This window comes from Telmatherina bonti (genome assembly GCF_933228915.1).
Source record: "Telmatherina bonti genome assembly, chromosome: 1".
Taxonomy (NCBI): domain Eukaryota; kingdom Metazoa; phylum Chordata; class Actinopteri; order Atheriniformes; family Telmatherinidae; genus Telmatherina; species Telmatherina bonti.
In genome coordinates, this window is record NC_136619.1 from 37,557,530 (window position 1) to 37,845,887 (window position 288,358).

At 40.4% G+C, this 288,358-nt stretch overlaps 1 protein-coding gene across 3 annotated transcripts; it reads left to right on the forward strand.

The window, feature by feature from the left end:
- Positions 1-63,448: 63,448 nt before the first annotated feature.
- Positions 63,449-203,176, forward strand: lrp4 (low density lipoprotein receptor-related protein 4). 3 transcript variants are annotated; one of them, XM_079240911.1, is made up of 39 exons: positions 63,449-63,750; positions 125,179-125,325; positions 150,563-150,679; positions 159,229-159,342; positions 159,430-159,546; positions 161,768-161,896; positions 167,115-167,234; positions 167,459-167,584; positions 168,119-168,244; positions 169,777-169,911; positions 171,310-171,435; positions 171,830-172,060; positions 174,978-175,134; positions 175,661-175,878; positions 182,232-182,408; positions 185,191-185,316; positions 185,870-186,078; positions 186,325-186,406; positions 186,492-186,597; positions 186,684-186,885; positions 186,997-187,186; positions 190,167-190,298; positions 190,451-190,591; positions 190,664-190,750; positions 190,837-191,008; positions 191,145-191,307; positions 191,611-191,836; positions 191,920-192,223; positions 192,365-192,583; positions 193,361-193,495; positions 194,365-194,473; positions 194,744-194,936; positions 195,302-195,415; positions 196,182-196,284; positions 196,535-196,596; positions 197,544-197,631; positions 197,724-197,865; positions 198,019-198,080; positions 199,201-199,329. In XM_079240911.1, exons 1-38 carry the CDS (start codon positions 63,690-63,692, stop codon positions 198,058-198,060), a joined length of 5,448 nt encoding a protein of 1,815 aa, XP_079097037.1. In that variant the 5' UTR covers positions 63,449-63,689; the 3' UTR covers positions 198,061-198,080; positions 199,201-199,329. The 3 variants fall into 3 exon arrangements, with proteins under 3 accessions (XP_079097037.1, XP_079097038.1, XP_079097039.1); XM_079240912.1 differs by having other exon boundaries at positions 194,792-194,936; XM_079240913.1 differs by lacking the exon at positions 198,019-198,080 and having other exon boundaries at positions 194,792-194,936; positions 199,201-203,176.
- The last annotated feature ends 85,182 nt before the right edge of the window (positions 203,177-288,358 follow it).

Genomic DNA, 288,358 nt, shown 5'->3' on the forward strand with positions numbered 1-288,358 from the left:
GAATTTGTCAGTGGTGAAAGCTGTTTCTGTGATCCAAAGGCACCTCTGGAGAGGAATCTGACTCACTGCTGAGAGATCAGAGGGTAAATACAAGGAATTTAAATGCAAGTCTGCATTAAGAGAGATTTGGGCAAAGTCAGCCAAGTTTTATAGAATTTACACAAGTATTGTTATTCATTGCACTTTGCTGCGACTGAAGTGATGAGAAGAACTTTGCCCCAGGTAAAAACAAGTGTTACCAATGAGGTCATACTACAAATGAACTCCATCAACAACGCGGGCTGGTTAGACTCATGTTAACACATGTGTGACATAAATTCCTTTCCCCAGCTACACTAATTTGGCCCCAAGGTTTGTTATCTTATCTTTTTCTGCTTCCATCTTTTACTTTCTGGCTGAGCTGTTAGCAGTGGAGGTCATCTGAAAACACTTTCTACAATAGAATTCGGAAAAAAAAAATTGGCAGGATATGAAGAGCCTCTTCCTGCTACTATCTTGACCTTGATTCATCTAGACTGGAGAGAGCCAACTCTAAAATCACTACAGACAGGGATATAATCATTTGTATTACAGTGTTCTACAAATGCTGTAGTCCATTTGTAGCTGCATGTCGTCTTTGTGTTTTATGATGCCATTCTGGCATCGGCCCTGAGGCTCCACTTTCTAGTCCCTAATTCTGTTTTTAAAACCTGTCATTAGCCAGTCAGGGGACAGAGAAAGCAAACCATAGATTCAACCTCATTTAGAGCAAAACGATACTTCCTGGAATTTGAATGAGGTCGTGTAGGTGGAGATGAGACCAAGCAGATCCCACTAAAATACAAACCGAGCGTCAGGAAAGGGAGGGGGATGGAGAAAACTAGCTGAGCCAAAATGAAGTGTGCAAGAAGGGAGATTGCTTTTGTTATGAGTTGGTGCTATGAGTGTACACCTCAGTGAAACAGAATTTAAAGCAGAGCTATCCCATGTCAGTAACACCTAAAACTATTAGTAAAATTTAAAAAAATAAAAACAGTCGGTTTCTCATCCTCCTGGGATCCTAATGCAGTTTATAAGAGATGATTGACCTGAAGTCAAAACAACCACTTAGAACTAAAGAGAATGTCTCATAAGTACCTATAACTGCTGTTTCCATGGTTACTAGCATGATATCCTCCTCTTCAGAGAGGCGTGTTGGAGGGCAGAGCTGAAGCACAGCAGAGAGGGAGATGGAGGAACCTGCAAGTTGTTTCATTTTCAGGGGAATTCAGCACAGATGTCAGAAATCTGAAGATAGTTTAAATGTATTTAAAAGATAAATAGTTGGCTTTCAGTCATTTTCTTCTCTCTTTATTTTTTTTATCAGCTTTATTACGAGAACTGTAATAATGCAAAATAAAAATAAGTTCATTTAAAAAGAAAAAACCTTGTGTAAATGGTTGTGTAAATGGTTTTCCATTCAGTTTCCTTAGGAGAGGAAGTCTGTTTTAAACGTCCATATAACATCACTTTTATTTTCATAGCAGACTGAAGCTTTCATAATTTCAGGTGGCACAATAGTAAGTGCATCATCATAAAATATGGGAAAAAATAGACGTTTATTCTCTCCGTTGTATCAACTTTCCCCCTTTTCCTTACTCATCCATCCATCCATCAATTTGACCTTCATGCCATCACTCTTTCTCTTTAGCCTTTCTCATTATTCTTCATATTATATCCTCCTCATATTTCTTTGCCTCAACACTAGTCTGGGGGGGTTCTGAGTCAGCTTGGGTCACTCGTATGAGTCTCCTCCTCCAAGCCTTTGATTACAAGACACAAGATGAGACAATCAACCTTCAGATCTGTCCTGAACATTATTTCTTCTTTGATCCATAGCTTTCATCAAATAGGTAAACTTACATTATTGTGACTTAGTCGTTGCTACTGAGTCATGGGTAATTTAGTGTACCAAGAAACCTCTTTCATCAATCCTCAGCAATCCTTAACTACCATTTTAATAATAACAAATTCATCTCAATTCGATTTTTAAGTTTTTTTAACAAAGACATTATATTTATTATTTCAATCCATCCATTTCTTACCTGGTTGTTCCAATTACTGGTCACGGTGAAGCTGGAGTCTATCCCAGCAACCATCAGGCGAGAGGCAGGGTACGCCTTGGACAGGTCGCCAGTCCATCACAGAGCCAACACAGACGCAAATAACCATTCACACTCATCTCTAGCGACAATTTAGAGAAATGGATTAACCCAGCCTGCATGTGTTTGGACGGTGGGAGGAGCCGGAGTTACTGGAGAGAAACATGCAAACTCCCCACAGAAAGGCCACCAGTTCAAACTTGGCCCCAGTCGAGACTCAAACCAGCAACTTTTGTGCTGTGAGGGCACATTGCTGTATTTATTATACAATATATAAATGTAAAATTTGAACATAGACATTCACATGTCATCATGCAACCAAACAGCAGAGCTTCTGCAGAGTGGAAATGTCTGAAGAGTCTTTAAACCTCTGATGATCCAGAATTTAGATTTCAGTTGCATTTTTCTCTGTTTAACTGTTCTATGGGATCATTTTAAATATGTTTAATGGGCTGGATTTTGACCTTCTGATGGATTGCCATGCTGAGATTGTTTTCTGATATAAAACAATATTGTACAAATACAATCAGTGCATAGTGCATTAGATTTCAACCTAAAACATACATACATTTTTATTTCTTTATTCTGGTCATGTTCAGCATGTTTTTTATATTTTTTTATCTAATAAAACTGTTGAATAATAGATAAAGCTGAAATGCTTTGAACACATAAGATCCACATCCTCCTCTTGTGCTTCGGTGGCAAACAGCAGAACTCCAGGAGAGATTTGATGAATGGAACTTTTAATGTATTTGTGAGCCTATAACTTCTCCATCCCCCAGTAGGTTTGTTGTTCCTGGATCTCCGACTGCATCTGCTCTCATTTCCAACAAATGCATCACATTGATGGGTTAATGAGGACTGATGGTGGCCATACTGACAAGATTAGCTTGTCCTGTATGTTCAGGAGATTTGCTATACTGCATAATCTATCGCTCCACTCTGGTCAGGCTTCACATGTTGTAATCTTGTTTTTGCCAAGTTCCAGCCACAAGTTATGAGAAGACAATAAATCTCATTGTGTTCTTTGGTTCTATAACATTCTTTCCTTTGGGCTGAGAGGAAGAGTGGAAAATACTCCGATGTGGTCCGTGTGTTCTGCCTCTCTTGCAGGTAAGAGAAAAAGAGGAACATTCATTTTGTATTCTTTCCACATTAAATTTTCCATCCATCTCAAAGCAAGACAGGAACACTCTGACTGCACATCTGTTTCAGGTTTGACACAACTTTGAGCAGAGAAACTGGATGTTGGAGTTATAAACAGTGAAAGCAGGTGATTTAAGAAGTCTGAACTGGCTTTCTCCAACCTGAGAAACAGCTTTTAGACAGTCTCAAAAAAGGGTTATTTCAGACACGCAGTCACTTATGCTGTTCTTTTTCCCTTTTTCATTATAAATGTGTTTTCAGGTAACATTTTCTGATGCCTTTTCCACTTAACCATGTTTCACCAGACTCCATCTCTTAGCTCAATCCTTTCCTTGATCTTTTTTTTCAAACCCATGTAAACCAAATAGCTTTTTCCTCCACCATTAGCCATGAGGTAGCTCTTTTTATCTTAAAACAACAGATATGCACAGAGTGAATTATTTCTTCTAAGAAGACAACTTTATGAACTCCCAGGATATACTTTGACCAGCCACTTTCAGAAGGTACACCTGTTTGGTTGCTTGTTAATACGGTTAATCAGCACCAACTCAATACATTTACTGCTCAAGTTTAAATTGTACAGTATGGGAAAGTAAAGATGAATTAAAGGGACTTGGATGTAATATAACTGTTGGGAATGGTGTTTAAGAATTTGCTGATATACAGAGATTTCAACACACAACCATCTCACACATTTATAGAAAATGGTGCCTAAAAGAATATCTCATTAGTGACAGTTGCTATGGACTAAAATGTGCTTTTCATGCAGACTGGTGATGTGATGAAAGTGCAGCTGTAGTTCAGCTAACCACTCGTTACAACCCAGATATGCAGAATACTATCTCTTTATGCACAACACTGTAAATTTTAAAGTAACTAAAGCCCCAGAGGACCACTCCAGATGCCACTCCTGCTAAAAACAGGAAACTGAGGTGAGAATTCATGCAGATTTGCCTTACCAGGCAGTGAAGAAACTAAAAGATGTTGCCTCCTCTGATTTGTCTCCATTTCAGCAGAAACATTTAGATGCTTGAGTCAGAATTTGGTATAAACATGAAGACGTGGATCTGCCCTGCCTTGAATCAACAGTTCAGCCTGATTCTGTAATGGTGCGAGGGATGTTTATTTGGCAGACTTTAAACCTCTTTGTACCGACTGAACCTAGTTTAAATATCACATCCTACCTGAGAATTGTTGCGGACCATGTCTGTCTCCCAACCACCACAGTACCCATCCTCTTATGTGGCTACTTCCAGCAAGACAGTGCACCATGTTACAAAGTTCGCATCATTTCAAACTGGTTTCCTGACCATAACAGTGAGTTCACTGTACCCCCGTGGCCACCACTGTCACCAGATCTCAATCCAATGTCCTACATGCCATGATATCTGGGCCTTTATTGCTACATTTTCCTGAGAATAGACTTGCCTTGTATTTAGTCCCATGACCTGTAGTGGTTCAAGGTCTCTGGTAGCATGAGCTGTTTGAGAAAAATATTGTAACTAGAACATGCACAGCTGGACGGAGATGCACGCTGCCAGCCGCCATGCAGACGAGTGAATTAGATCTTTATCCATGCTAGTTTCATAGCCTCCAGATGATTTGGCAGGTAAAGATGTGTAAATGAAAGGAACTGAACTTTGCATCCAGGTCTGAGCACATCAGTTCATTGGGTTATGTTATGCATAACTACCATTGTCACCAATAAGCACTACAGAGTCATTTTACACAGGATCAGCTGCTCACTGGACCTTTTCAGTTTGGTGTTCTGGCTGCTTTTTTCGTAATGGTTTTCAAGATGCCATCCCTGTTATCATTCTTCCTTTAGTTTGTAACCTGCTGTGACACACACACACACAAAGTGAAACGAACACCAAACTAACTATGGCAGCTGGTGATAATCTACCTCCAGAACATGATAAATACTCTCCAATTAAACTTTTCAGCGGTGTACTGAAAGGGGACAATAGGCAAAGCACTGCAGGCATTGAATGTTTCAGCCTGAATCAGCATTCTGGCAAAAGACATCACACCTGTCTGGGCCACCTCACAATGGCTTATTTTTTTGCATTGCGTTGATTTCAGCATTTTCAGACTTGTATTTAATAGGCTTTGTGTGGCACTCGACCAAAAACTATATCAGATTACCACAGCTCCACCAAGAAAAGAAGCCTTTGTTTTCTGTCAGTAGTTTCAGAATAAAACTGCATTTCATGCATTTAAGCCATTCATGAGCCGGGGAAGACTTTCCGCCTTTTGCATAGTTTATTTTCTCATACTGTTTTTCCAATGGTGAGATTTTTTTTTTTACAGTTTCATCATATTTGTTTGGGGTTTTTTAGTTGTTTTTCTCCTGCCTCCTATTATGGCACGAAAGTTAGTGATTGAAGATTTCAATGTCTTGGTTCTCAGGTTTTTTCTTCTTTTTTGTTGCTTTTGGCAGAAATGACTTGAAGTCCAGTTTTGCAGAAAACATAGTGAGGAAAAGTTGTCAACATAACTAGTACATATGAATCTGAAAGAGTAACAATGATAATTTACCTGCTGCCTGGGGGGGGATCAATAGATTTCTGTTTGTCTCATGAATCAAACGTTCTGACATCCTAAACCCTCCAAGCTAAACACACATACACACACAAAAAACAGGACTACATAAATTTAAACCATTTTAAAACAAATAAAACTAAAGCTTTCATCTCACCACGTCTGTGAAGCCGCATTGTCCTTTATCTTTGACCATCACATTCTCATAAGTTTACCTCTTGAGCTCAAGGAAACTTCTTCCAGGTGTTTCCAACATCATAGGAATTTAACCCACATGAGGTCACTCTAACTTTGACCTCTTCTATCAAAATCTAATTTCTTCACTTTTGAGTCCATGTGAGCATTTGTGCCAAGTTTAAACAGATATCCTCCAGGCAGTAATCGGATCAAATCTTTATAAGGATGCAGCAGATGAGCAAGTGGGCATCTCAAAAAACATACATGATGTGTAATAAAACAACTCAGTCAAAACATTCTAAATTGTAGGTTACCAACAGAAAAAAAATCCACCATTTTCATTGAAATCCCACAAGATGTTAATGATCTCAGCAGCCAGACCAGCACGTTGGTGACTGTATGGAAAGTCATGAGCTCATAAAATTCAGAAGGTCTTCAATTTATTAAATGTGACAACATAGAGATTTTAGTCCCGTTTACTGTGATTAAACGCTTTTGTTGTTTGGTAAAATTCCTTTTAACAGCAAGAAAAATGCTTGTGGTCAATGTGACAATGACTTACTGGTAATGACATAATGGCAGAAATGACTTGAAGTCCAGCACTTGTCATAAATATGATTAAGACTAAATCCAGCTGCATACCAGGCATAAAGAACCCTGACCCGCTGACATAAAACAGCATCTCTAGTTTGTATTAATAAAATCCTTGTCTTTTACAAAGGAACAGGTCATGCAAATATACAACAGCTTGTTTATTTTTCCCTAAACCTGAATCATTTTCTGTCCAGTCAGATTATTTTTCAGGTTTTAAAGCATTACTGTAAGAAACACGTCTAAACAGCTTTAAGGAAACTGGATCTACAAAGTATCTTTCGATCATCTTAATTCATTGGAGTAAAAACAAAAATTCTTTCTGTAGTTTAACTTGTTTCTTATTTTATCTTTTTAACTTTCTAGCACCAGTGCTTTTCTCATGGGGATCCTCCATGTCGGGGGCTACGCCTGTTTGGTCGCCTGTGTCGATGTGGCAGATGTCACCCTGGCCGGGGTTGTTGTTGGGGGTTCTGTACCACAGCCTTATGGCTGTGGTGTGGGTCCTGGCCTGCCCTGGTCTCGATCTTTCCTGTGATTGTGTCTCTGGTGGTCATTCTTGGGACGGCTCCTGATGTGGACGGATCCCCCAAATATCGCTTCTTCGCAGCAGTGTCAGGCCAGATATTGAGACTGAAAACTGAAGGCAGTTTTATTTTGGTACCAAAAGAGTTAGGGGAAGGGTGGGGCCGTGTGTGTGGCTGTGTGTTTGTGTGTGTGTGTTTCTTCACAAACTACATCAACAGTTTGGGTGTATAGCAAGAGTTAGCAACCCGCCTAAATGTGCATTACTGCATAATGGACTGGAGTCCACTGAGGAATACACAGCTGACTATAAATATGTCATGTTGATCTCCAAGACATCATTATTTTTATGGAACCAGTTTAGAGACAAACTGGCCATTTTGCAAAAAAATTATGAACTTGTGGCCAAACTTGTCACAATTCTGGTGGATGTAGGTGGTAAGAACCCAAATGAGGAGCTGAACTAAACATATGCACACACAAACACAATGGACCAGCAATGACGACAGAACTTAAGGGGTATAAATGCAGGAAAAACAAACAAGACCCAGGTGTGGTGAATGAACTAAATGAGACCAGGTGAATCTAATGAACAAGAACAAAGACTAAACAAGGGAACTAAACAGGGATGACCAGAACTAAACATATAAAACACACATCATGACAAAATTTCAAGAATGATGTAAGTTATGTGTGCAAATGACGTCAAACTGGTCACAAAATAACAGCTTCTTTACGGTTATTACAAGAGTAAATTTTATTTATATTATTGTTATATACTGCTATTTCTAGTGATTAAATACAGTGTAATTATCAAGCATTAAGTGTGACATTGAAAAAATTATCTCACTCAACCTTGTTAGTAATCAGTGGCAATGGCTAAAGCTTGTTCCATCCTCCGCGAGAAGCAAGAACTGAGTTCTTGTTCTCGAGGCTGGAAGAACAAGAAAAAATGTCTTTTTCATCAGGTCCATACATACGCGCAAAGCACGTCTGCAGCGGGGAGGGATCACTGCGGGGGGCAATGTCTGCTTTTACGTACCATGAACCCGGTTGTTACCTCCGCCGAGGAGGTTATGTTTTTCCCGGCGTCTTTGTGCTCGGATTTTTATAAAAATTTCAAGAGTTGTTGGAAATGTAAAAATGAAAAATTAATTAAATTTTGGTGGTGATCCAGATCACCGTTTGGATCCAGGAATGTTTTAAAAGGATTCTTTCACATTGTGCTTGGCGGAGATTTCTGCTCTCTGAGTGCTTTTTCTTTTCATATTTAACGAGCAGCTTCATCAGCGGCAGGGCAGGTTGTGCACACCGAGGGTCCGAGGGTTTTAATGCCACATGTAAAAATGTTCTTACTTTCTCACCACCTCAATCAGCTGTTTTATCAAAACAAATTGTTTACCTGCAACAGCAAAAACACAAAAGAAGCGACTCCGCTTCATGCTTTTCCCGTGTTAACAACGCTCACCTCAATTGTCCGACCAATCACACGATACTTCTTGGAGCCCCACGAGAAAAATGTTCTGCCAGCCCGATGTATCGAGAACTGTCTTCAAACACGTCCGCGAGAATAAAATGTCATTTTCTTGTCGTAGCCTCGAGAACAAGAAAAAAGTTCTTAATTCTCGTGGAGGATGTAACAAGCTTTAGAAAAAGCTTGCTTATATGCTGTAAGAACAAAGAAGTCTGTTTTCTAGAGACGCAAGAACAAGAATGAAGTTCAATCTGGTCACTACATTTCACATTTCATGAAAAAGCTCAACCACAGTACATCATATATTAACGTAGTGTATATATATGAATTGCATGATGACGCTTAAAAGAATAAAGGGAACCCTAAAATAACACGTTGTAGATCTGAATGAATGAAATATTTTTATTAAATACTTTGTTGCAAGCACATTCAACTATGAAAAGAACAATCACCAAAAATTATCAATGAATATCAAATTTATCAACCCATGGAGGTCTGGATTAAAGTGAATTAAAGTGGAAAACCCACTACAGGCTGATCCAACTTTGATGTAATGTCCTTTAAACAAGTCAAAATGAGGCTCAGTAGTGTGTGTGACCTCCCTACAACGCCTGGGCATGCTCCTGATGAGGCGGCAGATGTTCTCCTGAGGATCTCCTCCCAGACCTGGACTAAAGCATCCACCAACTCCTGGACAGTCTGTGGTGCAACTTGGCGTTGGTGGATGGAGCAAGACATGATGTCCCAGATGTGCTCAATTGGATTCAGGTCTGGGGAACGGGCGGGCCAGTCCATAACATCAATGCCTTCGTGTTGCAGGAACTGCTGACACACTCCAGCCACATTAGGTCTAGCATTGTCTTGCATTAGGAGGAACCCAGGACCAACCGCACCAGCATATGGTCCCACAAGGGGTCTGAGGATCTTATCTCGGTACCTAATGGCAGTCAGGCTACCTCTGGCGAGCAAATGGAGGGCTGTGCGGCCCTCCAAAGAAATGCCACCCCACATCATTACTGACCCACTCCCAAACTGGTCATACTGGAGGATGATGCAGGCAGCAGAACGTTCTCCACGGCGTCTCAAGACTCTGTCATGTCTGTCACATGTGCTCAGTGTGAACCTGCTTTCATCTGTGAAGAGCACAGGGCGCCAGTGGGGAATTTGCCAATCTTGGTGTTCTCTGGCAAATGCCAAACGTCCTGCATGGTGTTGGGCTGTAAGCACAACCCCCACCTGTGGACGTCAGGCCCTCATACCACCCTCATGGAGTCTGTTTCTGACTGTTGGAGCAGACACATGCACATTTGTGGCCTGCTGGAGGTCATTTTGCAGGGCTCTGGCAGTGCTCCTCCTGTTCCTCCTTGCACAAAGAAGGAGGTGGCGGTCCTGCTGCTGGGTTGTTGCCCTCCCACGGCCTCCTCCACGTCTCCTGATGTACTGGCCTGTCTCCTGGTTGCGCCTCCATGCTCTGGACACGACGCTGACAGACACAGCACACCTCCTTTCCACAGCTTGCATTGATGTGCCATCCTGGATGAGCTGCACTACCTGAGCCACTTGTGTGGGTTGTAGACTCCGTCTCATGCTACCACTAGACTGAAAGCACCGCCAACATTCAAAAGTGACCAAAACATCAGCCAGAAAGCATTGGAACTGAGAAGTGGTCTGTGATCACCACCTGCAGAACCACTCCTTTATTGGGTGTGTCTTGCCAGTTGCCGATAATTTCCACCTGTTGTCTATTCCATTTGCACAACAGCATGTGAAAATTATTGTCAATCAGTGTTGCTTCCGAAGTGGACAGTTCCACTTCACAGAAGTGTGGTTAATATATATATATATATATATATATATATATATATATATATAATATACTGCCTCAACCAGCTGTTGCTCAAATATCTCTATTTTACCTTGTACCATGTTTTGCACCAGTGGAAATTAAAACTTTCCACACTTTTCCGCATTAACCACACCCATTTTTCTCACAAATCACAGACCACACATAAAAAAACGTTCTATTGACAAGAACAAGCTGCTTCCAAACCAGGGCTACAAGAAAAATGACATCTTGGGCAGTCCTTGAGGAGCATTTACAGGTCTTATCTCAAGGCCACACAATCACATCTCGTTCCCTTCCTTGCATAAGTTTTGCAATGAATTATATATTTCATATATAATATATAAAAATATTCTTCCTGTGTCACCAGACAGTTGTTTTATCACCTTTTAACTGCTTCCCATACTGAACCCTGAGCCGACCTTAGAAGTATTTTTTTGTTCTTGTACATCATCCAGCATGAAATGTTATGTTATTATATTCCAAAGTTTATGACACGTCTTTGAATAACTACCTTTTTATGAGAAAAGAGCTTTCTCTGGTCCTGACATCGTGATCCTCAGCAGTGGTTGAAATATTCATTTGATCTTGTGTGAAATATTTTGCCACACAAGCGACGAAATATCTTAGTTCTGTTTCATAGGCTCAGTTTCTGCATGATTTAGCCCTGTAAAACGGCCTTGTGAATTCTGTCCATATGGCTCTTGTACAACAAGCACAGCTGCTGCTGTTGGGAGATCAGAAGCAGACGGGTGAGAAGTGACAGGCAGAAAAAGGTGACAAGGGTGACGAGGGTGTGCAACCACAAGAGGAAACCCAGTCTGTTTACCCAAGCGATATTTTAATTTGAACTCCGGGCCTCAAGTTGAGTTTTTTTTCCTCTGGATCCTTTCAGCATGGAAAGGCTTTTTTCACCTCGTGCAGCTGAGCCCGGGACCTTAAGACAACATTGACTTTGGCAGGAGGGCAGCAACTAGGGAAGTGACGGGACTCTTAAAGAAGTTTTTCCTCCCTCCGCTGCCTGAACTCTGATCGGCATCAGATCACAATGACATTCACAACAAGCAGGCACGCCGCCTTAAGTCCCCCAATGTCTGTCTGTGGCGTAATGATGAGGTCACGCACTCCTGCAGAGGTTGAAGCTAATGCCTGAACAGCAGCTCTGGATATCAAACACTCACAGGAAAATTGTCCAACTATTTTAACCATGCAACGTTATGTAGAAGGAAAGTTCAAAGTTAGTCCCATCAATATCAGTCTGTTTAATCTTACATGAGAACCTTGCATGTTTGTAAGATGTTTGGACAGCAAATAGATTGACTAATTCAGAGCTAAAAGGATTGGCTTATTTTCACAAGGCATTTAGTTTAATGTGCATCTAGTTTTAACATGTAATATTTCCTTTAGTGGAACATTTTACTTGGATCTTACACCACAGGACAGGGTCACCGTCTTAGGAAAACAGATTTAGTCCAAACTGTACTCAAGTTTAAGTTCTTCAATCCAATGTGTACATCCCTGTTTGTTGTTGTGTTTTTTGTTTTGTTTTGATTTTTGGTTTTTGTTTGTTTGGTTTTTTTTGGTTGGTTGGTTTTATTTTATTTTTTTTGTTGTTGTTGTTGTTGTTTTCTTTTTCACTTTTTTTTCATCAAATTCTTATTTCCAAATCGCATCAGGCTTATTTCTTCTGTTTAGTTGTAAAGCTCTGACGCAGGATCTTGTGAGGAGGTCAAAAAAAGCGTTTTCCTTCCATTAGCCTTCCATTGAGGTCATTTTTGTGCAAGTAATGTTGCAAAGTGGAAGAGTGCACATCTTCCGCTGTCAATTGAGGGTTGATTTTAGTCTCAATCCATTCCACAGGCAGTTTTGCAAAAAGTTTTGGTTTTTTTTTTTCGTTTTTCAGACCTCAAGTTGACATTCGTTCCTGTTGGCTGTTGTTTCTGTAACACGACAAGGTGAGAAAACAGCAACCTGAAAGCACTTTATGTTCCTCCTGAACTATTTGAATGTTTAGAATGCAAAACAGCTTCAGAAAAAATGTCCCTGCGGCTTGTTGAGACATTTAAGGAGTTTTCTTTTGCAATGGTTGCAGTAGGTAGACATTTTTCACAAGTTCAGATTTCTGGTTTGCAAACACTCTTCATTACTTACTCCTAATTAGGAAAGAAACAGAAAAAATAAGAGAACACTTTTGAAGAATGAGAGGTTGTGTTTTTCTTTAAAGGTAGAAGATCCTAGAAATGCTGTTTGAGATAGGATGATGTTTTTTTCACTCCTGTCTGTTCCACAGGTGACCAAATTTCTTTATTTTTGTGTTAGATAATTTAATTTATTGTCTGCATTTAGGTTGTGAAATTGATTTTAGGCAATGTAGCCAATAATACTCTTGGGAAACATCTCTTTCCCACCTACTTTTACATGTTATTTTGTCTTTGTTTATTTGTTCAGTTGTCTTATAATTGTCACTAAACACAGATTCCACTTGGGATCAAGCTTTAGCTTGATTTGACAAAATATCATTATTATTATTATAAAATACTTTGACTTTTTAATAAATACTTTTTCACTTTCTAGTGCATGGGTTCCCAAGTCTGGTCCTCGAGATCTACTATCCTGCAACTTTTATTTGTATCCCTTCTCTGACATGCAATGACTGAATTCCTTCATCCTCAAGGCATTCAGTTCTGCAGAAGCCTGGTAACAAGCCATTTATTTAATTCAGGTATGGTTACCTTTTAAGCATGCGCAGGAGGGGTCCTCTCCCTGATGACCCCTGCCTTTAATCCTGGTCCTGAGGACTAGAATGAGAAATGCTGGCCTTGAAGGCAACTCCATAACCTGCATAGCCAGTGCACTCCGAAGCACGTAAGCCCTACATTGAGATATAGCCACAGTGATGACAATGGACAGAGGAAGGTCTGAAAGTGAAATTGAACATGATGAGCCATGAGAATGTTTGCCAAAATAAGGAGAAATGTTTGTTGTCTGGAGATATTTTGGTCTTTTAAAGGTTGTGTGTAAACCAAGCACATTTTTACTGCAAATATTTCTTAAGGTAAAGTTGTCACAAGTAATTTGAGTCACAGTCTCAGTCACAAACATGTTTTGGAATACTAAAAAGGTATGAAACTGGGAACAGCATCCTCCATTTTCTCAGGTAAAACTGACAAAACTGGAGAAATCTAGAGTTAGATGTTGCTTGTAGATGCATTTGCTTGTGGTACTACCTACAAAAACTAACAAAAAAAAGCAGTGGATCCAGACAGCCAACATCACAATCCATAGACGTGGTCGTCATAAGTAATGTTGACAGTGATAGACTGGGGCATGAGGACAATGGGCATTTAAATGTATGTTTGTTTTATTGGTACATTGTACAATTGTTGTAACAATGGATGGATTTTAGTTCATTTTCTGCAGTAATTCTTCAGTAGGTCAGTGGAAAATGTTGCTAAGACCCTGTGAAATATGGTGACATCTACATGATTTTAAAGAATCATACAGTCATATGTAATTTTATCCATACCTTCCAGCACTTCTCAGTATAATACATCCAGGACCCTTATTGTTTAATGAAGACATATGTTAAAGACTTATGCTGGTTTATTTCCTTTAAATGAGGCTGGTGAAGGTCACTGGAAAAATACAGCTATATTTAAAAGTAATTGACTTAAACAAGCTGACACAGTCTTGTGTTTTAAAGTTTAACAAATGTTTACAGGACAAATTTGCAGAATCAGTCATTTGGAGCAAAGATAAGTTGGGGAGGATGGAGAGAGCGATGCTGCATATTCCCTTAACAGAACAAAGGTGATGCGGCAGGCGTTCTGACTTGACAGGCAGATGATGGAGGCTGACAAAGACATTGATTTCCATTATCTCAGGATATCTGACAATCTGGGCCTTGGCTTCCTTTTAATTTAGGTGATATCTTGTTGACATTTTGCCCTGAGTGTGTCACAAGAGGAAATCTCATTGTGTGTTCAGAAACCTGCGGGATTAAATCCACAGGATGGATTAATGTGATTATTCCTGAGAAAATAAAGGGCGACTTTCTTTTACTACTTTTCTTTGGGTTTATTTTGTATACTTAGTCATTCTGGATATTTATTTGTATTTCATACTTATTACAGCTGAAAGCATCAATCCTTTTTTAGCCTTTTTTTTTTCAATTGCTTGTCTACACATGCATGCTCTTACTTTGCCTTTAGTGGTTTTTGAGTCCATTTTTTGTGTTAATACATGCACAGGCTGAAAACATAGCCTCCAAAATGGATTTGGAATCCAATTTCTTATTCTGTTTTATAAAAATTTTATTCTTTCTTAGTAGAGAAGGATACTACTTTATGAATCACAACTTAACAAATGGTATAAGGATTAAAAAACCTCAAGAGTCAACAAATTTGCACTTTTCTACAATCTCCTACAGAGTTAAATAGTAACTAAACATGGAAAATGACTGTCTTCATTTAACATTTTACAATATGGCAGAATTAAGAGTATGCGTACCAAACCTAAATCATCAAACTTATGATAGACAAACAGACAAAGAAAAGTAAGGAAGGCATTAAAGACAAACCAGGAGAAGATTGACATGAGTCACATAATAAGCTAAATAAACTATGGTCTGCGTTGTTTATTGTGTGAAAGGTGAAACAAGATTAAACAAAGGCTAAACAAGGAAGCAGGAAACGTATACAACAGAATACATGGCGGGAAAAATCTACAGCAGAAAACTGGAAGCAAGACCAGCCATACTACCTGGATCACAGAGAAACCCCAGTCTGACCTATTAAACACAGTAGCTGAACCGAGAAGAGGACCAGTGATCATGACATCTGCTAGGGTTTGAATAGATGCACGTTGTTTGCTCTACATGCTACAAAATGGCAATTTCTAAAGTCTCCATGGTTACAGCTTTCAGATTTTATTATTCACATAAGTCACATTGATGCAGCCTGACAGAAACCACCAGTTTAGTGACGCATCACCATCGCACAGTTGACAACCATGTATGGAGACGCCACCAAACAATAAGCTACTAGACATTTGTACACATTTCATGTTGCGCGAATATTTGTCCAGCGCATTGACTCAGCCACCCACCCATTTCTTTCTCTGATATTTGCACATTTACAGTATATCAGCCCGATCCCTTTTAATACACACTCACACTGATTCATATGCAATCCCCCTTTAGAGGAGGTCCAGTCCTTAACAAGATTTTCTGACTTTTCAGACCCTGTGAAAGCACCGAGCCAAAAATGTTGCAAACTTCTGAATAAATCTTTGATGTGCAGTTCTCTCCTTCATGCCGTTCTTCTGGGAAGGGAGACTTTTATCAGCTGCCAGGTGCTCCTCTGTGGACATTCAAACACACCGAACAGAAATCACTTTCAAATTCTGTCCTTTCCCAGGATCCTTCAAAAGAGCTGATTAAGTACGGCAGGGATGTTTCTCTATGACGGCTCTTCCTTCCACACATGCAACTTCTCTTCCATCAACTTGGATACCCTTTTTGCTTCCATACGTTACAAATAGGATGCCAACAAAGACTGCCTTTAGCCAGCAGTGTAAAAAGGGCTTTAGTTGGGCAAGAGTGAAACTGAAAAGCTTCAAAACCTAAACAATAATCTCGAGGGCTTTTCATCATTCTGACACTTAATTTAGAAGTGATGAGAAGATGATAAGGCAGCAACATGACTTTGAAGGATTTTTTGTTTATTTACGTTCAGACTTGCTGTCTTGTTTTTGTTTTTTTTAGGCCCTGTTTAATTAAGCCATAACGTCATAGAAGCAGAAAGTACCAGCGGTTGCTGTGACACCGCCATCCAGGCCAAACTACAGAGAAGCAGCTAATGAGTATCCATTTGTGGTTGCTCCTCCCTGTGTCAAGAGCACAGATTGAAGCTGAACCCGGCCCTGAGCGTGAATCATCCTCTCGCTGTTTACAGCACCCAGGGTGATCCTTAATGAGACCAACGGTTATACGACTAAACGTACTGCAGCCTTCATTCATCAGGAGAGGAGCAGGACAAAGGTGTTTGATGTCTGTGCAGCAGAAGTGGAATCCTTCCTCCTGTCCTTTCACATGACGTTCCAGTCTCATTGTCAAAGTGGAAATATGAAATGTCACAAAATGTGGTGTGCATGCTTGAAAATGTCAGGCGATCGGCAGTTTCTCCTTTCTGCAAGAGACTGGAGTGATATTAAAGGAGAAAGAAGATCCATTTTGTTGAAAATAGAAAAAAAAAATAAAATAAGACCAGCTCTGTAGAGTGTAAAGGTGGTGCTGACATTTTTGGCTTCCTGAAAGGTCTTTCTGGCTCAAAATCCTCAACATGGCCCAGTGTGTTTTGTCATCAGGCCAAAAAATGCAAAGTCAAAAGCCGTTTTTATTTTTCTGGCATCGTAATATTTTACATAAACTTTATAAATCTATTTCTGATTTGGTTTTGATCACTATCAAGTTTTTCTCTGTTGTGAAATATAACGGCTTTTGTCAGCTACATCCTGCAATGAACTGTGCTCATCATTGTTGCACCATTACCCTGAAAGTCTGCGAGTTATTATTAGCAGCTGGAACAGCAAAGCCGACACTGTTTAACCTTGTAAGTTTCTGTGTGTGTGTGTGTGTCTGTGTGTATAACTATGGAAAATGTGCTTTTAGTAAAAACTGCATGTCGAAGGAACTGAGATGAGTACCAAAACAAATTGTGACTGTGACATAAAAGAGGGGAAATTGTAATATAACGACACAAAAGCATCTTTTTAGACTGCTGTTTTTAAATAGATGTAGAAGGGTGGCCAGATCTGATTGGCCCCTAAACTGCCCATTGTCATATACTGATTTTTTTTTTTTTTTTTATCTTACTCATGAATGAAAGCTATGTTGCTCCAATTCTTAATACTTCTAATACTTGTCCATATCTTGAAGATAAAACAAAACAATGAAATAACTCTAAACAAGCATTCATTTCTCTGAAAGAGAAAATTCATTTCTCTACAAAGTTTTTGGACAAATAACTACTATTCAGAATATGTTCAAAGGTACATTTTTTCCTGTAATCTTACATTATCTGTATGCTGTTTAATTCATCAAGTTATGGATGTTAAAGCCAGGTTCATATTACTACCAGCACATTGAATTCTGCACATGCCTGTAAAGCCTCATTTATGGCCTTGTAATGTAAGTAAACAGGAAAATAGACACATCGGTTTCAAACACCAGTGTCTTCCATGAGTCTTATGTTGGTATGGTTGTTCGACCGTGTCTCTACCAGAAGGCAGTGCAGAGTTAAGAGCTCACCTCCTGCTTCCCACATCCTATCCAGACAACAGTAAACATTGTGACAGTTAGCGAGATCATGATATTGTATGTTCTCAGAGAGGGGGATAAAAGAGGCAGGGCATTAGACCGGGAGGGGTCTGTGCAGCTATGGCAGTTGTAATGCTCAACACTCCCCCTTGGACCAAATTACACACATTAAGGACAGAAGATGATCATAAAGCCATCAGGGTTTTTTTTTTAACTGCTTAGTCCAATTCAGAATTGTGGGGGAGCTGGAGTCTAACCCAGAAATCATTGAGAAAGATGCAGGGTACACCCTGGACAGGTCACCAGTCCATCACAGGGTCATAAGGCCATGTTTCCATTATTAGCACTTAGACTCTAGAGTATCTTCTCAGCCTCATCAGGTATGACTACTGGAACATAGACAGGGACTGATGTCTTTTCTCCTCTGACTGGATGTTTTGTTCCAGACTCCTGACCAACTGGTTGAGTGACTAAAAGTAATGCAAGTCATTTTTTTTCCATCATACAACTTCCCATTAACACAAGAAACAAAAGTTGTTTTGCTTGAACCTAATTCTCCTTTCAGTTGCTTTAATAGTCTCAAACATCAGTCTGATTAGAGATTCTGTTGGGAAGATCAAGCATTTTATCATGGTAGCACCACAAGAAATCTTCCTGGTTAGCATGCTTACATATTCTTCACTATCTTGTAGGGTTGGTTTTTCACTCAGGTATTGCTCACAGTCTTTATATCACATTTTATGCATCCATTTTTTTTTTGTTGAAGCAGATTTTGAAACTAATTACATGCCTTACAAGTCCCGCAGAAAAACTGCAAGCCCTGGCGTCTCTTTGCCAGTCTATGTAATTGTAGGCATTTTAATGTCCTGTGAAAGATCTCAAGGTTGTTTTTGTGATTATTACAGTTGCTCACTTTGACCTCTAGGAGAGGAAATTTGGCTTTAGCTGTTAGCTTTCTAAATCTAGCACTGAAAACTTAGTATATCCATAAATTAGATCTGTCTTTACTTTGGATCCCCGTCCTTGCTGTCTCCTACTGTTCCACGGTCAGTATCCCTTACTGAAGGCTAATTTATGCACTGTTTCAGAGGGGGGTGGAGCATCCGGGTGTGACGACCCCCCTCCAAGGTGAGCCCACCTGAGTGAAGAGGACAGCACACCAGAGCTGTGATGAATATGCATGCTTTTTGGCTGCAGAAGCCTAATTAATGCTGCTACTAAACACCCTGATACTTCGAGCAGAAGTCATAGATGTGATCTAGCTCCTCGGCTGCAAAAATTGTCTCCATTTTTCAGCTTTTTTCTACCTCAGAGAGTATTTGATGGTTGCACTTTGGTAGACTGCGCCTGCAAATTCCATTCAACATGTTAAGGTAAACACCAGTTTTATATGTAACCAGCAAACCCAGACAGTATCAAGCTGTACTTTCACATAATTTCTCTACTTTACTGTATCCAAATTCTCTTCATAAGCCTTTTGAAGTCTGCTGTTCTGAACTATTGCAAATAATATCACTTTGTTTGATAAGAGATTTTTTAAGGGTAATTTTTGCCATTAGAACAGGGTGAAGTCTGACACTGGAAAACATGCTGAATGAATGAACCTTTGGTCGTTTCACAGACCTGCTGGTGGTGCCACACCTGTGCTAGGTAGGAGTTGTCCCCTAGATAAAAAAAAGTAGGTGGATCCAGCTGAAATTAGATCAATTTCTCTAAGGCATATGGTTTATGTGTCTGTTTTGTTTTTCCATGAGCTTGCAGAATCAGGGAGTTAAGCTTAACTCCTGGTCAGAAGAGTGACACCGGCAGAACAACTAAAACTAAAACATCCATCCAAGTTTTTAACTGCTTATTCAACGTTAGAGTTGATGGAAGCCGGGGCCAACACCAGAAGTCACTGGGTGAGAGGTAGGATGTACCCTGGACAGATCACCAGTCTGTCACACAGAGAGACAAACTACAACCATTTTAAAATGTTTAAACACTGTATTGTTGATGTTTGGATTGTTTTATTTATTCATTCATTTTCTGAACTGCTTAATCCAATTCAGGGTTGTGGGGAAGCTGGAGCCTATCCCAGCTGGCTTTGGGCAACAGGCAGGGTACACCCTGGACAGCTCACCAGTCCATTGCAGGGCCACACAGACTCCTATGGGCAATTTAGAGTAACCAATTAACCTAACATGCATGTCTTTGGATGGTGGGAGGAAGCCAGAGGACCTGGAGAGAACCCACACATACATGGGGAGAACATGCAAACTCCACACAGAAAGGCTGCTGAGCAAACCCCTCCCCAGCCAAGGATTGAACCAGTGACCTTCTTGCTGTGAGGCCACAGTGCTAACCACTCTTCCATCGTGCAGCCCTTGTTTTAGTGTTTTTATTATTTAGTGTTTTTAAAATGTGTGCGTTCACACAGAAAAATGTCCTTTTTCACACATAAAAGGGGCGTGTTCACACAGTCCTGGTTAAAAGTGGGTTGTATCAATGCCGGGCCTTTAAGTGGCTCTGCAAGAAATACAACCAAAAACTGTGCGGGAGACCTGGTAGATGCAAATTCTGGCAATAAAGCAGCAAACCGAAGAAAAGGAGTTTGCTCAGAGCAAGGGGACTTGTACAAATATGGCTGTGGTACCTTTCTCATGTCTCAGACGCTCAGTGCCATCTGGCAAACTGGACCACGCTGACAGCAATTCAACCAGAACCAAAGTTTACTCCACTAAACGAAAAATCAACAGCTTGCAGATTCTGTCCAGAAGTTTGGTGATTAACGTTGTGTGGCTTCATTATAACCCACAGTTTCCTAACTAAGCAGGCCATATTCAGGCGACCATAGTTAATTCCATAAGGTGTTAAAATGCAAAAGTCAAAGTACATGTTGGACATGTAACACCACGTCTGTCGCAGCATTCCTTCTTCATTTTCTGTAGATAATTGATTCTTTGGTCTGGTGTTTGTTGCTTTTGGTTTGGTTTGGGTTTTTTTAAAGACACTGCAGAATTTTTGCTATTTTCCCCGTGACACACCCTCTATCGATGGCTAATCAGCATCCATCTTGCATCCTACATGACCAGTTGGCTCTCTCTAGCCAGCAGAAGACAATGTTACAATGACTCTTGTTTCGTCTCTTTCTTTTAATCTTTAAATCAATCTCTTTAAATTAATCAATCTCAGGACGCTGATTGGTAGCAGTGGCTCTAGAAATACACATTATAGATGTCACTGTGTCATCAAACAAGTCCAGGACGCAGTTTTATGGTCAGAAAGTTACACTAAGCGTCTTTAAACTTCATTAAAACACAAGTGTAACACATGACTTGTGTGAACACTGAAAGCCAGTGTTGTGGCTGTTCAAAGATGTGCCTAGGCCACATATACAGAATGGAACAGGGCTGTGTTTATGGGGTTATTCACTTTGTATCCTGTGTTGGACAGTACTTTCTGATGATCTTGACCAACATAAGGCTGAAACAGTTCTTTTGTTTGGATGTGGACATCAACCTACCCCCTGTCTGATGATGGGGTGATGAAATTCAGTTCCTCTGAAGTCCCTGTTTGGAGTCGTCGTCTCCCTGTTTAACTAGGGTAAAAGCTCTGATTGCTGTCTACTGCAGGTTGAAATTAATTACTCATTTTTCACTCAGATTATTCTAGCCTTTCTGTTGTCTGTTCTCATCTTTTCCAAATTAAGCCTTGGAAAAGCCTTTTCCAAGGCTTAATTTTACATTTTTAGTGTATGTTTTGATATGTGCATTGAACCGAAGGCCCACAGCTTTATCTCTGTGTCTTTATCACCAGGTTCAGGTGGCTGACATTGAGGTGAATATCTATTTCTTCATGATTACATATTGGAGGTTGTGGCATATTGGAGGATTTTTTTTTTTTCATATCCACTAAGACAGGGCAGGTCATAACAGCTTTCACGGTTATTCCAGACAAATATAGAAAGAGTCTGTCTGAGCTTAAGTCTTCATCAAATTTAAGTTTCCATATTCCTCCCCTGTAATATCCCCGAAGCAATGCTGCGGAGGATCCATTTCACACCTGGAAATAGTTTCCTCAGCTTGTGGGTTCACACCGAGCTTAGAGGCTAGTGGAGGAGGGATGGGATGTTAAAGCCTTCATCAAATGATGCCTTTGTAATTTCACAGTAAACAGCAAGCCTCAGCTTCAGCCGTACTTTAATTGTATCTCCTCAGCTGTCTCTTTCCTTGTTTTCTTGTCTGCTTCTCCCCAGACATCACCCCCAGTTTTGCTCCACGTCTCTGTCTTTGACAGATACTGACTCTATTAGCTGTGATTGGTTACAGTTTGCAGCCATGAAATGATCTTTTGGAAAAGAAACACCTAAAGCTAAACCGCTGTCATGAGTTGTAAATGTGGGATGTGACCGGTAGGTAATCTGATGGCGCTGTCTCCGAGCTTTAAAGAAACATGTTATCTGTGTTATCTGAAACCTGACCATGCAGCTCTCTGTTGCGCTTTGTTCAGTTGAACTGTGGAGAAGGGAAATGACCCCATCGTGAGCAGAACAGGAATCACATCAGGTTTTGCTTACAAAAAGAGTAAACTCCTCTTGTGTGGGTTGTTTAGCATTGAGCTTGTTTTTTTTAGGGGTTTTTTTTGTTCCAAAAAGAGAATAAACAGCGGGGATGCATTCGGTCAAGTGGCAATGGTTCAGAAATCTTCCTCTGATGGTGCTTGTGGAGCCAAACATTTATTACAAATACTTTGTGAAGAGCAACACACTTGCATTACATGAAGGGAAAAACGTGCGTGTGTTCACACTGAGTGGAAATAAAATCAGGTTAGAAGAATCTGTGGGATGGAATTAAAGCCGCTACGTTGCGCATCATGGCATGATTGAGTTTTATTAAAATTCCTCTTTTTGTAGACACAGAAATGCAAAGTAAAGTACAATTCCAAAAACCTGCAGATGGATGGATGGATGGGTTTTAAAAAATCTGCTTGTCCTTGCTTTATTAGACCAGTAAAGTCGGTTTGAGCGGAGCAGGTCAAAGAAAGTTGTGCCTTTTAAAATATTTTTTTGCATTCTGGAAGCAGCGTTTGATTGAACAAACTTTCATTTGAGCAATGTTATAGTGTTTACTGATATCTCAGACTTTTTGTCTTGTCCAGATTATGAATTGGTTAACATTTCTGAAACCCCTGAGAAAAATTCACCAAACAATCATCTCCCATATGTTACTCCACAGGTATTCAGTTTGGTTCTTCAAGGGCTTTAATCAGCAGGTTTCCCATTTAATCCTGCTTTAACACACCTGAATCAAATTAAATGGATTAACAGCCCATCAGGTTTTGCATAAAGATTTATTCAATTGAGCCAGCTGTGTTGGAGCAAGGAAAACCTGCTGAATTGTGGCCTTCGTAGTACCAAATTGAATACCCCTGGGCTACTTTAAGGCTACTGTACTGTTCTGTCTGTGTGTTGAGCTGGTGCGTGAACACAGATTAAACAGCGAGCCAAACTCGTGTCTCACAAGCCAGGATGATGAGCGTCCTGCTCCTTTATTTCCTTTTCTTTACAGGTCGACATGTGAAAAACGAGTAAAACTGTAAAACAAACAGTAGAAAATAAATTGTGAGATTGGTCAAACCAACAGCAGAAAATAAATATAAGATCGGTAAATACCGCTCAGCTAAGCTAACAGGAAGTAGCATTCAACCTAGCGTTAGCACACATTCGGGACAGAATAAACCAGATACATTAATTGTTTACGTCTACGGCAAACATATTAATCAGCCAAGATAAACCAAGATGACACACTTACAGACGTTGCTGTCTTGGGGACGATGATGAAAAAATAAACTAATAACATGACGAAGATAACTGGCTAGCGGAGAATACTAGCGGATACCGGAACTCACGGTTGCTAAGAAGTCTCTGGAGAACGTCACAAAGCCTCGCGAGAACGTCAGGAAGTATCATGAGAACTGAAGTAACATTGAATATAACTCGGGCAGAGAAATGTCTGTTCGTACTGGCAAGCATTCTGACTTAAAATATTATAACATAAACATCTTGCACAATATACTTGGGATTCAAAACAGTTCAATCAGTCTAAGGACACAACAGCTACATTTCCACATCAGCTAAAAGTGGCTTAAATGTGATTTTTTTCTTTTTTTAATTTTTTTCCTTAATGTGACCCATACCTGATTTTTTGTTTTCTTACTTATTACAGTGACAAATCTAATTTTTTTTTTTTTTTATACAACCCAACCCGTGCTATGCAGACTGTGCAGTAGCAAACCAGATACATGTGCAATGTCTTTCAAAGCAACCTTGGCCAAGTCACATTTATCCAACTTTTAGATGAAGAAGAGCAGATGTCACAATTCGGCGATGAGAGGGATTGGACATGGCAAGATGGAATGTAAACAATCTCCTTTTTCTGCTCTGATTGCACAATTTTAAAATTGATACACACACTAACATGTACAGCATCCATGTTTCCCTCCTTAAACAGAACACCCTACATGAGACATCTTCTTTCCTTCATGCGAGTCACATCCATCCATCCATCCCAAGCAGCAACCTCCAGTGGTTAAAAGTAAAGTCTATATGGAAGTGCCAAAAACTGCAGTTCACCTCTCATCCACTAGGAGCTCCAAAACACAGCGAAGTTCCATAGACTTCCATGTTAAAAAGACCAACTTCACAGCCGAAATACACATGTTTACAGTCTAATACAAAAACATTTTAGGTTTGATAGGTCAGGTTTACCTTCGCTAAATCCAACCAAAAAGTCATCCAGTAAAGAACTGTTTTATTAACTTAACTCAGCAAAGTGCTTTTGTTGGTCTTGAACTTTTTGTAATAAGTGGAGAAATGATTGAAAACACTGCATATTGTGACACCCTTCAAAAGATCTTTTGAATAAAGAAAAGGCTGGGATCACAAAAAACAGAAAACTTTTTGTTGGTCATATGAAGTGTTTCCAAGCTGTTAAACTTGCCAAAGAGTGTTTCATGAGCACCAATCATTTTATAACTTTTCTTTTGGGAACTTTTTCTTCTTTGTTATTCTTTTTTCATTTTTTAAACTAAAATGAAGTCTTCAAATATCAAATAAAAGTGCTGTCTTTAATTTAAATAATTGACTTCTTACTTGGTTATTCTCATAATAGTAATTCTCATCAGAAAGTCCTCTTTCAAGTCACATATACAGGTTTACATATGTGTGGGTGTGAGTGTGTATGTAATTAATGATCTCCCTTAGGGAGGAGTCTGCAGGACATTTAGTGATGATTTAGTGTGAGAAGTCTTACTTTCTTAGAACAGGCAACATTTCTGAGGATTGCAGCACTTAACAGAGGTGGGTTACATTCAGAAACAGGCTCTCTTTCACTCACATTCACAGGAAAACACCTGATTTCCCAGTTGCTGGAGTGCACCAGTAATGAAGTGCTGATTGAAAAACAGTTGATGCGAGAACCTGGCAATTACAGGCACTCATACCTACTGTACATTTACAGTCTCATGCATTGTAACCGTCTTGTATGAAGCATTTTTTCCACTGTGGAAGCAGATCACAGCATGCCTGCATTAAACATGCAGACTCACACTCACAGCAATGACACGTATACTGGAATAAGGGGATGCTTAACTTTTCCACTGATATTTTTAGCATCTTTACATCCTCCTCCCAGGCACTTTCACCTGTAATCATCTTTAAACAAATGAACAGTAACAATCCTCACTTCAAAACCTTCTTCAGGAGAAAATCCACAGATCCTTGTATCTGCAGATGAGCTCTGTCTTTGTCTGGACTAGCCAATGCAAGTATCAATCTTAAGTCAAAGGCATTTTTCATTCTTGAAAGTCAGAAACAGATTTGTTTTATGTCACCCGTTTGATTGTCTTGGGTTGGTTTTACACCAAACTTATGCAAAACCCATCAGTTACTTAACTGGCTGTCATCATCTGCATCAGGGTTATTCAAGTTGGTCCAATGAGGCTGCAGACTTGCACATTTTTAATGTATTCTTGCCTCAACATACCTGATTGATTAAACTGATGCAACAGCCTATGATGTTCTGCACAATAACTCATTGAGTCAAGTATGTTGAAGCAGAGATGCACTGAAAACCTGCGGGACTGAATCCTCATGGGGCTGAGTTGAATTGCCCTGACATACATGATTTGCTTAACTAGTAATTTAGTTTTTAACCCAGAGTCACAGCAAAACATCATAAAGTCATAAAACTTCCATTAAAGCATGTCTACATATTGTAACAGGAAAAATTAGCCACACATGCGTGTGCAAGTAGTTTAAAGGAATGCAGGTTTTATTAAAAAGGAGGATGATGGTGAGGGCTTTGGAGTAGCGACTGCTTTGCGTGGAAAAAGAGAGCTGAAAGAGAATCTAGAATCCAGGTCAAAAAGCAGACAATGGTCAGAATACAGGCAGGCAGATGTAAGGGACTTAACAGAATTAATAGACAAGGCTCAGTGGTCCAAAAACAAAGTGTGGATCAGTGTCTGTATATCAGAAGAAGGAGGAAGCCTTTCATGGACAAGGAAGAGAGGAATAATCCAGGGATATGTACTATTAGGCAGCTGTATAAAACTGTAGAAAGACTGATGGACTTGAACTCGGCAAAGGGACCGTTGATAATCTGGCAGGAAGAGAGAGTGTAAGCACTACTGTGAACAGGCGAAACTGGGAGACATTGAGGAAAACAGGTGCATTGAATCACGTTGATGTGCACAGACATGGCAGAGCAGGAATGGGAACCATGACCTAGATGCAGTTTTTTATGTTTTTTGCTAAAAAAAAAAAATTTCCTTTTCCCACACAAACCATACACCCCATTGAAATGCTGTTTTTGAAGTCCTGCTGCATGGTATAATTATTTTGTATGTATTGTTTTAAATAATGTCTTTTACTTTGTGATGGGTGTGGTTTCCCATTAAACAGGATTAAATTTAGAAACATCAAGCTGTCAGAGATCCCTTTCATTTGAATCAGCTACACTACTAGTCAATAGTTTGGACACACTTTCCCCATTGCATTTAGTGGGAAAATGTCACAAAACTTAAAACCAGAAGTGTGTGTAGCAGGAAAACAATTAAAACCTCCAAGGCAGTTGCCCTCAATAACCAGGTTTAAGCAGCTGTGTTGTAGATAAGGGGTGCCCAAAGTCGGTCCCTAAGGGCCGCTGCCCTGCAGGTTTTCCATGTATCCCTGTTTCAACACACCTGGCTTCCATCAAATTGATCCAACAGCCTATGAAATTTTGCACATTCAGGTGTGTTGGAGCAGGGATACATGGAAAACCTGCAGGATTATGGCCCTTGAAGACCGTGGCTGGGCACCCCGGGTGTAGATCATAAATGTGCCTTAAGACGGGGGAGTCTGTGACATTTTACCAGACTAGACTTGACGGCTCTGTGTGGGGGGTGGGAGGGACGGGGGGGGGGGACTGCTGAGTGGAGATCTACAGTATTTCAGAGAAGAAAGCAAACTTTCTCCAATCTTGCAGCTCCATTTTCATTTTCTTGTTTTTTTTATTTATAGCGTCTCTAATCACTTGATTGATCCAGTTTTACAAAACATCCCAAAAAACCTTTTTTCATCCCAAACGACCTGCGTACTGTTTCCTTATTGGACCACAGTTTGACTGTTTGCTCTGGGATTCTGAGGGAAGTCGGAAAGTTTGGGCAAAACAAAGGAGGCCAGCCTCCTTTGTCAGCCTGGAAAAACTTTTTCATGCATGCAGCCGATGAATTCAGGTCAGATGATCAACTTTCCCTACATTTCCATTTAAATTAACCCCCTGAAAATCTTGAACATTTGACGGAGAACTCCCAAATGGAAGTGCATAAGCCTAAAAATCCACAGACGGTTCAGATTCAGCACTGCGATCTCGCTGGAGGAATTGACTTCATGAGTCTGGATGCCCACATGTATTTCCAAAATCTGCTAAACGTTTATAAACCAGTGGTTTGTAAAATTAACCTGAAAATGTTTTCAGACCATGAAAATTGTTTCTGCATGTTATTCCTAAAACAAGATGCACAGTAAGCATAATCTCTGGGTAGCCAGAGGCGATTTCCTGAATAATTTAGAGACCAACTGATGCTGCTCTATCACCCCTAATCACAGATTCAGTCATGGAAGCAGGTCACCAGACCTCATCTATAATCCAAAAAAAGGGGGTTTTCACATCCATTAATATTTCCACAGCTGAGCACATGTATGGATCCACAGAAATTACAGGGCAGGGGGGGGGGGGGTTTGTGTGGGAGGAGGCTGTTGCTAGACGTGTTGTTATTTGTATGATTTATAATTTCTTTTTCCATATTCTTGCTTTTCAGCACACTGTAAACCATTACATGTTCACAATGTAACCCCTGAGGCTCCCAAAATATGAGGTCTGGCACAGAAAAACATTGCAACCACCAAATAAAAACATTATTATTCTGTATAATATAGAACAACCTCTGCATAATTACAGGTTACAGTAGGCCTACTCCTGCAGTGGTGCTTCTCAACTTATATAAATACCATATATACATGGTCACTGTTGCACCTGCAGAATTTTTCCATGGTTCTTTTTCTTCTTCTTGACATCTTTTGGTAGTTGGAAAACATAAATTGGTACATTATGATGAACAGAATGATGTTTCCACCTCCTGCTGCAACCCTGGCACCCAGTCTGACGACCACTGTGTTGCAAGGATGAGGGTGCTAAGCGACTGGATATGCAGCAAAGATCTTATTATTATAGAACGTATCTTTCATAGTTCTTCCAACAGGGAGGTTTGAACGATGGCCTTTCTGTGTGGAGTTTGCATGTTCTTCCCATGTATACGTGGGTACTCCGGCTTTCTCCCACCGTCCAAAGACATGCATGTTTAACTGGTTCCTCTAAATGCTCCATAAGAGTGAATGTGAACGTGACTGGTCTCTCTGTGTTGGCCCTGCGATGGACTGGCGACCTGTCCACGGTGTACCCTGTCTCTTTTATGTCGACGTTGCTCAGTACATTGTGGCCAGAAGTTGCATCTCATGAGAGCTCATATATGTAAGATAAAAGTTAGCTAGATTGTAGATACAAGCTTCATATGAAACGACACATTTTTGTCAGATATTTCCACACATTGGCAATTAAGAATTGATTCTTACTTACAGAGCATTAGCCATTGATAGCCTGTCTTTCCATGCCATCTGACTGCAGACATGAATAGCATGGTGATACCTGCTTTTAAAACTTCCAGACTTTAATACTGTAATCCACTCATGTTTGGGATCAGTCACAGCAGGTGCAAAATGCTGCAACCAGATTTTTAAAAAGTACAACAAAGACAGAACACATTAGCATTTCACACCCTTGGGTCAGCTGACCACAGACTTGTAGACATTTGAAAATCTCCAACAAACCTAATAAGTTTTAAACCTGATAAGGCTTTTTCAGTTGCTGCTGAAAGGATTTACCAACACAAATCATTTTTTTCACTCATTGCTTTAAATTTCATTAAATTTCATTTCACTTCCCAATTTTGAACGTAGCGTGAGCAAGCGGCAACCTCTGGCGGTTAAAAGTGAAGCCTATCCAGAAGTGCATAAAACTGCAGTTCCCCCTTCATCCACTAGGGGCTGTAAAACAGAGCGAATCCCCATAGACGCCCATGTTAAAAAGACCAACTTCATAGCAGAAATAAACATGTTTACAGCCTGGTTCAAAAATCAATTTTATGTTTAATAGTTCAGGTTTACCTTCATGACAACTGTGGGGGGAGTGAATTTTTTTCTAACTCGCCTGTTTAAAAGTAATTTAATCTCGAAGTTCGGCATATTTAGGGGCATGTACTTTTGATTGACAGGTGCCCAATCTTCCGCTTCAAGTAAGAAGAACGTAGAACAACCACAGTTTTTAGCCGGTTAACAACATGACTTAGCTTTAGCCCGCTTACCTCCGTTAGCTGGTTAGCTCCTGTTATCTCTGGGTTAGCTCGGTTAGCTCTTAGCTACAGAAAGCTCGGAGTTCGCTCGATGTCAATCATCCACCATGACGCTCACAGCCCCCCTCTCAGTACCACCTCTTTGCCCATATTTGTATTTTCCGGGCGAGACGACACGCATGCCTCTGCCAAGATCTGCTCTTCAGAAACCTATGGGTGTTGTCACGGAGGCTCCGTCCATCTTTCTATTTACAGTCAATGAGCTTGAGATGTTACTTGTAATTTTTGTTTCTTTGATTCATTTATTACATTCATTGCTATTTTGTCTCATGTGTTTTGCTACATTTTACTCTTTGTCTGTTTCCTTTAATTCCATGTTTTACTCTTCAGCTGTTGGTCAGCCCTGTTGTCATTGTAGGGTGGAAAATAATAATGGATGAGACTGATTTATCAGTCAGATTGTTTCAAACCAGCTCTAAACTAATATGCTGTATTTCTTTATTTGATAAAAAAAAAAAAAAAAAAAAAAAATCAGCTTCTCCTGCAGAACTGCTACCTCAGCGTGTGCAATATGGAGTGCAAAGGAGGCAGAAAACAGAACAAACCCCACCTCCTGCCAAGAAATCGCCTATCCCTCAACACAATGTCAGGCTTAATGGATCAACTGAAAAGAAATGGCAGTTCAGTCAGATTAACAGACTCAGTGCACACCTTCAAAGCCAATCACTATCCCCAATGCTACTTCTTCTTTCTTTTTTTTTTTCAATAAAGCACATGTAAAAAAAAAAATTTTTTTTAAAAACTGAATGCAGCGGGTGGAAGATTGCCTCCAGGTTAATTTTCTCCATTTGAGCCTCGATATATTGAATAGAACAAGAAACGCCATTAAAAAATATAAGAAAATCACAAAAACGCAAGAATGCCTGGCATGTTCAGTCCAATGAAGACGTTAAGAATGAGGACACGGTGGAAAACTGTAAATAGACTACATCCGTGTAACACTTTTGTAATTGTGTTGACCACTCACAGCACTTAACACGACAAGCCATATTCCCTCATCATCGCTCATTCATACAACTCTTTTTATTCCATACATAGAGGACATCTAATACACACACTTTCACACACCGATGAACACATCAGGGTCATTTGTGGGCTTCTGTATTGTGCAGAGCATAGAGTCTGGAGACTTTATGCTAACCCCAGACCTCCACCTCCCCTCGCAGTCCATATGCGGTGTGTACATTGGTGGCTGAAGTAAGTTTTGCTAGATGAAGTAATGAAAGGTTGCTCTTGTCCAAACATGGAAGCCCTTCTGTTTTTAGTTGCGGCATTGCATTGGATGTGGCTTATGTTGCATTGCACAGCTGTAATAAGAATAAAGTAACCTGTCAAATATTTCTGTTTGAATAATCCCTGCCTTACTCCTTCCAGCTGCCTACACACGCACACACACAGAACACACAGGCTTACTGTAAGATTTGTGAATTATGACTGATGGTTCTTTGAATGGTCCTGTTGAAGCTTTAGCTGAAAAGCTCCAAAAGGACAATGAATGTTTGAGCAAAACTTACCGAAAAGCTTAAAAAAACATTTAAGAGGAAAGAAAAAAAATATGCTCCCTTTTGGAAAATTTGCATGCAGTTAACTACAATACAATATACAATATAACTTTATTTATAAGGCACTTTAAAAACATTAAACGTTAACCAAAGTGCCACATTGTGGGTGGTTAAAAAAGAAATAAATAACATACATTAGGACAATTTAAAATAAAATTCCGACATCTAAAAACAATTTTAAAAAAAATAAAAATAAATAAAAGCAATCAAATTTAAACAATCAAAATAAAATAAAATCTAAAAAGGCAACTTTTTAAACCACATTTAATCCATTTTTTTAATGAATTTAATTTTTACTCTTAATCATCTTAATCATATATGTAGGACAGGACCATCATGTATCTGTGTTGCTCATTTTGTGCTAGGATCCCATGCTGACAGCCAAAAATTGTTTTGTCAGAAATAATAGCTGTGAAAAAGATCAAAGTTTATTTGATGTCATTTATTAAGCTTTAAGGTGCATTAAAAGGTGCGTAATTAAACAGATCAATGGATGATTGCTTCTTTTTTCTTTGATGTGCCTCACTAGCACTTCTCACAATGTGAATGTATGAATTGTGAATGCTGGGAGGGAGAGCTTAATGCCTCTTTATGTATTTCTGCCTATTCGTCTTTTACAACAAAATGCTCCTTTGAGGCAGGTTCAGACTCGGGTCTCGTGCAGCCTCAAGCAGAGTTGGCCCTTGTATGTGGGACAATCACTGACTAGAAGGACCACAACTGGCATGAAAGAGTGATAATTTGGGGAGGGTTGTGGAAGAAGTTGCAACGTGTTATCTATCTGAAGTAGAAGAACACTTGCCTGCAGGGATCCTGACATTTCTGCAAGTTTCCACGTTTATAAAACTAACAGGCAGTAACAGTAGCTGGGATGTTAATGCTATGTTTAGTGTTAAAGGGAGGCTGGACCAACAATGAAAATGGACAGAAACAGATGAGGAAAAAGTGAAGATCTTGTTTGTTTTGAGAGCTGTGAAGTCTTACGAAAAATATGAACTATCATAAAAGTGCTAAGCGTGAAGAATATTTTTTGCTTTTCAAAAAATGTTTGTAAGAAATGGAAGTCAGTTGTTGCCTGCAAATCACATCTATATAACCTTATTTTGTTTTTGTTTTTTTCACAAAATCATCCTTATATTTACAGAAATAGTAAGACTGGATCTGGAAATGATGCTAATCAGCAAAGTATCTTTGTCTGCATGAGATGATTCTGATGATATTAGCACCAGCTGGAGGTTTTGCTTGTCATTGGATAAAAAGGATCTCCGATTAAAAAAAAAAAAAAAATGTTGCTGTATAATATTTTTGCTAGCCTTTTTTCAAGAGTGCTCGTTTTTGTGTTAAACGCCCCCTAGTGGTCAGATCCTTTATGACTGGATCAAATCATTAAAAGAGGGAGTTACATAACTACAAAGTCCTTTTTAAGATCTTCTGACTGAAGACGCATTTGGATTCTTCCAATAAAAAAAAACAACTTATATTTATGTTGACAGACTGAACGAATATGAGATTAAGAAGAAATTTGTGACATATGACCTCTATGGATCAGGTTTAAGCAACATTCACAAAAATGCAAAAGTGGCACAAATCTGACCTTTTTTTTTTCTTTTTTTTTTAATCCAAATCTTTTTCTTTATTTAATTTTTTCCTTTTTTACTATCAAAAGGAAAGCAAGAGTACATTAACATGACATTTCCTAGTTAGATATGGTAACTATCAATATCTTTTGACAAACATTTATTCATACTCATACCTGGAAGAAAACAAAACATCAACAATACAAAGAAATTGATAGCAGAAAACAAAAAACAAAGAATATGTTTCAATCCAATTCTGTTACATTCATATCAGTTATTTATATTATAAATGACTAAGATAGTCACCAAACAAAAGAAAAATAAATACACAAACATTTGCATATATATTTTTTATGGTTTCTTCACCGCAACCAAAACATAAACATCTAAAAAAAAGTCATGATAGTTATAACAGAGAAAACTTTTGACAGTTGTTCAGACTGACATAAGAAGCTCAAATATGGGCCATTTCTGACCCACATCTGAGCTTCTTATGTCAGTCTGAACATCAGATGCTAGATTTTTGTTGGGATTTTTTTTTTTGTCAAAATACTTTTATAAGTGGTAAAAAAAAATTGCTACATTTTCCATTTAATTCCAAAGGGACCTCAGTCTGAACAGTCATGTACCACTTATGGCTTTTACATTATTGAAGTGAAACAGATGTCACAATTGAGTATGCAGGAAGATGCAGGATCAAATGCAAACAGACCAAATGATATATCATAATCTTGTCTGCATAAATTGTCTACAGAGGTGTCCAGCTCCAGTGCTCAATGGCCACAACCCTGCAAGTTTTTAATGTATTCTAGCTGCAACACACCTGACTTAAATTAATAAGTCATTGTGTAGAACCTCATGCGCTGTTTAATGTGAGTCAGGTGTGCTGAAGCAGAGATGCATGGAAACCTGCCGAATAGCTGCCCTCAAGGACCAACTTTGAACATGCATACTAATGTCGAAACTGATGCATGCATAGCATCCATATTCACCTGCATGACTTTTTTAAGATGTAGACAGTTCACACTGGAATCTGGTGCTAGTAGCATTACATTATAATGTAAACTCAAAAGTAAAATCAGATCTCAGCAAAAAACGGAAAAAGGAAAGAAAAAAGATAAAAGAATTGAGGGTAAAGATCTGCAGTGTGGATGTAACCTTGGAGACAAATGCCACTGACCAACCTGCCTGGACATTTGGTTTATAGAACTTCATTTAAATGTCATAATTTCAGAAGGGCTTGTAGTTTGAAACAGACACGTAGTTTCTTCTCAGGATGAATTTTAATCACGCTGCTCATCCCTTATCACAAAAATAATTAATGAGTGTTTCAACATATATTTCCAGGGTTACCCTCATTCAACCTCTTCTGTCTTTCAGGTTAAGTTTCACTGAGACACTAAGTCAAAAGTTATCAAACTATATATGCTAAATTAAACTTGAGGAGAAGCTAGACTAAGTGGACTGTGGAAATCATGGGTATCCAGCTCCAGTCTTTAGAGGCAACAATCCATCAGGTTTTCCAGGTATCCCAGCTCCAACACACCTGGTTTAAATTAAGGAGTGCAGAACCTTATGAGCTGTTTAATGTGAGTCAGGTGTGTAGAAGCAGAAATGCATCAAAAACCTGCAGGACAGCAGCCCCTGCGGACCGACTTCGGACACCGCTGGTGTAAATAATGCATCAGCAGCTTCTCTTGCTGTTGTTTAGATTTCAAACATTCATTCATTCATTTTTTGAACCGCTTAATCCAATTCAGGGTCGCGGGGAAGCTGGAGCCTATCCCAGCTGGCTTTGGGCGACAGGCAGGGTACACCCTGGACCACTCGCCAGTCCATCGCAGGGCCACACACAGAGAGACGAACAACCACTCACGCTCACACTCATTCCTAGGGGCAATTTTTTAGAGTAACCAATTAAAATAACATGCATGTCTTTGGATGGTGGGAGGAAGCCGGAGTACCCGGAGAGAACCCACGTATACACGGGGAGAACATGCAAACTCCACACAGAAAGGCCACTGACCAAACCCCTCCCCAGCCAAGGATCGAACCAGTGACCTTCTTGCTGTGAGGCCACAGTGCTAACCACTGTGCAGCCTGATTTCAAACATATTGTTGAATAAACACCAGTCGGCTTAAATGTGAATATAAAAAAGAAGGAAGACCATCCCTCCTAGTGAGTAGGTGAACCAGAATGGAGGGGCCTCCAGTATAAAGCTGGAGGAGAAGCTTCAGCCGCAAGAGAGCATTTCTGTTGTGATTGAGCAGCCATTGAATATTGTTTGTCCAATTGCTAGCTGGTGTGTGGCTGAATAAATTAAAGGTTTTTATCATATACATGTTAAAATAGAAATTACCGCGGGAATAACAGCATAAGAATGACTGTTTGTCTTTTATCCAACTTTTTGTGCAAAGAAAAAACTGCTTTAAATCTCATCAATTCATTAAACTATAGTTAGAAGCACACAGAAACACAAGCTAAAGCTGCTCGAGTCGAGAAATAGTTTATACTTCTGCTTTTCACATGCTCCTCGCTGTTATGATTAACCACTAATGGCCACTATTACATGGTCCAATATAAACACAAAGTCCAGAGAACATAATGAGCTTTACGTCCAAACAGGCTGCGTCTAGATGCTAATTTAAGACACGAGACAGAGGAGCTGGACCACAAGTTCCCTGGTTGGAACGTAGAGCCGGCGCGGTCTCGGAGTCACTCTCGCCTCACCACTGAGCCAATATGTGGACATTTATTTCCTTCAATCTGTTGAGGGGGTGGTGGGAGCAAGGTAGAGCAGGGAGGGAAAAATAAGGCCAAATGAGACTCTGGGGAATTTCGGACCACAGAGCAGCAAGCGGTGTCCCTTTCCAACAATGGGATCTGTGATGCTCCCCTCCTCTCCCCTCTTTTTTTCATGGCTCTGATCTTTCTTATAAAACAAGTTCTTCACGCTCGCTCTACCTCCACCCTGACAGGAGGGAGTTTAGCATTCAGGCACTGATAGCAGTGACCATCAGATCTTCAGGACTAACTATCACTCCTATAAGCAACAGTGAGCTCGTGTTCATCGTCCTCTTCGCTTCAGAGGCCACAATCTCCCCCATGGGACATTGTTAGTAGTATTGAGTGTTACTGAATATGTCACTGGTGTTGTTTTTAATGAATGTGTGGCCTGCAGTGGGAGTAAGTGAACTGCTTAAATGTCTTTTGCAATCGAAGACGTGTTACGCGGTGACATGCAAGCATCTGGTTTAAAGCTGATCAACATTTTTATTGCATATCAGTCATTCTCTTTTCCACAGCTCATAAATTCACTGCTCGCAAATTTCCATGTCCGCCTTACAGATAAAATCAGAGTAGTAAAACCTTCCTGTAAGACAGGTTTGGAGACTTATGATCCAAATCCAAAGCATAATCAGTTAACCCACAGTTGTTTTAACACAATAAGTTCCTGCAGCCCAGGACCGCCAGAAAACACATAATGTATACTTTTGTCCTCAGTGTGATGGTAATTTAGGCTGTACTTTTCTGTTGGGAATCTCTAGTCCTTCATATAAGAATCTATAGGATGTAATATGTTTTGTACCTGTTTAATTATTGTTGCATGTATACTACAGTAGATCATATACACTCAACTACCACTTTATGAGGCACAGCTAACTGGTTACGGGTTGGACCCCATTTCGCATTTTACAGGTTCAACAAGGTGTTGGAAACAATCCACACAGATTTTGCTCTATAATGAAACGATCATATAGTTGCTGCAGATTTGTCAGCTGCAGGTTCATGATGCAAATCTCCTGGTTCACCACATCGCAAAGTGGCGCTGTTGCCCTGCTCTCAAACAGTAATCCCTTGCTTTAGAAGTTTGTGGAATCCTTAGTGCAGCTCAACACCCCCTTTATCCTTGGATGAGTTTGTGGCCACATAAGCACAAGGTAGTTGTAGAAGTGGACATCTTTGTGTCAGGACAGGTTTGGACACATGAGAGGATGTCTTCATTTCGACAAGTTGAAACCAAAGTTTCAGATTTGCTGTAAGCAGAAAGGAAACTGTACAGCAGGGATCCTCAGTCCTGGTCCACGAGAGCCGGCGTCCTGCAGGTTTCCCAAGTGTCCCTGTTGCAACGCACTTGATTCAAATTAATGTGTATTTTGCAGGCATGTGCTGAGTCTGAGACAGGTGTGTTCCAGCAGGGACAGTTGGAGAACCTGAAGGACACCAGCTCTCGAGGACCAGGATTGAGGATCTCTGCTGTACAGCATTTTCATTGTTTTTCAGTGTTTTTTCATTTTTCCTCTAATCAGCTGTTTCATGACATGATGTGGGATGAGATTGTTGCGAGAGTGTTTAGCCCAGAGGGGGACAAGTCCCAAGATCCACTATCCTGCAACCTTTAAAGCCCATTTATGTTCGATGCAGAAGACGGATAGTTTGTATGGAGAGAAATTTGTTTCTTTATTATCCAGTCAAATAAGTTAGATTTGAAACTAAAAATGATTTTTGAGAGCAAAAAATGAAAAGTGAGAATGATTTTTTTTTTTTTTAAATTGGCAACAAATCAGTTGCCAATTAAAAAATATATACATTTAAGAAAGCATACTTCTCCGACTTCAATCAAAACTAATTTTTTCAATCAAAACTACTGTTTTCTTCAATCAAAACTAATGTTTTTAAGTCAAAAATTACAACCATTGTGCATAAAAGTAAGTCCTCTTCTCTCTACAGTTAAAACATTTGGTTACAAGTTATGAAGTTTTGTTTGTAAATCAGTCCTCTTTGCTTGCAAGTTGTAACGTTTTGGTTGCGAATTGAACTGCATTTAATGGTCTTGAAATCTATCCCAAAAGTTTGCACGACATATCGTTGGCCACAACCAGTCATACATTTGTAATAATAACACAAGTAATGAATTATAACTCTTTGCTTGTAGCTTCGTAGCTTAACCAGTGAGTGAATTTCAGGGCGTGGTGTGTAAAACTTGGAGCTGTGATTTAAAGTGGGAGTATTGTAAATGTATGACTGGTTGTGGCCAACGATATGTAGTGCAACTGATAACTTTTGGAATAGATTTCAAGACCAAAAGGCCTGCAAGCAGGACAGCAAGAGAGAAATGGATGAAACGCAGAAGGCGCAGCTGGCGCCGGAACCAGGTGAAACCAACCAATAGAAACTCTGCTCTCATTCACCAGCGCAGGCCCCGCCCATCAAATGCAGTTACATTTGCAACCAAAACTTTAGAATTGCAAGCAAAGAAGACTGATTTGCAAACAAAACTTTACAACTTTTTTTTTTTTTTAATTGGATTCTCTTTTTTTTTTTGGTCTCAAAAATTATTTTTGGTTTCAAATCTTACTTATTTGATTGGATAATAAAGAAACAAATTTCTCTCCATAAATCTGGTCCATTTTCAAGAAGTTTGAAGCCGAAAAACAGAGCAATAGCTCCGGGAATTACGCGCGCAGTATTGAGTTGTATAGCTCACACACAACCAGCAAAAGGAACAAACCAGAAGATAGGGAACAGGAAAAAGACAACGCAGAAAATGACAAAATAAAATTCAAAATTAAATTGAAACAGCAAAAAACGTTGTGGTATTATTCTTCTACTTCTTCTGCTGTTAACCACTAATGGCCACTGTTACATGCTTGTGTTTCTGTGTGTTTCTAACTATAGTTTGATGAATTGATGATTCTTCTACTTCTTCTGCTGTTTGTGGATTGTTGTAAACGACTTTATAGCATTAAATTACTTCAACCAATCAGTGTCAAAACGTAGAGGTGAACTCCGAACTCAGCACTGCCCACTTGTGGATGGATGTTCCCATTTACGTATATAAGGGAGCATAAATGGGCATTTAGATGCATCCCCTCTCCAACACACCTAAATAAAACAGCAGAGTTCCCTCATCTGCATGTCATTCAGGTCTACAGAGCGACAGTGACGAGCCTTTCCGTTGCTTCAGGTATGTTGGAGAAAAGAAGCATCTTAAAGTTGAAGAATAGCTGATCTGAAGAATCAGAGTCCGGCATCCCTGATGCAGAAGGTTTGAAATGCCAGTCTTTGGGGATAGACCATAGCGTGTATATAAAGAGATGGACGGAGTCTCTGTGACGACACCTGTAGGTTTCTGAAGAGCTGAATTGAAGCTCGGTGGGCGGTTCCTACCGTCGCCGTGTTGGCAGCGTCATGTGCGTTGTCTCGCCCGGAAAATACAAATATGGGCAAAGAAGTGGTACTGAGAGGGCAGCCGTGAGCATCATGGCGGATGATTGACATCGAGCGAACTCCGAGCTTTCTGAAGGTAAAAGCTAACCGAGCTAACCCAGAGATAACAGGAGCTAACCAGCTAACAGAGGTAAGCGGGCTAAAGCTAAGTCACGTTGTTAACCGGCTAAAAACCGTGGTTGTTCTACGTTCTTCTTGCTTGAAGCGGAAGATGGGGCACCTGTCAATCAAAAGTAACCGCCCCTAAATATGTCGAACTTCGAGATTAAATAACTTTTAAACGGGCGAGTTAGAAAAAATTCACTCCCCCCACAGTTGTTATGAAGGTAAACCTGAACTATTAAACTTAAAATTGATTTTTGAACCAGGCTGTAAACATGTTTATTTCTGCCGTGAAGTTGGTCTTTTTAACATGGGAGTCTATTGGGATTTGCTCTGTTTTACAGCCCCTAGTGGATGAAGGGGGAACTGCAGTTTTATGCACTTCCGCATAGGCTTCACTTTTAACCACCGGAGGTTGCCAGTTAAAGGTTGGGATAGACAAACAGTTGCAAGAGAGGCCCCTTTTTATTTACTATGTTTACAAAACATTAATTACTGTATGCCAAGTGCGTTAAATTAAATATTTCCAAGAATCTGTACCATGGGGAGCTATCCATATATCTGTTTTACCAGCAGGCTCTCAGCCTCTGTGTAAAGATGTTTCCTTTTTTCAATATTTCAGAGGAGAATATAAGTGCAGGGAGGTTTTAACTTTGCCCAGAGGTCAATGAGACACAAAAATGCAGCCTGTTCGCTCACTGCGTTACAGATGTTGAGGAGCATCAGCCTAATGAAACATGAAGCTGCTTCTGCTGCCTCTCTATAGACTCACAGCTCTGTGAAACCCCACAGAGGAACATTTGAAGTAATTACACACTGTCTCCGCTGTCTAATATTGCAAGTGGGTGCTCTAAATTCCTGAACATGTCATCAACATGCACTCTGGCCCGCAGCATTTGTTTGGACTCCTTGATTTCATCTGGTTTTATTTAAGTCACTGTGTGTCGAACACTTCTGACCGACACAGTTTTGTTCTCGAATTTTAAGTGTGGTAGGGGTCTACTGAGCTGTCTGGCGCCGTGGCCCTCCTAAACATGTTATTACTGTAACCACAAGGTCGGCATAATGCAATTCCATGCACACATCCTCTGAACTACAAATCAGGCTTGCTGTTATATTAGAACAAGAAAATATGTCAATAAAAGCTTTATGAAACATCCCACAAATAAACCACAACAGTTATCATGTAGTCTCTTAAACTATGAGAAGTTATGATGTTTAAAGACAATGACTTGTTATGTCTGGATATTTCTCTGGTAGCAGCTTCTTATTGGTGCAACAAATATGAAGACACATGATAACGGGAGACCCAGTTGTGTAAATCTAATGTAGTTTAGGCCTTTTGTGCCTCATGGAAAATCAAATATAGGCATTAAATAGTTGCTTAATGGAAACAATGGAAGAGCCACATCTGAAGCTTATGCAAGCCTTATGTCTTGTATATAAAAATGTGTGAAAATATGACCATTAGTCAGGTTTCTAAAAAGCAGTTATGATGTATCTAAATTTCTTTTAGCAGCCACTATGGTTTCATTTTCCATCTTCTTTTGTAACAAGAACTCTTCTGACAACCTTTTACTGTAACCCACAACATTTTAACACAAATATATTCATTTTCCACCGCTGACATATTCGTAAGGGGTTCATTACTCCAGTTTCCACACACATGCTGTGTATAAATATATAAATATATATATATATATATTTTTTTTTTTAATGAAGAGCCTGGTGCTTGCCGCCATTTTTGACTTTTTGAAATAATGGGTTACTTGCCTGAATACAATCACAAAAGAGTTACTTATAATTCTAAACTCATTTTAAACCTAAACTTTTCACTTTAAATTAGATAAATAAGTTATTCGGCTTTGTGTTTTATGAATGATAAACTACCAGTCAAATGTTTCAGCCCACTTTCCCATTAAATCCACTGGGTGTGTCCACACTTCTAACTGGTAGTAAATGTTCTGTTTGAGTAAAGACTGTGAACAGCCTCTGGCACATTATCCCTGAAGATATCAGTCTAAATCTGTATTTTTGAAGGGTTTGTTTTTTGTTTTTTTTTGCTTTGATTACCATAAGTGTTTGGGAAAAAAAAAAGAAAAAGTAAATAAACAGTGGAGTTGCTCACATTTCTTTTAATACAGTTAAGTTAATATCTTAAATAGGGTTGGCAGTCAGGTGGTAGAACTGCATGTCTTGTGACCTGATGGTCTGTGCTTCGAGTGCTGCTCCCATATGTTGCCGCAATGGGAACACGATTGTTCTGATCCCAAGTCCGGATAAATGCATATGGTTGCATCAAGAAGGGCATCCAATGTAAAAGTGCCAATGTGTGATGATTCCCTGTGGCGACCCCTTCAAGTTAACGTCCTAAATGTTCAGTGTGAACATACACAGTAGGGGACATATATATTGTGTAATGACATGAAGAAAGCTAAAAAAAAATGACTTAAAATACAAATGAATGAATAAATAACACAACTTTGCATGTTAACAGTATGCTGTTACATTAGATCAAACAGGTAAATTGCCTCTGGTAGTGTTAATACATGTCCAGCTAACATTCTCAGACTTCATTTAGACGGTTCAAACGTGAGCTTGTAAGCCTTGATAACCTGCATCTAGTTTGAATGCACTGACCTTTATATAATTAATCTTAGACGGTGCTGTAAGGATTAATAGATGTGTTTCTATTCGTGGGGATTGGTTACTTTGGAGTAATTTGTCTGCAGTATAATAAGAAGAGCTCTGACTTTGGTTTACACACAGACAAATGACAAAAAGCTTCTGCTGATTAAAAGTCTCCTGTCTACGTGTGTCGAAATGGGTCTGCAAATTTATGGACATGTCAACATGTTTGTCCATCTCTCCCCGGCCCCCTCCTTGTTAAAAATATGTTTTCTTCACGCTGGATTCAGCAGTACAATTATCACTTTGGCCTTTTGTGTCTCGGCTCTTTAGGCCAAGAGATGAAGCATGAAATGAATTCTGTGGCCAGCAGCTGAAATTGGACTGTGCCAAGACAATGTACAGACCTAATGCCAGGACTCCTATTTGCTTTAGCTATTAAGTGGTTTTTCGTTGTGATTAATGAACAATGGCAACATAAACTTAAGCTTGTTATTTTCTGGGGTCTTAACCCTTAATATATCTACATTTTAATTTTCAGATCTTTCTGGTATTTACGTGTGTTGCCAAATCAAGCATAGATCAAGATATTTTACTAAAGGAATTTCAGTCATTTAGGCTACTTACTGGACATCTTTTATACTCTATTATCATTTTAATTCTTACAGTGAAATTTCATCAGAATTTTTTTTGTTTACAATATTGTGTATTTCTACCCAGAAAATTAGTTTTATCTTCATGTTATGTTTAAATGTACAGTAACCATGGAAACGTGTCAAATGGTGGCTATGAACGTGATGGTGGCATGATTGTGAAAAAAAGAAAAACAGTTGCATAAACCATGACTGTTTTGTAATTCTGGTTTAGCAAATATTTGTGTGAACTTTGGTTTTTTGTTAGATTGAAATCATACAAATGAGATTTATTTAGGGTTTATTTAAGGTTGGTTTTTTGGGGCACTGAATGTTTTATATAGTAGTCGGGGGGTCATTAGCATCTTTCTTGTTGGTGGTTTGGGTTTGTAGTCTGGTGGTTGTACACTGGACTTTTGTGTCTGACCACAATGATTTTCATGGCTAAGTCCACATTAGAAGGACTTAGCCATGCAGTCTGACTCTGAGGCTGGGGTCTGTATTGGTCTGGTCTGGTTCCTTCCTTCCATACAAGTCAGAAATGTTCACTTATTCCACTTTAATATATCTTCCATACAAAATAAGACCAGTTCCAGGTTATAATTCTCCACGTTTTCATGCTTTAGCTACTTTAAAACCAACTTTCAGCCTTGCTAGCTGTTTAACTGGCTCATGTAGCTCGAACTTAGTGAGCGCTAAGTAACTTGGATACTCAGCTACTCTTTGAGTATCTCTATGGTTTATTTTCAGCTCCAATGCAAAAAATCTTGAGTAACTTAGTTGCACCAGTCTTTCTCAGTTCCAGTCCTCAGGCCTCATGCCTTGCGTGTTTTAGACATGGTCCTCCAAAGTACCTGAGTCAGATAATTGAACTTCCTCATCAAGTTCTTTGCAGCCTGTTAACGAGCCTTTATTTCATTAATGTGTGTTAAAGTAGAGTTGCCATGAAACATGCAGAGCAGGAGGGACTGAGGACGGGAATTGAGAAAGACTGGTTTAAAAACACCCACTGAAAACTAATCATGTGTTTTTCCCACATCTTAAAGCTTGTCTAGTTCTATAACCACATCACTGTTACATAGCTTCATGTTAATATTATAGGTTAATAACTCCAGCCTAATATTATTCTGCATTCTACAGTCATTTAGCAGATCCTTTTCCCCAAAGTGACTTTCATCAAGAGTGAGAACAACCCAAGCAAACATCATAGATAAGTGTTCGTCAGACCGCTGCAAGTCCAATTAGAATGATGAACAGAATAATGTTAGAAGTGATACTTGCACAGGAACAAAATGTCTCTTACAAACTTGCAGCCACATGTCAATAATTACAGAATGACCAACAGCAAACTTCATCAAAATGTTCTTGTAACTGGTGTAGTGATGATGTAGTGAACTGGTGAGTGACTAAATTATGTGGTCAGTGCCATAAAAGCCATCATGCTGATGGAGCTCGCTGTCCTGTGGGAGGAGTATGGAAGCCATTCATGAGCGCAACCATGATAAGTACGCCAATCTGGCAGTAGAGTGTTGGGAGGTTGGCTAGGAAGCCATTACATGCCCTGTCGACCTGCTACACTTGCCCAGGAAATCAATAAACGCTTATCTGAATCTCGATCCGTGTCTGCACTTGGATCCTGGAAGTCACTCCAAAACCACAACTGTTGAAGTGGGATGTAGGGGCTTCCTTGGGTCCTCAGCTGTCCGCCTGCTTCATGGTATAGGATGCCTTGGAGCAGGTGTCAGAAAGCCATCAAAGATCTGGCAGAGAAGTGCAGCTTCTGGCTGTGGTTAAGGAGGACGTATAGAGCCTGAGGGGCCAACACCTAGGGCATCAGCAGGAGGTGGCAGGAAGAGATTTCTGCCATTCCTCCACCACCAGTGGATGCACTGGGATCAAAGGAGTGAAAAATCCATGATTGGTGGTCCCCAGCTGATGACCCATGATTGCCAAGAAGGTGTTCAGATTACACTTGCCTCAGTGTAAGTGGAGTTACACCCAGCAGGTAGACTACAAACCTGTATCCTCAAGCAGCCACATGTCAATATTTTTACAGGCTGACTAATAGCAAACCACATCAAAATGTTCTTCTAACTGGTGTAGTGATACTGGTGATCCATGCATATCTGGAAAGACATTTCTGTCCCCCTCCTCCGGGACCTGTCAATCACCTGCGATGGCACCTGGGAGCTCCAATCAGAATTCAGAGCCAAACTATGTTACAGGTGTCAAACTCCAGTCCTCCAGGGCCGGTATCCTGCAGGTTATTGCTGTCTCCATGCTCCAACACATCTGACTGAAATTCATAAATAAGTTGACAAAAAGCTGCTGAATCCACTTGATTTGAATCCGCCGTGTTGGTAGAGGGAAACAACAAAAACCTACTGGATACTGGCCTCAAGACTGGAGTTTAACACCCCTGGTAGATAAACAAAAATCTGGATATAGTGTGACTTAAAATAGGATTTATTATTGATTCAACACATGACAGCTACATGATTATTTAATCAAACACTGTCATGTTTTTGCCACCCTGATCTCCTGGCTCTCATCATTGGTAACTCGATCCACCTGCTGGCTTCCTAATTGCCTCTGCTACCTCATTCAGTTCACCTGGTTTCCTTTTCTCTCACTGCCTACTTAAGCTCCCTCCAATCCCTCCTTTTCTGCCAGATAATCAGACCTATGTCTAGTTTTGTTCCAGCGTTCTACGGATTGATCCTCAGTTGCCGACCTTCTGCTTTATGCCCCTGGATTACCCTCCTTGCCTTGCCCTCGACGGACACCGCAACTTTTCGGATCTTCTGGTTACCGACCCTGCCTGTCTTTGGATCTCTGAGCCTTGTTGTTGCCTGAACGAGTATTTTGCCATCCTGTTTACCTCCCAGCTGTTGCCTGGTTTCTTCTGCAGACCATTCCCCCGGACTGATCTTCTGTTCATACTCCTCCACCAATAAACTGGTCATTTGTCCAGAACTCCCTGTGTGTGGCTGTATTACGGATCCTCAGGGTAACTCATTACAAAACACAACTTGTTCTTCTGATGTTTGCAGAGATCTGGGAAAGGCTGAGCACGTGCAACTAAACGTTTGTCCTGGGACTGAATCAAAGTCAAAAAGAACATTTCCGTACATCATTTAACCTTCAAAGTACAAACATTGATATTTCCTAAACAAGTGGTGCTTGGAAATTGCCAACAAATTCATTACTCCCTGATTTGATCAAACTTAATTAAAGACGATACAAAGATCATCATCAGGTTTTTGTTTTGTTACAACCAAAACAGAACTTTGCTCAGTTAGAACCTGTATCAAAGTGGAAGGATTGAGTGTTTTTCTCCTTCCAGCTCCCTCTGTCCTCCTCCACGGTGAGAATCAAACCGTTTACGAGCTGTGCCAGAGATAAGACATGCCAAAGTTCACGGGGTCCATTTACACAACAGGTGCTGCTCATCACTCAACAAGTACACGTACACACCTTCACACTAAGCCCTGCACACCCTTCCCTCCTCCAGCACAGGTGTCAAACATTATAGAAAGAGCAACGTGTAAACAGGCCTGCCTTCTAACCAGAGGGGCAACATAAAAGGCTCTTTGCAGGTTTTTCAGGCTGCTTTAGTTATTGGTCGCCTATTGACACAGCTGCAGGCCCCACCTTCTGCCCATATTGCCTAAAGAAAAGCTTGCATGGCAGCCTGCATGCACCACAATCTGTTATTTTAAAAGTTAAAAGAAAATCCTAACGGGCTGAAGACATTGTGAAGAAGACAGACAAAAACCCAGCGAGTCTTGTTAAGCCCCAGAGGACTTGCTGCTTTTGTTAAGTCCAAAATTGGGATTGTCCGTGTACACATGCATGCCTGCACACATACAGTACATACATGCTGATGTATACTGTATCTGTGTGGTTTTGATTATACGTTTGTGTGATCTTTGTGTTTCCTGTCATTCGCCAGCTGTTGCATGAAAAAGGCTGTTGTCTGAAAGAAAAGAAGCAGCACGCAATCACAAGTTCCAGTCTGAAGAGCACAAAGAAAGGGCAGCGGTGGACTGGCCGATAGAAAATACCCTATTTCTAGGCAACTCCTGGGCATTTCAGAGGCGGCAAGCTTTTTGTTTGCGATGGAACATGCACACGGTGGAAATTGTCACGTAATTACAGTCTGTTAAATGTGTGACCTATCATTTTGTAGAAAAGTGAAAAGGACAAATCTGTAAGAGCTTTGTTGGAAAGATGGCAGAGAATTTACAAGAGAAAGAAAAGTGGGTTGGAATTAAGTGCACAACAGTAAGTGGGTGTTTTCAGAATACAGCGGAGTGCATGGCTGCACATAAAAGACGGAGTTTAAAATGCATAGAAAATCTATGAGGGTTCAGCAATCTTGACTCACCTTTCACCAACACAAATCAGCACGTCAGCATGGATACAGTTGACTTTTTTTGTTTATTTAACTTAGCAGAACTTCCTTTTTAAATATAGGGAAGTGAATGTACAAAAATCCTGTCAGCCTTTAGATAAGCTCTCAAAGGAGCACTGGGTTATTTCTTTTATTTTTTTATGCAGATAATGTTGATATAAACTGTTTTTCATCTGGTTTATTAAAGCCAATGTTTCTTGTATTAACCGACTCAAGTTAACTTGAAACTATTCAGAGATAATGGGTGTCACAACACTGGTTTTTAGCTCTCCTTATGCGTCTAACAGATGCTTATTAGTACAATAAACTTTCAAAATGATCAATTTAAAAATGTCAAAGAATTTTGGTAGAGTTGTTGAATCTGACATTTTGATGAAGGATTTGTTTGAGTGTTGGATGGTTTGCTGCACTGAGTTTGCATAATTCCTCAAATAGAGAACAGTCTTGACGGAAACAACCGAAGCCTCCATTATCAGGTCATTTCATCAAGTTTTTACCTCTTAATACCCCAAAATGAAATGTGTTTTCAGGTCAACCATGAGTTCATCCATTCACTTGAGGATCTCTTACATGTGTAAAATACTGCTGGAATTTGTCTCCTAATACAGAAAGATGTTGTGTTGGATTTCTGTGTGCTGTGTGCAAAGGAAGTTGGACAAATAAATTTGAGAGAAGAATCACTTTCCACTTGGATTGGATGGGAATCCTCCTGTTGTTTGCAGGGTTGTTGTAGATGTGCATTTCTATCGTATGAAATGGCTCATCGGACTGCATATTGTTTCAGAATGTATGAATAAATAAAATGATACCATCAATCGGTGATGTCACTCTGCACATGCTCAGTCCAGCACAGTGAAGAAAATGCAGTTGTGATGCTTGGTTTAGTTGCTCAGTGGAAGAGTCTCCACCTGTCGATCTTCAGCTTCAAACTGATTTTGGAATCTAGGAAATCATCAGAAATCTTGTTTTGGGGTTTTTTTTGCTATTTTTTTTTCTTATCATTATGTTAAATACGGTTTGTTTTATGTTTCGCTAGGTATAGATTATAAATCATGGCCGACTCTTGGATTTTGTTTGTGTGTTCACAAGGTGTTTTTTCTTTTCTTTTTTTTTAGTGAAGAAACTGGCAACGTGGAGACATGTGGAAAAGACCTTTTGTTGAAACAATAAGATATGTTTGGGTCAAATCTGCGCTACTTTTGGCACTCATGGCTTAGTTACAGTATTAGGTAAGTGTTGCATGGGCAGGAGACCAAATGTCAGTTGTCTCCTTTGGGCCACATGTGGTCCAGATACCAGTTGTTGGCCTAGAAATGGATTACACTATTTTTTTTTTATTTATTTATTTTTTTTGTGGACCAGAAGGGGTGCCAATACATGAGCCTTCCATTTGGCAATTTCTTTGTAGGGTCAAAGTAGCTAAATTTTGGGCCATATTTGTGTTGAATTGGAGAATTCTTAACATGGTCTGTATCTGTGTCATTTACCAAACAATAGACATAATTTTTCAGTCATATTTTTTGCACTTTGAAGAATACTCCATGCAATTAATCCATTTTTAATCCTTTAATATTGTTTCCTGCTGTTTTTAAAGTCACACTTTGCATTAATAGTGATTTTTCAGCTTTAGCTCATTCATGCAACTTGTTACTTTGAACTGTTCCAATGTGAGATATTTTCTGGTGCCACACACACACACACACACACCTTTGCACATTCAAGTAAAAGCAGCAGCTATCATTGCACACATTTGACTCCTGTGAAACCACAAAACTTCCCTTTTTGAAAGGAAAAAGGTTTATTGTTGCCTACACCTGCAGGTTCCAACTAGCAGACTGAAATCATAAAAAACTTCTTCTGATACCTGAAATGGATGCAGGAACACTGAGCTTAACAGCAACTCTGGCTTGCAGAGGTAAAGGTCAATATTTGGTTTCTGTCTTTGTGAGCAGAACTGTGACGCATTCATCCGCAGTTGGATTTCTGCTCAGGCCGTTAAACGGTCATCCTGTCAGCAAACAAACAATCTGCCCACATTGCCCAAATACACAATCGAACAGTAAACACAACACCTTATTATCTCATTGCCCTAGACCACAAACTATAATGAAAAGCACCAGAGACATCTCTCAACAGGACAAACTGAATAAATCTGGTTAAGTACCACATCTAAAAGAAACTTCTGTCCATCGTTGCTTAATGAAATCACACACAGACCCGGACGTGACAAGATTAATGTAGTGTCTGAAGTCGTACAAATCTCAGATTGGATGAATGGAAAACGTCGATGACTCCGGAAAAGAAAGAGGGAAAAAAACAGAATTAGATGTTAATTTTAGAGTTTTGTTCTCATACTGCAGAAATAAACTCCAGTTTTAAAGAAACACAACGTGCACGGCTACTGCAACATATGACACCTCAGCATAGACTGAGAACACTAGCATGATCAAGACTCTTTTCCTTTTTCAGCTTGGAGGTATAAATAATTGAAATGGTTTTGACCCAAAAGAGCTCGGTCTCATTTGCAACTCGTTTTATACGGATGTGTAAACACAGTCAGCTGGTAAATTATTAAATAGGCATTTTAAATGTCTTTTATTTGTATGAAATATTCCATGTCTGCACCTTTTTATTGGTTTTGCAGATAAGACGAGACTCCTTTCTTTGTAAGCGGAGACTGACTGATGCTGTGTAAATAAAACAGCTTTTGGAGAAAACTACACCATTGATTTGTTTAGATTTGAGTGGTTTTGTTACCTTCTCGTGACTTCAGTCTGTCTAGCTTTTAGCATTGGCTCCAAATCAGGAAACCATCTGATTCCTCTAACATAGAGAAACTGCTCCACGATAGTTTATGCAAATAAGCTTTAATGACACGAGGTTGTTTTAAACTTGTGAGTAAATTTGACTCCTGTGCATGGAACCAACTCAGCCTGATGAGCCACCATTGATCTTTTATAGAATTTCCTTTTCAAACTTGACATTAATGCTCTTCTTTTATTTCTTCAGTTTTTATGAACAAATTTGCTCTTCAAATTTTTACAAAGATTGTGGTATTAATGAAAATCTCCCCAACTTAACTTTGGTTAGAACAAATTCTCAGAACGCTCAGGATTAATCTTACAGATGCCTGAATGCTGACATCTTTCTGCTTTAAAGTAAATTCACGGCATTACATTGCTACTTTTTTGTAAGATTTCTTCAATAAATTTTTATTATTTACAGATTACCAAATATTGCACATTGTTTCCTCACGTTATTTGTTTTAAACTGTTTTTTATTCATTCTATTAATTCAAGAACAAGTCAACAAGACAGAATCTAGCTTGTGGATGGTCTTCCAACAGACTACGCACACATCACATAATGTTCCCACATCCACAAGAATATCAATCCATAAATGTTCAAGCCTCATGTGACTTAGATCCACCTGCTGAATGTCATCTTTACCAAAGAAAATTTACTACAACAAGCTTTTTTTATTGGTACTTGGTACTAGCATACACAAATTTATGATCTGGTCACTTTGTTAATAACACCCCAGACTAATTCACCACTCACTCCATTGATGCACCGCATCTTAAAGGGATGAAGGACATGTTTATATCCAACAGGAGAAAATTTGCTTTACAAACTATATGAGGTAATGTATGTAAAGATGTACGTACTAATTCCAATTTAGCCACTGCACAAAAAGGATGTTCGTTGTGATGTGTTTATGCAACTAGACTGCAGACTAAGAACTGCCAACATTCAAGGTGTGATTACTTGCTTTTTTCTAAATAAATCTCATTTGTATGATTTCAATCTAACAATGTGAATATATGTCACATGACCTTTAATTTGTAATTTAATTTGTTTGGGCATGCACCTAAGCACATTACAGCCTGCTTACATGTCCTTACAGTCCTTTGAACTTAGGAAAAAAAATGGTGAAAATTAGTCTGTTTTGGTTTTTATTTTACAAGGTTTTTTTTGGGTTTTTTTTTTTTTAAACAAATGTAATCATGAGTCTGACAGAGTTTTTGTCAAAAAAAAAAAAAATTTAAGTACAACTTAACTAATTTAATATTGGTAAGAAGACACAGTTCAATGATGATCTTGTAGTGAAAATCTAACTGTGATGTTTAAATATCATTTGGTTTCCACATTTTTAAATGACTTTATTTTAACACACTTTAAGCCTGCTTCTTATTATCTTATCATATAGTGAACTCATATCATACAGATCGTAACCTTTCTCTCCTCCCAGAGCAACTTCATTTTTAATTGGTATCCAGTTTCCCCAAGGACATCCTCCGCCATAAGATCCACGTGTGCGTGCTGCATGATGCTTTGAGAAAGAGCAGGATGATTAGCAGCAATTTATCCAACTTTAAAATCTTAATCTCCGCCTGAGAGATAATTCTGCACACAAAGCTGCATCAAAGCTCTTGGCCTATTTTTTTCATTTCAGTGGCATTTAGAGAAAGCTGGGCTGTTCCCCTTCCAGAGCCGCAAAGGTTTCACCTTGCCCCAACCCAGGCCGGGGTTCGCTCCCTCAGGGCACAAAGCATCAGAGCTGCTTTGGTAGCAGCGGCGTCCCAAGACCTGTGAGTCATTGAAAATCTGGTAGCTTTAAAAAAGAGTTTTTAAGACAGGCTAGGTGTGTGTGTGTGTGTGTGTGTGTGTGTGTGTGTGTGTGTGTGTGTGTGTGTGTGTGTGTGTGTGTGCCAGTGTTTACATGACCGTGCAGCTTCCCTTCCTTTATGTACACCTGCAGGAACAAGTGTGTGTGTGTGTGTGTTTGCTTGAGTGCTGCAGGTTACAAAAAGTCACTTCTAAATCTCTTCTGGATCATTCATGGTGAAAAATATCAATGTTAATCCATGTTGTTGCATTTGCTGAAAAATTATAAAAGCAAACAAACCCACATAAGAGGTGTTTTAACAGGTGAAAGTAATCCCTCCGCTAAGTGAGTGACTGTGATCCAGGGTTTACACGCTTTAGTCTACACGGTGTTTGCCCCTAAATCACAACAGGGTTCAACCAGCCATTCAGACACACACACAAGCATTTTTAATTGATAAAAACAAAATTTTCCAGTCTGCTTGTCCCTTTTTTTAAAAAAAAAATTCCTCTGTAATCACTTCAAAACAGCCATGAAAGCATTGTTTCAATTTTCCATCCAGAATTCAGAAAAACATCGATCAGAAATCATGAAAACCGATGACCACTTTAACGAGTTGTGATTGGATCTAAAGCAACACAAGCTTTGCCTTCTAAGAAAGAAGGTGTGTCTCATCATGAACAAACACAAGCCTGCAGGCAAGAAGTAGGTCTCTGAGCTTTGACAGGCCAAGAACGAGGCAAGGCAGGAGCCTGCATTCATGTTAGTGTGTGTTTGAATTTGGACACTTATAAATGAGCCCATTGTACGAGGAGATCATGGAGAGAGCAGAGCATCCACAAAAATAAACCTTACATAGTAAAGGCCTGTAGTTAGACAGGCCACAGAACAGGCTGCTAGACTGAAAAAACCCCACAGCAGGATGCAGTGTTTGTGTGTTAGTGTGTGTGTGTGTGTGTGTGTGTGGTGCCACAGCAGCCAGTCCTGGCTATGTGGACTGTGGTGTGGTCAGGTTCCCCTGCTAAATTTAATAAGAGTGTCTCTGGTTACATCATGGACCGAGTATTCAAAAAAAGGAGACGGGAAGCGGAAAAAAATTCCTCCATCAGTGCTGAAAGTTTTAAAGGAGCATACTGGTCGTTCTAAATCTTTAACTTTTCGATTTATTTAAAAGCTGTAGCCATGTACAGTCATTTCTAACTTCATTAGGTACACCTGCTTAAATGTTTGTTTACAGATGCAGCCAATCGGCCAATCACACGGCAGCAACTCAGCACATTAGGTCATGCAGATGTGGTCGGGGCGACTTGCTGACATTCAAAGTGAGCGTCAGAAATAGATGTATGTGGCTGAACTGAGTATTTCAGAAACTGCTGATCTACTGGGATTTTCACACACGACACTTTCCAGGGTTTAGAGCAGGGGTAGGCAACTCCGGTCCTCGAGTGCCACAGTCCTGCAAATGTTAGGAGTTTCCCTGCTGCAACACACCTGATTCAAATCAATGGCCAATTAGCAGACTTGTGCAGTTTGATGTCAAGTTCTGCACAAGTCTGATAATTAGGTCTGATGTGTGCCAGGTGTGTTGCAGCAGAGAGACTCCTAACATTTGCAGGATTGTGGCACTCGAAGACTGGAGTTATCTATTCCTGGTTTAGAGCAAAGAGGAAATAAGCAACATTCAATGTTAACATGGAGAAAAATCTCTTGACATCAACAAACTAACAACATGGACCTCATAAAATTACATTTATAAAGATTAACTGTCTTTTAGGTACAGAAAAAACTACAGCAGCGAGGCCATTGCATATATTTATTTATGTTGTATTTTTGTATATTTTATATATTTATATTTTTTGTACATTTCTTTTATCTCTGAGACCTCCACAATTTTTTTTTTTTTTTTTTTTTTGTTGCACTTTACTTCACATTTACGCTGTCATTTTGTCTGCTCCTTAGTTCTGAGCAGGTAAACCAAAATGTGCTTCTACGCAGAGATATGTAGGAAAAACATCCCTGAGAAGAATGTAATGCTTCCAGAAAACCAGCAGAACGCCAGTCATCGCCAATTGGCAGTAAAAAACAAAAGCACACACACGCACGCACATCTTTTCCAGCATCTTCTTTGCTCTTCAGGGTATGGTGTTACTGACACCTCTTGAGGAGCTGCCATTTTAGACTGGCGTTACACCCCAAACCCGCCAGCGTGGGATGACCAGCCGGCTGAACTCCTGCGACTTCCCGTGGGAACCCAGCTGCCTTTCAAGGTGAAGCCGGACGTTTCTCGTTTGGAATTTTCTGAAAACATGCACTAGCTGGGAACGGAAACATTGTTGAGTCGACTGAGGTTCACCCAGACAACAAATATGCTCCAAAAACAAAAGGAGGTGATCTTTAAAAGAGCTGAGGAGTTGCTGGCATTTCTCTCTTGGTTGCTTCTTTCTCAGTCTCTGATGACTTGACACACTAATGAATTAATTATTCATCCTTAATTATGTTCCTAATTAGATATTTAATTGTAAGTACAAGTGAAAAAGCAAATTAATTCCATTAATCTTCTTTTCTAGTATCAGTTTTTGTGTGAGAAAAAGTCAAATTTTTCATTTCTGCATATATTTTATAAATAAATGCAGAAAACAAGAAAAGTTGCCACTCCAATTAATCATAAAATGATAAATAAACTGATGATTATTTAGTTCTGTTCAATGTATTGAAGACAAAATCATAATACTTGTTTATCCAAAACCCTTTTCACACGAGAATCAACATTTGAAACCATGGAAACGGAGTTTGAGAAAGTAGAAAGAGAACATGGGGAACATAATGCCATGTCATTTTGACCTGTTACTGCTGATAAAAACGGTGCAAGGTGTTGAGAGAAAATGAGTTCTCTGAGGAAAATTCAGATAAAAAACATGGCAATGGTTATCATGGTTAATCATTTCACTTCGTAAAGGAACTCGGCTAACTTATAACTTCACTGACTCGACTGTTTAGTTTCCTCCTCAACAGGAGTTTTCTTTTTCTTTTGTTTATTTGTTTAAGGGTTCAAATGAGATGATTTGTAACTGATTCAACAAAGATTTGCTCACATTAGGGGAAACTGGAGTTACTTCCAGTTCTAAGGACACGACTGAGCAGCTGTTTTTGTTCCATGGAAATGTAACCGTGTCAAAACAACCTACCAAAGGCTGAATTTATTTTTATCAGAAAAAAATGCAATGTGTAGTTTTTGAAGCGCTGTCAAAAAACATCTTAAACATCATTAATCCACATATATGTAGATTAATGATCTTTAAATTAGATCTACAGGTACAGTCTGGTAGAATAAATCCATCCTGGTAGGATGATTCAACAGTGTGATGAGGCCTCCTAATGAGCCATTCATTTCAATTAGGTGTGTTGGAGAAGAGATGCATCTAAAAGCTGCAGGATAGTAGCTCCTAAGGACTGCACTACTGTACAGTACAGTATGTTTGCTGAAGTAGGATGCCTCTACAGCAGGAACATCCTACTCTGGTTCTCATCATCTGGAAGTTTTAGATGTTTTCCTACTGTAACACGCCTGACTTAGATCAATTAGTCAAAAAGAGGTTTGTGCAGAACTTTTTATTTGAATGAGATGTCTTTTAGCAGGAAACATCTAAAAGTTGCAGGAAAGTGGCTCACAAGCACTGGAGTTGGAAATCCCTGCTCTCCAGTATAAATAACTCTGTCAAAGTAGTCTGCCTTATGCAGGTAAAATTATTTAACTGTAAATTATCTGGAAATGATTTAGATTATGTATAATATACAGCTTCTGTGAATATAGATGAAAAAAATAAAAAAGATTCATTTTAATACATTGATATATCACAACAGCACAAAGGTACAGCTGTTTTTTTTAAGACAGACTTGAGGGTAGCGTGGAAACATGGGAAGAGAAATTGTGTTTTTGTGTTGTGCACATGTGCAGAAAGCATAGGTACCTAACCAGTATGTCCATGCAGTTTCCACAGTGGTCTCACCTGTGTTTACCCATATGGATTTCAAGTTATTTCTGACTAAGTTTCAGCTGGGGCCCAACTTGGGTCCCATTTAACCAGCCCACATACTCTCCATGCCAGCCTAGCCCATCCACGTCCCTTATGAGGCTCATTCAGCCAGCCCACATTGGCTGTTTCACATATGGAGTCCATGTAACTGAAACCACATGAGACCTGCAAAATTTGCCTACTACACAATACCCACATAGCCCAAATTTAACCCTTATAGGCCCCAAATGGACATGCTGACAGGAGTATGAAGTCTTCATCGGTCCTGTGCAATTTACCAAGTTATGCAAATTGGGTTCCATCTCCAAGCTGAAATCCAGTCAGAGACAACTTGAAACCCATATGAGCAAACATGGGTGAAAACCGTGGAAACTGCAGCCAAACTCACATGGGTTGCTTATTTACAGTCCAAATTTCATCGTCATGGGCCCCACATGTACAAGCTGGAAAGTAAGCCTCAATGGGTTGGATGTCTCCAATCCATTGAGACAGCAAATGAAAAACTAACATGACTGACAGCATCATCCTAAATAAGATATAATACCCTGACATTTCATAACATCAAAGTAAATTCTCCATTTTTAACCTTTAGATGTCCACCACAGTTGTTTGTCTCTGCTCGACTTTTCTCACTAACCTGTGGCCTTAGGGCAGCCAAATTTTCAGCCTTTGCTGCTCAGAGGGAGTTTGGACTTTAGTTTTATGCAGACAATCACATGCTAGCAAGACAATGCTGATACATTATATGAAAGAAGGAAGAAGAGCTGACGCACTGAAGCAGTGTAGTTGTACCAGCCGCGTTAATACAGCGATAGACAGAGTTATGGATTAATTGAGTTTAAATGCAAGCACACTGGGAAAAATTGAGGAAATGACCTTAAACTTAAATATTGACAGTATCTGGCTGCATTTTTATAGATATTAGAGACTGCAAAGCTAAGTGGAGATTTAATAAATGAAAATATCTATCAGATATAATGTTATAATGTCATAATCTTCAGACTTTACTTGATTTGTTTTCTGTGGTTGTTTGTTCTGAGGGTTATTTTCATCCCCTTATGACAGTATGTTGACATGACTTTCTCTTTCATGTGACATCTGACCCCTTTTTCAAGCTACCACCGAGGTAGCCAAACCCATTAACTCCAACATGTGTCTGAAATAATACATGTAAGTGTGAAAGAAGACTCCCAGGAAATGAATCGCATCCTGTGTTAATCTAACCAAACATTACATTTTAGGAAGTGATAAACAAGGAAGGTCATGTCTTTGACACTCTCTCTTACACATGCACACACACACACACACACACACACACACACACACACACACACAGACACTTATAAATATATATGTATATATGTTATATTTATATACAACTCACTGCATAAACTTCCAACACCTGCCTGATTTTCTGTCCATGTTGGCCTCCTGATTGTCCCGTTCACTTTATTTATAAGTGAAAACTAAAGTGATTAAGGCACAGCTGTTCTTCCAGTACAACACACACTCACACACACATTTATTCTAATTCACTGAGAGCCAAATGCTGCAGCAGTGAAATGATTGCAGACACTGACAAGAGATTATAAAAATGAGATGGTGTCACTTTTTTCATTTTAAGTGATGTTCCAAAAAAAAACAAAAAAAGAAAAAAAATATATTTTTTTTACATTTTAAAAGATTATATGTACAGCTCATACATAGTGCACCAGCTCAGGGAGAAATGCTTTCTATCACTCAATACATTCTTATCAAATGTGTCCATCTCTTCACCTAGAAACCGGATGATAACTTTAGGGGATGACAGCTGCTATCTGCTCACAATGAGCTGAGCCAGGCCAGTTATCCACTGTTCAGCCTGTCCAGATCCTGACTCTGGAGCTTAATACTCAGTTACCAAGACTGGTAGTGCAATGCAAAGAGATGATAAACATTTCAAAAAACAAAACTATGATGAATCCTTTAATTTTTCTCATAAAAAGATTATCTTACTAGAGTCTGGAACTCTTAAACTTGTATAACCCTGTTGTGACTCATTCCTACAATAACCCATCGCATCTGAAAGTCGCAATGTGTTCACACTCAGATGTAAGGAGCTTTCTGTTACAGACTGCTCTCCAGATTTTACCATCTTTTCTACCAGTTGCTGTCCAGCAATCATGGACAAAGAAACTGTGTGAAGAATTGCAGAGAAAGCTGAATAGAAAAGGTCAAACCTTTCATACTTTCTAACCAATCACCACATAAAAAACATGATTGGGAGAATACCAGTATCAGAAAGTAACAAAACCACTGAATTCCATGTGGAGGTTGTTGCAGCTCAAAGAACAACCATGTCTGATTATTATCTTTGGATTCAAGTGTATGAAATGCTTTTACATGCTGTAATGGCCTGCTGGGTAGCATTGTTGTCAAAATGTGGAGCACCGTGCTCTAACCCCACATTTTTTTGGCTGAGCTATAAACAGAAGACTTGATCTTTTACTTTTCTTCACTGCTCCACATGTAATCAACCTAAGAACAATTAAATCTAACATTTGAATGCAACTTATTGACAAAAAAATAGCAACATAGCTTGAGGAACTGCTAGCTCTAATTTATTTCCATATGTTCGATCAAGATATCTACTTTTAGGATGAGACATTTGAATTTCAATGCATTGACTATGTAATGAGCTGAAGTATACAGAAAAAGATTTAACACAAGACAATGAGAAAAGAAATATTCAGATGAATAACTTTATGTCAACATTACTCGCCTACAGTAGCAGCTTCCTTAAGCCGAGCAGCAGTTAATAGATCCTATCTGACTATTTATAGATCCTCCCTCCAACAAAACAGCAGTCAACCCCTTAAAAATACTGGAAGATTTTAATTTTACCTCCAAACTCTGCAGATACTAATCTGATGGAATCTGCCAGAAGCAAGTCCAGTCCTGAAGACCCCTCAACCAGCAGGACCCAAAGGATCCACTCCTGGCTGTGTAGATCACAAATTTAAAGCGTATACAATACTATTCATTGGATAATTATTTTATATCAGTGTGAGATGATTAAGAAAATCTCTTCCTTACACATGAAATCAAAAACAACCTAAATAGCAAAATGCATTTTTATTCCTGAATTTCATCTGATATAAAAATAAAAAATGTTTGTTGTTGGAACAAAGCAAATAGAAATAATTCCACGTGTTCTTCCTTAAAGCAACAATTACATGACAATTTGACCTTAAAGTGTCTCTATTATGCACATTTCAGTCTCATTTATTTTAATATGCAAGTCCTGAAATGGCAAGAAATAATCAAGCATTTTTCACAAACCCATTCATACTCATTTTGTATTGATCCTCTCAGATCAGCCTCTGCCAGAAACAAGCGAACAGAGAAAGCTCTGCCCTATTTCCTGCCTGCAGGCTGCATCTGATTGGTCAGCTGCTAGGAGTTCTTATACTGAGCAGTGATGGCAGGCGTGGCTTTCTTCTAGTCAGCGTGCACAACCTAGAGAAGATGCCCTATCAATGAGTCCCTCCCCCCGGACGTCAGTAAAATTTCTAAGTAGAAAAAAAACTCTCTAAAAACCAATAGTTTCCGTTGCCATGGTAACCAAACATAGAGAGTGCTGAAAAACCCAAATGTGCATTTAGGTTATTAAAAATGGCGTCACACATATGTCTGATGAGTATTCAACACTTTAACACTGTAGAAAGCTCAGAAAACTAGAAATAGCATAACCAGGCATAAAACCCGGCTTCTGACTCATTTTTACACATGCACTCTTGCATGCACATCTCTGAAACTGTTGTTACTCTGCAGGCTGAGAAAAACATGAACTTAACAGTGTTTTTCCAGCCCAGGACATCATGTGACGACCGGGTTTTGCTTTACGGCACCGTGTAACTAGGGATTGCTGGAAAAGTTGTTCTTTATTTGCATCTTAAAGCAAACAACCCTAACTGTACAAAACTAAGTGTTGAGGAACACAAAGGTGGAGCGCAAAGTTGCAGATTTGCAGCATCCAGACAGTTTGAGGTGCACACAAAACAGACATGATGGCTGAGCTGAATCCCTCTGCATTAAAATAGAAGTAGAAGAACCTCAGCTTCTATCATTTGCTCTGAAAGTCTTGTTCATTTGGGCAGCTGTGAATGTTTGTTTATATCTATCTATTGTTGCACCCCTACTGTTAATGTCTTGGTACCTGACAGTCCAAAACACTCAGATCTTTTTGTATTCTTACTGCTGTGAATTCTTTGATGGATAAATAATCATCTTTCTTTGGTTATTATGTCATGCACTTCTTATACATATTTACTCTCATTGAGATCTTACATGTCCAAATGCAAAGCTATAGATTTATCTAGATGTCAGTCAACAAGCCTAAAAAACAAGTCTGTGTATTGTGATTTTTTATTTATTTTCTTTTGGATTAGTGCAGTCCTTTGTTCAAAGCATTGTTCATTACAATGGTCTCGATCAAATCAGCAATATGTGCCGGCAGAGACCACTTCTATTAGGATGAAATGTAATTCTCTGATGGATGCTCCACAGGAGAATGGAGGGGAGGGCGTGTGCTGAATTATGATGTCCTGTTTAGAAACCCGGAAGCTCACATCCCAACTAAGGCTGCCTCATAATTACAGAGTGGGGCTCTGAAGCTTTCTTTCCACTGAAAAAGAAAGACATGAATATCTGCCTGTGGACTTGTCTGTGCTGCTGAAAAATGAGACGTTACATTTGCAGTACAATACAGAACTGTTATTGTATAGATATATGACTGTAAAGGAAGCTTTCTTCTTTTTACTCATGAAAACATTGTATTTCTGATAAAAGCCTTTCATGCTTAAATCGTCATGAATGCTCTTTGGATTGCTTTAACAATGACTTTTCAGTGAAAGATGTTTTTGACAAATACAGACAAATGATCTCCAGTTTGTCAACAAATGTATGAAAAAATGACTAAAATGCTTTAAAAAAAAAAGTTTCTTAACCCATGAAGACCCAAACCATGAAAAAATGTGAAGATACTTCCATTTTTTTTTAGGTTTTTATTTATTCCTTTAACAAAATATAAACTAAAAAATGTACCAAATTTATTTAGGGATATTGACCATTAACACGTGATATGTCAAAAGATTACCGTGTAATATTCTGCTTTTTGGTGTCCATTAAGGAGCAGAGGACAAAAATCTGATTGTGTTCCACAGGATTTTGAGCAAAGTTTGCACCATAAAGTGATGCCAAATGTCTCAGAAACTGTATTTATCATATGCGTCACACTGGGTTCTTTTGGGTTGAAGAAAAGTTGGAGAGAAATTCCAAATTTCTCCTTCTACAGTATTAAATATTATTACATTCTTCAAGGAATCTACAGAAATTTAGATTTATTAAGCTGATGTACCCACATGTTATATCAGTTGTACCATCACATGATATATAATGATGTTGTCCAAAGTTGGAGTCATCTTTTCTGGGTTCAAGGCATTTGGGATGGACCATCACATCCAAACTTTTTTATATGTTACAAAATGTATAACTGTATACTCATACTAAAGACCATCCAGATTGCTATTTGAAACAAATCCTAATCCAAGACTCTGGTGTTGGGTTCTATGGTGACCTTTCGAAAACTGTTTTGTATCGATGTGATGCAGCATTAATGAGTTATTGAAGTCTCTCATTGACATGTGCTCTTTTAAAGGCCATATTTTTCCTAAACTGGCCTGTCTGCAGTCCTGACTGGAAAATTTCTAAATTTGTGACCAAAGTGACCCATTGCAGTTAAAGCTTTACTGCAACCGTTTTGCTCTGATTTTGCCAAAACATAGTGAACTTTTGAATATTGTCACTCCTCGGCACCCCCTTACAAAGACTAATTTATTTTCAGTCTTACATCCTGTCTCTTCTCTGAGCTCAGTCCAGATAGTCAAAGTCAATCCAACGTTGGCTTTTCTTATTTTTTGCTCTGCCCTTTACCTTTTATTTTCCACACCTACTTGTTTCACAGTGGTCAGTATGGTGACATCTAGTTGCTAGCATGTAATGCTGCCCCTTATTGCAAAACACAGCTGTCATGTGATGGTGCAGCTTGGGGACAAAAAAGTTTGTCACATAAGTAACATAATAATCATCATTGTCCTATTAAAAGAAACAGAAACACAGAGTTTTTAAGGTCGGGAAATTGTGCAGTGGTACTTTAAAGGTACAATCTGTAAAACTGACTGATTCTTTTAGTGGTAAACATGGCCATTGAAGTTGATTCAAATGCCAAACACAGTTATGAATGGATGGTAGCCAAACATTTTCCTCGGAATAAACATGTTTTTATCCGCAAGTGGATTCAGTGGTTTTACACTTCCCAGGAAGTGGTTTCATACAGGTAACTACTGAAATGATGTGTATGTTGATTTGTGTATGTAAAGTGCCCTGTGACAACCTTGTTGTGGAGTAGCGCTATACAAATAAAGCTGAATTGAATTGAATTAATTCTGTACATGTACACTGTCTCCTTCTATGTTTCTTTTAATGCCTATCAAATAAACTTAGTGCCACAGTTTTCAAGTTTAAACTGTTCTTATTTTGCACACATAGTTGTTTGTCCATTCAGAGACACGGTAGTATAAATGGTGGCACAAATATGGCAGGTCCATGTATGTGAACCCACAGGGAGTAAATTTAAAAAGATAATTCTAAGCAAGTAAGATCAATAAAAACAAATAATTTTCAATTTTACTTTAATGGTGTTGGATTTAGATATATTTTGCATTTAAAGGTAAATAAGAGAAAGAATATTGAATAACTGAAACACATAAGGCCCTGTGAAGGACTGGTGACCTGTCTGTCCAAGGTGTACCCCACCTTTTGCCCAAAGACCGGTGGGATAGGCTCCAGCTTCCCAGTGACCCTGAATTGGACTAAGTAGTTAACAAAACAAACAAATGTATAAAATACAAATGACAAAATACCATTTTTATTAGTTTCACACTGTCTGCAATAAAATAAGTCATTAATGTAAGACTCTTTCAAATAGATTTTCCACATTTTCTGAAACCAAATAAAACATATTCTGTTTCTTCAAAGCTTTCATGTGTTATCTGGTGATTCATTACATGATGTGTATTTTGAACCATTACTATTATCATGCTCCTTTGAGAAAGTTCACAGGACTAAACTGCAAAACAAACTGTGGTCAAAGATATTCTGTCATTCCATGCAATGGTTTGCAATTCAATGGAAATAAATGTTTCCATGGCAACCTCCTCAGAATAAATTGCGTTTTAATATATAACCATAAGGTCTCTTTGATGATTTTATTTGTAAATATGTGGGACTGAATGGTTGTGTAATGACCTCATTCAGTGATTATTCCACTCCACTGTAAAAACCGCCACTCTGTCATTTGCCTTCACTGATTTAAGTGATAGCACAGAAAGTTTTCATCCTCCTCTTCCTCTCTCATTTACCCTCCAATGTATTTACATGTATAAAAGAGAGAAAGACAAAGTTGAAGGAAGGAAGAAGTTTTTCTGCGCACTACGGAGAGCATCAAACTGCTTACTCATGCCTCCAGGCACGGTGTGATTTGTCCTTAGCGGACCACCAGCCTTTTAAAAGACGTAATTTAACAAACTACACAAGAGAGCAGAGATTTTGGACGAGTCGATTTCTTGCGGGATAGGGGGAAACCGGTGAGGGATAGCGAGAGACAAAATATAGACAATCAACAAATCATTAAGATTAGTTGTTTTTCCAATAGCTTTATAACACATGATATGTAATGTGGTGTTAGTTTTGCTCATGTATATCGATGTTAACTTTCAAATACCACAGTGGACACATTTACCCCCCTCTCTGCTGTGTGGTACAGCCCTCGGCTCCTATTGGTATCCACACCGTCGGGAACTGCTGCACAACATGTTGGAGACCGTGGCCGAGCAGCCCCTTTCAGTGTTAACTTTTTAATCCCGGTTTTGTTGCGTTATCACACTCGAGAAGAGGAGGCGGAGGAGGTCGGGGAGAAAGAAGAGGATAAAAAGTCAGTCATGCTATGAGGTTAGGGTGAAAGCCGGAGCGTCTCTCTGCAAAAGAAGCCAGTTCATATTTAAGCGCGCAGAGAGGAAGAAAAGGGCGAAAGAGAAGCCCGGAGAAGAGCGAGAAAAGTGGGGTACAAGATGCAGCTGGCCGTGGTGCTGTGGGGCGCCTTAGCAACTTTGCTACTCAGCCAGAGTCCAGGTAAGAAAAGCAGCACGTAGGACCTGGCATGAACCTGCATGTGTGCGTGTTCTGGAGGAGATGAAGAGTTTTTTTTGTTTTTTTTTTTTGTTTTTTTTTATGATGTTGTTGCTTTTGTTTAGTTTCTCAATTCCCCCAAATGTTTATCCTTAAACCCAACAATCCAAGTTTGTCCCTCATTAGCACCGGTTATGAGGAGAAACAGAAACTTTAGTGCAAAATGTGCTTACTTTTCCTTTAAAGTGTATTTTGACAGCACGCTTGGAGTCGATGGTCCAATCTCTGTGGCTTGACTGCAGCCATACATCATATCTTATTGATTTAAACAGAGAAAATGAGCTTTTGTCATTTTTATATGTTATTTATAAATTTCCCAGTTCTTTAAAGCAGCTGCAGGACAGTGTACTGTTAGATATAGGTTGATTTTTACAGATGCATTAAAGGGTTGTTAAGTGTGTGTGTGTGTGTGTGTGTATGAGAGAGTGTGTGTGTGTGTGTGTGTGTATGAGAGAGAGTGTGTGTGTGTGTGTGTGTGTGTGTGTGTGTGTGTGTGTGAACACTGAATGTTGGCCATATAAGGGTTGTGGTGGTGTTGGGGGGGGGGGGGGGGGGGGGGATATATGCATGCATATGCCCGATGTGCTGTCAGATCTAGCCTGGAGGCAGATTGTTACCAGCCCTGGTGGAAATGGGAATAAATGACACCATCTTAAATGGATAGAAACTCTTTGTCCTGGCTGAAAAGACAAATGTTAAAATCTAGATATAAAGTACATAAACTGAGTTTATATATGCTTAATAAGATGTTAAAAAGTACAAATAAACCATTGACTTGTTGGGACGTTGCCGTCATAATGGTGAGTGCTTCCTTTTCTGCTCATATGCAGGTGCGCTGTGCTGGTTTTCATCTATGGCAACTTAGATCTTACATACGTCTCCCTTCACAGCAGCTTTTGTCTCAGGTCTGAGTGTCCCCCCCCCCACCCAGTCCTATGTTTCTCTAACACCTTGTGTTTACAACATGTTAGAACAGCCGCTGGAATGCAAGGACTTACTGAAGCTATTTCTAAACACACACACAGGGCTTAGTATTATACACACATGGATGCCCGGTGCCGTGCTTTCTGACATGCCATGAGCAGATTTACCTGACAAGAGAGCAAAACAGAAAAATGACATCTGTAATTGTCCAGTTGGACCACAGAAAGAGGGTGGTGTAAACTGCGACGTCTCCTAAATGTCAGCAGAAAACTGTCTTTAAAATGTCAGCCAGATAAGAGTCAACATCCAACTCAAAACAAAAGCCTCTGTGGATGATCCACATCCTATTTATAGCTGGGCCCTTTCATCTTTTCACATGTAGTTATCAATGTTTTCTCCGCCTTCGCTCTTTATCTGGGCTGAGGGAGGGGGTCGTGCTTGTTTGATTATGGACTTGTTCTGTCATAAAGCAATTAAGTCTGCCGGGCTTGTGTCATGTCATAAACCCGTCTTTGTCTGTTGGGTATGATTACGATAGGCCACTGTTGGCATTTTCAGCTGAGGCACTGAAGGTGCGGTCTCAGCTGATTGTCCTTTTATTGTGTTCATTTGTGGTTCCCAAATCCATGTCTTTGAATTTTTATGTCACCTGTCATTTAGTCCTTTTATTAATTGTCAAAGATGAAAATGTGGTTATGTTTTGACAACAAATAGTGGCAAAAGGATCTCTCAAAGGATCTCTTAATCTGTTCATGGGATGTGAGTTTGTGTGTTTAGATTATGGTGTTGTATTAAATAAAAAGGTTTAAAGGTAGAATTTCTCAGCTGTGTTCAGTAAATGGCGCTACGAGACCAGCTGCTTGTCCCATCTGACAGAAAATCACCCGGGGCTGTTATTTATGAAACTTTCTTCGTGTGTGTGTGTGTTTTTGAGCGGGGTTGACGTCTAATTTGTGTGTAAGGTCAAAATGCCTTCTCAGCGAAGTCTGGTGGCCTTGAAGTAATAGGCTGAGTTGGACTAATGGCACGTTGGAAAGTGTGTTATACTGTTTAATGATGTGCTCTGGGACAGTGCTACCCCCCCACCCTCTCCTGAGACTCCCCACTGAGCTCTCCTCATTTTCTTCTCAACCATTGATTGGACTATGGTAGAGTCAGAACCTTTTGGTATCGTACATCTGAAAACATCGGCACTCCCGTCTGTATTAACAAATGGCACGATGCTTCTTCATGAATCTGACAGCTGGGCAAACATCCACAAGAACTAGTTCTTCGAGTGAGGTTGATTTATTTGTTTTTGCTGCTGTAGCCAAACGAAGAAGAAAAGAAAAAGATGATGCTGATGCTGACATTAGGGGGGGAAAGATGTGGGCTGAAAAATGCAATAATAAGAAAAGGAAATAAAAAGTCCATTATTGTTCCTCAGAACTCAAGGTTATATATTAGAATAGGATCTTTTGTCCACCCCCCCAAACCTCAAAGGCATTCACTTTGAAATGTTCTGATGAACATAAAAAAGCAAAAACAGTTACTGACATTTTTCATTTATTGTGGTGTAAGTTAGTTTCCAGAAGGGCACAAAAGCAGTAGGGGGGTGATCATAAATAAAAAATGTCTTTGCAAATCATCCACTTCCACATGAAGCGTTCATCTTCTGGTAATCGTGCAGGATTTTCTGCAAAACTTGTTGGACCTGAGAGCTGGGAGTGGCTACAGACGTGATGTTTGGGTTAGGCCAGTAAGTCCAGTCCTTTACTCTGGCTGACTCTCATGGTCAAAGACAAGCCTATGGTCCAAAGAGATTTGTTCCAGTTGCTGTCTTGTGGCTTTTTGACAGGTTGCTGGCACAATCAGACACAGACTGATTGTAGCTTTGCTATTGTTCAAGTTATGGCGCTGTCTTCCAGATGACAAAAATCCTTTCTGACCCGAGAAAACGTCCGATAAAAATACACGATCTCTTTAGGATTAGGGAAACTTTTTTTCTTTTCTTTTTGGTGTAAGCTTTCAGTTTGATCATCTGGACCCTGGTCTGCTCTCTGCATCCCCTCTTCAGATTGATTAGCCCCCTGATTGTAGACAAACCCACTAAAACACTCCCCCCAATGGCCTTTTCACAGAATCTGCAAGCGCCAAGCGTTTGTTACAAACCTTAATTTATGACTTTGTTTTGCAAAAAAGCTTCAAAACCACATTTCATTAAATGTCCTCAGATTAATTGGATTGGTATTAATGGTGGTGCAAGTTTAATATTTCCCAAGTAACTTAGTCTACAGACTGATTAATGAAATTCCTGTTTTCATCATTTGGTACTGGCTCCGTTCTAAAGGCACGTGGTTCATATCGATTTGGAGGATGTAGCTTATGTTTGCTTTATGAAATGGGATTTGTTTGTATTTACCTTCCAGTCTGGGTTCTCTTGCCTTGGTCTGAGATTTTTTTTAAAGGGATTCAGGAGAGTAAAGGTTTTGCTAACAAGTCTGAGAGGAAAACTGCTGTGTTGGATGAGTGTGGTCTGAATGAATGAATGAATGAATGTGTGTGTGTGTGTGTGTGTGTGTGTGTGTGTGTGTGTGCCCTCCCCTGGTCTAGCTGGTTAGGTTGGTGTCAGCCAGCCTGTTGCTTACACCAGGAGAAAGCAGAGTGGGCCACCTGATATCCCCGCTGTGAGGGGATGGAATTGCACCTCCAAGGTAGCAGTGGAGGTAACTTGTGATTACTTAATGCCCCCTCCCCCTCCTAACATTTTCTTATTGATAAATGCCTGACTTCAGACCCTGCTCCCCCTCTATTACCCTTTCTTTTATTTACTCTACCTTCCTATAAATCTCTTTTGTTTTTCTCTACAAGACCGACCCCTTCTGCAAGACACCTCTGGGCGGGCTTAGGGGTCGTCTCTGATTTCAGAACATGATGCCACAGCCCCCGGGCATATTTTACTTCTTCACTAATATATGTCAAGCATGTCAGCTTTCAGTGAACACAAGCAAACAAAGTTAATCACCTGCAGCTCTCAGTGTGGAGAGAGGTTCTTCTCAGCCACTCCGCCAAAGTTTTAAATCTTTATCTTATTCTGTTTAATGCTGCTCTCACAGACTGCAAGGAAAATATGACCGTGCAGACCAAGGTGATGTTTAAAATCAGTGCAGCCCCTTCTCAGCTTTTTTGTTTGTACTCTTTAGCTGATAACTTGGCATTAATTTGGTTTGCAGCTGTGGGTCAGGGAGCGACTTGCCAGCAGGGTGCATGAAGGTGAAATGTCACTGGAAGGTGAGTGAAAATGATAATGAGAAAACCGTCTCAAAGACAGATTGACACCCTTTTTGACAGTTCAAACGGCCGCTCCATAGAGGGTGGTATCGAAGGAGACGCTGGTGGGTTTTTTTTTTCTTTTTTTAGGTTGTGTAGTAAGAATCAGAGTTCCTCAGGGGCTGCAGATTATTGGAAACTGTAATAAACTCTTGTTCAGTGTCTCAGTGGGGGCCTGCTGTAGAGGACAGAAAGATAAGCAGGACTGGAGACTTGCTGTCTGAGCACAACTAGAGGAGGGGGGCAGGGACACAAAGGCATTTTGAAGGACACACACAGGTAGAGATCCACAGTAACTTAATTCTCTACCAGGTCGTCTCCTCGCAGCAAGTGAGGGAAGGGATGTTAATAAAATACGGAGACATTAGTGTGAAATGATTGAGATGAAAGCCTTCTGTCCCTCCCCGAGCGTGGCTTTGGTCATGCATGAAAAATAAACCACTTATTCTTGAGTATTGTCTCAGCTAGTCAGTAACATCATGGGACCCTAAACGGAAAGGAAAAAGGAGACATTTGTCTGATGCCACTGTCTGCATGGAGGCCATCTTCACTGTGGGACGAGGTAGAATTATGCCGCCATATTTTCACTGTGTCTAATCTATAACTGCAGAGTGGGGCGCACACAAACATTTGGCTTTGGAGATGACTCTTAAGGACTTACAAAAACATCCTGAACTACTCAAATTTAGTGAGTCGAGGCGTTTTAGTTAATTTAGTAAATGATTGAGTGTAGTTATTTTCTTTTTTTGTTTTAAAAAATGCTAATTTTCCTTAGTTTAATGATTATTTATTGGACAAGTTAAAGATTAAACCAGTCATCTGCAGGGTGTTTTTGGTTTCTCAGGATCATGACCGAACACACTGAAGAAGACGCACAAAGATATGAACATTATGTGCATTTGTTTTTCTTTTAGCCAATAAGAAGAAAATCTTTTTCGCGATCATTTGTGTTGGCAAAGCCGGATGCAGTTCGTTCCTCTGTGCATTGCTCCGGCTGAACTTTTGTTGAGGCATCAACATCTGAAATGGATCCCGCGTTAGAGCCGGCCCTCTGCAACAATGCACCCACCAGTGTTTCCAAATGCACACGCACTGGTCCGTGTGCATGGCGCCGCGCACTAGATTTATACACACTGTTTCAAGCAGCATATGTCGGGGCGTGGAAATATCAGCGGGCAGTGTTCAAAAGCAGACTTTTTTATTTAACAGCTCTTTTTTTTTTATTATACTTTTCCTTCCACCTCTTCATTTGTGCTTTTTTCTCATTTTTCTTCTGCTTTTTCCTCTTCAGCAGCTCCAACTGAGAACAGTGTCACATTTCTTTGGTTTGAGCTAAATTAAGAACAACTGGTTTAAAGTTGGGCATGTGGTCCAAACCAGCACAGAAACCACATTTTCAGAAAAAAAAAAGCCCTCCATCTTTGCAACAGGGTCTGCCTGTTCTGTTGGTGTTGGAGATCATCGCCGCACAGAACCGGCAGTTCTGACATCACTGTTGTCAAAAAAATCCTCACTGAAGCACCAAATCTGTGGTAAAATCCCTAAAGAGCTCTGCTGTTCGTAGCTCTTTTAAGAATATGAATTGTTTAAAAGGACCAAAGCCTAATTATTTACCTATTTGATATTAATAATGATATAAATCATAATAATAAAAAGCAAATCTGCTTGCACGGTTAGCCGTTAACACGTCTGCCAGCTGTTCACTGACTTGGACGTCACCCAAACCTGGTGAGAGTTCACAACATAATAACTACGTCAGAGAAAGACGCGGTTCTTTGCTAAATGGATATAGCCGTCGTTCTGCTGAAGTCATGGACAAAAAGTGTTTGTATGTGTGCAGACAAGTTTTCTATTAGCTCACAACCAGCCTGCCGCATGGAGGCAGAGACAAGCCTCTCGCTGCTAGTTGATGTCAGAGCTGTGAATCCAGTTTATGCTTGTCTCAACAAGATCCATCTTCAGCCCACCAACGCTGGTTTAACACCACACACACGTCCCCTCTTTTCCATTCGGAGAGGAAAACCTTCATTTGAGTGGTGCGTTCTGACTCTATGGGCTTCAGATTGTTGTAATTTTGCCAAAAAGGCATCAGAACAATATGTCAGACCAAATCTAGAGAGCAGATTGAACAAACACTGAGTTTAACATTCAGTTCAGACTTGATGGGACAAAGTTTTAGGTTTCTTAGAAGTTCATCAGAGTTAACTCTGTTCAGTATGAGACATGTGACAGAAAACAGTTGTCATCAATGGGAGCCATGATGTCACAACCTTCTTCAAGCCGATGCCGAGCAGGGAACGGTTCCTTAAAAGGGAACAAAGCAAAAGAAGTTTGAAAGTGGTGCCAAAAAGCTGGAATACTATGATGAAGGAAAATGACACTTGTGATCCCACGAGTACCAAGTTTAACAGAAACAGCTGCTAGAAAACAAACTGTAAATATCTACAGTTGGGCTGAAACGATTTCAACTCGAATCACATCAGACCTGTCAAACATCTTGGGCTCCTCAGAGATGTGTGGCCACCAGAAACTTCTACAACGTGCAGCAGGTGTGTGAGAGTTAGTTTTCTGATTGTTTCTCTGTTGATTAGCAGGGCTGTAGAGGACACTCCTAATCAAAACCCTCCACATCTGCTTGTCCACTTTGTGATGAACATTAACATCCCAGAATTTGATGAAGACACATTAATCAGGGTGTAAAAGGAAAGAAAAGAAGCTTAATTATCAATCAGTAAATTGAGGAGATGATCAAACCTGTTTGATAACAACAACTGGCCTTAAATGGGTCCTATGATGGTATTTTGAGTTTTCTGAGCTTTCTACAGTGTTACAGTGTTGAATCCTCATCAGACATGTGAACGGCACTGCTTTTCATCACCTAAACACGTTTGAGTTTGAGGTTTGAGGTTTGAGTTCCAGCACTCTCTCCGTTCGGTTTCCATGGCGACGAAAAACACGTCGTTTTAGAGAGTGTTTTCTACTTGGAAATCCTTGTGACATCCCGGGGGATAATGTTCGGTGATTGGTTACCTTCTACTGGTTAACAAGGGCATGTACAAATACATCAGGCGGGTGGAAAACGTGGGATAAAGTTATTTCCAACAATGGCTGGTGAGTTTACCAAAGAGAGACATCCTGCTGCATTCGTTGCTGTGGGTTGCTGTTTTCTACTTCGTTTTCAGGGTCTGATTCAGGTTCCAACATGTAGGGCTGTATGCTATGTGTTGACATGGTATTTTGTTTTTTTTATTGCGTTCATATTAGCCTAATCCTTCTGTTTATGAGATGTTACAATGACGGCGAAAGCAGTTGCGGTGCGCGCTCCCGATGCAGTGCAGTGGCGGGAGGCGGGGCTTAATACAGAAGAGTCTCAGTCCACTCGTTTTGCCCACAGGCTGATCTGACAGCCTACGGAGAGGGTCGGTCTGAAGTAAATAAAGCCATTTGTGACAATAACTCGATCAATCCCAGCCCTAACAAATAAATTAGCCAGAAATGCACATAATGGTTCCACTTTAATGGGGAGGAGAGGGTGGTTGGAGTGGAAATGGAAAACCCAGTTTCCCTCTTCTCTGGTTTAAAAAAAGAAAAACTTTTGTCACGAAGTCTGCTTTCACTTCCTGTTGGAGGATTTATTCATTTCAATCCAGTTATCGCGTCACCAGACATGTTTAGTTTTCTGTGCCATGAAGATGGAATCGTTGCAGATTCATCATGGTCACCATTTTACTGTGTCCTGCCCCCCTCCTCTCTGTGTGCATCAGTGGGGGTCCTGCACATGAGGGCTTACAGCTGTCTCCTAGATTACCTCCAAAAGGTGCCTGAATGAAGGCTTTCAACATGCCTGCATGCGCAGGCTGCCTGCTCAGGCGTCGCTTCAGGAACACGCATTCATGGCTTCCATCTCAATCTTTAGATAAGATTAGTATGAGATATGATTTGAAAGAGACCCCCCACACCTTTAACTCACCAATACACTGAGTGCCAAGCCCTGCAACACATTAAACCACCTCGTCTGTGCACTGTGGTGTGGAAAAAAAAAAGGACTTTGTTGTGTTCAGGTGTAGATTTATTAAAAAAAAAAAAAAGAAAAGATTTCTAGTCTGATTGTTGTGCAGATTTTAGAAAACTTAACTTGGTGAATTAAGGTAAATGCGATTAACTCATGGATGTCCATCATTTAAGGCTGAATCTGATATGAAGCTGCGTTCCTGCATGCCATCATATCTCTGGTAAAAACAGCTGAACGAACTCCAGGAGGAATGAGGGGGTGCTTTTTGATCGCAGTGCATAAATATGAGCGCACATGGTAGATCAGTGTCATATTTCCCTCCCACACCTTAGTGGGATTCTACGACTGCAGGGAAGCACCTGTTGGATATCTGATGTCCCCCTGACTGTAGGAGGTATGCTGCTGCGCAATGGATTTAAATTCACACCCACAGAAACACAATATCACAGACACAAAAACTCTTTTTAATGTGACTCTGGCTTCCGAAGGCGACAGCGACTCTCTCATGCTCGGCAGGGACGATAACGATGAATGGGAGGAGAGCTGAGAGGTTTTAATTACACCCAGAAGTTTCAAACCATTCCTCTGAGTGAAATGAATCAGTGTACATGTTACATGTGATATATCACTGTGACAGAAATGTGGAGCTTTTAGCTGGTTTTTTACTTGCCTGCTTCAAACGGGTGGGCGATGATGAGTTTGCCTGAGTTGCCTTAAATATGTTACATATTGCATTTAGAATGCTTTCCAGGTTGCAGTGTTCATTAAGCTTCTGTGGGATTTTTTTTTTGTTTGTTTTCACCTCCACTGTTACTCACAAGTGCTTACAGCTCATATTTAAACCCAGTTGGTAATTAGCTGGTCTCCTCCTGTTTCCATATTGCTGTGAGGAACTATTTTTGGGGCAGCATAACCTGAAAACATGCATAATATACCCTGTTTGTTCAAAGCTCACACTAAGAAATCCCACTCATGTCTGTGTGGAGCAGTCGGTCCAACAAACTGTTGAATCCACTTTTACTTTCTCCGTAATTAGTTCCGTTTCCATGTACAGACAACCTCACACAGGAGCAGTTGAGACTTCCTTGGGGGTTCACATGATCTCAGAAGACTTTTGCCCTTCTAGAGTGACATCTCTCACTTTGTCGCCTTGATACTGACTCGCAGTGATGTCATCTGAAAGTGTGAGAGCTGAAACCTGACTCTGCGCTCCCACACAAACAAACGCGCACATGCTTGATCTAAATGATGAGGCCTGTCTAGCAGCGATGATGCAGGTGAAACACCGTACCGGCGCCATTAGTGCTTAATGGATTGGGGGTAGGGGAGTGTTTCTCCCACATCATCCTTCTGTACCATATGTCTTCATGCTAGTTTTTTTTTTTTTTATCTTTACACTCTTTTTCCCTCATTTTAAATCAGTGACCCTATACCCTGCAGACTAGCTCAGCTCAGCCCGTGATGAGGGAAATGGAAGTGGTAGTTGTGGAGGTGGTGAAGGTCTTTATTAAACAAACAGTGAAGGGCTTTGGAGGCCCCATTGAGGCCTGGAGCTGGAATGGGGACGCAGCTGAAAGCGCTGTACTTCCTAATGAACTTGAGTGGCCCATAGAAGCAGGGTCTTTTCACAGAAGCCAAGGAGGACAAAGTGTCAAAACAAGCCCAGCCCCTCTTCCTTCACAGAGACTAAACGCCGCCTTTTGACTCGGTGGAGTGTGGGCATCTGAAGGGGAGGCCATGAGGAGAAAGAAGAGGGAGGCAGAATGTACTTGTTAAAACAATGGTCTCTTAAATCAAGCACCCCTCCTTGCTTCTCTTCTTCTTCGCTCCTCCGCTCTTGCCTCCCTAACCCCTCCTTGTATTGCCTCGGCTTCCAATTAGACCTTCTCTTGCACAAGCAGCTGAAAGCCCCGTATATTGCAGGGGCCTTAAAGGAGAGGCTTTGGGGTTGCGTCTCTGTTGCAGTGTTGCCTCTGAAAGGTCTTAGTATTCAGAGGAGAGTGCTGTTTGGAATCCTCAAAGCTCTCAATCTGCCACTTGGGGACTTGTGTACCATCATGTCCTCTCCGTTCGCTGCCTTTTTCTCTCTGTGCCTCTCCACCCCCTCCATTCCACATCTCTCTCCTTCTTCATCCCACTCTCTTTCTTCTGTTTGTGACCCCTCCGTTCCTGCTCCATGCTTGGCTGCCCGTGGGGCCAGGACAGGAGCCGTGCATGGCCGGGCCCGAACGCTCGCTGCCTCCCTCCCCTTAGTTGTTTAGCCATGGATGAAAAGCAGAGACAAATATGTCTGTGGTTCAAAGTCCATCCCGGTAATTACAGTGACTGATTAAAGAGCTGGCCTACACACAGGCAGCTATGTATAATACTACAACTCCCACTCGGAGTTTCATAACAGCACCTTCAAAATAGAACTGAGCTTAGCGTGGCCTGATAAGGACCCATGGCTGAGTCCAATATTTACAGAGCAATTATTAAGTCAGTGTTTGAAAAGTTCTTCATTATAACAAGAATTTATAAAAAAAAAAAAAATAAATAAATTAATGTTTAACTGTGAGACACAGGAGAGAAGTGACCTTTTGTGTTCTAAAATTTTATATCCTGAAATGATGAAATTAAATGAATGATTAATGTAGGAAGTTAGCGTTTTGTGCATTCCTGGACTTGTTTGACCGATTTGCTGTGTCACTCTGCACGCATGATTGCTTCACTAATTGTGAGACATGCAGTACATCTGTCATTTCTCACCAAGTGGACACATCAGTCTGGCAGTGCTGAAAAAAAGCAGCTTTGTTAAGTGTTTGTACTCTGTATCTTCGACTTGGTTGTCATCATACAAACAAACAACCTTAAATACAAAACCGATTACAGCGAGCATTGAATGAGAACTTATATTGAAGGAATGTTTTTGGGATGGAAGCTCCTGAGACTTTTTCAAAACTCTGTCTTTAATAAGCTGGTGTACTTCTTGTAACCTCCAGAAGTATGAAACCAATTTGGCTGATGTTGGACTCTAAAGACAACTTTTTGTTGCACAATTGATTGATTGGATTTGTTGTTGATCTGACCTTTTGGATTTCTGCTATTATGATGTTGTTTTGTCCCATGACTCTTGTGCTTCTTTCAGTGTCCAAAGATTTTATCCTTTTCTTTTTGAGATTAAAACTCATTTGGGGAAGAAAAAGGAAAATAGGAAAGTGATAATCATCTGTTTCCCTCAGCATTTGAGTAAAAGTGCATTGAAGTAGGGCTGGGCGACATATCGAATATACTCGAGATATGGTTGCTAGTCCCCTGTGTGAATATAGAAAATGCCTATATTCGTCATATTCGAGTATCCTGTTGTCACGCAGTTGTTTTTAGCTGTAGGCGGGGTTTTCTCCCTCCTCCTCGACTCTGCACCGCTTTGCACAGACAGTTAAAGCAAGCACACCACGTTACGTACATAACGTGAGCTACGTGCTACGTCATGAGAGGCAGCGTGGAGCCACTTTCTCGCTAGATTTGGCGACTTTTTGTGAAAAGCGACTAGCGAAATTTTAGAGGAGTTATTGGAGACTTTCCTGGTGTTTTGGTGACTGACTTTAAAGCGCATATTGTAAAGTTATTGTCAGAACGAGAGTCTCTCCCCGTCCTAAAGCACTCAGTCGCTCCGGCTGCAGCTGCAGCCAGTCAGAGGAGCAGAGAGGACACCTGCACGACTCCACCTACAGTCACAATGAACAGCCAAATCCGCCACTGATCCCGCTCTGGATTACATAGTGGGACGTAAATTACACAGTTTTTCACATCACGCAAAAATAATTCATTATATTTGATTACATTCACAACCTCTGTCACTGACTCACCTCATCCACTGTGTGTGTGACACAAGCATATTTATCTAGCTCGTCATGTCTCTAGAAAGTACAGAAAGGAGTGGGAATCAAATCCTGAATTAAAAGCTGGCTGAAGCCGTTTATTGGAGACGATACAAGGACATTCTGCCTGGATTATAAGACTGATTTCTACGCTAAACTCTGCGATTAAAAAAAATACATGACAACTCAAAAACGTATCCATAAAGCAAAGCCTTATAATAGTTCATCATTTGAAAAGTCCCCCTCTAGAGCCCCTATTTTCATACGTTGCATTTATTACATCATGCAAAGGCACTTTATTTTGTTTTAAAATGACATGTTTCTGCCACTGCTTTAACTGTTCAATAAATACGGTTTTGATCAGTTTGTTTCGTTACAATTTCATCCTTTTGGCATGAATGTTTAAAATCAGTATATCTTAATGCAGTATGAACAATTATGTTTTAATGGAGACACAAAATCATCTTACTGATGTGATTGTAAGAACCAAAGCATTAATTCAAGGCTAAGGTAAATATCGAGATATATATCGTATATCGTGACATGGCATAAAAATATCGGGATATTACTAAAAGGTCATATCGCCCAGCCCTACATTGAAGGTTAAGTGTGTATCCTTCATGTTGCAAGTATGTGAAGATGTACTCTGAATGGAACACATGTAGACTAAGTCAGGATAGTCCGCTAGACTCTGGTCCAATCGGGGACTCGGTTCAGTTGTAGGCGGATGTATCCAAGTGGACCGAGATCGTGTTCACGCTGCACGTTGGTCAAACAAGCCACACCGTTAGAAGGCTATATCCCCATTTCCACAAAAAGGTGCCGCTGCACCATTATTTAGCAAAGTAGAGGACAAGACCCGCTTGAAGAAGAAAACTCTGTTGCGAGTTAAACATGAAGACTAAACTATCGCTGCTTCGTTTTTTTTTTGTTTTTTTTTATTGTGTCCTTTGCAAGTGTACTGCAGAAATACACTGCAACGATGACCACAGTATGAACACCAGACGAGGCAGAGGACCCTTAACGCTGTTGCTATGTATTTACCCACAATTCAATACTGTTTCAAATGCAGGAAGTGACTTTTTGTACTGTATTTTCACGACCACAAGGCGCTCTGAAAAGGCGCGCTCTCAGTTTCGGGTGCTATTTCTGTATTGAACACACACGTAAGGCGCACCGGATTTTAGGTGGTAAAACATACCAGTACTCTAATTTAAAACATGCTTGCTTGCGTGTGTTTTAAAAAAGGCAGCGGAAGAAAAATTGAGTTCAGTTGTACTTTATGGAAGAATTTAGCAATGTTTTCATGTTGTTTTTTTATTAATCCTCATTCACAAATCCATCAAAGTCCTCATCTTCTGTGTCCAAAATGAACAGCTGGGCGAGTTCTGCATCGAACACGCTGGGTTCTCGCTCGTCATTGTCTGAGTCAGTCCCGTTGCCGTTTGGCTCCTCATAAATGATTCCGGCTTTTGCGAAAGTCTGAACAACAGTGCAAGCAGACACGTTAGCCCAAGCATCCTCAATCCATTCACAAATTGTGGCGTAACTCACCTAGCGCTGCCTCCCAGTCTTAGTATAACTGTGTTTGCCATCTGTCATCCATTGCTCCCACGCCATTCGCAACTTCCCTTTGAATGCCCTGTTCATACCAATGTCCAGCGGTTGGAGTTCCTTCGTCAAACCCAAATCAGCTCCGGTCGGTCTTCCAATTCGGGCCACTTCGCCTTGTTTCCGCGGAAACTAAGCTTTGTGTTCTTGACTTGGCGAAGCTCGTTTTCCTGCTTCCCCCACTTGCGAACCATGGATTCATTGATCTTGATCCTCTCACGCCTGCTTGATTCCCATGTTTGTCCGCATAGCTGATGGCTTGCAGTTTCAACTGCGTGTCTCTTCGCAGGTACCATTTTAATAAGGGGTCATAAGCCAAACCGATGCTGTTCTACATAATGCACATACTGGCACTATATACCTATTGAGGACATGCCTTTAGTGTCTTCTTTCACACCTACACTTCCCCCTTTAACGTTCTCATGCTGCCCACTGTTACGTCCACCTTTTACCCATATAAGCAGCGTGTCGGAAACGCTCTGTCAAGCGGAGCGCTGATCAAAGTCACACAACAACATTTATAGATTTTGAAACTCAGTACACACATAAGGCACTCTGTCTATTTTGGAGAAAATAAAAGACTTTTAAGTGTGCCTTATAGTCGCGAAAATACGGTAGTCCGCTTCCTGTATTTGGTCCGCTTGGAACAGACCGAGACCTGTGTTGATGTCAGACTTGTGATGTCTTCTTCATCTATTTAGTATACAAGCAGATGTGTGGACCAAATAACTTATCTGGCATCTTATGGTGATAACTGATTGTTTTGTAATTAGCTGAATATGAATGGCCTGAGATATTTCTGCATTTTGACGTAAAAAGTTGTTCAGAACTTTGTGGTTTTACTAAAATCATCTATTTATGTGTTAAAATTATTACTTTATTATTCAAAATTATTTTAAAGTAACAATGTTACCTAAACATATTTGTGGTTTTTAGTGAAAAGAAAAAAAAAAAAAACTTTTCTGACTTGGATTATGTCTGCTGTGTTAATACATAATGTCAAAATGAAATATCTGTAAATCAAATGTGAGGTTTTGCTGAAAATGATACCAAACAAGGCGAAATAAAATGTCTTAAAGGTGAAATATAAAGGTAAAAACAAAACGGCCAAAAACAAACAAATCTCCAAAACTCCAAAGGGTTAATACCTGCAGCTCGGATTTATAGATCCCTCTGAAATCATCTATGAACGCTGTTCAGTATCTGGAGATTGGGGTTGGCTCTTTCATTCTGACCTCTGATGAGGATTGTCTAAAAATGATAAATAATAAAGAAAAACTACTAGCATAAAGAGCGACTGGTTTGGTTTGTAAGAAACCTCCCTCCCAGAACAAATCTGTTTACAATTTCGTATTGGTCCAATATGCTTCCCAGGGAAACAATTTTGTGAAAGTATAATAACTTTTTCATCAAAAAGGACAGCTACACATGTGAGCGGCTGTTGGCGCTTCCCTTTCTTTGGTCCAAAGTAATAAACTCACCAAGCTGGATGTAAATTAGAAGTTTAAAAAAAAAAAAAAAAATAGCATGGGTTGCACGCACACTTGGATGTCTTTTAGTTTCTTACTGAGAGTCACAAAAGTGCAATGGTTAGATGTCTGCATATAAATGAGGACATTTTAAAAGAAAAAAAAAACTTTAAAGATGTTAAAGAAGCAGTCGACTTGCAGAAAAAGAAAACACATTTATAGAGGAGGAATAATAATTGCAGCAGTATCTTGCCTGAGGACTGTGTCAGACATTCCCAGGGGCCAGATTTATTCTTAAGACCTTGGGGCAAAACTAAGGAAGGCAATAACAACAACAACGCTCTCCAGGAGAACCACAGGAACCATCTGCCCGGACTAAAGGCAGCTGAAGCGGGCCACAACAACAAAATTCTGCAGACAGCAGGCTCTAATTGGGTCAGCATGATTTTCCACTTTTCTTGCTAGGTGGTTGATCTATGAGATTTCTATTCTTAGAAGCACCTACTTAAGTTATTGCATCAGCCATCAAGAGACAAAAGCATCTATGTTGGGCAAGTCCACTGCCTCGGGTTGTCCTCATTTTAATTTATTTTAAAGAGCTTCTTTCTAATCAGTCGTGGCCCAGAAAGAGTTCTCTGACAGACTTCCACTTCTTCTGCCTTAAGATTAGAGATGTCATGATCATTTAATTATTGATTATTAATCAAAGCATTAAAAGGCATGATTAATTAATCTAAAGCCCTTTTCCATAAAATGTAACACAAACTTCACGTTTCTACTTGTTTAGCTTTGTTTTTATAATCTTGGGGTTGCAAAGAGACGTGCCTAAGCAAGACGACAACAGCAAGAAGATGTAACACAAACTGTGTAGTAAACATCCATTATATCAGCTCTAATGCATCATATTTATTACAATAATAAGACACAATGATTACTGAAAATAAGTGGAAAATAACTGCTTCAACCAGTGAAATTATGATTGAGAACATGTCTATAAAAATGATTCCCCCAAACAATTGGATTAACTATTTGCTTTTGAAATTTTTTGGCCAGAATGGAAAAAAAAAAACCAAAGGATAGCACATCAGCCTTTAAAGCTGGACATTAAATTGCAGAGAAAGGAACTGCATCCAGCTGTTTTAGCTAAAATGAAGGTAAACTCTTCATTAACTGGGTTAAATGATGTTAATGTTTACTTTAATGTAACACTGAAATGAAAGAATACTGTAATTTGTAATTTATGGATGGTTCAGGTTGCGTCAATGCCAACTGAACGTTGACTGAATGTTTCGTTGTACACGTGTGAAAAATTAAAATACATATTTTTTCTGAATGATGGTTTTGCTGTTCAAATTTAACCAGCTGGGCATGAGGTTGATGCCTTTAAGTGGTCAGTGTGCAATGATCTGTGATAAAATTGGCATCTAATTCCAGATAAATGGTCTTTTTCATTTGGTTTTACTGTTCCGGTATTATTTGTCTCAGACAGCAGGTGTTCTGCTGCAGGACAGCTGCTGTCTGAACTAGATGGATGTTTTCTTTCCCGTTTCCAAATACTCCACCTCAGTTTCAAAAGAAATGTTCACCAGCATTTTTATAATGCAGTTTCCAGAAAGAAGCCTCCCAGGTCCAGGTAGGGGTCCTGTAGCCTTTTCCAGCTGTTTATCTCCAGGAGAGACCCAGAGTTCATGTTGGCATTTATTCATTGTTTAAAGAGCAGAGAAGAATTTTTGGTTATTTTACTTTTTTTTTTTTTTTTTAAATTTTTTTTATTGTTTTGCCACGTTGGCATCAAAATATATAAACAAATTAAAATTAAAGACCTATAAGGAGTGTTTTGTGTGATTTTATGCATTTATAGTGTTTGGAAATTAGCTAATGCATAATAACCATACCAAGTAAAACTGTAATAGTGACATCTCTAATCTGGGTGGGAAATCTTTGTTTTAAGTGTCTGAATTTTTCATTTAAAGACTGCAAGTCATTACAAAAATTATAGGTTTTTTTTTAAGAAGCAATGTTTTATTTTTGGAACAAGAACATCTCAAATTCTTGAGCTGGAGATTTAAAAAAAAAAAAAAAAAATCTATTTTTATGTCATAAAACATGAAATGTAAGTTAGCCATTGCCTCACTGCTGAGCTTGGAGAGTAAAATAACTTGGTAAAATGTAACAAACCAATAAATGAGGAGGATTTCTTTGGAAGTTGGGGAATTTTCTTGGGTCCTCAGCTAAGGAGCGATTAGAAAAGACCATGCATGGGTGTTGGTGCTGCTTATAGATCCTGTCCAGGTGTTAGCCTGGGAGGAAGAGGAAATCTGGAGTGCAGTTAAATCAGACCAGACCTGGTGTGGTTAAGCTGTTGAAAGCCACTGACCTGTGTCTATATGGGGCCTTTCATTTTCACTCCTGCAGTATCTTCTGTTGATTTAACGCCTTCAGTCTAATTGCAAACCTCCTTTTTATATATTTTTCACCCAGCAACAATTTTACCAGTTGATGTTTAAGACCATGCTTTGCATCATAAGTATTTTATCTCTAGTTCTTAGCAGCCTTTTGATTCCGTCCTGCTAATTAATTGCTGCAGGATTTGAACAAAAGCACATTATTTGAACTAAACGTTTAACATTTATGAAGAATTCCTGACAATATCAATGGTCTTTCTGACCGCCTGTCTTTCTGCTCGCTGCCTCAGATGCTCGATTGATTGCTTTGACCTTGGCAGCTCGAGAGAAGGCAGGGACACACTTTCATAAAGCACAGTTGCTCCTGATGTTACTCATTTAATAGGAACGCTGCGTGTGCTCGTGCTTACTTAAAAGAGCGCTGGATAAGGCTCAAGGCTGTTTCCTCTTCCCTGCGCCCTCTCAATATTCACATTAACTTTATGCCTGCATTAGTTTTATGCTTACCTTTAGGGTCATGGTTAAGCTTGAATGGAACTTTTTTTTTTTCTTCTTTTAACCCCTCATTTGGTTTCTGAAAATCCAGATGGAGCTCGGTTGTTGGAGTTTTCTTCAGCTTTAGCTTTGCTGTAGGAGATTCACAGAACAAGAGACTGTTCCTAGTTCTATGCAGAGGAAGAAAGTAGAGCTGGGACAGATTTAATCCAGTATTAGTATCCAGCTCTGATATCGACTTAATTCACAGATCGGGTATCTGGCTGAATTAATTCCCCTGATCTACAGCAGGACTGTTGCAGGGTTGAGCCTACGAATGCTGATGCAGAATTGGCTCATTAATTATATTCTGTCTGTGTACATGTAATATGTAATTATATGTAATTAATTCAATTCAATTATGATTATTTCTAATCTGCATTTCTAGTTCAGATGCAGCGTTCCTGCACCTGTAGGTCTGATGGGCAATGAGCTGCCTTACTTATGTCACATTACATTCATCTATGAACTATTTAGTTGAAAATAGCTCACACAATATCGGCTAACGCTAAGAACATGGTCTCCGCTATGTCCACCATCGGTGCATCTCTAGAAGAAAGGTCATGACGTGCAGCTTCATGTTATGAGGGGTGTTTCCATCCTGTACTTTCACAGTCACTCTCTAAATCCTTGACAGGTGTTGGGGCTTAACGTGTCTCTTTCATGCTCCTTGCATTTGCCTGGCCTCTGTAGTGTGTGTGTTTTATGTCATGGGTGTGTGCATGTGTGGGAGACAGGTGCCAGGATGCTGTCAAGTTACCCGGCAGTTGCATCTGAAATAAAAAGGTTCAGCTGGCGCCTGGTGCCCATCGTGCCCTGCTCTGATATGTGCCTCTGGCAGTGCGCCACCCAATGAAACACACAACTAAACAACAGCTCAGCTGGCCTGGCTGATTGTTGCAAATGTGCACATGTGCTCTGAAGAAGCTGGAAAAGTATCAGTCTTTGGAGTTTTGTCTTTGTTCTGCTACTCCTTAAACTGGCACCACTGGAGCTACTGCTTTCTCCTGGGTTTCTGCGAGACACTGTCATCAAGCTGAGTGGTGCCAGCCCGTTTTTTAATTGGATTTAGTGTTGGCACATTTCCGGTACCCTCTCAACTGGATAGAATTGATTCATGAGGGAGCCTGGGAGTCCAGCTAAAGCCGCACTGCACTGACGGCTTTTTTATGTTGTTCACTTCCGCTGTGTCACCAAGCCAAATGGTGCTGTGAATATTTGTAGATACATTTACTGCTAATTTAGGCTGGTGTGTGTGTGTGTGTGTGTGTGTGTGAGACGATAAGTTTTCTGATTTGTTCTTATTCAATTAGCTGATTTAAAACTTGGTTGACGTTGCTTTGCTGCTTTGCTTTGTCTTGTCTTTAGATATGCTTTTGTCTGTTTTTTTTTTGTTTTTTTTTAAATAATAAGTTGAAGTAAAAGGGCCAAACATAATACTGTTGAGCACCTGATGATGGTTACATACTTGTAGGCGGAGGTTATCGAATGGTCAGTGGTTGTCTTATACAGCTACTCATTTAGAAGTAATTTAATCTCAAAATTTGGCAAAATTGAGGGCATGTCCTTTTGGTTGACAGGTACCTGGCAATATTAGGTAGATATCTGGTGCGAAGAAGGCATAACCACAGTTTTTTAACCAGATGACTTAGCTGTTAGCTGGTTAGCTCCAAGTTTGCTCTTAGCTATAGTCAGGTTGGAAGTTGATAGATGTCAGTCATCCACCCCTACACTCACAGTCTCCCTCTTAACTCCCACTCTTTGCCCATTTTTTTGTATTTTCTGGGAGCAGTGTCAAGCGCGATGCTGCCAAGATGGTAATGGTGGGAATTTCCCAATGCGCTTCAATCGAGCTTTTTTAGAAATGTGTGTGTGAAGCTTTACATTGCAGATCCTTACATTTCCAGGATAACCGAAGTACAACCCATCTGCTATATCACAAAACCTTGACTTTGTCTCACACACACATTGTGGTTTAGACATAATCTTTTATGGAAAGTGACAGTACTGAGGAATCTTTATTATTAATTAATTCTGGTATATAATACTGCAATTAATTATAATAAGTAATTGTGACTTTCCTATTGCTCACATGTGCTCAAAATATGAGGTGCCTGTCTTGAGATAGAATGCAGCGATATTCTTGTGGCTAACATGCCGTGGTCATGTAGCTGAATTTTTGTAGCCACACTTGCATTAAAACACTGTCATAGGGATAGGCCAAAAATGAGCCAGACAAAACTGCAGATGTATGCCATATCTGGACAGTTATGGATTATGCTCTCTGGGTGATGATCATGTCAGTAGCTGGTTTAAGGATGGCTGTAGCCTTCTGCTACAGGAATGTAGCCCCCACCAGCTGCTCAATAGTCTTATTTTAAGCCCATATTCTGCATGCCTAGTGCCTTTCTTGTTGCTCTTCCTGGTAAAAGAAATTATGTAAACCCCATCAACTTCCAATGTCAAATAGAGCTTTAAGAACTAAATCCTTCTGAAAACTGCCACACGTGCTCTCAGCTGCTACTTACTGTAACTATCCTTCCCTCCTCTCAGTCTTCGGTGTAGAATATCAGCCCCCAGCCCCCTCTACGTCTGCCTTCTCCAGCCTTTGGGGATTTTAAGCAACAGTTATTCTTAGTGGAGGGGTGTGCTTGTTCACCACCGCACCCCCTCCCTCCTTTCCCATGACAAACCTCTCCCCTCACATCAAGTGACCTGTTGCCTGTCAGTGAAGGGTGCAAAGGTTATTTGCCTTCAGGATGCAAAAACACCTGTCTGACCATTTAGGCAGCATGAAAGCAGCCCTGGAATGCAAACAAATTCTCCTCTTACCCTTGAACTGTTTCTGAACTCTGTTTGTGTTCAGGAAGGGAGTGACAGTGGGGATAATGGGTGGATGGATGCTATACTTGTCATCCACCTTCTGGTGCATTTACAGCAGAGCAACTGGAGTGTGAAATGGCCTTCATCTGCACCACTGAAGAATAAAGTCAATTTTGTGGTGTAAGTTTCCTTCACAGCTGTTAGAAATGCATTGCATAGAGGTGTGGGTCTTTATGTAACTTCCTTATCTGTCAGTGGCCCATGAGGATGTATAGTAGCAAAACAAAAAAAACAAACAGAAAAAAAATAGCAGGCCATGTGATCTCTTTACAGTTTTTCCTTTTTCTTAATGTTTTTTTTTTTTATAGTTTAAGATTTTTGCCCTGAACGGAAATGGACGCAGTAGTGAATCAAATGATGGGAGGGATTGTTTGAATAAAACTAAAACAATGTCTAGGGACATCAAATGCTGACCTTGTGCTGCTGATCAGTCAGACGGCTCAGGGCTCACTGTTCTGCAACAGAGCCACCATTCAGTGTGGCGACAAAGGCTCTAACACAGACACAACTCATGATGCACTTTTGAACCATCTTAATTTGTTAAGATCCACTTTAAGTGTGCCCTACTACACAAAGGACATGAACTTGGTCATAAGTTTTTAACTGCTGCCTCGGCAAATAAATTAAAAGATGGAAGTTACACGGTGGTGTAGTGGCACTACCTCACAGCAAGAAGGTCACTGGTTCGATCCTCGGCTGGGGGGGGGGAGGCTCAAACCGTGGCCTTTCTGTGTGGAGTTTGCATGTTCTCTCTGGGTACTCCGGCTTCTTCCCACCATCCAAAGACATGCATGTTTGGTTAACTAGTTACTCTAAATGGTCCCTAGGTGTGAGTGTTAGTGTGAATGGTTGTTTGTCTCTTTGTTGCGTCTCAAAAAATTTGAGAACTCCTGGATTAGACTAACTAAACCCAGTGTGTTTCAGCTGTACTAACATAAAAAATCTGCCCGTGTTGCACATTTCTCTGAGGTTTTGGCTGTTATTATTTGTGCATCAGATTATAACTGCTATGGAAAAATAAAAAAAATCTGAGGTTAACATTTGATTGCTCTAGATCCGTCCTGTTATCAGGATTGGCTCTTCTGTTTGCTGCAGAGGCAGCTGTGCCCTCCGGCTCATTTCAGCAGTAAACTTCAGTTTAGTAACTCCAAATCAATCACTGTAAGATTTCTGTGGGTTTTTTGGTGTTTTTATTTGTTCTAAAGTAAAATAGTTGTGGAAAGCTTAGAGATTAACATTTTAATGCTCAGATTTCACTTTGTTGTTTTCACATTTGAAGCAACCTGCCAATCTGGAGCTCACCCAACCATGCAGCTGATACTGCACACTCTGCTCAGCTGTCTCCCACTCTGCTGTGGAAACGGGAGAAGCTTATCAGCTCAGTTTACTGAAAATCTGTTGATATATTTTACATTTTAATCATCTTAGTGTGTTTTATTCATGCCTTTTCAGCGTAATCTCATTTAGACAGTTGATATTAATGTTTTATAATTCTAATTTAAATGCTCGTTAAATGTCTCAATCTGAGCTCGGTATCTGCACCGTTCTTTAGCATCCAAAATAAATATTTCATTCCTATGTTATATCTCGAAGCTAATGGATTTTATAAACTATTGCGGGTCACAAATCTGAAACATCAGATGGAAAGATTGAAATGTAGTCCTGGAATATTTGATGAGTCAGAAATGTTCAGTGCTGCACTTCCCATTCCAAAGGTTCAGGTTTGTTTGAAAGAGTTGAAATTTCTCCCATAAAACTCTTCAGGTTCTGGCTCCTTCAGTGGAAATGGACGGCGGGCCTCTCAACCTTGTTACATACTCCGCAGGAAAAGAGAACTTTGTTCTTGTTCAAGAAGTGTCAAAAAGAAAATGACACACTTTTGTTATTGTAGCCCTGGTTTGGGACTTCTTGCATCTTCTTCTTGACGCGTCACCGAGGTAGAACTTTTCTTTTTTCCTCATGGGGTGTCCAAGAACAACAGTATGATTCATCTAAAAGTTATCATTTCTGGTTTGAGAGAATTCAACAAGAGGGAACCGATAGTTTAAGGAACAACTGGTAAAAGCAGTGAAAAAGTAGAAAAATTTACACAACATATGATGCATAAAGACACAGACACTGCTACAGACCCATCGTGGACAAAGTATCAAATAACCAAGCCAAAACAAACTTTATTCGCACATTTCTGAGCTTTCCTTCCTACTGACTCCATAGAAACTTAAACCATAAGTCTCCATGAGTCTTACTAGTCATGTCTTAAATGTTCATCTTCAACATCGAGGGGTCGACGCATCACAGCAGAAAATTCATGATCCCATCTTTTGTTTAAAAAGCAAGATGTCTTGTTTTGCTACCAAATGGCAAAAGGTCACAAGGCTGATTATATCTAAAAGTATTTGAAGTCCTTTCTAACATTTTTTTCCCAAACTGTTGAGAAAAGATTTTTATTTCTAAAGAAACTGCAGTTTTCTGCCTCATTACACACATCTACACGTCTTTATTTCCCAGCTCGCTTTTATGTTTTAAATATCCCTGTTTGACCTTTTAAGCTATTTCTTTCCCAGAAGACAGACTACAGTCGAACCACGCAGCAGAAAGGCATCATGGGTCAGCAAGAACAAAGAGTAATGACAAGTGTTCTCCGCAGCTGAGGTTGTCTGATCTTATTTTCACATTGAAGCAGTGACATCAACAAATAGGCTTCACATTCAGAGCTGAAATGACTCCGTTTTCTCTTAAAAGCAGGTTGTGGTAAACGCAGCGGGTCTCTTCGCTGAGTCACGGGGGACTTCATGGTTTGTGTGCCATGTTTACTGTGTTTAAAATGTCCTTGCAGATATTTCCAGTCCTGTGGGAGAGACATGCTTATCTGCAGAGCAGTGGCACTAGAGAGGACTAGAGTGAGAAGGAGAAATGCAGGCAAGGGGAGGAGTAGGGGGAGAACATCAAAAGGGAGAGATGCTAAATATACTCATCCCTTTTTTTGGCACTACATGTGCATCTATATCGCAGTGTGGGCTTCATGAGAGGAGGCTAAACCATCAACGTGTAACTGATTCACTATGCTGAGAGGTTCTTGACATACAAAGCTTCTGTTGCAAGATGCCTTTTGGCATAGAAATTGATTTCTGATTCACATTCAACTAGCTCGTAATACTATAACTTTTATTCTGTCAGTTTTATTAGTATACCCCAACATAATCATGTTACGATGTTTTCATCCATTAAAGTAGCATGGTTGTAATAAAAAAGTTAGCTTGTTCCTTTAATGTTCCTATTCAGCCACTTCATTACTTCCTTATTTATCTCACACACCCATCTCTGTATCACATTGTTGACTTTGCCAGAGGCTAATCTGAACTGTTGCCAAACACCAGTCTTTAGTCTTTAACAGAGACACTGGGACGGCGCCGTTGATACAGTGGTATGAATGTTATCTGCCACGCTGGACTTAAGATTTAACACAGCTCAGGTTTTCGCAGAAGTTGGCGCTGGAAAAATAAAAGGAATTGGGAGTTTGCCAGACTATCCCTTTCTCAGTTAAGTCCGGCCGCTTGGTCCTCGGTGTAACCTTGAGACTGAAGATCGGTGCATAAATGGACGTGCAGTCATTTAACTGCTCCAAGACACAAACAGCAGACCAGGCGATCACACTTAGACAAGAGCCTCTGACTCCAGTCTGGCCTGAGGTCATCGGCCAGGAGGACAGATGCCAAACTATGAAGCTGTGAAGATTGATAGCCGCGGTAGCTGCGGTGAATTAAGGACCTGGATTTGCATCCATTTTGTTCCTTTATGTTTATATTTCCTCAAACTTGAACATCTGATCTGTTAGTGTTATCAGCTGTACTTCACACTGAAGCAACTCGTCCAATTGGCTCCGTTTTTAACTCATTGGGAAACCAAAGAGTGCCCGTAGCACTTTCTTCCTTTGTTGTTTGTGAGCAGCCAGCTGTTTATAGACTTTCTCTGCCTCAGCCTGTAGCCCCGTCAGAGGCCTGTTTTTTCCCTCAGTGATGGCTCTGTGTTGATGGCTGTGGAGCGCTCAGATCTTTTTAGAGGTTGACCTCTCCAAAGCACTGGGCCGGAGTCGGACACAGCTCTGGTCATTGTACTAGTAGTTAATGATTCTGCCCCTCCATTTTCACCCTCAGTCTCCTTCAGTTCCGCTGCCTCCTTTTATAGAGTAAGGAAATGGCCGCCCCAAATGGACGTAGCTTCCAGGTCAGTGGACTTGGGGCGAGGGGTCACAGTTAGGTTCAGGCAGCCATAAATTGAATTACTGGGCAATTTTTTGCGCACCCCGATGATTTGGAAACCATCCGTGTTGAGTTCGGACAAAAACACGCAGACTTGCATGAAAATTTCAAGCATTTGGAAGGTAAGGAATGTTGTGCAAGTTCTCGTGGTTATCTCTCCACCAGTATCTTCCACTAGTTCTTGGTTTTCTGCTGCTCACTTCATTCTTCTTCTTTCATCTCCCTCCTTCTGTTCGACTCATTGCTAAGCAACAATGACAGCCGTGACAGATCTGCGCTTCGGCTCACGGTGTCACATCTGACTTTAGCCAACCCCCTCCACATAAATAGCTTACACACTCACACACACACACACACATACATGCATACTACAACCAAGTGCCTGCTGTTTTGCAGTTTATGATGCCGAACTCCACCCCCGCTTACAAAATGACTCCCTGGTCAGCACCCCCACACTGAGGTGACAGGAGGGAAGCGTCCAGCTGGATGGAGCTGTTGTGTTCCCCTCCTGAGGGCTTTGATCTTTTGCCCTTCATCCTCCAAATCAGAGGCTGCACTGCCAGCCTGGAGAAGGGGCTGGATGGCTGTTTGATTTAGCGCTGTTCCCTTTGCCTATGGGGAAAGAAACCCACAGAAGCCTCGGTGTTGTAGATGGATCAGGAATGCTTGTGTGGAGCTTTGCGACAGCTGGTACAAGGTAGAGACCTTTTCTATGTCGGCCATCCCCTGTGTCCCATCCGCCTGCCTCAACTTTCCTCTGGCAAGCTCTCACTCTTGGCTCCTCTTAGGTCTACAGCACAGACTCATTGTCTGTAGCCCCCATCTTGTCTCTGGGGAACTGAGGGAGAAGGCTGAGGCTCCCTCGCTCTCCCCTCCCTTGGTACCCCCTGATCCCGGCCCCATTTTTTAAGGCTTTAAGACTGACCTGTCAGCCGCTCTCTCTTCCCCAGAGTCAATGTGGCCCAGCCTCCTTAAAGGCCCATCCGCACCGGCCTTCTGTTTGAACAGGCCCCACCAAAAGATCCCCTTGTGCTGCCCTTTGTGCGCACATAAATAAGATCAGAGTTAAAGTCCCTGTGCTCTTGTGTCCAAAGACAGGCCCTGTGGACCAGGAGGAGTAATGCTGTTGGCAGGCCTATTGATCCCAAAGTCCCTTCTCGGATTTTGACCAGCTCTGCAACTGCCCTCATGCACTGCCTGCTGCATAGAGCTAATATATGCACACAGACAGTTGATTCATGATAATACCATGCAGGTTTTCAGTCTAAAGTCTAAAACCGATCATTGTTGTCTGTTTTAAAAGCCAGAAAGTTTCATTTTAAACATGTTGTGGTATACATTTCCAGTGAATGTCTGATGTTGGTTTGTATTACAATGGAAATAAACTGAGAAAGATTCTTTCACAGTTTACATATATATAATGATATAATCAACTACAAAAACCTTGAAAGCAGATATCTTTTTCCTGTCAAAACGTACATAATGATCCATTATGCTTTTCAATGAACTACACAAATACTTCAATTAAAACTAGGAGTAAATCATATGAAAAGGTTTTTACAAAATAACTGAAGGGGGAATTGTAGCTTTGTAATTAAACTAACAATAAAGCCACAGCTATCAAGTATATTTTAAATGTGTAAATCTGAATAGTTTAATAATGCCACCAGACTTTTTATAAAGGCCGTTTTAGTTTTTTTTAGGAGTCAGAACAGTCGAGTGAAATGGCAAATATTGTAGAAACATTAGTTAATAGATTTAGTAACTTTCGTGTCAAAGCAGGTTATTTACCATTTATACTTTCGCTTGAGGTTTGCATGGCTTGCTGCTGATTGTACTGCTACAGCTTTGGGTAAAGAATTGAAGAAGAAGAAATACAACTTTAAAGTTTTGACACAGATTAGTCCTTGGCATTTAACTGAGTCCACACTTTCGAATCTGTCTGCTCTAACAAGTTTAGTGATTCATCTGGAACTTAGATTTGTGAGAAAAAAGAGGTTTTAATGAGCATTACAGGAGAACCGAGGTGTTAATGGCTTTTCCTCGTATGGAACAAAAAATAACATGTTGTGCTGCTTGTACTTTGTGATGCACAACCCATAAAACTGGCAAAAAAGAAGTGTCATCATGGTTGTTTGTCGTGACTTCATGTGATGTTAAATTCTAGTGTATATGCAAGTTTCTTGCAATTTATTTTAAATCTAAAGGGTTGATAATTAATTTAGTAAATTCAGCACCTCATGCTTTGTTACACCAAAGCACTCCAACAGAACTATCATCTGGCATGCATCACCCTGCGTGAGGTTGAGAACAGCAGCCATAAACTAAGCTTAAAGACACGTTAATTTGGCATCATGTTGGACTTGGACTCAATACTTCTTATACTTTTTATCACCTTCACTCACTGGGTTTAGCTCAGACTCATCAGTATCTGCGTTAATCTTCCTGAGTTGAATCAGGACCACCAACGCTGTGAATTTTATTTGGACATTCCTGTTGGGAACAGTGGGATTGGTTACAGCAGCTGGGAGAACTGCAAAAGATGAGAAAGAATGGGGCATTGATTCAAAAATACTTCTGCGTAGAATAAATATCTGGAAGATGCAAATGATGCTGGAGGTTTTACAGCCTGGACACAGAGCAAACCACTAGGGGGTTATAGGAAATATTTTAGGAGAGTTTTGTTTCTAAACCAACTCAAATATACATCATACATGCCATTAGCTAACTTCCCAGACCACAGTAGCCTGCTACCTTTTCTTTACATAGAATGAACCATTCTTTCCTTTTTCTCACTGACAGCTGAAGCTAAACCCTGTTCATACCATCATGTCTCCGTATATCCCCACAGCCTCGGCCTCGTCCAGGAAGCTGTCTTTGCAGTCTAAATCGGCCCAGATTTATAACAGGCCTTCTCTAGAGCGGAGCTCTGCTTAAACAATCGTCTGTCTTGTAACTTAAGAGGCAAATAAAAAAAAGAGATAGTCTCCTTTCCCGGAGTCAGGGTGATATGTCCCGGAGCTGGAGGCCACCAAATGTCTGTACAATGAAGAAAAACGCAGCAAGTGCTATAAAACTCTGCTGCTTTTCACTGGGACGACAGACTGAGAAACAATGAAGGAATAAGTGGACGAAGAGCGAAGAGAGAGGGATGTTGAGCACTGAAGAGAATACCAAACAGACTGAGGTTAAAGGTCCAACTGGTGCAGTGAGGAGGGGAAGAAAATCAAAAAGAGTGAAAGGGCCAAGAGGCTGCAATCAGAGGAAGGAAATGGATCATCAAAGCAAACCAGTTGGGTGGATTAGGTGAAGGGAAGCTGAGCTTTCGAAACTAACTGGATACCGTTCTGATAACCGTCTTTTAAATATGACTTGACCTTCTGGGGCAGGATGATATAGTCATTAAAGCGATGATAGTGTTGAATCCATTTTTCATCATATTTGGGTCTTGACATAAATCAAAAGGATATATTTATGATCTGATCTCTTAAACTTTTTGATACTAAAGTTTACCTTTTTACAGAAGTGGTTTCCTGGAGGGAAAAATTAATGGGCTTTTGGGACCTCTTTATCTTTCTTCAAAAGAAATGGAGAAACTTACTCATCATTTTCTATACAACAAAACTTCCAATTATGTCCCAAAAGTCAAATTGTTAGTTTACTGTTGGCCATCACGCAGAGAAAACCAGGCATTTCTATGCTGTGCATGCACATATTGTGAAGGGGACAATTGTCCAGCATGATGTCATGAGATATCATATGTCTTCTTAGGAGACTGTTTGCTTCGGGCCATAATCCCTCTGTCACAATTATAACATGCGTGTCCATGCGTCTGGAGCCACTGGCCCACCTGTTCTTGTTTCTTCATAAAAAATGGACAGGCAGCCTGGCATTGGGTTGATGTGAAGAAACACTTTATTGTTTTGATATTTTTATAGTCAGTTAGTCAAAAGAATCGACAAACATTACTTTCATCAGTTGGGATCTGTTGTAAAAGCATTGAATACTTTGGGAATGGCCACCACTGAGAGTGGACACACAAGGAATCCAAGACGACGGCACATACTTTTGAGAGAGATTGGGTTTTCTTTTTACAGAGGTGAAGAACATCTGGCCAATAAAATAATAATTCCTTCACGATTATTGGTTGCAGATTTTGGCTTTTGATGTAGCTTTACAATCTGAAAAACACATTGTTTAATGCTTCAACAAACTCAAGGATTCCTCAAGGTTTGTGTCAGTCTTGAAGAGCCAAGATGGAAAAATCTCTTTTCACAATCACTATTTGTGTCACTGGCAGTGATAGTTTTCGATGTTCTTCCTTTTTTTTTTCTTCTAGAAAAGCTTTACTGGCATTAAAATGTATCTTTAGAATTTGCCTGTGAGAGGTGAGTTTTATATTGTTGGAGTGGCTCAGAGACATGTTTGGCTCTGCAAGTCTATTTACAGGAAAACAGTTTTCTCTCTGACAGTGCTTCTAGTAGAAGAGTCAGTCTATTCACTATAACTGAGTGGGAAGGAGGCCTTGAAAAGTGCCCTCTAATGAATGTGAATAGTCATCTCTAGCTGCTTCTGTGTTTCAGTTGAGACTTCGCCATTTTTCTTCTCTGCCTCTAATCAATCACCAAGCCTGTTTACCCCCTCTGTCCTCTGTTTTTTCGATTTCTTTTTTGCGAGTAGGATCCTGTCATCCAACCCCACTCTGTACCTCCTTATGAAGTCTGAGGAGAATGGAGATGGTTATGGAGGGGAGGAAACGTTTTTTTCTTTTTTTTAAAAAAAAAAAGAAGAGGGAGTGAAATGAAGAAAGAAATTAGCGCACAAAGGAGAGAAAGCGCTCCACCAGTGTTTTTTAAACATGTCTAACTGTGATCCAGGCTGCCTGGGGGCTTTTGTTTGGGACCTGAGGATCCCTGCTGGGCATTGTGAGAGCAGAATTAAGCAGGAGGGTATTTGTGGAAAATTTATATATCAAGTTCCCAAAAAAATGTTAAAAAGCTACAGTGTATTGTTTAAAAAAAAGATAAAATGGATATATATTTTTAATGCATTTTTTATTTTTATTTTTAACTACAGTATTTTTCTAATGGGGATCCTGCATGCGGGGAGTAGAGCCTGCTCAGACTGCAAGTTTACTATGCGGTGATTGCCCTTGTCTGTTGGCAGGGGGTCCTACAGCAGCCCAATGGCCATGGTGTTGGTCCTGGCGGTCCTAGTCTGGGAGGTTTTTTTTTTTTTGGTGGCTTCTGTGGTCATGGGTGGAGTGGCTATTGGTGTGGACGGATTCCCATAATATTGCATTTTCACATTAGGGTAAAGCCAGCCAGCCAAGAATTGGAGTTTATGTTTGTGAAGAATGGCATTGAAGGGTATGGGACCACAAATGATTAGGTGTGTGGTTTTTTTTTATTGATAAGGTTACATAAATGTGAATACAAAGGCTTGGTTTGGATTGGCAAACATGGTTGTTTTTATTATGTAAAGCAATTTGTGTCGCTGTTTATTAAGAAGAGTGATGTACAGATCCAATTTGATTATGTTGGAGATTTATGAATAGTACTGTGCAGTAGTCCTCATTTCTTTATATAAGTCCTGGAAAACAGGAAATACAGTATCGCATGGAAAAACTCTTTCAATTCTAATATACTTGAAAATCAATATTTGATATGAGCAGCATTACTACTTAACACAAGTTAGTCTCCAGTAATATTTGTTGCAGATCTTATCAAAGCTCTTAATTAGACACTGGTGGCCTTTTTGTTCTGGTTTATCATATGGTCTTGCATTGCTCCCAGCTCGGTGGTGAAGCGTGCGGACAGCCTAAGAGGCCTGTGCTTCATTTACTTAATCCACATGTTGAGTATCCAACCCAGATTATACTGGGATCCCTCTTAGACACCTGAGCCCCACGTAGCCACTTTTCAAACATGAGAATCACATCCGGACATTAGGGGCAGATTGTAGTAGGCCTGTTGCTACAGGCTAGCTCCATCTTCCCGACAGTCCATGATCACTGTGGTGTTTATTTGTTGCAGATCTTATCAAAGCTCTTAATTAGACACTGGTGGCCTTTTTGTTCTGGTTTATCATATGGTCTTGCATTGCTTCAGTAATGTTAAGGTCCAGGCTCAGAGGAGGATTCATCACTCCAAAAGACCTTTTACCACCAATTTTCAGTCCAGTTTGTTCTCCCTCAGAGGTATACTGTGTAACTTTTCACCCATACATTAGCCTAATGACAGCAATAAAATATGATTTCTGGGGTCAATAGCAAAAGGATTGCTCCAGAACATGGCATTTATTCAGAACAATGACAGTAAGTGCCTGATGTGCCTCAGAATGTTCCAGAATACATTATTTTGCAGTTTAATAGAAGCTAAATGTCGCTAGTAGGAGCTAGTCACCGACAAGTCAAAGCTAACGTGACTCCCTAAACATATAAGGAAAGTTGGGCTGTTTTGCATGCTATGCATTTCCTATAACTCATCTAAATATGAAAGAAAGACCACTCCTAAACAAGAATGGACACTGTTTAATTGCGCGACAGTGTCGTGTAGCCTGTCAGAAGTTACAGGTATAGTTTCCCTAGTGGCCAAAAGTTGCACATTATGCATTTAGGAATAGTTTCTGTACAGCCACCTTTCCAAGGAGCCGATGGTGTGCAGACACTCTGCACCATGCTGATATATATTAATGGTGCACGGGCTTTGCTACATGATATGTTCACATCTGGTGTATGGTCTTTGTTTTAATATTTTTTCATATAATGGGTGTTGCATAATGTATTGTCCAGTGTAACTTCCTCTGGTTTGTGTTGTCGCTGCCATGTTGTCCAGGCAATGCTTGTCAAGGAGATCATTTGATCTCAAAACATCTGCCTGGTAAAACAAAGGTAAAATAAAATAAAACAAAAATAAATATTGTAGTATGCAGTCAGCTGAGTGACTTAAATGGCATCTTTGACAATATTTTGCTCAGTGGTAAACTGTTTCAGTGGCAATTTGAGGATGCTATCAGGGCAATTGCTAAACATTAATCTGAAATATACATAATTAGTTTGATCATCACATTTGAAGTCTTTTATATATTTGTTGACAAGTTGGCTAAGGAAATATCTGTTTGTATTGGTTCCAGAAATCTGTTGTGGTCTAATCAGGACAATAAATTTCACAAAGGGATTTTGACTTGAAATGGGACAAATGCACACACGTGCTGATGACTGCTTTCAGTTTATAGGGCATTGAGCTTTGATGCAGCTTCTACAGTTATTCATTGTACACAGGTGCAAAGGTAGAACACAGTACTTGTTAATACACCTGAGAGTAGCACCTTCCAATGACACACTTCTTCATCTATAAGTCACATGGCCATTACATTATTCAACAATGCTAATGCATCTTTTCCCTATATATACACACTGCCTACAGTTAGTTTGGAGACATGGTGCTACTTTAATTTAATCACGGTGAGCCATCACTGTCAGTAAACCCATTCTGACCTGACATGTTTAGTAAGTCCATTGTATTTTGACGCTGTTGTAGTCATCCCTGATGAATAAAGGTGCACTGCACCGCTCCCGTTCTGCTCTTTGTTCTCATGAGCGTAAAGAAGTATTACTTCTCTCCTTACAGGTGTTGGTGCAGGTGATGTCGCTGGAATGAGATGCTGCTGTCCCAGTTCATTGTTGCGAGGTTGAAATTCCTCGATTGGGAGCAGGAGGGAGTTTCATGGGGGATGGGAGCTTTCTTTCCCTCTTTCTTTCTGTATCTCCTTCACACAGTCGTGCACTAAAGCTAAACAGTGGCTTGGCTGCTAACTCTCATCCAAGTTCATAATACTTGAGTTCCAGGAGGCGACGGCATTTGAGGGTGGGGAAGTTGGGGGTAAGGAGGGGCAGTAATTAAGGAAGCTTTGGAGAGGTGCCCCTTTGCTCTGTTAGATGCATTTCACTCCCTCCCCTCGCCCCATAATCCCCACAGGAATAAACAAATTGGGCTTTTCAGACTGCAAGCTGGGCCTGGGGGCTCCTGTAATGGGATAGACATGATGTGTATATGTGTGTGTCAGACAAAGGGGGGATGTGAGTACGAGATATGAGAGAGAACATATGTTTCCCCATCGCCTGTTGTGTATGTGTGTTTCGCCACAAGTGCTGTAATTGGCTAATTGCTCCCAGCTCGGCGGTGAAGCGTGCGGACAGCCTAAGAGGCCTGTGCTTCATTTACTTAATCCACATGTTGAGTATCCAACCAAGATTATACTGGGATCCCTCTCAGACACCTGAGCCCCACCTAGCCACTTTTCAAACATGAGAATCACATCCGGACATTAGGGGCAGATTGTAGGCCTGTCGCAATAAGCAATCAGTAAAATTAATCGAACAATAAGAAAAAACTGTGCGCAATAAATTTGCCATCCATCCATGCATACATGCATACGTTGTCTTAAGACAATACTGACTAACTACAGCAATTATTAGGCTTTCATCTGTACTTAAAACACAACCATCAACTCCAAAAAAAGACCTCAACAAGCAGGCTAGCTCCATCTTCCCGACAGTCCATGATCACTGTGGTGTTTAACCGTCAGATTAAACACAAATAGGACAGTGTAAAATGATGTGCACTCAGGTTGGTGAAGAAATGCTGCCCTTTAATAATGTTAAAAATGTGACATTTTGAAAAATGTTGCAAACATTTCAGTCAGTATGAATTGCTTGGATGAACATACGTTATAAACGGCATTTCCATAACTTTACAATGACACAAAAAATAACATACTGAAGGCAAATAAAGACATCCAGTTTCACTATTCCACCTCTGATCAAGTCCAAACATGTCCCCTTATATGAGCTTGACAATACACTATGTAACTGTGTTACATAGTGTTTAGAGACCATATGTTCCAGGTAACCATATTGCCAAAACCGTAGGAGAAATCCTGATCTGTTTTAGCAGACTGGGGACTGGATCAGCATAAACTAGTCTGCACATTGAGCTAAATGTTCTTGAGATTTTAAATTATGTTGATCTTTAAAAGGGTGTATTTGCATTATTTTGGCATTATTGTTATTTAAGTTGAAAATGGTCTCAAAATGACAACAATAATCGCTCAGCGCAATATTATATTCTATCGCAATAATTTCTGAGACAATTAATTGCATGGCAAAATTTGTTACTGTGATATGCCTAGCAGATAGCCTTTCAAACACTTACCAGACAGCACCAGGTTGGGTCAAAGACAATAAATAAGCTGGACTAGGACAAACAAAAGGTAGGACATGATATAAAATCTGTAATTTCGTGCATATTGTCATTGTAAAAACCTGACAATACAGAGCACTGGGAGCTAGGACTGGGAGAAGTGGCTTAGGACTAATATTGCAATATTATTTGTCGATACATACGATACATATCTCGATGTTTTGAAATCTCCTGTAAATGTTAAATTCAACTTCCTAATGCCTAAAATCCCCTTGTTGGATTTCAGTAAAACTGTTAAAGGAGGAAAATCACATGTAAAATGACATGTAATTTTGTGTAGATGTTGTTCTTTAAATAACTGCAGTTTTGACGGCTCTTGCGAAACAGACCTGAAATCTCAACCAGACTTTTCCTGGTTAAATGAAGGTTATAATAATAACAAATCTGTGCAGTCAGACCCTCGTGATCATGTGCTGTTGTTCAAAGATGAAGACTCTAATCTAATTTAAATGATAAATGTCATAAATTCATGGTAATTAGAAACGGTTGTTTAACCCTTTATTTTTCACACCAAGAAAAAGACCAGATAAAAATGCTTCTCTGCATTTCTGCGCATGGTGGCCTGCTGGTATGACACTTGTGAAGAGTAACAGCAACCACAAACTGTTGAAGTGGAGCTTTTACACTGTAGGCTAAATTAGCTTTTTCTTCCGTTTTATATAGCAAGTAACATTAAATTATCTGACTTAAACAGTAGGATAAAGTAGCTGCTGGATTACCTGCCCTGTTGGAACATATAACGACAAAATAAACTTCACTGTTAGACTGAATTAACAGCAGAAAGCTGTAGACTCTTGTTTTCTCCTGGTTTTTATTTATCTTTCTTTTCTTGACTTTTTTTTTATCTTCCTGCTTGTGGGGTAAAGAGTACGGATGATTTTCCATTTCAATTGAAAACAAGTTTTTCTTCTTTTTCTCCCCTCCACTGGAAAACACACGAGAATTCATGGCTAAACGTGAAAGGTTAATAAGTTTGTCCCCTTTCAACTCCCCTTTTCTGTTGAGTGCAACACCACCTATGAATTTATAAATAACTCATTCTAAGCTGCGAGGACACCTTCATTTGGATGAGATTGTGATGAGACTTCAATAAAATATGTGTTTATTAAAACAATGTGATTTTTGCTAATAAAAAGCCAAATTAGTTGCACACTGTGCCTTTTTAAAGCAGTTCATCATAGTCACTGCAAATTTACCTCCACTAAATGGTAGACCAGGATGTTAAAGGGTTAATAGCAGAATATAGCTTAGTCTTCCTATTATAGCAGTCTTTATAGTAGGTATTGGGAGCTATGATTGGAAGTTAGATACCAGTGCACTCAAGGTAACCATACCCCTTCTGGGAATGATTTTGTTTTCACAGATACACCTGCATTAAAATAACAGGAAACCTGCATGTCCATGTTCCTTTTTTATATAAATGGAATAGTTTTGTTGAGACAAACAATCCCTTTAGATAAAATCAATTTTTCATTTTGTGAGAGCTGGGGACCTGGACCAATCTCTTTGGTTAATGCACGTGTGTAATTGTTTAGATTCATAAGTCATTGAGGATAGCACTTTTAGTCCAAATCAAGTTCATTTAGCTGTACTGACTCCTTTTTACATCTTTATCTAAAGTAAGATCAACCTAAATTTACCGCTCTGATTTTCCCGTTCAGTCTGATGTTTCCCTAATCAGATCAGAAGTGCATGGACATGATGCCAGGCAGACCAATAAAGCAAAGAAGGGAGAGGGGGTGTAATTAAATCTTCATTCTGAATCTTAAATGTGTTGCACATCACTCATCTGTCTTTAATGTGAACTACCAATACGTCAGTTCTAAAGTAAACACTCGCTTATTGGATAGGCAGTCAATGATCTGAGCTGGTTTTTGGTGTGGAGAGGGAGATTAAATGAATTCAGGCTTTCTTCTCTTAATGAGCTTCAAGCACATCTCATTTCACTGGCAGCCATTCTTAAAGAAGAACCCTCCACCCTCCTTTTCCAGGCTTACTTGCAACTTAAGAGCGTTCGGCCATGCAAAGCAGCCAATGATTTACTAAAAGGTCTTTTAATCATTAAAGGATTTATTTCCCCAGTCTGTCTGGAGGTCAGTATCACTGTCTTTTATTTTCTGCACAAAAGCAGCTCTATTTGTCGGGTTGTTAACCACAGAGGAGTCGAAGAGTTCAAGCTTCAGTGGGTTGTTAATCAAACATCACTCCCAAGTCCATGCTTCTCCCGTACTTTGGAGAGACACAGATGTTTTTCTGTCACAGAGGAAATGAAAAGACATTGAAGCTGGCATCCTGCTGAACCCTTCACCGCTCTGTCTTATATCTCTACAAAACCTCGTCAGGGAGGAAATGGCATCATCTTTGACAGAAAGCAAGTTTGTTCCTCCCTGCTTCAATCGAACCGTCCTCCCTTGTCGAGCTCCTCCAGATGCTGTTACGCTGAATGCATCTGATCTCCCCGCTCATTGTTGAATCATGAAAGATTTCTTCTTTAATCCTCTCCCTATCATCCTCCTCTTCATTCACTTCCGCTACATCATCAAAAACAAGAAGAAGAAAAAACTGAGATGTAAGATGGGGAGGTTGGAAGCTTGGTGTGTCAAAGGAGGAGAAGAAAAAGAGGACAGTGTTTCTGCTCTGATCAATCTTTAATCAAAGTCTAGAATATCCCATCACTGGTAATGTTTTCCTCTACGGCTGCCTCCTCCACATTCCTCTCCTCCAAAGCACAGTGGTTTTCTATCATCTCCATTATTTCGCCCTTTCATTTATCTCTTAAGTGGGCCGCATCTGCGTTGTGTGAAGGTAAAGATCTTCAGATGAAGCATGATTAGGGAGGGAGAAACGGTTCATCAGGAGGATGGGGGTGGAGAGTCAAAGAAAAGTCTACAGGCTTCCTTTTTTTGTTCTTTCACATGATCTGATGAGGGAAGATCATATGTTCTGGTGGTAGTTTCATGTGCTTTTCTTTATTCATTCAAGCGTTTTGGAAATGCACCAGATTCCAGCTTCAATGGAACTAATTTAATATATTTACATGTAGGTTTTGTACATTTTCAAGCTTTTGCCGCAGTCTCGCAGACACGACATGTAAGTGTTGATCCATGCACGGACTAAAGCTCAGTTGTTTGGAGCCATCCACGTAAAGCAGCTGATGATTAACTCACGGTCTCTCCATCATTACTGGCATTATTTCTGGCTTGTCTGGATGTAATTTTTATTTTTTTTTCCTCCTCTGTTTGTTCTCAGCAGGGAGAGGAAGTGAATGGGGAAATTTCTGTTTCTGAAACAGTAACAGGGAATTATCACAGTTTCACTTATCAAGAGATTGTTATGCTTTATTCACTTCGCTGGTGACAAAGAAGCTGTACAAGTTCGTAGGGGTGTGTTTTATCTGTCAGCAGACAAGCCCATGCTCGCCCAGCACTAACGTCAGACCTCAGGCGGCATTTCGGCTTTCTTCTTGCTGGTTGGGCCATATCTCTGCCCGCATGGTGGAAAAGTGTGTGTTTGTGTGTCAGTGGCCCATAAAGGTTCATTCTTTCAGTCAAGCCCAACTAAAAGCAGATGGGCGTGATCTTGACATGGTACCTTTAGGGGGTTCGGCTATCAGTGGGTTTCAGGAGGGACAGCCAGCAGAGACAGAGTAACCCCACTGAATACATGGAGATTAACGGCTGTAAGATGGAGATGAGGTGAAGACAGTGAAAAGAAAGATTTGGATATGTGTGGTTGTGTGTCAGGAAAGTGATTCTGGCGTTCCTATCACCATCAATCCATTTCTTCGAAAGGCAGATAACCTTCCAGACTTTGTTATGGCTAAACTGGGACAAATTTATCTAAATGAAAGATGTGATGACTGCGAGACGGACACGTCATCCTCACAAACATTTTGTCAACAATAAAGTGCAAAGTTCTGACTCTGAATATGACTGATCTTTCCTTATTTTTAACGTACAACCGAAGCTTATTGGGGAGTGTTTGGTTTGGTTTTGTGTGACATTGTGTGGAGATGTCAAAAATGAACCTGCAGTTGATGTTTCGCATGTGGTTTTGTAAATGTGTTTGCACCCACCAAGCAAGAAATTAGTGTCTTGTAAAATTGTCTATGGCAGCATATCGTGTTAACAAACATTAACAAATAGGCACCAAAGGAATTATTCAGTTTTACCCTTCACCATAAATGTTTACGTTGCAACGAACACTCAATTAAAAAAAAGTATAGTTTAGAAAGTTTTACGAATCCGGATGTCATAATGATATGGTTATTAATAGGGCTGGGCGATATGACAAAAATCTCATTTCCCAATATAGCTCATTTTATATCCCCATAACAATATACATAACAATATGAACAAGTCCATCAGTTTTGGTTGGCTGGTCATCTTTTAGTGAATCTGCTACCATCTTACTCCATATTTGTTTATATATTGCAGGGTACATGACGTGAAGCGCATCTTGACGTAAAATACTGCAGTAAATCACCTAATCGTGGTGTAAACGACAGAGCCTCATATGAAATGATAGACATTTTCTATCACGCATGATGCAAGCTTCAATAAAGTAAAGACAAAATGTCAAGAAAGGGCCAGTCCCTTAAGTCGTGCATTAAACTGAAATTTAAAGTTCAACAAGTACTTGACTGATTATGTTAACTCGGTTTTCCTACAGATCATGTTGTATTTTGGTTTATTTTTAGCTTAAAAAGTAATACCTGCATAATTAGTTGCAGCTCATTTTAAGGCCTGTTAGGGAGGAGATGTGTTGGTGGGTTTTTTTTCTTTTTTCTTTAACGAAATCTCATAAGCAGTGATATTATCATACATTTTAGGTTTTACTTTTATGTTTCTCTCTTCCAAAAACTTTTCACACTAACATTTATCCTTCCCCTTCACATCCCATCAGACCCATTTTTAGCAACACGGCCCTCTTCCCAAATGCTTCCAATTCCTGTAACTTGGTAAGCACTGTTTCATAAATACTGATTAAATTAATGACTCCATCATCCCCTCTTTCTCTCCCTCTCATAACTGCCGCTGTTTTGTATAATGACTTGATCTGTTGAAGCCGCCGTCGGGAGCTGGTGTGGGAAGGAGCTGCATTAAGATTGATGTCTTCATACTCTGAAATGCCTCGGGCCAAATTAACATTTATTGAGTTACATTTAAATTTCCTTTTATGAGAGTCTAAAATAAGATTGCATCATTGCAGGAAGATATGAAACAACAGATAATGGTTTGGGACCAAAAAAACCTCACAAACGTGCACAATCTTGATTGTCGTAGGCCTTATTGTTGATCAAGGTGGGGAGCTTAACCAGAAGGATGATTATTTTATGATTGCAGTGTCCACAGAAAGGACTTTGCTGAGTGTTGTGTTTCCAACTCTTTATGGCTGTTTATGATCCATTAACGGTTATTATACCGAAGCATAATTACTTCAGCCAAAGGGGGATACATAACTGCATCTTCAGTTCAACACAAAGCACCGCAGATTAACAGAGCAAATATTTGTGCTGTCTGTTTAAGTGGAAGTTTTATTAGCAGCAGGAGAGTGGGTTGTTGCAATTTCTACTTGCCGACAAGTCAGAAACCGTGTCTCATGTTGAAGTTTCCAGAGTCATTACGCTGTAGAATTTTCTTACTGAGTTAGAGCAGAGGGAACTGCAGCTCGTTTCTAAGCAGTTGCTTCGTAATGAAATTTAAATACAATTTAGTGCTGCAATGCAATTCTTAGAAGCTAAAAACATCAGAAACTTACCTTATTAGTAGGTAAAAAAAAACAAAAAAACAGCTCAAAATCATGAGTTTGGTACTACATAAACCCAGTCTTCTCAAAGGCTTGTCACAATGAGCAGCTTGAGCTAGCATTAGGGTGAGGGCGCTACATTTAATGTTTAGCATTCTGGATTTCACAGTCTGTGACTTTAACTGAAAATTCTTTTTAGTCATCTTCCATTTCTGTAACTTCAAAGAATTATATGTTATGCAACACTCATCTGTAATAAAGTGCAAAGTGGTAACATCCAGTAATATTCTGTTCGTACCATAGACTGTATATAAAGAGATGGACGTAGCCTCCGTGACGTCACCCATAGGTTTCTGAAGAGCTGAACTGAAGCTCGGTGGGCGGTTCCTACCATCGCCATCTTGGCAGAGGCATGCGTGTCGTCTCGCCTGGAAAATACATATATGGGCAAAGAGGTGGATCTGAGAGGGGGGCTGTGAGCGTCATGGTGGATGATTGACATCGTGTGAACTCCGAGCTTTCTGTAGCTAAGAGCTAACTGAGCTGACCTGGAGATAACAGGAGCTAACCAGCTAAAGGAGGTAAGTGGGCTAAAGCCAAGTCACGTGGTTAACCGGCTAAAAACCGTGGTTGTTCTACGTTTTTCTTACTTGAAGCCGGAGATCTGTACCTGTCAATCAAAAGGACACGCCCCTAAATATGCCATACTTTAGGATTAAATTATTTTTAAACAGGCGAGTTAGGAAAAAATTCACTCCCCCCCACAGTTGTCATGAAGGTAAACCTGACCTATTAACTGAAAATTAATTTTTTAACCAGGCTGTAAGTATGTTTGTTTATGCCGTGAAGTTGGGCTTTTTAACATGGGAGTCTATGGGGATTTCCTCTGTTTTGGAGCCCCTAGCGGATGAAAGGGGAATTGCAGTTTTATGCATTTCCGTATAGGCTTCACTTTTAACCGCTGGAATTTGCCGCTTGGTTCGAACACATCATGTATTCGAGCCATCCTGCCTACTTTATTCAGTGATGCCTTGAGTCGGTTTTAATCTCATGGAGGGTGAGGACTGCTTGTAGCTTTGCTTCAAAAAGCGCAGAAGCTCTGAATAGAGATTCAGTTTTGGCATTACTTGGTCCTCTGCTTGACATCAACTTTAAATACAACTTGCTCCAAAAATATCTAAATACATGTATTATACATCATATTAATAGAAAACTAGTACAGGCAATTAAAATACGCACTGAGGCGTTGTCTTAGCTTCTGTGTCACGCATTGTAAAAACTTATATGGACCCTCATAACTTTCAGACTTGCTCAATTTTTTTATCTACATTTATTTGATAAGCGTCGTAAAGTTGAAATAACATAAACTGAGAACCGCGTAACCCGAGGACCGCCATTATTGGATATTGGTACAAAAGCCAATGTTGAACATCCCTGCTTGGAGCATCTTTCTGTTGAGGGGAGCAATTTAGAGTCTTGTACAATTGTCTTCAAGAGTATATGTGCAACCAAATTGCAGTGCTCATCAAAGAAGCAAATTCTTGTCTGCTTAACTGTAGCTGTTGGTTTATTCTAGTGAACCAAATGCAGGAAGCAGACTACAAAGCAAGGCTTTGTGGGTACAACCCTGTTGGAGAAATGGAAATGACTCCTCATCAGAGTTGTATAATCCATTTGCCATAAAGTAAAAATCCTGTCCAGCAGCAGCTCCAACCAGTCACTAAAACAGTTTAATTTAATTAGGTCAGTTGCACTTCAAGGTAGATGAACCTGTTGTTGAAAACAGCTGTTCTAAATGCACAGGTAGATCCAAAAACATGGCAAGACTTTTACTTTATAGCACCTGGATTATACACCTCTGCCCTGCATTAACCAGTATATAAGCAAATTATTATTTTTTTATTCATTGTTTCTTGTCTTGTTTGTCAGTAATTCTTGTTACAGCGCCTCCACAGGCAAGGAGGTAAACATATTAGTCAAAAGGTTCAGTTACTTTGACAAAGCACAATGTGAAAGCAAGCTATAAATTAATTTAGCTACTCTCAGCTGAACCCTCCGAATCAAACCAACTCTTGTCCTGGTCTTTTTCCCCCATCAACTTCATTAAACAGTGTACATTTGTCCACATACTTAAAGTGTAAAGGATGCTGGTCGGATTTCTAGATCAGCCCTCTTGTATCTGTCTCAGACTGTGATAGACTTTTCAGAATATGTAACGTCTGTTTATTCAGTGTTAGGTTATCATTTATAAAAGTGGTGAATTGATTCTGAATCTCCCACGTCCACATCTAAATGCAGACCTGCTTGGTTCAGAGCAACATTTACCAAAAATCAATCACATAACCATACAGTAAAGAAGAATCTTACAAATTAAATAAATCTATTGTAAACCCATTTTGGATTTTTGTCTGCCTGTGACTGCAATAATTAGTTATGTTCACCATGGCAACAATATCCAGAAGGGGATATAGGGAGATGGCCTAAAAGTAGCTTAAGTAAAGCTGTACCTCCCTATCCTACACACACACACAGACTGGGAGAAAACATATGTTTAAGAGAGTTTTTACTTAGTTTTAACATGAGTTTAAGAGCTCTTCATTTATTGAGCAGTTTTCTCTCATTCAGAAAAGGTGAAGGCCTTTCATTACAAGACTGTGTTTTCTGTCACCTTGTTGATTAAAATCTTGTTGTCAAAAATTCAAGTTGTTGGAGGCTGTGTGTGCTTATGATGTGAACTGAGGAGCTGAAACCTGATGTCACTGTTTGGCATCATAAATCAAATTTATGAGGATGAAACAGTTTGATCATTAATATTATGCCAAACAGGAGGCAGAAACAAGGCGTCTCTTGGATTTCAGCCACATTGTTTTCATAATTCAGAGAGACGTGAGTAAATGATTGACCAAAGGAGTTGTCGGACCTCTGTGCAGCTAGGCGAGACCCTGACATCCTACTAGATTACACAAATGATCAATCAGCTGGTGAAGGTTCTGACTCTGCAGACGCCTCTAATTTCGTACAATGCAGCTCATCTCTGGCTTGTTCCTGTATTTGCTTCTTCTGTCGTCTTTTTCCTCAGACAGACAATTGGGTCTGTATTGATTTCCCCAGCAGGTTTGCCAGAATGAGTCATCCTCCTGCTTTGGGAGTCTTGCTCAACGAAGAAATGGTTTGTTCAGGTTTTCTGCTCTGTTTTAGGTGCTACTTGTCAAGGTGAAAGGTCCTTTTTGGGCCTCGAGGCTCAGCGTGATAGTTCATGATAGTAGGTGGGGAAGATTTATAGTGTATTCATTCTTTAAGAGGAGTAACAACATCTTTAGTGAGGCCGAGGCTGGCAAGAGGTGTGCTGTAGCACCCCTGAGGAGAATTTGGCCCTCCTTGACTGTTTTGTAAGCGCTTGACAGGTGAAATAGTGTGGGAACTATGGGGAGTGTTGCTTTAAAATGCTTTTTTGTTGCGCTTGTCGGGGATGTGGAGGTACCCTGTGAATGCTCAATAGCTCTGTAGGAGCCGCTGGTGAATGGGGTGAAAATGGCTTCCTGCAAGTGCCGTGCAGGTCGTTGCTGAGGCTCCTTCCGTGGGGAAAACTGTCGACACATGTGTTTACCCCCCCCACCCCACCTCCACCCTCCGACTTCTGACTCCCATAAAAGATTAAAGCAACAGTTTCTTGTTTTTGACCAATCGGACTGACTTGTAGTTTGTCAGCTAGATGCATTTGATCACCATGTAAACATCTGCTGCCCCTGGAAAAGAAGCGTGCTATGGAATTCACTGGAATGGCACAAGGCTGTCTCCCTGTCAACATTCATTTTATCTGTTTACACTTTTGTCATCCATGTGTTTAGGAAATGTGGCGTGGGGTACAGTAAATCAGCATCAGTTGTAATTTTGACCCTGACAAATATGCTATTAATCAAAGCAAGAATTGCTTTGTTCGCCCATTCTCTGAGCTCGCTCCAGGCCCCTCAGACAGGAAAAGATCCAGCAGCACTCTTTCAAATTCAGAGAAATGGTCTGGTAGAGACATGGTGATGGAGGGTGACTCACCCATGTTTTGACAATTAGGGCAATGATAGGGTCAGATGGGGTCCTGAGAACGCTGACAAAATGTGGGGCTCTCTTTCCTTTCCATCTTGATTCAGAGTTTTTCATATTGCTTAAATAGTTAAATGGTGAAAAAGATTTGATGCCAAGCAAAATGGATGGAAAACAAAGCAAAGCTTCAGGTAAAAGATGAGGAAAGAAGATGAGAGGGAATTGTTCATGTTTGAGGAAATGGCTGCTGACGGACAGGTCTAGATGGATACAGGAATGTAAGTTCTACAGGAATAGCTTGTGGTTCCTTTTCGGGTCAGGGAAAGTAAGGCAGAGTGAAGCAGGCGGAGGGATTGTTCAGAGCCAGCGCCTGGCGAGGGCCATTGTTCATCCTTCCCTTTTGAGCTGAAGGAGACAGGAGAGTTTCACACGCCACTCGCAGGCATCCTGCTGGGCATCCCTGGAAGGGGGCTATTGCAGCCGGTAAAGAAGGCCTGGCCATAGGGATAAATTACTCTGAATGGAGGGGTCTGTGTTTGCCGTTTTCTCTCTTTTTCTAAAAGGAGCCAGAAAGGGAAAGAATTCAACCCCAACCACAGGTTGTCCGCTTAGTTTCTGGAAAGCTATGCCTTCCAAGTCACCAATTTAAGATCCTCACTCACTCCCCCCCTCTGCCATGAAAAGCTCTCCACTCCCACTATCTCTGGAATGCTCCAGGGTTTTGTTGTCCTGTAGGGACCGGGGTGGGCGTCTTATAAGGTTTTATAACTTCAGGATGTGAATGTTTTCTCAGTGAGAAACAAGATGCTAAGTGTCATTTTTCAGGACTGATGTCCTCAATAACTGTTTGACCTACTGCTTGATATTTAGATTTAGATTTAAGGTAGTTTCTCATAAACAGACCCTTTTGTAGGAGTTTTTGCCATAAATTTCTATTATCATTTGGCTGTTTCTCAATCAGATTGGACCATTCTGCTTTAGAAAGACCTCTGAATGCCAAACAGTAAAAGTATCAGCACAAATATGTGCCTTCGTATGTGTATCTGTAAGTTCCTCCTCTTCCTCCTCCTCCTCCTCCTCCTCACAGTTAGCAGCTCATTTTAATGGTTGACTGTTGGACTGATGTAGAAAACAGAGAGGTCAGTATGGTAAAACTGGCAATCTCTCACTCAGAGATCTGAAATTTACAAGCCCTGTTTTTGCCCCAAATCCCAAATGTTAACATCATTGAGCGTCTGGTGCCAGTACGGAGGATGTTAGCCGCGGAGCAGAGCCCCCCCATGCTGCTTCAATTTATAACTGGATATTACGGTGCTAGACCTCAGGGCCTGCTCTCCCCATCCAGTCAAAAGCCATAAAGTGAGTTACAGCTCGCCCGCATGGAATAATCTCCTCTTATTACAGTTATCCCTTCACTGAGAGTTCACATTCACAGACATGGACTAAATCAAGCTGCTAATACTCATCTGGCATTGCACACGGCCACGAGGTCCACTGTTCTTGTTCATGTTCATTATTTTTGGACCTTTTAAAAGCTCAAGACGATTTCACTTCAAACCTAATGACAAAATGACTTAATATCGGGCCACTTTGACATTTATAGTAAAATGAAGATATGGTGTTATGTTCATGTACAGTTTGATTCTCTTTATTGACATAAATTACATGAGGTAACTTGAGATGACAAACTTCCAGCTGCAAAAAACTACGAAGATAGGGTTTTTTTATTTGCCAGATGAGGGGTTCTCTGTCTGTTGGGAGGTGCCAGAGTCTGAATGGCAACCTTAAATAGGAACAACTAAGGCTTAAAACAGGTTCTTATCTATTTTCAGGTCAGAACCCCTCCAGACCTCTGCTCAATTACATTTCTAAACAGTTTCTCCAATTGCAATTGTAATACTTTGTTGTAATTGTTAATCATTTTTCATTACAGTCCACACTCCTCGTCCTTTGACTATTTAGAATTTTTCACAACAGTTGCACAGGATAAAAAGTAATCTGGTGCTGTCCATAATTTAAGTTTTGGGGCAAAAAATATGTTGATGTGTTTGCTAATGTGGGTTATCATTAGATTGAGTTTTTATTCCAGCGGTGAGATGTGAACGCAGTTTTGTTTTCTAACCAATCCAAAGGTTAAGTAGGACCTTGGAAAACATTTTGCTCGAGAGATCCAGCTGCTTCTTAGACCAATGTAAGACCACACGTGTGATACAGCAGAGAAGTTTAGAAATATCTGTGTTTGTAGGGTACTGGATGTCAGCTCGGTTGCTAGGATGAAGGGTTATTTTAACCGGTTTTTATTGCTTATTTATGCTGCATATTTTCCAACAAATGCACTGGCTGCTGGTGGGAGTGTTCTGACTTGTGTGTGTGTGCTCGTGTTTGAGAGTTTGGGTATCAGTTCGGAGTAGAATTGTGAGCATGTGCAGTCAGAAATGGCATGCATGTCATGTAGAAAAGATTAATAATATCAGGCTGTTTAGTGTTTAAACACTGTGTTCAGATGGCAGCCTAATGTCTACATTCAGGGTGATTGTACAAAAAGTACATGTGTACATAAATGATGATTCCGCTGCTTTTTTAGGCACCTAAACCACATTAGACCAGGTCCTGCTAAGAAATTACAAGATTTAAGATGTTGAAATCTGGACTGAATTATTCTGCAGAGCATACAGATTATATAAAGCATAATTTTTTTTGTGAAACCTTTTTATTGTATTCATGAAAAGGCCCATAAAGTTAATTTTATATTTCTATGTATTATTTACATCTAAATCATATCATACGTGGAGTCAGAGACTTACTTTAACTTCACCAGCATCTTGTTGAAAATACCCCAAAGTTCAAGGTTTTCTGTCGTGAAACTGCTCCTAAGTCCTTCATCCAATGGGATCTTCCAAAATAACTGAAAACAATTTGCTTTGACTTGTGTTTCTAGTTATTATAATTTCACATCAGAGGAAAAATGAAAACTTAATGTGGAAAATGAAACTCTTGTCAGAGGGGAGCTCTCCACTCTGAGCTCATATGTGGCTGTGACCTGTGAATCCCTGTCAGAGGCCTCCAGTGGAGGAATTTGGGGGTTAAAGCGGGGATGGTGGAAAGTTGGGAGGGTTTGTGTGTGTGTGTGTGTGTGTGTGTGTGTGTGTGTGTGTGTGTGTGTGTGTGTGTGTGTGTGTGTGTGTGTGTGTGTGTGTGAGTGTAGGAGAGTCAATTGGCCAAAGAGTCAATCTGTGGATTAGCAGGAGCTTGGACACCAAGTGCTCACTCAGCACATTATCCAGCAAGTCTAGTGTTCACAGCCACAGGCAGAGCTCAGAGCTCTGCTGTGTTTACATTACTGGGTTTCACACGCACACACACACACACACACACACACACACACACACACACACACACACACACACACACACACACACACACACACACAAACATCACTATCCATACCAACACCAGGACACAGATTCATCCTGTAAATGTCTCATTTTCTACCATAAATGTACAGTAATACTCGTGAATCTGTAACTCTAAATGAGTAAAAACTTCAGTGTTATTAAAAGTGTTGGCGATCAATATTCAGCCATAGTCAATCTTTTCCACCCAGCTGCATTCCTTTCATCTCGCTGTGACGGTTCAGGCTGCTGCTTCAGCATCTATTAAACAAATAGGCCGAACTTTCACTCTCTCTCTCTCTTCCCTTTTTTATTTTTTTGTTCCATGCACGACTCTTGCTTTCTCACCCGCACTTCATAAAAACACCACAGGAGTCCTCCCACACGGGCATATGACTGTAGACCTGCAGCTCATCATCGCCGTTGCCCATGCAGCCTCCATTATCAGCATCATTTAATGCCGTTTGTCTGAATTTGCCTCTTTGACATGTGTTTCATGATGGATCGTTATCTGTTCTCATATCTCATAAACTCTCATATCGCGTCCCAAAGCCACGTACGCTGGCAGAACCATTGCAAAAGACTGATGGTTGTGGAAAATGAAGCGTCACTGGACCACATTCTTGCCCCTCTCCTTCTTTCTCCCCTGGTATAAGCATTTCAGGGCCATAAGTGTATTTATATGTTTAATATAAACACATACGTTGATATAGACTCTTGTTTTGTTGGATTTTCATGGTAATTTTAGTTTTTGGTAATTGTACTAAAGAATTTTTGAAAATTTTTTGCATATGCACACAAACGTTTAGAGAAAGTAAAATTAAGTTTACCTGATAAGGTTATAATGGATTATCGGTTCATTCTGATGTCATTAAAAAAAAAAAAAAAAAAAAAAACCAGAAGAAAGAGCAAAACCAAAGTTTAAAAAAAAAAAAAAAAAAAAAAGAAATGGGTCGAGGAAACTAAAAATTATGTGGCTTTGAAACGTTTAACAAAAAAATAAAATTAAAATAAAACCAGCTACCAGTTAAAAAGAAAGTACAAAATACAGATTTAAAATGGAAAGAAGCAGTGATATGCCGAACAGTAATGATGGTGTTCAAAGCCAGAAATATTGTGGTGTGCTTTTGTTTTTTGTGGGTAAATCTGTTATTTATTATGTGAAATTGTGGAAGAAAGGGGAAAATAACTTGTTGGAGTGAGTGGTATGTAATAGTAATGGGGTCAGGAAATGTTTACACTTCTGGCTACTTCTTTTCAGAAATGCGAGGAGAAAGAAATACAAAGTATACATGTTGGAACGTGTTAGAAATAAGATGTTTGTTTCTTTCTTTCACCTGTATCGCTGCACCCACCGCTGGCCCGCATGCTTGTCCAGCAGCCATCCACTCATCCCTGGCCAACTCTGTGTTATCTTTGAAGTGACTTCAGAGAGACTGCTGGCTGGCCATGGACGGCAGTGTGTGTGTTTGTGTGTGTGTGTGTTGACTTTGTATACAGCTCCTTTTATGGGTCTTTCATTTGTTACCCTCAGCAGCAGGATGACGACGTATCGCCATGTGTGTAATTAAGCTGTTTTGGCTTATTTCAACTGTATAAATGACAGCATCATTCCACATACCCCCCTCCCTTCATCATTCTCAGTTAACAGGCAGTGGTTTGGATGATTGTGTGTGTGTGTGTGTGTGTGTGTGTGTGTGTGTGTGTGTGTGTGTGTGTGTGTGTGTGTGTGTGTGTGTGTGTGTGTGTGTGTGTGTGTGTGTGTGTGTGTGTGTGTGTGTGTGTGTGTGTGTGTGTGTACATACTTGGCATTATTTGCCAGAATCAAGTAGTGCACATAGCATGCAGAAATGAGGGTCTACCTCCGGTCAGGTTGCAGGAGTGTTAACCTGTTTCAGCCTCACAGGCAGGTCAACAACACACTCGTACACACACACATACTAGTGTTGTCTTGCTGAGATACGATATAAGAAGGTGATTGAGTGCTCTGGTGTGATAAGACTGAAATTTTAATGAAAGTCTGAGATGAGCAGGCGTGAAAAGAACCCTGCTGTTGGACCAACTGCTTCACATGTCAGGCTCTCCTGTGTGTCTGTGTGATTTGTGTGAAAGGATGAGCTCGCGATGACGGTGCTGCTTAGGAAGATTCTTCGCAGTGCTTTGAAGATTAAACATTGACTCTAAACCTGTTTGTCTGGTGCTGTTGTTTACATACTTTTAAGTTTGTTTCTTTGAGAAATTCTCTGCTGCTTTAAAAGTTGCTGCGAAAGCGCATCTGCACACTTGCCTGTTTCCCTGCCGGGCTCAGCATGTGTTGCTGTGGTAACAAGCTCGCCACATCAGGGCGGCTTAACCTACACTGGCAAATTAGTAGGTGGGGATGAGCCGACAGAGTGGGGACTGGCAGGGATGATGAGCTGTTTGGCAGCTCGAAGCCAGAACCGTCCAAACCACAGGGAATGAAGTGGACCTTTACAGCCTCCATATGTTTTAATGCAGTTTTTAATTTATTTTTATGTTTCATTCTTTTTTTTTTTTTGTTTTTTAAAACAGTAGAAAAACAAGAAAGAACCTAGAAATGAAGCATTTAATTAGTAAAACACTACCAATCAATACATGTACTGTAACGGTGAAAGATTCCAGTGGAAGCTGATAAATACACTAAGAATTACCACCAGCTTCTTATTGAGCACGTCGGCCTCTTTACTGGTAATCGTCTCGGTTTTATGGAATATTTTATGTGTCCCTGAATCAGCTGTTTTTTAAAAATAAACATCCGAGGCACTTCATGATACTTGCCCTGACCTAAACTCTACTTAGTCGTGACATTCGAGAATAAAAATGCAGCATTTAGCGTATTAAGACCAAAATGTAAGGTTGACAAAAACGTAGCACAAAATTGTTATTTTGTAACAAGAAGAAAATTACTTTTGTGTCACTTTTTTGCACATTTCTGTTGCCCATAAACTAACCAATCATAACATTATGACCACAGTAGACTCTCCAAACAGTCAGTGTGTAGAAAGATCATCATGAAGGGGTCCTGAAGTGCTTGGTAACAGATGTTTATAGATCTTTTGGACACTGTCGAGTATGCACAGGGATTTTTGTAGATTTGGGAGTTTGAACATCAGTTCCATGCAGACTCATATCTGTGTTTATGCTGTCCAGCGTGGGGGGTGTTGTTAGTGCTTCTGGGTTGCAGAAATGTTTAGGTTGGTGATGAGTGTCGAGGAACTTTTCATGTATCGGTTGCACATTTATTAGGGAAAAAAGACATCCACGTTAACTTCTGGCTGTTGCATCATGGTAATTCATGGATGATAACTTAGAGGGTTCAGTCTTGCGTCATTACAATGATTTGGGTCCTTGGCATCTTGTAACCAGCTGAGCAACAGTGGCAGAGCTCTGCTTTGCCTGCTTGATGTAAGCACGAGGAGGCCTGTTTCACCACTAATTCCTCTGCTAATTCCTCCGTTCCAAGTGAGGGATGGAAAATGATAAGACGTTATCGTGTTGATGCCAAAATCAGATCCTTATCAATCTGGCTCTTCATCAATTCCCTTATCAGTTGAGCCGTTCTTGTACGAGAAAACAGGTATATAACCGAGGGTTGCAGTGTTAAAGGAGCAGTCCCGCCATTTGATATCCTGAACAGAGTAAACTTTGAAATGAGTGTTTTATACCAAAGAAATAGTGTTAAAATGGTAAAGAAGAGCTGTTATGGAACATTACACATGTGCTCTGAAAAAGGTTAAACAATACATTACTAAAAGTAGTTCTATGATGCACATTTCAGTCAAATTTATTTTAATATGCATGTCCGTAAGGGCAAGAAATAATGAAGCATTTTTCACAAACGCCGTCATTCCTTTTGTATTGATCCTCTCAGATCAGCCTCTGCCAGAAACAATCAAACAGAGAAAGCTCCGCCCCATGTCCTGCAGGCTGCATCTGATTGGTCAACTACTAGGAGCAGTCATATTGAGCAGTGAAGGTGGGCGTGGCTTTCTTCTCGTAAATGTACACAACCTAGAGAAGATGACCAATCACTGAGTCCCTCCCCTGGGATGTCACTAAAATTTTGAAGTCGAAAAAAAAATAGTTTCTGTCGCTATGGAAACTGAATGTAGAGAGTGCTGGAAAGCTTAAACATGCGTTTAGGTAATAAAAAGAAAAAAAAGGACGCGCCGCTCACATGTCTGATTATTCCACACTGTAACACTGTAGAAAGCTCAGAAAACTAGACATAGCATCATAGAGCCCCTTTAATAGAGATGAAAACAGACTAACCAGATTTGCGCAGAAGACACTAGTTTTTTTTGTTTTTTTTTTAACCTTTTAAATAATTATCACCTTTTAAATGTTTATGTTTGGTGTGTGGAGCCATTAGCAGTGTGGTCACACCTCCTCTATCACTCGTGTTTCCCGTTTTGCAGTGCCGTCTTAATCTGAATGTGATAGACTAAATAAAAGATCTCCTGCTGTGTAAAAACATATTTAGCATCCACTGTAGATCTGCCAGCCTGTTGATTCCCATAGTTTTTACTGAAATCTTTCAAGATTTACTTAGAAAACAATGTGATTTCAGCACTTGGAGGAAATGTAGTAGCTTCAAATGTAGTACAGCAGCTGACTGTTAGACCTCTAAAGAGTGTTTATGTTATTGATTAAAGCTTTTAGGTTTTAAGTAAAGATCCAGGTATCTAAAAGTATTGAGATTAACCAAAATTTGTGAATGTAAAGGGCTGCTGTAACTGACTGTGTGCTGAAGGGCAGCAGATGCCACTCTTTGCTGTGGTGTCTGGTACATGTCAGCGTTAATGTGTTAGAAATGTTCTGCTCCCTGGTTTGTCTACGGATTTATTTAGAAATATATATGTAAGTAGGGTTTCATAACAAAAATGTGTTGAATTTTTAGAATCAGAACCTCAGAGGTTGTTTTTTATTCTTTTTTCGTATCATATGGGTCAGAAATCTTTAGCAGCATTTAACATGTACGCAAATCAAACTTTACCATTGCGCTCATGCCTGTATGTTTTTGTTACCCATTTATAAAACACTTCATCTACAAAACATGGACAAAAAAACTGAGGTTTGTCTGGTTCTGTGAAGGGAAAAGTAGAGATGCAAGAATTTTGAATTATTTTCATTCATCATTTTAATTCAATTATTTTATTTTAACTACTTTTTTTTTTAAATTTTATTTTAACTAATTATAAAATACCTAATTTGCATATTCAAATGAGCATGTTTAAAGCTGCTTTAGCTTAAATTTTAAATGCAGAAAACCTTAAAATACTAAACATAATTTACTCGTAAAGCTGTTAGTTATAGATTTTGCATAGTTTGCCTTACTTTTGTTTTTGCTGCTCTGTCTATGTCCTGATATCCTAAAGATAATTTGGTGTCATGATTTTCTTCTCATAATGGCTTTGCACAGTTTTTTTCTTTCATTTCCGCTGCACCACAACATTAGCCTATTTTATGGAGCAGCTGTCAGCTGAAAAAAAGAGCGCCCTCTGCAGGACCCCAGGAGAAACTATCACCAACGCCGATGCATTTATGTCTACAGCCTTTGATCTGAAGCACTTACAGACACATGTTTAAACTTTGAGGATCCAGGATCTAGTTGGTTCTGGGAAACGTTTGTCCCTGTTTTATTTTTTGTTTTTTCCTGTTTCCTGAAGCTTTCTGCTGTTGTTTACAAAGAGACTGCTTTCTACAGACTACAGAGACTGATTTCTGAAATCTCTGTTGCACAAATGAAAGAGTAACATTACAAGCTGCAAAGCCCAAAACTGCCACGTCTGGTTATCTCGTCACTTGCTGCGTTTACATGGGAGTTTTAATCTCTGTTTAATTCTGAATAAAAGTTAATTCGGCTTTAAACTGATGAAAAATGACCATGTAAACACTCAATTCCTAATGCAAATTTCTATTCGGAATTCATCTTAATTCCGATGTAAGTGTCTGGTTTATTCGCATTTTAATTCCGAACTATTTAATTCCTCCGTCATGTAAACCTTAATTCTGCTCTGAGTTAAGTCCAGTTGTTCTGAGCATGCTCTTTACCATGTCCTGTCCCGGTGACGTGCGTTGTTTGGCCTCCCGTGTTCGGTGGTCTATCTTTCTTCTTCTTCCCAGTTGCTGCAGAAAGTGAAGTAGTATCCCCGTGTTGAGCAGGTTCTTCAAAATTATAATAAAAATAGCTGCAAACTGGTACTTTTTATGTAGTTTTTACAAGTTATGACTGAAAAGACGAGAAGGGAGCCAACTTTGTTTATTAACGGTATACGTCATACGTCATGTGCACCCTTTGTCCAATCAGAACCCTTCCCAACCCGCCGCTCTAAAGACTAATTAAGTGAGGACATGTTTCATGCAAATCTTCATTCAGAATTATTATTTTCATGTAAACTCGTCAGAGAATACTTTAATTCCGAATTATTTAATTCTGAATTATTATTAATTCCGAATTAAAAAAACATCATGTTACCATACCCAATGTCTGTCTTATCCTTAGGCCAACACTTATACTTGTCAACCTTATTTGAATATTACCGCAGTAGAGCCCAAACATTGCTGAGGTTCGGATGCTCATTGTGACCCGTGAATAATGTTTTTTTCAGGTGAGCAGCCTTCTTGAAAACACCATCAGTCATGTGTCTTTTTGTCAGCTGAGGTGAGTAACGCTGAACGCGGACACCTGATGAAGATGCGGGGCGTCGGTTGTGTCTATTCATGCTGTGCAGTGCTGCGCGACGTGCTGCACAGATGAATGCAGCTAGTTTGGGAAAACTCGAGTCCGACCAGTTGCTGACATGCTGAGTCGCAGCTGTCTTTCTGAAGCTTTTACAACTCAATACCAGCAGAGGAGGGGTGGCAGGAAGACACAGGACACAAAAAGTCCCACTCATTCCTTCTTTGCTTCTGTTTTACCCTTTGCATTGTCCCTGCACAGAAATATCCCACTTATTACCTTTTTATAGCAGTTTTCTCACACAGAGTAAGAGATGCAGCTCCGACCCTCCAGGTAGTCTCCAGGGAGGTCCACGCCTAATTAACTGGCAGCCTTTTGACATCGTGGCCACCCGCTCTCCAGGCCGGGTTACCATTGTGTGTTTTGGCCCTTCTGCTCCCTTCTCAACTCTTCACACTCATTATTTAACTATTTAACAGGAGTGAATTGCCAAATGGTGGGCGACAGCTAGAAAAGCACCTGGTTAGATCTCCTACATCGTGGCAGCTTCTGGTTCGGTTCGGTTGGTGAACGCAGGCTCTTCCTGTATGCAGGTCAGGCTAAAGATGTGGTGTCGGTTTGTGTTTGTGGGCTTCTCTTTGTGTTTACCTTTGGGGGACCACCTGTCTTGTTCCCCATCAGGCCTGTTTAGACAGTTCCAGGCCGTAGTAACCAGCAGTGGAGGATCTTTGGTGGCCTTTGTTTTCTTTTGCTCTGCTTCCAGTTGCCTCTGACTCACAGCTCACCCACTGGGCTCAGCCAGACAGGTGAAGTTGGTCGTCTGCTGCTCTGCCAACCCGACTGGTTGACTGATCGTGCATGTGATTTATTGGTATTTATTGGTTCATGTGCAGAAATCAAGAAGTAAATTTCCAGCCTAGTCCTGAAAGGGCCATCTAGAAACCAACAACAGTATCTCAGTTTGATTGACAAGAGAAATTCACAGTATTACAGTGAATGTGATGACTATATTATGCCGATTAAACACAAAAATCACCAAAAATCAGTAAAATTACATAAACGTTCCTTATAGCTTTTAATTCATTTCTTACTTTTGATACTAACCTAAAAATAATATAAAAAGAAAATAAAGAAACCAGAAAGTCTAAATCTACTGTGTAAATAATGAATAAAACCTTCGTATTAAGTCTGAATGTCTCTCAGAGAAAACAAATGAAAAAGGCTACAGCAGCTCTACCTGGACTGGGGAGGCATCTCTCTGGAAACAAAAATGGTTTTGAACATTTCTTTTGACCCTAAGCAGAGCATTTGAAACAAACAAAAGTCATCTTGCTAATGTTCGACTTCCAGCTGTTCTTAAGAAGAAGAGCAGCTGTTTGAGACTAATAATAATGGATCAGTGAACATAAACAAGGCCATACAGGTGAAATTGTTTTCAGTTTTTTCTACAGGCTGCTGCAGTCTGATGACTGGGGGTGTCACAGTACAATGATCTATATTGATGTATCGATCATGTGATCAACGAGCCAATGACATCAACCCAAAATGCAAAAATCAGTATGATAACCATTTATCAAATACAATTTCATAGTGAAAATGGCTGCCTTTTGAGTTCCCCTTGCACATCATTATTTCTCAATCACTAGTCTCTCTTTGTTATAAGAACATATTTTAAATTTAAATTTAGTTAAATACCAGACTGAGGAATGACGATGTTAAATGATATTCTAGTTGCTTTTTGTCATTTTGATATAAATGTAAATGTATATTATATTGTATAATGATGTCAGTCGACGGATTCTGAATTGAATCGAAACTGGATTATGACTGAATTTCAGATATCAGCAAACACTGAATCATTAAATTGCTTAAATATATGGCAGTTTACAACAGGCAGATGTTGTGCCTCCGCGAGTTGCTCTGATCAGCCTGCATGTTTCACACATGAGGGATCTTTACAATGAATTAATCACAACTTTTAATATCAACAGTTAATTGTAAAATCATATATTCAAGACACATGTAATTTATCTCACTTTTAGATGATTTAAGCTGAGGTATAGACGCTGAAACCATCTATTCTCGTTACTCATGTTTGCAAAACCTACATAGAGAAGACATTGTTGGTCCTGACTGGTGTTAGTGCTCCTTGCCTGTCCACTGCTCTCCTTACAGAAGAAAAGCTTGAATCGCATTTGTGTTGAGGAAATAATGACTTTATTACTGTAAAACTCAGTGAATCTGACACTGAAAAGAAGAACTTTGCTGTAATATGTCAGGCTTTCTCAGCGTTTTTCCCTTAGAAGAAGAGAAGGAGGTAACGTAGGGTTTGTACACATCTAGCTCATGGAGAAAACATGGATCCCTGTCTTCGCTGGGTGGGAGGTCCAGTACCGGGGACTGACAGAGGTACATCTGTGAGAGATAAGTCTGGTCTAACAGGATTGGTGGGAAGAAGTTGTCATCCCTGCTCAGCTTGTTGTTTGTCTGTTTGTTACTGAACTTACCTGCAGAGGCTGAATGTCTTCCAACAGCAACTAACTGTAAAAGAAAATTTGGCTCGTTTTCATTTAGAAAAGGCTTGGCATGGCAGGAACCCACAACGTGATAACACCTTGTCAAAAATGTAGATCCTGAATTTAGACAGATTATAAATCCAAAATTAATATCAATAAATGAAGTCTAAAACTCACGACTCCTCACTAAACGCGTTAAACACTAAAAAACTGTAATAATTTATTTTTGTTGTAAATCAATTCTTAAAATAGCATCCCAAATGCCTTTTTGTGAGTTTTCTTAGTTTCATGAAGTAGAAAGTTTGCATTAATCTGCCTGAACATTGCAAGTTCAGCACTGTCACAGTTACACGAGCACACTCTGTAATATGGATGCTGACATGATGTTTAAACACTCCAACCATTTAGACCATGAAGTTAACCAGAATTCGGGTGAAAATGTGCCAGTTTTCACATCCATGACTGCTTCACCTGAACAAAACTAATCAAAACAGCAAGCACACCAACACAAAAACACCCTTTAGTAGAAGGGTATATTATTCGGAAACTTTTACTTCCAGTACAAAGTGACCTACCGTCTCTTGGAAGCAGCTTAGCTTGTGATCAGTTATCTGTGTGATGCATCGGAGGCATGTCATGCTGGCGCCATGGAAAGGCGCTGGGCTGGTCTTTGTGTGTGTTTGTCTGCAACCTTACGTGACAAATTTCAGACATTTTGATTGTTCTCCTTGTTTCTTCGATAGGTTTGTGTTATCAGCACACACCAACAGAGACGGCGGTGTATCTGTTGGTTCTGGCACACAAACTAAACAAATATTTTGTGGCTTTTCTTTGTGGGAGTTTTCACTTGTTATCATTCAGTCAGATAAAGTCAGGATCACTGAGCTGCTGATGGCATTAAAAGGGTGAAATAATGACTGCAGTGTTGAACTCTTCAAACTATATTGGTGGCACCCAGCATGTGCTATTGCTGATGTTGTGGATAATTTGTCTGGAAAAGTAGTGTGTATGTGTAACTGTGTGGGGTGAATTGTTTCGGATAGCTTCCACTTTAGGTGATCTACAGAAGTTTTCTATTTATATCCCATTCAAGAAGTTTCCAATCCAGCCACAGAATTTAATGTTAAATCAGAGACTGTATAGTAAATCCACATTAATGATCCACTAGAACGCCACACCGCTTAGTTTATCGGCACTTTCAAAGCAACAAGAAATAGTTTTTGTGATAGAGAAGGATCGCTGTGAGTGGTTGTAAAGAGACCTCCAGTTTGACCCTGAAATTATAATGGAGCTCCTCCCTGTCAACTCTGACCAATAAAATGGCTTCAATTGCCATCAAAACCTAATCAGGAATGGCCAAAGATCAAGAAAGTTGTGTGTGTGTGTGTGTGTGAAAAAAACCTCTGTAGCTGTAATAAAGCATCATTGTGAGGATTGTAGGTAAACAGTAGCATAAAAAACTGAATAGAAAGGAAAAAGTGTACATTTGTGAATAGTTTCTGTTCAGTGTTGTTCAGTACCATTATTCTATTTCCTCTGAAGGACTTTAAAGAATTAATTATATGCAGATTAGGAAAGGCCCGGTCACTGTTGATCTGTATGTTATTTCAACTAGGTACAGTTTTGGTTGTGCTTTTATGGTGCTTTAGCTAGTCATATGTTAATTCTACATCATTTTAGCCATATGATCTGATAACTGAGGCTGCCCTGAAAGTCTGTATGTTGGCTGGGATTAAAAGTGATGGGATTCAAAACAAATATATTTTTAAGTATACTTAAAAAATGGTTTGAAGTTTAAAGGATTAGTGTCACCATGTAAAGTTGTTTCATCTCGCAGAACCGGCTTATTGACCATATAACATGTTTATTTGTGGCTTTTGTGCGTGTGCATGTAAACACGTAGCTATCCAGCAGCAGGACATATTTCACTGATAACTTATCAGCATCAGTTAGGTTATAACTTCCCTATCGCTTCCGTCATAGCTTTTCCTTCAATCTGGACCCTGTAATGCCACCGGAGGGAAAAATCTTCAGGCTTTACAGGTTGGGGCAGTGTTTCAGCTCAACCTTTTCAGAATCATTTGTGTAAATTTGCAGTGCGGTTTAGTTAAAGGCTTCCTGCTAAACTCTTTGGCTCTGGTCAGAGCCAGTGACCTCTGCTTTTTAAAGCATGTTTGACAAATGCAAGGCCTCTGATGTGGCTTCATGTTGACAAGACTTCTGCTCCAACTCAAAGACTCTAATTTAGCTCTGTGCAAACCCCACACACACCCACACACATCTGAATAAAATGCTCCATAAGCTCAAGGTTACAAATCCAGCACAGTTCAAAACACTGCAGTATGAGCTGTGCGTGCTCAACCGAGGACCCCCGAGAAACGGTCTTCAGATTGTCTTTCCTGTCTTCTCAGAGAGTGAACACCACGCTCCGAGGGGTCTGAGGAGTTAAAGAATTACAGACTGCGCAAGGAAATTAGAAAGACAAGTTTTAAAGACGGGAAGACTTGGATGACGCCATCCTCGTTTCCCTCCCATTAGCGGGAGCTCTGGAAACAAGGGGTTAGGGGGGAGAAAGGGGGGAAAGAAAGGAGGCAGCTTGGCTTGGATTTGGGGGGGGTAAAGAAGGGATGGTGGAAAGACAAAACGAAGAGAAAGAGAGGGAGAGAGGGAAATGAAAAGAAAGAGGCCATTAATTTAGTGCTGTGGGAGGGATCTGAAGGTTACTGAGCTCTCCCTGCCAGGCCCTCCTGGGTTGACTGATGCCTTTGTGAAGAGGCCAGGAACCACACACACACACACACTCCAAGAAACTTTGGGTTGCGGCAGGCCATTTTGAGCAAAATCGACACACACAAATACACACAGATGGTCATTAATGGGCTTGGAAATGAGAGCAAAATGGGGAAACCTTTATTTATTCCCAGTCCTGGTCGTGGTTCTCTGTCATGTGCCTGAAGATGTGGTGTTTTCTACTGCTGTGGCGGAGAATCAGGGCTTTTATGAGTGCAAGTTTGAATTTGCTTGGGCATTTATCAGATATATGTTAAACAAATTAATTTCATGCTTTGTTTCCATCAACGGTGATCACTATTATCATTTAATATTGAGTTTGAGTAGGTTGTCAATCTAGCAATATGGGCTGCGAGGAGGAATCTGACTTCTCACCACACTTCCCAACAGTAAAAACCCTTCAGATCTTACACATTTTACATGACACCACAGTGAATTATTATTTATCAGACAAGTGTATTCACAAAAATGTTCATTTTTCACACTTTAACCTTGTTAATCACTCCATTAATCATGAATGTCGATGCGTGCCAACCACACTGTCATATGTCTTTGTTAGTGAATTATATTTTGAGGATAAACCTTGAGGGGTGAAAAGAAAAATCTGCAAAATAAATCAGTTAGTGTTGCACAGCCGATCATCCTACTTATCAGTAGGAATGTCATCTGGAAACATCACAGGAAGCATCCATGCACACAAACTGAAGCTTTGAAGTGTTGATTTGCTTCTGGAAATTTGGTACATGTTATTATTTCGCCACTGCGCTGGTGTAAAAATCATATTTTAGACTTGAAATCCCAAAGAGAAAGGCGTCAAAATTGACTTCGAACTTGATAATTGCAGCTCAGGACAACGTATAATTCTCACATTCCCTGTTTTGGTTGACAACGTGATGAAAGAGAAGAAAACCAAACCCTTGACTGATTTAGGGAGAAATCACAGAGGACACATGATTTAAACTCTTTCCTAACTACGACCAATTATCGGTTCATTTTCTCACAATTGTGTGCTCTGAGTGTTTGTGCGAGGTGGGAAACTCCTTCTGACAATCAAGTGAAAGACTTGTTATTTCAGCCGGGAAGTACTTATCCGCATGAGCAGCGCTGCTTTTAAATCACTTAAAAAAATTTGAGATTTGAGCAGAAGTTCAGAAACGGGTTATTTTTAGTCTTCCTAGAGTCCCAGAAACAGAGTTTACTGCTGCTGTATAAATCTAATAAAGAATCCCATTAAAGTTCACTAAACGGATTTTTTTAACACATGGCTGTGGTTTTCTGAAGCTTTTTCTTGCTTTTCTTACATAAATCAGTGAAAGAGGGTGGAAACGTCAGCAGGGAGACGGGGTAGAAGTCAGTGTTCGGATTCTCAAGTGATGAAAAAGCTCTGAATCTCATAGTCCTGTAGTTACCATAAACACCCTCCCTATCTGATAACCGTCTTCATTTCTTCGTACTGAATGTTGTGTTTTCTGGGCCAGGGTTCAGAGGCGGATTGTGTGTTTTTGTTTAATCCAAGATGTGTGAGACAGGTATGTATGATGGAAAACATGAGCGCATGTTTAACTGAACTCTTTGTATAGATTCCAGGGAATCACGCTGGTTCACCTGAATGCGGCTGATTTGACGTGACCTCCTCTTCCTCTGTGTGTTCACAGGTGTTCATGGTAGTGCCGAATGTTCATGTGGGAGGAACCACTTCACATGTGCAGTCAGTGCATTCGGGGAGTGTACCTGCATCCCGGCTCAGTGGCAGTGTGACGGAGACAACGACTGTGGGGACCACAGTGACGAGGATGGATGCAGTAAGTATTTGTTTGCATTTTTTTCTCCCTCTGTCTTTAATTTTTCTTGATTGTTGACCCATTATCAAGAAAGTGGGATGGGAGAATTCACACATTTCTGATTATGTGGTGGAGCTTCGAAACACTTTAGCCTCTGGATGTATTTCAGATGACATTATAGAGCGTTTATCTTTACCTTTACTTTAAAGTAACTCAAAAGCTTCTTGGTCCTTTTGGCACACCAACAAGTACGGTACTGTATGGTACGGGTACGTGGACAAAAAACTAGAAATGGTACCAGAATATTTGGCCCAAATGGTCCCACTTTTTTGGACCAATCTTACTGAGCTGAGCCAAAATGATGGAGCTTGACACACTACAACCCGTTGATTGGTCCAAAGAGAATTCGCTTCCTGTGGTAATAAGAAGAAAGCAGCAACAGCACATTTTTCATATGTGGTGGGGTTTTGTAGGTGTAGTTTAAAGCCACATGACAAGAGGTTAAAAACCTGTCGATATTCTCCTCTGTTTTTGGGTCATGTTTTCATTGTAATTTAGGGAAGGTGTAGGGCTGCTGTGACATCATGCTACCGCATGGCTAAAGCATCTGTGGCTATCTGGCCAATACGCTGCCTGCCAGATAAACCATAGTTTGTTGTGGAAACTCAACAGAGATCCAGATTTAACAAACCAAACTGTTCCATATCGACACATTTCTGGAGCAGTTGTTCCCATGTAGCTTATCTTAATGTTAAAAAATTGTACTTGACAGCTTTTTTATTTTGTTTAGCTCAGATAAAATGATAGGTACTGCTTCACACACAGCTAGAAATCAACACATTGGCCTTTCAACAAAACTCAAGAGGGGCATAATCAGGGCAAGAAAGAAAAAGAAGAAGAGAAAGGGATAGAGCAAGAGATAAGTGTCAACATTAGGCTGACTTTTACTGAGTGGTGAGAACTCAGAGATGAGACAGGATCTAAGACGGATGCTGAATCAGCCATTTTTTGGGGACACCAAAGCGAGAAGACTAAAAGTCACTATAAAATATTGAACAGCAACCACTGCTGCTTCAACCTCATGTCCACATTGAAGCTCAGTTTTTAGTTGTTCTGTCACGGCAGACTAGATGGTCTGTCACTAAGATGTCCAGACAGAGTCCGATTTGGCCTTTGAGATGTAAAAGGTTAGGCAACTCAGATGCACCACTGAAACCAGTTTGGTGTGAAAAGACAAAGACTCTTGATAATTAGGCTGTAATTTAAAAAAATCCTTTTCTCTTTTTAAATCTAAAACCTCTAATCTGACTTAAGTCTTCAGATCAGCCTGTGGTTCTACATGCATTTATTGACGCCAAAATTTTTACATTTAAGTCTGTGTTTGCAATCCTTTCCCATGTGTACTGCTTTTTGTTTACCTGGATACAGAGTTCAGGATTTCCAAGTAAGCAAATGTTTAGATGATAGTTTTTAACCAAAGCTGTGTTTCAAACCCAGATCATTCCTCAGGCATGTCCATGGCATGAAAAAGCCCTAAATAGACTCTGGGAAGATGTTTTAGTCCATGAAATAGTCTTAGTTAACATTCGTACCTTTGAGAGTCCCTGGCAGACTGGTTGACTGGTTAAAAACACCCAGAGACTGTCTCAGCTAACTCATTGAATGAGTTGTGAAGACGTCCAAATATCACTGAATCACAATATACTCCTTTAATTTATATGGTAGTAATAACCGAAAGCACAAATAAAACTGCGATTCCTCAGCACAACCCTGCAGATTGGTGCCACGTTGCCAATATGTATTCCCTGTAGCTACAGCATGTTTTGTTTTGCTTTTGTTTTTTTTTTTTTTTTTTTAGCTTAACTGCTGTCGCCGCTCACAGTCACCTGCATAAGTTCAGTGTTTTTTTACACGTCTTCAGAGCACAATGAACACTCAGACACCCACAATCTGGAGCATTTTGAGTTCCTTACAAGGAATCTCTCAGTTAAATGTAATGATTTTTTTCCCTCGTAATAGAGGAGCACTGTATATCGAGTATCGAGGTTTTTTTTATACCTAAATTAATGAATGTAAACATGTTTTTCTTCCAAGTCTTTTTACATTCAGCAGCCAGACTTCTCAGTTGTTAAATGATGCATAACCACGAGCAGCTGTGCAACATTTATGTCGAATTAAATGATCAAATCTTAAACATATGATAATCAGAAATGTGTCTCAGACTTTATTAATTAAACACATTTACATGAATTTATTTTGAGTTAGTACTAAACTGATAGCTGATTGATATGTCCTTTGAGGAAGTTGCTCTCGCAGTTCCCTCCTGCAACTTCACCTGCATGACTTCTGAAATGCATTCATATAAAAATGAAAGTGTGCTGGGGAAGTTTTCTTACAGAAACGGAGTAAAAAGTTTAAAAAGAAAACAATAATAGAGCTCATATGGATCTAATCAGTGAAAGCCAGTGAAACCGTGAATGGTCTGACCAGAGCAGCGAGGGTAGTATTTCTGAGGGAGGCCTTCTCCATGGTTTATGCCCCAAGCATGAAAAAAACAAAAAACGCTTGAGTGACTTTTGGCACTGGATGAGTTTTGGCTGGAGGCGAGCCTTGGCAGCAGACGCAGACAGGAGTATTTTCCTGCAGAGCATGTCAGTTTGTCAAGTGGTGGAGATCTTCTCTCGTCTTTTTTTTTTACACTTCTGCGTATTGATGGGAAACGTCAGTGCGAGGGTCTTTATTCTCCTCACTGCTCACTCAGAGAGGCGGGTTTTCGCCCTTTCCCTCGGACACTGTCAGAGTTGTGTGGTTGCTTTTGTGTATGTGCGCTGATATTCTTTCTCTATCACTCTTCTTCTGTCACATTAAGCCTGTTAGGGGGTTGGGAGAGGGGATGCTAAGTGCTATTGATCTGTGGCCAGTTGAATGTTTAGTGAGTCAGATTGCCACATATTGATTTGCGGTGCGTTACTTATTTAGGGAGACACATGGAAGCATCTGACAGATATCAGAGCTTCTAGTTGGAGCCTTCTAATCCATTAGTACTGTACCATCGATCCTCTGCTTTATCGCTCTGTGATTGGATGATCCTTGTCATGGACTTGCTTCAGTCAATGGTGTAACCACAGTGCTCATGTCATCCGGTTGTAGTGGCCTGACATTACAGATACTGTTACACACAGGCGCTTTCCTGCTACTCCATTACTCAGGAGAATGCTAATTAAAACAATATAATATCTAGTCTTGGAGTTATAATATTTATTCATTTATGACTAAATCAACTGTGGTCGGTTAATCTACTCAGACTGAAAGGGGGAAAAAAGGTAATCCATTCACTGAAATCTATGATTTTAATGCAGCAAAATACAAAGTAGTCTTGTGGTTTTTGTTTTCATACAAAATAGTCTTATGTTGATCTCTTTCTGATGATGTATGTTTTAATTCTTTTGTATGGTTTTTTGAATAAACAATGTTGGTGTTATTGATTGTAGAGCAAGTCAAATGGTCAATTGAATTAGCATTAGTTGTGCGAAATTCATTTAACCTAAAAGGAAAAATGGATCCCCAGCTTTGTTTAAGCTGCTCTTTTTCCCCATGACTCCTTTGACCTTTCCTTGACAGATTATTGTAGACTTTTTGCATTATATTTTCACTGTTGTTGCAGCCTGGGAGAAAAAGTTACAAATGCACACGGTTGTTTGTTTTTGGAGATGATAAAATGGTAAAAGACTGTGGGAAAGTAGTGTCATATAATCTCAGCAGCCCTTTTCAAAATGCTCGATCAAGGAGGGATTGTTTCATTGTTGTTTGTCCTCTGATTCTGCAATTCAGGCATGCTGTTTGAAAGCACATGCTGATATGGGGCTGAGGCCCATCTGTTTGCTTTAGTAGGAGCAAGCAAAGTCGCACAACAGCAGAATAATGAGGGCCACTTCTTTGCAGCTATACAGTGGGATCTCTGTGGAAAAGACCAGTGAGACAAAGTATTGTTGCAAGACGCTTCAGTCTAACCCTTTATATGCTACCAGTCAAAAGTTTGGATACAATGGGAAAGTTTTTAAATTAGTTTTCAGGGATAGTTCAGCGACCATGCCATGAGGCTTTGATACAATAGATGGGCCAACTGAAGGTCCAGATCCATCTCAGGTCCTGTGTCCTTATTTTGTAAGGACAATTTTTCCATATACTACCCATCTGCAGGGTCCCTTTGTTGTTAAAATGATATTTAATTTCGAGCTGCATCATTTTAGCTGTTTTTCTTAGATGCAGAAAAAGTGGAACCAGTTCATTTACATCAGGCTGCTATAGACAAACAACTCAAGCAAGAACCTTCTTAAATTGTACTACTGGTTTTTTGATAGCTGTTGGAGAACTGATTGGGATTAGCGATGCCTTAGAAGGAGAATACAAGAATACACATGTACCTAATGTTAAAGTAGTTGTCTAAAGTCTAGTAACTGAGGCCACTTGATCCCCTCACACATGAAAACATATTTATGTTTGCAAGAATTTTAGCCACTGACAGCTCAGCATCCCAAGGTTGAGAAACTGCAATTCATAACTTTCTTTCTGTCCTGGAGCATCACTTCACTGCAGAATTTTGCTTTCTGTTACCACACTACACGTCAGTAACGGTATATCAACACACCTGTCATTTTAATGCACACTTTGGCTGATTTGACAAAGAAACATGAGGAAATTATTGGAGAAAGCTAAAACAATAAAAAAAAGAGGGCCAGACCAAGACATCAGAGTGACTTTTACTGATTGGAGAGAGCTCAGAGAAGAGATGGGATGCAAAGTGGTCTCTGAACGAGGTGTTTTGAAGATGCAGCAGTGTTAAAATCTTCCAAAAATCAGGAGTGAGATTTTAAAAGGTTTTCACAACACTGGTTTATTTCTTTTTCATGCAATTAATGTAAAAAAGGTACTTTACTTCTAAAATCTTCTGTGGAAATCCAAATAAATTACAATATTTACTTCCTAAAATAACAAATTTTTTCAGATTTTTTTCCCCCTTTGGGAACATTTCAGATTTGATTTTCTTTATATTAATAAATTTTGTGAAATAAAAAGTGAAAATATTAATGTGTTTTAGAAATTTAAATCAATGTGTTTATGTGTAATAGTCAGAGGTGGGTATATTGTGTGGCTGAAGACAATCCAGTCCTACGCGACTGTTTTAACACCAATTGAATCAACCAAATCCAAATATAAAACTGAAGAGAGAAATTTTATTGTTTACAGCATTTTTCTCCAAACACAGTGAGGAATTTCGTCGATGTAGTCGATGCAGCTTCAGTGCAAGAGCTGTTTCCACCGTTCAGATGGGCGGACATGTGTGACCATGAGAATAAAGAATCACAATGAACACACACAACAAAACACACACAGAAAAACACAACGCAGCGTCTTTTCTGCTGAATCGAAGCAGTGTGGTGTGTGGCATCCAGACTTTGTTTGAACTTTAATGTATTTATCATTAATACCAGTTTAACTATTTCCAGACAAAGCACAACTGTTTTGGATTTCCCCGGAGGAATGTGTGTTTTGGAGAGTGTGTGAAAGTGCAGAGGATGGGAACAGCAGAGGAAAGATGAGTCTATGAGGCGATCCAATTACAATGTGGGATCATGTGGGCATTGTGTCGCTCAGAGCTGTGTTGCATGTGTTTGTGCTGACATGGTACCGGGGGGATGGACGGACAATAAAGGTTACAAAATGGTAAAATTATGGTGTAAATTTTCTCCCAATTTTATAGCTTGTTTAACAGCACATATGTACATTTACATGCATGTACATACAGATTGCAAAATCACATAAAATGAAATATTTCTCAATCATATGGAACAAATTCTAGTAATGTTTATATAAACTGATTTGTGGGATAAAATTGACATATCTACAAATTACAATTACTGCCTAACTGCCCCACTCATCAAAACTTTTATTGTCTATCTGGCAGCGTACTGGTCAGTACTGTCATGAACTGCAGATGTGATTCGCATTTGATTTCTCTCAAATTGGCTTCTCCCTAGCAAACTCATTTTAGATTAAGAGCTGTTTTTGAGCCATGTGGGTTTGATACAAAGGTTTCATTTTGCTCCCTTTTTACATAGTAATAATACACCTTTTTACAAATTTTGGAAATCCTGATTAGTATTGCTGGGTATTGGTTAAAGATGTTTAAATATGCTGAAAATACTTACAAACTTTGCATAAAAAGTAAGGAGATTACTGCTTGGTGGATTATTTCTTTGTTTTAACAGAGCGTCTTGGCCATAAATTTTACACAATTGGATAGTCTTTTTATTTCTCTTTGAAATGGCCCACATTTGTCAGAAAAATGCATTTGAGGGATGAGCAGCCAGTTTTCCTGCTCAGGGAAATGCAACCCATACCATCATACCACCACCACCACCAAAAAATCCAGTGATATCTTTTTGCTGAATCTTCCCCACATTATATCCAACTGCGGAGGGCAGAAACTGGAGTCTTTGCTGGACGTAGCATTTGTCCACGTCTCTGGTGCAAATTACACACATCTGGTTAATGGTCAGCACCTAGGCTACCAGAAACTCAATAGAAGAGTCAGTAGCAGAAAAAAACTGTTCAGGTTTGTCCAAGTATTTCATGGGAGAATCCATCATATTAAACTCTGCTGCTCATCCCACAAATCTATTTACAAATGTGGCACAGGAATCACAGGACATCTTAAAGTTGGGCTGTGTCCTTTTGTTGTTTTTGCTGAGGGCTGTAAAATACTTTGCTTCACTCACTTTAACTCTCCAAAGACTTGTCAAGCTTGTAGTCATTGGAATGCTGTGCTTGTTATGAAGGTTTTGTTGAAATAGATGATCTTTTTCAACAGTCTAAAGTTAGAAAAACAACAAAAATGAGTAAGTTTTGGAAGTTGTCATGGGAAATATTCTATATTTTGGCAAATTGTCTAAGATAAGTGAGTCTAAAGTTAGAAAAACAACAAAAATGAGTAAGTTTTGGAAGTTGTCATGGGAAATATTCTATATTTTGGCAAATTGTCTAAGATAAGTGAGGCAATGTTTGCTTTGCAAAATCTTTGCAATGATTGCATGAGTATGAACCCCTGGGTTTGGACATCAAACTACAAAGCTATTTTTTAAGCCATTGCTTAAAGTACCATGTTATGGTTTTTGCTTCTTTTTGTTGTCTAAAATCCATATTAGATGGAGCAACACAGCCTTGCAGGAGGCCATTCTGCTTTGTTCCATCACAAATTTAGTTAAGCTTAAATCTTTCCTGAACGTCTGTACTCGACTTTTCATCTGTAAACTTTTAATGCAGGAACAAAGTATCTGCAAACACAGGTGTAGACTCATTTAGGTTTTAGGTATTTTCAGCCTCGCTGTGCTAATTGAGACTTCTTAGCAGTGTTTGAGGTCTGGAAAATCACAATGATATTTAGGAGTTTTGTTTCTCCATCTCTGAATTCATGTAGCCACTAATTCAGCTTAAAAATTAGGAGATTGCAGTTTTCATGTAATGTTCCCAAACCCAAACTCAACAAATCATACAAACAAAATGTGTAATATCCGTAGTGATGGTTTTTAAGTTTTTCAAATAAAAGAAAAAGTAAAAGTATCTTAAAAAGTTAAAAAATGTTTTTTAAAAAAGTGCAGTCTCTGATTATGGATGTTTAAATGTCTGAAATGCTTCATGTGTTTTTGTGACTGTATTAAGTTGAAGTCAAGCGTCTCAAGGACAGGAGACAAATTACTGGATGGAATGTAATGAAGACACAACTCTCAGATGATTCATCACATTAATGAACCTCCATGCCTTCTATCTTCTCTGCCTTTGTGCACTGCTCTGGATGGCATACAGCCGTGCTTTATTGCATCTGATTGGAGGCCAAACATATGAGGCATTAGACGGTGCTGTTAGAGGAATACATGTTTATGATCTTGGCAGCGTGTTCCACATCCATAAACTCCCATGAGGAGAATGAAGAGCTACACGCTGCTTGTGGAAATGTGGTTCTTATGGAAATTGCAGTAAGGGCTTATTGTGATGAAGGCTCTGTTGTTTGGGGAGAGGAAGAAAAACAAACGAAAATACATCTGCTTCATGTTGTCGGTGCTTTCCACTGAAGCTTTGACATCCACCTTGCTCACATTGCTCTGCATCAGCTCTGTGTTGAAGGAAAAGCCAAAGCAAAACGGGAAAGTGTGGTTTATTTTAATGGGGAAATAAAAGAGGGGCAGTTTGTCAAGTTTCCACCTGATGGTTGCATGTGTGTGCAGCGAGATACAGTGATTATTTTAACTGCAACTTGGAGTCATTTCAGGCTTTTAAACCAGCAGATGTTAACCTGGATGCTGCCTTTGTAGTTTCTGCCATCATTCCTCACTGTGCTCCCCTCAAAAAGTGTAATCATGTTCAAGCAATCAAGCAAGCCTCAAACACGCCACGGCCCGTTTCACAAAACACATAAGATAAGATTTCCTTTACATTTAGAGGTAAGGAAAATCAGGTGCAGAAAACACAAAATCATGTGCACTCCTGGAGCCACTATTACCGTGCAGCATCTACAGACTGAGAAACCAGACTGTACAAAATTTTCTTCCAGCCTGGAGCATCAGGTGAAAGCTGCTTTATGGCAACGCGTCACACACCAACAACTGCATATTAACAAAGCAGCCTTCTGAAAGCACACCAGGGGAAGGAGGGAAGTGGGTGGTAGAAAGTGACAGAGCGAGATATGAGACAAGGGACAACCTTGGGTTGACTTTGACTGACTGGAGAGAGCTCCGAGAAAAGACAGAATGTAAAGCAGATGCTGACTTGGTGTTTATTATGCTGCTTTAAATGTGAAGTTTTTGTATGCAGAGGCCAGTAGGCGATTTAACGGATTTAATTCTCGCATTTTTGCAGAAATTGTCTGATCAGTGTAGGATTGAAATTTACACCACAGTCTTCAAGAATCTCCACCTTCTAGAAACATGCTACAAATAAAATAAAACACAGATTTCCAGTTTACTTTTGGCTTCACAGACATGTTTACCCAACCAGCCTTCCATGTCCAGCAGTGAGGTTTTCTCCACTAGAAAATTTCCCCTGGGAATCACCTGTGAATTGAAACAAAAAAAAAAAGCGTCGGTGAAATTCTCTGCACTTTCTCCCGACCACCTCCAGTGTTCATGTATGAAAATGTTTTTTTCCATAAACATTAGATTCATCCATCCAGGTCATGCAATCCTAAGAGCTTGAATAAAAGACATGTCTTAAAGACCCAGCAAAGTTGCTTCAAGGTTGTGAAATAGCTTTTGATTCTTGTTGTTGGTGATTTTGCGTGTTGTGGTCACTGTATGGAAAACTCATTTTGCATCTATTACATCACTAACTTTCCTGTGGTCGCTGACATCTGCAGCCATTTATACACCAGCAGATACGAATACAGCGGAGCCTTTTGACAGATTAAGGAACAAAAAACTTCAAATCCAGCTGAGACGTTGAACATGTGGTTGATGTATCCATGAAGTAACAACATCTATCAGCGTGGGTCAGTGTGGTTTAAATCCGTTTCTCATATCTTATTTTGCCCTCCTGACCCCTCCCTCCTCTCCTCCCAGTTCAAGGCAATAAATTCATCAACACACACTGGAAGGGGATGCTCATAACAACTGTAACCACAGTGTATTAGACAATACTCTGTTGCTTCACCATTGCACCATCCTCCCACCGCATCCTCGAGGTCATCCTTCACATGATTACTCCCTCCACATTTCTTTTGATGCATGGGAACACGGCTGAAGTCCTGCTGAGTTGAAAGCGGTTGAGCTTGTTGAAAGAGTAAATCGTTTGGCAAGTCAGGAGATGGGTGCAGAGGAGATGCATGAGAGGGAGTGTGTGTTGAGGGTGGATGCGAGATGAAATGAATGAGGAAATTCTCTGTTGTGTGTGACGGAAAGCGCTGCATGACGTTTGGTTTTCTGTCAGCTCACAGAAGTCTGTGAGCTTTGGGAAATGGGTGTGTACCCAAAACTCTCACACACTCACAGACACATTGAGACATTTCCTACACAAACTTGTGAGGATCCTCCTGTCGAAGCTTATCTGTCCATCCGAGGTGTAGCTGGACATCCAGGTGGTGTTTTTTTTACTGTATTAATCAGAGGAATTTCTATGAGCTACTCACCAACTTTGAATCATGACCTGGTGGCTGCAAATGTTCAGAAAGCTCCACATCAGTCAGTTCTGCTCTTTTAGTCCAAGTTAACAACTTTCTGTAAGTTTGTCCACTCAGACAGCTTTCTCCTTTTAAATCTACTGTCAGCAAGCCAGTAATTTATTCAGCATTTTTTCCTAATTTTATTAGAAGAAGATCCTCATATTTTAATTTAGGTCAAGTGTCTTAAACAATCAGTTTCACATCTTCATTCTTAATCTCAATCTTTATTATTTTATATATTAATATATTTTAATCTATTAAAGTTATATAGTTTTGATTTAGATTTCTATCAGAAATTAAGGATCTTTCTCAATCAATACCAATTGGTTCAGTTTTAAATCAATCATTAACTTAATGACTTCATGTAAAGGAACAAACTTATCTTAGACCTTGATTTAATTTTATTGACAGAAAACTCGATAACTGTGTAATTTAAGCATGTTTAAAATTGTTATTATGAATTTAGTTTAACTTACACACCTTACACATTTCTGAAGCATTTTCATGCAGAAAGTAGCACAAAACTACTTCCTGTAGCAAGTTGGAACATTAGGTTAATTCTGATTAAAGAAGGAAAAATCAGGAAAAGTCATTTTGGTACCAAGACAAACATTTTATTTTATTTTTTTTATCAAATCTTATTTACAATTTTTATTTTATTTATTTTGTATATTCATTTTTTTGCTTTTATTAAATTTAGTTTAAATGTATTTTTAATTTAGTTTGATTGATTTTGTTTGTTTGAATAAATCGTATATTGTTTTATTTGTGCTGGATTTTTATGATCCACATTTGTTTTGTCATAGTCCTAATCAGTCTTATGTATTTGTCATGTGTGCAACGTTACGATGCCCTTCTGAATGTGAAAATAATCTGTTTAGATCATTCACGCCATCTGCGGTACGTCAGGTTTCAGACAGGGTTTACGTCCATTTGGAAGTCAGACTTAATGGAAAAGTGGGTGGAAATCTGTAAAAGCTCCTCCAGTATTCAGAAAATCTTTTAAGGTGTTTCTGTCTGATTTAAAAGAAGAGTTTTTTTTCTCCTTTGTAAGGCTAAAATTTGCTCAAAATAAATCTGCATCCACCGGCATGCTCACTTAGAGAAATGCACCATGTTTAGGAAGAAGGTGGACCCCTGCTTTGCTCGGCTGGTTTACAATCGTCCAATCACACAGAGAGGAGCACAATATGCAGGAGATGACTAAATAAACACAGCTGAACACGTGGAATACCTTTTCCCCATTTTTCTCTCATATGTCTGAGACAAAAAGGTTTGGTTTCTCCCTTCTTCCGGCTTCTTGTTGCTTCTACTTTGCTGTTTGTTACGATCTTGCGTTTCTTGCTGATGACTCCACACAGCCAAGTTTATTCACTCCTAAAGGACACGGATGTGCCTTTGCTTGGAGGTTTTTCCAACCTTGCTTCACAGCTGGATGGAAACCCACCTGTTGAGTCTGTCTTTTCAGAGCGAGCTAGTCTTTTGATTGGATTCAGATCTTTAATCCATGTTGAATTTGAAACTAGTCCTCGGAGCTACCCGGCGAGGAATGACCACTCCGTCCTTTCAGCGAGTGTCCAAAACCAAAACCGGTTCTCACAAGGGCACTGACACAAATTCACACAAGTATGAACCACCAGGAAAGAAGAAGTACCCCCTCTGTCCTTTAATCCAGCAGTCTCTGCAGCCTCGGCCAATCATCGAGCAGCTCTGACAGCAGGAGCAGAGCTGATCTGAAAGCAGGAGCGGAGAAGATTAGGACCTCATTCCCTCCTTCTCTCTGTGCCCCTTCATCTTTTCCTCCCTCTGCCCTTCATCTCCTCGTCTCTCTGCTCTCGGACCACGGGAAACCTGCACACCCAACTCCCTTTTCCTTTTCCCCAACACTTCCTCATTTACTTCCCACCATGTCTGCCTTGTCTCAGTTTGTCCTTTCTCCTACTTTTCTCCTTTGTCTTGCTGTTTTGTCAGCCTCTTTTTCTGTTGCAGGATTCAACCATAGTTGTTTGGTCACATTAGCATAATCCTCTCCTTCTCTCCCTCTCTCTCTCTCTCTCTCTCTCTCTGTCTCTTCATGCAATGCTTGTTCAGTCCTTTCCTCCTCCTCCCTCCTAAATATTTACTTCCCGCTCAGTAAACCAGCCGAGCACACTTGTTCACACAGAAGAGGACATGATTAGAGGCTGATTGAGGGCAGAGAAAGTGACAAAAGTAAAAAAGGGAAACAAAGCGGTTTTTAGTCTGGAGCCTGGCTTTGTTGTCCTTAGAAATCCTCAACAGGCTTGTTTGAGTCGGTTTTAATGTTTGTGAGTAATTAAACGCAGCAGAGATGATGGAGAGAAGCTTTGCAGGTATTTTTGAAGTTTGCGTTCCTTGTTTACATACTAAAACTTGGATCTTTTCGTTCACGCAAGCCGTGTATTAACACTCGGTGTTGTGATGCTTTGCCAGGTGATTTTGGAATTTGGCAGCAGGCATCAAACCTCCTTCAGCTTTATTACTCGGAAACCTTGTGTTGTTTTGCCAGACTCTGAAAGAAAGAGGAGGGAGTTTTGTTGCAGAACTAATGTTTGTTGTACGCCGCTAAATCTGTTTGCTAAGCTCTTGAATCAACACGGTGGTAGGATTTGGTACCGTTGTGTACTCCACTCATGTACTACATAAGCAGCATTATTGTGACGTTAACCTGATGAAGATCTTTCTATGAATAAAAAACAAAAGCTGCTTTTTCTCATTAGATGAACACATGAATTAGAAGGTCATATTCAAATGAACAGATGAAGCTTTGTGGAGTTTTCTAGCTTTTTGTCCCACTTGTGCTTCATAAAGCTATAATAATATTATTTATATAGCACTTTTTACACAATAAATGTAGCACAAAGTCCTTTACACAAGCATAAGCACACGCACAAATGCTCTCACACACACACCTATACACACAAACAGGCATGTATAACACCAGTCAAAAGCCCGTCCACGCCTTTGTCTGATTATATACATATATATTGCATTTGTACATAGTCACAAAAAATGTGTAGCTGTTGCCATGGAAATAGTTATTAACCAAAGCTAATTCTCAGCTCTTGTTCCTGGTTGGGTCTTTCTACAGTACATTAAAATACAACGATACATTATAAAACCCGCATAAAACTCACCGAAAAAGTTTCTTTGATGGGTTGTACACATTCAGTAATTGGACTATGCTCTTATATCTTCACAGTTTGTGGTTAGTTCCGTCATTTCTCATCAATACAGACATTTTGAATGACGCTACACTGATCAGGAATCGTTTATACCGGGAACTTTCAGGGCTGCAGCAACATTTTGGCTTTGAGTCAAACAGTAAAGGATCAAATGTGGGAGTTATAACTAATTATTAGCTTTTGATTCTCTGGCAAAATCTGCAGTTTACTAGGGGCGTGGCGATATGCTTTTGTTTCGATTTGATTCCAATTTTTTGGGTGCCGATTCCATTTAAATTGTGATCCTCACAATTCTCCAATATTGCAGATTTTTGTAGATTAAAAACAAAAAAAATGTATAAACTTTTTTTTTTGTTTTGCTCGTCATTTTTCTTCATTTCAATGAGTAAAAAACAACACAGAAGCCAGACCATCATTTTGCTGCTATAATGCCCAAGAACACAAGTAAAAAATAAAAAACGGTAAAACAAAAAAAAAACAAAAAAAAAAAAGATTTTTAAATTGTAAAGAAAAAAATTCCAGATTTCTGATTTTTTGATTTGATTTTCCCACCCCTACAGTTTACCAACATTATTTCAGGATTTCAGCACTTGTTGTGTCTGACACATTTCAAGAGACATAATCATCGGATTAAATGACAATGATGACTGATGAGCTACTTGTAGGTAAAAGGTAAAAACAGAGGTGTGTTACGGGTTTGTTCTTTCCAGGTTTAATGCTTTGTTAACTAAAAACTTATTTACATGAACCAGGGCCAGAAATACGAAGGTGTGACTTATTATTCCTGATTTTCCACTACAGAAACTTTGAGGTATAACTTTGATATTCCCATTAGATTTTGTTTTGTGATGAATGTTCTTCCAGGGTTGGAGGCTTAATTTTGTATTTTTCTGAGTAATTAACCTAAGATTAACTGATTTCTGAAGCATTCATCTAATGTCGCGGAACAAGACAGACAACCACAGCTGTGTTTGCTTTTGGTAAATCTTATGTGTGTGAGTCAGAGTACACAAGCGTGCATGTTTGTTACCTTCCTCAGCTTCTGTCTGCAATAAAAGCTGAACTGGGACAGATTCAGTCTTTTCTTACTTCTGGGATGGTTGTGCTGACGTAAAACGCGTTAAGAACCACTGGAGAGTTACTGGAAATCCACTGCAGCCAACATTGACTGCATAGTTTTTTTTATTCTTTTGACATCTTTTGAAGGAATTTCCTTCAGTTCTTGGTTGATTTAAACTAATTTGGTGACTATTATCCTTTTATCCCTTCTTATACTTCCAGAACTAATCATACTTGGGCAGTAATAGTCCAAGTATGATATGTACAGAGATTAATTAATAGCTTGATATGGGTGTTTAAATGTTAGAAATGTTGACGCTGCATAAATTCCATCTTTCTTCAGCTTGTGACAGATAATCCCAGCAGCCTTATAATGTCATAATTAGACTGCATTAGAGCATTTCCTGTCATTCAGCCTCTTAAGAAAATGTGTGGGCTGAGTGGATGATAGTTCTTGAGTGTTACTCACTGGGGTTAAGCGCTCAGCAGAGATTCGTCATGGCAACAAGCAAATGTTTCAGCATTAATCTGCTGTGATGGACTGAGAAGTGTCTCGGGAAGATGGTTGCATTGCAGATCTTTCACACACTCGTGGAAGTCTGCTGTTCATTCAGTAAATCTGTTGTTACCGAGGAATGTCGGGTTGGAGTTGAGTATTTGAATTTCTCTTCATTTCAGAAGCTAAATGAAAATATTGTTGTGTTATTTACATTTACAAAACTACTCGTTAATTAGGTTTTTAGGAATTTTAATCTTTTTAACGAAACTTGTTCAAACCTGAGTAGACGTAATCAGAATAGCCATAGACTTGCTTTTTATCTTGTGACCATCGGTCTGAAACTCTTCTAGGTACAGAAAATGATGGTAATTCCTCTTGATTTTGTTTCTTAACATTTTTATGCATTTTTGGTAAATATGAACAACTAAGAACGGTTCTCGACAGGACACATTGTAGCTGACAAGTGGTTGTCCTGTAGGACTGCAAAGTCCCTCTGTTTTTATTTGGTTTAATAAAACACTTGGGGCCAGATTTACTAAACATGGGTGATGAGTAGTAAGTGTTAATATGAATGTTCAGTTCTGACAGGACATCCTAAAACTGACGCAAAAGCTAATGCTAATGCAAAACAAAGGTCATATGGCAGCCTCTTAATATTAAGTGGGTCCTCCTCATGGCACTAAAAGACCTTTAGCTGGTCAGGGGATGGGCAAGGCGCTTCAAAAAGTGTCATGGATCCTCTGATATCTGGGCTTTAGCCGTAGGTTCTGCTTCAGATTAATGGGTGGGTGCTTTGTGGATTTGGCTTGTTCACCATCACATCCTGTTGAATAGACATATGAGGATTGTGGTGGAGGCTGTATGGACATCTTAGACTCTTTGTTGACTTCTTTAAGGCCACTGCTGTCCTGCTGGAGGAGGCTGTTAATGTAGTGGGATGCTTTGAGGGTGTCTCGCTGGTCTGCGTCAGTGTTTAGGATCTGTGGGAAGTGACACCGTGACTTCCATGTGAATGGCAGGCTGCAGGTTTCCCACCAGAGTGTTGTAGAACATGATGAACGGTTATACTGTTCAGTGGTGTCGGTGTTAACAGCTGCCTGGTTGAAGCCTGAACGTGTTTGGCTCAGATCACCGGAGTTTATCAGCTCACTTTGATTAATAAACTCCCACATCACTGTGTTATCTGACTATACCTCCCAGATTGTTTCTTTTATTTTTATGTCCTCAATGACTTAATGATAATAGAAGAAAAATGGGAAGAATGTTGAGAGACTTGCCCAACGATCCATCTCTGCAACGTTTATATAATAGCTATCATTTTTAATAGACGTAATTGTCTGTAAATAAACCACCTGATGTGGTTTTGTAACTTGTATTTCTCTTCACTCGGGGACAGTAAAGGTAACAACGTTGCTTCTATATTGATAGGGTAATATGATGCAGTCTTGGCATTTGTGTTTAATTTCAGTTTATCAGTAATAAAGATTTTTCCTCCCACTTGTGATCAACCTGCACAAAGGAACAGAAAAATAACTACAAACTAATTTTGTATTTAGGATCTGGGCTTTTTCCTCAACCCCACTGGGAGCTTTTATATCTAAGAATAGTTCCACTCCTGGAAATACATCTGTTTTTATTTTAATTTATTTTATTTATATTCCCATTAGCTTGCAGCAGCTAGCTGCAGCTATTCCTCCTGGGTTGTTTTTTTTTTTTTAGTTAAATACAGTTAAGATTTACATGTATTCATGTTTGCCCACTGTGGAACCAAACGGCCCTTCACCAGTTTCCTTTAAAAGGCTTACTGGTATACTCTCCCTACGGTCTTGTATGGTGCAGATTTTCCATTTGCTTCTCAATCTGACAGAATATTCGACCATTTTCTGTGATCAGAGTTGCTTTTTACGGCTCTCTTCCAGAAAAACTTGTCATTGGAAGATTCACTAACAGAATAATGAGCCAGAAAAACTTTTGCAGCTTGAAATTTAACATCTTATTTACATATTAGTACATTTTTATTATCAAGAAAGAGACAAAATTCCTCTGTAGCGTTCTGTCAGTACTTATATATATATATGTATACTGCAACATTTGCTGCTGTTCTGTAACAGTCAGCAATATACAGCATTTATTTACATTTCCATCTGTTCTACTCAACATATAGTTGTAGTAAATAAGTAAATCCATGTATATGGTTTTGGCTTTGAGGGGTTTTTAGGCTTTTTGTGACTGTAATTTAAAAGTTATTGTTAACCTCAGAAAGTTGTTTTGGGGAGTTTTAGGTGGTTTATGAAAACTGATGTTCAGCAGAAGGGATGTTTATCACAGAGGTGAACAAAGACAAAAGGCCATCACAAAAGTCACGGCGGGACACTCGGGCAAGAAAAACTGCTGGTACAAACGCTCCGCTCTGACGGAGAGAAATATGCGCTGGCTACCGACCAGAGCTGCTTAAGATCAGATAAGCCACCGCTGTCTGGGTGGAAAAAGGAGCAGAAGAAAAGAGGGAGAGAAAGAGGGGATTAGTCTGAGTTTGAGACGGGAAAAGAGAGATGCTTTTAAAAGCTGAAAGAGGTTGAAAAGCATCGAAGCTCAGTCCACTACGCCGCTTCATACTGGGTTTGCTTGTTGTTCAGACACGTCTCTTACTGGGAATGTATGAAGCTCCATGAGCAGTCCTCTGATAATACACAGAAATGTGATTCTTCAGTTCCAAAACCATCAAAATGACTCCATAAAAGACACATGAATGAACTTTCTTTTAGTCAGTTTGTATCATGGAAGTATAAATGTTATTTTATTTGCTAAGAACGATTCATTTTATCAGTGAAAATCGTTTGTTTTGACTTGTCTCTAAAAAATTAAAAAATATGTTCAAACAGGTGAAAATTAAAATATTTTTAGATTTAAATTTCCTTTTCAAACCTTTTCTAACTTGTCTGGAAATGAAATTAGACATCGAACTGAGAATTGTTTCAAACTTTGTGTTGATATTGACTGACAAGACAAAATCCAGACTTCAGACGTGCTGAACGTTGATGTGACCCAAAACACACAACCTACTTACCTGTACAGCAGCAGGACACAGTGATGAGACTATCTAACCTCATATCTGTGAACTTATCACACTCTCACCTCTTTAAAGACCATTCAGAGATCCCATTCCACCTCCTGGAGTCCACGTGTTTCTTTTTTTATCCCTTTCTCTGTGTCTCTCATCTGTGCGTCGTCCCATCCTTTAAGTCTGTGCGTTAAGCGACGCCTCGGCAGATATATTAATCCCATTAGAGGCACTTGATTCCGCTGCTCCACAGTAAAGAGGGGCCATTAACTCTGCTGCTCAAGGCCACTTAAAGACGAGCACATACTGTACACCTTCATAAAGACGAGATTTATGCAAGTCAGACGTTCACATCGTTCCGCAATCAGGAAAGATGCTTCATCTGCAGAAATCAGCATTTTCACTTGTTCATGGAAGAAATAAAAGACTGAGAAGAAACTGAATGCACAGACAAAAAACATGCAAATGAACTTTATATCCATGCCTGAAAGAGCCCCGATTTTTGGCTCTGTGATGACGAAACAAGGCGTTTGTTCATCACAAACGCACACATATTATTTTCCTGTTACCTCCGGCAGACTCTTGCAAATTAAAATTGTTTTCATTGTTTTTAATCTGATTTTCTTTGCCTGCTTCGGACAGTTTCAGCCTCCACCCTGACACAGAGAATTTAGCTTTAAAATCTCCTGAAAGTCTCGATAATCAGGAAGTTTTAGTTGGTTTCTTCGCTCTGCATTGCAGTTTCTGTTTGAAACACTAACTCAGTGTTGGAGAAGCCACCCTTCCTTCCTTCTCATGGCTCCTGACGTCAGGAGATGCCGACACTCGCTAAACTAAGCAGTGGTTTGACCGGACAAATGATTCATTTTTTCATTAAAACATTCTGTTGATTATTTTTCTAAAAAAAAAACCTCAAACTTGAACAGAAATGATTTCTGAAAAACGATTTCAAATTGCTGTTTGTGTTGATCAGCGCTGCGATCGACTGCAGGCTGCGTTACGTCCGTCTGCTTTCGTGTCCGTTTGTGCAGCAGATAAAAGACAGACTTGTGATGATGGGGCTTGCAAGTGTGTGTGTGTGTGTGTGTGTGTGTGTGTGTTAACTGTGGGAATGAGTGTGGAATGCTAGTGGGAATTCTGGAGCTCGGATGAGAAAAGCTCATCAGTGAAGGTCAGAATGTGTGTTTTCTGTCTGTGTGTTTATGCCCTGACACATGTGAACCAGTCAGCTCTCAGGAGGATGAACATTCAGAGGAAGTGCTTCGGAGTGTGAGTCAGACAAACATTTTGTGTGTTTGTGTTGCTTCATGACTTCAAAGTGACAGTTTGGGCTGTGGATGAGCCGCTCCAGCAAGCGACTTAAAATCGCGATGCATGTGTGTTATGTTGTCGTTATTTAAGCGTGGATGACAGACGGGTCTGATTATTGGAAATTTCAAACCTCGCCCAGGTTTGCTGAGGCATCATTCTGTGAATGCGCTTGCTTCGTCCTGACCTGGTAAAATACACTGATGTGCTACTAGATCAGGTATCTGCAGGTGTGAAGGAAGAGGAGGACGCAGGAGCTCAGGAGCATCTTTAAATGAACAACAAACAACACAAGTGGATAAAAAAAAATAGTGTTAGAAGGCTCATACGGGTATAATGTGTGTGTGTGTGTGTGTGAGAGAGAGACTGAGAAATGCGGCGGTAGTGAGAAAAGCTGTGCTGAGCTGAGCAGAATCTGTGTGATAAGAGAGATCAAAACACCCGGAGACCTCATCAGCCTTCCCAGCATGCTCCCTGCTGATCCACCTGATAACAGGCCAAGAGGCCACGCCCACTCTTTCTGTGTGTGTGTGTGTGTGTGTGTGTGTTTGTTTTACTTCTATTCACTTCAAATCAGTTCTGCACCAGATCAGTTTTGGTTTGTTTTGCCTTTGTATGTATTTATCATGAGTCCAACTGTTGTTGTTAATCTAAAGAGCTGATCAGCCAATCAGGTGCCTGCATTTCATTGCATTTAGTCATGCAGACATGGGCAAGACGACCCGATGAAGTTCAAATTGAGCATCACTGTGAGGAAGAAATGGGATTAAAGTAAGTTTAATCATGGCATAGTTGTTAGTGGTGGATAGGCTTTACTGGGAATTTCACCCACAACCATCTCCAGGGTTTACAGAGAATCATCCAACATGCCTCACTGAGGTCAGAGGTCAGAGGAGAATGGACGGACTGGTTGGAGATGACACAAAGGCATCAGGTCGTCAGATAATCACTGGTTCCAACCAAGATCTGCAGAACATCATGTCTGAACACACAACAGGTCCAGCCTGGAAGCAGATGGTCTCCAGCAGCAGAAACCACAGCGGGTTCCCTCCTGTCAGTAAGAACAGGAAACTGAGGCTACAATTCACACAAGATTCATCAGAACTGGACAATAGAAGATGGAGAAACGTTGCTGGTCTGATGAGTCTCCAGTTCAGCTCCACATTCACATGGTAGGATCAGAATCTGCTGGACAACATGGATCCATCCTGCATGATCAATTGTTCAAGCTTTTAATGGTGGAATGGTGTGAGGGATACTTTCTTGGCCTATTTTTTACCAACTGAACATCATCTAAACACCTCAGCCTACCTGAGTCCTGCTGCTGACCATGTCCATCCCTTCATGAGCACAGTGTAGCATCTTCTGATGGAAACTTCCAGCAGGATGATGCACCATGTCACCATGACGATGAGTTTATGGTCCTCCAACGGCCTCCACAGTCACCAGATCTGCATCCAGCAGAGCAGCTTTGGGATGTGGTGGAACGGGAGATTCTCATCATGGATGTGCAGCAGCTGTGTGTAGCTTCCTTTTTTCCTTCCCCCCCCCCCCCCCAAATCTTGTTGAATCTATGACACCAAGAATTACGGCAGTAATTCGGCACTCCTCCATCCTTGTAACCAATAAAGTGGCCGGGGCTCCGTATAGCTGGCTGTGTGTGTTCATGAGGCCGTCATTCTGTCCTACTCTTCAGATAACCTTTAAGTTTGGAAGCAGTATTTTGTGCTACATCCAGAGCTCATAAAAACATTTCCTTTAACAAAGTGAAGGTTTTCAGATGGTCTGCAGGTGTCAGGACTTGAGCGGCGAGCTCAGAGGGGTTTCTCAGGATGTCAGCAGAAATCCTCTGTTAGATAATAAATCAGTCTGAATTTTACTTCTCGTTGAGCACCAGCAATTTCTCCCGGCAAAGCTCAAAGCAACTTTTCCTTTATTTAGGCTGCGTCAGCTGGAGAGGAACAGCTGCAGGCTCCACTTTGACTTGGACTGGAAAGATTAAGGACATTTACAGGTTTTACTATTGTTTGATAGGAGTTTAACCAGAAAAAGCTTTAAATCTTGTGCTCAAACAAGCTATTTTTGTTGTTTAGATGTGTGCTGAACGTTGTTTAGATCAATCAAATCCATGTTTGGGACACAAACATAAAATATCTCAAAACTGCGCTCATGTTGGGACCTTAAATGTAGAAAATGCCTTAAAACACCACGAGAAAATGCTCTTATCAGGTTCTCCACTCTTAATGTGTCTGAGCATCTTTGAATGCACCGCATGGGAGAGTTTCTAGAGCTAAATGTGTCCACTAACTCATGAAATTACAGTTAATTAAATTTTAGAGCTGAATCCAAGTATTTGCAGAAATGCAGCGTATTCTATTTGCACACTGAGCCGAACCGCCAGGTGTGTGTGTCTGTGTGTGTGTGTGTGTGTGTGTGTGTCATTGCCTTGACATTTAGACGGACAGGGTTCATCAGCTCAGCAGAATCAGCTTTGACAAAGAGAAAGACGTCCAAACAGGAGTTCTTCCCCAATGTCTGACTCTGTTTCTCTCTCAACAATGTAATATCCATGCAGGGTTATGTGGGTCAGTGGGGCTTTACTTTCCCTGGAGACTACAGCCACACACACACACACACACACACACACACACACACACACACATGCACTTAATTCCAGCCTGTCTGCCTGGCTGGTTAACTCTCTGCATGACGTCATACATTTTTCATAAAGTCTGCGCTGCGTTGTCAATATTCCATATCTGCTATTGACAGGCTGGTGGGAGTCCACTGTAAGAGGTTGCTGCTCCCACTTCTCCCTCCCCCTCTCTGGCCTGTAATTAAATTAGCTCTGTCTGCAAATGACAAAGGAGCAGTCATTTGGGCTCTGCTTAGAAGGCGAGTAGCTGCACTTAGAGCGGATATGAAGTTAAGGAGGAATGCGCTGAGCTGAGCTCGGTGCTGCTCGCTGTGCAAGCGACTGGGAGAAATGAGGATGCATGAGTCCAGTTCAGGCTCACGCTCTGAAACCCAGTCTGCAGCTGGACCAGTGGTCAGACTTTAACCTTTAGTGCCGCCACACACACACAGTCATGGCGAAGCTTCATCTCCATTACCGTCTCCCGAGAGACGCTGACTTCTTTTGTTCCTTTAATCAATAAAACAATAATGAGATGTTATATAGCGCGGTCATGTTTACCTTCTCAGTTTGCACTCAGTGCCCTAGGAGATTTTTTTCTGTTATTTCATTAGTCAGGTGTTTTTTGAGGTTTCAAAATATTGAAAAATGACTTTTAATGATTCAGAATCAGAGCCGATGCTCCAAGGAAACCTGCTTTGTGTCCGATTTTTATCAACTTCAACTGGCATTTTTTTTCTCATTAGTTGTATTGAAACCGGCTGGGTGACATGTTAAATGTACAGTCCTCAAATGTTTTCACACCCTCCCATTAATGGAGAAAAACAGAAAGAAGCTAAAATTTATGAAAACCATTACATTATTTTCTAATTCTGGTTCAATAGAAGGATTTTTTTTTTAAAAGCAAACAAATATGATCAAATAACTTATGAAAGATGTAACATATTTTAATATTTTGATGTTTCCACTCCAGTCAGATGTTTCTGTTCCTCTCAGACTTCTGCACCTGCTGGCAGGTATTTTGTCCTCCTGTTCATCAGAAAAGTGCTTTCATTTATCCAGGATTGTTTTTGTTTTTTTCAACTCAAATTTAATTTAAAAAAAAATAAAATAAAACCAGTATCTTAAATCACTAAATCATAATTCAGCAAATTTTTATTTATTTATTTATTTTATTTATTAAAAAAAAAAAATAATAATAATAAAAAAAATTTAATTAAAAAAAAAAATTAAAAAAAATTTTTTTTTTTTTAAATCAGCAAATTTTTAATTATTTGTCCTATTTTCAGTCTCCAGTTATTTGAGTAACTTTTGTAAATTCAGCCTTTTCTTTAGTGAAACAGTATGAATACATTTGAGGACGACTGTAACTGTGGAGTTAAACCTCATTTAGGTTCTACACTAAATACACACTGGACCTTCTATCCATCTCTTGGATATTTTGTTTTTTATGTTAACTGTGAGAAAGCTTGTGGAGTCGCAGCCAGATGGAGCAAATGCAGCAGTACCACCGGAAACCATGTTGTTCGTCGTCACACACTATAACTTGTGTCGTGTGCCACAAGTGTAAGGCATAAAGAAGAAGCTGTGATGTGTGTAACGCTGCACAAACCACCATCATTTACTGTGCTTCCTCTTTCTACATCTCTTTCTGAGAATGTTCTTTATTGTGTGTTTTTGTCCACCATCTTCATGTTTGTTTAAAATAGAGAGATTCAGTTTTGGCTTTTTTTTTTTTTTTTAACTGATTTCCTATATATGGATTTTGTCCAAAACTTACTGATTACTGAAATCAATTGATACTGATATTTTTGGAGTAACTTGTGCCAAACAAACAAAAATATATGAAAAACTATACATCTATACATAGATCTATACAACTATACATATATGACACCGTTTATATTTTGTCATGTTAAGTTAGAGGTGATGTAGCTAAAGAGTTTGACATATAATATGTGCACGTTGTGTAAAATTTGTCATTTAAAAAGGTAAAACCGATATTTTCTGATATTGCATTTTAATGCCGATATTGGCTGATGATATCAGACATCTCTACGTAAAAACTAACGTGAGACCTTGGACGTGAACTCTGCATTTCTAACAACCATGCAGCTGGAAAGGATGCATGGAAGTACGGGGACAGTAAAGGTTAACAACATCTGACACAAACAGTTTTTTATGCATGGAAAAGGACCATAAATCAGGCTTTAGATTCATAAAATCACTTCAGCTAAGTTACTGTTGATCTGACATTTACAGAATGTCATCGAACATGTCGGGACCTCAGAGTTCACACAACCTATCCATCGATACGGGGAACTGCCTGTGATTGGCAGGGACAATGCTGACCAAAGTGTCACCATTATGAACATGGTGATTTCTCATGAACCCATTTCTTTTTGGTGCCTACATGTGATTGTAGCAGTGGCTCTTACATGACAAACAGTTCTACACCAAGCTGTTGCAGCACTTCTTTCTTTACATTGTGCTTTTAAGCTGCCAGACCCTCTTCTAATCTTTTACTCTGATCTTGTGCAACACATCTTCATGCTTTCTGATGCTTTTTCAGTTAGAATTCATCTTTAAAGGTAGTTTTTTTTTCTTGTTTGTAAAGCCACTGACCTGTAAATCATTTGAACAACAAAAAAAGGTGCATATTTTAGGCCTGTTGCAAAAACACGGCGTTCCCTTTGAGTTCCAGCTATAAAATATGCCAAAGGAAACAGTCTGGATGACATAAAATAGTGATTTTGCACCAACACGTTGAGATATTGCATATTTAAAGCACAACATGAAGAGTTTTGCACAGTGATGCATTTATTATCATTAAGCTAAAACCCAAAAATATTGAATTGCATGACACGATCATGACAATATTTCCAAATGCTAAAACTTTATCAGTGAAAATGTGTCATTAATGAACAAAATAAACATCTTCTGACCTCCATCTGTGCAACACAAAGTCATCATTCGACCACATTTAGGATCAGGAGCAAGACATTTTATTGTATACACACTTAAATATGTCTCTAAAAGAGAGACGACTTCACCAGTAGGTGTTCATGACAAGCAAACAGCTGTGATCATGCTCAGAAGCGTTTGTTTACTTGCTTAAATGTAAAGCATATAAACACACCTTCTTATTTTTCTGATTTAGCAGGTTTTTCAGGATTTTATGCAGATTTTAATCCTTTATGTTGACGGGAACTCGACTCTGCTCTGCTTTGTTAGTTTGTTTGTTTGCTGACAGAAGTGTTGCCTTTTGCTTGTGTGCTTGCAGTGCTCCCTACCTGCTCGCCGCTGGACTTCCACTGCGACAACGGCAAATGCATCCGCCGCTCATGGGTGTGTGACGGAGACAACGACTGTGAGGATGACTCGGACGAGCAAGACTGCCGTGAGTACACATCCTCTCTGCTTGCAACATAAACCAGTGGTTGTGGTGACATGGACACTGTGTGCGCCGTCTCACATTGATACAAAAACCCACACTGGACCTGCTCTGTCAGACTGGAGGGGGTGAGTTATTGAAGTGGACAGATGTTTGAGGCAGCCATGTGCAATGACATGTTTGTTCTGCTGCCTTTATGACCCACTCACAAACACACAAAGTCGCATGAGGAAACACAGTGTGGTGAGAGCTCAGCCGTCTCCACACGAAAGCTTCAAATTCTCCTTATTCTGTTCCCTCTTTTTCTGATCCGGTGTTTGTGTGTGCATGCTCGCCCCAAGATACCCGTCAGCTGCTGGCCGGGCAGAATGTGGCCCACAGTGGCTGAAGAGAGCAGCGAGTCTATTTCTACTGCCGGGCGAAATGTGCGTCCCGCTGGGTTTCTGTCTTTGTGGGGATCATGTCCACTTCCAAGGCGAGGATGTTTTTGGAAAAGGAGAATATCATCTCTGTTTAACACTTCCAGGAAGTGATGTTTCAGAGGCTTATGAGGCATTCACCAAAGCGTGTGCACGTTCCCTCTGAAATAGAAATGTTAGTTGAGCCTGGGAAAACGTCTGTCAGGCCACAAATCACATTATTCTGCACGGGAACACGGATTTTCCAATGTTCAATGAGGACAAATTAAAGAACAGAGCGGTTTCTGAGATGTCTCAACTCCTTAACTTTGTCGTTACTCTAAGAATCAGCTGACACGGTGAATGCCAAAACTCACTAATGCAGAAATTAAAATAAATAAAGCGGCTTTTTTCCTTACCTGCCCCACAAGGTAGATTGATTGCTTCATAAAGGCCCGATTTGTGAAACCCTTTTCCTCAATGCCTCTCTGTTGTTACTGTTGTTGCATAGCAACGGATGTGTCTCATGTCTTTCTATTACATGTTACACTATATGTGTTTAGGTTATCCTTTGTATGTAGTCACACATAACTAAACAGAACCTGAAAAGAACAAAAAAAGATGAATAAAAACTTTGTGCAATCAACAGATGTTTATATTTTAGTTTCTAAATTCACCGCAGTGATCACCAGACTGCCAATCAGAGATTTATCCTGCCTTCACAAGGCTGAACTGTCTGTTAAGCATTAATAAAAATGTCTACTGTCCATTCTGTTGTCACGGATACTAACCTGCTCTCTGTAAACTCAGTCGGAAGTCTAGGAGTGTGCAGAGTAACACGGCCGTCAGCTACAGTAAGGGAGAGGAGATGCTACAGCGGTCCATTCCCGTACACTGCCGATCCTCCTGTCTGACTGGCGCACATTAAGGGGGAAAGTTCTGTTCCCACCTCTGACTGGCATTTATGACCTCACTAGCAACCTCACCTGACCCTTATAGCATGACATGGACGGCATCATGACACTGTACGGTACCACCCACCTGAGAATGAGGTTGTGTCCTAACCGGAAAGATAAGTGCCCTGCAGTAGGAACAGTCCTCAAACTCAACGCTGTTCTCACTCCCTGGATACTCTCACCAACATCAGCATGGATCCGATAAGCAATGAGATCAACAAAAAGGCATCTAAAGGTTTGGCTTTGCATTATATCAGCATGAGGATCCTCATAAGTGAACAGAAAGGTTGAGATGATTTCATGTTTCCAATCTGAGACATGTGGAAGGACTCTCCAGCCTCATCATCCATGATGCTGTCCATCTGTTTGGAGATTAATCACACACTGATCACGATCCAGATGAACACAACACGAGGGACCATACTCTGTTTTCCAAGGAAATAAAGTTATGGTCCATCATAAACAGCCACTATTATCGTGTTTCAGAACCATTTATCACCAGTAATTTCCTTTTACTGGCTGGCTGCTTTGCTGTTTGTGACGTATAATGATCAATTTCTTTTGTCGATTTGAGGAGATGTAACTGTAATGGTCAGTTACTGTTTCCTTAAAGGTAGAGTATGCAAGATTTTCAATATTTTCAAAATAAATTAACTAAAAAAATAACTACCATCATAATTAGATAGTTTTTTAAACATGTAGGTTCCAGTCTGTCCATATTTGATGCGTTATTAAATTATAAGTTTAATTAATGACAAAGACCCTTCTTGAATGTTTTCTGACCAGTAAAAAGAAAAGTACTTTTTTTCCACCAGTAGGGGGAGTATAAGCCCATTTATTGCAGAGCAGCTCTGAGCTACAGCTCACAAGCGATTACTGCCGTCATTGGAGCTGGCAAGGAGGAGGGGTGAGGGGTGAGTTTTGCTAATTACTGCCAACCTGTGGTCGTTTGTGGAGGTAGCAGTTTTGTGGTTTTGCTCACAACCTGGTGTTTGCCACCTGGTGGTGGAAAGAATCGCCTTGAAATCTAACATACTCTGCCTTCAGAATCAAATTAAGTCAGTTTTGATGTCCAGAAAATCATGGAGATCAACAATAACCCTGAAAAAAGCAAAGTTAAAAAAAAAAAACTTGTGAGAATCAATCTTGGCCAGTTTCGGTGGTGGTGTCAGTCAGCGATTGGTCTCTGATTTGCTAGTTCTGTGTGCTTCATCTGACTGGTTGGAGGGCTTTCATTAGACTTTTTTTCTATGGACTGCTTCTAGATGTTATACTTCACAAAGACAACATATAAAACACAATTCAAGAGCTTTTTCATTTCGATGAGCTTTTCTTGTTGCTCCACCGTCAGCAATGAGAAGAGGACCTCCCTGTCGGGCTGCTGCGAAAACTAAACATGCTAATGAGTTGTGAGAGAAATGTCTGATTAACCAAAATATGCAGTAAGTCAGCCGGAGGCTTCTGTCTGCGAGGCTACATCAATTTGTCTTGCTTAGTTTTGGCCACGTGGAATTTGAGAAGATCACAAAATCTTTATTGTGGAAGCGGCTGCAGCCTGGTAGAGCCGTCGGGTCGGCGCTGTCCGCTGTGGCTGTAACCCTAGAAGCTGCTGCTGGGTGCGGGTGGAGGAGCCATTAGGCAAAATAATGAAGTGTTTTGTGTTTGGCTTACTTGGGACTGACAGGATGACATTTTGACCTGATAAAGGAGCACTTAACAAACACTCGGATATCATCAGAGACATTTAGATTTATTCCCTGGTTACCATGAACGTCTGTAACTAACCTCAGAGCAAGCTATCGTTTGTACAGGTGTTTTATTTTCACCTCCAGCTGTTTTTATCCTCTAATTCACGGTTAAAATGAGGTAAAAATGATCAGGTGACCATCTTAAATTATACAGATTGATGAGGATTTGAGGAAGAAGCCACAAGAGGTTAAACAAAAACAAATAAACATTGAAAACTGGCTGAAAATGGAAGTTCCCACCAGTCGCTGTGGTTTTTTTCCCTGCAACACCTCGTGGGTTGTGTATACAGCAGCGACAGGCAGCCTCTTTGTCTCCTGAATGCTGTTCCTTATCCATCATCCAATGATATCTCCTCCTCCTCTCTTGACCCACATACGGTATCGGCAGCCAGACACTGAATCGCTTCCTGATGGGGGGTCTGTCTGCTCCAAGCTGGTAATGAATTTTTCATCCTCATGCCCAGTAAATTTGCTCCACTCCACTCCACTCCACTTTTTTTTTTTTTTTTTTTGCAAACTACTTATTATTTCATGCTTCTTTCTATCTTTCTCTTCATTTTTGACCAGGCTCTGTCTTTCACTTCCCATTTTCTCCATAAAAATCTATATAAATATATATATTATCCATCCACCCCTCGAAGGAGACACTTTATTTCATTATTCAGAGACGGGGAGACAATCCTCCATGCTCGGCCGCAGCTGGAGCTGTCTAGAGTCCAGACAAAGTCTGAGGTGTGTGTTTGAACATGAAATCATTCTGAATTATTGAAGTTTAAGAGACATTTCATTGGGGGTGGGGGACATCATTTCATGATGTAAACACACACACACATATATATATATATGTAGGGCCTGGTAATGACTCCCTTTGGCCTTTGACGTTGGGCTGCCGTGTGAGTGATGAGCGTCTTGAGGGCCTGTTGACCTCTGACCTCTCTCTGTTTGCCTCACCAATGGAGGGCAGAGACGATGGAAGAGACGGAGAAAAGGAGAGAATCAATTATTGCAACCTGAATAATAGATTAAATGAGAGTGTTTGTTTGTCTTTTGTGCGAGGAAAATGAATTTTTTATTTGCAACCTTTCAGAGACTTCACTGAGTTAAATTTATTTATTCTTTTCATCTCCAGAAACGAGTCAGTCAGATTCCGTCTCATTCAATTTAGTCCAATTAAAATCCAGTTAAAACAAATTCTTTATCCACATTTGTATCATTTATGATGCTGTGTTCATTTCGACCAATTCATCACAAGTAATTGCCTTGCAAAGGAAACCGATGGATGGCATCCCCATCCTGCGCATGCATGGGATATTGGGTGACTCTTGGAAGAAAAAACTTCCTTTTTAACAGGCGTTTCAAATATGATTTAAAGTACCGTTACTTGTCAGAGGTAAATCTCAAGTAGGCCCTTTTGCAATAAGCAATAAGTAAATTAATCGCACAATAAGGGAAAATGCATGCAATAAGTTTGCCAGACGCAATAATTTTTATTTGTCTTTCTTTTCTGCCGCATTTGTTTTAAGACAATATCAACTAAACACGGCAACACAACAAGCTTCCAGTTGCACTTAAGCCCATGAAACAGGCTTGCTCCATCTTCCCAACAGTCTACGATCACTGTAGTGTTTATTCGACAGATTAAACACAAACATGACAGTGGAAAATGGTGTGGACTCGGACAGCGTGGTTGGTAAAGCAATGCTGCCCTTTAATATTGTTAAAAAGGTGACATTTTGAAGAATGTTGCAAACATTTCAGTCAGTATGAATCGCCTGGATGAACATTCATGTTACAAACTGCAATTTTACAACTTTACAATGACATGAAAAATTGCATTTTACCATTCCACCTCTGGTACAGTCCAAACATGTCCTCTTATATGAGCTTTACCGTACACTATGTACCTGTGTTACATGGTGTTTAGAAACCATAAGTTCCAGATAACCATGTTGCCAAACCGCAGGAGAAATCCTGATGTGTTTTAGCAGACTGGGGACTGGATGAGTCTAGTCTGCACATCAAGCTCAATGTTCTTTAGAGATTAAAGTATGTTGAACTTTGAAACGGTGTACTTGCATTATTATAGCATTATTGTTATTTTAGTTGAAAATCGTCTCAAAATGACAACAATAATCACTCAGCACAATAATATCAGCTATCACGATCATTTCTGAGATAATTAATCGCATGGCAAAATTTGTTACCGTGACAGGCCTTATCTTAAGGTTCCTCGCTGTAGTTCTGTAAGAAAAAGTTGTAAACATTTGACTTTTTATCTTACTGTAGGAGAAAAAATGAGTGAAAAAGCACAGAAACACACAAACATCCAACATGGTTTCATATTAATATTAAATATAATTTATTATTAAATATTTTTAAGATTAGAATTTAACCAAAAATCTACCACCAGTATACCTGAAGTGCAGACAAAATTAATAATAGCATTAAATAATATAATACCTAAAAGATTAAACATTTTACTTACAAAAATGTATGTTTGTAAAATGTGTTTTTTTGTGAAAATATAAAACAGAATCAGTGTGAGAATAATTGAGGACAAATCAGTAAAATGATAAATAGTTGTATTATATGTATTGTAATTAACTACTCATAAATGTGTCTTCTTTTGTGGATTGATTTTTATTTTTCTTTTTTGCCGTTTTTCTTTTCGTCTAATAACTTTATTTCCCCTGATTGGACTATTTTCCTTCTTGCTGCTCTTAAAATTAAAATGCAGCTGCTGATTCCTGTGTTGGACCTGAAACCATTTTCTTACAACTCAGTCTTAAAAAAAAGAAATCATTTTAATGCATAATGTAACCATGCATAAAATTCTGCTTACCGCAGAGGAAATGGCTGCCTGTGTAAATTTTCTCTTCCCCTTTTCTTCCATTTATCCCTGTTTTATGGCCAAATTCCTCATTGTGTTGAAAAGAAAAAGATGTTTATGAAGCTGGACTTCTGCCTACCTGGAAAGAGCGATGTTGTTCCGTTTAATTCAGACTCCATCTAAAACACAATGCACCCAGAATGAAACTTTTTCATGGGAATATAGAAGTAAACAACATCCACAGCGATCTGGAGAACACATCAAATATTTACCAGTACATGGACTGTCTGCCCTGCTGTCATGTCACTGATGTGTCTGTGTATTGTTTCCATTCTCCAATCCAGCAGAGCAAAGCTGATAAACCTCCCGGTGATGAAGAAAAACTTCATCATCTTCTTTCACATCAGCTGTCTGAGCATCCTTCTGTCTCCGTCTCCCTCTGTTTGTCTCAGCTGTCTCACCCTCACTCATAGCTGTGATAAATTATAGATTACCTCCTGCCAGGGGCCATCCATCATTGCTTCTTCCTGACAAACCTGTTAACTCGGCTCCAGATAAACACACCGCCGCTCCGCCATCGATTCGTTGGTAACGGTGGAAGCCGTTGTTTGGTGGGGAGGGTGATTCAAGATGCAAAGAGAAGCAGTTTGTCAGGTTTATACGGCGAATGACCTCGTTACTGTGGAGTGGTGGGGAACATTGGCCTTCAACCTGCAGGTTTTCCATGTGTCCCTGCTCCAACGCACTATGTTAAATTAATGAGTCACTGTGTCGATTTTGATAGGCTGTTGGATCCATGTGAGTTTTTTAGGGTGTGTTAGAGCAGGGACACATGGGAAACGTGACCAGGGTTCCCCACCACTGATTCAGAGGATGGCCGCCCGATGACCCGTTTTATATGTCGAACAGCTTTGGTTTCATTCTGTTTCATTGTGATGATCTGCTGTTACGGTTCAGATGCGATCTCACATACAAAGTCACAGTATTAAGTAATCATTATGATGGTATTTAATATTACAGTTAATATTGACATTAATTAACGGTGGGAATCTCTAACATCAAGTCAACAAACTGGCTGATCTGACCAAAAAGGGACTAAAGTAATCAGTACATAGCTAAGTTGTAAGGCACAAAGAAAAATTAACTTAAACATTCACAACTCACTAAATCATGTGTGGACAACAATGGTCCTCTAAGGTTGTAGTCCTGCAAGCATTCAGAGTTTTTCTGCTGCAACACAGCTGACACATCAGACTTAAAGCTATAGCTGGTAATCTTGCTCAGAGACATTTTTTTTTTTACTCTGGGTGAAGTGGTTCCTCATCCTGATAGTAGTCTGTACATTTTTGTTAATCATGAACAAGAAAAAAAAATATAGTTAGACCCCTCAGTTTACTGTAAATCTGTAAAAACTCTGACCAATCCAAATGTTCAGACCCAAATGGAGTTATTCATTTCTTATACTTCATAAGCTTCTTCTCCCGGCTCCCCTCCTCTCCCTCCAGCAGCGCATACCTGATAGCCACACCCTATTCTATTCTATGCTATTTTATGCTTTTCTATGCTATTCTAGTCATTTAGCAGACGCTTTTATCCAAAGCGACGTACATATATACCCAGATAGGCACATCGGGGGGCAACTTGGGGTTCAGTGTCTTGCCCAAGGACACTTCGGCACTCAGACTCGACAATTAGCAGACTAGTGCTGAGTTTGATGTCAAGCTCTGCACTAGTCTGCTAATTACCCATTGATGTGAGTCAAGTGAGTTGCAGCAGAAAAACAACTCCAAACAACTGCTGGACTGTGGTCCTTGAGGACTGGAGTTGCTCTACATGAAAGGGAGAAAGAAGAGAAGACTACCTTCAGAAAATGCAACTCAAGACAGCAGGGACTCCTCTCATCATCAGTCCAGGCGACTCCCAGCCTCCAGCCAACTTCTAATGCATGGACCGTATACAAACCTAATGCAAACAGAATTATTCTACTTCAACAAGGTGACTAAAAAGCCAACTAACTGGCTGCATCCAATTGGTAACCACTTTTGTTTAAATGTGCTGATAGAAATGCAAAAAGTTTGTAAAAATGAAGTTTTTCAAAGGGTCTGTACAAGTAGCTGTAATAATAAGCTGAACAGAAATTGGTTCAGCATGTGGCATGTGGTCATGCTGCCGTCACACAAGTCATGATATTTACCTACAAGTTGCAAAAGACCCCAGACTTCTTCACAGTTCAGCAAGACACCGCCAATGAGCATCAAGCTTCCTCTTCAGTTGAAATGGATTCAACTGTCTTCAACTCTGACTTTTACATTTATACAAGAACTGTTATTAATTCAGAAGCTTTGTTAATGAGGACATTATTAATGTAAGTCAATGTGAAGTCGGCTTGTTCACCAGCTGTCTGGCTGCACTGGTAACCGGCCGATTTCTGTCTGAGCATCTTGGAGCTCTACCTGCAACCTCTGAAAAGTCCTTTTTGTCCCTGAAGACAAAAAAAAACCCATCTGTTTTCATCTTTCGCCTCCGTACCAGCCTCAGTTTTAGTTGTCATGTGAGGAACGTGGATTTCTGTTTAGTACCTGTTGATCTCTGAAACTTACCTTGAATCTTTTCCTCCATGCAGCTCCCAGGGAGTGTGAAGAGGACGAGTTTCACTGCCTGAACGGCTACTGCATTCGCAGCCTGTGGCACTGCGACGGCGACAACGACTGCGGCGACAACAGTGATGAACAGTGTGGTGGGTAGTCAGAAGAAGATGCACATGAGCAGAGTCATGTGAGCACATATTCCTCTTTCAATACCTGTGTGTTATTCCCCGCTCCAGATATGCGTAAATGTTCAGACAAGGAGTTCCGCTGCACAGACGGGAGCTGTATCGCCGAGCACTGGTACTGTGACGGGGACACGGACTGTAAGGATGGATCGGACGAGGAGAACTGCAGTAAGCGTTTCAGAATGTGTACGAGTGTGTGTGTTTATAAGACAACGGTGGTGGTTTGTGTAGACGTGGTGTGGTGCAGTGCCGTCCAGCAGGACCAGTACAGGCAGGCAGGCCTGCAGTTGGGTCACATGACACAACTCAAACAGCAAGCTTCATGAAAAGGAAATGCTGACCTGCAGCGACGTCATGATGGAAGATTTTCTTGCTAAAATTACGGTGAGAGAAACAAGCAACATTAAGTAAGTTAAAGTAAACTTTATTGTACCATCAGGGGAAATTTGTCTTGAGACACGATAAAGATACTTCTGCATTACAAAATAAATGACACATAATAAAACCAAGGAAGTGGTGTGACAGGACATAATCAGTGCAAGTTGTACATAATAAAATATGCAAAAAAAAAAAAAAAAAAGCATACATATACTAATACATATGTAATGTAAGTACAATGCAAGAAAGGAGATATTTAATTAATAGATTATTAGAGGAAAGAACTGTGGACTGCGGCAGGGATCCGCAGCTGGAAGCAGTGTTATACTATTAATGTATAAAATCACATCAACACGTCTTCAGTCTTACTTTTTGAACATGAGCAGAGAATTAGTGAAAGAAGGAAAAACATGGATTGTTTCAGACTTCCAGCTTTCCTTCAGCAGAATAGCAGCTGCTGTTTTAAACACACTGGAAGAGTGAAAATAAATGTGTGTGAAATGATGTGAGGGTTTTTCTACCGGTGCAACGCCTCCACCTCACACCAAGTCTGCAACATTTGAGCAGCAAAACTGTCAGAATTTATTCGTACTTTTTTTTTTTTTACATCCGTAGAATGCATCATGGGGCTGCACGCGGCTGTGGAGGTTAGCAACGCGGCGTTGCAGCGAGAAGCTCGCTGGTTTGAGTCTCGGCTGGGGGAGGGTTCACACAGTGGCCATTCTGAGTAGAGTTTGCATGTTTCCCCATGTGTGTGGGTTCTCTCCTGGTACTCCGGCTTCCCCACCAAAGAGATAAATGTTAGCTAAAAAGGTCACTTAAGACTGAATGCAAGTGGTTGTTTGTCTCTGCGTTGGTCCTGTGATGGACTGGTGGCCTGTCCAACATGTTCCCTGCCTCCCCAGGTAACTGCTGGGATAGGCGACCCTGATTTGCTCCAAACGATACAGAAAATGAAGGAACTATGTAACGCTAGCTGAACGGTGCTTAACTCATCCTGCTGCTCTGTGGGAACTACCTGAGTCGTACATGATCAGCAAACGGAAAATGACCCGTTTCTGTCACACAGGCAAAATGAACATCTTGTAAACCAGTTACTGAACATTTACCTTTAACTTTAGAGTTAAAAGCTGGTGCTTTTCCTGCAGGCTGCTGAATTTATGTCATGCTTTCAAGCTACTGAACCGTCCCCTACAGTGATGCCGTAGTCACCTTTACGGTTCAGACTTAATTCTTCATGGAAAATTATGGTTTTGAGGGATTTTGATTAATAATTAATAACAGTGTTTAATTGTTCAACCATCCTTCGTGTCCTTTGAACCGACCTCCACAGGACAGAAGGGCTTTGTCTGCCGTCCTTCTGAAACTCTTCAAGCTCCATATAACTTCACATAATTCTTATTTGTGCCGACTTCTTACTTAATAAAACAGGCTAATCATCTTTATAAGATTATATATTTGATTTAATTATTGTTAAATTATTGCAGGGAACAAATACAAATGCTGTGTGTGATTTAGAATAAATTTAACAGGGTTTTTAATTGGATTATAATTAGATGGCTAGCAATCTGTACAGTTGTCATAGAGGCAAATTACTTGTTGACCTTTTATTTTATGTTAAATAATTTAAAACAATTGAAATAGATTTAGAAACTGAGGTAAATAGTTCAAACTGAGTTTATTTCAGGTTTGAGCAGCGTTATTTGTAAAATGCAATCAACCCCGCTGCTCAGTCTGCAGCATCCCGGCGGCGAGAAGAGAAAAAAAGATGAAGATTTTCCAGCCGCATGTTAACTGAGACCTCACGGTAACATCTTTAATCCTATCGCGCCGTCATCATCGCTGTCTTGATAGAGCCTCGCCTTCATCTCGTGTATAGTTTGATATTCTCAGCAGAGTTGAGTCAAACTTCAAAGAGGTTCTGACAGCCGACTGCTGCGCCACGTTTCCCTGCATCTGCTTAACGTTTGTGTGTGTGTGTGTGTGTGTGTGTGTGTGTGTGTGTGTGCAGCCTCAGATGTGATGACAGCCACCTGCAGCGTGGAGGAGTTCCAGTGTGCGTATGGCCGCTGTATCCTGGACATCTACCACTGCGACGGAGATGACGATTGCGGGGATTGGTCGGATGAGTCGGACTGCTGTAAGTTTCCCGTCACCAGGATATGCACACTGTGGCGTCCTGATTTGACCTTAAAATCTTCTTCTCAGACAGCAGTAATGTTCACACTGGTACTTCAGCGCACCTCCTCAGTCTTTACAACCTTAACCTTGGTCAAACTCGATCATAACAAGTTTTGTTTTGAGAAACTCACACACACATACATGCACAGATACACTCTGAGACGTGCAGATCCACGGCAGGGCTTCTGTCTCACTAAACAGCCTCTTACACAGAGGATGAAGACAAAGCTCCTCTGGGAAAGGAGCTTTGTTGTGTCTTTAGATGAGTTTCCTTTCTCCCCTCTGGAAGACGTCTCCTGCTCTACCCCCAACCTTTCATTCCCTCCATCCTCTTACAGCGAATCATGTTCATGTTTTACAGCTTTGTGCACAAGTTTAACTGGAGTTTAAACGTACATTAAAGGCTCTGAACATGAAGCTTTGGTACAGTATAAAGCTTGTTTTTGTGTGAGGTTGCAGCCAGTGAATACAGTTTGCAAAATGAGCCAACGGACCAACGACGAGGATATTCAGTTTAAAATCTTAACACACAGACTTGGTAAAACAGTTAAGAGGCTTAAAGTGTGTGAGCTCAATAAATCTTTGCAGTTATCCTGAAATGGCTTCAGAAATGGTTACACACCCGACCACAACTTTATGAAATCCTTTTCCAGTTTGTAGTAGCAGCATGTTTACCATCCAGTCTGCAACCACATGGAGCCATGGCATGATGGTGCATCCTGTGAGATGTGTTGAGAGGATCTATGATTTCATCATCTTTATGAGGTAATTAAGCTGGTTTAGCTTCGCACTGGGACTAAAAGTGAACCGTTAGCTCGCTCTGGTCCTGCAGGTGGAGAAATAGGCTGGTTGCCTCCATGTCAGACGTTGTGATCAGTAAAACTCTGTTTTTTAAAAGTAAATGCGAGCTATGCGCTTGTGAAAATGGGTGTGTACACGCAGGAGTTGTGTGTCTGCTGATAACGGTGACCATGATGTCAGTGGATGTTTTCTGCTTTGGTCTTTGTTTTGTTTCAGTGTTTTTTCACCTGTAGGAAATGTTTTATACATAATGTGGACTAGTTTCATCCTGTACTCATAACTAAAGAAAACAGCTGCTCAGGTGGTCGGAACGCTGTTATTTCTAAACTGTGTGGTTAATCTGCTTACACATCTCAGCTTGCTGTACAAGGAGGCGGAGCCAAAGCACAGCAGAGAGGGACGAACTGCCAAACTGTATTCATTCACATTTCCACATCAAGTCCTCTCCTTTTCCAGTTAGCAAAATGTTTTAGCTGTTGTTGTCTCAACTGCTCTGACACATGACGATGAGTAGAAATGTGTTCTTTAAAAAGAAAATGCAAACTGTGCACAGTCATGCAGCCGTGAGCGCAGCACCATCAGAGAGTTTGTTCCTACACGCAGAAGGACGTTTGACTGAGACGCTCTAAAAACACCTCAACCGCTCTGCTTTGTGCGCCGACACATGGACGTCCCATTTCTTGGTGTTCCAGAGGCAAGTGGGGCCGTTTGTAGAGGTGGATGAGCCTTACAGGGAAAAGTAGAAGTGACGAGCTGGATGAAGAGTAATTGGGTCGCAGTGTCAAAACAACTTTTGTCTTTACGTTTGGTCTCAGTTTCATGACTTGACGTTCCGCTGTTGGCAGGTAGAGCTGAGGAACAGCTGCAACTTGACAGCGTCTGTCATAACTGGAAAACGCTCGTCTGTTAGATACCTTCTGTCAGTGTCTCGCTCTCTCTCTCTCACACACACACACACACACAGTGACGCCACAGTCCTGACACACACACGATCATGTTTCATTCTCCTCACTTCAGAGGAGCTGCCTGCTGCTTACAAATGCCTCTGCATCTCCATCCTTGTTCTCTCGCTGTGGTATCTTGTGTTAGTTTTATTCGCTCATTGTCTTACACTATCTCCTCACACACACACACACACACACACACACACACACACACACACACACACACAGAGTAAAAAGCAGTAGTTTCCATGTCTTTGATGTGTTTATCTGCAACGTGATAACCACCGCTTCAAGCTTTTGTAACATCGTTTGATCATCTGAAAGGTCATGTTATTCCTCTTTCCCTGCTTTCTTCCCACATTCTGCTTTTTTTTTAAAAGCTGCTTCACTTCTCAAGTGTTTTAACATCTTTTCCTCTTTTTCTTACATAAACTGTCTTATAATGGGTGACAGCAGGTGAAATTACGGCACATAACCAACCCAAAATAACAGAGTGTCACCACACAGCGTGTCCACACACAGTCTGTTTGGGTCTTTGAAGAGAAACTCCAACATCCTGTCAGCAGAGTTGGGATGAACAATCCGACTTCTTTCTCCATTTGCCGCTGCCCTTCGCTTAGAAACTGCCCATTTATTTGTGTTACGAGAGAGCATCTTGTGAATTCTCCTTCATAGTTTGTGGATACACTCCGCCCCCCCCCCCCCCCCCCCCCCCCCCCTCTCCATCTCACACACACACACACTCGCAGAGGAGGCATTCCTCAGAGGCATAAGACAGCCCATCCTCAGACAGCATTCCTTGGCATCGACTCTCCAGACACATGAAGGGCGCTTTGTTAGAAAAGGAGCCTCTCTCTCACTCCTTCTCCTTTGCCTCAAGTGAATGCACACACACACACACACACACACACATATATATATATATATAAACACACATACATTCAAAAACACTCAAAATTGCATACCTCATTACCACACGGAAACCACCGATACTGCTGTGGGCTGCACTGCTAAGCACATGAAAGCGCTTTGTGTGTGTGTGTGTGTGTGTGTGTGTGTGTGTGTGTGTGTGTGTGTGTGTGTGTGTGTGTGTGTGTGTGTGTGTGTGTGTGTGTGTATGAGACTGAGAGATAAAGGACGGGTGAATCATTTGGGGGTGTGTGCACGTGGGCATCGGTGTGTTTGTCCCACGCTGATTCACTCGCCTCTCTATCTCTGTGTCTGTCTGCCTCGCTCTCTGCGGGAAAGCCACCTGCTGTTTTGATCATCTCTCTCTTCTCCTTCCCGGCCGATACGAGACGCAGGAATGCTCCAAGCTCCGCAACATCTTTTTTTTCTTCTTTTTTTTCTTTTTTTTTTTAATCCACCCCCCCCTCCATGACAAGCTCGATGAGAGCCAACTCCTGCTGAAACACGTTGCAAACTCCGTCTCGCGCGCACAAGCCGAGGATGTAAGATGCTCGCGCTCGATGGCGCTTTAATCTTCCCGTACTCCTACGTCCTCATTTGCTGGCAGTTTGAGCTTCACTTTGATCTGCTCACACGGAGAGAAATCGCTCAAAGTTCGGACAGCTATGATCTCTCATCCAGTGATCAGGAAAAGTTGCAAATAAAAACGGCTAATTTATGTTTTGTGGCAAAAAGGAAGGAAGGCCGATTTAAATGACTGGATATTTACTTCATTTCTGATCCGTGAAGCTCCTGGGCAGCTTTCAGAGAGGACAGCAGGCTCCGCAGCTCATGGTTAGGATCTGATGTCAAACAGGCTTGTGAGAAACCTGCCATGTCTGCAGTCGTTACTTAAGACAACGACCCAGGCGGTGAGGAGGTCATCAGCTGGTTAAAAAGCAGCCGCAGTTCATACAAAATACACAATCCTAATGAATAAATGATATTCAGCAGCAACATAGTTGGAGTTGTTTTCTCTTATTGTGTTTTTAAGTGTTGTATCACTGCGGTTTGTTTAAGTTTTGAAAACCAAAGTTGTCCCATATGCAGGGGCGGATTAAAAGTGCACAGGCCCCTGGGCCCAGAGTGCCCCATGGGCCCCACTTCCCCAGTGCAACTTTGTGAAAATTGTGAATGATGCAGCGTGAAACGACATTTCTCAGCCAGTGGTACCAACAGCAGTACACTAGACACCGTGGTGTAACTATCTGGATTTTATGTACATTTTGTTTTATGTCCAAACTGCTGGTGGATGGTCTATGTGGGCCCCACTAGTCTGTAAATGGGCCCCAAGTGGGTGTGGGCCCCTGGGCTTGTGCCCATAATGCCCATTGGATAATCCAGACTTGCCCATATGATTCAGGAATGTCTGTGTTCAGCTGTGTAATGCTGTCGGATGGAGGGAAGCTCATGGCAGCAAAGCCACAAATGGCAGAAATGAAAAGTTGTTTCGGGTCATTTTGGTCGTATAGCATCACAAGAGAGACCTGGAAGAAACACCGTCTGTATGGACACATGTGAAGCGTCAGAACTCTTCATTTTGTTCAGAATGAATGAGCAGATAGTTTGTGCTGCTTTGCATCATCAGGCCAGCAGAACAGCTTCTCATCCCTTCATATGGGACTTTACAGCCTGAAGACTGCCAGGTTTTACTTCAGGTAGACTGAGATGATTTATGCATTGAGGTTATTAGAACAGGCAAAATAAATTTGCTCAGCAGAACACAGCATCCAGAACATCAGTCTGCTTGCTTAAATGCTGGACAAGACAAAAAAAAAAAAAAAAAAAGAGGTTATTAGAACAGATTTTCAATTGAAATTTAAACAAATCACCCAGTTTCTGCAAAATACGGAATATCTGGACCTAAACTGTCTTTGAAATCTCTTCCATAGAAGAGACCTACCATTGTGTATGAATGTGTTTCTCTCTTCCATTCTGATTTAGCTATTTATTACCAGTTTTTACAGCTTTTACAACTCTCTGCACTTCTTTTCATGTAACGCCTCAATGTGTTCCAGCGTTGCTTTTAGACAGAAGGATCATTGATGTTATCAAAGAAATATAAAACCTCATTGTATACATCTATGAAACCAACTTCTTTTGCTGTGAAACAGCCTTGAGTTGTTGATCCAATTTCCTTCCATTATAAATGTTGCTTTCTTCATTCTGACACTAGTTTCCAGTTTAAGGGAAACTATCTTTTTTTATCATCTGGCTTTTCATCACTTACCTTGGTATCATTTCAAGCTATTTACAGACTCAAACAGGTTAAACTTCATTTTAGAAACAGGAGGAAAAGATTTTTTTCTGAATGTTTATTTATAGTTTTTCAGTCTATAGTTGTCATTAAGATAAGTAAACTGTATTATTATTGCAAACCCTGGATTATTACCACAGAAGGTGTTTGTGCATGGTGATGCATCAATGTAGGACGTTTAAGTCACTCGGAGGTGATGGGACTGGTGACTTTGTGTGTATTCGCAGCTTCCCATCAGCCCTGCAGGTCGGTGGAGTTCATGTGCAGCAGCGGGATGTGCATCAATGCTGGGTGGAGGTGTGATGGCGAGTACGACTGCGACGACCAGTCGGATGAGAAAAACTGCAGTGAGTCTTTTGGTTCAGAACTAACGACGGAGTCTTTTAAGCATCCTGCAAACGGACGGATATTTTCAAAGGAAAATATTTTAGATTCCTGAACATTTGTGTGTTTATAGCTTTCAGCACCTTGTGTTCATTCACGTGTTGCTGTGTGCGTGCGTGTGTGCGTGCGTGCGTGTGTGCGTGTGTGTGTGTGTGTGTGTGTGTGTGTGTATGTATACCCCCTGCAGCCACGTCCATGTGCACGGCCGACCAGTTCCGCTGTGGAACTGGACGTTGTGTCCGGTTGTCATGGAGATGCGATGGTGAGGATGACTGCTCGGATCGCAGCGATGAGGAGGGCTGTGAGAAAACTGGTAAGACCCGTAGTTATCTTGTTTTCCGAGGCTAAATATAACCCAAGCTTCCAGCCGTAGCCATGACAACAGCTCAGAACAAGCCTCCTCTGTTGAGATACTGTTTCCCCTTTTTTTTTTTTTTTCTTTTCCCGGTGAGAAGCACAGTTGCTTTTTAGGTTCAGACTGATTGTTTTGGCTGCAAGCTGAGATTGAAATGATGGAAAACAAGCAGAGAAAAGAAGAAAAGTTTCACTCGGATCCTGGTTTCTATTTATGGCTCTATTTACTCCCAATGAAACATGAAAAACACCGATTATTTAACAGCTGTACTGTATTTATCCTCTGTATTGTTGTGGTGTAATCTGTTTGCAGAGGTTAAAGGAAAACACTCCTACCGTCTCAGTAAACGTGGATGATGACGGCTACAACTGTTTTTGTGGCAACATGTCAGGCATGAATAAGGAGCAGAGTGGGAGATTCTGATTTTACTGGGATGAAAAACAACAACAAATGACAACAACGTTTAACACGCTTCATCATATCTCCTTCCAGAGAATCCTCCTTGTGCTCCTGATCAGTTCCAGTGTGGGAACGGGCGTTGCATCGGCCAGAGGAAGGTGTGTAACGAGGTCCACGACTGCGAGGATGGGACTGATGAGCAGCCACACCATGACTGTCGTACGTATGATAAGAAAATACATGAATGAGTCTGCAGGAAGCCAACATTACTGTTTTATTTTCTTATTAAAGCAACGCCGCATAACTTTCCAGCCTTAACATTCTGATCCCTCACTAGTCTTGATGCCGCTCTGGCATTCACTACACACACTCTTACAGCTTTCATTGGCCTGCAGAGGCAGAGAAACCGGTTTTTTTTTCCAGCCTAAAACATGATGTCATCTGGAAAGAAACACAAGAAGTCCTAGCTGGAGGAAGAGACAGGAAGGGACAGAGGTAGAAATAAGACAAGTCGACTTTTACTGACTGTAGAGCGTTCAGAGAAGAGAGGATGCGAGATGGATTCTGAATGATCCTTCATCAGGAGATGACAAAGTGTGAAAATTTGCTAAAGTTCAGATATGGGACTTCAGCACATGAATCTTGATCTGCGGAGAAATGCTTAAAAGATTTGAAAAGACTTTAAATACAAATCTGGATTTATTTTTTAGCTTAATTGCACTTTACGCTCTTTTCAATACAAACTAATTTACTCATATTTTTATTTCTGTTATGGTATTTTAATGGTGTGACATCATATTCATGCCCAGGCGGGCTAGACCAGTTGAATCCCAGCATGATAACTATCACATAACAAGAACACCTCATTTTTACCCCTTGATTTAGTGGAAAAAAGTACAAATACATCAAGATGTTGATGAACTATCCTTTAAGAAAACAATCTGTGCAGTTTCAGCTCCATTTTAGTTCAACATTTATGTGTGTAGTAAAGTTAACAAATCACAATGATGTATTAAATCACGAAAACATTTCCTGACATGCATCTGGAAATAAGAAAATCTGGTATTTCACATTATAATAAGAGAAAAACGGTCAAGAAGTTATTTTAAGTGTACATATATGTACATTTCTGCATGCTTGTAGTAATCTGAACTGACTCACCTCATATCATGAAGTCAGATGTATTAAGTTAGTAAGATATAAAATATTTAACAAATTATCCTCCTGCCTTGGAAATGCGTCATGTTAAAACATTTTTAAAAGGCAACTTCACATATTTAAAAACGTTTCGCGGGCCAAATTTGATCTCTTGTGGGCCGGTTTTGGCCTGCGGGCCTTATGTTTATCCCCCCCTTGGGGCCGATTCTTATCTCTCTCCTCAAGCGGCACCCTGATGAGCGTCCCCCACCCTCTCTGCTCAGCGATGCAGCTCTCGCTGGCATACCTGCTAAAAGAAAAGCAGAATGGAAAACGTGTCTCCGCCGCTTGCAAGGTCTAAAAGTCGGTGAAATGTCGACAGTGGCAGCAGAGAGAAGGTCGGGCTGTAAACAGAACACCATGTGTGGCTTCGTACGTATTGAAATAAATCTCGACATGTTAATAAACCTCAGCTTCCTCAGGCATCGCTCATTTCCATGCTAAAATATTTCAAGGCTGTACATCAGAGGAACCAGATGCTCCTTTTAAGCCCGCATGTGTCTGAATCAGCAAACTGTGTTTATGTTCCTGCAATGTTTCCGCTCTGCGTTCAGGGCCGCGCTCCAGCGAGGGCAACTGTAACCAGAATAACGGAGGCTGCTCCCAGAAGTGTCAGATGGTCAGAGGACTGGTCCAGTGCACCTGTCACACTGGATACCGACTGATGGATGACAGCCAAACCTGCCAGGGTAACACTGCCTGTGTGTGTGTGTGTGTGTGTGTGTGTGTGTGTGTGTGTGTGTGTGTGTGTGTGTGTGTGTGTGTGTGTGTGTGTGTGTGTGTGTGTGTGTGTGTGTGTGTGTGTGTGAGATGGATGTGAGTGAAAGTGTGTGAGCAGGTTTAGGATATTCATGACCTCTGCAGCTTTGTGTTTAACATCTGATAGCTTCACTGACTTCCTAAATATAGCATGAGCCTAAAATGCATGTTGGTGTGTTGCCACACATTCCTGCCACATGCAGGATTATTATTAATCTTTACTTTTATAACCTCAAGATGTGTCTTGGGAAAATGTGTGACTCATATGTTTGATCATTATTAGATAACTTGTATGTGAAATCTGTAGAGAACCACCTGATTTAGTTTTTTATGGGTAAATAAAAGAATAAATTAAATAAATACAGTATCCACCAGTTCAAATCATTTAGATTGAATTAATTTATTCATTTTTATGGTTTAACCTTTTGGGTTTTTGCACGACAAAGATATGATTTTGATTGAATATGGCTTAAATAAATAAGAACTGGGTGTTCTTTACCAACTTAAATGCATTTGCATAACACACTGGCTGCCAGAGACATCTGCTACAACAATGGCTGACAGGCAGTCAGTTAATTCATGCATTTGAAGGTTTGTCTAATAGATAATCTAATAAAATAATCAGATAAACTGACAGCAGCTCTCTAGTGCAAGTATCATAGTGTTTGCAGCAGATGCTAGCATGCAGCATCGTGGCTTCTGTGAGGCTAACAAGCTAAAACAATAAGAAAATAATCTGAAGGCTAAAAATAACGAAGTTGACCTGAATAAAACAAGATGCATCATCAAAAGAGAAATTCTACATGTAATAAAAGCTTTGTTTGGAAACTGCATCTCCATAGTGAAATGAGGAAATCTCTGCAGCCGTGTGATCTCTCTGAACACTTTCAGATATTCCTAGTAAACTTGTGAGATTTGTTCAAATGTGTAAATATCAATGTAAAGTGTTATATATAACAGATAAATGTCACACAGCAGCACAAATGAAAAAGGTTTAAAGTAAGAACCACGTTCAGGATGAAGGTGAATTCTCGTCTTTATGTGCAGCTGTAGATCTAAACTTCTGTCAAATCAGAGTTCGGTATGTGAAAATTAGCTCTGCAAAGGTCCAGCTCTGAATAAAATCAATAAAATCTCCAAAATGGCTTGTTTTACACATTCTGTTCTCCCAGAAGGAGGACCTCCGGATACTCTGTGACCTCAGCGCTGCCACATGAAGCAGCTTTTCTGCATCTGCTGCAACTGTTTAGAGTTGAATTCCCTGCTCACCCTGCGGGAGATTGACTCCACTGTTTCCTTCCCCTGTCATCCTCTGTGGTCTGTTCCAGATGTGGACGAGTGTGCTGAAGAAGGCTACTGCAGCCAGGGCTGCACCAACACAGAGGGGGGGTTCCAGTGCTGGTGCGTTCAGGGCTATGAGCTCCGACCTGACAAGCGCAGCTGCAAAGCTCTGGGTAAAACGGCTTTTCTGTGTTTTATCCGCGGCGTGTGACCACAGAGTCACCAGAGTTTGACCTCTAATAAAAGTTTGGTTGCACAGGGTTTGTAATTGCTCCAGCTGAAACCATATCCACTCTTCTTCTCTGGGGTCTTGGGCTCACTCTGAGGGTCTGGACTAGATTTAGATTAGCTGCAGAGTGGAAGCCTGGTAGAGCAGCCCATCAATCTGCTGCAGGCCAGTGTTAAACCCAGGTCATGTCTGTCTGCCTCGAGCCAAACCTTCGCCTCCACGGAGATTAATACTCTGCGTTATTAAAAGTGCACTTCGGCTCTGGTTCTGCCTCTTTTATCTGCATGTTTCCTGCATCAGTTTGCTCCATTCTCCTCCGTGTTTGCTCCGTCCTTCAGGTCCAGAGCCGGTGCTGCTGTTCGCCAACCGCATCGACATCCGCCAGGTGTTGCCACATCGCTCTGAATACACCCTTCTGCTCAACAACCTGGAAAATGCCATCGCTTTGGACTTCCATCACAGCCGTGAGCTGGTGTTCTGGTCGGACGTGACGCTGGATCGCATCATGAAGGCCAACCTGAACGGCTCCAACGTGGAGGAGGTGGTCTCCACGGGTCTGGAGAGCCCAGGTGGGTGCGGGAGCTGGTGGGTCGCGGGTTCAGATGCAGGACAGCAAGCTCTTCATCATTTACCCAATTTATTCAACTCTGCCTCTCTGTCGGACAAAGCTCTGCACCCCCTCACTTCATTTATCACCTTGTAAGAGTTCAGCGGTGTGACATCAACACGGCTCAGACTTCTGTTACTTCTTGTCTTTTTTTTTTCTTTCATCTTCATTGTCTGTTTTAGTTTCCTGCTCCAGTTTTAGCTTCTTTGTTTTAGTCTGCTAGTCTTTATCCTTTCACCCTGGCTGCCTTTTCCTTCTTTACTATTCATGTTTTTATGTCATCTTTCTTCCATGCTTTTTCATGTTGTTTCAGTATTTACTTAAGCTCAGCCAGTAACATCTGTCCTGCATGTTTTTAATGAAAATAGCATATTTAGCTTTTTTTTCTTTTGCTAAACATTCCCATCTACCTCTTTTCTCTTCTTCTCATATTAAACTCATGCCTGGAAATGTTTCTCCAGTCCTTTACCACAATGTTAAACCCCTACATTGGTCCTGATGTATTCATCAATACCTTCAGGCCTCGTGTGTGTCACAGAAAGGTTTTATGTAACGACAGATGAGCCCAGTATGAAGAGAGTCGTAGTATCAGAGAGTACATGAATACGTCCTTGTCATAAATGCTTTGTTTACCTTTAAAAGCTACTTGAAATGAAAACTGTGTGTCAGCTGGATGAAAAGGGAAAAAAACATCTTGACGGTCCCTGAAATGCTGAAATCAGCTCGTGCTTTGACCAGTTTAACCCTGGAGAGAGAAGTTTTTACAGTTAAATGAAGACAGAATTGAGATTATTCTGCTTGGAAGCAAAGAGAAGAGGGTCAATGTTGCTTAACATCGGATGATTCAGGCTCTTATAATCACCGACCGAGTTGATGGATTCAGATCTGACTGTCAGCAGTCAGATCAAGGCTTCACTAAGGGCACCTTTACATCAGGCATTTTTTAATAAAATGCTAGTCTATTTGCTTGAAAAGTCCGCTTCATTTGTGGAAATGTGAACGCACCAAACGAATTCTGATTTGGATCAAAGAAGCGGACTCGGTCCGCCTACAAACGCAGGTCTCAGTCCGTTCCTAGTGGACCAAATACGGGAAGCAGACTAAAAAGTGACTTTGTGCATTTAGCGACGCATTGCATTGTGAGTAAATACATGGTGATCATCCTCTGCCTCGTCTGCTGTTCATACTGCACTCATTGTTGCAGAGTATTTCTGCAGGATACCTGCATAAAAACCCAAAACAAGGATAGTTTCCCTAACAGAGTTTTCTTTTTAACGCTGGTCTTGTCCTCTATTTTTCTAAATACCAGTGCAGCGCCAACTTTGTTCAGAATGAGGAATATATTATTCTGCTGGTTTGGCTCGTGGGGCCAAACATGAGCACGGTCTCAGTCTGCATAGAAACACCCCCCTACACCTGAGCCGAGTCCCCGATCGGGCCGAGTCTAGCGGGCTATCCTGAAATGTGCCCTGAGACGCTTTTCACCATCAGAAACATCAACAGAATGAAAAGTTTAGTTTCCCAGAACAACCAGTAGAAACTCCTCCATACATTCATCTCCAGTAGAAAGGATTACTGGAATGGTCTTTTAACAGGACTTCCTAAAAAGAGCTGAAAACATCTGCAGCTCATCCAGATGCTGCTGCTGGAGCTTTAACCAGGACTAAGAGATCTGAACACGTCACACCAGTTTAACGTCTTTACACTGGTTTCCAGTCAGTCACGGGATAGATTTTAAATCCTTCTGATTGTTTACAAATCCCAGAATGGTTTAGGACCAGAATACATCTGGGATATTTTCACAGAATATAAACCGAGCAGAGCTCTTAGATCCAAAGACTCAGGACAGCTAGTCCAGGCCAGAGTCCCAGGCCAGAGTCCCAGGCCAGAGTCCCAGGCCAGAGTCCCAGGCCAGAGTCCCAGGCCAGAGTCCCAGACCAGAGTCCCAGACCAGAGTCCCAGGCCAGAGTCCCAGGCCAGAGTCCCAGGCCAGAGTCCCAGGCCAGAGGTCCAGGCCAGAGTCCCAGGCCAGAGTCCCAGGCCAGAGTCCCAGGCCAGAGTCCCAGACCAGAGTCCCAGACCAGAGTCCCAGACCAGAGTCCCAGACCAGAGTCCCAGGCCAGAGTCCCAGGCCAGAGTCCCAGGCCAGAGTCCCAGACCAGAGTCCCAGACCAGAGTCCCAGACCAGAGTCCCAGGCCAGAGTCCCAGGCCAGAGTCCCAGGCCAGAGTCCCAGGCCAGAGTCCAGACCCAACATGTAGAAGCAGCATTTAGCTGTTATGCTGCAAACAAGTGGAACAAGTTGCCAGTGGAGATTAAACTCTCATCAAATGTCGACACTTTTAAATCCAGGTTAAAAACATTTCTTTTCTCATGCGCCTGCATGAAATCTGCACAGCAACTTTTACCTGATCTTGTTTTAGTTATTTTAACTTCTGATTTTATTTTGATTTTTGTTTTTTGTTGCTGCCTTTTCGTACATTCGAATGCTTTCTTTGCGTGATGCTTTTAGTGTTTAATGTAAAGAATCTAAATTGTCTTGTGTGCTGTACAGCTGAACTTTCCCTTCCTGTGGACCCCGGAGTTTCTCAAACAAAAAGTTAAATTACCCTGGAAGTGGTCAGAGAAAGACGCATACTGTAAATGCTAATAGTAGTAAATATAAAACAGGAGGGAAGTTACTTGTGTAATTTGCATAATTAATAGCAAAGTACACTCCTGGTCGTTGGGATTTTTTAATGGGGAAGTGTCCAGAAAACCACACATGTACTTGATCAGCAGTGAAAAAGTTGTCTCTGTAATCCTCTTTACATCGCTGACTGTCCATGGCAACAGGTTTGGGCTGATATCCAGCTACTTCAGTGTTTTTCTCTCCTTTAGGTGGACTGGCTATAGACTGGATCCATGATAAGCTTTACTGGACAGACTCTGGGACATCCCGCATCGAGGTGGCCAATCTGGACGGGACACACCGCAAGGTGTTACTGTGGCAAAATATGGAGAAGCCCAGAGCCATCGCACTGCACCCGATAGAGGGGTACGAGTCCCAAAAACACACATGCACAAACACTCCATAATTCACCACAGATGCTTTCAAATGTACACACATTCATATATGCATATCCCCCCTGGATGTGTCCTAGTTGTCATGCAGCAGCAGAGCAGCGATTAAAGCTTGGCAGCACAGCGTTGCCCAGAGGCGAGCATCTGTGTGGAACAAGTAATTCATGAAAGGGGCAGCAGCAAAGTGCGTCCTCCTCCTTGGGTTGGTATGCAGTGGCAGGAGGGAGTTTTGGATGAAACCCCAGTGAAATTTAAAAGAAGAAAGCTCATGCAGCTTCTTAGGAAGCTCATTAGCATGAGCTAACTGAAAACTAGGAGATAGGCTGGATCCATCTTCCCTCTGAGCTTGCACATACCAGCGTGTGGTAATAAGGGGACAGAAATGTAGGACTTGTCCATGTCAGACGCCTGCTGTGTCACAACAACCCGTCCGGTTCTGCCTGCCCAGCTTTATCTGTAAGCAGGTAAACTCAGCATTACTGTCTCATTTTCCCCCACAGTAAGATCTACTGGACGGATTGGGGCAACACGCCTCGCATCGAGTACGCCAACATGGACGGCTCTAATCGGCGGGTCATCGCAGACACTCACCTCTTCTGGCCCAACGGCCTCACCATCGATTATGCCGGCCGCCGCATGTACTGGGTGGACGCCAAGCACCACGTCATCGAGAAAGCGGACCTGGATGGGCGCAACCGCAAGGCCGTCATCAGCCAAGGTAAACGCTCATCTGTCTGAGTGTAATCAGGCTGCTTGATGACATCAGGGCAGAAAGATCCAGACGCTTTGTGGTTGTGCTGATTGAAAAGGTCGGTCTTCCTCACGGGTTACGTACCTGCTTCTTCTAGGAGACTTAAAACCAGAAATTTCCACAGATATTCTAGTAAAGCTGGGAAATGTCCCTCTCTGCTGTGCTTCAGTAAAGACTGCAGCTACGTAGCCATAGCTTCCAGGTGAAGTTAACTGAGACTTTTTCTGACTCTTACTGGTTGTTTTCACTCTGGTTTAGTGCAAATAGCAATTAAAAAATTCACTTTTTTAGTCATTTTTATTTAAACTGCATAAAGCTGAAACTGTTTCACAAAAAAAAAAAAAAGATGCGATATCTTAACATTTTGTTGTGCATTTTTCTTAAGTTCTTATTAATTTTTCTCATTACTTTCAATGGTCCACCTGTTGGATTAATCAGCCGATCACAAGGCAGCAGCTCAGTGCATTTAGACATGTAGACATGGTGAAGATGACTGACTGAAGTTCAAACTGAGCATTAAAATGAGGAAGAAAGAAATTAAGTGCCATTGAATGTGGCACGTTAGTCTATTTAGAGTATTTCAGAAACTGCTGATCTACTGGGATTTTCCACACAAAGCCATCTGAAGGCTTGACAGAGAACGGTCTGAAAAAGCAGCTGTCTGGATGAAAATGCCTTGTTAGAGGTCAGAGGACAATGAGCAAATTGGTTCAGGATGATAGAAAGGCAACAGGAGCTCAGATAAACGCGGCTTCCACCAGGCTATGCAGAATATCATGTTAAACCTTGAAGCAGATGGGCTGCAGCAGCAGAAGACCACATCGGGTGCCACTCCTGTCAGCTAAAATCTGAAAAATGATGCAGTTCACACAGAATCACCAAGACTGGACTACAGAAGAAAGTCTGAGTCTCCATTCCAGCTCTGCATTCAGATAGTAGGCTCAAAATCTGGTGAAAACCTCATGGAAACATGGATCCATCCTGCCTTGGATCAATGGTTTCAGCTGCAGGTGGAGTAAATGTGTGGGGAAGACTTTCTTAGCCCACTTTGGGGATCTTGTTACTGGCTGATTATCATATAAACACCACAGCCTACCTGAGTGTTGCTGCTGACCATGTCCATCCCTTTCTGGGCACAGTGTAGCATCTTCTGATGGTTACTTCCTGCAAGATAACGCACCATGCCACAAAGCTCAGACTGAGTCCGAGTGAACCAGAAAGGATGCAGCATGCAGGTCTGGCAAGTGCCTTGTTTGAGACCTTCACTAATCATCACACTCACATGCAAGGAAGTGCTCTTACATTAGATGATGGATGATGCGTTACAGTAATCTTTCTCCATTATGGCATGTGGAGTTAATCAAGGCGACATTTCCATTAAACAGCACGCACATCAGCCTCCCACGGAAATAAACGCACACAGAAGCCACAAAATGGCAACAACAACAACAAAAAAACCTTCCTAATGTTGCTTCTGTTTATGTTGTTGGATCCTGCAGAGAAGTGTGTTTGTGTTCATGTGCAGGAAAAGTGGAGATGATGTTTGGAAAGGAAAGCAGACACAAACACAGGCCAGCTTCAGAGACGTCATGCTGTAGTTCAGCTTCTCCTGATGGCTTCTGTTGTTTCCTGCTGCGTTCGTAGCAAACAAGCAGCCGGCAGGACGTTCGGATCGCTGGGAAGTTTGTTAATCTGGCTGTCAGGCTGAGACTGGCTGCAGTGGAACTCAACCAGATCATTATGCAGGTTTTTGGGTTTATTTTAAAGGGACAGAAGCATAATACAGTTTTATCTCCAACTTCTGATCACCAAATGTAATGAATTGTTTTTTTTACTTTACATCATTAACTCGGTACTGAAAAATGAACCAAAATGCTCCAAAACGCACGGAGCTCTCTGCTACAACAATGCAACCGTGCATTTTCACTGTTATGTCATGGCCTCAACAATTCTGCAATCCTCACACATCCTCACATCGACTGTTGGAAAGCTGCTTGTGGGAACAATAAACACTAAGAAAAGATCCGACTTGGATGTCAAAAATTTTTATATTAATATTATTATTATTGCTATTATTATTATTTTTCCAGAATTTATTTATAATTAATTTACTACTTTTGTCAAATAAAAAAAAAATTATAAAAAATATTAAATATTTAAAAAATATATTGATTAAAATGTAGAATATATTACAGGGGCTGGGTTTAAAAAAAAAGGATTTATTGATTTATTTATTCCAAATTTATCAATTCATACATTTTTCTGGAGATTTTTTTTTCTTCTGTTCATAAATTCTCACATCAGACAACATGTCAGTCATCTGAAAATCAGACAGAATTTTTTTTTTGTTTTAAATTCTCTCTGGGAAATGAAGATGGAAACACTCCTGCTCCGGTGTCCCGCTGATAACGTTACGTCCATCACGATTCATCCACCGTACATGTAGGAATTTCTGAGTCGGATTACAGCCTGAAATCGATCCACTATTCTCTGCAGGTTCAACATAATATCTGACAGAATGAAGCGGTTTCATCAGGACATTTAACGAAATGAACGAGTTTGACAGTGTTTCCAGGGAAACGGCATGTCAGAAACACGTGTAGATGTGTCATTTCACATTATTCCAGTTACCTTATTACTCCCAGGTAACTGACTGTGATTGTCATCTAAAGGGGTTCAATGTTCTCTGCAGTTATCTGAGGATGTCTTTAATATTCCAGAATAATGTGAAACTGCTCGATCAGCTGTGAAGGAATCCAGATAGAATCCAATCAGATTAATAGAAAATTAAACGAAATAAGCTCAAATGGAATCAATATAGGAAATTTGTGAAGCTACCATATTTATTACTTAATAAAACATCTTTTTTAAATTGAAAACATCTGTTTAATGACCAAAACTCAGAAGAAAGAGGACGTGGAAATGTTGGAGTGTGTGTGCTCGCCATCGCTCCTGTGAGCGCTCCTTAATGATGTGTGCTGTGAGGATAAAAGGCTGTAATTGGCCCTGTCCTTCCTCCTCAGCCTGTTTTTGCTCAGACAACACACAGGACAAATGGGACGTGTGTGTGTGTGCGCATGGTTACATTCAGTGCCCTGGAATGTTAACGAGCGTTTATCTCCCTGCACCTATAGTTCAGCGTGTGTGTGTGTGTGTGTGTGTGTGTGTGTGTGTGTGTGTGTGTGTGTGTGTGTGTGTGTGTGTGTGTGTGTGTGTGTGTGTGTGTTTGTTGGCCGGGCGTGTGCCAGCTCCTCCCACAGGTGTCGCGGGTGGATTCGCTGCTGTGCACATGACACACCTGTGCAGCTTGAGGAAGGATGGCGTGCTTGTCTCCGTATGTGTGTGCTTGTAATTTAGTCATTAGTTGCCATGTTTACTGTGCACGTGGAAATGATGGCGTGGCACATCTGGCTGCCTGTTCCTCAGCTGTAACGGTGGCGTTTGGCTCACCTGGCTGAGAGGCTGCAGAACCCAAACACAAGCAGTTCTGATGCGACTCCTCTCACTCCCTCTCTTTCTGATCTGAATCCCTGTCCGGTAAAAGAGGCAGAAACTAAATCAAAACTCAAAAACACACCGGCTAATAAGATCCTGGGCGACAGTCTGAGGGCGTTTCGGTTCTGTTCAGGCGGAAATTGCTCCTGAGTTGTGAACAGTCGTCTTCATATGAACAAGTTTAAGGCAGCGACACGCCGCTTCAGACTGATGGTCAGTACGAGTCCAGGGATGTCCTGAGTCATGACATACCAACTGTGAGAGAAAAACAATGTTTTTATCCCAATATTAATAACTGATATTTTGCTTGTAAAACTTGCAAATATGAGTTTGGATTTTAAAGCAGAGCTCTAGCTTGTTGTGAGCAACATTTGATTGAACTTTTAGGTGTGTAAAGGACAGAAACACTCCTTTAACATCTGGATTTAACCAAAAAATGCACCAAAGGTCGATCTAAACTGTGGAAATAATCTTTATTCAACCTCCATTTTTTTATTGATTCCAGCGAAACGTAAAACTTGGATACCTTTTACATTGATGTTTAACAAATCTAATCTTTCCTTTTATTCTAAACTGTATATTAATATGTTTTCTCAACTAAATATTTAGGGCAACATCTTTGTTTTATTTGATCAGAACGCTCCTGTTTTGCTTCACCTGTGTATTCAGGATCCTGTTTTTATTTATTTCTATTGTCTCGACCAGAGCGGAAGGTCGTGACAATAATGAGGGAAGGCCACGCTGTTTATACACAAAGATGTATTTTATTAAAGAAAGAAATGAAAGTATGTGTCTGCAGCGTGTAAATGTGGAATTCCGTGTTTTGAAGTGGCTGCATGTTCGTGTCTGAACAAACCAAGCTGGGCTGAAAGGACTCGAGAGCAAACAGCCTCATGTAGCCAGGTGCTCTGATGACCGCAACCGCCCATAGCACACCTACCTAAATATAGAAAATATAGTTCTATTTATATTTATTTAAGTTTTGTTTTATAAAAATTCCTCCCAACAAGCAGCTTTTTTGTCTGTAAAAACCAAGCGAGCCGCCTTCTGTCCATCTGGAGGCGACAGATTCGGAGTGAGAGGACGAGGAGGTGCTGCGTGTCGGTTAAAGGGGCCGCGACTGTGAAGGCTTAGCGGGACGTTTGATGCCCTGTCGACCTGCAGCTGCTGCTCCAGCTGTCCTGGAATTTAAAAAAAAAGAAGAAAAGCTCAGGAGATAAAGGGGTGGAGGTGCAGAGAGGACGAGAAGAAAGGTGACCGTGTGAAAAGCAGGCGCCTCAGGAGGAGGAAGGAGGGTGTACTGTTGTCTCGTTCATGGTGGGATAAGATCAAAAACACAAACACACTTTGCTGGAACCACTTCTTCACACACCTGGACACCAGGAAGACTAGATATGGTGGCGCTGCTCTGTTATTTTTGCTCTCTAAACTCAGTAACATCAGGAAAAACTGAATGAAGGTGGCATGAAGCAGCGAATGAGCAACCGAGCGGCAGGAGTGCATCATTCCTTCCACCACCAGGAATGCTTGTGAAGCTGCATTTCTAGAGCAGGGTTGAGATAAAAGAAGAAATGATTACATTGTTTTTATGTGGTTGAGGCGATGCGTCCCGCCGTCTCCAGCAGGACGTTCCCCGTCAGGGATCCGTCACTGCAGCTTGTGTGATCGCAAAAGCAAAGTTGTTGTGTCGACACATTTCAAGGCCCTGAAGCTTATTTTTGCAGCCTGTTTCCTTTAAACAAACACTGAGGTTTCACATGTAAACATTATTATCAATAATGCAGAATGTTGGTGTGTGTATTCTCTCTGTTCCTCTCCGGGGTGTGAAATGCGGTAGAGGCTCAGTCAGTCAGACAGATCCTGCTTATTTAGACAAATGCTTGTGACAAATCTTAGACTTGAGTATTTCAAGACAATCATGAAAAGCTCTTCCCTTTTCTTATGAGGTGTTTTCTCTCCTTTCTATTTCTGTCTTCCGTCTGTCCTCTCTGGTCCAGCAGTACAAACTCTACAATTCAAACAACAATACAAAATAAACATAGAAATAAAATAAAAATTCAGAAAGTCAAGGAGATCATTATATCTATAAAGCTTCCCTTGGCAGAGAAAATTTGCTCAGCAGAACACAGCATCCAGACCATCATTCTGCTTGCCTAAATGCTGGACAAGACAAAAAAAAAAAAAAAAAAAAAGAAAAGCTCTTCTCTTATTAAACTGCATTAGAAGAGCACAAAGACCTCCAACGACAACAAAACCCTCAATTTAGGAGAAGCCAGAGCTTTTAATCTTTTGCATTATTCCACATATGATGTTTATAAATCTTGTCGGCTGTTGGAAAAATCTGATCTGTCATTAAAAGCTGCAAATTTGGGGAAATAAAGATGAAAAAAAGAAGTGGGTTTTATTGATGTAGCATCAGTCCGTCTGGGTTTAAGGCTTCCTCTTGATCTTCCATTCAGAAAAGTCGCATCATGCTTGGAAAAACCATGGGAGTGCCTCTGGGGTCGGAGCCATCGGCCACAACTAAAGCAGCTGCAGGCAGATGAGAGGCAGAGTAATTGAAAGCAGCTCTAAATGAGGACAATATGACATCAGCCGAGCCCACAGCGCAGAACGGGAGGATGTTTGGAGAGTGTCGGTGGAACATGCCGGTTTTCTTTACTGTTCTGATTCAAACCATCGAATCTGCATCACAGATTAGTCACAGAGTTTCAGATTAGACTCTTGTTTGTTTGCTTTGATGGTTTAACTTCTCACCAGTAAAACGTGTAAACAGTGGCGTTTCCTGTTGCAGGTTTAATAAGCCACTCTCTTTCTCGCCTCAGGCCTCCCTCACCCCTTCGCCATCACCGTGTTCGAGGACAGCCTCTACTGGACCGACTGGCACACCAAGAGCATCAACAGTGCCAACAAGTTCACCGGCAAGAACCAGGAGATCATCCGCAACAAGCTGCACTTCCCCATGGACATCCACACGCTGCACCCCCAGAGGCAGCCTGCAGGTCGGTGCCTGGCAGGTCCCAAAGAGACCTTCACAATCCTTACCTCTCAGATGGATGGATGGATAGACAGATAGATGGATGGATAGATAGACAGATAGATGGATGGATAGACAGATAGATGGATGGATAGATAGACAGATAGATGGATGGATAGACAGATAGATGGATGGATAGACAGATAGATGGATGGATGGATAGATAGACAGATAGATGGATGGATAGACAGATAGATGGATGGATAGACAGATAGATGGATGGATAGATAGACAGATAGATGGATGGATAGACAGATAGATGGATGGATAGACAGATAGATGGATGGATGGATAGATAGACAGATAGATGGATGGATAGACAGATAGATGGATGGATAGACAGATAGATGGATGGATAGACAGATAGATGGATGGATGGATAGATAGACAGATAGATGGATGGATAGACAGATAGATGGATGGATGGATAGATAGACAGATAGATGGATGGATAGACAGATAGATGGATGGATAGACAGACGGATGGACGGACAAACGATAAGATCTTTCGATCTATCTTATCGCAGGACGAAAAGGCAGAAATGTGTCATGGAGAAATATTCTATCTTTTCAGGAGGAGGCGGGAAGGTCGGGGGGAGTCAAAATTTTATTTTAGCGCTTTTAGGTCTTCTAAGGTATTATTTTAAATAAAAGTATTGATAATCACGTGCTTTACAACAGACCCTTTCATGCAAGTTACCAGTAATCTATGGAGATAGGAGATGATACGGAGAAAAGAGACAACATGAAATATAACAGGAAACAAAACAGTATCTGATGAAAAGCCTGACTGAATAAAAGGCTCTTTAGCTGCTTTTAAGTCGATGTGAAGAAACCAGCAAAGCTTTCCACAACCTGAGGGCCTCTGCTTTAAACGCGCTGTCCCCTCCAGACGTGGACCACTGGCAGACTTGAACCAGCGGACCTGAGAGAAGAGATCAGCCATGTTTCCATCAGATGACGTCAGTTTCTCGTGTCGGGTAAAAACGTAGCGGCAGCGCTTTGAACTGAACGAGCTCCTTCAGCCTAAAAAAGCAAAAAAAAAAGCTGTTGCAATTGTCTGAATGCGGTGAAATAAAGCACATGTAATCCTCTCCAGTCTGTCTCAGAGAGGAGTCTGTGGAGTTGGGAGGTATTTTTCCAATTAAAAGAAGCAGTTTCCAATGAATTCATTAGACTGCTGCTGCTGCAGAAACACAGCAGAGCCAGCTTTCTGAGGACAGACGAGTCTAATTCATTTGTTTGGTTTTACCTGCATTAACCTGTAAGCAGTTATTACACATCAGACAGGACGACTTCTGATTGGCTTGAAACGTCTAAATGAGATGTGAATGAAGAGTTTGTTGTTTTTTGTTTTTAATAAGGTCAGCAAAGGTTAAATAGAAAACTTATTGAAGCTACTTTCCTCCATGCTGTGATGATGTTTTAGTGACAGAACTTGCTACCGTGTTCCAGTCCAACGCTGTGGAGGAAAAAAACAAACCATTATAAAACCCACATTGTTTGGCCATAAATAAAAAAAGCCTTCCTTTAAACAGAAGAGTTTTGGACGGAGATTCTCCTCCTGCAGTGCGACACCCAGCTTTCTGACATCTTTAGCCAACGTTTAGCTGTTCGGATCATCTCTGTTTGACCTTGTTGCTTCTTGTTTTCAGCCAATCCCAGCTTGTTAAATTACCATCTGTGGCTGTCAGGTGTTCCTGGAGAATTCATGATTTTTTTTACCTTTAGTTTTACCTCTTTCTGTCTTTAAACAAGCAGCCGAGCGTTGCAGAGGCGGCTCCTACATCGGCTCTGACTAGCCAGAACCTGGAATTAGGCAGACGTTGCTGCTGAGAGAACAGTGTTGAGATAATAAACCAACACTGCTTTGTTTGTGTGTTTTATCATCCAGTTTCCCTTGTTGAACACGGAGAGGCGTAGATGGTTGTAGCTGATCTGAATGATGCATTTGAGTGCCTTTTTTTAATTTTCTGGCGCTCAACAACAAGAGCAGACCCACCTAGGTTTGTTGTATGAAAGAGGTTTAGTGAGAGAAATGATGCCACTTCTGAAAACCTCCGATCTTCTCGGAGAGGAACGAGGCCTGAAGCGGCAAGGAGGAGATTTAAATGCTGAATATGAAAACGTGAACGGTGTCGAGGACAGACACCCGGCATGGAAAGGATTATTTAAACGTATCGTTGCACACAGAAGCGAAAAGTCGTCTCCTACGGCGGTGAATCCACAGATGAAAGAGTGATTTGTTGCGTTAGTGTTGGACCCTGCGGCGAACTGGCCAGTCGAGAACTCTTCATCAGCGTGACGGCGAACACTTGTGTTCTTTGATAACAAACTATGTTGAACTTGTCTTCTGGCCAAGAGAACGTTTTTGTTTTCGTACTGACAGAAATTCTCCAGCAGCCTGACACGAATATGAACTGCAAGCTGCCTCTGTGTTGGCAGGAGGGGGGGTTATAGACTGATCCTTTGTTTTAGTTAAGAAGCTGTCAGTCATCTGAGGTTACATCCATGCAGGACGTAGAAGTTAAACAGAGGAAAGATGCTCCAGAGGGGGAATGAAATCTGAAGCGTGCTGACAGTCGGCAGAGGAATTTACATGTTGCGAGCTAACATGCTAACTGTGCTAACAGTATGGAGGAAGGGGGGGGGGGGGCGACATGCAGCTTCAAACTGGTTGGAGGAGAGGAAAAAAATAAAAGCTTTAACTCTTGAACAGTTTGCTGAATCGTCTCGTTCTTCTTCAGGTGGAAGGAACCGGTGTGGAACCAACAATGGCGGCTGCAGCCACCTGTGTCTCCCCAGCAATAAAACCTACACCTGCGCTTGTCCCACCGGCTTCAAGAAGGTGGACCACTACAGCTGCGCCGACAGTGAGTTCCTTTATGACATTAAAAACTTAACTCAGAAGCTAGTAATGTTAGAAGCTCTGTAACGCATCTTGTGCTTCATCTTCTGCCTCCTCCCACTTTCAACTGGGAAGTTTGGCTTATCACCCAGTCTGTGTTCAGACGCTAAATTGGAAAAGTTAATCCTGTAACACAGTTAATCGGATCAGCCGCCAGTTGAGGTGTAAGCTGTTGGAGCAAAGAAAATTTTGGAGAACAGATAATGCGGAGGATTATAAAAGGTCTGCTTGACGTAAAACAGGATCTCAATTACTGGAAAAATTGAAGCAAGTTAAATGTTTTACAGCTGAATAAGTGAATCTGTTTTTCATCATTACTTCTGCTTTTAAAATGTTATGAATGTTCATTTTTAATTTTTTACAGTTATGTTAAAAGTTTTTATTTAGATTATTCAGTCAGGCTGATGAGATTTTTCCTCATGATGGCTGCTAGTTGTGTCTTTGTGGTCGTGCTGTTTTGCTGTCTTCACTGTTGACCCCGCTAGAAGACTGACAGAAGACCTTTGGTCTTTAATCAGGTCTTGACAAGTTCCTGCTTTTTGCCCGAAGGACGGACATCCGACGAATCAGCTTTGACACTGAAGACATGTCCGATGATGTCATCCCTCTGGCTGACGTACGCAACGCCGTGGCGCTGGACTGGGACGCCAAAGACAGCTACATCTACTGGACGGACGTCACTACCGACTCCATCAACAGAGCGCTGTGGAATGGCGCCAAGCAGGAGGTTGGTGACAACTGATGTCATAGCTGAAGGAGGCATCAGGAAATGTTTTAAAGATTATGCAACGCTGCCATCTGCTGGAGAAGATGTGAAGCGCAGCATCTTGTCTTTAAATCTGTTCATTATGTTAATAAAAGCCTCGTTTGGGACAAATAAAACAATCAGTTCATGCATGTTTCAAGCTATATCTGTGATTCAGGGAGAAACTATATAGCAGAAGGAGTCACTTCCTTGTGTGTTGTTTTTTAGGTGGTGGTGGACACCAGCCTGGAGAGCCCAGCAGGTTTGGCAATTGACTGGGTGACCAGCAAACTCTACTGGACTGATGCTGGTAAATGACCGAACAAGCATTATTTCCCACACTGTGTAGATGCATGTTGCTTTTAGAGTCTAACTTGTCGTGTTTGGGGTGGAAGGTACGGACCGTATCGAAGTGTCTAACGCCGACGGAAGCATGCGGACCGTCCTGATATGGGAAAACCTTGACCGGCCCAGAGACATTGTCGTTGACCCAATCGGAGGGTGAGATGATGAAGAAGGTTTAGAAAAAAACCCCAGAACCAGCTGAACAGAGAATCAGACTCCTGAATGTTTCCTTTTGCTTGTAGCTTCATGTACTGGACTGACTGGGGCGCCAACCCAAAGATCGAACGTGCAGGAATGGACGCTTCCAGTCGCATCGTCATCATCTCAACCAATCTGACGTGGCCCAATGGGCTCGCCATCGACTATGAGACCAAACGTCTGTACTGGGCCGATGCCGGCATGAAAACTATTGAGTTTGGCAACTTTGACGGGTCAGACCGGCAGGTAAAATGCATGTTTTCATGCTGGATGACATGTTTAAATGTATTTCTTGTCATCAGTAGTGAAGTCAGACCAGTCCAGTCTGCTCAGGAAGATTTAAAACTCTGTACTCAGGTTCTGATTGGCAGCCAGCTGCCTCACCCTTTTGGCCTGACGGTACACGAAGACAAGCTGTATTGGACGGACTGGCAGTCCAAGAGCATCCAGAGTGCCGATAAGCTCACTGGTTTGGGACGACAGACGCTGGCGGAAAACTTGGAGAATCTCATGGACATACACATGTTCCATCGGCACCGTGAGACAGGTGCGTGCACGTCTCCATGAACACTGAAGCATTTATACAAAACGCACTTCTCCAGCTTCCGTGTTGTTTTGATCCTTTAATGCCAAAACTCGACACTGAAACGGTTAATGGCTGAATGCAAAGTTTCAGCTCTGACTTAGTGACATTTCATCAACGGTGTTAAAGTTACACATACGCTGCAGCATGCCGTGTTAGTTTCATCTGAACAGCAAAGTGTTTTATTTAAAACGATCCATTTTTTTCCTGGTGACTTAACTAATTATTAGGGGTGGGAAAATCGAACCGAAAAATCGAAAATCTGGATTTTTTGTTTCACAATTTTAAAATAGTTTTTTTTGTTAAAAAAATCTATTTTTTTTTTTTTTTTTTATTCAATTAAATAAAATGAATCCACTATAATAGTTTTGTCATTTTTATTGGTTTTATTGATATTTTTACTTGTCTTCTTGGGTATTATAGCTGCAGAATGATGGTCTGGCTACTGTGTTGTTTCTTCTAAATTAAATCAAGAAAAATTACTAGCAAAAAAAGTTTTTGTTTGTTTTTAATCCACAAAAATCAGCAAAATCGAAGAATTTTAGAATCGCAATTTAAATCGAATCGAATCGAACCCAAAAAATCGGAATCGAATCGAATCGGGACAAAAGTATATCGTCACAGCCCTACTAATCACAATCACAATGAAACTTCCCCAGTTTATTTCTCATGTTGTGGCATAATAATCAAAAGATTAGGAGTCTGGACTGGTGTGAAAATGAGTAAAAGAGTTTCTGAAACAAAGAATGAAAAAGTATTACAATTGCAAATGGAGAAAGTGTTCAGAAGTGTGATGGAGCAGAAGTCTGGAGGGTTCAGATCAGAACCTGTTTTCAGCCTTAGTTATTGTTCCCATTCAAGGTTGCCATTCAGACTCTTTGGCACCTCTCAGCAGACAGAGAACCCCTCGTCTGGTAGATAAAAAACCTCTAACTGAGTAGTTTTCATAGCTGGAAGCTTGTCATCCCAACTTACCATGTGTGCTTTATGTTGTATAAAAATAAAAGCAGATAAATGTTGGACATAATGTCCCATTAGAAGCAACCCCGGCTTAGAAATGCACTTAGAGAGAATCTTTTACCATAGAGAGTGAACTACTGGATATGGAATAACATTTCCATAATGAGTAACATATATGTAAATACATGTAACATGGAATACCACATTTAGTAAGATACAATATAACATTTCCACTACACTCATATTAATGAATAATTCATCATATTACCAGCCACAGGAAGTTGTGGTTATTTATTTAAAGGTTTTCTCTGTGAAATTGTTCAGAATATATTTATGATAAACGTGTGAAATACAATTAAAAGCTTCCGCCTCAGAATATATTTTTTAAAAAAGTGCATTTTCTTTCTGATATTGTTTCAATTTTATTTTTAATCAAAGACAAAACCAGGAGTAAATAACGAGTCCAAAACTAATCATTATTACTAATAAGTCAAAAATAAATATAAACCAGTATATCCAAACTGATACATACATACACATACATGTGAGGATGGTATCGTGTACACAGGAGCCTCCTACAGCGTGAGGACGTATCGACCAGAGTTACACCAGTAAAAAGTTGGCGTTTAGCATCTTTGGGCGGCTTTCAGCAACAACCTAAAGATGGAACAATGAATTCACCGTGCAAGGCATGATTGTGTTGCTGCGTTATGTCTTTTGCTTTTTGTGACACTCGCTTCTTCTCCCAGTTTGACCACAAATCTCTGTTGAACACCCAGTGATTATGGAGCACATTTAAAAGCCCTGCAGAGTGCTGGTGTGGACATCACAAGTTCGGTCTCTGCTCAGTAAACGGACCTCTGCTGTGCACGTTGGAGAACTGTCTGCACCGAACCTCATGTGTGAATCAAACACTATTCATAGTTGTCCACATTCTCCACTTGTTGTGTTTCAGATGTGCTCTTTCTGAAATCAGTCTTAATCTTTGATAAATTTAAATCTAAGAAGATAAATCGAGCTGTCATTTAGCCCATCTCGGAGCATAGAGCTCTGTTTTCGTTTGCTGACCGCAGGTCTTCCTTTGCATTAACCATATGGTTTAAAAAGGCCCAAGTCTTCTTCATCCATTACATCCTCTGGTATCAGTCCTACATATATGACCTGTGATATCTCACTATTTTCCATTTGTTGTATCGGTAAACCTTTTAGCCATCTGACATCATCTCAAAAACTTTCATAACTGCTTATTTGTAAGATTAATTAGTGATATTTTCAGAAATGTTTTATTTTTTAAGTAATACATTTCAAATATCTTGGACACCTCCAACTCTGGACCACAGGCAGGATCTTTTCTGTCTGCATGCTACATGCAGACAGCTCAAAACAATCATATCATAGTTTATTTCATATGAAAAGAAACTCGAATGAATCGTCAATCCTGTTTCTGCAAATATGTCATTATTTAATTAAATATGCACAATTTGCTCATGTGAAGTTGACCAAAGTAGATCAAATAAACATCTAAATGTGTAATTTTACTGTAAAACTTTGTATAAAAGCAAAAAATTCCAAATTCTGTGCTTGGAAATGATCTTACAGTAACAGTACTGAAGCACAGAATTGTGGGAGAAAAGTATTTTTGTCCGATCATCTACGAGCCATTTCAAGTGTTCTCTTAGGCTTGTGACAAAGGAAACGTATCTTTTGTTGACTGGGCTCGAAGCTCGTATTAAATGTCCTTGCTGTCACTCGGGGGAGTGCAGGTAAACTGAACCCAGAACCAAAGTGACACCTCTGTAATCCCACTGATGTAAGGGACTTGCCCCCGTTCCCAGAAGGGTTTCTCTGTTGGGATCTGTTACTCTGAGCGCTTTGTTTGCCCCAGTTTCTCCCAAACCTCTCCGATTTTTTTTCTTCTCATTTTACATCAGAAGTAGGTCGGTGGATGATCGGTCCATGTGTGTGTGTGTGTGTGTGTGTGCAGTGCACAACCCATGTGTGGTGAATAATGGAGGCTGCAGCCACCTCTGTCTCCTGGCGCCTGCCCCCAAAGCCTCCAGCTGTGCCTGTCCCACAGGGATTAACCTGCAGACGGATGGAAAGACATGCACACCTGGTATGGAAAACTCCCCACAAGACGTAACATTAAATAAAAGAAGAAGAAAAATGCTAATAACAGAAACAAAGAAACTTTTTTATCCCAGCAGTATAAAAGTCTGTCAGCCTCTTGTGACTCTGACAGGGAGGTTTTATGTGACGTGTGTGCAGGCATGAGCAGCTTCCTCGTCTTTGCTCGGAGGACGGACATCAGGATGGTTTCTCTGGATATTCCCTACTTCGCTGATGTGGTGTTGGCTGTCAACAGCTCCATGAAAAACACCATCGCCATTGGCGTTGACCCTAAAGAAGGTTTGTGGCCCAACTCTTCTAGAAACCTGTTTTAGGATGCAGAAACTTGAGTTTCGCCGACTTCTCCTGCAGGAAAGGTGTATTGGTCTGACAGTACGATGAAGAAAATCAGCAGATCCAACATTGATGGGACCGCACATGAAGATGTCATATCTACAGGTGGGGACGAGGGACATTTCACACATATTTCTGTGTAATTCTGCTAAAGTATGTTGTCATTACTTCACATCTCTTTCTTTTTGTAGGACTGATGACGACTGATGGGTTGGCGGTGGACGCTGTTGGCAGGAAGATCTACTGGACGGATACGGGAACCAACCGCATTGAAGTGGCCAACCTGGACGGCTCCATGAGGAAAGTTCTCGTTTGGCAAAACCTCGACAGCCCCCGAGCGATCGCCCTCTACCACGAGATGGGGTGAGGCTGCCATTGTGATAGTTGGTTTTTTTAAATCTGGTTTCATTTGATCAAATGCTTTAAGCTCTAGATTTTATTCTATATCACCACCATTCTCATCTCTGCATCCTTTATTTGTATCTTTTCTCTATTCCAGCTATATGTACTGGACGGATTGGGGAGAGCATGCCAAGCTGGAGCGCTCAGCAATGGATGGATCTGAGCGTGTGGTCCTCATTAACAACAACCTGGGGTGGCCTAATGGCCTGGCTATCGACATGGCCGGATCACAGTTACTCTGGGCTGACGCTCACACTGAGGTCGGTATCGACTGGATGAATTTTTCTTCTCAAATCTTGTATTTTTATTTGGGGGTGGAAAAAGTCTGGTTCTCTGCTCTGGGGATTAGAGGATTTTCTGCTCTTAAATTCATTCAAAGTCACTTTCAATTAGATGTGTTTAGAGAGATTTTAGCCATTTCTTCTTAAAACAAATGTTTTAGAAACACGTTAAACCTGGAAAGATGCTGATTTGTTTCTGATTTGGAAGACGTAGAATGATACCCAGCGACATATGACTATGGATATCATGAGAAACTGAAAATAAACCTTGTTTCTCTGCAGCGCATTGAGGCGTCTGACCTGAATGGGCAGAATCGCCGGACCCTTGTGACTCCAGTCCAGCATCCCTACAGTTTAACCCTGCTGGGGTCCCATATCTACTGGACCGACTGGCAGAGCCGCAGCATCCAGCGAGCTGATAAAAACACGGGGGCCAACATCATCACTGTGAGGGCCAACCTGCCTGGCCTGATGGACATCCAGGCGGTGGACAGGGAGAGGCCACTGGGTGAGTCAGAGCAAAGAGCTGGCTTTATTTCAGAGATTTATTTCACCTCTTTACATCAGTCTGTCTGTTTGTGGTCTCTTTAGGTTTCAATAAGTGCGGCAGAAGGAACGGAGGCTGCACCCACCTGTGCCTGCCCCGTCCCAACGACACGTCCTGCGCCTGCCCCACTGGCATCCTGCTAAAGGGAGATGGCAGGTCATGTGATGACTCACCGGAGACCTACCTGCTCTTCTCAAACCGTGTCAGCGTGCGCAGAATCTCCCTGGACACCAATGACCATACGGACGTTCACGTACCTGTACCGGAGCTGCACAATGTCATCTCCATGGACTACGACAGCGTAGAGGGAAAGCTTTACTACACCGATGTCACCCTTGATGTCATCAGGTAGCGGCACAGATTCTTATATTTATCGTATATGTCCTATAGTATATAAATATATAAAGAAAGAATTAAAACATCTTTTATAAACACAATAAGCTAAATTCTGGATTTGAAATAACCTCTGTTTTGTACTTTGTGCCGAAGGCGTGCTAATCTAGACGGCAGTGACATGGAAACGGTGATCAGCCAGGGCCTGAAGACCACCGATGGGTTGGCTGTGGACTGGGTGTCCAGAAACATGTACTGGACTGACACTGGACGCAACACCATAGAGGTGGCTCGTCTTGATGGGACAAGCCGTAAAGTCCTGATCAACAACAGTTTGGATGAACCCAGAGCTATCGCAGTGTTCCCAAGCAAAGGGTGAGAATGAGACGCGAAATGGGCTTCACATGCATGTTCATTCCACTTTGCTTCTGCCTTTTCTTTTAAGAAGAATTCAAAGCAAATACTTAATACGATATTCAAAATTAAGTTCCAGTGTTATATGATTGTTTAAAATAAAAACTGAGCTAATTTGCCATGAACAGGCTGCCTCGTCCATCCACTTAATATTCAAGTGTTAAACACAGCTATCGTTGTTTTATCCTCCACACTCGGACGTGCAACCTGAAGTCAGGATGTTTTTGTGTCAAGGGCGATTTAAACCACTGTGTTGATGTTGCGGTTGCCTCCTTTTTGCAGTTTTAATCAAAAACACACAAAAAAAGACTTTAGCCGCTTTATATTCATGTGCAGTATCTTAACATCAACATGTAATCCCTGGTTTATAGTTTGGCAGTACTCATTTTTCATATTTGTTCTTTATCCTTGTGTATTTATATCTGTAATTTATTCTTAAAATAATATCCAGAATTCTATTTATCTTAGTATGCTTTGTTTTGTATTTTTTATGTTAATTAGCTTTTTTTTCTTTTTTTTTTTTCTCAACTGTATTTCATGTATTTTAATGCTGCAGAACAAATTCAATTTCTTATTGAGGATAAATTTATTACTCTACATGTCGTCACATCCTAAAAACTGTCAATGAATCAGAATTTAAATTTTTCAGAGGGAAAAACACAGAAATGTTGTCTCAATAGTTATAAGTCTTTTCTCTTTATTTTTCCTTACGGTATAAAGTTAATCTTTTCTCTGCAGGTTTCTCTTCTGGACGGATTGGGGCAACGATGCAAAAATTGAACGATCTCACTTGGACGGTTCGGACAGAAAAATTTTGATCAAAACCGACCTTGGTTGGCCCAATGGTCTCACATTAGACTATGACACGCGAAGGTCAGAATAAGAAGCATAAAATACATCTCATAAGTATGCTTCTGTCCTTAATAAACATGTCATGTTACTTTATTGTAAGGTTTCATTATCTAAGGCCATTGTAAAGACAGTAAATCCTTTACAAATCATACAGCTATTAAAATGATTCTATATCAACTAAAGTTGAAAATTTTGTACCTTTTATAGTAAAATATTGTTGCGGGTCATACATATTTTCATACCTAAAACCCCTGTGGTATTAAGTAATCTTTGTAGTTTTAAAGCCAAGTCATTTAACAATAACAGCCTTTCTTCAAGCTCTTACGACTATTATACGATCTGGATGATTGAGAATCTACACAAGACTCTATCATTTATAAATTAGCATGCAATTTTAGCTTGTAATCATGCTAACCATTGTTTGCACATATTAGCATCCTGAGTCATTTGTTGATTTAACTTGATAAATTCTTTGGAAATAGCAGAACATGTGGTTCAGTTGTTTTTTATACCAACTTACTTGATATTGCTTACTGTTAATATTTATCATGTTTATCTGTTAGTATTTAATTAACAGAAATGTACTTTTTGCAAAAAGCTAACACAGCTAATGCTAGCTTAAAGCAGCTTGAAGCTACTATTGCTAACATTGTGTCAAGCAACATGAGTAACATTGATAATGTTATTAGAGTCTCATCATGCTAGTTGTATGCTGCCAATGAACTGATATCTAAGTAAAGATATAAATTACAACAAGCTGTAAAAAAAAAAAAAAAAAAAAAAAAAAAAAATATATATATATATAAGAAGTTTAATTTTTTAAATCTTTTTTTTGCTGTTGTCTGACTAAACAGCAGCACACTTATAAATCTGTGATATTTCCTTTGCAGGATCTTCTGGGTGGATGCTCACTTGGACAGGATTGAGAGTTCAGACCTGAATGGGAAGTTTCGTCAAGTCCTTGTCAGCCCGGTGTCCCACCCGTTTGCCCTTACACAGGTACCCCTCCCAACCATCCTCTACTGTTGATCTCTGGGCTGACCTTTCCTCCCGGCTGCCTCCTCCACTCACCTGCTCTCTTTGACTCATCGGCTCACCGTGTGATTCTCATTGTCGTCTTTTGTCCTGCAGCTCATACTGAATCCATTCACCTTAACCATTTCTTCTACTTCCCTTCCACTCTGACCCTCATTTTTCTTCCTTCCCCTTCTTCCTCTCATCCCCCACTCCTTGTCGGTGTTTTTCTCTTCTTCTCCCTCGTTTCCCCAGTTGAAGCCGGTGTCCTCCCCTCTAATTCCTTTCTCCCGACTCTCACAGCAAGATCGTTGGATCTACTGGACGGACTGGCAGACTAAGTCCATCCAGCGAGTGGACAAATACAATGGCCGAAACAAAGAAACAGTGCTGGCCAATGTGGAGGGCCTCATGGACATTATAGTGGTTTCTCCTAACAGACAAACAGGTAAGGCGTTTGTCCTCCATGTGACGTGGAAAACATCGACTCTGTTTATCAGCTTCTCCGTGAGCTGGGAAGATGAAGCGGCCGGGTCCAACATCTGAAATATGACCACTGACTTGGACTACCATTAAAACACATCTGATTCAGATCATCTTATTATTAATGAACCAGGTGTTTGGATTATTTGTGCCAGTCTAATATAATCTCTCAGAATATAATCTGAATATGATCTTGAGCGTCGCCCTGCTGGTGTCAACCAATTTCAGAAGTCTCTTTACTCTCTGTATGAAGAGAAACACACCTTATTTCATATAAAATATTCCGATTCTTTGTATTGAGTTTTAAGTATTTTCTGTTCTTTTCATTAGGAACTAACCTCTGTGGGATCAATAATGGAGGTTGCACTCACCTTTGCTTTGCCAAGACCAACAGTTTTGTGTGCGCCTGCCCAGATGAGCCAGATGGGCGACTCTGCTCCACAAGTAGGTTTCTACATCTCACTGAAGTCCAATGCTGCAAAAAAAGTGTGAATTCACCCAAAATAATTACAATTTGCAGCCAGAACAGATCAAGATTCCTCTCCTGCTCCACATGGCTCTAAGCAGTTGCTGTAAGTGTCAGAGTTTTGAAGTTTTCTTTCCAAGCCTCCCGGGACCTGGAATCGCCTCCTTTTAGGGGTCGGCTGCACTTTTGGATTGCCCTGCACTTGTTCCACCTCCCTTGCTGGATGTTTCCCTTCATAAACTCCGCCTTTAAGCTCTTCTGCCAGCTGTTGTAGAACTTACCTTTGAGCTATTTGGGTGCCAGTGAAGAAGATGCCTGGAAGGTCCTGTATGTTCGATACAGTCTTGGCCCATCTCTACGTACCACACTTTACAGAATACTTTCACCTCATTTGATGCAGAATGTCAGGAAACTATAAATAGAACTGTACAAAAGCCTGTGTGGTCAAAATGACCACCTGTGGACGAAACGGGTGGAAATGATCAGATTTGCTGTTCTTATCATACTAAGTGTCAAAATCAGTCTTAGTGGAAATTTACAGTTTTAGTAATTCAATATGTAAACAGTAAAAATGATGACCTTGGCGGTACCAGGGTGAAGCGTTCAGGTGTTTGTGTTTCATTTATGTGACTAGACTTGCATGTAAATGTCTTACAGCAGGTAAACACATAACAACAAGAAAAGAAACCACAAAGGAGAATTTGTTCCTGGATGTTCTGATTCTGACCAGCACATGTTCATCAGTTTCAGGTTACATTCCCACCGCTCCCGCCAGCAGCACTCCAGTTCCCAACAAGATCCCCAAAGCCCCAACGGACACTCCACACCGCGGCCCCTCACTGGTCAAGTACGCCTGCTTGATTTAATAAACCAGCTTTGTTCTGCAAGTCTCTCTGAACCGACTGTTTTAATGTTGTGCTGCTGATAAAAAGGCACCGTTTGGTTCAGACGATTTCTGATTTTATGATTTATAAGAAAGAATTAAAGTGCAGTGAGACCAACACACCATGAAAATATTTCTAAATCTTTTACAGTTTGTAAAATCCCATGTTTTTATTGTTTACATTGCACTTTTTTTTCTTTTTTTTTTTTTACAGCTGCACCGATAAGAACCTGAACACAGAAGGCTGTTTGAACACAGTGGTGACGGCGCCTCATGGTTAGTACACAAACATCTCACTTCAATGCTTTGTTCATTTGGTGCAGTCTTAAAAAATATGGTGTTGTGTGACATTTACAGTATATTTAGGGTGTTTGGGACTGGATCTGATGGAGCCTGGTTAAATTGTAACTTGTCTTGAAGACTTTAGGCAGAAGATAAATGTCTAAAGAAGAAGATAAATGTCTAAAGGCTGTGTGAAAAGAGTACAGATTTCTATGTTGTCTTATTGAACTTGAACTTGGTTCATTTCTGCTTGAATTTTACACCAAAGTCACCGCAGGGCATTTTACAGTCAAACTAACTCAAGCAATTTCATTCTGATCCAGTTAGTTTTCACACATGCCTATTCATAAAAAGTTTATAGCCTATCTAAATAAAACCAGCAGATTGTATCAAATATTGACTTCAGTTCAATCCCTGTTCCTGGGCATGCTCAATGGAAAGGAAAAAAAACTTCCTTTTTAACAGGAAGCAAAACCCTCCAGCAGAACCAGGATCAGGGACTGGTTGTGCTGGGTAGGACGGGACAGAGCGATCAACATTTAGCCTGGGAGACTTACTGATAGAAGATGAGAAATACAAGTTAATGACAACAGTACTGTCATGTGTATTCAATAATAATATATTTAATTTGAAAGAGTCTTATGAATCACACAAGGACACAGTATAAGGAAGATAAATAAATACAGTGCTGCAGAGTGAAGAAGTCATATGGGGGGGGGGGCAGCAGATTTCTGGACAAGTTGAAGCTTAAGCCGGGATTTTTTTGATCAACATTCGAGTTTAGAAATCTGAATTAAAAATTCGAATCACAGCAGAAAAATCTACTGAAAATGTGCAAATATAACGTCTGAATTTTCAGGTTTTTTCTGAATTTAAAAGGGGTTCTAGTTTAATTGTTCTGTCTGTAGCAAGTCATCTTTAGCATGCGGTGTGTGTTGCAGGAGAAGGACTTCATATCAGCTATGTGATTGGTGGAGTCCTCACCATCCTGGCGATTCTGATCCTCATCGCTGCTTTGATCATTTACAGGTCGGTTTCCTGCTTGATGCTTAACTGTCTGACGTGCTTCGTTTCAGCAGCATTCGGATGCATTATCATTCTGTTTTCTTTTCAATCAACAGACATAAAAAGTCCAAGTTTGCTGACCCGGGAGTGAGCAATCTGACCTACAGTAACCCTTCGTATCGCACTTCGACACAAGAAGTGAAGATCGAAGCATCACAGAAGCCTCCGATATACAACCAGCTCCGATATAAGAAGGAGGTAAAATCCTGAACCCAAACCTTCTGTTTGTTGAATGAATACATTTAAGGTGAATCCATGAAGTTTTCATAATGATCACAGGCTGTGTAGGTGTATCTCAGGTAACCATGGAGACGAATAACTTCATATAACATCTTCTCTTCCTCACTGCAGCTGTCTCATCCCTACAACTCCCTCTCCCCCTTTATATTTTGATCCACTTGCCCGGAGGAGAGGTAGCTCCACAGCATGTAGAAGTTGTGTCTCATCTGATTTTGATTTTCTTTTTCTTTTTTTTAATACTCCTTCTTTTTTTTTTTTTTTTTTTTTTCCTCTCACTGCATGAAAGCTGCTGTTAAAATTAACATAAACTTCATCTGTTGTTGCAGCGTTCTGTGATCAGAAGCATGACAGCCTTTCTGCTGCTTGCCGGGATTTGTTGTTGTTGTTGTTGTTGTTAACATTTAGGCAAGCAGTTAATTAAAATGTATTGATGGATTTAGTTAAAGGTGCTGCATGTAGTTTTATTATTCCCAAATGAACTCTTAGAACAACAAGGTGACACATGAAAGCTTCTGTCATATGTGGAAAACTCTACTTTTATTGTCAGCATCAAAGCCAAGAAGTCAGATCAAACATAACATAAAAGATGCATCTTTTTATTTTTTTGTCCTATAAACAATCAGAAAACTGTTGTTTTACCTTTTAAAACTATTAGTTTTTTTTTACTTGTTTCAACCAGTGCAGTAATTCATCCCCAGCATACAGACACACAGTCAAGCAGCGGTGTCCAAAGTCGGTCCTTGAGGGCTGCTGTCCTGCAGGTTTTCCATGTGTCCCTGTTCCATTAAATGGATCAAACAGCCAATAAAGTTCTGCACAATGTCTGATTAGTTTGAGTCAGGTGTGTTGGAGCAGGGATACATGGAAAACCTGCAGGACTGTGACCCTTGAGGACCGGAGCTGGACACCTCTGCAGTAAAGGGAACATTTCTTACAGCGAAGACAATATTTGATCAAATTCTCTGGAAATTTACTCCTAAAGACTCAACATAGTGCTGCTAAAAAACCATCAGCATTCAGGGTTCTGATTAACAGTGAAGGCTTGTATTACTAAAGTATTACTAAAGGAAAACGTGGAAGAAGAGCAAAACTGGGGCATGAGTTGTGTTTGCTGCCATTTTGTTCTGAGTGTTGTGAAGCTACCTTGTTGCTAATAAACGTTTTTGTGACTAAAACTGAAGTTTTCTCTGACAGCTCAGTGTCTCGCTGGAAGTACGCTGAAAACAACACGCAGCATCTGTTTCTGACGCAGATGCACTCTGTCTGACTCTCTGGTCCTGTGTCCTTGTCCAGGGTGGAGTGGACGGAGACTACACCAAAGAGAAGATCCGCATTGTGGAGGGGGTGTGTCTCCTGTCCAACGACGAGCTTTACTGGGACGACCTAAAACAAATCAAGCCGTCCCGAGGCGGCCTGCACACCTGCATGCGCACAGACACCGTGTCCCTGCAGGCCAGCAGCGCTTCCCTAGATGACGGCGAAACAGAGCAGCTCCTCCAGGAGGAGGCGTCCGAGTGCTCCTCCATAACCACCCTGACCCCCTCTGCCATCACCCCGCAGCGCCACGCCCAGCACAGCCTGCCCGACACCGGCTGGGCCTCCATACGCAAACCCTCCACCGAGAGCGAGGTGTAAGGCCGGCCCGCTCACCCCTCCGTGCTTTATCTCAACCATCAATACCTGACACACACATCCACACACACACACACACTTCTAGCTGGTATAAATCGGTACAAATGCAGTAAACTAGTAGTACATATGAACCCGGCTGGACACACACAAGCTCACATGAACACATCTGTCTCTGGAACTGGGGCTCCGTCCTACTTGTACACACAAGCAGTCGTGTCCTCCAGCAGCCGCCTGCGTGTTGCCGCAGGCTGGAATAAGCAGGTGAAGGACTCCAGGGAGGAACAGACACAAGTTTCATCTGGAGCCTTGAAAGGATGAGACGCTTCTCTGCGTTCGTCTGAACTGTATTTTGGGATGAAGCTAAAGCAACATACTCCACAGAGCGGTATCTCCGATGCCGCTCGTCTTTATGAACTCTATTTATGGACTTTGTTTTTACTTGCTGAGTGGGTTTGCTGACTTCCACAGAACAATGAGAGTGTTAGGTCAGACGTTCGTGCAGCGGGGACCCGGTTGTATTCATGACAGTGCCAAAGGGTTGGAGCTTCAGTGTCTCCATGCTTCTCTCTCCATTAACACTTTGCATAGAGATTTATCATAAATCTGAGATTTTTTTGTCGCGTTAAACTTTACTGACTTGCCTTCGCAGTGACATTTTCTTCTGTTTCCTCATTTTACCGCCTCAAAAAACAAGAAATTACTGTAGCAGGCGCTCACTCCTGGTCCATTTATTCACTGCGACAGTAACATGAGAGGAGCCTGTCGCTGGGACTCAGTCAGCGCTGATCTTTGGGCATTGCAGCAGACGGCTTGATGAAGAAACAGCCGAAGTGCCGAACATTTCAACCTGTCTCCTCCTTTTGCTTGTGTTTTAATTTATCTCTGAGGATTTAAAATGGTCATGGCATTTTTTCATGCGTAACCATTAATGCTATTCAGCCATGCAGGGAGTTGTTTTCCATGCTGTAAAAAAAAGAAAAAAAAGCTTTTAGGATTGCTCTCATTCTGCAGATGTTTTATTGGTTTTCCCCCTAAATGAAGAGCGAAGTGATCATGAGGTTTACATTTCCAGGTGAATAATTAACTATACTAGCACTTATTAGAATGTAAAGCTCTTGTGAACAAATGCAACAATTATTTCTCCTTGTGGGAGTGTTTGTTGTACGTTGTTGGAGAAACAACCCTCATGGTTTAAAAGGAAAACTCATACAGTTGAGGACCAATTAGCCCCCTTTCTCGTAAAATGTCCTTGTTTTAGAAGTCTTTCCCCAACGCTGTTAAACAAAGCAAGAATTTTTACCACAGCTTTGGATGCTCACATTATTTTACTTTACACAAAGAAGTTAAATTATTCTGCAAAAAGGAAAAAAAAAAAGGTCAAACTTCTCCTCGTCCCAGATGCCAGTAGTCAGTAGTGTTTCCTTCTTCTGGAGTACTGCCTGCAGTTGTTCGTTGTAGTTTTCAGTAAGTCTGGGACCCCTCTGGAGGACTTGCGACCTGTGTTTCTTAGACAACGCTCTCAAGCTCCTCCAGATTGGATGGTTCATCTTCAGTTCACCCCTCGGGTTTTAGACTATGTTCATTCCGTTGTGCCGGCAAGTTTGTAACGTTCACTGTGATCTACTGAAAGCTGTTCTTCACCAGGAGCAAAGTGTTTAGTGTCGTTGACATGTTGGAAGACAAAGCGATAACTAGGACCCGGTTTAGCTGCTGACTGTCTCAGATCGCTTCACAATCTTTAAGTTCATGTTTCATTCCACCTAGTTGTAGTCGCACTGAAGCACCCCCACAGCATGATACTCCCACCACATGCTTCACTCTGGGGGGGATATTACACCTCTCCATTCTTTCCTCTGATATACAGTAGCTGAGTTAATGCAGAGCGCGATCACGCGTCCTATCAGAATATAAATGTGTCGTATAAACACCTCAACTAATCTGATCAGCTTTGATCGGAGTGATTGGTTCAAATCTAAACGCAATCTGATCAATCCGAGCTTTTTGTTAGAAACTGAAGCAGTTGAGGATTATTACCAATGTGACGATGGAAGCACATGTCAAACTCCAGTGCTCCAGGCCCAGTATCCTGCAGGTTTTTGTTGTCTACATGCTCCAACACACCTGACTGAAATGAATAAATAGGTTGACGAGACGTTGGATTCGTTTGATTTAAATCAGGTGTGATGTTGTAGGGAAACAACGAAAACCTGCTGGTACCCGCCCCCGAGGACTGGAGTCTGCTCCCTTCCTCTTCGCCCTCTTCCATCCATCTCCTGCTTTGTTCGCATCAACAATTTGTTTTCTCTAAAACCTCTCAAGTTTCCATATTTGAAATGTAAATATGGGAATGAACTTTAAACTGTTATTTTACCAGCTTTAAGCAAAAGAAAGTGAAAGCACATGGCAGCAGTTTGTGCTGACTCAATCAAAAAGTATTGTTTTTAAGGCGGTTTATCATACAGACCCTTGTTGCAGAATTAGTTCTGTTATTTAGAAGTTTCCCTCTGGGATAAAGAAAGTTTTTTTCCTTTTTATTTTAATTTATGTCTTTATAAATTAATTGATCCTTTCTAAAGACAGTTTCTACATTTAGAAAGGCTTATATGAAAAATCCTTGCTCTGTTAGAAAACTCTTGGTGTTTTAATTTGTCCTCAACTGTATATTTATATATTTTGAATTGATTGTTTTAGGACTCATTTATTACCTTCATGCGCTGCAATGAAGAGCATTGAGGCGGTTCACAAAAACACTCCACATTCACAGTTCAGTTTAACATGGGAAACCTGGAAACACTGTGCATGTCTGACCTCATCAGGCAGTGAGGGTTAGAGCTCAGAAATATGTCACCAACAACACACTGAGGAATGGTTTTAATACAAGTAAACATATTGTGCTTTGCTTTAACTTTACAGTAACGTTTCTGCTGTTGAAATGCCGTACGAGGATATATTATATTCCTATACTGACAAATATCTTTTAGATGTTAGAGAAACATATTTTGAAGTATCTGCCACAAACTCAGCAACGCGCTGATTTGCTGCTAGACAAAGCACTGAGGCCAATGAGAGAGGGTCTTGGCAGCTACGTAACCACAGCCTCTGACGGCTGGTTGACAGTCGGCCTGCAGGGCGTCATGGTGACCCAGTATCTAATTATCCGGCTCACAGTCCCTCCAACTCTGCTGCAGGAAAGCTCCAAACTGTACAGATTTTATCATGAGATAAAAGCAAACTTTTCTGTTAATATTGCGTTTATTGAGTTGTATAGTCTTTTTGTACAAAGGGATTTCATGACCGTTTATAGACTTTTATTAATTTTACTCACTGGAGAAAACGAATTTTTGTTTTGTTTTTTGCTGGATTATTTTAACCACTGTGTTTCCAAGCCTTGTAAATGATAGGGAAGATGCCAGTTATTTAATAGTGCTCTTTTATCGTATGAAATACTGGTCACATATAGCTGTTGTAAAGTTAACTAAAAGAGGTATTTATGATTTTTTTTTTTTTTCTCCCAGGTTTTTTCTTCTTTTGTTTGGTTGTCACTTGATGTGTAAATATTAAAAGACTGTATATGTATTTCCATGGCAGTACTAACAAGCTGTGTTGTGTGATATAGTGAATTATCCCTTTGCTATCTTTTAATATAAAATTGCATTTGCATTTCAATGAAACTTTGACTTGCTCTTCTGTGTGCTTATTGCTTTTCTAAATGTGTTCCACCTCAGACTTGGTGATAATATAGGAATAAAGTGGAAACAATTGTCAGTTTGCGCTTATGATCAGAAACGGAGCAACTCAAGTTATATTCATGTGAAAAAGCTTAGTTCTATGGTTTTACATATCAAAGCACAAAAACTTGGTCCTTACCAGGTCTTGAATGTAACTAAATGCACCCATAGAAAAATTATAATAAACTAAGCCAAATACGGGAGCTGTTTGTGGAAAATCAAGAACTTTCTCACAGATATTGTAGTAATTAGCAAAAATGAGCAGTTTTCAATGCATTCGGGTGTTTTGTGTTAACACAATGCCCAGGAGGAAAGACATCAGCAGTGATCTTGAAAAAGAAACTGATGCTGCTCATTAATCCTAGGGTATCCATATGGTCTTTTTTTCTAATCCTTCAAGTCCATTGTTCTCCAGTAACAAAGTGATTTCTGGTTAATTAACAAAGGGAAAACGTTCAGTTGTTCCACATGTGGGTATCCCAATAAGGTGACCCAAAGGGGACCATCCAACACTTAAAGAAACTGCAAAGTGATATAAATCAGACTCTAAAGGCCTCAGCTGGCATGTTAAAATTCATAGCAGTGCGATTACAAAACTGATAAAAGTATGACTTGTTTGGAGGAGTTGTGAAACAACTGCTGTCATCTTGTTCAGAGAACATTTACAAACATTCACTGCCATATCACAAATTTCCTTAATTAGATTAAAATGAGGGGGGGGGGGGGGGGAAACAAAATTAAGGGGAAAAAATAAAACTTAGAATTTAAAGAAGTTTCTGTGTCAACCTCGTTATATACAGTTTATGGTGTCAACCAAGAAGACGGTGGAATATAACGGTTTCATTCCAAGTGACATAAATCTAAATTCCCATTGGTTGATTTGGAGGCAGAACGGTTTATTTGACCAATAACCGATCGGTTTATTGAAGAGTTTTAGCCAATCAGGGAGCAGGTTTTTTGAGGCTAGTCGTTCAAAAGAAGTCATGTGGGAATTAGTCGGTATCGTTGAACAGAGCGCTATGATATGGTTAACGAAGCGGGCTTGCTTCTTTTTGTAAGTCTGATCACGGTGAAGTTTTAAGTTTTTGTTGTTTTATTTTGTTTAACTTTGAAAAACAGTGCTACATGTTTATCTAAACTGAAGTGAATGCTACATGCTAGGCTAGTTGAACAGCTAACAGTAAAGCCACTTCGGCTAGCTAACTTTTGGTTTCCCTCCTTACTGACATATTAAGTTTAAAATGTTTTTTGTTTGGTTTTTTTTTTTTTTAAATTATTAGATAGTCGTAGTCTAAATTCAGAGTGTCTCTTGGATTGTTTTATCTTTGTAGCTTTGTGAGCTTACGGTTGTTTTTGTTTTGTCCACAACGTGTTCTCCTTACTAGCTTATCGCTAACATGCTTGTTTGCTTGGTTTGTTTCTGGTACACAGTGGTTGCTCCCAACTTTACAAGCATTCGGGCTAAAGACATATATTGGTAATCATATTGGATGATGCTGAGTGGAAGGAGCCTTCCGTCTACCTGAAATCTGGACACACGGTAATACAAACACTAGACTAAAACCAAAAGTCAGTAGTTTTCAGTGGAAATGGTGGTGGGTGTGGGATTGATGAGTTGCACTAATCAGTTGGGGTGTCTGCTGCAGTGGCATCAGCACCCCAATCCGAGCCAACCTGAGGACACACTGTGTGCACAGGGGCCATCTGACTCAACCCAGATCCATTTGTCTTAATGAATTACAATATATATCACTTTTCTAAGTACTTAAAATAGTCTCCTGTGGTGTTTTATGTCATGAACAAACCAACAACTCTTATAAAAACAACCCCAGGATGTGATCAAGTGTATCTGACTTGTAATTGGATGTGTAAATAGCTCATTTGAAAATCTCTGTTTATGATGCTCAAAGCAATAAACTTCTGCTTTATCCCACCCATGTCTGTCTGATTTGCTCAGGCCGCCCATCTCCAGTCGGCAGAAAGCAGCAGGAAGATGAAGGCAACTGCGTGCACGAAATGTTCTGTGGAAGGCTGTATAGAAAAACCTCTGTCACTACATAAACTCCCAGAATCTGAAGAATTACGATCTGCCTGGATCAACTTCATTTTTAAGGGAAACCCTCAAGAAAGAGTTGGAAAATACTTGTATGTCTGCGGCAATCACTTCGAACCAGACTGCTTTGCAAACCTTGGGCAATTTAAAGCAGGACTCTCCTCAAAATTAAAGCTCAAACAGGGGTCAGTTCCAACTCACGACTCTTGATAGTGTAGTCACAGACCGACAGCCTCTGGTCCAGAAAGTTCTGAGGGAGACTGACGTCCCTCATTACTATGATGCCTGGCACATCGAGAAAGGTATTTCTGTCTCTATGATGTAATGGCGAAATGTAGACACTAGTCCTTTATATGCAATGCATTTTATTCCTGACTGAAAAGATTTTTATGATCTTAGGAATTTCCAAGCAGTTGCTGAAGATCTCGCAGGCAAAAGGATGTGAGGCACTTAAAAAGTGGCTACAGAATATTAAAAACCACTTGTACTGGACTGCAGCTTCCTCTTCATCAGGACCAGAGAGAGTCGCAAAATGGATCTCTGTGCTGAATCACATTCAAGACATCCACACGCACGACAATCCCATCTTTCCTCACTGTTTGCACACAACGCACAACAAGAGACAGGACCAAATGGCTGACAGCAGGTACATTTTGACATATAATCAAGAGCATCATTTCCTTATTTTCACAATTATAAATGTTAAATAATGTTTCTGTACAGGGACACCTTCTTTCCATAAGCTGGAGAAAATCATAACCAATAGGAGGATCATTAAAGATGTGGAGAAGCTGAGCCCGCACTGTCGGACTTCATCACTGGAGGCCCTTCACAGCGTCTTTCACCAGTTTGCACCAAAGAATGTTGCGTTTCCATTTGTTGGGATGTTATGCAGGTAAACCCAACATTTAACTGGAACATGTTCATCATCTGCACAGTAATTAGCTTAATTTATTATGCTTTTTATTTATTTAATTTTTATTTCATGGCATGCAGACTCTACCTGGCAGCCTTGCATTATAATGAGAACTCTGGCCATCTTCAAGCAGCAACATCATCTGGAGACCTGCTTTACAGGGTCAGTTCTCCAAAATCACATGAAGGAGAATTCACTGCCAAACCAGTCAAGGTGGACCCGATGTTCAGTAAGTGAGATGGAAAACATTACATATTTCACATTTAAGGTTGTTTTGTAATGACATATAGAAAGAAAGAAAAAAAAAACTCAATTAGTGTTTGCAAAATTTTTGTTGTTTTCTCTGTCAGACTATGTCAGTAAGCTGATGGATGATTTTTGAAGAAGTCTACTCTGATCCAACGCCATACATGGAAGAGCTGCTCTCCATCCCTGTCCCAGATGACTCCACTTCAGTTAGCCAAACCAGACGAGTTGGAAGTGATTTCTGGTTATGTATCCAGGCTGAACCAAGGACTGGTCAGAGGCCGGTGAACTTTCCCCTACATTAGGGAAGTGGAACCAGTCGGACTCTTCTAACCCAGAAAGCTCCGACACCAGCTGCCAAAGCTTCTGTAAGCAAAGTATCTGTAGAGACTGAAGAGATCACGTACTGTTTGTTAAATAGTAAATGTTACATATTTATAAGACGGTCATTTCCATCCATCCATCTTCTGCCGCTTATCCGGGGTCGGGTCGCGGGGGCAGCAGCGCAAGCAGGGAAGCCCAGACTTCCCTCTCCCCAGCCACATTTGCCAACTCTGCGGGGGGGATCCCGAGCCGTTCCCAGGCCAGCCGAGAGATATGAGACATAATCCCTCCTAGGATCTTTTTAAACAGTGTGCAAACCTTTAAAGTGCTTTGGAGGGGGTGACGGTGATGAGTTGCACCATCAGACAGGTTGCTGACTGCAGTGGCACAGCAGCCTGTCCTGACGCCATGTGCTGACACTCCTTGTGCACAGGGGCCATCTGAGTCACCTCCTCTTGTCACAGAAAAAACTGCAAGGGAACATCTGCAGCGGGGATCCTCAATCCTGGTCCTCGAGGACAGGTGTCCTGCAGGTTTTCCAAGTGTCCCTGCTGCAACACACCTGATTCATGCAGAGCTTGTCTGAGTCTGTCAGGTGTGTTCCAGCAGGGACACCGGCCCTCAAGGACCAGGACTGAGGAACCCTGATCTACAGGTTGTGTAGTCGTCATCTGACCTTCAGTTGTTTGGGGTGTATTTCATGATCAGGTCTGTAGATTGGAAAGCTCAGTGCTGGATTGGACGCGTGGCGATCCAACCGGTTGAGCTCCATCCTGAGAAGCAGAAATGAGTAAGTCGTCATTTTCATGTGTTTTTAAAACAATAGAAATGTTTTTTGTTTTGCTTTCATATCGTTGCCATGGCGATTTGACCACCTTCCAAACCAGAAGGAAGGTGAGAAATCTTTAGGAAATCCCGGCCAAATCGTGCCCCCTACCCCGCTGGGTTACCCTGGCTTCAGGTGAGCCAAATCCAGGAAACAAACTACAAGACAAAGGTCGTTGTTCGTTGAGCTCAGGGCGTTGTTGGTGTAAACAACCAAAACAAACACACAGCAGGCAACAGGTGGCTCTGGCTGGGAGGAAAGTCTTCATGGTCAGATATGGAAGAAGATGCTCAAAGTTCTGATAGAAATATGTGATACAGCTCTACGTCGGCTCCATGTTTACTGTGTTGCTATAGGATACAAGTGCTTTGTTTGTTTTTGTTTCCTTTTTACACCCACCCCTACCCCACCATTCAGACTTTATTGTTGTCTCAAAGATGCAGATGTGGCAAGGGGAGGGGGTCAAAGTTAAGATTTCATATTGTGGCTGCAGTGAACCCTGGTGGGACGACCTCGTTCTGGTTAGATTTATTTGGAGCAGTGATGACGGTATTGTTGAGATTTTGTTGAGTCTGCGCAGGCTCCGCCATCTTTCCTGTACCGTTTCTCCCTGGTAATAACTCGGTACATCTCTGTTAATCATCTAACAGCAGATCAAGCAGTTGTTCTGGTCACTGGTGACCCAGTTAAGACAAAGCCTGTCTGTGATCTGTGGCCCACTTGATAATTGGACATTGGAGGGCCCCCCCCCCCCCCCCCATCTCTGACAGCTGCTGTCTTTCTACAAATTCCTTTTTATCATGATTATCTGAACATAATCATTGCTGGTGCTTTTTAAAATTTCCTGTCCTCTTTCTGTCTCCCCTTGTCTCTGCAGGCAGCCTCATGGCCAGAAAACCCTGCCAGCCCCACAGCAGCATCTGTCAGCACAGTCGTACGTCATGCTCAGAGTTCAGCTGGGACCTTCACCTGCTGCACACGTCGTCTGTCAGCGATCCCAGAGCTGCTGCAGGATGCACTGCGATGAAGGCAAACACATTTCCACTCTGCAGGATTTTAATGAGCGGTTTGCACCAAACTTAGTTTAAAATGTGTGCAGCTTCGGCCAGGTTGTGTCAGATCTTTTGGAGATGGAAATGGTTTCCCTGTCCAACCAAAACCAGCCTCATAACATTCATATAAACATGTTTTACCGGAAAACGTAAGAAATGAAGCTCGTCAAAGCTGAACTACCACACCGAGATGACATGGTTTGGTCAAGGCTCCGGCTCTGCACATGCTGCACACTTCTGTCTAGTATACAGAAAGAAACTGGTCATAAAATCACACCGGTTATAATTTCTTTGTGAAGATATAAAACCGAAGCACAAGATGACTTTCTGAGCGTAAAAACGTTCATTCTGAGGCGTTTCTGTGCAAAATTCTCATCTGTTTCTTTCTCACACAAGCTTTTATTTCTAGTGCAGTAGATGACTGTAATGGCTTGCTGGTCTTCCCAAAGAGTATTTCTGACCTACAAATACTTCAGAACTAAGTGGCGCCCGTTCTTGCGAGGACCAGAGAGCGGAAACGCATTCCGCCAGGTTTATAAAGGCCTTAATGGCCCTGGGCCTTCTTATTTGTCTGACCTGCTTGTAGAATATCAGCTGCCTGCGGAAACCACGGTCTTCTGGTACCGGCCTTTCACTTGTTCCCAAAGTCAGAATCATAGACTGTATTTTAAGAGATGGACGTAGTCTCCGTGACGACACCCATAGGTGTCTGAAGAGCTGATTTATGCTCGGTGGGCGGTTCCTACCATCGCCATCTTGGCAGGGGCATGTGTGTTGTCTCGCCCGTAAAATACAAACATGGGCAAAGAGGTGGAGCTGAGAGGGGGGCTGTGAGCGTCATGGTGGCGTCTGAATATCAGCATGCAGGTCCACGTACAGACGAGATTATTTTTGATCCACTTCATGCATTTTACTTCTAGTGGTGTGTCATGAAAGCGATGTTTTGTTTTGGACCAGCCGCGTGTCAAAGCTGACGGATGACACGAACATTTTTAAGACGGATGTTGAAGCTTTTCCAGCTGTACAGTCAGCTTGTTGCTGCAGAGATAAGATGTTAACATTCATCGTTTCTGCACACATGCAGTAATAAACTTACATCGCCTCTCATTTTTCTGCCCCTGTCTAAACATCTGACTGGGAAATCCTTCAAGTCAGACTGGTTTGGTTACGTCACACTAATGGCCTCGGCTGAGGGTGATTTGTGGATGTTACCGGGTTCCTCTGGAGGGATTTCTCTCTCTCTCTGATTGCTTTGCATCATCACAAACCACTGCTTCTCTTAAATGTCCTGATGTAACTTTTGTCAGCTTGCAACGTTTCAGGCTTGATCATGTTGAATCCAGAGGTTGATTTCCATCTGTAAGCAGGAATATTCCAACATCTCGTTTACCTGATCTTCTGCAGGATGACATTTGCAAAGATCACCTGAGGCACACCTCAGCTCCAGTCTTAATAAACCTGCAGATAAGCATGTAGCGGTTCCTGAAAGCGTGATTTCAGCTGAGACATGTAAATATCAACGCTCAACTCGTATTGGTTGGTCTGTAAATACGAAAAGCTGTTTATGCAGAGTTTTCTGTGCAGAGGAAATTATTTAACCAGTTTGTCTCTTGTCATCCCACTGAATGAAATTAAAGAGTTAAACTACTGCTGGGTATCTGTATGTATGTGTGTGTGTTTTATTAACTGAAGCAGCTTAAAGGTGGAGTATGTAAGATTTTAAAAATAAATTAACTAATAAAATAACAATCATTAGATTTTTGAAGATGTAGGTTCCAGTCTGTCCATATTTGATGCGTTATTAAATTACAAGTTTAATGACAAATGACAAAAAGCACTTTTTTTTTCTTCTTTTTTTTTAACTGGTAGGCAAACATTTAAGAAGGGTCTTTGTAATTATGATTGTAGTTATTGTTTTTAGTTCATTTATTTTGAAAATATTGAAAATCTTACTCCACTTTTAAAACTCATGATGGATTTCCACAAAAAAGTTTAGACAAAACTAAATTCTTTATAATCACAGACAATAACCAGATTTAGTTCAAGTTCAGCTCATTTTCGGGTCAAACAGCACAAAGGTTTCTGAACTGAATTGGGTTTTAGTGTGGAATTCCATCTTTGCAGGGGAAACCAGAAAAGCCGGGACTACATGCAAATGATTTATTTCAATATATATCTGTGTTAATCAGGGGTGCCCAGTTCTGGTCCTCGAGGGCCACAATCATGTGGGGTATCGATGCATCCCTGCTCCAACACACCTGAATCAAAGGAATCTGTCATTGTGCAGAACTTCATCGGCTGTTGGAGCAGGGATACATCTAAAACCTGCAGGACCTTGGAGACAGACTTTGGACACCTCTGGTGTTGATTCTGGTCGAGGAGAGCAGTTCTGGCGATTGTTCTACCTCTGCTGCACTTCATGGCTTGGCCACCAGGTGGCAGTTGTACATCACTGTTCTCCCTGCAGTGATGACACGCGCTGTCAAGGAAACACTTAAGTTTTATATTAATGTCTGATAACTGCAAACCTTTCCAGGGCTTTATTGTGAACGTAGGCAGCTCTCGTGATGTAGATTCTGGATGCAGATGTGTTTGACTCTGTACTCTGAGATGTGCCCTGACATGTTGATGTGAATTTATAAGACTGCAGCTGTTCTGCTGTCATCTGCTCATCAGTGTGAACAGATTCAAATCTGCACCGAGAGAAAGGAATATGACGGACTGAGCATTGTGGATGTTGCAGCTCAGTGATTTCTTTGCTTCAGGTGTGATTCCTGCTAAAACCATAAATCCCAACTACTATGCAGCTGTTTAATATGTTTTAATCTGTAAATCTGCAGAAAGTTATGGGTTTTCATGACAAATTCATGCCAGCGGTGAGGGGGGCTCCATGGTATTGATTTGAAATGCAAGTTCATGTTAATTATAAGATGTTTGTATTTATTTTAAGGGCAATTCCTCATTTTCTAGCCTTTCTTGTTCATGAGCGAGTTCAGAGTCAGGGATCTGTTTTAGATCTCCGATCCTTCCCCAGTCATCTTCCACCTGAAGCCATTACCATCAACTGAGCTGTCTGTGCCACCGAGCAGAGCTTTGACCTGTCAGACTGAAAATTTCAGCACTACACTCCAGCCTGACACCTGGCTGTTGTAGAGAGGCTTCTCTGTGTTATTTGGAGGGAAAAGGAGGCGTGGTGTTGGTCAGATATTTTCAGTACCCTACACTCAGAGTGGAATGTGGGCTGTGATGATATGTTCAGTGTCTGTCAGGCGGTGTTCATGGATGTGCTGCTCAAGTCTGCAGCAACACAAACTGTTTGGGGATGGGTTCAGTGAAAACAGCAACAGACTCTTAGGAAATATCTTTTAAAAGCTGAAAATCCACCATTAAATCCACTATTTGAAAACATGTCGCTGGTTTTCAAATCATAGAAAAAAGTCATGGACTCACCAAGAAAGACGTTAATCAGAAAACCCCAGAAGGAACTGTGGAGCCCCCCCAGCACAGATTGTTTCTGTGCCAAACATTCTGCAAGGCCTTAAAACCTCACAGAAAGTTCCCCAGAAGTCACCGGAACCATGTGGGAGAGGGGTGTTCTGGTCCAGTGGGAGAAAATACACCTTTGGTAGAAACTTTTACCTCCTTAACAACATTCCCACAGTGAGTCATTGTGGTGGCAGCATCGTGTTGCGGTGAAATGCAAGACCGTTGTCTGTGTTGTCCTGCTGGGGTCAGTGTAAAACCCCCAACAAGCTCATTTTATACGTTACATACGTAATGTAAGAAAGTTCTGGTTCGACATGCTAATGATTTTTGTGCAAGTTAGATGTGCTCGTCTTGATAAAAACTAGATGAACTGAAATTATGGTTTGAATAAAGAAAATTGTTTAATCTGGACAAAAATCTAATTTCTGCTGTTTGGGGATGGAAAAATAAACATACAATGGTGAGTAAGGATGAAATGAAAATTATATATTTAAAAAAAAAAAGGCCTGTAGGCGTTTCCTGCACAAACGGTTGGAAATCTCATACAATGTGGGTTTAAAGGCACAATATGTAACTTTCTGACCTCAAACCACTACATTCTGGACTTGTTCCATGACACAGAGACATCTATCATGTGGATCTCTGGAGCCTCTGCTGCCCAGCAGCGTCCCGAGGCTGAGAAACCAACACTGTACAACTTTTACAAGCAACTGGCTGTTTTAAACACGCAACGTTGCAGCACTGTACTCGGCAAAGAAACACAAGAAAAGAGGGAACAAAACAAGAGTCATCATGAGATCATCTTCTGCCGGCTGTAGAGAGCTGCCAGGTCAGGTAGGACGCAAGATGGATGCAGAATCAGCCGTCAAATGGGGGGTGAGTGACGGGAAAATGGCAAAAGTTCAGACTCTTTAAATGTGTTTAGAAACTAAATGTTTCGACAGTTTTTCACATTCCATTTATTATACTGAGGTTCGTCAAACAGCATAAAAAGTAAAAAAAAAAAATTAATGATTAATCAAAAACTTATCATTAAACCTCCCGAATGCCCACGTCGAGATTGGTGCAAGTTCCATTGGTCACGCTTCCAGGGTCCAAAGCTTTCTGCTCGATGCATGAAGGAGGTCTTCAGGGTTAGGAACCACCAGCTTAGAAGACAATATAAAAATGTCACACAAGTTTGAACAAAAAAGCACAAAGACGTTGCATTGTGGTGTTAAATGGAGCCGTTTAACCATTTTCATATTTATTGTGTTATTTTTTCACCATCAATTTCTGTTCATCTTTTTGGGTTCTGCACATCTGGAACAAACTTTCTGCTATTTAAACAAGCAATGGAGAATGTGGGTGAAGAGAAAAGGACATCTGGGTAAAAGGTCAATTAAAACTGATTCGTTACAGCAACAATGTGTAAGACTAGAGACGGTTTTTCTGCTTTTTTTTAGGTTCTTCACGGAAGATTTTATGTTTTTTTGTTTTATTGTTGCATACATAACCTTTGGTATTTATGATATTTTTACTGTTTTTATTTTCTAATTTTGTGTTTTATTCAAAATAGGTGAACACGGTGCTAAAAGACACACTTCTTAGGGGACTAATTTTAATGTCATTGACCAGTCTAAACAGCCCAGATGTGAGTATGAGTGTGATTCTGCAACATCAGGTTGGTAGGAGCATTTCTACTCTTAATAAAAGAAAAATTAAAAAACATTTATCAGTCACCCAAATAGCAGAGGATTTCTTATTTACTCTTTTATTATTAAGGTTTAAAATACCTGTAAGTCGGTGGACTCTCTCACCCCACAAAGTAATTGGAAAAAGAAACTTTCATTCTGACCTGTATGTCCACAAAATGAGTTTTTTCTTCTCCCCCTGCAGTCTCAGCATATTTCCTTCTCCAGCCTCTCGGACTGTAAACAGAGCCGTTATCTGAGTCAACTGCACTCTGTTTCGGGAGCCTGCTACAGTTTTGCTTTTTAACTGAACTCAGGAAATTAATGAGCACCCAGCTGCTGACAGATGTTGCTCAGGTCTCCTGCTGGAGGATAAATCCAGTCTGGGATGCTGGAAAGTTGAGATGGGAATAGCTTGAAATGGATAGAGATGTTTGTTTAGCCTCAGGAGGTTGTCTTCTGAGTGTGCAGGTTCAACCGGGGTGGTGGGGGCTCCACTTTTCATGGTGCTCCAAACACACTTGAGCTGGATGCTGTGCAGATATGAGCTGGTGATCAAAGGAATGGTGCATATCATATCTAAAGCTGAAATAGCTTTGCTGCTTATCGGGTCATGTTGATTTGTTCTGGTGCTGAAAATGACTCATCAGAGATGTAACCTCAGGCCCTGGTGAGCTGCGCCCATGCATACTTAGACACAACTGTCACACATTATATTAACACGTGTTGATAATCGGCGGTGGTTTGATGTCAGTGATTCACAGTACAGTCAGAAGTGGTTCTAATGCAAAGCAGAAGCGTCACACCAAACTGTTAGGCTGCAGATTTACCGCGCCATGTTGGACATTATATAAACTATGACAAGATTACTGGCTTGTATCAATCAACTTTCCATTTTTATAGATGGAATTGCCTCAATTTGACCAAACCAGAATGAATTCAGACCAGTTACTTGTGTAAACATCTAAATCCATCATAAAAATTCAGTAAAAAAAAAAGCAATTATGTAAATAAAAACTGCAAAAATGAATGAAAATATATTGTAGTCATCATGTTATTGGCTAAACAGCAGCTGAAGGGTCCGGCCCGAGTTTTCAGGATTCTTTCATAAAACACAGTGCTTTGGCTGGTGAGGTCAGAAGCAGTTAGCAAGGTAACAGTGTGGTTTTTACAAATCTGTTTAAAAAATTCTGATAATACTGAAAAATATATTTATTTTTACACGAAAAGGGCTACAAACACAACCCAGAAATCCAGCTTCCAAAAGCAACCTTACACAGCGTTACAGGAAATAAAAGCTGCTAGAGTTGTTCTTTTACCTGCTCTTACCTCACACACAAACCATGGTGCAGTACATCCAACATGTTATAAGTCAAACAAAGCGTATGCAAAGTACAGCTTTTATGCTCTTTCGTTGCATCTTCCGGGTTCTTATTGGTCAAAGCACCATCTGACTGTGGTACAAATAAAATCTGAGCTCTGTGAACTGCAGAGTTATGTCAAATAGTCAGTGCTTGTTTCATCTCCTTGCAGAACATTTGAGTTCATGTTTCTCTTATTCATCTGATCCGGTGAACGACAAGATGGCGTCAGTGTGCGCGGCCTTTGCGCTGCGTTGCTGTTTTTATGGATTGTTTCTGCTTATGTCAACTCTCTCCTAGTGTGTGATCGCCAGTCATTATTAAATCTACGACCACACTCTATTTATCTCACAAGATCTCAGTAGGATGGGCACAGGAGCCCTCCTCTTTACTATGGGATCCCTGCCTACCTGCGCCACGTGCCGGCTCCGCCTTCGCGTAAAAAAACCCTCTCCGCGGAAAACGAAGTGGAAGTCTGGCAAAACTGAGGGCTTTAGCCTCCTCCTCTCTGGAACTTGGACGGATTTACCATCACTGTGGCTTGGAGTGTTCTTTGGATCGCAAGTCCCCCTCCTGTATCCCTTTGGTCGGCCTAGATGCGGATGCGCCGCGGCCTGCGTGGAGGAGATCCCGGCAACCTGCGGACGCGGTGACTGCCTCCCCGGCTCCAGCGATGGCCTTGGTGGCCACTGTCTAACAAATCGTTCATTTCAAAGGAGTTTTCTGTGTCAAGAGTTGGACTTTCTCAGTGTGACGGAAACTTGGATTACGGTCGGTAAGTCCATTGCTCTGATGGAGCTTGTGCCTCCTAACAGTGTGTGTGTGTGTGTGCGCGCGCGCGCATGTGCCTGCAGCGTGTGTCTGTCCCTACAGTCTATGGTCTAGCCCTTGGAACATGGGCACACTTTTGACTTGGTTATATCCAGGGCCGGATCAAAAGTGCACAGGCCCCTGGTCCCGGAGTATTCTAGGGGCCCACTTCCCCACCGCAACATTGTAAAAATTGTAAATGGAAATGGGCCCCACTGTGAAATGGCATTTCTAACATCTTTCAGCTACTGGTACCAATTACAATACACTAGACACTGTGGTGCAACTATCTGGCTTTTATGTACATTGTTTTTCATGTCCAAACTGCTGTTATATGCCCTACGTGGACGCCACATGGGCCCCAAGTGGACGTGGGCCACTGGGCCTATGCCCATAATGCCTATTGGATAATCCAGCCTTGGTTGTATCTCATGGTTTTATTGTTTTAGTTGGTGATGCTGTTTTTTCTGATCACACGCCCCTAATTTTTGATATTCCTGCTCTGAAAATGGATGATCCGAGTGTCCCGGGTGCACAGTTTTATCAGATGGTTGATTCACCACCGCAGCTCAGTTTTCAGCTGTTTTCAGTGAACATTCAGCTACATGCCATCAGTGAAAGATGCCTTGTGTTATCACCAATACGTGGGACTGTAGAATAGAATAAAATAGAATATTCTTTAGAGACTGATGGATTTTTAGTATTGTGATGCTGATGTTGACTCACTCTGTTGTCATCTTGAATCGATCTGTCAGACCACTTTAGATCTTGTTGCCCCACTTAAAAGTAGAGCTATTAAAGCCAACAGTGAACCGTGGCTCAATGAGTTAACTCGTAAGGCAAGGCACGCCTAGAAGAGCTGAACGCAAATAGAAAAAATACAAGTTACAAGTGTCTTTCCAGATGCTAAAAGATAGCTGGCACAACTCAAATAAATCAGTGAAAGCTGCTAGAACAAGTTTTTCCTCTAAGATTAGGCTATTTCGTCCAATTGTCACAATCCTCCTGTCCTGTTTGAGACCATTAACTACCCTCTTAATGCCTCTCAAAGTCCTTGCTTGGAGGCCTCAGTTGTAGTTTGCGAGAATATTTCTCAGTTCTTTATTAATAAAATAGCAAGTACCAGGTCCTTTATAATCCCTGCACCTCATGACCCATCAATTCCGAGCTGTGACACGGCCAATTTGACTGCTTTTGTGCCGATCAGTCTATCTTCTTTGGAGGATCTGATAGGCCGCATGAGACCCTCAGGTTCCCCAGCTGGCCCAGTTCCATCTAGGCTTCTTAAAGCTGTTTTCCCTCCCTGGCACCACATATTGTGGATATAATTAATGGTAGCCTAAATACTAGGAATGTACCAGCTTAGCTCAAACATGCAACATCTCGTTAAAAAATGTGGACTTGATCCCATAATCCTCTCAAACTTCAGGCCTATTTCAAAGCTTCCTTTATGCTGATGACACCCAGATTTATATGTCACTGAAGAAAAGTAACGCTTACTGCATAAAACATACCAACAAAATATGTTGTATTGAAGAAATTAAAGCCTGGATGTCTTTTGAATTTTCTCCATTTTAATGAGATTCACCTCTATGCAAGTCATTTTGCTGGAATTTAAAAAATAATCCCTGTTAAAAGGGAAAATATGATGCAAATAAATTCTTTTGGCCATTTTTGTTACAAGTATCAATAGTTGTGCATAAATTACAAAACGGGTCTTTTAGTAGAAGTTGTTAGTTGTTTTCTCTTAAGATTTTATATCATGCTGAAATTTTTGGAATTGTGACCTTCACTTACTGCACTACAGAAAGCCATGTGATGGAAAGGAAATGTGCATTTCTTTCACAAGGTAATCTCTTCAAAGTAAAGTATTTCTTTAAAGTTGAAAGTATTGGAAGACATTTTTCTCCTTCATATAATATTGATCTTTTAATTGCTGTTATTCTGTTTCGTTTTTTAAATGAGCTTATGGTATAAATCAAGCATTAAAAGAAACCCTGAGTGTAGGATTGAAAAGGATCGAAGAAGTTCGAGATAGCTTGTACTTTCATATCTTTCCATTTGACTTTAGAAACTCCTGCTGCTGCATACTAGCAGTTTTAATGTAGACACTTGCAATGTAGGACATGTTATTTTAAGTTTTTACTTTTATTTTTTAGCATTCCAGATAAATCTAGAGGGGCCAGAACATCTGATGGAAATTTTAGTGTTTGTCATGAAGGAATACAGGAACGTCCATAATAATTAGGCGCAACTGATGCCTATGGCTGGAAGTTTTATTTCCTAATCAAAGCAGTGTGCAGCACATTTGTTTCTTCATCAGTTGTCAGTGTAGGCGTTAAAAAGCATGACACAAGGGAGCTCGCACGCACAGTGTTTACAGCACCTCAGGAAAATGCAGCTAAAATGGGTTGATGTTCAATAGGCTGTGTTCTGCCATTACTGTGATCCAAAGGCACACCATTTATTTCCATAAAGCGTGTGTCTTGGGGCAAATCGGAGCAATGAGTGCACGCTTCGACACCATAGAGGAGCCTTTCAGAAATATTGCAGCACCTCATGGTTTAAAGTCATTTCAGGTTGGTTGTTTTTTATGTTTACATGATTTAAATGACCCCACTCCCCCTCAGATGATTTTAATATTAATGAGGAGCTTGTGAATGCATCAAGACCTATTTCCATTTTGTGTGTATGTAAAAGCAGATAGATGTTAAAGGTTTAGAGTCATGTTTGCTGTTACATTAATGCAATTTACTTATTTATACATGTCTATGCAGCGTCTTTGAGTCTTAATGGGAACATGAACCTATTCTCAGGCCACCAGAGAAACAACCTCAACTTGTCACATTGTTTGAAATGTTGTACACAAAGGAGACAAGCAGCTTTTCTATATTAGGAATAGAAACTGCATGTTTTTAATCAGTCGCTCTTTTATTTTCTTTATCTTTTAAAACTGCATCAAAAGAAAATGTTTTATTCGGGTGTCAGTAAAACATTTCTGACATGTTAACTGCATCTGACAGTACCTGCTTAGGAATTTGTAGAAAACAAGAGAAACAACTCAATTCTTTGCTCATCGAAGCTGAAATGTGTCACAAACGGAAATCTGGCAACGCATCAACTTTAAAGTCAACTTGTTTGTTTTTAAATAAATTATTGTGTTTTTATACAAATGTTTGTTTATTTATTTATTTATTCATTTTGTCTTGTCCAGCATTTAGGCAAGCAGAATGATGGTCTGGATGCTGTGTTCTGCTGATCAAATTTTCTCTGCCAAGGGAAGCTTTATAGATATAATGATCCCCTTGACTTTCTGAATTTTTATTTTATTTCTATATTTATTTTGTATTATTGTTTGAATTATAGAGTTTGTACTGCTGGACCAGAGGACAGACGAAAGACAGAAAGAGAAAGGAGAAAAAACACCTCATAAGAAAAGTGAAAGAGATAAAGGGAGAGGAAAGGGAGAGAAAAAAAACCCCTAAAAAATAACCCAAAAACAAAAAGAAAAAAAAACAACCTACAGATGTATACATATACACACATACATACACACATATACATATACACACACATACATATACACACATATATATATATATATATATATATATATATATATATATATATATACACATACACACACATCTCTATGCACACACACACACATACATACATGCAAACATATACGCACTCGCCAGTATTAACACATATACATACACATATTTTAGATCATAGTAACTAAACTATAAATCTAAAAAGTTAAATATAAATGAGAAACAAACAGAAATGTTTATTTATAACAAGCCACAGATATAACTAAATCACATTACACAAAGTAAATAATATACACAACAGATGTGAATTACACCTCGTTTTAACTCGGAAGTCACCTTTTCTGCTCAGAAAACCTGGTTTATTCTCGGAGGAAGTTGACCATGTCGTACTACGCCGCCATTATTGTGAGACTATGTGCTTAAACTGGAGTTACTCACCATCAATTAACTGAGCAAAGAACCAACACCGCTATCGTGTCGGGTAGGGATGTACCGATCCACTTTTTGCGAGTTCCAATCCGATACCGATATCTGAAATTTTAATATCTGCCGATACCAATATTTGCCAATACTAATTCTGTGTATGTGAACACGATTGTGACTATTGTTATTATTGCTGTTATAACTGTAAAATTTCATTGGGTTGTAACAAATTACTCATCCTGTCTTAAGTTACCTCACCAATACTAATATAATAACATTACAGATCTAACAATTTCAACAAGTTTTATTTTGATTTGGAACATTTTACCCAAAAACAACGATACATGTGCAATTTTGAAACAAAGATCTTGCTATTTGTGTTACAAAAAATGTCAATTTTAACATTCAAGGCTTTTATCTCTTTTGAAACAAGTCCGAAGCATGTCATCAAACACATCTGCACTGGCTTGACTAGTATGGTTTGGGTATCGGTTGTGGTATCGGAACACTTTTATTAATACCAAGTACGAGAACACACACTTAGTATCGGTGCATCCCTAGTGTCAGGCTGAGCATTTTCTCAGACAACAGGACATTTAGGGTAACTTAGGTCTGTGGAGCATATCACACCCCACATGGTGTTTTCAACAAGTCCACAGGACAAGTCCTCCATGGTAACACTGTGCATTTCACAGCTAAAGTGTGACATTTATTTACCGACTTGTGTATGACATTTGATGAATGCAATCATTTTTATTTTTTTTTTATAAAAGTGTAGCTTCCAGAACTTTATTTTGGTTAAAAATGGTCTCCGCTCTGTTTGAATGCGGCTCAGTGAAACTGATCTGAGATCTGTTAGCGACGAGGCCTGATGCAGCTTCTTTGGATCATTTATGAAGTTGTTTGCAAAACAAACTGCATACATTTCTTTTCTGCTTTACACTTTTTATTTTAATAGTTAAACCCATTTATTCTAATGTTTTATGTTATCTTTTAAAGAAAAAAAAATATTTCTAAAGGTTTAGTAGTTTAAACGGAGAAAGTTTAAGAAATAATGATAATAGGATCCTTGGTAATGTTTAAGAAAATACTGAAATTGGAAATTGACATTAATAATTGCCTGTTTTTTTAAAAACACATTTAAATAAACAAACAAGTTGTCTTTCTCTTTTTGTTAGATTCAATTTCTCTTTATACAAACATTTCAGTAATATGTATTTAAGGCCAAAAGCACAATTTATGTGTCAGAATTACAAAACAAAAGTTTTTCTCCCCGCAGACAACCTGGTATTGTAAAGGAAAATATTTGACGCAAAGTGTTCTTCCTTATTTTTGCATTTTTAATAGTTTGTTTCTTATTATCCATTTAGCATTTCATTTAGTTGTTGCTACAAATAACCTTCCTTAAATAGTTAGTGGCCATTTTAAGTCCTGCCATTCTTGACTGGTGCAGGTTTAGTAAATCCTCCAATGCTCATCTTGATAGTTTTATTTCAGCACATTTTGTGAGAGACGTGTTTTCTATTGCAATAAATTATGATTATAGTAATTGCTTAAATCTCTACTTTTCCATTTCTGACCATGTTTGCAAAGGCAACTCTGTCTAAAACACTGTTTATCCATTTGAGTAAACTCCAGATGGGATTTTTAGCTATTTAGAGTTGCCTCTGTGGGATAATTCTTTACCCAGAATGCAGTGCATACATTGCACCATGATCTTTAACTTGGAAGGCAGCGATAACCTTCAAGTCTGCAGGCTGCACCCTTCTTCAGCTTTTGTTTTGTACACTTTCTGAGTGAACTCAGCAGTTATTGTCAGAGGAGCATGGAGCTTTTTCTTGCCTTAACCTCATCCACACTCGGCAGCTATTTCCTCCTGTAACAACAAATGAATTTTAGCATTTAGCTGGGAACAGCAGCCAAAACGTTACTAAAGATCTCTTATTTATCAGGACTTTTACAGGGTATAAGGTTTGAATAGATTAGGCAAGCACATATACCCATGACAAAAAACCCAAACTTTTATTTAAACCCTTCTCAAAAAGAAGGAGTGTATTTTCTGAGGCGTCGGGGCACCAACACTTGCTCATGTCTCAATGTATTGTAGGTGTCAAGAGAAGCAGAAGAAGAAATCCGTTAAATCAGTCAGCGGAGATTTGGATGCTGAATAGATGGCAGCTTCAGTCAGATCCTCGCTGACATTAACCTTCCTGGCTGTCCCTTACCCTGCTCACAGGTCCGTCCATGATGGATGACCTCGCCTTCACACAATGCACACAGCTCTCTCCGCTCATGCCCATTAAAAGCATATCCTTATAACCGGATTAGGAGGCCAGTAATGGAAACTCGGAGAACTCGGTCCTATAATCTCCTCCTTGATACCTTTTTGCTCTGATCCATCTTCGTTTAAATGTCTCGGAGGTTGTTTTAAAAATGCCAGTATGAGCGACGGCGTGCGGGAATATTGGATGTCAGGTGTCTGCGTTGCTGGGGTGCAGATTCATATTGTGCTCTGGTTCGCTGTGCTGAGAGGAGTCATTAGTTATTATCTGTGAAGGCTGTTGCCTCTCTAGTTTACTCAGCGCTCAGAATTTGCCGGTGCATTACACCATCATTACAGCTTCAAGTGTGACCCAAATTTCCTCTGCGCCTCTTACCTTACCCTCCCTCCTCTCACCCTGCTTGTTTTGCTCCCTCAGTGGCAACGTCTGAATCCAGATGGAGCGCAGACTGTACAGCGTGACTGTTGCTCATTATGAGCTTCACTGGGATTTCGGAAACGAACTGAAGAATTTTCTGTGAAACTGTGTTTAAATGAGCCTTTTCAGCGTGTTTGCCGGTGTCACGGTTAAATCCGATGCTTAAAAAATAAGCAAGAGGCACAACTGCACAGATCAAGCAGAGAAATATTAATAATTAAACTGAATTCATGTGCAGTTGTTGAAAGTTGATAAAATGCTGCATCATGCTGATTAACCGCAGGGAAGCTCTGCAGAAGGAGATAAAGATTTTTTTTCAACCCAAATTTCATGATAAATGTTGCTAACTTTAACAGAAGAAAAGTTGTATGGAGCTAAATTGTGTCCTGCAAACATTTCAGCCCATTTCTGGTCGTCCTTTATAATAACTTAAAATCTCAACCACATGAAATGAACAGCCTCTGCTTTCTATGAACTGGTGGGCAGTGTAAACAAACCTTTATGGTTCATTAAGGATAAACACTCTGTGGCCTCTCCTCTGGCAAAAAAGCCTCAAAGCCTGGTGGCATATTTATTTTTATTTAAACTTGATTTAACCAGGAAGTCCTTTGAGGCTACTTTCCTTTTTGAGGGAGACTTGAGCAAAAAGGCTTCCTGTAGCAGCCAGCACATCTAAACAATTCAATAATCAATGAAAGCGATGCAAAACACATTAAGATCAGCATTTACAGACTTCACTTAAATGAGATTTTGGTGAAGCTTTAAATTGACTAGAATAGAATAAGTTACTGAGTTTGAACCTCTTAATTATCACCAAGTTGACGGTAATCCACTAGTACCGGGGTCCCCAACCAATGATCCACGGACCGGTACCGGACTTGGGCACCCCTGCACTAAAGCCTGCAGGGTGGTAGCTCCTGAGACCTGGAGGTGGTGACCCCTGTTATGTACCTTTTGAAAATGGCAACATTCCCAATGATCGGATCGGTCCTTTACTGATCATTTTACATAAATTTGGAGATGTGTCGCCCCTAAAGATGGCAAATGAGGAAGACATACTGTCATTATTGCTACAAGCTTTGGATTCAGGAAAATATGAGAGAAAGTTAGATTCAGATGATTTACTCGTTTTTTGCTTTTTGTTGGATCATGTAACTTTTACAGGTTTAAAAACCTCTGGTGATGAAAGTTATTGTCAAACAAACCAAGATGACTAACATAGTGCAAGGAAGATGCAAGATGTTGTCCATGTTCAAAGTTCACATGCTAGTTATTGGATGGCATTGATCCCTATACTTTATCCAAGAAAAAGTCGAGCTTTAAACGGGTGAATATATATTAACAGTTTAGTTCACTGATTTCTCAAACTGCGTCATACAAACATCTGCATGGTGATAAAAGTATGAAGGTTACAGATTGTCCATGTGTGGATAGATGAAAGCATTTAGGTTAATTCCTGCATTGTTTCTGCCCATGTGTGCAGTGTGGTGTTTATGTAAAGTCTGTGCTACGTACATTTGTAGTAAATAATGGCAGTTTCATGCTATCATGGCCTAGATCTTTTGTAAGAATCTAAAGATTGCTGGAACATCCCGGTGAATGAAACCAAAAAACCTGAATTAGCTCAATTCATGTTGTTCAGATTCTTGTCCAGCTAATACAATCTTGACAAGTAGGATCAGAAAAGCCACATTTCTACAGTTTTGCCTGATCTCCTTTACTTGTAGGGCTGCTCGATTATGGCAAAAATTATATCACGATTATTTTGATTGAAATTGAGATCTTGATTATTTAACACGATTATCCTTTTATCTTTAACAACATGAATTTTTTTAAACATTAAACTGTGACTTTTTAAAAAAAAAAAAAATAAAAAAATAAAAATGTCTTTAGGATTCCACAGATACCATCTAACACACGGTTACGAGTTGTTTAATCCGCTTATACCATGGTCCCACACAGCAAATATTTTATATATATTATTTATATTTGTATTTTTGTTCTACAACATTTGCTGAAGTATAGGAACTATGACATGTTGGTCTCGGTTTACGTTTCATGCCAAACAACCGCTGTCAGGCTACAGCATGTTTCTCTTGTTCACCTGTTAAAAGACGGCTGATCTGAACCAGCTGATTAACGCGTTACTATGGTGACGCCCCGTAACGGAGGGATATTACAGTGATTTAACTCGCCGAACTACGTGTGCGTTTTACGTAAATAATGCAGCCAGTTGTCACTGACAATGGTATAAACTATGTTTAGGTGAACTTCCACAACCTACTGCAGTTATTCTACATTGACCTGCAGCCGGAGCCGACTGAGACTGGCCGCCTGGGAGTGCTTTAGGACGGGAGAGGCTCCCGCTGCTCCTTCCTTACAGTAACTGCAGAACAATATGTGCCTTCACGTCAGTCGCCAAAACACCAGAAAAGTCTCTAATAACTCCAGTAAAAGCTGCTAGATTTGTCGCTTTTAACAAAAAAAGTCTCCAGATTTAGGGAGAAAGTCTCCAAGTTGGCAACAGTGTCTGAATGAAAGCAAAGCGGCTGTGGGAGGAGTTTACAGCACAGCGCTGCAACGCCAGAGACGCTCGATTAGCAGCTGAAGACAGCAGGAGAGGAAACTGCAGAGAGAAAAATAATCACACCCTTTTATTTTTATGATGGTTGAAAACTCAGATCGTAATTGAGAAAAAAATCTGATTAATCGCCCAGCCCTATTTACTTGCTCCCACATTGATGAAGAACTCTGAAGTATCCTGGATCACTTTCAAGATTGGAATGATTGGAAGAGCAAAGAACAATGCAAACATAATGTATTTTCTAGCAATTAAGACCATTTTTACCACACACACTCCGATTTATAGTGAGCTAGGTTAATCACCACTTAATGCTAAGCTAATTAATGAGGCAGAGCGACGTCACATAATTACAAGGATTCAAACAGGATGAAGGTTAAGAGATGAGAGCGCTGTTGTCTGAGCTGCTCTGGTTGCTACATGCATATTCAGCCAAATACTCTGATTTAATCTCCTTTTCTCCATCACTGTAGCATCTATCAGTCATGCTGACAAATCCCTCGACTACCCATTGTTACACATTGCTGCAGTCCTGCCACCATGTTAATCTGATGTCCCAGTGTGGTCTCTTTATTTCTGCTTCCGACTCCCTGCTCTACTTTTTACCCTTCCTGTCTCAAGGTGACATTAACAGGCGATGGATGTTTGCCTTTGTTTTGTCATTCCACTCTGACCAAGGAAACATTTAGTTTTCCTTCATTTTTGGTGGAAATAATTTGACTTTTGTGACTTGATGGGGATGTATTTCAGATTAATTTACCCTTACTAAATTAACTTGTACTAAAAGACAATTTCACATTTTCCGAAAATCTTCTGGACCACTTTAGAGGTACAAGATCTGGTTCGATTTATACTAAATTAATTTTTTTTCCAAACTTGGCAAACGCTTCCAAACTGAAAAAAAAAGAAAAAAAGACACGAAACGTGCAGCAAAGTTAACTCTTGCTCATGACTTTGAAAGATTGTCATTTTCAGTTTAGTCACATTTTAAAAATATTTTTCTAGAAGTATTCTGATCATAAAGAAAGCTGACCAGCAGGCATGTCCTTTCTTATTTTGTCTCTTTGTAATTGAAATGATTTATTTCTTGACGTGTATTGTCACAAATTTGCAAATAACCACTTACAATCTTTATTTTTTTTTTATTACTAATCTGATTCTTTTTATGGTATTGTACATAAATGTAGGTGTTGGGTTAAGATACAACTATATGTCATGCCATGGGATCTAGCTAGCTGGACTTTTTAAGTAAGTTAAACATGTCTCTCTTACTGTACAGTAGTGTGCATTTATTCATTTTTGTAAAGCATTACAGAGTGGTGCTGAAGTGATAAAAAAGGAAGAGAGGCCTGGAGGAAATGAAATGAAGGTTTTATATCCTACTTTGTCACTTTTGTAGTGCTTTAAATAATTCCCCATCCACACAAATAATAAATATTAAATAAAGCATTAAGTCAGGCACGATTATTTGGTCTTATGAGAAAGAGATGTTACAACCAACCACTGGCCCTTAAAGTGATCCTGTAACTGCAACTAGTCACCTTTCAATTCATTTTCTCTGGTGTTGGGAGTGTGTCACTCCACCAAGTTTTCGCACAATGTCACACATCAGATGTGTTTTTGTTTAATTGCTGAGCAGCAGAAACACCTTCATCAAATGTTAGGCTGGGCAGCTCAATCTCTTCTGCTGCCTGGTTACAAACTGATGCACTTTATATGTAACTGAGATACTTTATATGTAGCTCAGGAAGAGCACAGTCATCTTTCGACTGGAAAGTTGGAGATTGATTCCAGGTTCTAAACAACTGGAGTTCAGGGTCCAGTCAGCAGTTACATAGTGTATGATAAAGCTCATATAAGGTGACATGTTTGAATTTGACCCGTAGATCGTATATGAAAGATGGACGGAGCCTCCGGCGGTTAAAAGTGAAGCCAATGCAGAAGTGCAGAAAACTGCAGTTCCCCCTTTATCCACTAGTGTAAATATATATTTTTATATATATATATATATATACGTACATATGTATATATATATATACGTACATATGTATATATATATATACGTACATATGTATATATATATATACGTACATATACGTACATATATATATATATATATATATATACATACATATACGTACATATATATATATATATATATATATATATATATATATATATATATATATATATATATATATATATATATATATATATACATACATATATACATACATACATATATACATACATATATATACATATATATATATATATATATATATATATATATATATATATATATATATATTTACACTAGTGGATAAAGGGGGAACTGCAGTTTTCTGCACTTCTGCATTGGCTTCACTTTTAACCATGCCCAAGTTTTTGTCTCGGCAACAGCCGAAGCCGCATGCCGCTTAGCCCGCCAGTACCCATCAGCTGCCTCCAGAGTCCCACAGGCCAAGAAGGCCCGATAGGACTCCTTCTTCAGCTTGACGGCATCCCTCACTGTTGGTGTCCACCAACGAGTCCTGGGATTACCGCCACGACAGGCACCAACGACCTTACAGCCAGAGCTCCGGCTGGCCGCCTCAGCAATAGAGGCACGGAACACAGCCCATTCGGACTCAATGTCCCCCACCTCACTCGGGACATGTTCGAAGCTCTGCTGAAGGTGGGAGTTGAAGCTCGCTCTGACAGGGGACTCAGCCAGACGTTCCCAGCAGACCCTCACAACACGTTTGGGCCTGCCAGCTCTGACCGGCTTCCTCCCCCACCACCCGAGCCAACTCACCACCAGGTGGTGATCAGTTGACAGCTCTGCCCCCCTCTTCACCCGAGTGTCCAAAGCATGTGGCCGCCGGTCCGACGATACGACTACAAAATCGATCATCGAACTGCGGCCCAGGGAATCCTGATGCCAGGTGCACATATGGACACTCTTATGTTGGAACATGGTGTTCGTTATGGACAATCCATGATGAGCACAGAAGTCCAATAACAAAACACCATTTGGGTTCAGAGGGGGGGGACCATGCCTCCCAATCACTCCCCTCCAGGTCTCACTGTCATTGCCCACGTGAGCATTGAAGTCCCCCAGCAGAACAATGGAGTCCCCAGAAGGAGCACCCTCCAGCACTCCCTCCAAGGACTCCAGAAAGGGTGGGTACTCTGAACTGCTGTTCGGTGCATAAGCACAGACAACAGTCAGGACCCGTCCCCCCACCCGGAGGCGGAGGGAAATACCCTTTCATCCACCGGGGTAAACCCCAACGTGCAGGCACCAAGCTGGGGGGTGATGAGAATGCCCACACCTGCTCGGCGCCTCTCACCATGAGCAACTCCAGAGTGGAAGAAGGTCCAGCCCCTCTCGAGGGCACTGGTTCCAGAGCCCAAGCCATGCGTCGAGGTGAGTCCAACTATATCTAGTCGGAACCGCTCAACCTCGCGCACAAGCTCAGGCTCCTTCCCCACCAGAGAGGTGACGTTCCACGTCCCTAGAGCCAGCTTCTGCAGCCGGGGATCGGACCGCCAGGGTCCCCGCCCCTTGCTGCCGCCCAGCTCACACTGCACCTGACCCCTACGGCTCCTCCCGCAGATGGTGAGCCCACGGGAGGTGGGGCCCATGTAACCCTTGCGGGCTGAGCCCGACCGGGCCCCATGGGCGAAGGCCCGGCCACCAGACGCTCGCTCTCATACCCCACCTCCAGGCCTGGCTCCAGAGGGGGGTCCCGGTAACTCGCGTCCGGGCAAGGGAACATTCATGCCCAGGTTGGTCGTCATCGTAGAGGTCGATGAGCCGTGCTTGGTCTGATCATGTATATTAGTCAAGATCATAGGTTTAATCATAATCATACCTGTCAACTCTCTTGTTTTGGCCGGGAAACTCTTGTTTTTTTACCCATCTTTCCCACATTGTTATTTTCATGGAAATCTCTCGAATTATGAAATGGGGGAGAAAATAAACTGATATGAGGACACAAACCCCCCCTCACCTCTGAGGAGAATAAACACAGAGCAACCATATAACTTCCATCTCCCAGATCCCCCCCTGAAAAACATCAACTTGTTATAAACTGAATTAACAGAATAAACTGAATTATTCTGTTAATTCAGTTTATAACAAGTTGATGTTTTGCTATCCGTAATTCTGCCATGTTAGAATTTTGCTTTGTTCCAATTTAGTATTCACTGACTAATCTGATATCACACTTTCATTCACTGCAAAAGTATCAACGTCTGGAAGTTTTTTTCTATTTGGATCAACATAATAATAATAATAATAATTATATTAGTAATTGCTGGAAAGACTACATGTCCCATCTGGGCTGGAAACACTGGTTCCCCCAGCTGAGCTGAAGGGAGTGAGGTGGGGGAAGGAATTCTGGACTTCCTGCTTATTGGACTGTTTACCATTAAATAAATGATCAATATATTGTTAAACCTCAATGTATTTATCATTCTATAATTTTACTACCAAATAAAAAGATGTTTGGCCTTCAGTTTAGTTTAACCTGTATATTTAGGAGCATTTTTTTGGGAGGGGTTGTTAATGTGGATAACACGGAGTTGTGGATGAGGATGGTTGCTCCTGTTTCCTGCCCTGATTTATGATTTTAACACTACAATGAGTGAAACTTTTCTGAATCTGCTGGTTGAGGGAAGTCAGAACTGGAGCATTTTACTGACAGGCATATAAATTATAATTCCCTCTCAGATGAGGGAGAGATGAGGGCATCCCGAGATGCACGTTAAGTTTTTAGTCTCGTAGTGTAGCTGCTTCCTTTCATTACGAGTGTGCTGGTGCTGGAAGGAGTGATAAAACAGGGCAGCTGAATCGCAGGTGCGTTTGGTTTCTCTTCTTATAACTTTAATGTGAAAAATCTTATGGCCCCTCCAGCCTCTTTCTCTACTTTAAGCTCCACATCCAGATGAATCAACACTTCCCAGGGAGGATTATGTCTGAGATAGTCCCGTTTCTAATATCACACCTTCATGGGGCAGCTGCACCTCTCATGCAGCATTGTCTGAAAGTGCACATCATGTTTCTTTTCTGACAATAGGACCTGAAATTAAGTGTTTAAGTCATCTATTTTTTGAAGGATTTCATTGGCAATAATGTAATTTCTTAATATTTTTTTTAAATGCAAGCAACACTTTCTTCAAACATACAGAATATAAGATTAAATTAGCTTTGTGTTTGAATTTAATGTAAAAGTTTGGGGTTTTATTGTCTGAAAGCAGGGATTGTGAGGGGAGAGGGAGTGACAGCTCTTGCCAGTGCATTATTTCTGCTGAATATATAACGGACTGATGAGTGGCAGAATTGTTTGGTAGGAAATCTACTCCCCTTTGTTCAGTTTGGAGGTGAGAATTACTGTCCTTCTCTTCTGGTTGAGAATACAAAGCAAGTTGTCGTTTGTCAGCATGGAGACAGATTAGGACACAGCACAAAGTAGACCAGGAAACTGAGCTTCAACCAAGCAGCAGCCCTTGGTTGAAGTTAAAAGTAAAGCCTATTCCGATGTGGAAGTGCTAAATATTCCAGTTCCCCCCATCATCCACTAGGGCCCCCAAAATGCAGTAAATTCCCTTAGAGCACAGGTGTCAAACTCCAGTCCTCGAGGGCCGGTCTCCTGCAGGTTTTTGTTATCTCCATGCTCCAAAACACCTGAACAGGTTGACAAGAAGCTGTTAGATCCATTTTATTTGAATCAGGTGTGTTTGAGCATGGAAACAAGAAAAACCGCTGGATACTGGCCATTGAGAACTGAAGTTTGACACCTCTGCCTTAGAGTCTCGTGATAAAGGGTTTACAACAGGAATAAACATGTTTACAGCCTGGGACCAAGAACATTTTAGGTTTAAGAGGGCGTGTTTATCTTCATGACAACTTTATCACACCTCTGTTTAAAAGTTATTTAATCTTGAAATTCTGTATAATTAGGGGTGTGTCCTTTTGATTGACAGGTGCCCAATAGCCCACTGCATGAAGGCAGAGTGCAGCACAACTGGGTTTTTTATTTGTGTTTAAAGTTAAATGATATTCTAGATGTTTTATGTGATTTTAATACAAACAAAAAGTAACTGTTCGATTATCTGTGATATGGTTTTTTATGTGTTGGTAGATTCTGAATCAAATTGAATCAAAATCAGATCATGAGTGAATCTGAGACATTGGCAAATATCAAATCTCTTTCTATTAAATCAATATAATGCCAAACTGGCCATTTACACCCATAATCAACACGTCTGAAACCTGAACTTTAAAGAATATTTAAAGCTAGTCCACTTAGTAAAACTCTTTATTCACTTCACAATGTTTTGTTCTTTTAATGAGGAGGCATCATTTCCAGCGCACGAGCTTACGCTCCAAACTTTATTGTCGCTTCATTCATAAAAAACCCGGTCCCACTTCTTCGTGGTTTCCATCTTAAATAGACTCAGCAGCAGGTCGCTCCATAGCGCTCTCTGCTGTCACTACATACACATACACAAATACAGCATATCATAACATCCCCTCTATAAACATCTGAACCCACCTTTAAAATGAACTAACATAAAAAATTAAACTTTTATTTATATATATATATATATATATATATATATATATATATATATATATATATATATATATATATATATATAGCAAAACACTTTTTCTTTTTTTTTTCTTTTTTTTTTTTTTTTTTTAAATATAAAACTGTTTCCTTGCACACAAACCTGCACAATTCACAGTTCACAATTGCAATCCATAAGGTTTCTTGACATTTCGACTAGTTCTCCTTAAAACAGGCAGTGCTGGGATCGATTTTGGATTGTTCGTGCTTGATCGATATCAGTTCATCTGGTTTCAAATCAGATGCTATGTTTGAAGACAATCCAATTCAATTCAATTCAACTTTATTTATATAGCGTCAAATCACGGCAATGCCATCTCAAGACGCTTTACAGACAGAGGGGAAAACATAATGAAGGCCAATTCATAATAGCCTATATAAGCAAACCAACAGATTGAGTTGAGTCCAACTCAATCTCCCATCCTGAGCAAGCACACTGGCGACAGTGGGAAGGAAAAAACTCCCTTTTAACAGGAAGGAAACCTCCGGCAGAACCCGGCTCAGGACAGGCAGCCATCTGCCTCTGCTGTGTGGGGGGAAGAGGACAGAAAGACAACAGACAACAGGAACTGCTACTCCCGGCCAGGGAGACCTGCTGAGACAGGAGACATAGATGTTAATGATGCTACACTGTTATGGGGGAGGGTAAAAGAGAGAGATAAAGAGAAAAAGAAAGAAGCTCAGTGTATCAGGAAATGTCCCTCAGCAGTCTAAACCTATAGCAGCATAACTAAGGGATGCTAACCATCCCTAGCTATAGGACTTATCAAAAAGATAAGTCTTCAGCCTAGTCTTAAAGGTGGGGAGGGTGTCTGCTTCCCTAACACTAACTGGGAGCTTATTCCATAAGAGAGGGGCCTGATAACCAAAGGCTCTGCCTCCTCGGCTCTTTGAGACTCTAGGAACCACAAGTAAGCCTGCAGTCTGCGAATGAAGTACTCTGCTTGGTATATAAGGAACAATGAGGTCTTTGATATATAGTGGTGCCTGGTTGTGGAGGGCTTTATATGTAAGGAGAAGGATTTTAAATTCTATTCTAGATTCAACAGGCAGCCAATGAACAGAGGCTAAAACTGGAGAAATATGATCTCTCCTGCTGGTTCTGGTCAGGACTCTGGCTGCAAAATTCTGGATCAGCTGAAGGCTTTTCAGGGCATATTTAGGACAGCCCAGTAATAGAGAGTTACAGTAATCTAGTCTCGAAGTAACAAAAGCGTGAACCAGTTTTTCTGCATCACTCTGAGACAGAATGTCCCTAATTTTGGCTATATTACGTAGATGAAAGAAGGCTGTTTTTGTAACCTGCTTAATATGTGGGCCAAAGGACAGGTCAGGGTCAAATATTACTCCAAGGTTTCTCACTTTAGCACTGGAAGCTAAAGCAATACCATCCAGGTTCATTACAAAACCGGAAAATTTAGCTCTGAGTTTTTCAGATCCAACGAGAATTACTTCAGTCTTATCTGAGTTTAAGAGGAGAAAATTTCTAGACATCCAAGTCTTTATGTCTATGAGAGAATTTTGTAGCCTATTGAGCTGATTTGTTTCATCTGGTTTAAAGGATAAGTATATTTGAGTATCATCTGCATAACAATGAAAGTTTATTCCATGCTGTCTAATAATTTTGCCTAAAGGGAGCATATATAGCGTGAAGAGTATTGGTCCAAGTACAGAACCTTGAGGAACTTCATGACTTACTGTAGTTTGTGAGGAGGACTTGTCATTTACATGAACGAACTGAAGTCTATCAGATAAATATGATTTAAACCAGCTTAACGCTGTACCTGTAATTCCAATCACCTGTTCTAGTCTTTGTAACAGAATGTTATGATCGACTGTATCAAATGCAGCACTAAGATCAAGCAAGATAAGTACGGACACAAGTCCTTTGTCTGAGGCCATAAGAAGGTCATTAGTAACTTTCATCAATGCCGTCTCAGTGCTATGATGAGCTCTAAATCCTGACTGAAACTTCTCGCATAAATTATTTCTGCTCAGATGGGCATGTAGCTGAGCTGAAACTATTTTCTCCAGAATTTTGGACATAAACGGGAGGTTAGATATAGGTCTATAATTTGCTATCACCTCTGGATCCAGAGATTGCTTTTTAAGTAAAGGCTTGATTACAGCAGTTTTAAATGATTGTGGTACATATCCTGTCACTAAAGACATATTGATAAGATTTAGTAGTGATGTATTAATTAAAGGGAAAATGTCCTTAAAGAGGCTCGTTGGGAGAGGGTCTAAGATACAGGTGGATGGTTTAGATGAAGCTATTATTTTAGTTAATTCAGAGGGTTGATCTGGTCAGATCCTGGTTCTAAGGATGCTTCAGAGATCACAAAAGGCTCAACCTTATAGGTAGAAGGAAGAATATTGTGAATTTGATCTCTAATAGTGTCAATTTTATTCCTGAAAAAATACATGAAATCATCACAGCTAAGTGAGAAAGGAATACATGGCTCCACAGCGCTCCGGCTCTTAGTAAGCCTGGCTACGGTGCTGAAAAGAAACCGAGGGTTGTTTTTGTTTTCCTCTATCAATGATGAATAATGAGCTGTTCTTGCCGTACGTAAGGCTTTTTTGTATACAATTAAACTTTCTTTCCAGGTTAAGCGAGACTCCTCTAATCCTGATGAACGCCATCTGTTTTCCAAACGCCTTGACGCCTGTTTTAGAGCTCGAAGCTGGGAATTAAACCAGGGAGCCTTCATAATCTTACCTAATTTCTTCTTCAGGGGGGCAACATTATCCAAGGTTGTACGTATTGAAGCTGTTATAGTATCAGCATGTTGATCAATCTGAGCAGGAGTAAGGCTTAAAGAGGAACTCTCAGTCATGCTAACACATGGTAGATGTGAAAAAATTGATTCAATTGATTGTTTAAATTTTGTAATATTATTGTCTGATAAACATCTACTATAGTAGAATTTATTTTTGGTCAGTGAGTAATCAAATAAAGTGAATTCAGAGGTTAATAAGAAGTGATCGGCCAAGACAGGGTTTTGAGGAAATACTTTGAGCTTATCAGTCTCAATACCATATGTAAGAACAAGATCAAGAGTATGGCCATGAGAGTGAGTGGCACCATTGACATTTTGTGAAAACCCAATTGAGTTTAGAATAGAGCTAAAGGAAATGTTTAAACTATCATTTTCATCATCAACATGAATATTAAAATCACCTAGTACAATGACCTTATCAGTGGTCAGCACTAACTCAGACAAGAGATCAGAGGATTCGGTGTGAAACTCAGAGTAAGGTCCAGGTGGGCGATACACTAATGCTAAAAGGAGCGGTTTCTCTGAATTCCATTTTGGATGAGATAAATTTAATGTCAGGAATTCAAAGGATTTATAGTTAGTTTTGTGCTTAGGATTAATTAAAAATTCTGACTTAAAAATAGCTGCAACACCTCCTCCTCTGCCTGTAGTTCTAGGAATGTGAAAGTTTAAATAGTTAGCTGGCGTAGTTTCATTAATGGTAACATAATCCTCTTGCTGTAACCAGGTTTCCGTAAGACAGAATAAATCAATATGGTGATCACCTATCAAGTCATTGACTAATAAAGACTTATTTGGGAGGGATCTGATATTCAGTAGGCCACAGTTTATTGTCTTATTTTCAGATTTTATTAGATCCATTGTTTTTATTTTTATGAGGTTTTCACGATTAACCCGAGGAGTGTTTTGTTGTTTAATTCTTACTGCTGGGGAGTTGTATAAGGTCAGAATGGGGTTTTGGGTGGGCGGCGGCAGGTGGGAAGCTGCAGAAAAGTGTGTAGGACTACAATTCTGCCTCCTGGTCCCAACCCTGAGTTGTCAGTTTAGCTGACTAATAAAAGAGTCCATATTGCTAGATAAGAGAGCGGCTCCAGAGCGGTGGGATGGATGCCATCTCTCCTAATAAGACCAGGCTTTCCTCAAAAAGCGCTCCAATTATCTATAAAACCCACGTTGTTATCGTGACACCACCTAGACAACCAGCGGTTGAAGGATGACATGCGGCTAAACATAGTCTCATTCGGACAGAGACGTTCTAAGAACTGCGTTCTGAGAACTAATAGCGTTCTAAGAACTGTCCTTCGCCAGAGAACCGTGTCACTTTGCATTCGGACATGAGTCGGAGACCCGATCGCTACCGATCTGACGCAGCCATCTGCGACAGTGACGTGTTATTTTAGCGCAACTCAGCAACAAAACAAACCGCGAAGAGGAAAACACCACAAAGGAGCAAAAATGGAGAGCGACAAGGCCATCGTGTTCTTTGTGTGCTTTCGAACCCCCTCTGGATTTCCTCGGCTGAAAAAACGGCCAGCAGGGCTCTGACTTCGTCGTCCGTCCACTTATCAGCTGCGTTCTCCATGCTTCCGTAAACAGTGGTTTTTAAAAATGGCGGGGTCTGACGATGCGGGAATTAAGTAGCGGCGCTCAGCGCGAGGGCGTAGCTTTCACCTACGTCAGCCTGCTTCGTCAGGTGCGTTCCTACAGAACTAAGGAAAGACCCGGAAGTTGAGTAGGCGCTGAAATGGTTATAGGAACTCAGGGGCATGGTCCCTAAGTTCCGATCTGTCCGAATGCGCCAAAGAACTGAAAAGGTTACAGGAACGTCAAATGGTTCCTACAGTGGGAAAGAGGCTCATGTCATCGCTGATTAAATTTGGCAAGGGACCAGAGAAAACTACAGAGTCTGACATGCTCTTGGCAAAGTTACACACCGAAGCAAAATTAATTTTAGTGACCTTCGGTTGGCGTAACCGGGTGTCGTTACCGCCGACGTGAATTACAATCTTACGGTATTTATGTTTAGCCTTAGCCAGCAGTTTCAAATACGATTCGACGTCGCCCGCTCTGGCCCCAGGAATGCATTTGACTATGGTCCCCGCATCTTTACTTTGTCCATCATCAGAAGTAACCTCTTGAAAGTGTTCTGGGGTCTTAAGAAGGTGTCGGCGGTTTCGCCTGAGAACATTTCCATCCTCAGTTTGCACTTCATATGACCTCGGTCCAACTTCCTGGAGAACAGTTGCCTTTTTGTTCCATGAATCTTGATCTTGTATTCGGACAACATCGTCCTTCACAAGCAGTGAAAGTATTCTAGTCGCTTTGTCATAATAATGCTTTTGTTTCCATTTCAAACTGTCCAGTTTTGATTGCATTTCAGCATTCTGTCGGACCTCAGTGTAGCAAGGTAAGGTTGTGCGCAACCTGTGACTCATTAACAGCTCTGCAGGAGAGAGACCACATTCAAGAGGAGCTGTCCTGTAGCTCAAAAGAGCAAGATACGGATCCGATTTACTATCAGCTGCCTTCCTCAAAAGCTGCTTAATGATATGCACACCTTTTTCTGCTTTCCCATTGGACTGCGCATACTGAGGACTGGACGTCACATGCTGAAACCCATACTGAACAGAGAACTGCTGCCATTCTCTGCAACTGTAACAAGGACTATTATCACTTACTACAACCTCTGGTATCCCCTGTCTCGCAAAAATGGACTTGGCATGCATAGTGACACTACTTGCAGTTGTGCTTAAGAGCAAGGCTATCTCAGGGTAGTTGGAATAGTAATCAATGACCAACAAATAACCCTTGCCATTATGATGAAATACATCTGTTCCTACCTTCTTCCAGGGTACAGTAGGAAGATCCTGAATCAGCATAGGCTCCCTTACTTGCCTGCTCTGATACTTCTGACATGTTTCACATCTCGCAATCAACTCTTCTATGTCTTTATTAATGCCTGGCCAATACACAGTTTCTCTGGCTCGTCTCTTGCACTTTTCAACTCCCAAATGTCCTTCATGTATCCTTCACAGAATGTCCATTCTCATGCTATGAGGAATCACAATCCTCTGGCCTCTCAGCAACAGTCCATTTGCTACACTGAGCTCTGACCTGATGTGATAAAACTTTGGACATGACCCACTTGGCCAGCCAGTCTGAATATGAGCCATCACTAACTGAAGTTCTGTATCTTTTACAGTTTCCTCACTTATTTGCTTTGACTTTGACTCAGATACTGGTAGACACTCAACAATCATGTTCACCTGTTTCTCCACCTCTTTTTCAGTAGAGCTCTCACGACTCAATTCTGGTGCACGTGACAGAGCATCTGCTAACACTAAATGTTTGCCAGGTGTGTACACCAAGTCAAAATCATACCTCTGCAATTTCATGATGAGGCGCTGAATTCTGGGAGACATCTCATTTAAACTCTTTTTAATAATAGACACCAGTGGACGGTGATCTGTCTCAACTGTAAAGGTAGGCAGGCCATACACATAACAGTGAAAGTTTTCCAGACCATATGTCAACCCAAGACATTCCTTCTCAATCTGAGCGTATTTCATTTCAGTCTTAGTCATAGACCTAGAAGCATACGCTACAGGCTTCCAGTTTCCACCATCTGCCTGCAATAAGACAGCACCAAGCCCATCTTTTGATGCATCGGTTGACACCTTTAGTCTCTTTGTTGGATCATAATAGGTTAACACTGGTGCGGTTGTTAGAGTGGTTTTTAAAATGTTCCACTCACGCTCATGTCTGCTTGTCCACCTAAACTCTGTAGAATCGCATAGCAACTCTCTTAAAGCTGATGTTCTCACCGACAGATTGGGTATGAACTTCCCCAAAAAGAGTACACCTTTCTTATCAGCGGGACGAGGCATGCTGAGTATAGCTCTAATCTTGTGTTCATCCAACTCAACACCTCTAGCAGACAGCTTATCTCCAAGAAATCTTATTTCTTGGACACCAAACTGGCATTTAGTCAGGTTTAATTTCAGCCCGTTTTCACGTATCCGTTTAAGAACTTTTGTCAGTCTTTCATTGTGTTCTTGTAGGGTGGAACCCCATACTACCACATCATCCACATAACAGCGAACCCCCTCAAGACCTTCCAACATGTCTTGAGGGGGGCTTGAGGGAAGTCTTTCATTGCACAATGAAAGACTTCAGAAGCTGAGATTATTCCAAAAGGCATCCTCAAAAACCTGTACCTGCCAAAAGGAGTATTAAAGGTACAGTATTTGGAACTCCTTTCATCCAGCCTGATCTGCCAGAAACCCTGAGCAGCATCTAGTTAGAAAAGTATTTAGCTCCAGCCATCTTACTAGCAATCTCTTCATGTTTAGGAATCTGGTAATGCTCACGCTTGATATTCTTATTTAAGTCTCCAGGGTCCATACATATTCTTAGTTCTTTATTCTCATTCTGTTTGTCCACACACACCATAGAATTTACCCACTCTGTTGGCTCCTCCACTTTTGTGATAACCTGTAACCGACACATCCTGTCCAGTTCTTTCTTAAGGCGATCCCAGAGTGGTGCCGGAACTCTCCGTGGTGCATGAATCACAGGTGTTGCATCCTCTTTCAGCTGGATCTTATATACATATGGTAAACATCCCAATCCTTTGAACACATCCTCATATTGCTTGACAATAGAGTGAACTGTTTCAGTGCCTGGTGACACGCTGATGTGGTAGACTCTTTTTACCAAGTTCAGTCTCTTTGAAGTAGCCCCACTAAGTAGTGATTCCCAGCCTTCAGGTACAATAGTGAACAACACATTATAAATCTTGGTCTTCACCATCACTTTGAGTCTGCACTGGCCTCTGCTTTCAATGTTCTTCCCATTATAGTCCTTTAAAACCACTCTCTTGTCAACTATTTTGGGCTTATCCTTCATCATACAAATGTCTGCCCAACTGATTAAATTAGCCTGAGCTCCTGTGTCAATCCTCAGTGCAACTAATGCTCTGTTTACTGGGAGGGAAACAATTCAGGAGTCTTCACTGTCTGTATGTACATCATTTCTTTTTGTATTGGGCCCTACACCATCACATAGCACCATTCCCACAAAGAAAGTCTCACTTAAATCAGGTTCTTCAACCAGCCGTACGGCTTTGGATTTACACTTTGACAGACACTGTTTTGCAAAATGATTTTTCCCATTGCATTTTGCACACCTTTTGCCATAATCAGGACACTGTCTGTGCTCATGTTTACCACCACAACGTTTGCAGGAGTACATCACATTATCAGAACTTTTGTTGTAAACCACATTTCTTTTCAGTTTGGCCTTGACAACAGCAGCTTTAGCACTTTCGTGAGCCACTGCCACATTTGACTCATTGAATGTCTTAGCATGCTGCTGAGCTAACTCGGTAGCATGGCACACTCTCTCGGCCTCCTCCAAAGTCAGCTGTGCCTCCTTCAGCAGCCTCTCCCTTGTTCGCTTGTCATGAATGCCGTACACAATCTGGTCACGTATCATAGAGTCTTTCAATTGCCCAAACTCATACGATTGCGCCTTTAACTTCAAGTCTGTGACAAAGTTATCAAAAGTCTCTTCCGGGTACTGCACACGTGACCGAAACACATACCTCTCATAGACTGTGTTTTTCTGCGGCAAACAATGAGCATCAAACCTTTCGATGACTCTATCATACTTCTGTTTGTCATCCGGCCGTTCAAACTCGAACGTGTTGAAGACTTGGGGACCAGCCACGGTGAGCAGCAGAGCAATCTTCCTGGCGTCGGGTTTCGATTCCAATCCTAAAGCAGCAAGGTACAGCTCAAACTGTTGCTTAAAAGACCGCCAGTTGCCGTCCACATTACCCACGAGCTTCAGTCCCCCCGGTGGCCTCAGTGACTCCATCCCGAACAACGTCTGGCAATCATCAGCTTTTTACTCCTGGTACCATGTTTTGTTCTTTTAATGAGGAGGCATCATTTCCAGCGCACGAGCTTACACTCCAAACTTTGTCGCTTCATTCATAAAAAAACCCGGTCCCACTTCTTTGTGGTTTCCATCTTAAATAGACTCAGCAGCCGGTCACTCCATAGCGCTCTCTGCTGTCACTACATACACATACACAAATACAGCATATCATAACACACAGGACATAGTTTTTTTTTTTTTTTTTGGTCACTGCATGGCACTTAGTGATGGAAAATTTGTATGTGATGAGGTTGAAAAGATGACGTGACTCCACTGACTGTAGCTGTCGTCACATAACGGTTAAAGGATTTGCACAAGACAGACAACAGGAATTACCACTAAAGCGAGTGGATTTGTAGAACTGTGGGTGCTGCGGGGTGAAACCTGCATCAGGGGCCTTGCAACATGACAGTAAATTGCACTTCTTTGTGATATGCTAATTTAACAGTGGCCGGGGCATGTTAAAACAAAATAGATAAAGAAAATAAAAACAGCTAAAAACATTCTCCCAGCCACCTTGGTTCTTTTAAAAATCAGGGGAGCAGAGTCAACCACACTAAATCCCAATAAAAACCGGTTTATTAAAAAGATTTTAAAAAAATTAAAGATTAAAAAGTTAAAATATTGAAACCCCAGTCCTCTAAAATGTCCTCCAAAAATGTCTAAAATGGCCACTGTGCGGCTTGGGGTGGTCCTTCTCTCTGCAGCGACAGATCCAGTCTTCTCAGCCTTCCATTCGGCGACATCACGTCCCAGGACCTGCAGAGAGGAGCATACACGGCAGTCTACACGCTTAAAACCATGCTTTTGACCCCGTCACACTAATCCAACGTTTGAGTTCAAAATGGTTTATCGTTCAGCTCTAATTATTTAGTTTTACTGTATATGCCAGATTTAAACATGTGGAACCACAATCAACACCAGTGTTATGAGAGAAAGGCTTGACTTTATCAAAATGAAAAGATAAATAACTGTTCCCACACGTGATAATTGGGAGTTAATGTCAAAGTCAGGATGCATTGGGGGAAAAAAACTAACCTTCTGGGAAGTCTTTTTATAGCATTTCCAATCCAAGCTGCAGGGCTCTTCCCCCAGCCGGCCCCAAAAAGCGTTACTAAGGTCAGACACTGATGTTGTGTAATAAGGCTGGGCTCCTGTTTGGCATTCCACTTCATCCTGGTGGGGTTGAGGGCAGGGCTCTTTCAAAGGGCTTGTGTGTGTGTGTGGCGGTATTATCATGCTAAAACAGAGAGGAGCCTTCTACAAAGTTGGATGGCTTGTATTGCCTGAAATATCATTGTATGACAGCTCTGACCTGCCAGGCATGGACCCGGGCCCCTGGGGAGGTCCTGTGGAGTCTGGCACTGAAGTTTTTGGCAGCACATCCTCTTAGTCCTGCAGATAGGGTTTGGGCTTTTCAGGACTGGACTTCTCATGAATGCACAATTGAAATGGGACCTAGGGAGTATTTTATGGCAGGGTCCTCAATGGCCTTCATCTGGAGCTCTTTGTTGCGTTTCTCGAGGGAGTTGGAGCGCACTATAACTGAATTATCAACTTTATTCACTTCTGCCAGCAGCGGTTCTGAAATGGCTGCTGAACAGGCCATACGGACAAGGCTCCAGTCTCCAAACCAAACTTTTTAGCGACATGAAAGATCAGCCGCAGGATGCGAAAATCACAAATTATGTGAATGAAAAAAATCCTCTTTCATTAAGTGAATGAAAAAGAAATAGAAGCCTCTACTTTGCTTCTCTGTGACTACTGGCAGAGCAGAGTCCCGTCCTCTCACAGCTCCTCTGGCTCAGTTTCTCAGTCCAACTTTACAGTGAAATGAATTATGAAAGATACTGAACTGAGAATGAACCCTCTGAGCTTCATAACCGCTGTAAGTATACCAAAGCACCATCATTTAGAGCTGTTATGGATGCATAATTTAAAATTCATGTACAGTGCTCCAGACTTGTTTCAGCACTGGTTGCACTGGTGCGCTGAACTTTTTCTTTTTGGTGCAAAAGCTTTAGCTGCACCCCGGTTTGTATAGCGACGTCTTTCAGTGGCTCATTTTCATACATTTTAAGGATCATCTTTTGATCATCACTCATCAAAATGAATGGTTATGTAAGTTATTGTGAACTATAATGAGATTCATGAAAATGTCTTATTTAAAACATCAGTGGTAAGTAGGATTATAAAAAAAAAAAAAAAAAAATAACTGGCTCATGAGGTCGTGCTTTCTCTGGCAAACTCCTCCACAGTCTAATCTTTTCACAATATTTATTTCATATTTATATGTGAACGGCAGCTTCTGTTTGGCTGAATTATATGTTGTTTTTGGCTACACAAACAGCAAGAAATATCTACATTATCCCATGTAGTATAATAGTAGGGCTTGGCGATATGACCTTTTAGTAATATCCCGATATTTTTATGGCATGTCACGATATACGATATATATCTCGATATTTACCTCAGCCTTGAATGAATGCTTTGGTTCTTACAATCACATCAGTAAGATGATTTTTGTGTCTCCATTAAAACATAATTGTTCATACTGCATTAAGATATGCTGATTTTAAACATTCATGCCAAAAGGATGAAATTGTAACGAAGCAAACTGATCAAAACCGTATTTATTGAACAGTTAAAGCAGTGGCAGAAACATGTCATTTTAAAACAAAATAAAGTGACTTTGCATGATGTAATAAATGCAACGTATGAAAACAGGGGCTCTAGAGAGGGACTTTTCAAATGATGAACTATTATAAGGCTTTGCTTTATGGATACGTTTTGAGTTGTGTATTTTTTTTAATCGCAGAGTTTAGCGTAGAAATCCGTCTTATAATACAGGCAGAATGTCCTTGTATCGTCTCCAATAAACGGCTTCAGCCAGCTTTTAATTCAGGGTTTGATTCCCACTCCTTTCTGTACTTTCTAGAGACATGACGAGCTAGATAAATATGCTTGTGTCACACACACAGTGGATGAGGTGAGTCAGTGACAGAGGTTGTGAAAGTAATCAAATAGAATTAATTTTTGCGTGACCTGAAAAACTTTGTCATTTACGTCCCACTCTGTAATCCAGAGCGGGATCAGTGGCGGATTTGGCTGTTCATTGTGACTGTAGGTGGAGTCGTGCAGGTGTCCTCTCTGCTCCTCTGACTGCCTGCAGCTGCAGCCGGAGCGACTGAGTGCTTTAGGACGGGGAGAGACTCTCGTTCTGACAATAACTTTACAATATGTGCTTTAAAGTCAGTCACCAAAATACCAGGAAAGTTTCTAATAACTCCAGTAAAAGTCACTAGATTTGTCGCTAGTCGCTTTTCACAAAACAAGTCGCCAGATTTAGCGAGAAAGTCGCCAAGTGGGCAACAGTGGCTCCACGCTGCCTCTCATGACGTAGCACGTAGCTCACGTTATGTACGTAACTAGGTGCACTTGCTTTAACTGTCTGTGCAAAGTGGCGCAGAGTCGAGGAGGAGGGAGAAAACCCCGCCCACAGCTAAAAACACCTGACAATTCGATACTCGAATATGACGAATATAGGCATTTTCTATATCGCACAGAGGACTAGCCATGATATCTCGAGTATATTCGATATATCGCCCAGCCCTATATAATAGTTCCACACGTTTAATTACCAGGCTATAAAAATCAACAACCTTAAAATTAGCACTGCTGAATTATTTATTCATGTCCTCTGCAATAGGTAACCTGCTCATTACAGCATTTATCATTTCAGTCATGTAAACATCAAATGACTGCTTGCTGTGAAGTCACAATGTAATTCCAAACTTTATCGCAGAATAATTTTTTCATAAATGACTGATTTGAGTTGAAAACCCAACAGAAAAAAGTTAATTTATAAATGTCCTGATGAAATTGTTTTATTTGAGTCACTGCATTTATTCTTTAAGTTCACATCTTATATAACGCGTTTACCTTAAATAAACATATGAAGGATAGTGGATCTATTCGTAGCTGTAATACGACTTGGAAGTTAAAACAGTGATGAAAAATTCATTAGGTTCAGCTGTGCGTGTTCCTGTTATGTGCAACGTGTTTTCAATTTAACAAGTTGCATAGGTGCAAAAGAATCATTTTCAAGAATCATTGGGTCATTTCAGCCAATGACTTGGGATCATCAGTAGAACTGCTTCTGTACCAGTATAGATAGTTTGTCTTGTTTTCTTGCTCATGGACCCAAAATGTTTTTCTTTCTTATCAATGTAATTGATTCTTGTAATGTAATTTGTTAAAATACATTCAGAAAATGATCAGCAATAAGTGTGAAATCCAGACTAAGTGATGGTGTGAGTTTTTGAGCAACATGCTGCCTTCTAGCTCACATGGTTTTCACAACTCCCAGCTCAAAACCACAAGCTGTATATAAAAAGCTCTGGGTGCTGTTTTGAGCACTAGTTGGTAACCGTGGCAACAGAAACTCAGAACACATGTACGACTGTGGGGCGATTCTCCTGGCTGAATCCCTTCACGGATGTTGAATTTTTGTGTCGTCTGTGTTTTTAATGTAGGACAAATAAATGATGGATCTGGTTTTCTGCTGGATTCTTAAATCCAGATGAAATGCACGTCTTGGATATCTGAAAACTGGAGCTTGAAATCCTTGAAAACATGCACCAGTCCCCCAAAAGTAAAAAAAAAGAAAGAACAAATCTTAAAAACTGTTCAGTGAACTTGTAGATTTAAAGATGACATTTTATATTTGAACTTTTTTCATGTCTTAATAAAACACTCCATGAGTTGTGTTAATATAAACTTTTATTTTTAACATAGTGTGTGCATGTCAGAGGATAACTATGTAATAAAATGTAATTCATCAGAACAGACCAGTCCTTCCACAGCTGTGGAATCCAGTTCTCATGGTCACACTGGTACAGCAGCTTTCAGTGGTGAACACTGGTCTGTGTGGCCACTCACACCAGTCTGTGGCTCTTTCATCAGAATCAGTGAAGTTTCTTTTTAACTACAGTAGCTGATCTGCAGGAGCAGTGAGTCTTTTATAGATGTCACTGGTTTTTCTTCTCTGGGATGTTAAGTAGACCCAGATCACTGCAGACCAGCATCTTTGTTTCCCATCAACCACTATAATAACAGAAGGTTTTTATATGCATTCGTGAGATGATGGTTTTCATTCCACAAAGCTACTTGGTCTCTTTGCTGCAGTTCCTGGTTGGACTGCAGAAACTCTAGAGGTGAACACGTCATTTAAATCTCATCACCATGATGGACAAACTCTGTCTGTAGAAGTCCAGGAGGACATGCTGAAGAGGGACCGATCACAATGAGGATGTAATATAACTTGTACAGAATGGTCAGATTCTTACTGGCAACTTTGAATTTGAAGATGACAGGAACCACCAAGACTCTACCTGCCGGGGCCAGAGAACTGGAACAACTTCAGAAGTCGTGTAGAGATGAGAGAATCTGCAGGAAGATGCTGAAGCTCAACCTGAGGATGAGTGTACACAAAATGAAAGATAACTGGTCTTTTTGCTTTCACGCACACTTGGACTGAACGAAATCCACATGAACGGTTCCCCCGGTCCAGGGGTCTTACGTTTTAGAGTCGAGACCCCAAGTTTTCTAACAGACCAGGTCCCACGTCTTTAGCAGACCAAACAGAACCACTGTAAATACGCCAACAGTAAGAATGTAAACAAAGTAAACAAGCACCCCCCGCCCCCATAAACAACAGTTACTTATCTAAACAGCTTATAAAGACACCGTAGCTGCATATAGAAGTTTGTGCTTACTTTTCACGGTCTTATCCTTCAGGAACCGCATCTTCTTCTGCAGTCAAGAGACGTCTTCCTTTGTAAAAACCACTGTCCCTCCATGTAAACGACTCCACCGCCTCCTCGTGGGTGTATTTCCATTTTTTGGCGTGTTTTGTAATTGTTCAATTTAGAAAAAGCAGACAAAAAAGGCTTCCTCCGTTTTTGCGCACGGACGCACAGAAGTACCCACGTTGTTGCAAATGTTTACGCACGGACTTACTGAAGCCATTTTACACCCTACACACAGAATGCGCACAACACCGTGACGGGAATTTAAATGGCTATACGACAGTGGAGTCAGAACCGGCATCAGAGCTGGTGGGTGAGGTCTGGAAGCGGAAACGTATGTGATTGTCATACCACCTCGGTTGACACTCAGTGGATATTTTTGGCTAAGGAAGGACCATGAATCAATCCAGTTGGTCAAAAATGAAGTAAATTAGAAGGGTAGAGCCTAACGGTGTGTCCTGCGCAGTTTTATTGAAATAGGAAACGTTTAAGGTATTGTAAGAGCGTGATATAAAAACAAATACGTACAACGGCCCACAAGCAGGCCGCCGGCGGTTAAGGGGTTGAAAGCCACTGTTTAATGTTAAATAAATTAAAATGTTGTTAAAGATAATGGATAATTGTGTTAAATAATTGAGATCTCAATTTCAGTCAAAATAATTGTGATTATAATTTTTACCATAATTGAGCAGCCCTAGTGTCTGATGTTTCTACAATATAATATGAATTGTTATATATGTAATAAATTCAAGCATATTATTAAAAAAATACAAGCTTGAGTCTTGTGTAAGAATTTTTTTCTGAGTCCTTGTGTTCCATCTTACTGTGTGTATGCTGTTTTTGTTCACTTTTTCTAAATAATTAACTTGAATGACAGTGAATAAAATTTATTAGTCGCAAAACTGATATTAACTTGTCTAATCATCTGGATTTTAATAAAACTACTGATGACAAAGAGAAAAAGTTTGAGTTATGTGAAAAAAGGAGACAAAGATACACAGGAGAGAAAGCAAATGCATCTGCAGTTCAGTCTAAACAGACACAAGCTGCTCAGGAAGCAGGAAACGACCTGTTTTTCTTCAAGAAAAAACAAAGCTAACAATCATCAGGAGCACCTCTGAAAGGATGGATGAGCTGGAGAAACAACATCAACATCAGCAAGACAGAAAATGAAACATTACTCTGGTTATTGGTGAATAATACCACAGGAAAACATTGTGATTGTTTCATAAGCTAGGTGAATGTGGAGGGAAAATATCAGGAAGTAGAAAAGGAATCTCAAGCAGCTCACAGAGAAAAATTATTTTAAACATTCCTGTGTCCAAAATTCCTTCCAGAACAGGCTAATACCTATTCTCAGAAAAAAAAAAAAAAAAAAATCCACCCAGTAATTTTTACTGGACGTCTCGCCAATCAGTGGCAGCCGAGAAGCAGGCAGACTGCAGACTCCTTCAGTCATGATTCACCCTCCACCTCCCAGGGAGAGGCCCCCCGAACCTCACCTGGCATCCACCCCAATGCCCAAGTCAATCACCATGTGGACTGGGATACGCCTCTAATCCTTTATCCACAGAGGATAGACTAAGCAAGGGATAAATTTGACCTTGATCTCACATAAGTTATCATGAAAAGTTTTCATTACTTTCTCAATTTATGAAACTATTTCAGTCTTTTCATTTGCAGAAAGAGTTTTCTTTTCCTCAGCCAGCATGCTCACTGAGACTGTCTAAATAATGTGGAACAACCGCCTTCAGGACAGCACGGTGGCAGGGTGGTTAGCAGTGTGGCCTCACAGCAAGAAGGCTGCTGGTTTGAGTCTCAGCTGTGAGGAAGTTCTAAAGGTTGACCTTTCTCTGCAAGTTTGCATGTTCTCAGGTGTATGCTTGGGTTCTCACTGGGTTCTCCGGCTTCCACCATCCATTCAAAGAGACGTATGTTAGGTTAATTGGTTTCTCTCAATCATCACTAGGACTGAGTGTGAATGGTTGTTTGTCTCTCTGTGTCGGTCCTGTGATGGACTGGTGACCTGTCCAGGGTATACCAGGCCTCTCGCCCAATGATTGTTGAGATTGACTCCAGCTTCCCTGTGACTCTTACTTTGTCGTTCAATTATCCACTCGATCAGTCGTCCTAGGATCAACTTGTGAGTTACAACATAGTCACATGATCACAGCAAAGAGTCAAAACAAATTAACTTTAAGTCATAAGCCATTACTCATGGTTCAGTTGTGTCATGAATTTTCTTTTTCAGAGTTATAGTGGTGGGATTTGTCCTGATGAGCGCCTATTGAAGCTTGTTTGCCCTGCTGACTTGCTGAGAAGTGCAGAAGAATGTAGATTACAACTTTCATGGAGGGCGAGAACTCCCTTCCTCTCAGCCTAAGATGGACTATCTTTTAAAATGCAGCTAAAAACACATCTTTTTTTAAAAGCTTTTATTTAGTTTTTATGTTCTTTTATGTTTTCTGTTGTTTTCAGTTTGTGTTTTATTATAAGGTATGTTGTGATTTCTGTCTTGAAAGGTGCTATAGAAATAAACATTTACTTAGTTTACTTACTAGAACAATTTCCAAAACAAATTGAATCTGTGTTTGGTAGTTAAAGGAACTGGATTCAGGTCTGGATTCCTAGAGGATTGGTTACTAATGTGTATGATAGAGGTAAACACACACTGTCTTAAAACAAAACAGAATAAGCCACTTCTGCATACAGCAACGATCAGTAGGTGCGTTTCCATCACACCTGGAATTGCACAAAAACGAAATATCGCAATAAAAAACGCTACTGGAAACACCATTGCAAAAAAAGTCTCAAATATCTCTAAAAGGTTTTTACACTCTCAAGGTGGTTTTTCAGATGTTTCGAAATAGAAACATATTGCAAAAGTGTCATGGAAACACTTTTTTTTCGCATTTATGTGTCCCTGGATGTGACGTGGTGGGGTCATGACCATTTCATTTTCAATAATAATCGCGCAGTGCAGAGCAAACAACAGCAAATTTCAGAGTATGAGAAAACAAAACATGGAAGAAAAGCTTTGAAAATATGTAGCAAATTCTCTGCAACAAGTGAAAAACCACAAAGTAACGCAATGTGGCTACTTTGCATAAGCTGCAATTTTCATAAAATCTCAGGAGAGTAACAAGGTATTACAGGACTTAAGGCTCATGTGCTAAACATTGTTCAATGGAAACCCTTGCAAATCACAATTGTTGTTTGATGAAACACAAATATCGGTTTTATTTTGGTAGAAAATGTAATGGGAATGCAGCTATAGACAAGTCGAAGCAAACTCTAAATATAACATCAAAGTTTCGAACTTAGCAACAATATGTTAGCTGTCCTCTGAAGTGTGCGTCAGTGGAATCGATGTTTGAAATGCGGACTGTGACTGAACACATTAATTAATCTTTTTTTCTTGACATAACCACTGAAAACCAAGCTCTAGATGAAGCTTTGATATTGCACCTTACCAGTGTGCCTTTAAGGGAGTTTCAAGATGCATTCACATTTGGATTGTCCACGAGACTTGGTCTGATTGGGCACTCTGCTCAGTTATAATGACCTGTGTCCTTGCGGACCAAGATCACATTGACATTGCACTTCAAATGAGCCAAACATTAAAATATATCCCCATTCTCACTGAAGGTGGCGCTGTGCTAGTATTTAGCAAAAGAGAGGACAAAAACTGTATGAAGAAAAACATTTCAGAAGTGAATGTGCCCTGAAAATTTGTATGAGTTATTGGACTGTTGTTATTGTTCAGCAGCAACCAGTCATGACAAAGACTATCAAAATATGGTCTGCTGAAGCTGAAGATGCTCTTAGAGGAGGCTTTGAGGCTACAGACTGGAACGTCCTCTGTGAACCTCATGGAGACGACATCAACGCCATGACTGAGTGTGTGACAGATTACATAAACTTCTGTTTGGTCAGCATCGTCCCAACAAGAACTGCGAGGAGCAAAAGAAAGAAGCGAACATCATCCGCTAAGGATACCTTTTCGGAGAACTTGCTTGGTGCAGAAAACCTTATTTTATCACTTGGAGAGACAGAACCAGAAAGTCTCAGAGAAGTAATGGACAAGAATGAAATGGAATCAGTCCCAGAACCCAAGGAGGTCCCAGAACCAATGCAAGATATATATAGGAGACAACAGCGCAAATATAAGAGGAGACTCGAGACCATTGTGGATAACGACATTCAAGCGCTCGTAGAAGGCAAAGACGACCTTCTGCAGAACATGGAACTCCCTGTACTTCACGAAAGCAATCCTTCAGAAAACTCAACTTTTACAGGAAACTTGGCTGAACTGAGTGTTGAACAAGAACCAGATGCAGTCTTTGAAGTGTCAGGAGAAAACCACATAGAAATGGTCTCTGAACCACAAGAGGTTTCTGAATCACAAGAAGACAAAATTTCAAAAAGCAACATTCAACCTGAACTTGAGAAAACAGAATTTCTCCCAGAAATTTTGCTGAGGACTTCTATGAAGAGCGAAGGAAATCCATTCCAGAGAAGCCTTCAGCGTGGAAGCATTTAAAAAAAATTAATAACGCCAGCACATCGGCAGCAGTATAAAAGTAAGATGGATGCGGAAAAATCCAGCTCTTTCTCAAATACCTCATTTCTTATCGAAGATCTTCCAACAGACAGTTTGGAAGAGTTCTCTGAAGGATCAATGACTTTGGAAGTGAAAATGTATTTTGCTGAAGTCTTTTATTTAGAGTGAGGGAAATCCATTCCAGAAAAGCCTTCAGCGTGGAGGCTTTTCAAAAAATTCATAACACCAGCGCATCGGCGGCAGTATAAAAGTAAGATGGACGCGGAAAAATCCAGCTCTTTCCCAAATACCTCGTTTCTTACTGAAGACCTTCCAACAGACAGTTTGGAAGAGTTCTCTGAAGGATCAATGACTTTGGAGGTGAAAATGTATTTTGCTGAAGTCTTTTATTTAGAGTGAGGGAAATCCATTCCAGGGAAGCCTTCAATGGTGAGGCTTTTTAAAAAATCTGTAACGCCAGCACATCTGCGGCTCGGTGGTGCCACCCGTCCCATAAAACACGCAATCGTCCTTTAATTGACAGACAAATGTTGCGTCCCTGATTGAACCAATACAGGACGCACTTTGTTACGTATTTTCATAACTTTCCAACAGCCTACACATGTCAGTCACACACATCAACACTCAATCTAAAATTAATCAACAAAATAAAACACAGGACATACAACAGCCAGCAAAAATGTCTTTTTAAAAATGTCAACTGTAGTTTACATGATACTCTACCTCCTCAAGATAAAAACACACACGTAAAACAGACATGAAGAACTACGGATGCAGCATCACTTAAGATGTTTATAAATCAAATTGTACAACATGTCAGCGACCGTTCAGTCGCGCATGGTGGACTGTCTGACATCTAACAGCATCAGGAGAGCGTGATCATTTATTTATATGTTGTATTAGCCAGTATAAATACCATATATACCCATTAACAACGTATTTTCAATGGATGAAAAGTTTATAAATACCCTCAAAAATATATATAGCCTAGATATAGGGAAACGTTCATCTTCATATGCATTTCCTGCATTAAAATGCTTAGAGCTTAATGTATTTATGTCCATTTTTAAGGAATCTGTAGAAAGTGATCATTCGATAAATTAGCCTTTTTATTAGTGTTGTTAAACTGGTATGGCATGACTTCCCTTCAAGTCATGAAGCTGGCAGTGAGCAAATACAGTCCAATATGTAGGATTAAACAATGAGGAGCTGCATTTCACGGCACGACGCGGGGCCTCAGCGTTGTCATCACCACGGTCCCACACAGTAAACACTTTATTTTTTTCTGTTTATTTTTTTTCTTTTCTTCTATTTTCATTACTAAACTCGCTAAATAAGCTAAAGTAGGCTATTTTATGTTGGCCTCGATAGTTTTTATGCCAAACATCTGTTTTTAAGGAGCGTGTTTCTCTCATTCACCTGTCAAAAGTCAGCTGATCTGAACCAGCTGATTAACGTGTCGCTATGGTGACGGCTGTAATGGAATGGTAAGAAAATAATTGAACTTGCCCAACTATCAGTGACCATGGTATAGATGATATGAATTTCTCATCCCAGTCCTTCTCTCTTACCGCATGCAGGTGAAGTGACACAGGAGTTATCTTTTGTAAAGCTTAATGTTGAACACTCTACACACAGAAATCTTCTTTAAGGTTAAATAATTACACAATAACTAAGCATTGTGCATATGGCCCTTTATGATGTAAAGTATTTTCCTCATGTTAGTAGAGATCCTTGTAATCACAGCTTTATGTTGCCTAATTAGCAAAACTATATATCCAACAATGTTGCAAAACAAAGAATTCAATCATTTCTAATGAAGCATTTCAATCATTTAAGTTTGATTAATTCATCACTCCTTTACTTAAGAACCTAGCACAAAACACACCACTGCTGTCATGCCGTGTCACCCGCTCCCGCATCCACCCGCTCCCGCATCCCCCCCCCCCCCCCCCCCATTTCATTTAATTTATGAAAGGTGGCAACCCGATCCGCGGCAGTATAAAAGTAAGATGGATACCAAACAATCCAGCCCCATCTTGAATAACCTGTGTCCTGCCGAAGATCTTCCAGCAGACTGTAAGAGATCTGTGAAGAAGCAGATTTCTGAAAAGAAAATAAATTTAGAAGATTTTTTTTAAAAAAGAAACAAGAAAATTCAAACCAAAGGATTCTTCTAACACACTTTCATGAGATATAAATGATAACTTGCAAAAAAAAAATGTACACATTTACAAACATTCATCAAATAGTTTTGCTTCTAAACAACGTTAAACACATACAAATCGTTAAATGCGTGGTCATAAATTGCCTAGTACATACAGACAATCTGCGTTCACGCACAGAATCAGTTTACAAGTCATCAGTGGGTTTTGAGTGAAAGAAACACGAAAGAAACAACGGCACAAAAGTAAGAAGAGATCCAAGAGTCGTGTAGAAAACCACGCTCAAGCGCTCACAGAAGGCAAAGACGACCTAATGCATAACGTAGAATTTGTCTAACAATCAGAGAATTGTTTATTACAAAGTGGAGATTTAGAATCAGAATGTTGCACTGAGCTGGAACATAACAGTGATATAGAATGGGTTCCACAACCAAAGGAGGTCTCTGAAACACCAGAACAAGAATCATCAAAGAAACGACCATCATCCACTTTGGAAAACAACATTAGTTATCCTAGAACTTCAAAAAAACCTCAAAAAATTTCTAACACCAGCTGACGTGCTGGTAAGATGTAAGATGGACACCGAAAAATCCAACACTTTCTCAAATATGGGTATAATAATATACAATATAATGTGTGTGTGTGTGTGTGTGTGTGTGTGTGTATATATATATATATATATATATATATATATATATATATATATAAAACTCATAAAATTGCTAAATATATGTATCTCTTCTGGATATATTCCAATGAGCCAGACTTGTAATCTTTTAAGGTGGTTTCAAGCAGGAAATCTTTGATGCTATAAAATAAAAAAATGTTTTTGCAGCAACATTTTTATAGCCTGGCACGCCAGACTGGCGCGCTCTATATATATTCAGTACAGAGCGACTCAGTCTGGACACCCTCCCCTTCACGGAGATTCACATCAATCTGATACAAAACGGCCACTCTGATTGGTTGATCTGAAGAGACTCTTGCTTTGCGTCACCACATACTGAACACTTCCGGACATTGTAGGCTGCTGCTTTATTGATGTCACGTCCGCCATTTTTCTAATTGGTTTACTACGCGCTTGTTTGTCCTGCCCTAGAAATCCGTTGATGCGAGTGAGTCCCCATACTCTACGTTGGTACAGCGAGAGAGTCTGGCTTTCCCGGCTAACATTGCAGAGCTTTCTTCTTATAAAAAGCCTACCAAAAGGTGTTTCCAGATGGACTCCTGTACGTCATGTGATAAATGAAAGCATTGTTTTTAGTTCCTTACTCCAGGAATCCACTTAACGCGTAACCGTTGTAGAAGCGCCTCAGAGCGGGTGTGCCTAACTTTCCGCCCGAAACTTTATTTTACCGGCAGAGTTTCAGAACAGAATGTCTGGTCACAGTTCACACGAGGATTGCATAATTGTGCACCATAGTTGGTGAAGGCCTACTTAAAACGCTTTATAAAACTACTTTAAAGTGAACAATAAACCTGCAAATAAAAAGCAGGCACATTTCGACCGTGTATCACGTATTGCTCTTTATTTCTTTGTAGTAAGGATGTGTAGTGTCAAAACAATAGGTTACAAAATGGCGCAGCTTTCCTCCTCCAGGATAATTGCCTGTTTTCCACGGTGTCATTAAGTGAAACCGTCTTGCATTCAATGGCTTGGTGCTTTTTTTTCTTATTTGCAACTTTAAATAAATTTGGGTTTGGGTCACCATTTATTGACTGGATAAAAATATTATATAGCAACCCTAATGCATGTGTGAAGACCAATGATCAAGCTTCTCAAAGCTTCTGCTTACAGTGAAGCACCTAACAGGGCTGCCCAATTTCTCCATCACTCTTTGCCATTTTTATTGAACCCTTGGTGGCTACCATAAGACAAAACAAAGAAATCATAGGAATTCATGCTAAAAATATAGAACATAAAATAAGTCTTTATGCAGAAGACGCTTTACTTTTCCTTCAGAACTCGCAAATATCTCTTTCTCAGACAATCATACTCATTAATAAATTCTGATCAATATCAGACTACTCTATTAACTGGTTAAAGACTACAGCTATATCCATTAATTGTGACTTTAAAAACATATCTAACGAGCTAGTTTTCTCATTTGTTTGTTTCTCATTTATATTTAACTTTTTAGATTCATAGTTTAGTTACTATGATCTAAAGTTGGCTTGTATGTGTATGTATATGTGTTAATACTGGCGAGTGCGTATATGTTTGTACGTGTGTGTGTGTGTGTGTGTGTGCATAGAGGTGTGTGTGTATATGTATGTATGTGTATATGTATATGTGTATATATATATGTATGTGTATACATATGTATGTGTATGTATGCGTGTATGTGTGTGTATATGTACGTGTGTGTATGTATGTGTGTATATGTATACATCTGTAGGTTGTTTTTTTTCTTTTTGTTTTTGGGTTATTTTTTTAGGTTTTTTTTTTTCTCTCCCTTTCCTCTCCCTTTATCTCTTTCACTTTTCTTATGAGGTGTTTTTTCTCCTTTCTCTTTCTGTCTTTCATCTGTCCTCTCTGGTCCAGCAGTACAAACTCTACAATTGAAACAATAATACAAAATAAATATAGAAATAAAATAAAAATTCAGAAAGTCAAGGGGATCATTATATCTATAAAGCTTCCCTTGGCAGAGAAAATTTGGTCAGCAGAACACAGCATCCAGACCATCATTCTGCTTGCCTAAATGCTGGACAAGACGAAAAAAAAAAAAACATATCTAACACCGCTATACAGTCAGGAAACATTAGTTATTTAGGTATAAATATTTCTCCCAGACTAACAGAATTAATAAAGTTATATTACGATCAGCTGTTAAAAACAGTATACTGTTTTTAACAGCTGATCATAATGTATACGCGTAACATATTTGTTATGTGTATACACATAACAAATACAAATGTGGACAAAGAGGATACAAGATGCCACCGAAGTTGACAAGACAAAAACTTTAAATATCCCAGATTCATACTTAAAGGCCAATGAATAAAAAGTCCAAGCGAATATATGAGGTATATTTCTTTTTTTAAATTTAGTTATTTGCGTTTTCCTTCCTATTTTCTGTTTTTCAGTTGTGGATATTTTCAAGTTATTTTTTTCTGCTCTTGGACGCTTTCACTTAATTCCAGTTCTGCAGTTGAAAAGTATTATCGGCCCCAGTCTCCTTCCCTCTGTGTGATTCCATAATAACTGCTCTGGCAAACATCTCACAGTTTAAGATTGTGGAATATGACACGCTGGCAGGCTTCCTCAGCTTTAGTTTGTCTTTTAAATCCCCTTTACTGGTCTGGTAGTGATGCAGGACTCCTATCAGAAATAGGAGTCTTATCTTTGGTATTGCCTTGTCGTGTGCATCCACACTAGTACCATCATCTGCAGCAGTTCGTCCAGTTTCTGTCAGATATTTTATTAACATCCATCTGTCTAGCTTAGTCTCTTCAGAAATACAGCAGTTGGATGTGGAGCCGTTACACTGTCTGCCACCACTTTGCATCTTTTCTTCAGGTTTTTTTTTTTTTTTTTGCAAATGTATATTTATTATAGTTTTCTTCAAGTATAAAGGTCCAAGTAAAGGAGAAATTTTGCAGATCTTTCCTTAGATGCAGATCTGCATCATCTTATGGTGGCTTAAAATGTTAAAAAATGGTTAGTTGGATGGTAGATAATTGTCCTCCATTCATTGTAGAACTGTTAGTGAAGGGTTGCTGAAAATAAATGCACTTGCTATTTACCGCATCTTTCTTCCTTTTAAGTGGATGAAGACTTATGAATATGTTAATCTCTTTGCTAAACAATGGCCGGTTAAAATGTGATAAAATAGAAAACACATTTAAAAGAAAATTATAAGTTGGACTCTGGACATCTCTGCATATATTCATGGTGTTTTTTGTATAAATAATTAGACTAGTATCAGAATTTAGAAATGATTTTGAGGCTGTTTTTGAGTTGAACTTGGGAAGCAGCAACTCCAAAAAGCAGCAGATGTGCTTTTTCTGACAGTGATCAACAATGTTAACAATTATTTTCTACTTCTGCTGTAGCAAACCACTGCATGTAAGACTTAAAGACTGAATCTGATTGTTTTATTACTAGAAACTAGAAACTGAATTAGTAAAATCTGCCATTGAACAAGAGCTAAAAACAACAAGCAGCCTTTCTTCTTAACTTCTAATGCCTCTTCTCCATTACACAGTATCGTATCATGTGTACTGTACAACACGACTCATTCATTTACCATTACAGATAGCATTGTGTGGGATCAGCTGTTCATCTGCACAGCGTGTTTTTGTTACATTACACAGTCAGAGTTTCAGCAGCTGTTCTCCAAAGCAGTGTTTTAAGTGGGCCGGTATGCACCGGTACGCAGAACCGGCACTTTTAAATTCTATCCCTAAGATAGATGTGAAGCACTCTGTGTTGAGAATGTATGATGGCTATGACGACATGCTTTTGCCCTAATTCGATTAAAATTTTTTGGGTGCCGATTTGATTTAAATTACAATTCTCACGATTCTTCGATATTGCTGATTTTTATAGACTATAAACAAAACAAAAAAAAATAAAAATGTAAAAAACTTTTTTGCCAGTAATGTTTGTTTAATTTCAATTAGAAAAAGAAAAAAAACCCCCACATAATCAGACCAACATTCCGCTGCTATAAAACCCAAGAAGACTGGTAAAAAGATTAATTAAAACAATTAAAATGCTAAAAATGCTGTAATGAATGTTTATTTATTTAAAAAAGAAAATCGATTTTAAAATTGTGAAGAAAAAAAATCCAGATTTCCGATTTTTCGATTAGATTTTCCCACCCCTAGTTCCTACAGTAGAAAAGCAGCAATAAACCACAACCAAACAATGGAGCAGTGCCATGTTTCTGCAGTCTTGGGGTTTCTTGTGGTTGTCTTGAAGTGTTTTTTATAAATGTGTTTTCTATTTTATCAAAAAAATCTGCTTCCCCACTTTCAGAGCTGAGCTTTGCAGCATTCAGTCGTTGCCTGAGTTGTTACGACAAACTCATCCAGTTCAATAACTACTCGATACACCTCGCCGACCCCTTTTACGTGACCATCAAAATAAGATAACTGGACTAACTGGAGCGTATAAACCTACATGCACTTCTAATATGCAACATTTGAAAAATCGCCTATATTTTCCAGATCATTATCGGATTTATTTCAGATTATGTACACACAAAGTGCCGAAATGCTCAAAAATTTTGGTTAACATCCAGTCTTTGTTGAACATGGTGGCACCCGCAATCCCCGTTGCTAATGTAGAAGCTAATAAGCCTGAAAAATCTACTCCTTTTATACTCCAATGTCCGACAGCTAAGTGATCCTGTTCATCTTTTACCTTTTGCCAACACTGAGAGTGCTTCACTTCTATCTTAGGGATAGAATTTGAAAGTGCCGGTTCTGCGTACCGGTGCATACCGGCCCACTTAAAACACTGCTTTGGAGAACAGCTGCTGAAACTCTGACTGTGTAATGTAACAAAAACACGCTGTGCAGATGAACAGCTGATCCCACAAAATGCTATCTGTAATGGTAAATGAATGAGTCGTGTTGTACAGTACACATGATATGATACTGTGTAATGGTTGATTTCCCACCCCTATTGACTTGGCAGAGTAGTGTACTGGAGTACAGTGTATTTAAAAACAAGCCAAACCAAACAAGGAGCAACATTTCTTGGCATTCACACAGAATCCTGGACTATCCTGGTTTGAATACATTATGAGCAAATAAACTGTACAGCCCAACACGATTTCCTCCTCGAGAACACTGCAGTTGCCCAAAAACCCACTTTTACAGCTGTACATGTTTTGCAATTCAACTAAACGTTCATATTTTGAACTGAACTAAAACATTTTTATTTCTAAAATTCAGAGCAAAATCTCCACCCATATCATTGATAGATCTATGATATGACATATATGATTTAGTTTATCTGTCTTGGAACAAATCTTCATGGATCCATTGATTTAAATTTTTAACAGGAAGGCAATTTAACTTTCCCTCTTCAGACTTAGGATAGACGTGGAGGGAGGTTGGGAATTGGAAACTCATGCAAAAGAAGGCTTAGAAATGCTTGGCCACCTCCAGTTTTTCTTCTGGTATTGAATAGCCCTGTCACAAAGAAATCACATCATGGCAATCAGTTCAAGGCCTCTGTAATAATCACGACAGCTGACAGCTCTGATAGCTGTGACAGTTAACTTGAGGAAAGTATTTTTCCCCATAGAGCTTTCTGACCATCTGAACCATTCTCTCATCTGGATCTGAGACGGGAAATGTGACCTTCATCTATAAAGACAGATTTATACTGCAGGCCATGGCTCAGTCTCCTCTTCCTCCACAAAGTTTTCTTCTTAGTCCTGAAACCTCCTCTGAATCTAGCTGGCAAGTTCAACGAGATGTCGCTGCACACTTTGCTCAGTTGATCACATTTATATTATGATTGACAGTTATTTGAAGTTGCATTTGAAGTTTATGTTTTACTTTGTAGCATTTGAGATTTTTTTTTTTTATATACGCAATGTAATGTAGCAATCATGTCCATGTTTTTAATAATGCAAAATTTTATAAAGGTTTGAATGGAAAGAAGTCATGTTGCGTGGACCATTTTCCTCCTCGCAGTTCTGTTTTTCTTTTTCGTTTATGGTGACAAGAATAACGAGGTAAAAAAAACTGTGTGTGTATGTGTTTGTTATTCTGCGTTAGATTTGACTCGGAGGTCAGAAGTCGGAACTGAGGATGTCATAACCAAATTAAGAGCATTTATGGTGACAAAGAAATCATGGAAAGCATGGGCGCCACGGGGGTTCTCTCTGTTTTGCTTAAGACTTAAAAATGCTAACGTGTAAGCAACAGTGCCTACTGTTAGCAGAGAGACAACCACCATCACTTTTATTTCGGGTTTTGGACATGCACGCATTTTGTAAACTTAATTTCTATGTAAAAGTTGCTAAGCACTTCCTTTCATACTCATGTACAATTAAACAAGTCCATTTAGACATAAATGTATGTTTACTCTTGGTTTCATTCAACTTTGTTTTGTTGGGCAGTTTACATCGTTACTTGTGAACTCGGGCTGGGTGGGTCTGCTCCTTCTTTCCCTGTCAATTTCTGAATTCAGAGGGGTTTCACGTTGTATTTCTGACACGGGAACTTGGGAAATCCGACTTCCGAGAACAAATCAAATGCAGCATTAGTACCCATTAAGTTGTAGCACAGTCTTCTTACTCCAGCATAGCTGCAGCCTGCAACTTTACCACTAGATGTAAATACTACTAAATACTTAATACAGCACATCTAGATTAATATACACCTCTACTTAAATATTATTTGGTATCAGAATGAATAAAGATTTGTTTCTGGCACCATGTTGATGTCCTATATTTTAAGTTAATTTAATCAACATTCCTTTAATTTAGATAGTGTATATGAAGGAATAATTGGCTGCCTGTTGTACCTAATAATCAAATCACTGAAAAGTGCTTCAAGTGAGCCAGTTTGGTTCATTGTTTCTATGGAAATATTGTTTGTTTCTACTCAGAGAAGCAAATTGTGATATTTTTTGGGAAATACTTTCCCAGTAGTCACAGTTAAATCTTCTAGGATTATAGAGTGAACAGTTCAGTGAATCTGAGAACCACACAAAAGCCTCACAGCTTCAGCTCTTAATTAAAATCTACATTTATTTGCCCTGCTGAGTCTGGAAGCATAATTAATTGGTATGAAATTCCAATTAAGCATGAGGAGTTTTATTAATTTATTTTTATCTTGATCGCCTCAGAGTGAAAAAGGAACCTGCAACAAATTTGCGGTGGATGGCCTACAGTGTCTCATCCATCATCCTGTCCATGTCTATCAATGATAAAACATGATTTATTCTGACCTGCTCCTGCAGGCAGATACGCCGCCTCACACTGCCTCAGTGGTGAACAGTTTGCTTCTCATACTTCCCATCATCTTGTCTAACTTCTCCCTAGGGGCCCAGAGGCAGAATCCATGTGTTGGACGTAACTAACGGTACAGGCAATTCAACGAGGGCTGAATTAATGTAGAAGCGATTGTACTTTTCTCTTTCTCACAGCTGGAACTGACAAGAAAAAGCCGGCTGTGTGGCATAAAGAGTCAAGTCATGGATGTTTATTAGGGATTGTATGTATGAAATAATGTTGCACCCACAATAACTGGGACCAAGATGACTTATCAAAGAAAAGAAAGCCATTTAATGTGCGGATGTAACTGTATTTTTGTTTTTTTCCCTAGATATGATGGTGTTTCCTCAGTCTGTTGTATCCTTATGAGCTTTTCATTGTTGTTCAGTATGGAATCAGTTCAGTAAAGTAGAGTTTGTGTCTTTCTTTTCTTGTATTTTTAATTTTGCAAAGCAAATTATGCTACAGTCAGTTTTATATGACTAGTGGTATCAAAATAATTTCCATATGGGTTCAATGGGAAGGTGTGTCCAAACTTTTGACTGGTAGTATAGTGATCTGGAGGAGCACGATGTGTGAATATAAGTCTTTTCATATTTTAAATATCTTGAACAAATCTAAAGTAGAAGAGTATTGGTGAGATGACAAGCCATCTCAGAGATGGAGCAAACTTTAACACAATTTTTCAATCTGCTGGTCCTCCGGTGGCCCACCAGCAGTTGTTGTGACATACTTTCGAGTAAATTTCTCCCAAACAATTTTCTCTTTGTCTGCACTAATGGACGATGGATTGACCTAAAGCTCTGTTTCAGTTCACAAATAGACTTTTCTGTCCTTATCTGGGACAACAAAATCTAGCAAGAAACTGAAGTTGTGAAATTGAAACAAAAACGAGCTGGAAATGAGTTTTTTTTCACAGGTTATGTAGGATCACCTTTGGGGCAAGGATGAGGAACACGGAGTAGACATGTATTTTATTTATTTTTTCTTAACAGAAAGTGTCTCAGTGAATTTTCTTTGGGATCTGATTACTTCCCTGAGCTGTTTTTCTAGTATAGATTTCAGAATGAGAGTCTGGGGTACAACCAAACCACAGTGGAACTGTGTTTAAGTATCTTACCAAGAAATGCTTAGATGTTTGATGGGATCTTGGAGGGTGTGACTAAAAGACCTTAATCCTGCTCTGGATGAACCTGCCCATCTGGGGCTGAGATACTTCTATAGTATGGAAAATCTAACTTATGAATGGAAGTTTATATTTGAATTCTTCAGTCCCAGTTCTGTCATCTCAAGGGATTTGTTTTTTATTAAATCATTTTTGTCATATATGTTACCTCCAATATCAGTATAGGGACTTTACAAATATCAGGTTTTCCTTAAAGTTAAAATTTGTCTTAAAGTATAATTACTCTGCTGGAATTTGATTGATTGATTAGTACGCTGACAAATGGGACAAATACCCGCAGTCCCAGGTAAGATGTTAAAACTGTCTTTTCATGGGAAATGCCTTCCAAGAACTTAGTCATGCACAACAGTCAACCAAACTTATGAAGGCAAAGTCGTATACTTTCAGAAAAGACTTATTCATTCAGTTTTCTTGGCCCAGGTACAATAAAACTGATAATGTTATGCACTGCGTATTGTAAGGAATCTGGTAAACATGGCCAGCAAGGAACAGCGATCAGATCAGCACAACATATAATATATCTGAAGATGAGATGCATGTTGTGAAATTCAAGACCAAATGGATCATTTTCACGAAAAGGAATTTAAATCTAAATCTGAAAACACGTTGAAAATATTGTGCACATTTTCTGCATCGCATTCAAAGAAGAGCCTACAGATAAAAATTTCCTGTACAAATATTATTGTCCACAATAATATATTTGGGCTTAATTATATATAATGTTAATAGGTAATAATAACATGTTAAAGTTTCAAGGCAAATTATTGATATGAAGACACCAGTCAGTCTGGATCCCTGGACTTGCTCTCCGACTCCTTTCCAGGCTCCACACCGCTGTATTGGTTCCCCTCCACTCCTCCCCCTCCTCGACCTCCCATATTGGTTGGGTTTGGTATTGTTTTCTTTTCCCTGTGCTGTTTTTTTTTTTTTTTTTTTGGATTGGTGGGTGGAGTTAATCCAGATGATTGGGAGCACCTGGTCAGTTCTGACAGTCCTTAAATACCAGATGATGGAGCCTGTTGGCCCCTATCTTTCCTCTCCTTCGCTGCTGGCGGCATGTATTGTTTGGTTGGCTTGGAGCCATAATAGTTTGGGTCGTGACACCTTCTACAGCTGCTCTGTGGAGGATGTGCTCCCCTGTGTGTGAGGTGTGCTGGCTGCTCAGCTGACGGCAGGAACAACACCGCTGTAATCAACACCGCACAGAAAACCATTGGCTCTGCCCTCTTTGGATGTCACTTCTGTCTGTCCGTGTTCAGAGGACCACCTTCATCACCTCTGACCCCTCCCACTCAGCCCATCATCAGTCTGAACCGTCACCCTCCAGATGATGCCACAGATCAATCATGTAAAACACCACCAAAGTCCCAACAGTTTCTTCCTCTGAACAACTTTCCTGTTTGCGTGATGTATTTTGTCTGTTCGTTATGCACTTATTTATTATTTACCAGATTTTTATTTGTGTTTTATAATTATTACTCCTGATTTTACACACTATGAAAATAAAGCACCTAATTATTCTTATAGGGGTGGAAAAGATTGTCACTGGTGGTACCCTCAAGATTACTAATGTTTTATTTACAGCGGTGGTTTACGGCTTGCAGTTTGTAGCTTATAAAGACCAATATTGTACCTCTGAGGGCTGTCGTCTGTCCTAATTTAAAAGTAGAAAATGAATGTCTCTCACTACCTTTTTTCTAGTAGTTTTTTCTTTATTTTAATTAGGAAAAAAAAAACATCACAGTAGCTAGACCATCATTCTGCTGCTATAATGCCCAAGAAGATAAAACAATAAATAAAAACAAAAAAAAAAAGACAAAAATTTTATAGTGGATTTTTTTTTTATTTTAAAAAAAAAAAAAAATTTAAAAATCAATTTTAAAGTTTTCTGCAAAAAAGATCCCCATATTCAGTTTTTTTTTTTTAATTTTTTTTTTATTTCCCACCTCTACAGAAGTGCATTACTTCCAGCAGTGTATATTGTTCTTAATACACATTAAACCAGTTTTGTTGATCTGTGCATTATAAAAAAAAAAAAAAAAAAAAAAAAAAGAACGTTGCAATTCTGTTGAAGTGGTTGGAGATATGAAATCTTCCTGGTTCCCTTGTAGAAGGTCAGTATCTCAACCTGCCGCATCATGTAGCAACGTACCGCCCTCTAATTTCGGCACTGTTCTTTTATTCTTCCCCTGGTTCTTTAGTCTCACATTGATGTGGCAGAAACTCTGATCTGTGGAATAAATTGCTGTGACAGGCCATCTCTCACTGGATGAACAGGTCTTTTTAATGTTATGTTCACAAACTTCATGCTGTCAGTGTTTTTGACAAGATGTTTTCTTTTTTTTTTTTTGTCAAACAAAATCAAGCCAGGCAGTTTATACAGTTTACAGGCAGTAAACTGTATAAAGAACACTGTTAGATGTTTGGTAATTTTATGTTGCTAGCATTATCATTTGTGCTGTTCCTTTCTCCATTTAGTGTTATTTAGTCATCATGTAAAGCACATTGGCAAGTGCATGAGCTCAGTCCATGAATCTGGGGTGAGAGATGGACTTTTTAACGTTAGCTGAACTGACTGTTCAGCTCACCTACAACATCATACACATTTTATCCAGTCTTGTGCTGATGGTTTTTCTTAATGTGATCATAAAAAAGTCAAAACATTTGTCTCCAATATAACTGATGGCAAGTCTTTAATTACATTAAACTATAATAGTTTTACTCTCAAACAGCTGGATAGTTGTAGTAGACCTGGGACATGTTAGTTTTACTTGACAGAGGTATTTCCTTGAAGAGGTTCAACACAGAAACTTTTGCTAGTTGTCTTTAACAATGCCTGATTTGTCCTCTGTTCACCAGACCCTGGTGATAGTGAAGTAAGTAATAAGCAGTTGCAGTATTTTTCAAATGACTGTATTTTGGATTATAAGCCAGTAATTATTAGTATGATAAAAGAAAACACCAAAACTAATCATCCATCCATCCATCCATCCATCCATTCATTCCCATTTATCCGGGGTCGGGTTGCAGAGGCAGCAGCCTAAGTGCCTCTTAGTGAATCATCAGTTTTTATTGAAATCATAAATATTTTGATTGAACATCCCACTGAAGTGTTTTTATGACAGTCACAAAGCTGAAAACGAGTTTTACCAGCCGAAAATGTCATCTTATTACAGATCTATTTTTCCATCATTAAAAAGCAACTGATTGTTGTTCACTTTGATACCAAACACACGTCTTTGTCACGTCTTTACACGTGTGTTTGCATAATGACAGCAGAATGCTGATCACTGCATGAGAAATGCTCTGTATAAATAACACAGCCCAGTGAGAATCCCATTTCCTCCCTGATTGAATCTGAATTGGAAAAACATCCTTTAAACATTGGTGAGGTGTGATAATCTCTCCACCTGTATTCTCAACACTGTTGCAGAACATTCAGAGAAGCTGTTGTTCATCATAGCCGTGGACGAAAGACATAGTTTACATTTCAAGACATTTTTAAAAGAAGATCATATTGATATTGTGAGATATAAGCAGAACATAGTGGTTTTGCTGCATCTTACTAAATATTTATATGAAGAGTTCTGGATGAAAATGATCAACCTTAACCTCCATGAGGCATAAGGAGCCATTCATGCACACACCCACATCATGGAAAACACATGAAGAAATGCATATGATGAAGCCGTCTCCTTAAAGCTGATTGATGTAGCTGTTGAAGAAGAAAATATCACTGCTGCATGCTCAGTGAAGGTGAGGCTTACATGCAGGTGTGCTCTATAGCTTGGAAATTACAGTAATATGCACTTTCTAGCATGTGACGCGATGTGGAAAGCAAAACTCTGCTGCAATGTCAGGCGCCATCCCAGAAGAAAAAACCTTTTATGGAACGGGTTTTCAGCTTTCTGACACTGCTGGACTGTGGCGGCTGCAGATATGCACATAATAGATGTCGCTTTCTCATCAAATGAGTCTGGAACATACAGTTATAAGGTTGAAAGGTTATATGATGTATCTTTAATTTATTTCAACTGGATTTTTTTTGTTGTGCTTGTTTATGTAGTTTAAAAACATATTGACTTTTAAAAGTACTTTTGTCTGATAAAATTGGCATAAATCACTCGTGTTTGCACATGCAAGCAGCATACGTATTTAAGGTGCCCTTATTTTTACAGGTTTATAGCGATATAAAGATTCATATTTTGGCCCAGGAGCTCAAGGCCTCTGCAACTACAGGTACAGCACAGCTCTAAGGGAGTTCAAGGTTTTTCCTCTAAATTTAACATTTGATATTGATCCTTTTAAAGATACAGGACTTCGAACAGTTAAAGTTAAAACAACACCATTCTCCCAGTATGTTCCAACATTTTTCCAAAGGTTTTGAAATCAATCATCAAACAGCAGCTAGTCCAGCTTGCTTTGTGCATTTGTTTAACGATCAGTGCAGCAAATATTACAGTAGCTTTAATCAGCTTAGGACACTCTCGGTTTTTGCCAGTGATCAAAAAATTAGTAATATCACCCAGATTAATCAGACAAGTAATTAATCAGTCAACCTCAAGATTATTTCATATTTCAAGTGAGTGGATTATATGTTTCAATAAGAGCATGTTTATAGGAAATCATACTTTTAAATGTGATCTTTTACTGAGAGGTTGAATTATCTTGAAAGCTGATGTGATCTGATCAAAAGAGTGCAAAGCTTAGTATTTCCATGCAGTATGGCATAAAAAGAGACATTCCTCAACCTCGCATGGTGACCCTGTTCATCCAATCAGAGACAATCCAGTTGTAGCTTTCACCATATTGTGAAACTACTGTTAAGTATGGCTATGTGATCATCTTGAATCTCCACAAACTATTGATTTTCAGAAACATGACATAATATTCCACATATTTCCTATTTGAGGTGGGGTGATATGCTTTTCTCTCGATTCCACATTTAATTTTATTTTATGGGGTTCTGATTTTATTTAAATTGCGATTCCTAAGTATTGCCGAGTTTTAGTTTGCTTTTTAAACACCGGACCACGTGAAAAAGTTGCACAATTGCCAAGTTTACCAACTTTATCACAAGTCATTCATTCATTCATTATCCTAACCGCTTAATCCAATGGGTCGCGGGGAAACTGGAGCCTATCCCAGCAGTCTTTTGGCAAAAGGGCAAAAGGCAGGGTCCACCCTGGACAGCTCGCTAGTCCATAGCAGTATCACAAGTCAGATTTGCCAAATAAAATGTCAGTTTTTGTCAGTTTTTTAGATTTACTCAGCAACAATATATCTGAACCAGCTGTTTGAAGTTATACTGCCGTTTCAAAAGCTTGAACTGCATATAAAGTGCAGGTTTGAGTGTCTGTTAGCTTGCTGCTGCCGACTGTTTGGCTATTAGCTTTACCTCAGGATGGTGTTTTGCTAGGTGGGCAGTAACGCTAGTTGTGTTACCACAGTATGCAACATGTGCATTACAGAGTTTACAAATAGCTTTCGACATGTTCAGCTCTGATTTTCCCTTAAAAGCAAAAATTCCGAAATGTGTCCAAACTTTTGACTTAAAATGTGATGGTAGATGTTCTATCTGCACATTTTTGCCAGTTGGCTGCCATTCTCCATCTTCTGTTTAGCGGATGTTTACTAGGTAGTTGAAGAGAAATATTTCACCTTTTGTTGGAGAGAAACAGTAACTTTTTCTTCATATGGCTTCTAAACATATTTACATTTAAAATTGGGAAAAAAAAAGTTTTTTGACCAAAACAATCAATTAATTTTTTTTTTTTTTTTTAAATCCACATTTTTATGTCAATCAATTTTTCTCTCCCACCCTTATTTCCTAGCCATGAAAACTGTGGGATGTTTTATGGCAGGGGTGTGTGTGTTCCAGCATACAGGTTAACAAAAGCGTAAAGAACAATACCAGCAGTAACACAACTTCTGGTCTCCAGCAGAAAGCTAAAATCTCTGACTTTGCTTTGGTGGTTGAGAGAAAACAGAAACCTTTTGGACTCAGAAAAAGTTTTATCAGGAGCAGTTTCATCATGACACACATCTACACTTGAATTGGGACTTATATTTTAGCTATTAGCCTTATTTAACTTATACGGTTATTATGCGCACATTGACACACACACACACACACACACACACACATTGCAAGAACGGCATGCAGCATTTCTCTAATTTTAACCTCAAATCAATACAAAAGAACAGGCCACAGTAGTTACATATGGCCATTTCTCTCTTTTTCTCGCCACATAAATATGTATATATTAATGAATGGAATTATTAAACAATAAATTTGAAATTCCTTCTCAGCTTTCTTAAATGTTTGTACTGATTAAATTTTTAATTTATGAACTCACAAAATAGATTTGTGTTTTTTTCATTTCTGTTTAATGTAAATTGACATTTCAAAAGGCATATTTTGACATTTTTTCTCCTGTGCGTTTTTTTTTTTTTCCCAGCGGGCTGTTTGTGTATTCTCTTTCATTGTGGTTTTATTTAAAAAATCCTTCATCTGGTTTTGCCTGGTGTTACAAGCACAGCCAGAGGCCTTCAGCATAATTTCATGGACACCGACACCAAATGTTGAATTGGGTTAAAGATAACATTGTTTTTTTTAAGTTGACACAGATATTGAACTAAACCAACAATTCTTTAAACAAATGATATGCCTAAACTTTGTCTGCGTTCCTACTGCATCGTTTACTATTTCATTTTCCATCATCTTTCATGAACAAAGATGTCTGCAGTAACTTTGTTTTTTTTGTTGGACTTGTCCACTCCAGCATCATTGCTAGCAGAAAGATTTGCTTTGACAAGAGGAGCTTTATGGCCTTATAAGCTTCTTTTGATAATCAAGTATTCTTTTTTTTTTTTTAGTTTAGATCATTGCTGAAACTACTTATAAATGTTGGACCTGACAAGAAGGTTGAGAAGAGAGTAAAAGAAAAGACAAGGTTGGGAGATCAGCTGTCCACCCAGGACACAAATCTCCGTCCACAGACCACAGAAGTGACCATGCATCTGCCCAGTTAGTGCCAAAGAAAGGTTCCGGCCAGAGGGGGGACGCAAGACCAAGGGGGCGGCTCTGCCAGGCACTGGGCCAAGGCCTCAGGAGCCCAAAAGGCACCCATATCTCAAGGCAGAGGCACCTACCCAACACTGGGGAGGACCAGCACCCCCCCCCCCCCCCCCCCCCCCCCAAACAGCATGGACTGTTAGTGTCATTGCAAAGTTTAAAAGTATTTAGAAAGTGAATGATGTGAGAATTTTCTGGGGTGCTCTGGTATGATCAGTCTTTGTGTTGTAATTTATTTCAACCCTGCCCGCTTCAGATGAGGCATCGTTACCTTTTCCTCTGGATTTCCTGCATGAAAGATTCCTGCATAACTTTCTCCAAATACTGTTTCCACTTTACTGCTTTCATATTTAATTTCAGATACAATGCTGTGTGTTGCACATTTCGAGTTACAAATATCAGCGGCAGCAAATGGATTCCCATAAATATCCACCAGTCAGTTCTCCAGACTTGGCTGTGTATTTTTCTTTGAATTGGCAGCCTCATAGTTTTCAGTGTCTAGTAATTTATGCACCTTTCACTGGTAATAAGTTCAAACTTTTCAGCCAAATTAAATTATACCAGCCAATATTTATTAAAAAAGATGTTTTTTTTTCCTTTTTAGAGGTGGATGCTGTTCATAATGGTCTGGTTTCAGTTTCGACTTTGTGCTCTTTCATGGAGTTTTTGCGATTTGTGACCTCAGAAGTTGAGTAAACTGTGCTTTGGGGATGAGTAGGTCAGGGATTAGTAGGATGAGGGAGGAAGGAAAGGGGTTTAAGAGGTGAAGAGATCATTAATGCGTGCCTGTGTCTTGGATTAGGAAGCATTGATCTCATGTGAGGATGTTGGCTTTAGCTGTCTTTATTAGTCATGTCGTGTTGCTGAAGGACTTCAGACTTTTCACCTTCAGTTTCTTTGCAGATATTTAATCCCTCTTTGTCCTGTAGTTATATTTCCTGCTGTTGGGATCAATGTCAGCCGCTACATCCGTTTCATTTATCTGGCTGCTTTTACTCTTCTTGTCTTTATTATTTACATAGAGCTGCGCCTGATCTTGATGCTGTGGAGGAAACATTTGCATGTTTATCTTTGAAAGACAAGGTTACACTGGTGTTTCTAAGCTGTTTGCTTTCAGAATGCGTTCCGGGTTGAAGGTACATTCAGGTGTAGTTCTGTGAGAGATGAACATCATTCAATTTGTTGGTTCTATATCTTTAGATGTAACTTAAACAGCCACTGTCAGCAACATAAACCTTCTGTGATTTTTCCAGTTTTAGATGTCAACTTTGACATTGGAAAGTAATTGGACCAAGCCAATTCAGTCACTTACTCACATATTAATAGCTTCGGCGGAAGAGCAGTTGACTTGTAACTGGAAAGTTGGGAGTTTAATTCCAGGTTTCCCCTGACTATGTGCCGATGTACCGAAGTGCAGAAGTGTTGGGAACCCTAAGTTGTCCCTCGATGTGCCTATCGTGCTATGAGTGTGTATGTAAGTTGCTTTGGATAAAAGCATCTGCTAAATGACTGTAGAGAGAGAGAGATAATATCATCTTCTACGGCACTATTTCTCAAATGCATACCCCTGTACGCATACAGGGGTATGCGTACATACCCCTGTGGGTATTTCAAGGCATTCCAGGGGGTGCATGAAATTTTTTGAAAACATATCTTTTTATGTTTTCTTTAAAACATCCTTAAATAAAAAATTATATCATATAAATATTTGATATATTTAATGAATGTAAGTCTCCATTCATAAACTGAATATACATTTAGACTGACACCATTTTTTTCCTCCCAAAATCCCACATTTAGACATGAACCCCAACCCTTACGAGCCATATCATATCCATCAGTCACTGTCGCCTTGACAACGCAAACAATGAAGTCCTGGTTGAAGCGTAGTAGAGATGTGAAAAACACTGTTAAAGTTTAATAAACCAAACACAAATGACAAAGTGCTGTATTTCATGTTTTTTCTTAACCAAATGTACCTTGCAGTGGTGGGGGTACTTGGCTGAAAAAATATTTTAAAAGGGGTCCTACGTTGCAAAAAGGTTGAGAATCGCTGTTCTAAGGCACCGCTCTCCTTACAAGAAAGATGATAACTTAAACTAATACTTCTAACTACTTTTGGATTTTTTTTTTTTTTTTTTTGTCTTGTCCAGCATTTAAGCAAGCAGACTGATGTTCTGGATGCTGTTTTCTGCTGAGCAAATTTATTTTCCAAGGGGAACTTTTATAGATGTAATGATCTCCTTGTATTTCTTGATTCTTATTTTATTTTCCTATTTGTTTTGGATAATAGTTTGTATTACAGAGTTTATGATGCTGGACCTGACCGGAAGGGATAGAAAAGGGGCAGAAAGAGAACAGAAAAGAGAACAGAGAAAACAAAAGAAAGAGATCAATGCATACACGTATATGCACATACATACCCACCTACATATATATGTATATACACTCTCAACCCCCATCAACACACCCCTCCGCAATCCACACACATCCCCCATCACATACACAACCCCACCCCACCTTTACTTACTCATCCATACCAAGTCACACAAACCCCAACCCACCCCGCCCCCATACACGCTCACACCCCGCCACCCCCATCCCTCTACCTCCACCCAACCACACATGCCCCACCAAACACCCCTCCACCACCCACAGCCCCCCCCTCCAAACTTCACCCTCACTCACACATCCCACTCAGCATATACACCCCCCCACCCACACACACACACCATCACCCCTCCAACACAGGCACACCCCATTACATACAACCCTAATCCCCCCCCAGCCATCCCACCATCCATCTGTAACCCCATACACCCACTCCCACACATCCTCACCTCACCCCTCCATCATGTCTCATGTGAGATGCCCCAGAGGGGGCAGAGGATAGGATGGCCCTGATCAGGGCCCCCATAACTACCGCCCACCGCTCCCAGCGTCCCCCCCAGCACCCCCCCCAGGGCCAGCAACAACCTTCCTTCAGCCAGGCCAGCCTAGACTTAGGTCTAATGAATGGCACTCTTCCCCCACCCGTACCCCCCCCCCCCCTCCCCCCCTAGTAAAGCCCCGAGAATAGGGGCATGAGAGGACCCTATCGCCCCTGCCTCCCCCCAGCTTATGACTGATTGTGAAGTGTGTATTAGTTGCAATTAAAATTGAGGGAAGTGCCACGCGGTGTTGGGAGAGGGACCACCTAAGCAGCCCCGCCCACCATACACCGCACGCCCCCCCCCCCCCCCCCCCCCCCCAATCATGTGAGTCGTCAGTGTTTTGGTGTTTGGTGTCTAAGTGTAATTAAAACTGGGAGGTGAGCCGAGGCTGGGTGCAGCGATCAAGACCACCTTGATGGCTTTTCTCACCCCCCAGCGCCACGTGCACACCTCCCAATACCCTGCCTGTGTGTGATGGGGGGCGGGGAGGAAGAGGGGTCGAGGGATTTAAAAAAAAAAAAAAAAAAAAAAAAAAAAAAAAAGCTCACTTTCCTCCATAAGGTGAGCCGCCAGCGGCACTAGGCATGCCCCCCACTCCCAGGGCCTCCCAAGGATCAGGACAAGCCAGGGCCAGCCATCCCCGTAACCAGAGCCTTCGGCGACTCTAACCAGAGAGCCATCACCGACCCAAGAGGGGACCAACTCACCACATGCAAAAGGGGGGCATGAGGATAGATAAGAGGAGGGGCGTCCCAGACCGATTGTCCACCGCCCCCTCACTCACAGAGGACACCCCCACTTGGGGACATGAAGTCCCCCCTTGTCCACACACACACTTTTGGAACATTTTTGCATCTGGAGGTTTATATGCATGCATGTTATCTTTTTAATGAAAATTTTCATGACCGTAAATCATCAGGTCATGAAATATTGTCAGCTGTTTTACAGTTATACAAAACAATGGAACTGTATCCCCAATATTTCATCCAGCAATGAGTCATCGAGTCAGTGACATTTCTAGTCAGTATTGTTGTTAAACAGTCTGAATTTTGCTTTCAAATATTTTTTTTTTTGGGGGGGGGGGGGGATTCAAAGCTGATGTGAGTATTGGAGAAAAAAAGTCTATTTTTCCATTTTCTGCTTCTCAGATCAGTGTGTCTACAGGAGCAGAGAACCATTTTACATTTACCAATGGTGGGGATGGTCATCAATCCAACAACCCACTGTGACTGTGTGTATTACATCGCAGAGTTTAGCATAGAAATCAGCCTTACAATACAGGCAGTATGCCCTCGTATAGTCTCTAATAAATGGCTTCAACCAGCCTTTAAAATTCAGGGTTTGATTCCAACTCCTTACTGTACTTTCTAGTATACAGTTTAGACTGACACATGATGAGCTAGATAAATGTTTAGCTTGTGTCTCACACACACTGTGGACGAGGTGAGTAAGGGACAGATGCTGTGAATCAAATGTAATTTATTATTTTGGCGTGACAGTGAAATACTTTGCAATTTACATCCCACTCTGTAAGCCAGAGGGGGATCAGTGGTAGATTGGCACATGTGTGCTATTCATTTTGACTGTGTACGTGGAGTCGTGCAGGTGTCCTCTCTCTCTAACTGGCTGCACCTGTAGACAGAGCCGACTGGGAGTGCTTTAGGAGGGGGAGAGGCTCCCGCTCCTTGTTCGTAACAGGAACTGCAGAGCAATATGCACTTTCAAGTCAGTCGCCAAAACACCAGAAAAGTCTACAATAACTCCAGTAAAAGTTGCTGGATTTGTTGCTAGTCATTTTGTAACAGAAAAAGTTGCCAAGACGGTTTGGAAAGTCGCCAGATTTAGCTAGAAAGTCGCCAAGTTGGCAACTGTGCTAACAGTTGTCAAGCCTTATTTTCCGTCGAGTCAGCAAGCCGCATGCGGCTTGTGAGCTGCACAATGAGTAATACTGTCTTAGAGAAAAATGCAAATAGGCCTAGAAACGATGTAGTGCACATACCAGGTTTCAATTCAACTTTCAATTCAACTTTATTTGTATAGCGTCACTTCACAACAATGTTGTCACAGGGCACTTTACATATTCTATTGGGCAGTGAAACTTTGCAACAACATACCCAAGTGTGCATCGCATAAGACTGAAAAAGGCAACATAACAACAGAAGCATTGCATGACAACCGCCAGTTGTCTATGTCTTTGCTGACGACATCAACGAGTTTTGTTTCAACAAACCAGAGAAATGAAAGAGATGCAGCTGCACAAATTAACATGAAGGTCCCCCATTGTTTTTTTGCAGATCAAGCAGGGTCTGAGTGTCAAGTGCAAAATGACATGAAAGAGGTAATCACCACCAAAAGTTGTTCCAGTTCCACTGAAAGGACTCACTCTAGAGGCCGTCAAATCGGTGAGGTTTCATCCACCTGAATTTCTGTTGCCGTGTAAGCAAGAAGCCAGAACGAAACAAAACGTTAGCATTTTAGCCCTCCGGTGTTGCTGCTGTGTTTGCACACTGTGCTATTTGAACACATGATCACAGACCAGGCAGCACTTGCACTCCGGCCACATCAGGAAACACGACACCACCATTAAAGGAAAGTGCATGCTCTTCTCCTTGAGTTGTGCCGACTCTCTCCAGCACTTTCAGACAAAAATGCATGTGCTTGTTTCTCTGTAATTATGCAAAGCTCTGCACTCGAGCAGAACGCTGCGACACTGTCCAGCGCTGTGCTGCCCTCCACACAAATCCTCCCCCTGGAGATGACTGAAATGTCAAGCTTCATATCAGGAGTAGACTTTTTAATCGCATGTCGGGCACACATAGTTGAACATTGAAACCCCCCACGTCATGAATATGAATGTTTTCTACATTTCTCCTAAATGGAGGGGATTTGTTTCCTGCTCTCACCTTCAGGCAGGTTCAGTGATAACATTCCTGTGTGGGGGCCATTTTCCATTTTTCATGATTGGCTTCTCTTGGTTCATTTCTTTCTCTCTTTCCGTCTTCCTGGATTTACCATTTGTATTCATGGAAGTCACCAACCACAGAGCTGAAACGTTTTTTCTCATTTCCTGCTCTTCCTATTTTACATGATGGGAGACTGGTATCGCTCTGACTTTGCAAGACAAAAGTAAATGGCAGGAGGAAACCATCATGTGAATGAGGGCTTTCTTAAAGACAATGAGCTGAAACGAAAACCTGGATGGAGTTCTGGAGATACGTCGCAGGCCCAACTACAGCTCCGATCTGAGATAAACCCCGTATGTTGAGGGCAGGGTTATGCTAAATTATTGCTTGCCTTAACATTGAGAGTTATTTTTATGTTGTTCCAGATCTTGTCCCAGATTGGTTCAGCTTGTTGTTTATGTACCCAAACAGATATTTATTTACTGAAGTGTAAATTAAATGACTAGACAAGTTTACTGATGAAGCTAATCTTTTCTTTTCTTCTTATTTTAGGGTAAAAAAAATATAGAATGAAAAAAGCTCAACCTGCTAGTTAATCCTCTCTTTGCAACAGCTGCATAAGCCATGTTTTATCAATTTATCTTGATTCAGTTCAGTCTTAACTGGTTGTTGGTTGCATCTGCTTAACTCCATCACATGTTAAATTCTTCCCGTCATCTTCCAACAACTAGAATAGATTACATAGACTTAATAAGACTTAAAATCTGTTAACAGATTAAAGGGTAAATTCTCATCTTATAGTCCCTGGTTTTAAAAAGATGGGTGACTTGGTTGAGTTGGAGGTTCAGCGTTCGTTCAGTCACAATGTGCTTTCACACTGCTCTATGTGGAACAAACCGGATCCCTTTAATAAATAACATGTTCCTATCCCCGCCAGGTGCAGCTCTGCGTGGAAAATAAGCATCAAGACAAAAAAAACTAGCAACATAACTAGCTAAACTTTTTGCCAATGCAGGGCGACTGTGTTTCCACAGCATCAGAGCAAAACATGGAGCTGGATTGGAACCTGGCTGTCTCTGGTAGACCGCTTCTATTCCAACTTTTACTGCGTTCCCCCCACGTCTGACCGCAAGCTGTCCTGGTCATTGTCATACGCTGGCAGATGTTTTGATTTCTTTTACACACAATGCCCAGCAGGTTTTCAGGTGTCTTTCCTCCAACACACCTAATTAAACTTTGAGTCATTATGTGAAACTTTTTACGCTGTTAGATCCACTTAATTTAATTCAGATGTGTTAAAGCAGGAATACATTGGAACCTTGATGGATCTCAGCTTCTGTAGAACCGGATTTAGTAACTCTGTGTTTTATTATATATTGCGGTCCATTTCCTGCTTTTCGTTTACAAGTGGTCTGAGGACTAGTTTTATAGGTGGGTAAAAGTTTGATCTTTGGTCCATCTACAGTACATTTGGGCATTCACACCCCCCTAAACGAACTAGACTTTATGAGCAAAAAAATCTAGGATTGATATCAGAAGGGCTGCTGTGGATACATTGTGCAACATTCCCATTTTATTTTTCCACAATGCTGGACTTCTACAGTGTTTCTTTTCTCTGTCAAGACTCCAGTGTGTCTTCAATCTTGTTATGCAGAGGTTAAAACTGACAAAGTAGCTTGTCTTAATCAAACCAAATACAACTTAAAAATGTGATCAATCCTTTTTTTTTTTTTTTTTTTTTTTTTTTTGTAATCGATCTTGAGTCATAGTTCTGCAGGTTTTCTGAGGGTCTGTTAGCGGGCATCACCTGCTTTTTGCTCATTTACCAATGATAACTGTTTTCAAAGGTTCAAAGGACTGTGTCTTTATTGTTTGTGATGCCATTTCACACCGACCTATGAGTCAGTCAAGGATGAAAAAAGCACCGGACACAAAGAAAGGCCAGCACAAATAAAAAAAAGAGCCAGTTTTAGCCTTTATATTTCAGCTTGTAGTAATACTGTGTAAATATAATAATTTTATCTGCAGTCTGTAGTTTTTGGAATAATTTCTGGTGACAGTGAATTTTGTTGCAGGTATTTGTTAAGGAACATGTATTGTTAAGAAAAGTACACATTGTGAACATAGCAGCTATTGTCTGGTTGCTAGATGTTCAGCTCAAACACCGCATGTTGTGTGGAATGTGAAAAAGGATGAGTCTTCTTCACGTGAAAGCTACATTCTGATGGTAGGGACCCATTCTCTGTCTGAAATTCTTGTAAAGATGAACACTATAATCCTCAGCTGCTCTGGCACCCTGTGACGCAGCATTCCTCCAAAACGGAGGGTAAGTCTTCTGCTTTTCTGTCCAGTGCTGTTATAGATTGCAGGGTATTAAGAGGGATTCAGCCCCACTGTGGGGGGTGTGGTATTTACTGAACAGCAATGGAAATGGCTCAAAATCTCAGCCACCTATTATAAGAACAGAACAAGAAGCAGTTGGTGTCTTAAAGGGGCAGATATTGAGTACTTTGCACAAACGTGAGCAGAATATTTTTTTTTTTTTTGGTGTGGTGGTTAAAAGAAAAAGTGTGAATCAATGAAAGTGAAGATGGACAGATATGCTAATCTTTCACAGCAGTACTGCAGGTTTAACTCTAAACTGACCAGGACTTCGTAGGTGATCTAAAGATCTCATAACAAAAAGGTGAAATGATGCAATTATGACTGAAGTACTACTATAAATAGTTAAATCACCTTAAAATTAATCTTAAAGAGAGAGCTAAAGGGAAGGTTGAATATGTATGAAATTTATGAAAAGAATATAATAAAATCATGCATAGGTATGAATAAAAATATTTATTTATTGCAGTAATTTGTGGACTCTGAGCTCAGAGCTACAGGGGCTTAGAGGGGACACAACACACTAAATCTGTAGTGGACGTCTTCATCCTTTCAGATTCCTGGTCCTGATGCAAAACGGGATTTGTTATATGGATAGTTTTGCAGTGTGTGAAAAGCAGCCGTTAAACTAATGTGCTTTTATTATGGCTGATTATAAAACAATACAGTATTTTCTTTAGAGCTTGAGATGCTTAATTCTTCTTTTTTATGTTGTCAAACAAGGCTGTAACAAACTCATCAGGTCATGTTGGCATGTTGCATTGTTTGTCGTAAAGGGGTGGTGTCACGCGTTCTGCCGAGCTATGCCACACACACGGAGACACACACACACACACACACACACACACACCTGTACTCACTGGACATTCTACATGCCGTCAGCATTTTATTAGGGGAGCACACCTGATATTGACGTTAACTACTGTGAATGTTGGAGTGTCAAAGTTGGACTTTTTTCAGTTAAAACTGAAGGTAAAAAATGATCATCTATGGTTTTACACAACTCCTGAGAACTTGCACGATTTTGATTTTTTAATACTAGTGTGGGTTTGATGTTTTTATTGTGTGAAAGTTACTTGGTTTTAGTCTTGGGTATGTTTTAATTGCATGATTGTGAAAACCTGGTGGTGATTAAGGACAGCTGATCCCAGTTGGAACACCCCCCCCCCCCCCCCCCCCCCCCCCCCCCCCCGTGTTCTCCTTGGATAAAGACTAATGAGGAGCCTCTTTCACACTCCTGTGTGACACAAGTTGTTGGGTCATGTGGGTAAACCGAGGCAACATCCTCACGACGTTTAAGATGCGGACCAACAACATTTTTTCGTGTTTATTTCTTTTCGGACAATATTTATTATCAGGATGTTGGGATTATTCGAATGTATATCCGTTCTGGAGTGTGTCCGTATGCTTCATTGTGATGCAGAACAACTGTTATTGAACAGAAAACATATTTTCTCTGTTAATTGGGAAGCTTCCTGTTAGGGGAGTATGAAATAGTGCTGGGCGATATATCGAATATACTTGAGATATCGTGGCTAGTCTGTGCGATATAAAAAATGCCTATATTCGTCATATTCGAGTATCCTGTTGTCACGCAGTTGTGTTTAGCTGTGGGCGGGGTTTTCTCCCTCCTCAACTCTGCACCACTTTGCACAGAGAGTTAAAGCAAGCGCACCTAGTTACGTACATAACGTGAGCTACGTGCTACATCATGAGAGGCAGCGTGGAGCCACTGTTGCCCACTTGGCAACTTTCTCGCTAAATTTGGCGCCTTGTTTTGTGAAAAACGACTAGCGACAAATCTAGCGACTTTTACTGGAGTTATTGGAGACTTTCCTGGTGTTTTGGTGACTGACTTTAAAGCGCATATTGTAAAGTTATTGTCAGAACGAGAGTCTCTCCCCGTCCTAAAGCACTCAGTCGCTCCGGCTGCAGCCAGTCAGAGGAGCAGAGAGGACACCTGCACGACTTCACCTACAGTCACAATGAACAGCCAAATCCGCCACTGATCCCGCTCTGGATTACAGAGTGGGACGTAAATTACACAGTTTTTCACGTTACGCAAAAATAATTAATTCTGTTTGATTACATTCACAGCCTCTGTCACTGACTCACCTCATCCACTAAAAGTAAGAAAACTTCACAAATAAAAAACATAAATTTATCTCTGTCAAAGTGTCTCTTTTGGGTCACTGTGGAAGTCCCAAGCCCAGATAAAGGAGGGTTGAACATGCAGCTAGCTATTCCACAAAACATAACAATCCTTTGGTTAAATTTGATATTTGATAATCTAACATTTAATAAAGCAGGAAAAAGCTGATTTATACAATGTGGTTTTAATGGTATTCAAAATATTTTTTCAAAGGGATAGACTGTTTCAGTGGCAAAAAAAAAAGAAAAGAATAGAAGAAAAATAATACAGGATCCATCATCTGGCGGTGGTTTGGATACCAGTGAGAAGATGTTGACCAAACAACTGTCGTGTGGAAAGTATGTCGCCACAAAAGGTAGTAGTACCACCATTTCATCATTTGAAAAGCCCCCCCTAGAGCACCTATTTTCATACGTTGCATTTATTATATCATGCAAAGTCACCTTATTTTGTTTTAAAATGACATGTTTCTGCCACTGCTGTTCAATAAATACGGTTTTGATCAATTTGCGTCATTGCAATTTCATCCTTTTGGCATGAATGTTTAAAATCAGCATATCTTAATGCAGTATGAACAATTATGTTTTAATGGAGACACAAAATCATCTTACTGATGTGATTGTATGCACCAAAGCATTAATTCAAGGCTAAGGTAAATATCGAGATATATATCGTATATCATGACATGCCATAAAAATATTGGGATATTACTAAAAGGTCATATCGCCCAGCCCTAGTATGAAAGGAGTTCACAGTGACTTGTTTAGGGTGGCGAGTAGGTTGGATTGTATGTGAGAACGTATGGTGAGAAACCTGAGAAAATACTGTGAATATTACTCAGGATCATTGTAAATATTATTGCACTTATAAACCACCTAAGTCATGACTTTGCTATCATCATTGGGAACAGCAGAGAACCCTGTGACAGATGGACATGAATAGTAACAACAGTCAGGTAGGCTGCGTTGTTTTAACCGCGTCACTTGTTAGTAACGGGCCCAAAGTGTGGCATAAAAATATTCCCCACACCATTACATCACCAGCAGCCGGACATGTTGTAACAAGTCAGGATCATAGACTGTATATAAAAAATGGACGGAGCCTCCATGACGTAACCCATAGGATTCTGAAAAGCTGAATTGAAGCTCGGTGGGCAGTTCCTACCATCGCCATCTTGGCAGCGTGATGCGTGTCGTCTCGTCCGGAAAATACAAATATGGGCAAAGAGGTGGAGCTGAAAGGGGGGCTGTAAGCGTCATGGTGGATGATTGACATCAAGCGAACTCCGAGCTGCCTGTAGCTAAAAGCTAAGTGAGCTAACCCGGAGCTAACCAGCTAACAGAGGTAAGCGGGCTAAAGCTAAGTCATGTTGCTAACCGTCTTAAAACCGCGGTTGTTCTACGTTCTTCTGACTTGAAGCCGGAGATTGGTACCTGTCAATCAAAAGGACATGCCCCTAAATATGCCGAACTTCGAGATTAAATTACTTTTAAAAGGGTGAGTTAGAAAAAAATTCACTCCCCCCACAGTTGTCATGAAGATAAAAATGACCTATTAAACCTAAAATGGATTTTTGTAGCAGGCTATAAACATGTTTATTTCTGCCGTGAAGTTGGTCTTTTTAACATGGGAGTCTATGGGGATTTGCTCTGTTTTGTAGCCCCTAGTGGATGAAGGGGGAACTGCAGTTTTATGTACTTCTGCATAGGCTTCACTTTAACCGCCGGAGGTTGCCGCTTGGGTCGGGATAGAGCCATGTTTTATGATGTTTCTGCCAAGTTCTGATCCTATATTTGAATGTAGCTGCTGAAGTAAACTTTAGACTTAGTTTCCTGTTCTTAGCTTACAGGAGTGGCACCCCGTGTGGTCTTCTGCTGCTTCAAGGTTGTGCGTTCAGAGATGGTATTCTACATACCTTGGTTGCAGCCAGTTGTAAAGAGTTTCTGTCGTGTTTATCATCTCTAACCAAACCCAACTTTCACATTTTCCTCTGATATCAACAAGAAATGCAACCCTGAAGGCTGCCCAAGCTATGCCTAGCTGGAAAAATGAGTACGCCCAGGAAATGAATACTAATGCTGACAGACTACACCTGACTTAGGTGAAATAAGATGAGCTGAAAAAAAAACCCCATGTTATTTAAAATTAAAATATATTTGTTGGCTGTTCGTTCTTTGATCATACAGCATTTTACCTTTTGAAGAAGATAATACAGGGAGTCTGATCAGTTCTTAGGCAGCAATAGATCTTTTCAAATCCGTGTGTTGGATTTGCTGCATGTGGTGTCTTCAGTGGTCTCTCCTGCAGAGTATCTGATAATGCAGATAAAGGTCAGTAAATGTCAAATGCTGTGGTCTGACTCCTTCTCTGCTTTCTTCACAGATCCTTTGCCCCTGCAGCGGCTTCTGATGGCTTCATGCTGACTGCTGTCTTGCCAAGTGCAACCAATGCTGCACAGAGGGAGTGTAAATCATACTGTGAGTAAACATCCATATACATGACACAGCTGTAATGGTGTCCTAGCCTATCAGACCTCTGCAGTTAGATTTCCATGCTGATATACACCCCTTTTATCAATTTTTTAATCGTTTTTAAGCTAGTGGTTTTCTGGAACAAGCTTCAAAATAGCTTCTTGTCCTTCCTTTGAGATGTCAAAAGCAGAGAATGTAGCTATGCTCAACAACAAAGAAATTTACAAACTCTGACATTGTTGTTTCATCTTCACGTGTATTAAGTCTACAACCTGATTTTCAGAGATGTAATGAGAAAAAACGAGCTGTGAAAGAAAATGAGTTGCTTTCAGTGTCATCTGTAAAGAAGTTAGAAGTTGGTTCAGAGCAGCTCAAATGGTTGCCAATAACGTGGCAAACACTGTGGAACTACCAATCTGCTTCAATCTGAAATTACAAATGTGCCCTGGAGATGTTAGATATTTTAGTCACATTCCAGCTGTGGACTTGGTTATCCATGAAAATGGTAGTTTGTAAAGCAAACTTGCTTTAGTTTTTCATACTTACATGAGATTGAGTCACAGAAGACGCACCCCCTCAACCTTCTGAAGGAAACTAATTTCAGCTGCTTGTGTCTGAAGAGTCGGAAAGAGGATCGAAAAGAGTAAATCGAAAGCTTTGGCTTTCAGCTCTTTCATCAACAGATGTGTTTCCATTACTGTGTGTTTCTATTACTGTTATGCTAATGTTTGCTCTGAACATTGCTCCTCCCAGAGCCAGGTTCTGCCGGAGGTTTTCTTCCTGTTAAAGGGGAGTTTTTTCCTTCCCACTGTCGCCGCGTGCATGCTCAGGATGGGGAATTAGATCGGAGTCATGACTCGATGCAATCAGTTGGTTTCTATTATAGGATATGTATGGATTGGTTTGAAATGATGTGTATGTTGATTCGTGTATGTAAAGTGCCCTGTGACAACATTGTTGTTAAGTGGCGCTATGCAAATAAAGTTGAATTGAATTGAATTGAACATTGTTTAGCACATGAGCTCTAAAATCTAGCCAGGTAGCGTTGTTTAAGGGTTTTCCACTTGTTGCAATAGTACAAGCCTTGTCCCTCGTTTTCCTTTCCACATTTCTCTGTTTGCTATCAAAGATGGCGGTTGACTTCTTATTTGTAAAAAGATTTCCGTCTGTCCGTTCACCTTTTTACTTGAAGTGAACTGGTCATGTGACCACTCCTAAGTCACGTCTGGTCACATGTAAATGTAGAATAAGTGTTTCTATTACACTTTTTAGATATACTCTAATGTCGAAATACCTGGAAAATCAACTCATGATTCCATAAATTCTTTTTAGTGATATTTAAGAGATTTTTAAATACAAAGTTGTTTCCATTACCAGTTTTTATTGTGATATTTAGGTTTTGCACTGGTCTAAAGGTAAAGAAAAACGGCTCATGTTTTGCCCCAGCACTAACACTTGTGAACAAGAACCTGAGATACATATTACTCTTCAGTCGAAGCAAAGACCTGGTTTATGAAACTGCCAGGTGAAAATATGAGATGCTGGCGATGACCCTTACCTCTCCATCACTGTGCTTCTGCACAAAACCCATCCATCAAATCTCCACTGATTGTATTTAACGCTCCAATTTCAGTTCTGAGAGTACGTCATCTCGCTTTGACACTGTGGAGCTGAGTCGTCAGGAAAAGTATCCCACATTTCACAGCTTCTTTATTCTCCGAGTTGTGTCATCATTCTTACTTTTACAACAAAAATATTCAATGTACACGCTGTTTTCACAAGATGTTCAACAATGAGACAATACAATGCTGGACTTCAGTTTCTCGCGAGCAAAAAACACATTTATTTTAGACCTGGTAAAGTGGATAACTCCTGAATTCCTGTACATAAGTCATATCGTGTATGATATTATGTCTGTTGTTTCTGCAAAGTTTTGCTTCTTCTTTGACCTGCTTGTAAAGACCAGATAATAGAAATAGTTGAAGAATTACTGTGAGAAGCAAAGATGGGTCAATTTCTGTTGTGCTTATCGCTTTTCCAAATCTCCTGTTTACTGTGTTCCTGATTGGAGTTGTACTTTCAGCCCAGTCAGGTGATGGTTGTTATTCATTGTGCTGCTGGGAACTTGAAGGGTCAGGAAGAAGCTCTGTGGAACATCTGATTTATGCATGTTTTCATGAGCTTCCAGCTGGTCTTAAGATAAGGTTTTCTTCTTCTTTGTGGCTGTTCTGTTGTATAATTTGAGACTCTTGAAAAGGTCGGTGGTGTTACCTTGTGGCACAAAGTGCAGTTTAAACGTAATGAAGCCTTGTGCTTCGTCTTCTGGTTAAAGCTGAAAAAGAAATCAAATAACCCTGCTGTTCTGATTAAGTCTGCCTCCTCATCATACATAATGTCAGGGACACCAGGAGAGGGAATGATTGAATTCTGTGACTGAGTCATTTGTTCCTCTTTGGCCTTGGTGAATGAGGAATGTTTTGTTTTACACTGTGTGACTGTGACCAATAAATTGCATGTGGAATTGTTGTAAAGTAAATGAGCACATCAATGCAAAATGATCTGAATATAATAAGATATGAATGTTAATCATCATTTATTAGACATCAGCTCACGTGCAATTGTGAATTGATAGCAGGGCTCCAGACTAGCTTTTTTCATTGGTTGCGCTGATTCGCTTGACTTTGTAAATGGTCTGCATCAGCAAAAAGTCAAGTCGCACCCCAATTTTCACAACGTTGCTAACATAACTACATTTTAAAAAATGGACTTTGATCATTAACTTCAGACATAAAGGGTTATTGTAACTATTGCAAGCAACAATGAGGAAGACAGATATCTTAACTTGACTGAATCTTGAGGCTGGACAACTTCTGAAAAATGCTCCTCTGTTTTATTCATTCATTTTCTGAACCGCTTAATCCAATTCAGGGTCGCGGGGAAGCTGGAGCCTGTCCCAGCTGGCTTTAAGCGACAGGCAGGGTACACCCTGGACAGCTCGCCAGTCCATCGCAGCTCCTCTGTTTTATTAACATTTAATTCATTTTATTTATTGATTGATTTACCTAAATAAACTCAGCCTGTAGGAGCAGTACTTTTGTTGACAGAGAGTTGTTTTTTTTTTTTTCCATAGATCTTCTTCCGGACAGCCTTCAGATGGCGCTCAAGCACATGGGTGTGTTTGATGGAGATGGGGGAGACAGTTGTTATGTACATTCCTGGTGCCGTTATAGCCCAGCTGTATCCAAGCAGCAACCACTAGCAGTTAAAAGTGAAGCCGATACAGAAGTGCATAAAACTGCAGTTCCCACCCTTCATCCACTAGGGGCTCCAAAACAGAGTGAATCCCCATAGACTCCCGTGTTAAAAAGACCAACTTCATGGCAGAAATAAACATATTTACAGACTGTTTCAAAAATCCAATTTAGGTTTATAGGTCAGGTTTACCTTCATAACAACTGTGGGGGGAGTGAATTTTTTTCTAACCCGCCCGTTTAAAAGTAATTTAATCTCGAAGTTCGGCATATTTAGGGGCGTGTCCTTTTGATTGACAGGTACCGATCTCAAGCTTCAAGTAAGAAGAACATAGAACAACTGAGGTTTTTAGCCGTTTAACAACGTGACTTGTTAGCTGGCAAGGTCTTGCTATCTCCATGTTAACTCTATAAGCTCTTAGCAACATGCAACTCAGAGTTCCCTCAATGTTAATCATCCACCTCCATGCTCACAGCCCCCCTCTCTACCTCTTTGCCGATGTTTGTATTTTCCGGGCGTGACAACAAGCATGACCCTGCCAACATGGCGATGGTAGGAACCCCCCACCGAGCTTCAATTCAGCTCTTCAGCAACCTGCGGGTGACATCACAAAAGCTCCGTCTATCTGTTTTATATACAATCTAAACCACACAGAAAAACCACACTTTGTGCCCCAGCCTGGAACATCTCGGTACAGCTGAGTGTTGCCTTATGAGCCATGTCTGCCTGCAGCTAAGAGCAAACTGAGTTAACCCGACCTAACAGGAGCTAACCAGATCCTGTTGCACCAGTCCTGGCTTAAAACTGCAGTTGTGCTACACTCTGCCTTCTTGGTGCGGGATATTGGGTTACGGTCAATCAAAAGGACACGCCCCTAATTATGCCAAATTTTGAGATTAAATGACCTCTAAATGGATACGTGACAAAAATATTAACTCCCCCCACAGTTATCATGAAGGCAAAGCTGACCTATTAAACCTTTGTTGTACCGGGTTGTAAACTTGTTTAGTTCTGTTGTAAATTTGGCCTGACTGAGGCTTATCTCAGGACTTAACTGAGTATTTGATGGGAATCTTTTCTGTTTTGGAGCCCCTGGTGGAGGAGGGGTGAGATGCAATCTGTGGCTTTACTTTCAACCGCTGGCAGTTGCCACTTCATTTCAGCTTTGAGACAGCAGAGAGATTGTTTCTTCATAGGTCAGCCTCTCAGGGACACTGCAATGCTTTTTAAATTTGCTCCTGCTGGACGGTAGATTGTAAACCAGGCCATAGCATCTGGTCTGGCTGGGCACAGGCAGACCCAGCTTGTAATTGGTGTGCATGGGCTGATGCCAAGCTGCAGTATCGTGTGGACTAGGTTGAAGAGTTGTATAGTCAACCAACATGCCGCACTTGAACAGAAGTATACAGAGACATAAGAAGAATAACATTGCCGAACAGGCTTCCTCTGTGTTTTGACTGCTATACGAAATGGCACATGTGTGGGTTAAATTAAAGCAACATCTTATTTGTTGGGGCAGGTCACACAGGCTTAAATGCATCTTGTTCTCTCTTCTTCCCCATCTGCTGCAATTTTATTCTGAACTCCAACATACACAGCCTGTGCTTTTAAATAGAAAATTGCATGCTTATTTTAGATAATTGAAATGATCTCAATGGAATAAATGGAAGTCTTGTTATAATGGAAAGCAGACATTCTTCCCCAGGCTTACTTTGCTTGAGATCCAAAATTCAAAACTGGTTAGTGTCTGGAAGCAAGTGCATTGCAACCCCCATCTATCCAGGGTTAATTGACTCTTAGAATCCATTTCCAGTACTCCTATTTCTCTGTTGCCTGAGCTGTATCAATATCACTTCATTATTCCAGCAAATAAAACAGTCGTTCCAAACATAACAAGCCACATAATAATTTCTGAACTCCTGCTGCTGGTAAGAACGCTGTGTTGACCGTAGTGTGGAGTGAGGTGCCATCAGTTTCTCCGTCAGGGCTTTTCTCCGTCTGCTTATTCAGATAAAACATTCAGTTTCATTTGTCTCACGTTGAGCTGCATTCTCATTCTGGCAGTGTGAGATCTATAAAAGCAAAGGCAAGAAAAGGACGTTGGAAATTTACCCAACTTACCAAATAATTAACTACCATCGTCAAATGCACCACCTTAAACCTGGGAATGTAGTAAATATTTTAAGGAGACGAAAAGGCAAAAGCATTTAAACAGTAAAGCAGCTCTGATGTGGCAACAATGTCATGTCTAAGCTAGCATAACTTTTTTTCTGGAGGATGTCCACATATACAAGTTACCAGAATGACTTGCTGCCTGTCCTCTTATTGAAATAATGCTTCTTCTAATAAAAGATGTCTGAACAGACTGGGTCGAGGTACTGATGCCTAAGATAATCAGAGCTGACTTAACACGCAGAGCTGCAGCAGTCAGAACAGAGCTTTTCCTTTTTTTTCCTCTTCTGGACGCCCCGTTATCTGTCAGCCCCACTTCCAGATACATCCATCCATCTCTGCCTACATGTGGGCGGGTTGCGATGATGATGATGGTAGAGTTTGATGCACAGACGGTGTCGCTCCATTTATATGGCCCATTGTGCTCCATCAGACACAATGGGATGTTATCAGCCTCAGCCAGGCTCAGCCCCCTACAATGCTTCATTACCTGTCTGTATGCATTTCATCCTGCAAACAATGCTTCATTACGTGTCTCTCCGAGGACCTCTTTAACATTTCTTCCTGTGTCATTACCCAATGAGAGCTGTGTTATCTGTTCCCGTCATATTTACTGAGCAGACCTTTGCCTTTTAAGATATCAAATTACACAAAGAGCGATAATGTTCCTTTTCGGTGTCATCCTGAGGTCAGTACATGT

Coding starts and splice junctions, on each gene's coding strand:
- lrp4 (XM_079240913.1), top strand. CDS start 63,690: ATGCAGCTGGCCGTGGTGCTGTGGGGCGCCTTAGCAACTTTGCTACTC. Junction 150,680..159,228: donor CTCGGACGAGCAAGACTGCC/GTGAGTACACAT, acceptor TCCTCCATGCAG/CTCCCAGGGAGTGTGAAGAG. Junction 182,409..185,190: donor CCCCCAGAGGCAGCCTGCAG/GTCGGTGCCTGG, acceptor GTTCTTCTTCAG/GTGGAAGGAACCGGTGTGGA.